The sequence below is a fragment of the Triturus cristatus genome, chromosome 10 (genome assembly GCF_964204655.1).
Source record: "Triturus cristatus chromosome 10, aTriCri1.1, whole genome shotgun sequence".
Taxonomy (NCBI): domain Eukaryota; kingdom Metazoa; phylum Chordata; class Amphibia; order Caudata; family Salamandridae; genus Triturus; species Triturus cristatus.
Window position 1 is genome coordinate 809,090,333 of NC_140593.1, and position 288,358 is coordinate 809,378,690.

The following is a 288,358-nucleotide window of genomic DNA, read 5'->3' on the forward strand; positions in this document are numbered from 1 at the left end:
CTTTTTTTATGCGTAGGGGTGGGGGCTGCCCAAAATGGTCATACCAATGCCCCCACCCCCATTAGCCACAGTCTTTCTGCCCCTTTAGGGGCATATCGGGATGAAACCCCCTTCCCCGATTCCCCCCCAGGGCGTCAGAAAGCCCACTGGGCTACGAATTTTTTTTAGCAATGTGCATACCTGTGGATTTTGGGCCCTAGCGCAGTTGGCACGTAGGCAAACCTAGCAAACCTGTACATTTTTGAAAACTAGACACCGAGGGGAATCCAGGGTAGGGTGACTTCACTGGCTCTCACCAGGTTCTGTTACCCAGAATCCATTGCAAACCTAAAAATGTGTCCAAAATAACACATTTTCCTCACATTTCTGTGGTGGAAAGTTCTGGAATCTGCGTGGGTCCACAAAATTCCACCCACCCTGCGTTCCCCAAAGTCTTCAGAGAAAAATGGTACCTCACTTGCGTGGGTAGGCCTTGTGCCCGCGTCAGGCAACGGCCCAAAACCTATTGAGGAGACATCAAAATTACCTATCACAAAACAACCTGGTTTTGCAAAGGGGGTCCCATGAGATTTTGGCCCCGGGCTTGGCGGCCATCTAGGGAAACCTACCAAACCCACACATTTCTGAAAACTAGACACCCGGGGGATTCCAGGGAGGTATGGCTTGCGTGGATTCCCCAACGTTTCCTTACCCAGAATGCCCTGCAAACCTCAAATTTAGCTGAAGAAATCATCTTTTTCACACATTTTTGTGTGGGAAAGTTGTGGCATCACCGGGCTGACACAAATTTCCTACCACCCAGTGTTCCCCCCGGGTATCCCGATAAAAACGGTGCCTCACTCGTGTGGGAGGCCCAAGTACCCTTGACAGGCAAGGGTCCAAAACGTAGTGCGCCTCAACAGGCAAGGGTCCTAAACGTAGTGCGCCTCACTACGTTTTGGGCCCTTGCCTGTCGCGGGTACTTGGGCCTCCCACACGAGTGAGGCACCATTATTATCGGGATACCCAGGGGAACGCTGGGTGGTAGGAAATTTGTGTCAGCCCGCTGATGCCACAACTTTACCACACGAAAATGTGTGAAAAAGGTGAATCATTTTGCTAAATTTGAGGTTTGCAGGGCATTCTGGGTAAGGAAACGTTAGGGGATCCACGCAAGCCATACCTCCCTGGAATCCCCCGGGTGTCTAGTTTTCAGAAATGTGTGGGTTTGGTAGGTTTCCCTAGGTGGCCGCCGAGCACCGGGCCAAAAACCCAGGTGACCGCCCTTGCAAAACCAGGTCGTTTTGATGTAGGCAATTTTCATGTCGCCTCAATACGTTTTGGGCCCTTGCCTGTCGCGGGTACTTGGGCCTCCCACACAAGTGAGGCACCATTTTTACCGGGTGACCCGGGGGAATGCTGGGTGGTGGGAAATTTGAGTGAGCCCGGTGATGCCACAACTTTCCCACACAAAAATGTGTGAAAAATGTGATTTTTTCAGCTAAAATTGAGGTTTGCAGGGGATTCTGGGTAAGGAAACGTTGGGGGATCCACGCAAGCCAAACCTCCCTGGAAGTCCCCGGGTGTCTAGTTTTCAGAAATGTATGGGTTTGGTAGGTTTCCCTAGATGGCCTCCTAGCACCGGGCCAAAAACCCAAGTGACCCCCTTGCAAAACCAGATGGTTTTGAGATAGGCAATTTTGATATCGCCTCACTGCGTTTTGGGCCCTTGCCTGTCGCGGGTACTTGGGCCTCCCACACAAGTGAGGCACCATTTTTACCGGGAGACCCGGGGGAACGCTGGGTGGTGGGAAATTTGAGTGAGCCCAGTGATGCCACAACTTTCCCACACAAAAATGTGTGAAAAATGTGATTTTGTCAGCTAAAATTGAGGTTTGCAGGGGATTCTGGGTAAGGAAGCGTTGGGGTATCCACGCAAGCCATACGTCCCTGGAAGTCCCCGGGTGTCTAGTTTTCAGAAATGTATGGGTTTGGTAGGTTTCCCTAGATGGCCTCCTAGCACCGGGCCAAAAACCCAAGTGACCCCCTTGCAAAACCAGATGGTTTTGAGATAGGCAATTTTGATGTCGCCTTACTGCGTTTTGGGCCCTTGCCTGTCGCGGGTACTTGGGCCTCCCACACAAGTGAGGCACCATTTTTACCGAGAGACCCGGGGGGACGCTGGGTGGTGGGAAATTTGAGTGAGCCCGGTGATGCCACAACTTTCCCACACAAAAATATGTGAAAAATGTGATTTTTTCAGCTAAATTTGAGGTTTGCAGGGGATTCTGGGTAAGGAAACGTTGGGGGATCCACGCAAGCCATGCCTCCCTGGAAGCATACGGGTGTCTAGTTTTCAAAAATGGATAGGTTTGCTAGGTTTCCCAAGGTGCCCGCAGAGCTAGGGTTCAAAAACTACAGCTAGACATTTTGCCAAAAAAGGGTCATTTTTCACTGCGAAATTGAGGTGTGACGACGTTGCGTTTTGCGCCGTTTCCTGTCGCGGGCACTAGGCCGACCCACACAAGTGAGGTACTGTTTTTCTCGTAAGACTTTGGGGAACGCGGGGTGGGTGGAAATTTGTGGATCCACGCAGATTCCGGAACTTTCCACCACAGAAATGTGGGGAAAATGTGGTTTTTTTTGTCAATTTTTTAAGTTTGCAAGGGATTCTGGGTAACAGACCCTGGTGGGAGGCAGTCAAGTCACCCCATCCTGGATTCCCCTGGGTGTCTAGTTTTCAAAAAGGTATAGGTTTGCTAGGTTTCCCAAGGTGCCCGCAGAGCTAGGGTTCAAAAACTACAGCTAGACATTTTGCCAAAAAAGGATCATTTTTCACTGCGAAATATAGGTGTGACCACGTTGCGTTTTGCGCCGTTTCCTGTCGCGGGCACTATGCCTACCCACACAAGTGAGGTACCATTTTTATCGGGAGACTTAGGGTAATTCAGTTTTGTAAAGGAACTGTTATTATCTATTGACTCTTGATGCATTTCTGCCTTCCAAATGAAATATATTGTGTAAAAAAGAAGTCATTCTAAAAAATGGCTGATAATTCTCATGCTAGTATGAGTATTCCCAATTTCAGAAATGTGCAAATATCTACTGTTTCTAAACTCTATATTTTGTTCCCATTTCAGAAATACATAGGTGTCTTTCATACCGATTTTTCCATGTACACATTTTTACAGAATGATTACTATATACCCGGTACATAATAAAAAACCATTGCAAGTTGCTGCTCAGTTTTTGGCTCTGGGTTCGTCGGGTTCTTGGTGAACCTACAAGTCCTATATATCCCCACAACCAGTAATGTCCAGCAGATGTAATGGTATATTGCTTTCAAAGCGCTGTCATAATTAGAAGAAGTTACAGGTGAAAACGTTGACACAAAAGGCTGTTTTTTTCAACTAATTTTCAATTTATCCTATATTTAACTGTTAGTTTCTATAAAAAAAGCTTGATGGATCTACACAAATGACCCCTTGCTGAATTCAGAATTTTGTCTTCTTCTCGAAAATGTATAGCTTTCCAGGATCCATTATTGCTTTTGTACCCATTTCTGCCATTAACTGGAAGGAGGTCAAAAGCACAAAAAATAGCAAAAATAGGCTATGTCCCAGAAAAATGCCAAAACTGTGTAAAAAATGTTGGGTTTCTGACAAAAGTCTGGTATCCCCGAAAAGTTGGGAAAATGGTGATTTCAACCCCAAAACCTCTTTTTTGATAACATTTGCAGGGAAAAACCCAGATGCTTTCATTTGCAGCCTGTTTTTCCCATTTTTCCGAAAAAAAAAAAATGTTGCTGTATTTTGGCTCATTTCTGTGACCCCTCTAGGAGAATCCACAAACCCTGAGTACCTTTAGAATCCCCATGATGTTGGAAGAAAAGGACGCAAATTTGGCGTGGATACCTTATGTGGTCAAAAAGTTACAGGGGCCTCAGCGCGCACTACCCCAAATAGCCAAAAAAGGGCGTGGCACAGGAGGGGAAAAGGCCTGGCAGCGAAGGGGTTAAAAGTAACTGTTTTTAAGTGCTATTTTACTACCTCTATGTTGGCTTTTTGTTGTTTTGGTCTTGTTGAGTTTAGATAAAGATACTTTATTTTCCTAAACTGGCGTGGTGTCCATTTGTGGTGTTATCAGAGTATTACTGAGTAAAAATACTTTACACATTGCCTTTGGGATAAGCCTGTCTGCTTATGCCAAGCTACCACGAGGGTGAGCAGGAATGATCTGAAAGTGTGTATCCCCCTTACCCTGACTAGAAGCAAGCATCCCTACTTGGACAAATGTACCTACTTCTGCCAATTATAAACCCCATTTCTAACAGACACTGTCTTGCCATTGAACTAACTCTCCTCAAGACCCAGATGTCTTGCTGACAAATGGTTGATTTTCCACTATCCTAGCCTACTTTTTACAGGCATGAGTTGGATATGATACTCTCTTCCCCAGCTCTACTAGAATATTACAGGCACTGCTGTAAGACCGAATGTCTCTGTCACTAACATACATACCTTCCACAGGTACCACCTTGACATGTGACTGACTGCATAATCCTACCAATGTGTCTCTCATTGCCACAAGAATATGCTGTAACTGACTTTCCCCAGCCTCACAGGCTTCTCAGAGCAACAAGCTGAGCAAGCGACTGACTCTGCCCTATCCCTGTACTCCTTTCACAGACACCAACAGGACATCACTAACTTATCCTCAGGCCTCCCAGACTTTAACATGCATAGTCTATTGACATCTCTCAACATTCCTCAGCCCCCTAAGGTCACATGCATTTCACTGGATCAGGAGAAGTTGTATCATACTTAGGCCCAGAAGGCAAATTCTAGGAAGTCTCTCTCATCAAACCCCTTGAGTTACAGGCTATTCAAAATACCTTAAAGTACAATTACGAGTGGGCATGCACCAGGCAAAAGTAGTCCAAGGCAATCTTGTAGTATTAACGTCTTTATTTTCAATTAATATTTCCCAAATATTAATGACACATTCAGCTCAGCCAACGTGTTTAGTTCTCTCACGGAGAACTTCATCAGGGCTTAAGTAAAGTGTAGCGAAACCTCGATAACAATAAGCAGATAGGGTCTGAAGTGAGCGCTCCAGTGTATTGCGCTGGACCCACAGGGGCTACGAGATGCCCAAAGCCTAAGATCTTAGGTAAAGCAAAGCGAGTCCTCAACAAAGCAAGCAGGTAGAATCCAGAGTGAATGATCGAGTGTATTGTGCTGGAGGCACAAGGGAATTCCCAGGGCCAGGTAGTGCCCAATTGCGAAGATCAGAATGGCCGGTTCAAGTGTGACAGTCTGTACAACGGGCACTACCTGGCCCTGGGAATTCCCTTGTGCCTCCAGTGCAATACACTGGAGCATTCACTCTGGATTCTACCTGCTTTACTTAAGCCCTGATGAAGTTCTCTGTGACAGAACGAAAGAAGTTACATACTACAAGATTGCCTTGGACTTCTTTTGCTTGGTGCACGCCCACTCGTAATTGTACTTTCAGGATCTGGGACAGAGCGGTACCACGTAACGTCTGGTGCGGGTTCTCAGTGCACAGGACTTTTGATTTCAGGAAACTGGCATGAGGTGCATAACTATCAGCCCGCCGTTGGAACTTTGTTCTTTATATTCAAAATACCTTTCTGGGAAGCTGGCCAGCACCTCCCCTCACTTGCGAGGAAAGCAGAAAAATTGGCATGCATTGCCTAGGTGTCGCACTGCAATTGTTCAAGTTTATTTATTATTGTGCGGATAATTAAAACCATAGCAAACAGTTAAAACATATAAAACCACATAACTTAGTACAGAATGGAAAGGCACAAAGCACAGACCAAATTCCTGGTATATTTAATTTAGCTCAGTTAAAATTCCACCCTTTCCTAAATGCATTCTGAAAATGTATTGCAATTAAAAACGTAATAGTTGTGATTTGCGTTTAACCCTATGCCTCGCTAGGTAGTTTTTTTCATGCACAAGTGACCCATGCAGAGGTGTAATCATGCCCTTAAAGCTATCTCAAATGACCTGCAGACTCAGCTGCTTGTGTTGGGAGGCATGCAGGGTCAGTGTTGGTAAAATGCTGGAAAATCCTATAAGGTGCATTTCGTCTAAGTAGGGTGCATTCTGAGCCCTGTCTTCGAGGATTTCTCAGGTCTTGCGATGGTGGTATCTTGCCCCTAAATGTGCAGATATATCAAGCAAATTGAGAGAAAGGATATGCAAAGTCTGAGAAATAATGTGTGCAAAACCACCGGGGGGATTAGGAGAGGGAGTGCGCAAAAACACAAGGGAGATTGGAAAGGGGCTGTGCAATAACCACGAGAGTAAAGTTTGTGCTTGTGTGTACAGTTAAGTTTAAGTAAAACAATACTTTGTTTAGGCAAATAAGTCCATCAAAGTGTAAAACAGCTGAAAATGTGTAGAATAGTAATAATTGTATTCGATAAGTTAAAAAAGAAGGCTTCCTGAGTTGGCGAGACAGTTCATAAAAAGGTCGAGCTGTAGATGGGGTGTGGGAGTATTGTCCAAAAGGTTATTAATGGGTTCTTGACTTGACTATGAACGTTACAGCAATTACATGTTGAGATTGTCTTGTTGCATGCATGTGGGTTGATACCGTTCAAGATCCAAGATGCGCTTGAGTACAAGCGTTGATTATGACCTGGAGGGCGAGTCCAAGAAATCGGTTAGTAAAGTGTTACTTGCTTTAGCTCGTGGTCAGGACTACATCGAAAAATATGGGAGACTATGGTTGATAGGCATTGAAAAAATGGGGGTGATAAAAAAGCCTAATATTAAGGCTAAATGTATTAAAGTCATCTGTGTCTTTATGCTAATGGCTGAGGAAAACCTAGTTATTGCTACCATGATGGTACAGAAGACTGGTAACATTGCCCTTTCCCAACAGAGGCGTGGTGAGATGGGAGAACATGGTGATTGGGGTTCAGAGAGGCTGACATGCCAAAAATGCTTACAGCCGCAATAGTCTGGCTGGGTCCACCTAACAACCAACTCATGGTGATTTGTCAATGGCGGGGAGGATGATGGCTTACGCGCCCAACCTTATAAAGGTTGTTCGTGATAGTCACGTATTGCTTGTTTGATCTTATTTGGGACGAATGGGATTGGGGTATGTAATGTCATTGTGTAAACAGGAAAGACCATGACCTTGAGGTTCTCCACTTCAAAATAGCTCTCTTTGAATACCGTATGTAGGATGATGTCTCATTCTCGATAGTTCACTAGATGAGGAACTACCAATTGGCACATATGACACTGCGCACCTTTTACACAGTATAAAATGTGATAGTCATTTTGATTCAACTGTCCAAGCGAGCCAATTTTCTAAATAGAGTTTCATGTTGGGATCCTCTATTTTTTCTGGTAGGCTGTCCACTCGGATGATGATTGTTCTAGAGTTATCTTCAAAGTCATCTTCTCACAACTTAAGAAATCACACCCTCTTAATGAAGTGTAGGACTTGTTTCTGCAGTTATTCTGTAGTCGGCTGTAGTTTACCCTGGACTGAATGAGTCCATGAGAATGACGCTTACGGGGCCTGGCGGCGTCATTCTTATGGACTCATTCAGAGAATTGTTTTCTGATGGACCCTCATTGGGCTTCAGTCAGTCATCCTTGCACCACTCTTGGTTTAAAGGACTTCTTGCTAGAGATGGGCGAGCCACTGAAGGTTCGAGCCAGGTTCGAGCCTGAAGCCTGGCTCCGCTCAAGGTCCTGTTGGACCATCGAGCCCATGACGAGCTGAGCTTTCAGGTGCCAAGTGCCTACCTTTCTCCCTGTGCCTGGGTATTCCATTACAGCCAGAGCAGCAGACTTCAGCACTGGGGAGCCAGGCTCCAATCTCTGTGTCGGCTCAACATCCTGTGTTTCTGGGCAAATCATTTAACTTCTCCATTCCTATAAACGATGAATGGAGGTCTTTTGTAATGTAATTGGTGCTAATGTAGTAGTAGTGAAACTTTCTTCGATTTTTCAAGAAAATCACAAATGCGCAATAATAATACAAAAAGCAAGAACACATGCAATCACCACAACGAATTACAAATGTTATTAAAAAAAATGGAAAAAGGAAAAAAAGGTCTGACAGACTAAAAACAAGCTAAAAAACAGAAGTACACAGCATACAATTAACTCAAAAAGAATAAACCCCAGTGAAAAACTCCCTCTAAAAGTCTCAAAAAATGATCGTCCCAGGATAACCCCAGCTAAAAAGCGAGTCAGGTCGAAACAGACAGTAGGGGATTTTAGCAGATGAAGAAAGAGAAAGGCAGGACTCACTCAAGTAAAATCATAGGAAGGAGAAGTGGGCGGATAATATTATGTCGAATGTGATTAAATCTTGGGCATACCATGATGATATGAAAAGTATCAGGGAGGGAAATATCGACACATGAACATGCCGGTAGTTCTGAGACTTTACTCCAAAATCCCTTGTGCAGCAGGAGTTGATAAAAAATAAAATATTTAAAATAAGTTAACAGCCTACGATGAAAATTGGACATCCCCAGTGCCAAGTAGGGTTCCACTCCAGAAATTGATTTTACCATGACACAATGATGCACAGAACGTTTGTGGAGGGCTACAGCCTCGCATTTTTGCAGCCACCTTTTAAGTTATGACCTGTTTGAGCCCAGGTATGTCCCTCCTAACTATACATTCAGGATTAGTGAACAACTCCGGACGACCCAGGGACTTAAACATCTGCCTAAAGGCAAGCCAGGGAATACTCAACATGCCGTCCAGGGCCAACAATCTCGTAGGATAAGCCTATTAAGGGACAGATCCTACTTTAGCCAAAAAGACAAATATCTTATCAAGGGTCGAACTCCAATCAAATCGGAAATGTACCCTATATACCCATTTCCTCATGAAGAATCTCAGAAGTAGTGCTAGATGGAACTTTAAGCAAGCTTCTCAGGAATTTGTTTTCGACAACCTGAAACTGGGATGCGGGAACATACCCCCATGTTTCACATCTGTAACAATCTAACGGAACACAATTTGCCCTAAAACTTTAATCTTCGCCTCCACATTGGTGTGACCCTGACACTTTGCCAATAGGCCAAACCCGCTAACAGACGCTTTAAATCTGGTGGAAATTTTCTTATGAGGAGGTTGCCAAGAAAGCCGATTTTCTTGGCAACCTCTTCAATAGAAAAATTCCCTAGGATCCCTAGATAAGAGAAATAGTCAACCCCTGTAATAAGGTGGCTCTTCACCATAACGTTTTTGGTTCTGGTGTTCCTAGGGCCCGCCACCAAGTAAGTGATGCTGATGGAAAGCGCTCCAATGCCTGCGGATCGAGGTCCTGCTAAATGGAAACTGCAGAAAAATGCACAAAGCCTTAGCACAAGGGAAAACAAGTAGATAACCATCTACGGGCTGTTCGGTACACAGTGAAAGTAGAAAAAAGTGAATAAACCACGGCTTCCCCTCTTAAATTGTGTGATCTTATGCAAATAGTTTATTACAACAAGACTCCTTTTACTTCATTATCACGTATGTAAATACAGTCAGGAATGTACGTTCAGACTGTGTACTGGCAACAGAGTGGGTACCTCCTATTCCAAGCCGCATAATGATTACTACTGGCCCACTAAGAATGGAGGCCATAGTCCCGGCCGACCCTCTCATACAATTTGCTCTTCTCTCAGCCAAAGGTTTTATTTAAGAGCCAAATGTTCAGATTACATTGGTTACAAAACATAGAGGGGTTTATTTCAAAGCCCCTTGCGCCGCCGGAGCGTCACTTTTTATATGGGAAAAAGTGACGCACAGGCGGCGCAAGGGACTTGTAAATAAGCCCACGAATTCGGAGACAATTTCTGCGCAGAAACTCGATAACTACGCACGTACGTTTGGTCCTACGCACTGATTATCGGCTCATCTCGGAGGGAAGTTGGACAGCTCGTCGTTGTCACCGGCCTCAGGGTGTCACAGGCCGTCACGAAGTAGGAAAAAAGTTTTGTGAATGGCTGCAGTGTTGCGGACCCCGTCCCTCCGACGCGGTGAGGCAGCTCCTCCCTGGGGCAGGGCTGGCACTGGTGTCAGGGCACCTCTCCGGCACAGTCATCCAGAGGAGGGCGGCAGCCTGCCCTGGATGCTTATCAAGCAGGGAGGGGCGTGAAAGTCGGTGCCCGGGGGCCCTTCTCCGCCCGCAGGATAAGTGGGGTGGGCCAGCTCGTGCTGCTTGCACACACCCGCGCACGCCATGGAGCTGCGGGCGCTGCCGCTGCTGCTGTTGCTTCAGAACGGTAAGTGCCCCTCCCCCTCCCCACACACGTTTGTGTCGGAGGTACCTGGCTCCATTGAGGCGATTCAACCATACAGCTCTTTAATAGGCGGCAGGTAGGGACGAGCGCACCGGGCGAGGGTCAAACAGAAGGACGAGAGAATAGGGTAGCTCTTTGGGGGAGGTATTGGTATCAAAAGCGCAGCCGGTGAAGTTGCACCGGGATCCCAGTGTGCGAGGTGCGCCCTAGACCTCAATTATGACCAAAGAGTATATGAGGGGACATTTCCTGGGTTGCACTAGGGCGTGTAGCATATTTATTTGCTTCGTCAATTTAACGAGAGCCTCACTGGTGGGAATAAGTAGCACTTGGTGAGGGAATTGCCCTCTGTGAGCTGTATCCTCCTCTGATGAGTGAGGGCACAGGGTAAAGTGGGGGACACTCCTATAGGGGAGCATCTGGTTTAGATAAGATGCACTCCTATGCAGAGGAGCATGCTGGGGGAGGCTAGGGCTTCGACCGTTTATTTTTTCACGGGTGCTATTTGATCAATACTTCTCGAATTCCGCGGGAAGCCGGAAGGAACTCAGTTCGCAGTTATCACATCTCTTGGATCGTCGAGGCCGGGACCAGTGTTTGGCACATCCTTAACCCTTTCCTCACCTGAGAGTCTGAGGGAGGCTGGACACCGCTTTCGTGGACAGTCCATGGCTCGTTGAACATGGCCGAAAAGACCCACAGAGAGAAAATTAACTGACTTTATTAGTATGCAAACCTTTAGAAATCATACCCCTGCCCATTTATTTTAAAGCTCGTAATGTTTCTGATTTCTTCTTCCCACATCCCAAAGCTTACTTCCTGTGGAGAAGTGTGGCTCAATGATTAGAGGGCAGACCCTAATGCAGAGGTCTAGCCCGGGACCAGGGTTCAATTCCCCGCCTCGGCGGGTCTTGGGCTCAAAAATTCCACGGACCTGATAATTCTCGCCTCGGTGCCTATTCCAATCATGGGTCCCACTCTGCAACTCTGGGCAAAAGTTTGCTCAATCTCCACAACGGCCCCCACAATGCTAAGGATGCCTGGCCTCCACCTTGGGGGTGCCCAGGAGTGGACGCCTCACAGGGAAAGCCAGGATGGGTTCCACAGCGGTATTCGTACAAGCGCCTTGAGACCCTTGTGGGTGAGTAGTGCGCTATACAAGTATCAATTTACAATTTACTTCCTGATTTCCAGAAGGGCAGAATATATATAAAAAAAAAAAATCCTGTCACGTTTGCCTCAAGTTGTAACAAGCTAATATACAGAATGTAGCACACAATCACTGGTACCACCTAGTTTTACTGCAGAATAATTAAAGACACATCTGCATAGGAACAATATTTCTATTAAGCAGAGGTGAGCTTAACCACAAGCCGAGCAAAGGGTCAGGCTTGGCTCGAGAAGCCCATGCACGAGCCGAGCCTTGAAAATATTTGGCATGTAAAATATATGCTCAATCAATCAAATATAGTTGGTTGTGGACAAAGCCTAAAAAAAACATATAAGTAAAATAAAATAAAAAGGCACACACACACACATGCCAGCCCTAAATAACTATGCACTTAAAAGTCGACCTTTAAATTATTGTTATATAAAAAAAAAGCATCATATCTATGAAACTGAAAAGGGGTAGGAACATTTCGGGTGAGGGCACGCCTAATGCTTTAAATGGGATTAATCAGGTTCTCGTGATAGGTCAGAGGGGCTTGCGATACCCCAAAGGTCTGCACCACACAAAGTTGCTCTTTGACCTTGTGCTTTATTCACCTCCAAGGCCGCTTGGATCAGTTCCTTTATTTATCCTGGATCAGGATCCTACAGAGTAGAGAGCGCACCCGGTTCACTGCTCCATCAGATGTCATGAGTAGACCAGATGCTGCCTCCACCTCACAGAAGTGTATGGACAGCAGGTGACCTGATTGGGGGGAGAAGAGTTTAATGGGGAGTTGTTCTTGATGCCCCTGTGGGGGCGGAACATCATCAACTTGGTTTTAGCATTGCTAATGAGAAGGACCTTGGAGGACCCAAATTCTCAGAAATGGTTTAATCTGTTCTAAGAATCAGCTGGGGGGGGGGGGTTGAGACCAGTAGAGTGTGGTCAGCAAACAGAAGTGTTGCCACCATTGTCCCTCCCAGAGCTGAAGCATTGCAGAAGCAGGATCTAACATACAAATCCCCTCCATTGATGTAAAGTGAGACTATCATGGAAGCTAGAGAGGACCCCAGCAGACTCCCTTTAACACTGAACATCGTCCTGTGGTTTCTCCAATTTAACCGCAAGGGATCTGTGTCAAATCCCTTCATGGAGACTAGTTATTAGAGATAGAAGTCTAGAAGGAACACCCACATCACATACAGTGGCACACAATAAGTTATGGCATACATTGTTGAAGGCACAGAGTACAAAATCCACAAACACCTTGTATCGGGGATGATTTAGCACATATATTGGCTGATGTTTCAGTACCACAATCTTTGTCAACAGGAGATAGAATCAGAAAGCTTGGTCTGTAGGGCCCATTTTCTTCCTGAAGCCGCCCTCGCAATTGGATAAAATATTATTCTCGCCAGCCTAGCTCTAAATCCTTGAAAGAAGTACATTTGAAAATATTTTTGGGATATTATCCCGCAAGCTAATGAGGCTAGTTAGAAGGTTCTTACTTTTCACCATTTTAAAGATGGGCGCAATTTCAGCTCCCAGCCATGAGGCTGGATTGAGGCTCCCTGTTGAATTGGCTCACTGATAAAGGTAACGTAGCGGCCCCATAGGATGGAGTCCGATTCATAGAGGTCTTCTGCAGGGATCCCATTGGGGCCTGTGGCCTTTCCAGGGTTTTCTTTGTTTATGGCTGCCATTGCCTCTTTTTGTGAAAAAGGGCTTAATTTATAAGATGCAACCTAAGTGCATCTCAAGACTGGTGATCCAATAAGCAAGAGTGCAAGGTAATATAATTTAGTAACATGTGCGTGCCACTGGACATCTGTTATAGATGGCTCTGTTGAGTTAGTTTTACTATTCTGACCTGAAGCTGAGATTTTACAGAAGGTTGGCTGGTCCTTAATTCTTACGGGGACAAACAGATTTTGCCTGTCCGCGTTTTGCCATTCAGGTTTCTTGATTCCGATCAGAGACTTGTATTGGCATCTTGCACCTGTGATCTCTCCATTTCACCCTTCTTGAAGGATTGTATTAAAGATGTCTTTGCCCTTATACCATCCTTATCTAGGCTTGGCTCAGAATTGTGGGGTTACGCCTTCCTTACCAGAGTCGGCCTAGATAGTAATGGCACTGTAAAGGCTGCAAGGCTGTTATGTTGGTTCATGAGCTGCTGTGATCAAGAAAGACAGCTTCCTACCTGTGCTAAGACATTTTGAAAACAATGAATTTTTTTGGTAAGGCTTTGGTAGATTGAATTTCGTGCCACTTCAGCCTCAACTGGGGTGCACAGCCTCTCTGGAATTACGGTCTATGGTGGTATGTGAGGAGTGGGGACGCATTTAAAGGATGATAGCATCATAGCATCTTGGTCACTTCAGGACATGTTTTGATGAACATGTCTCACATTCTGTCCCAGTGGAATATTGTTCAAAAGGACATAACCTATTATAGATTTAGATCAGCCATTGTTATGGGTTGGTCTCCTGGGCGTGTCGTGTACGATTTAGATCTTCTATTGCTTGCACATAGAATATGTGACAGATTCACCAGAGCCAACTTGTGCCCTGTAGGACGTAATAGTGACACAAGGGTCTGGTACAATGGGATGAACCAATGGTTTGAGTGCTCTAATTCAATTGATACCATAAGGGTCAGGCACCACGGATGTTTTTGGGTTATTGCTGCTGTCTACGGGAACAGGTCCATGGGCTGTACATTGTATGATGTAGGCAGCAGATTTGTCATTAATTGTTGCTGGTGGTGAACCTTCAGCACATCGGTGTATGGGTCGGAGATGGGTGGTATTGACTAGACTAGAGAAAAACACAGCACATAGGTTTTGAGGTAGTATTAACCGCTTTGGCTAGTCGAGGCAACAGCAGCCTATCAGTTCACCTGTCTTTATGGATTGAAAGGAAACAATCAGTAATATTTTAGGAAAGTAGTCTGGTTTCTCCCATTATGTCACCTGATCTAAGGTGAAAAGAGGGCACTTTAAAGACTCGGATATCGATTATATGTGTCTAGCAGCAGGGGCAGTTATCGAATTACCTGCCTCAGTATGTTGTAGGTTCAGGTAGAGTACTTCAGGTTGTTTGTCGCCCTTCTCAGATATAGCTAGTATCAACTGCGGGATGCTATGCAGCATCTTAGTTCTTGTATACAGGGATTCTAAAACAGGAAAGATGGGTGGTGTATTGTAAAAATATAATGAAGGCTCTTCAAAATTAAAACACACAGAAACGTTTCACCTCAGTACATCAGATTATATCACTACATTGAGAGGCATTTATTAAAAGTTAGTTTTTAAATATGAATTTAGAAGCATACCTGTCTCCCATCCAAGGGCGTAAATTCCTATAGTGCACAAGGTGCGCACCATGTGTTATCAATCAAACAGCAGCCAAGGGGCCTGTTTCCATCCTTGCACTTAGTACACAAGACATTGGCTAGCTACAGCCCCCCCCAGCAGCCCATAAGACATTGCCATTTGAGAACTAAGAGGCAAGTCACTTGTCCTGTTGACCTTATTCCTGGCTTAGGTACTTATTACAGATGGAGCAACATTGTTGTCAATTAAATCATACACTAGAGATGTTTTTGTATATTGCAAATCCAGTACTCACCTATTTCAAGATGCTCTCATTTGCAAAAAGGAGGAAAAGGGAGGTATGGTGAAACAAAATGTTTGCTTAGGATCACACAAGTTGGTCAAGTGGGGAAGCAGGGATTGATGCCAGATTTTCTATCTCCTGTCTTACATAAAAGGAAAATGCTTCGCCTTCATTTCATGGCATATGAGGTTATATTGTGGGTGGGGGGGGAGAAGCCACTTGAAAGGTCAGCTTGCCTTTGGCTCGCAGGTTCCATATGGACCTCAAGCTGAGCCGGAGCCAGGCATCTGGCGTGACCTACCAGTGGTTAGCCCACCTCTACTGTTAATTTATGAGGTTGCTTCCTTACATTTCTCTCCCATTACATATAAGCCACATCTAAGAGGAATTATGTCATATCTCTGAATTATTGTCCACACAACTCCCGTGAATTATAGATTTCCTCCAATGGAAGCCCAATACAGGTGGTTCTTGGTCTTGTTTCCTTCTCTTTAGCTGATAAGTTTTCTTGCAAAAAAATGCATTTGAATAATGAAAACACAAAGACATTATGCCCACCGACATCATTCTCCTCTGTTTCATTAGACTTTTTCTAAAAAAGCAAATAAAATCTGAACCTGCTAGTTGCAATTGTCATCAGACTAGTTACAGGCTTCACCAGAGTTTCCTGATTTATAAACAAAATATTTTTCTTGCCAACTTCCAAAATCAACACAGCGTCTCTAATATGTATTGTGACTCCTAGCCCTAAAGCTATTTTGTGTTCTGTTGACATTTAAAAACCAGACAGGCTACAGACTTGTGGTTTACTATAATCTCAAATAACCCCACAATGGCATAATGTTCCCATAACTATAACCCATTATGCATTTTCATATATCTTTAATTTACAAGGACAGTGACTGCGGTGATAGCGACTGCGTAGTTATGGTTGAGGCCCACTTTCCATAAAAAAAGGCATCTTTTTGGGGATTTTTAGAAACTTCTGGGTTATTTGGTGATTGTTCATTGAAATTTAGTATGCAGTTAGCACATCTTTCTAAGTTTTGCGCGGATCCTTTTCGGGTGCAAAGTTAAGGGAGGGGTAAGAAAAAAAGTGTTTTCCATTCTAGTTTCCAAAGGAACTTTTGCTTTCCACTATAACAAGTACTGCAGAATGGAATTGCAACATTGATCATGAAATTAGAACTATACTCAAAAAAGGGACTTTTGGTGGTTTATGGAAAGTAATATTAAAATATTTTTGGTACGAAAACATGTTGGGTAGGCTTTTGAGAAGTTAAGTTATAGAGCTATCTCAAAAGCTAATTCAAGGACCATGCATGGTCCTGGACCGGCAGATGGCTCGCAAATGCAAAAAAAAAAAGTAATTCCATTGAACAGGGGAGCATTTTTAGGTCGAGCCTAGCGGCAGCGCGCATGCACTGCTCGCTCTGCAAGGCATGCTGTAGTAGAGTATGCTGTGGAAGCCTCGCACACTCTCCTCCCATATTTGTAATTGGCTTCTGTCATTGTCCTTCGTAAACGCTGACTATCGATTCATTATGAGGCTTGTTAGTCCCACCTTGGTACCGCCCTGTCTCCATTTGTTACCGCCCATAAGGACTGGACCTTTTACTTCGCTGGTTACATGGCATGCTTTATCCAGTGGGTGAGCACTATTTACTTTATTGACAATGGCGGCTTCTTTTTTTGTTGAATGTGTATGCTGAGCGTGGCGCCCACTTTAGGGACACCGCGCTCAGTTTACATTTGATTTCTAAAAGTTTGAATTTGAGCCTGGCGCCCACTTCAGGGACACCGTGCTCTGCTTGTCTATTTATTTATTTTTATACTTTAATTAGGAGCGCAGCGCCCACTTTAGGGACACCGCGCTCTGCTTGTTTATTTATTTATTTTTATACTTTAATTCGTGGTGCAGCGCCCGCTTTAGGGACACCGCGCTCTGCTTGTTTATTTATTTATTTTTATACTTTAATTCGGAGCACAGTGCCCGCTTTAGGGACACCTATCTCTTTCTGTTTTACAATGCCAGAGGTTAAAAACTTGCAATTGCGAGACCCATAGCATTGTAAATGCTTGTTTCGATTGCAATGGATCTTGCAATGGATAATGGGTCCTAGGAGGCAGACTGGGTCAAACGACCCTTGCAATATTCCAGCCACAAAGGGAAAATCTCTGTGGCAGCTCATTATGCAATGAGAGGCTTGCAGCCTGTTGGGCTTGGCCCTTTTTGCAGGGTCATCCCAGAACTTTTTGCCTTCCTCCTGTATTTGTTCTGACCTGTTGTTGGGGGTTTTAGGACTCTGGGCACGTCATCACTGCTGATCAGTGCTAAAGTGCATGTGCTCTCTATTGTACCTGTTTGGCATATTTAATTTACCTAGCAGTCCCTTGTACAGTGGAATCCTGTATACCCAGGGCCAGTAGGTTAAATGCTACTGGTGGGCTTGCAGCGCTGCTTTCGCCACCCACCAAAGTAGCCTTTTAAAACCTGTCTCAGGCCTCTGCCAGTACAGGGCCTGTGTGCGCAGTTTACTGGCGCTGTGATGTGGCACATAAAGTGGTTGCCACATCTGTGACTCCCTTTTTACTACATATCAGTCACCCCTAAGGTAGGCCCTAGACAGCTCTATGGGCAGGGTGCGGTGTAGGTAAAAGGTAGGACATGTGCCTTAACTGTGTGCCATGTCCTCGTAGTGACAAACAGCCTATTTGGTTTCTCACTGCTGTGAGGCTGCCCTCTCATAGGAACGCATTGGGATTCCCTGATATGTGCTTCAGTGGTAATTCCTGACATGAGAGGAGTAGCATGGTCATGTTTGGTATGTTTGGAATAATGGTGATGAATACTGCTTATTGGTGTTAGCAATTTATTATTACTATTTTAGAAATGCCACATTTAGAAGTAGGCATTTCTGTGTGCTGCGTGTCTTTGTATCTGCCTGATGTGTATTGACTGTCTGGTTCTGACTGACAGGGGGAGAGGGGATGTGCATTCCCTCCAGCCAGACCCTGGGAGGGGGGGGTTGAGGTGTGTCCTGCCCTGTCTAAGTGACTCAGCGCTAAGCTGAATAGGCCTGGGCTGCATTTAGAGTGGTGGGAGGAGTAGCACCTGCACCTTAGTAGGGCTGTGCCTACCTTCCGCCATGATGGCTCCGCCACCCTGTGGTGTGTCTGGAGCCAAGGCTTACCCTCACAATGGAGGTGGTGGTGCACTTGAAAATATATTCTAAAGTGCCCCCAGAACTGGTTTGGCTGGGCTCAGAGCCCTGGGCCAGGGGAGAACAAAGACATTTTGGGGTATAAGTATTACACCTAAAACCCCAAGACTTTAGATTATCCCTGGAATTCTAGAGGACCCTTTGCCAAGGAGAAGATCTGGAGAGACTGAGGAGAAGTACTGCCCCTTTGCTGTGTGATGTGTGGGGTTGGCCTGCAGTTGCTGTTTCTGCCAAGGAAAGGAGCAGGACTTTGCTGTGTGCTGTGTACCCTGCTTGAAGGTGATCTCCAAAGGCCTGCGTGTGCTGGCCTCCTGTTGTGGAAGACTCCGGGATATCAAAGTCTTTATTTTGTTCTTTTTGCTTCACTGGAACTCCCTTCCCTCACTTGAGGTTCCATTGTGCTTTGGCTGTACCCTACTGAAGGGATTTCATTTGCGGAAAAAGCCTGTTCGCTTGGATGAGGGGAGGTTCCTGTGCTGGAGGAATATAGCGCTGCACACTCTCCTCTCCCTGTGGTGAAGTGCATGCTGAGCGCTTCATTATTGTTGCCCTCCAAGTGTGTGGAGAGCGTTGTGAAAAGGGCCTTGTGTGGGGAAGAAGGAGGGGAGATCTGGTGTAGGCGGTGCTCTCCTCCTCCCACCTGGAGGTCAGTGCGGGAGTGCACTCAACAGTAGAAGCGTGTGGTGAGTGTTATTGCCTCATTGCAGTTTGCATCCTAAATGAGGAGCTGCATTTCCAAGGCCACGGGCACCGAGCGGATCGCTGCACCGTACTAACAAGCCGCAGCCGTGCCAGGAGTCTGAGCATGGCACCCCGCCTGTTGCCATAGCAAAGAGGGAGCTGCAAGGGTAGCTAGCCCCGGCCTAGGGTTGCCGGAGCAATCCCAGCATCTGGTCTGCCCACCGGAAAGAAGATTGCAGGAGTGGGGTGGTGTTTCTGACCCTCCTGAAAAGCTGCCAAAGCGGGAACAGACTTCCGACAACCTGTGTGGTCAGCTTTGCCCACTGAGATTTCAGCCCCCAAGGAGTCCTTCTTTGGTGGTGCATTCCCATCAGCAGTTGAAGGCCGGACGGGGCGGTAAACCTCAACGGAGGTCCCGTTCCTGCACCTCCCCCGGTATTCACCATGCAGCCCCTACGATAAGCGTGGGAGCGCTGGGGCTGCTATGAAAGTGCAAAGGGATGATTCCTGACTTACTCAACTCTTTTGTGGACCGTAGTTGCGCTAACAGTGATGTTAAGTGGAACCTGTGCTTGATGAGGTTTTCTTTCTTTATGACATGTGCCAGTTATAGGTACTTACTGTACTACACTACAGGTACAGCTCTGACAATTGCCTGTTGGTAAGATTATGGTATGACCTGCATTCTTGTGACCAGTGCCCCGTGGCACAGTAATTTGCTATGTGGCCTGATGTGTTTTACATGCTACGCAGTGATTTGTAATGTGGTCTAAAAGTGCTTTACATGCTACACAGTGATTTATGGTCTAATGCGTTTTGAGGTATATTTAATACAAAGGCTATTGATATATAACCTTGTGTGGAGTTTCTTTTGTGGTGTGCCTAGTGTGTCACTGCTGTGTGAGTGTGTTGCGCAAACGCTTTACACATTGCCGCTGGGATAAGCCTGGCTACTCTGCCAAGCTACCAAGGGGGTGAGCAGGGGTTATCTTCAGCGTGATACTTCCTTTGTCTGACTAGAGTGGTGGGTTCTGCCTGACGTAGGTGCATACCCTAGCCAACCAGAATCCCCATTTCTAATACAGCCCATGTTGGAAGAATGTTGAAAGAAGAGTGTAAGAGTCCTGGGAGGGTCTCCTGACCCCAGTGACAATCCCATTGGGCAGAATATTGCTTCCAATTATTTTTTTAGAAAAAGGCAGTTTCCCCATGGAGTCTACAGTCTTGGTCCCAACGCCTGCAGCACTTGGAGTCTGGAGGGCCACAGACACTGAAACCGGCAAGCAGGTTACAGCGGCCTCAAGATCTATTGTAGGGCCATCAACGTTGGGTACCATTTTGGGTCCATGGACTCTGTCGGAAAGTCTGTGAATGCAGACTTGCATTTTCCCCCAATTAATATTGACAGGATTGACCTGCTACGATTTATCACAAAACTCATAATTGTGACAGCAGCTGTTACAGCACTTATCACAAATTAACCATGCCACTCATAATGAGGGCTTTCGTCAGAACATTCTTAAATAAACACTATTGCAAACCAAAGTCCTATGTAATTAAAAAAACAGAAAGAAGATATTAAAAAGTAGTTTTACTTTTGACCATTTACAGCTGCTCTAAAATGAGCCTTTCTATGTTTTGTTTGAGGTTTTTTGATGTATGGAGCATAAAAACGCCTTAATACTTTGTAGCAACAAACTAATAACTGTTGGCTTAGAAAAACAGAGAGAGTAAAAGATATGGTCTGCACTGCTCTACATGTATATCTAAGAACCGAGAACATGATGTTGTGCAGTCCTCCAGCACTATTGGGGTTTTCAACGGTAGATAGCAGATTCCTATGAACCGGAAGAAATTGTCAGCATTTGTGTATTCATCTTCCTGTACACTTGTTGGTACAATATCATCCACAGGTGTGTAAAGTGGGGCATGCGTAAAAAAGGCGGATGGTACGTCCTCATCACTTCTTATTTCTTGGTTTACACATTTCCTTCATGATTGAAGATGAGATGCTGGCACTTAGTTGATGAACAAACCAAAAATGTAGTGGTTTTCCTCGTTGGAGGGTCTGGCGACAAAAAACGCATGTGGCACATCTGGCATTTATTTTATTTTTTGCTCTTCACGAACTGGAGAAACATTTAAAACAGTGGACTGTTGACATAATTTTTTACTTGCTTTTATTCCTTTATCTCTGGTCATTTAATCTCTATTCATCTCAATGACCTGGGGATGGTTGGAGTTGTCTTCTCCATATTTCGACTTGTCCTCTACAGCACTAAATCCATAACAGGAGCCTGAAAAATCTGCGAGTTATAGTCATTGGTGCTGTGTTCAGACAAGCCATTTCAAACTGAGTTAGGGTTCAGACCAAGGGTGCTAATTTTGTGCTAGAAGAATACGTTTAAAAAGACAATGAAGTTCTGCCTATGATTCATTGACGTTCTTTGGCTGTTTGTTGGCCCGGTACTTGGGCTGGAGTGGACTTCCTCTTTGAGGATCAATGGACTTCAAACCAGAGTCAGCAATCTTTACACATGGATGATAATGAAGAATATTCTGATCATGTACTATGGCTATTTTTATTGATGACTTGTTCATACTATGGTTTGGTTGTCAAAAGGCAGCAAAAGCGTTTGCTAGGATTGAATAATTAGAATTTTGAGTTCAATTATGAAATAAGCAAGCAAGAGATTATATATGCAGCGTAAACATATGCAGCGATTCCGAGATGCCTAGAACTACTGTTTCCGACCGGTATTGCAGAACAAGTTTACATTTATTATGTCTTAAACCCTGTTGGCCTTATTTATGAGCCCCTGCGTCACTTTTGTGGCACTGTTGCGTCACTCTTTGTGGCACAGCGGCGGCGTAAATAATGCATCATGTTGCGCCATATTTGCAAAGTGACGCATCTATGCATATGTGTCACTTCGTAAACCCCTGTGCTACATTATACCTGCGTCAGGTATCATGTATGCAGGGTGGGCGTTCCTCCGCAAGAAAGGGTTGAAGGAGTGGCGCAGTGAAATCTATAAGATTTCACTGCGCCACTCTAGGACGCCAATGTGTCAAAACCTTACGCCTGCCTCATGGCAGGCATAAGGGTGATGCAGGCTCTTTCACATGGGGCTCGCCCCACATGAAAGAACATATTGCTGGAGTTGCGTCTGTTTTCAGACACACCCGAGCAATGCGCCACTTTTTTGTTGACAGATACGTCAGTGTTACTGACGTATCTGTCATTACTTGCAACATGATCCGTCATATAGTAAATATGACGCATCCGTCATGTCACAAGGAGGGCGTACTGAGAAGTGTTGCATCGCTTCTTTCACGCAGCGATGTGACACTTCTCATAAATGAGGCCCTGTATGCATAGGGAATAGCTGCAGACGTGGATTTACCGGGCTTAAAACCTCTTGGAATTCTGTGAAGTTTAATAATCCTATTTACCACCTGTCCTAAGCTGGTGGTAAATGGGAGCATGGGCTTCTGTGTGGCACAGGGGTAGATGAAGGAGTATTGGAGAAGTAGGGGATGGTTAGTTTTAGCAGAAGTGAGCATTGAATGCCTCCCCTTTTCTTATTGAAGAACGTCAGGGTGGATGGAGGGTGGGGGGCAAGACTTGGCTGCTGTTGCGGCCAAAGCCTCATCTCTGACTCGTAATCAGGCCCTTACCCCAGAAAATGACAACTGGAGTAAATGAAACAGCACTCAATGCGAAAGAGGGTGTTGGCGACAGCCTAGTCTATAGTTCTCTCTAAGGGAGCATCCAGTATGATAAATTGTTTGACCCACCGTGAAACCCATCTCACTACATTCTATCACACGAACGCCGTATCCAGAGTCATCGTTCCCTAAAAGGAGTCCTCCCACCTGTCCCCCCATTGCTAAAGATCGCATTTTATAGGAGTGTTTTCCTATGTAGTGATTTTGCTATGTCCTATATTGTACGCCTGCAATGTACCATAGATCGCATGTAGAAGGTGATATTCATAATCCACCTGTACCTCTCTAACATAACTGCATTTCCTACTGCATCGCACTTGGCTAACTTGCTATCTCTTTTTTTTTCTTTTTTCGTCTTGTTTTGTAATTTTCCTTAGTTTTATCATGTCAGTATTATTATTTAGTTATCACTGTGATTTCATTTGTATCATTTCGACCCTTCTTTTTGAAAAATCAATCAAAAACAATTTGAAATAAAAAAAAAAGAAAAGGAAGCTAAAGAGGTGGAATGCAGATTCCAGGCAAAGGGATACATGGTGGTAATGATCACGAAAGCAAAGGAAAGATGCACAAGAGTGTAGTAATGCAGAATTACTAGTAAATAATCAAAGCACTAAAACAACAGAAGAGGATGCCATAAGGATGATTATGAAATATAACAGTGAAACTGGCGAAATCAGAAAAAGATTTAACAGCAGCTGGCATGTAATGTGAATGGACAGATACCGCACAAAAATATTGGGAAAAATATACAAATCACAGACAGGAAAATAGAATCACAATCTTTCAAAGACAAACTAACAGTTAGGTATTTCGATAACGCTATGGACAGCAGTTCAAGAAACCGAATGGAACAAATAGGAAAAGAATGGTTCAAAAGTGCCTAAAATATAAAGGATGCAGGAAGGAATACAATTATTATGGAAAAGAATGAGAGACCACGCTAAAAAAAAAAGGAAAGGCAGACGCTCAGTTTCCAGAGGTATTCGATTGTTTAGGTAGCACAACTACTCTACAATCTATGATATGTGGTTAGTGCCACCTTTCCACCGAAAAAGAGAATCTGTGAACTCTCAAGAGCACAGTGAACGGAGATTAAAGTTACTTGGTGGGCAGACGAAGGAGAAACATGGAAGCAATAATAGCCTGTAGAAATCCTACAACATTGACAGAGTGACTCGTAACATCAAAGGAGACTAGAGTCGAACCAAGCCCCTGATATGAAGAGCTTCTAAGCCCCTGACTTGAAATAAGATGAAATGTCCATACGATTGGAAACATGAGCAGAAATTCGAAATAAAAACTTAGTAGGGCTAAAAAAAAAAAAAAAGAAAGTTCATAAATAGTGAATGTATGAGATCCAAAATGAACAGAATGAGAAAGTTATGACGAGTAAAGTAAAAGGATTTCATGGGGGATAAAGTGAATCGAATGAAGCGTTTATGACAACCAGCGTATTGCACTATAAAACACGAGCCCCCCATTCGTGGAAATTAGCAGCACTTGAAAATGCAATGAGACGCCTGAAAAACTATTTTTCCTTTATGCACATAAAGTGCCCCAGTGGAGGAGGGGGTGTGCGCGTGCGTTCGTGCGTGTGAGCGCGCGCACGTATGGGCTCGATATTTTCCATCATAAACATAACAAGCTTATTTCCACAGATAACTGGCAACAAAATGGCATTTTCAGGGAGCTGTTCCTTTAACAGAGGTGTTTTTGTTGACGTTTCAAGGCACAACGCTGATTCTGCTGAAGGTTTAAAAATGTAACAAAACTGAGCCACCTATACTGAAATGCTACTTTGTTGTTTCTGGTACAAGTGGTCATTTTCTGCATTTCCTACAGCTCCACAACCGAAGCTATCCTGTTTATAAGATACTGTAACAGAGGACGTTGAAATGATATGACCAAGATCACACATCCAGTTCAAGTGGTTCAATCGGTATTATAATACAATCTGTCACTTTAATTTTCACCGCGTTTGCGTACATACTTCCATTTAAAAGTGCAGTTATATTAAAAACAAGACTTACAATGCATGCAATGCAAATTCATGCTCGATTGTAAATCCTGGTCCTTCCCTAATCCGGACCACATTCTTGTTTTTTTAGAGCCAAGCCCCCGCCAGAAAAATAGAGCTTTGACATCCTAGAATGCAGCACATCCAAGTTTAAACGCACAGAAACCTCAAATGAAAACGTTTCTCTTTTTAATTGTGGGGTGATGTTCGAAAAACAATGTTTAAAGGAGGTTTCACTTTGTCCGGTGTGTAATTAATCCGCGCGAGATGCTGGTGCGCAGGGCACAAGTCCTAAAAAAAGAAGTGGGGGGACGCTGTCACCGGAAGTGACGTCACAACAGGAATCTCATGAAAAGAAGTGGGGGGACGCTGTCACCGGAAGTGACGTCACAACAGGAATCTCATGAAAAGAAGTGGGGGGGCGCTATCACCGGAAGTGACGTCACAACAGGAATCTCATGAGTATTCATATGCCTTTAGATGACGGGGCATTTCACAGCACTGCTACCCCTGGTCTGTTCCTCGATGTCCTTTGCAACCCCCCACTCCCCCGAGGGGGTGCCCCAGTTGCACAACGAAGTGCTCAAAAGTGCACAAGATACAGAAGGACACACATTCCAAGCGTTAACCGCCAACGCCTGCTCGCTCCGCCTCCCAATCACTCCAGCCTGCACACACCACCGGTGCCTCTTAAAGTCTCCAATTACAAATATTAGCATATCTTTGGTAATTTACGGGAAACTTCCCTCCCACCCGGGCTCTCTGCTTACACAATGCTGTCCAGCTTTTGGGCAGGGGGGACGGCGTCCACCCGGAAAAACCTGGTAAAATAAGTGGGGGGACGCCGTCCACCCACGTGGTACCCCGACTCGAGCCCTGCTGGTGCGTGCCGAGGGTGGCAGGTTCGGATAACATGTCGACTGGTCTTATGTATGCGTTCTAAATGGCAGGTGGTGCTGTAACCCCAGGTCAAACAGGATTACTTTAGAAGCAATCCCAGAGTCATTGGATGATCATCCAACTACTCTAGAAGTCATTTTCACATCATTAGACATCATCAAGCTCTTGAAGTCATCAGCAGAGATTAGAAACTTGAGCTCGATGACTTGTGGATGACTTGAAAATGAGCATCTGATGACTTCACAAGGTCTGACTATTCCTGATGACTTCAGGAGGATTTAAGAATGAGTATGCGATGACTTCACAAGGTGTGACTATTCCTGATGACTTCGGGAAGACTTAAGAATGAGTATGCGATGACTTCACAAGGTGTGACTATTCCTGATGACTTCAGGAGGATTTAAGAATGAGTATGTGATTACTTCATAAGATCCAATTGTGCTTGATGATTTGAAAATAAACATCCAAATCTCCACAAGCATCATTTCTTCTTAACATGATGAAATTGCTCCTTATGTTTTGAGAATGATTATACTTCTAGTGCAAGAGGTAAACACCCATTACAACTAATCTTTTACCACTACTACCATCACCCCGCCTACCATCACAATGCAACTACCATTACTCGGCAATGCCATTACAACGCATGGCATTACAATGCATATGCATTTACCACACATGCTTTTACAACGAAATTTGTTGTAAATGCATGAATGGTAGAAGCATATGTGATTTATATGTAAGTATAAGGTATGTATAGGGATGGTTGAGACTCCCACTGTCTATGTCGGCCAGAATTGCAATCGTAAAAATGATAGTTCTCCCTAGATTTTTATACCTCTTCAATAATATCCCCGTCCCCATCACCCGGGCCTTCTTCACCGCGCTGCGATCCCAGCTGATCAGGCTGGTGTGGGGCGGGAAGCACCCCCGGATCGGTTGGAGGACCCTCACGCTCCCTCCTGATAGGGGCGGCCTCGGGGTACCGGATCTGTACTTGTACTATCTTGTTGCGCAATGTGCGCATGCCTATGCCTGGTACCACCCTGACGCCCGTATTCCGTTCCTGCGTCCCGAGGCGGATTTCGTTCTCCCGGGCCGTTTAGCGGCTGTGTTACCAAAGGGGGTTCCCCGGGACCCAGTTGATATTCAAACGGTGTCCACCACAAGCTGGGCGTGGCACCGCCTTACTCGCTATCTAGCCCAGCCTCTCCTCTACTCCTCTTCTCTTCCACTTCCTAACCCCGGATTGCTGTCTGGCACGGGGGAGGCGCTGGTTCAGAGTACTTTGACAAAGTTTCACCTTACTAAGATCGGGGACCTCTACCCTGGGGGCCACATCTTTTCGGTCTCGGAGGAGGAGCGCTTTAGTGAGGCCACGTTCATGGACAAATTTGTCCTGCGTCGGCTTTATTGTGCGGCTCGTTCAGACATTGCGGGATTCCCTCTCGAGCCCGCATCCTTTGAGCCTCTAACTCTCCTCATTGACAATGACTCGGGGGCCCATATGGTATCTAAGCTTTACAAGGCATGCGCGGCGCTGGATCCATGTGAGGATGGCCGACTGCGAGCGGCCTGGGAGGCGGATTTGGGGAGGCCGATCACAGACGAACAATGGACCGCTTGTTGCAAAGTCACTAACACGATCTCGCTCAATAGTCGACACAAGCTCCTCCATTATAAATTTCTTCGCCGCTGCTACATGACCCCAGCTAGGCTCCATGCCATTGACCCTGCGCGCCCACACACATGTTGGAAATGCGCTGCACCACACGCTGACTTTGCACACCTGTCCTGGACGTGCCCCAGACTGCAATTATACTGGACGCAGATACACAAGATCCTTGGCGCGATGTTGGAGCTCACGCTGGTTCCCACTCCGGAGGTTGCGTTATTGGGCTATACAGTGAACTTCCCCAAGAACGTCCGCAGGCTAGCCTCCCTGGGCCTACTACTCGCCAAGCGTGAGGTGGCAAAACATTGGGGCGGTAGAACGGCCCCCACGGCCGGGACATGGCTCACATCTATGGCTTATTGCAGCACAAACAGCGAGATTTACGCCAGTCTCCTCCCTGCAGTTGCGCGTCCCAAGGATATCTGGGGCCCCTACAAGACCTATATCGCTAACCTCCCGAGCTCTTCCCCACCGCGAACCAGTTCCGGAATAGTGCCCACGGGAGTGGGGTAGATCTGGTAGTCCTCCCTGTTGGGAACTGGGTGAATATGCGCTCTCGGGGCGGGCTGTACTGGGGGAGCTGAGCCGACAATGGGGGTACCAGCTGCACATGGTTGGGGAGTCCTGACTGCGTCATTTCCCTTTGGTGGACACGGGCGGATGAGACGAGTTGGCTCTGGAAGGGGGGTCTTTCTATGGTCTGCTGCCATGAAGTTGTACTGCTGTTTGTATATGAGGGGGGAGTGTACTGCTGTATCTCCGCACTTGTTCCTAAAGATCTGCACAGCCGATATGCTTGCATTGTTATGTTTTCCAAAACTCAATAAAAAAAAGTTTAAAAAAAATAAAAAAAATAAAAGTATAAGGTATGTATAGGGTTTGGGTTTTGGAGTGTAGGGTTATATGTTTTGGGGTTCAGGGGTAATTTTAGGGTTAAGGCGTTTGGGGTGCTGGGGTATTTATAGGGTTCAGGGTGGGTTTAGGTTATGGGGTGTCTGGGTATTTTTAGGGTTCAGGGTGGGTTTAGATTTTGGGGTGCAGGGGTATTTTTAGGGTTCAGGGTGGGTTTAGGTTTTGGGGTGCAGGTTTATTTTTAGTGGTCAGGAGTAATTTTCGGGTTAAGGGCATGTTTGGGTTTTGGGATGCTGGGGTATTTTTAGGGTTCAGGGTGGGTTTAGCTTTTAGGGTGCAGGGGTATTTTTAGGGTTTAGGTTTTGGGGTGCAGGTAATCAACTTCCATCCTAAAGCGGTAATAGGATCATCCAGGAATAATCCACAATCATCCTTAAATTGTCTGGAGCCCATCCTGGAGTAATTCACACTCATCCCAAAGTTGTCAATTAGTATTCGTGGAGTTGTAAAAGGTAATCACTCCCTGCCAGTGGAAGTCATCAGAACACCATCCTAGAGTAGTTTTTGTGATTACAGTAAGAGTCATCTCATTTAAATATTTCCCCCTATAGGCATACTTCAGGATGGTTTGGGATGACGTCCCCAGATAATTGCAGGAATAGCCTGGCTGAAGTCATCGAATGACTTCAGAATGGCTCCAGGATGATCTTCCTTTTTGACCAGGGACCCCAATCAGTAGTACTTATTTCACCGACCTAGAAAGGGGGCACACATTTTTGTGAACGGCACATAACCCACTAAGGGCCATATGAATGAAAATGTCCATTTGTGATTCTCAAATAGCGATCTTTTGCGAATCACTATTTGAGAATCGCAAAAGGCTATGTATGTAGAATTTGCAAAAATGTTTGCGAATCCTACATATTCATTAATTGTGAATCGCAAATTGTGATTCACAATTAAGAAATACCTCCCCATTCATTCCTATGGGCCTAGAGGCCCATAGGAATGAATGGGAAGACATTCTCGATTTGCGATTCTCTAATGAGAATGTAATTTCAAAGGTGCCAGGGTGTCAAAATGACACCCTGTTGCACCCCTGAAATGTGCATGTGTGCACATGTGGCACACATACATGCCCTAAGGGAATATATGTGAGTCACATGGCAATTTGAAAAATGCTAAAAAGTGCATTTTTCAAAGGAATCGCAAATTACCACCAACTTGAAGTTGGTGGTAAATTGAGATTCCTTACGGCCAAATTGCACTTTTATTGTGCTTCCTACATTGCATTTAAGGAATCGCAATGTGCGATTCCTTAAATGCATTTGCAAAATAGGGAATCACAAAATTAGCAATTCCTTATTTTGCAAGGGGTGCTTTGTGTCATACATTGGACATTGCTGATTTGCGATCGCAAATGACAAAATTTAGCGAATTTCGGCATTTGCGATCGCAAAATTGCCTTCATAAATATGGCCCTAAGCTACCTTGCACTTTCGCTTGAGAAGGGTGATTCCAGTTCCAGTAATGTTTTAGCACTGACATTGCATGCCCTCTGTGGATTGGTGGGTGTCTTGTCCAGAAGGTGAGAGCTGTTGTAAAATTGGTGCTCACCTTCGACATGTCATTTCTGTATTGTGTTGTATATTTGTCCAATAATCTGCCTAATTGTCTTCTGTGTTTTTTTCAAGGGTAGCTACCCTTTTGTCTTTTTTCTTATTATTGTTATCGACTTTACTGATCTTGCATTATTAACTTTCATGACAAAATAGTTAAAAAACATTCGAGGTCAGCGCCAATGCAAACAAGCATTAACAAAGCCATTGTGTCAACATTCATCTTTTAAAGCCAAGACCTACTGGCTTGCCAATGCTAGCTATCATTTGATTGGTTCCCTCCAAAAAAAGTACCTAAATCTTTGCCAAGATACTGTTAACTAGACTTACAGATTGAGTAAAAGAGAACAATTTGCTTCCTGTTAAGAGGATCCAAGATAAATTTGGATACATCTGAGAATGCTGCGTGCAAATAGGGCTCATCATTGTGATCATCTTTGGCTTTCTATGCGTATACATTATTTGGTCGCATTTGGAAAAAAATAATATTTGAGAAATGTTGCCAATTGTTCTTGGATCAAGCAGTCACTGGCTAAAGAAGAACTACACTCAGACACAGGTGGCGCGTGGGTAGCTGACCTCCCTTGCTGGGCGTAGTGGGAGGGGGGGCTCTCCTCAGAGGTGCTAAGAAGGGCCGGGGATCCCTAGACTTTGCTAGAGCCTGGAAGAATCAGATTGGGGCAGTTGTGCATTAAAAAAAGTATGGGAACTGTGTTGCTGCATGCAAAGGGGGGTGGCAGGAGTGAATTTGGGGGCGTGGTAAAAGCCATGGTTAACAAGAAAAATATTGTTGAACTTTTTTCAATCTTTCACCTTCAGGTAACTACATATAAAAAACCAGCTTAAATGAAAATTAAGTGCAAGGTATGTTAATCAGTGGGAAAGGAACTATTGTAAATTCTGAAACTTCTATAAGTTAATGCACTTCACCAGAGAGCCACAGAATTGAACCCTGGTTGGTGCAGTCGAGAATAGTGACTTGTGTATGTTTAGTGCTATGAGGTTCCAGTCTGTGACAGAAAGCACTGTGAACATGTTAGTCAGTATTTTAATCCTGCATTATACACAGTATAAGATATACAGCTACAAACTGGTCAAAAAGATTCAAGATAAAAAAGTGCATCCAAAATATAGATTTTAGTACTACCCTGACTGTGCATTTTGTTAATAACTGTCTTTTAAAAGCACACTCTTCACAGTTTAGCTGGTAGCTCCCTTACAATACCCCTCAAAAAGAATAAATGTGTATAATCTGGAAGTTTCAAGTGATTCATCAATTATGGTCAACATGGGTATCCAAGCACCCTTTACATTTGCCGAATGACCAGTTGCGCACATTTACATTTCTTTCAGAAAAGCAGGCACCCTGGCAAGAAAGATTGTTTACCCGTCTGCCCCCCTTGTGTTCACAGAACATGGGACTCTCTGCCTTACACATCAGCTGAAACATTCAGCTGTCCGAATTACCCATCCCTTGACGGTTGTCTTTTCACAAAAAGTATGGGAACAGTTTTCTTAAAATTAAAAAAGTATGGGCACATCGTGCCCCTCAAATCCCCTCCATCACTTTGACCACTGGATAGGGGTGACGAGGGAAGAGTATATCTTATCTGAACCAGGTACCCTTCCCCCAAACAACTACTTTCCCATCGGCTGGGGAAGCCCTCGTGACTTCTCGCACCCCAGCCAACTAGACTGAGCTGAACCTAACTTGACTACGGAGATCCTAGATGCCTGAATTGGCTACTTGCAGGAACTGGGTCCCTGTTGGACTGAGTTATTAGTTTCCTGTGAACTTGTTTACCTCTTACCGTTATGCACTGCTGTACTGTTCCAACGATTGCTGGCAATTTAACTGCTCAGCCACTGTTCCACAACATTATCTCTAACCATGACCGTCCTCACTACTCTTGCAGACTGGTTTGACACTTTTACTGCTATCATTTTTTCATATTGTACAAGAGCTGTGCTTATGTAAAACTATATGAATCAAATATGTTTACGAAAAAAAGAACTACATTGGGTTTGCGTCATTTGCGTGCAGAAAATGGTATGTGCTAGTAACGTTTTAGGTCTTGGCTAGACAACGCATTCACTGTCTCCATGCTGTTTACAATTCAGTTGGATTCAGCCCGTCCATAGCCTTACCATTTGCTTGGTCCAGTTGTCGCACTCATATCCTTTGATCCCATTTGTCCATGGCATGCTTGCGTCATGCCTCTTCTTGTGTTTATTCCTCCCCTAGAGCATGGACCAAGTGCCTGCGTCCATTCACTGTTCCCCTTTTAAGGGGCTACGTTTTATTTTGTGTTTGAGCACTCAACACGAGTGCTCGTGTTTTCAATCATTCCATCCATCATCTCCAGTTGCCTATTTCCCCCTCCTACCCACCCCATTCCAACCTCAGACCGATCGCCCTCGAACACTGCATTATCTGCGCTTGTAGTGCAGGAAATTGATCTTAAAGAAATAGACATGGCCCTGGCCCTCCTCCCCTTGTGACTTCTGGTACAGCCTGACTGCTGCTCGCAGACAATTTACTTTGCATTGTAGTGAAAGTGCAGCTGCTTTTCATTTTCCGTTTTATTCTATTATTCTCTTGCAATCTCTTCATTGATCACAGTCGGGACGCATTACTACCTCCATGGCTTCTCAAATTGGTGACACCTCCTCACTCTCCATTAATTATTTATTTTGTTTGTTGCTTCTCGTGGTGAATTTTGCACAGCATTAGACCTCACAGACGATGGCTTCCCCAAACCCAGGCCCTTATGCCTAGCATAAACTTGCAACAGGGCTGTGCCAGTTTTACTTTAGAGGCCATGCCCACTTGTCACGCATGACACGGATGTAGAATTATCAACAACAGTGGGGACAGAGGGGCAAGAGTGTCCCCACTGTTGTTGATAAGCTTACACGGGTTCCACCCGTGGGACCTTGATCATTAGGTTACCAGCAGATTACAACTTTAATCTAGACTGGCCCCTCGCTCTCTCTCTCCCCCCCCCTGTTCTCAGTCTATCACCATATATAACTCATCCACCATGGATAACCACCAGGGCTTGAGTTTTAGTGATGATGCGGTAATGGACATTTTAGACTGAACACCAGCCTTGTTAGGGGCTGATGGTAGCTCAGCCTCAGGCTCACAGTCGGACGACTGGATAGCCCTGACCAATTTGAAAAGAGATTGGCTAAAAATAACACTACATGGCGCACTCATGACTGAATACTTGTGGGCAAACATAGCACCTTCAGGTCTGATTGTGAACAATTTCCCCTGATTATTCTTGGATGACGCCACTTTTAAGAAAGAATGGTCCCTAGTGGCATGGAAATGCACTAGGGACTGGCTGGTTTTAATCATTATTACCACAAGAAGATTGGCTGATGCCATCCTTGTGAGAATCCAGATTGCTGAAGGGGCCTTGAAAACCACTATCCAGATCACGGGTTACAAAACTAGACTTGCAGAGATCAATACTGAGATCGCTGACAACAAAGAATACCTAATAAAACAGAAAATAGCTAAGTTACAGAAGGATATACAGAAATTCGATAAAGAAAAAATATATCCTTACTTTAAAGCTGATTACACCTCAGCTAAAACCAGCTACTCCTCTGATGACAACTCAGATAGGAGAGACTCAAGCGACAGTAACTCCAGTACCAATAGTTGGCGTAGTAATAACTCTAGGAGCAATCAGCTCACCAATAGATTTTACAATGGATCAACGTTTCAGGGTCCCCCTGTCTTCCAAGGTCCACCGCTGCCTCCTTTCTGGCAATTTCCCCAATACCAACAGTGCCCCCCTCAGTTCTTCAATGGCAACAACCCCTCTTTTTTAGGCAGAGGTTGGGGCAGAGGAAGAGGGCGCAACAGAAGAGGCTCACAGAAACAAGTCCAATGGCAAGACCAACCAACCAGCGGCATGGACACCAGGAGCAAAACGAGAGACAAGAGGAATTAGTGGTTAATCTCTCACACCGTATCCTCACCACCCCTGAGAAATCACTTCTGCAAAAGGGCCTGGGCTTTGTTCCCACCCCCGAGTAGATAGATTTAGAGATCATTGTGAGGTTCACAATTTGTTTCCTAAGATACGATTAAAATCCTATTTTCAGGATCTACCCCACACCGACGATGGAGACTCAGGACTGAGAAATCCCTCCACGTTTACTCCACATAATAACATGGTCCCAGTAGAGGTTTTAGCTTTCGAACAAGCAGTCCTTAAAGAGCTTACTCTACCCCACAGAGAGACACCCTTTCACAACCTTTCAAAACAAGAAACCTTGATACTGAAGAACCTCTCAGAAGACACTTCCATAACTATTAAGGAGGCAGATAAGGGTGGGGCTATAGTAATTCAGTCCACCACTGATTATGACAAAGAATGCAAACGCCAGCTCTCTAATGAGAGATGCTACACCCCTATAACAGCCAACCCCACCCCTCACCTTACCACCACCATTGCCACTTTGTTATTTGAGGCAGAGTCCAACTGCTGGATAACCCACAAAGAAGCTGATTTTCTGATGACCAAAGAACCGAGGATCCCGTATTTTTACACTTTACCTAAGATACACAAGGGGATTACCCCGGTTCCTGGTCGTCCCATTGTCTCTGGGTTTGGCTCTCTTCTTGAGCCTCTCTCTAAGTTTTGTGATCATTTTGTGCAACCCCTGGTACGAGATATACCTTCTTTTGTAAAAGACACAACTGATGTCCTTAAGATCATTGACAACATCACCGACACAGGGGATATAGACTTCCTTGTCACTCTTGACGTGAAGGCCCTTTACACCAATATTCCCCAGAGGGCTACCTTGGCTGTTATTGAGGCTGCCCTTCAGGCACTAGACTGGTCTTCACCTACACCCACTACATTCATAGTTGACTGTGCAACCCTGGCTTTGACTGAAAATTTCTTTGAATTTAATCAACAACTTTACCACCAAAGCCAGGGTACTTCTATGGGGAGCACCTTTGCTCCTAGTGTAGCATGCCTCTATATGGCAGCCTTTGAAAAGGATGTGATCTATAACACCTCTAATCCTTTTCTTGACAACCTCAAGCTATGGAAACGCTTTATTGACGATATCCTGATCTTCTGGCATGGGACACGCACTAACTGTGATGATTTCATTAAATGGATTAATGAGCAGAATGAATACCTCAGGTTTTCACATAACATATCAGAACTCACCATACCATTTCTAGATCTAAATATCACATTACTTGATGGCACCTTAAGCACAACTCTGTACAACAAACCCACCGATCGCAGTAGCCTTTTGCTTTACGACAGCCACCACCCCAAAATGTTGAGGGACAACTTACCCTTTGGCCAATTTTTACACATTAGACGCAATTGCACGACAGTGTCTGATTATAGAACAGAGGCTAAAGTTCTAGCATCTAATTTGAAGGCTAGGGGTTATCCTGATAAGCAAGTTCGAGACTCCATGAAGAGAGCTAGGAACAATCCACGAGAGTCACTACTTGAGACACAAACTAAACCAAGCTCTGACATACTTACCTGTGTCACATCCTTCACACCTGACTCTGCTAGAATCAAGAAAATCATTCTGAGACGTTGGAATATTTTAGATACTGGCAATTTAAATATACCAAAACCTAGGTTTGCTTTCAAAAGAACACATAACCTAAAGGACGTTTTAGTCCATACAAGACCAAGACAGAGCGTAACCACCACCCAACGTACTCTGTGGGGCCTCCCCTTAGTCACTGGACATTTTGCTTGTGGATCATGTGTGGCTTGTCCATTAACCACCACTTCCAAGGACATCACCTTCAAGACTAACTTCAAATGGGTATTGACTAAGCACACGAACTGCAATACTAGAAAATGCATCTAGATGATTACCTGTCCCTGTGGCTTACAGTATGTAGGGATGACCATGCGCACTGTGAAGACCAGGATAACCGAACACAGGAGTAACATACGCTGTCAGAGAGTTACCACCAAACTCTATACACACTTCAGAGAGACACGACACCCCACAGACTCCCTATGCTGGATAGTTCTGGAGGCACATCCACAGATCTCTAAACGCGCACTGTTCAGGCTTGAGCAGAGATGGGTCCTCAGACTGTCTACGCATTTGACTGGCCTTAATGATGACATTCCGTGGGGTGCACTCACATAATTGGATCTTTTGATCCTTGTCCAAGCAACATCTCGCTGCATTTCCCAGCTTGGTTGGTTCACTAGCCCTGTAACACCTATGGTATTCAAACCCCTTTTCTATTTTGTCCCCTACTTTGGCGGTTGGTAACTCTTACAACAACCTGATGGTCTCCTAGCCGCCACCCATTGTTATGGGTCAATATTGTTTTGGACTCCCTAGGGACTCAATATCGCTCCCTCAACTGTTTACCCTGTATCATGTATAATTCCTTGACCTGTATTGATTTTATACACAAGAGGATCGGTACCTCATTATTCTTGACACATCCCCTACGTGGTTAGTATGGCACAATTGCGATCCCCGCATCTATTTTTATTTAGCACCCCTTGCATAACTCAATTCCAAGCTTGGATACTCCGACTGCCTATAATTCTTGCTACATACGCCTTACCGCCAAATAAACAAACAATAACGGTCCAACCATAAATTCACTAAATCATGTGATTGGTGGGATTAGGGGGACAAGGAAAGAGATGCAGTACTTCACATCAGCACAGTTAAGAGGTGTTTATCGTTTGAAAACAAGAGTGTGGGAACTCTGTAAAACTGCACCAGTGTGATAAGGCGATTGATCAGGGCTATAATAAACATGTCTCTCAGTACTCACATGGCGGGAGGTTCCCTGATCGTGGGGAGTTGGGTTCCCCTGACGAGTAATAGCCAGAGACACCCCAGTAATTGCGCAGACCGTGGGCCCAGGGTTCAATGCACGTGAACCTGCAGTGCCCACAACATGCCGGAGTGGCGGCTGCGTCGAAGCGCCTCTTCATGCTTCCGAGGTCGGGAATGGATTCGGTTTGGACGCCATAGAGCAGACGTTGTCCGCTGGCTGCAGACCTCTCACGCGGCAAGCATGTACCCCGAAAACAAACTTAAGTGCCTGGGGACCCCCTGCGGCCTACTGCTCTGTGGGGCACTTCCCATGTGGGGGCGAGTGGGTACTGTTATGGGGTGCATAGCGTTGGCAAAGGCTGCTCATAAATTGACACATTTCTGTTAATCTTTGTGTGCAGTGTAAACTGCACTCTGCTCATCTCCCCCGTACTCCAGGCTTCATAACTCCAAAGAAAAGTAGTCTGTGAGTGTCCCACAATTGGCGCCTTGGTGCCTTTTGGGCAACTGTTAAGCTCTAAAAGTATGTTTTCACTCATTCAATATCAGCAGGGTGTAGCGGCAGTGATTGCTCCTGTGTGTTTAAAGTACCGCGGATGCTAATAGGATGTCTTTTTTCTGCAGGTACTCCCGTTACCACTGTTTACGCAGCATTGCTTAACTAGGGTGCTGTCCGTTGCTTAACTAGGGTGCTGTCCTACATCTGGCTACATTCAGAGAGTGACTGCAACTCTGCAAGATAGGTGGTCGTACCTCCCGCCCTCGTTCTAGAATGTTTTTAGAGGATCAGTAGTAAACAGTCTCCAGCAGAAGCATTTGTGACCATGATAAGCAGGGTCTTGCCCGGACCGGGTATGAATAGTATCTAGAACGCCATGTTAACGATTATAAAGTAACTTTTGTAGAAATGTAGGGCACTTTTTAAAGTTGGCTGCGTTTCTTCTGCATATATATGGCTTTACTGTCGTCTGTTTACCACAGTCAGTCTACAGCGCCTCATCGGCCAAACCCCCAAAAGGTGCACTGCTCCAAACGTGTAACACTAACTTTAGTTCACTGGTTGAGGTGTTCCAGGATGTTGGCTTTTGCAGAGTTAGCTGGTTTTCATGTCCATGCCAAGGTTGAGCCTATCACCATACATAGGAAAGGACAAATCTTGCCATCCTGGGCAGGCAATACAACCACACTGGCTCTGTATACTATTGCCAAATCACATCCCCAATTAGTAGCACATGTCCAGAGTGTAACAACCAGAGCTGGCCTGTGCTCTACATTTTAAAACACTGCACGTGCGGTGTTCATGAGGTAGGCTGCTCGCAACAATGTGAACCGGTCGATAAGGGTCACACATGTGCTCTGGAAGCCGTGATTACACCATAGAAGTGATTCACATGGATGCCGAAGGGAGTGATGCAAGCCTGGACCCCAGGGCTACTGACTCATTAAGGCAAAATCAAAATAATGCCACTCACATACCTGCCACCTTGAACAACAATCGCACCGTGTGAAGAGGGGGCGGGCCTTGAAGGGGGCGGGACCTTGTGTCAAGAAGTACCTATGAGGCCCTTTTAAACCCTGTCCCGTTCCAAGCCCCTTCCCCCCTGAAAACAAGGTCTGGCAAAGCCAACAGGCCTCACATTTTTGCTTTGTCACCCTTATGCGGATGTTGCTCAGCATCAGAAAAGAAAAAAAATGCCCCAGCACAATAATGTATACTTACCACTCCAAGATGGCAGGCGTCCACCCTAGAGGAGTAAATACAAATATAAAGTCAGGGAAAGTGTAATTAGGGAATGTAGCACCTTGGTAACAGCTTGCAGCTTTTGGACCCTCCCAAAAAAGGGTACAAAGTTAAATAAAAAAAGGGATGAGTGGAGCAGGCAGGTATTTGCAAATACCACATGTGAGCAAGAATGTTATTATTTTGCATATTAGGAAAGTGTGCTGTATACAGGAGACAATAAAAATGTACTGTAAGAAACTCAGGAGTATACATGAGACGAAAAAAAATAATGGTCGAGTAGGGGGCTATTTGTGAGCTGGTAGCCTGGACGTACTGGTATTCAGAGGACATTGAAAACTGGCACTGGCGACGATATTGTAATCTGTACTGATGCTTGTAGAAAGGCCTTCTGGAAGGAACAAAGTGAGGGCGCTCGGAAGAAAGTAAAGGTACCCCAAAAGAAATCTCGGCGGAGGGCAAACATCTTGAAACATTCATTAACCAGGAACTCTCCAAATTCACACCAAAACAGGGTTCTTTATACGACAGGGAAGTCGGTTCTCAGTCCAAGGAAAAGGTCACCTGGTCGACAGAAACCGTGAAAGCCTCGAAAACATAAAGAAGATGGAGACTAGCAAAATAGTTAAACCTTCCACAACTGAACTATGGATCCCCCGAAAAGGCAGCAGACACCGACCGCGGGAACGACGGTCTTGAACAGATGCGAAGCGATGTGAAGCCACAGGCCCCTTCAAACTCAAGTTGCTTTCAGAGCTCTGGATTGCCAGAGTTCCACAGGCTTTGACTCAGAAAACCAAAATGACAAGCAATTTTATTTAATAAAAAATACTGGCTTGCCTGGAGATCTTTTTTTTTTTTAGGGAAAGGTGGTAAAATAAGCAGTAGATCAAAAGCCACACATCACCCAAAATATGGAAGATATTCTTCATGTGAACAAAAAAAAAATGATCACCGGTAAATGCCATAAACTTATAAAAGTATGCTATTTTCGCCTAGGGAGCGTGTGTGCAAGCACTCCTCTAGAGACGTCTTCACAAATACAGATTGAATGTATGCATTTGGATGTGTGCAGGTGGTCCTTTTCCAAACGATAAATTATGTAATAAAAATAAATACGCAAAACTTTATTTTTGTAATCATACTCAGCATCAATTTCCATAGCACCAGTTTAGCGCACAATGCTTACACAATACCCATCTTAGCCTCCTGCACCAAGCGTATGCATTCTCTTCAGAGGTAACCAGAAGCTTTACTTACTGCCGCAATAATGCAGTAAGTCGTCTCTAGTGATGCAAAGCACTACTAGTCAAGCACACAAAAATCCCAGTACGTCACAGAACTCAACAAAAGAAATTGTACCATTCATTATACGAGCCAACAGAAAACTGTTACATGATAACATTACTTTCATCACATATTAGCTAGCATTAATAGAACGTTCCTTAACTTAAAAGTTGTTCAGACGGATTTAACCGCTACAGGTACAACTGTGAAGACTTTTACTTGTCACTGACTTTAGTTTGTAAACTAGGGCATATTCCTTCTGCCTGCCAGCCACATAGACGTCACAGAAGCAACATTTTACTTTCACTAGTGCAGGCAGAGGTGAAATTAAAAAAAAAACAAGCGCTCGGCATTGCATTGTCCTCCCCTGAAGGATCGCTGCCTTTGAAAGTTTGAAAGCCTCGCCTGCTAAAAGGTTTCTTATCTTTATGGGGCCATGTGTTTGGCCCCATAAAGATAAGAAACCTTTTAAGCCAGCAGGAAGTCAGACGAGCCAGTCCAACTGGGACGGCTCAAAAAGAGAAAAGTGTACGTCACTTGAAGCTCTTTTCCAATGGCTGGCCACCGTGAAAGCTACCCAAAAACATAAAATCTCGACAGCGAGACTGCGCATGTCTGTGCAGCCTACGCTAGCCGAGACCTAAAAATCTCATGTAAGGAATGCTATTGGGGCAGGATGAAGTGTTCCTCTAGAACAGTGCCTACTTCCCCTGAGGCCATATAACAGCATTTATAATGGACGTTCCCACAGGTGATTGGGTTGCTACCTCCCACAGTGGGTGTTGGTAACCTTTCATTTATCTGGCCTCCAATTGCAAATCATGAATAACTCTCAAATAGGAGAGGCCCTCTTTTATGCCTCTTAAGTTGGAAAGAGTCACAAAAGCTATTTTGTGAGATGGAAAAACATTTACGGCTCGCAAAATAGCGTTCGTACATTTCAAACAAAGACATTGCGTTCAAAAAGCCTGCGATTTGCAGCAGAAAAATAACTTTTTTTTTAATTAGGTGGAAAATGAACAATTTAATAACAAAATCTTCACAAGAAGTGGCACAAAGCAAACCACATCTTCTTCTCCAAAAGAGAAGACCACAATCATAGAAACTACAATGCTTCCAAGCAGATAAACAAGCAATATCTATACATTGAATAAGAAAAGCATATTGTAACAAAAAAATATCTTTAAAGTGCAAAGCGTGCAAGTGCAAGAAAGCCACATAGCTGCTAAGAACAGTCACCACCTGCTCAACTAAGCAGGGAAAAGCTATAATCACCTATTCAGACTGTAATCTATAAAGTGCATAAAACATTCAGCCAAATTGCAATGTGCATAAGAGCATCAAAATTGGACAAGTGCAATACCTAAACAGAAATGGAACATGACACAAAACAGCTGGCAGCAAAAGCTTCACAAAGCAAACAGATACATAACTCCACAACTTCTCAAAGTTCTCTTGGCATACAAATATTCTATCTGCCGTATCCTACTCATTTCAGATTGCCGCTGGTCAACGAATGGGCATCTAGAGGATTTCCAGCACTGTAGAATAAGTGATCTTTGGATGAAAGGTGCCATAAAAATAAACTTCTGTTCAGATCACGTGGAGGCTTCACTATCAGTTAAAACCCCCAAAAGTGCTACAGACAAGCCTGGCTCCCAGTTTTCAATAGTCCTAAGGAGTTAAAGAGGAAAATCTGCTGCCAGAACAAATACAGGGCTGGGCAAGCAAAACAAATGCCCAATCTCCCTCTGCCATAGTAGTACATCTACAGCAAATATTTGAGACATTGGAAAAACACTTGTTTAAAAATTGGGGAGTATAATAGAGTGCCCATCTAGCAATTTTTTTTTTATTTGTTTAACATTGGCCGTCTTAAACAGTCAAACACAGAACTAATTGTGCACTGATTTTGAGTAATAGCACATCAGGTAACAACTTCAACTTTTGTTAGACTCTTAGAGTTATAGCTCTTCTGATACTGCAAATGCAACACTTTATACCAGCTTCCAACTCCAGTCATAATGTGCCTATAAAACAATTTCAAAATGTTCACAGTCAAAGGGTGAAAGTCGGAATTGAGATTCCGCAAGCAGCTAGAAGTTTGGTCAAAACTAAACCAAAGGTCTGGGTTCTCGTGGATTGACTGACCTAGCTGCTGCCAGGCCTTCCATCTATAATTTATACTGAAATCGGATAACTTATTGATGAACCTCAATTTGTTCCAAAGTGCAATTGAGACTGAGGAATCCACAAGCCCAGCCTATCACAATCTGGTTGAGAAAAAACGGATGCCCTTCATCAATCCTATATTTTAACCTTAATTCATTTTTATGCACAATTGATGCTTTTAGTATTATGCTTCTTGTTTTTAAGGGAATTTCCATGATTTAAAAAAAAAAGAAATTTGTACCCCTGGATCCTGCACTATCAGTCTTACAAACAACGTATCCGGTGAGAATGCATTGGCATGTAAACGTGCATGATGGTCAACAAAGGCTGACTGGTAGTCTTGATGAAAGATTTGTAAAGCCAGTCCGCCATGCTCTTTATCTTTTTTAGCGCCAAGCCCCCGCCAGAAAAATAGAACTTTGACATCCTAGAATGCAGCACATCCAAGTTTAAACGCACAGAAACCTCAAATGAAAACGTTTCTCTTTTTAATTGTGGGGTGATGTTCCAAAAACAATGTTTAAAGGAGGTTTCACTTTGTCCGGTGTGTAATTAATCCGCGCGAGATGCTGGTGCGTGCCGAGGGTGGCAGGTTTAGGGATAAGATGTCGACTGGTATTATGTAAGCGATCTAAATGGCAGGTGGTGCTGTAACCCCAATCAGTGGTACTTATTTCACCTACCTAGAAAGGGGACGGGTGACGAGAGGAACCCCGCGACCTGCAATATCCACACACATTTTTGTAACCGGCACATAACCCACTAAGCTACCTTGCACCTTTGCTTGAGAAGGGTGATTCCAGTTCCAGTAAGGTTTTAGCACTGACATTGCATGCCCTCTGTGGATTGGTGGGTGTCTTGTCCAGAAGGTGAGAGCTGTTGTAAGATTGGTGCTCGCCTTCTCCATGGCCTTTCTGGATTGTGTTGTATATTTGTCCAATAATCTGCCTAATTGTCTTCTGTGTTTTTTTCATGGGTGGCTACCCTTTTGTCTTTTTTCTTATTATTGTTATCGACTTTACTGGTCTTGCATTATTAACGTTCATGACAATATAGTTAAAAAACATTCGAGGTCAGCGCCAATGCAAACAAGCATTAACAAAGCCATTGTGTCGGCAGTCATCTTTTAAAGCCATGACCTGGCCTGCCAATGCTAGCTATCATTTGATTGGTTCCCTCCAAAAAAGTACCTAAAATCTTTGCTAAAATACTGTTTTCTAGACTAACAGACTGAGTAAAAGAGAACAATGTGCTTCCTGTTAAGAGGATCCAAGATAAATTTGGATACATCTGAGGATGCTGCGTGCAAATAAGGCTTGTCATTGTGATTATCTTTGGCTTTCTATGCGTATAGATTATTTAGTTGCATTGGAAAAAAAATAATATTTGAGAAATGTTGCCAATTGTTCTTGGATCAAGCAGTCACTGGCTAAAGAAGAACTACACTCAGACACAGGTGGCGCGTGGGAAGCTGACCTCCCTCGCTGGGCGTAGTGGGATGGGGCGCTCTCCTCAGAGGTGCTAAGAAGGGCCGGGGATCCCTAGACTTTGCTAGAGCCTGGGAGAATCAGGTAGGGGCAGTTGTGCATTAAAAAAAGTATAGGATCTGTGATGCTGCACGCAAGGGGGTGGCAGGAGTGAATTTGGGGGCGTGGTAAAAGGCGTGGCTAAAAAAGCAAAATATTCTTGAACTTTTTTCAATCTTTCACCTTCAGGTAACTACATATAAAAAAACTGCTTGAATGAAAATTAAATGCAAGTATGTTAATCAGTGGGAAAGCAACCATTGTAAATTAAGAAACCTCTATAAGTTAATGCACTGCACCAGAGAGCCACAGAATTGAATCCTGGTTGCTGCAGTCGAGAATAGTGAGTTGTGTATGTTTAGTGCTACGAGGTCCCAGTCTGTGACAGAAAGCACTGTGAACATGTTAGTCAGTATTTTAATCTTGCATTATACACAGTATAACATAAGCTGCTACAAAATGTGCAAAAAGATTCAAGATAATAAAGTGCTTCCAAAATACAGATTTTAGTAATACCCAGACTGTGTATTGTTTTAATTACTGACTTTTAAAAACACACTCTTCACAGTTTAGCTGGTAGATCCCTTACAATACCTCTATAAAATAATAAATGTGTATCATCGGGAAGTTTCAAGTGATTTAATCAATTACGGCCAACATGGCTATCCAAGCACCCTTTACATTTATAGAATGACCAGTTGCGCACATTTACATTTCTTTCAGAAAAGCAGGCACCTTGGCAAGAAGGACTGTTTACCTGTCTGCACCCCTTGGATTCACAGAACAGGGGACTCTCTGCCTTATCTTACACATCAGCTGAAACATTCAGCTGTCTGAATTAACCATCCCGTGACGGGTATCTTTTTACCAAATGTATGAAACAGTTTTTCCAAAATTAAAAAAGTATGGGCATATTGTGCCCCTCAAAACCCCCCCCTTCCACACTTTGGCCCCTGGATAAGGGTGATGAAGGAAGAGTATATCTTATCTGAACCAGGTACCCTTCCCCCCAAACAACTACTTTCCCATCGGTTGGGGGAACCCTCTGGACTTCTCGCACCCCAGCCGACCAGACTGACCTGAACCTAGCTTGACTTCTAAGATCGTAGATACCCGGATCGGCTACTTGCAGGAACTGGGTCCCTGTTAGACTGAGTTATTAGTTTCCTGTGAACTTGTTTCCCTTTTATCGATATGCACTGCTGTACTGTTCCAACGATTGCTGGCTATTTAACTGCTCTACCACTGTTCCGCAACATTATCTCTACACTTGATCGTCCTCACTACTCTTGCAGACTAGTTTGACACTTTTACTGTTCTCATTTTTTCATATTGTACAAGAGCTGCTCTTATATGAAACTTAAAAAAAATATGAATAAAATATGTTTACAAAAAAAGAACTACACTCAGACACATGGGGTTTGCATCAAATTCAATTAGTTGTTTTCCTGCTAGGTTCATGCACCAAAAGGTTTGAAGAAAATGGTATGCGCTAGTAGCTTTTTAGGTCTTGGCTAGACAACGCATTCGCTGTCTCAAAGAGACATGCTGTTTCCAATTCAGTTGGATTCAGCCCATCCATAGGCTTACCATTTGCTCACTCCAATTGTCGCAGTCGTATCCTTTGATCCCTTTTGTCCATGGCATGCTTGCGTCATGTCGCTTCTTGCGTTTAGCCCTCCCCTAGAGCATGGACCAAGTACTTGTGTCCATTCACCTCTCCTGTTTTAAGGGGCTAATTTTTTTCTTTGTGTTTGAGCACTCGACACGAGTGCTCCTGTTTTCACTCATTCCATCCGCCATCTCCAGTTGCCTCTTTTCCCCCTCCAACTCACCTCATTCCAACCTCAGCCAGATCACCCTCACACTTGAACACTGCGTTATCTGCGCTTATAGTGAAATAAATTGATCTTAAAGAAATAGACATGGCCCTGGTCTTCCTCCCCTTGTGGCTTCTGGAACAGTGTGTCTGCTACTCGCAGACAATTTACTTTGCCGTGTAATGAAAGTGCAGCTGCTTTTCATTTTCCGTTTTCTTCCATTATTCTCTTGCGATCTCTTCATTGATCACATTTGGGATGCATTACTACCTCCGTGGCTTCTCAAATTGGTGACACCTCCTCACTCCCCATTAATTATTTATCTTTGTTTGTTGCTTCTCGTGGTCTTCGTTCCTCCTTTTTTCAGAGAGGCATTTTGCAGAGCATTAGACCTCTCGGACGATGGCTTCCCCAAACCCAGGCACTTATGCCTTGCATAAAACTTGCAACAGGGCTGTGCCAGTTTTACTTCAGAGGCCATGCCCACTTTGACGTAGAATTGTCTCCACTCCTCTATCCTCTCATGCTTCCTGTTTTTTTTAAAGCAAAAGAAGCTATAGGAATTGTTTTATGTGCAGCCTTCATGCAAGCACACTTTCTGAAAAGAAGAAATGCACAGAGGAGCCAGCTTCTCCTGGTGAAAATAACCTTTGATAGACTTATGAAGCCACTATTTGACATGTATTCTGTGATGTTTTACTTGCTATACTGGCGAACGTAGAAAGAGCGAAGGGTTTGAAATCTTGCTTTCAGACAGGGTCCTTAATCGGGCACAGTTTTGCCAAGTAGTTTATTTCCAGTACTTTCAATGATAAACATTTTCGGTTGGATAGAAAGTGCTGGAACCCCTCTCAGCATCCCAATGCGCTGATAAAGACCAACAAATGAACTGCTCCGTAATACAGGTTCTGGGCCTGTTGTTATTGTTCACCTCAGCCCAGTGATTAATTTGTAAAAAGTTAAGTGCCAGGGCTCTCGTCAGCAAGCAACAGCAGCTTCACCAAACATAGCTCCTGCCAGTGCTACCAATGACAGTAATAAACCAGCTGCTAACCATCATACTCCTACAAGTGTGACAGTTCAGACTATTCCAGGCCCCCAAAGCTATAATATTAGCAAGGGCGGCAGGTAATAGTCTTTTTTACCACATATTAAATTAGTAAACAACTGTTGTTGTGCTCACTCTAAATCTGGCAAACAGTCCACCATGTGGCAGACTGTTGGAAAGTGCCAGTACAGCCGATTAAGTGCCGGTGCTGAGCACCAGAAAGCAACGGCTCAAATTAAGCACTGCCTCAGCCCGAGGTCATGTTCTTTAGTGAACGGTGAAATGCTGTGTGCCTGTTCAAGACGCCTTTGCATTAGCCGCAGGATGTCATTAGTCCCACAGACAAAGCTGAGGAGGCCATCTGTGTTAGAGGACTGGGTATGTGCATATGTATTTGCTACAAAGTTTAAGCAAATGTATATTGATAATGCGGCTACATTTTCATTATGTACTACAGATCCCTCAATATATTGTTGCCTCTATAACCTCTCCATCACTTTTAACTCTCATGAGCTTTAAAGGTGGGCACAGGTAATGCCTCCAGGGAAAGTATGACCCTATTTATTGAAAGTTTCCGAATGTTTAAAGGCATTGCAGGGAGATTAATTAGCTTTGATTCGTGCCCCTCCGCTGGCCATCTGTTGCTCGCATTGTGTTAAAGGTACTATTTCTGCACTATGACGCGGTCAACGCTGGCCGCGTCAAAGCTCTTTTAAACATTTTTTTTTATTGATTAAAAGAAAAGAAAACAAAAGCACAGCAGTGCACTGCGGGCATACTTTGCATTTAGACATTGATAACTGATCGACAATCAAGAAATAATATCGTATCGCGCGTAATTCAATTCATAGCTCTTTTTTTAAATTATCACCACCCCTTCCCTGTTTCATAGGTCGTCCCTGTTTCTTCTCCCCTTCCATGTTTCTTCTCCTGCTCCCACTCACCCTTTCTCTTTTTATATTAAATGTATCCCCACCCACTCCCTGTGTTTTCTTCCCTTGTCCCTTGTACCTTCTCCACCCTCCCAGAAGCCTGATCTCTGTGTCTTCTCTACCCCTGTTAGCTATCCCATGGGCTTTGCCAATGCTTGTTTATTCTGGCTCTATGCACCTGATGCTCACTTTGCATACCCTCTTGCTTGCAAGCTGACCTTTATTTTGCAATGCGACTGATGCAGTAATTGGTAACATTGCAAAATGTACCTTTTCAGGAGTTTGCAAAACCCTCTGCTTCATTAAAATACATGAAGTCGGAGGCATTTTGTAGTGCCCTGAAAATACATCCAATGCAAGCCGGCAGACGTCCAGCTCTATATTAGGGGGTGGGCATGACTCGTGTAATTTGTTGTCGTGAAATTACAGCAAAATTATGCAAGATTGCGCAGGATTACGTGATGAGCGCAACCCTTCATTTGGTGCTATTTTCTTAGTGCAAAATTCACCATCACATCCAAAATGGACCCACTAAGAAAATAGAAAATGAACAGCAGCAGCCAGCTGCTTCTTGCGCTCTGTTCCTGTGCTCTTGCGGTAGTCTTTTTTGCCCCAAATTACTCAAAATTATGCAAATGCATGCAATCGTGTAATTTTCGGTAATTTCTAAAAATCACTGCGGTTACTACAGTGTGATACAAATTTCATCCAGTTCTATTTTACATTTGCGTTCCTTATATGTAAACATTTCAGCCTGTGTCCATAAAAGTGACAGAAGCTACTAAAAAAAAATCACATGTAAGGAATGCCATTGGGGCAGGATGAAGTGTTCCTCTAGAACAGTGCCTACTTCCCCTGAGGCCATATAACAGCATTTATAATGGGCGTTCCCACAGGTGATGGGGTTGCTACCTCCCACAGTGGGTGTTGGTAACCTTTTATTTGTCTGGCCTGCAATTGCAAACCATGAATAACTCTCAAATAGAAGGGGAGGCCCTCTTGTATGCCTCTTAAACTAGAAAGAGTCACAAAAACTATTTTGTGAGATGGAACAACTTTTATAGCGTTCATACATTTCAAACAAAGACATTGCGTTCAAAAAGCCTGTGATTTTCAGCAGAAAAAAACCCCCAAAAAGTGCTACAGACAAGTCTGGATCCACAATTTTCAATAGTCCTAAGGAGTTAAAGGGGAATATCTGCTGCCAGAACAAATACAGGGCTGGGCAAGCAAAACAAATATGTGCCCATTCTCCCTGTGCCATAGTAGTACATCTACAGCAAATATTTGAAACATTGGAAAAGCATTTGTTTAAAAATTGGGGAGTATAATAGAGTGCCCATCTAGCAATTGTTTTTTATTTGTTTAACATTGGCCGTCTTAAACAGTCAAACACGGAACTAATTGTGCACTGATTTTGAGTAATAGGACATCCGGTAACTACTTCAACTTTTTTAAGACTCTTGAAGTTATAGCTCTGCTGATGTTGCTTGGCAGTTCGGTCTGGACTGTTCCCATGAGGCACAGGGTCAAGACTGATTTGCATATGGCTGGGTTCAAACTGGAATGTATGACATTGTTCTGCATTCTGTCCATCAACTGTTGTTTTTGCATTTGTCACCCCGGGTGGGACGGGTATGCTCAGACGTGAGTCCCGTGCTCTCCATGCCACTGGAATCAAGCTATCCTGGCTGAAGAGGGGTGAAACCCCGAAACCGGTCCCAGGATGCTTGGTTCCAGTCCAGGGAGGACCTGGCTTGGCAGTTCGGGCTGGACTGTTCCCATGAGGCACAGCGTCAAGACTGATTTGCATATGGCTGGGTTCAAACTGGAATGGCATGGTGAGCAAAAAAACAATGGATTTAGGCCCAGATCTCTGTACTGGGGTGAATGTATGACATTGTTCTGCATTCTGTCCATCAACTGTTATTTTTGCATTTGTCACCCCGGGTGGGACGAGTATGCTCAGACGTGATGGCGGAGGAACTAAGATGGCAGATTAAAGCCCCCACGGAGTGCAGCCGAGTGAGGTTCTCCCCGCAGTTATGATCGAAAACGGAGAAACAGAGATAAGCGCTTAAACATCTCGGCATCTAAAGCGGCTCTAGGAGCATAGACGCATCCAACGTATTACCTGCTGAAATCAAGAGCTCTGGGACTTCTTAACCGGGAACACAAACGGATGTGGCGGCTCTCTAAGGCAAGGATCGGGCGGCTGCTGTGGGCGTCTCGGCTGTTTCTTTGGAGACTGGCTGGCCGGGCGGTGCTTGACTGGTCAGGCCTGCCCTCTGCAGTGGTTCCGACAGCAGCTTCAGTGCCAGAGGCTAAGAGAGGGATGGTGCCACCTAACACTGCCTCGAGGAGCACCCGCACTGGCAGGAACGCCACTGGAGGGGAAGCAGGCATATCTGATGGTGCAAACATGGTGGAGAAGTCGGGCACTGCAATCGGTAAGCCGCTATCACGTTTGTTGCAGACGGGGAAAGTATCGGAGCTTTTTGCGGGTAATCCAGGAAAGCATTTTTCTGGTAACAAAGTTGCAGAGGCTTTGCTTGCGGTGATTCCTAACTGCAACAGTGCCGCTACTGATATTGCTGATATCGCTACTACTGACACAGTCTCAGTGTCGGTCACGACCGTAAGCAACGGCAATATGGACAATATGGACGGCGAAGAAGGGACTGGAGACTGTATAACAGACTCCTCAACTCTTACGTTAATTCAGTCTATGTGTATGCCTGAGAGATCCGACAAGAGCCCACCCAATGCACCCAATCCTATCAATTCATTTGATGCATCTAGTAATCTAAGCCAGCCAAATCGGGGAGAGTACCGTGCTGATATATTGAGAGCCGATGAGGTAGCGGAATTAGGCGCGAAGGTTTGCGCTGCTAAAGATGGCATTTCAGAGGAAGGTGAAGGCAATGAGTAGGGATCATTTGACGATGTAGAAGAACTAACGGAACTTTCCACACAGGCTCCTACGGATATGGGTAAATCACCTACGGGTAAGAAAGGGAAAGGGATGGCTAAAAATAAAACAAAAAAATTACTTGGCGGGCAGCAAGTGGCACCTCCACATGTGAAAGCCATTTCAGATAATAGCCCTCTACGGAAATGGGTGCAAGCAAAGGGAGGCGTCAAGACCATGGCATTACGGCTTACGGGTACCAGCCCAATCGAGGGTAATCCAACGAAGGCCAACCCTTCGCCCATAGTAGTAGAGGATAGCTCCGAGCTGGGGGTCCCGGGTTGGGATGCAATCTACACTCCCAGTCTCTGGAGATGTACATGCTACAGAAGGAACTCATGTCACCCAGGGGATGGCCTAACTAGGGGATGGAGCAACAGGTAGCCAAGAAGTGTTGACACCATCACTCTGCCTGATACTACAGTCCCTAAATGAGCAAAGGCAGGAGGCGCAACAACATTATATGCAGGTCCGAGAAGATAACAGCAGAATGCGACAACCTATGCAGGAGATGGCGGACAAATTTGCAAGGCCAACTCAAGATATTTCAGAGTTGCAGCAGAGAGTTACGGTCACTGAAGAACTGTCAGCACTTACAGATGTTCTTCTTAAGAAGCACAAGGTTCAGATCTCAGGCATACAGACCAAGTTGGAGGGCATGAAAAATCGTCAGCGTCGGCAAAATCTTAGGCTTTTTGGTATTCCACAAGGGGCAGAAGGGGCGGATCCGAGGGCCTATATGGTCCAACTATTCCATAAGGCCTTTCCTGACCTCTCCGACTGGGACTGGGATTCTCAACTGCAAAGGGTTCACAGACTACCATTAGCCCAGAGGAATAAGTGGGGTCAATACCCTCGTCCATTTCTGATTTATTTAGGAAATTTCTTTCTTACTGAGACAGGCATTGGCAATGAAAGCTCGACCTAACTCTCCAGTTTTAGCTAAATCAGTTACTTTTTTTGTAAGATCTGACCTAAGCAAGGCTACAATGGATAGGCGTAGGAGGCCACGTCAATTTATAGACCCAATAAAAGCCCTGGGAGCTCAGGCCGTTCTGCAAGAACCTGCACACTTAAAAGTTCTCAAAGATGGTCATACTTATTTTTTCTTGGAAGAAAAAGAAACAGGTCAGGCAGTGGCCAAGTGGCAAGCAGAAGCTGCGGAGAAGATGTAGAATAGGGTCTTATGGTATTTACAGATATGAACTAAGAGCCTCATTGGCCTGTGGGGGTTTCTGTTTTTTTCCTTAACCAAGTGGGTTTGTTATTGTCGTCTTCCTTCTCTTAATGTTGATTTTGAGCCCTGCTTATCATTAATTTTTTCTTTCCTTTTTTTTTTCTCCTCTAGCAATAGGCTAAATTAAGCGCTATCTCAAACAAAAAGAAAAAAGTTTGTTGCTGTAGAACGAAGAGGTGTGGGGATGGCCATCATGGCTGTGGCTCTGTAGGGCTGCCTTATCAGCGGCAGCTGGTAAAAGGGGGGAGTGTTCTAAGGGACAGGGTGGTGGGTGGCTATCAGAGTTTGATGGGGGGTGGAAAGGGTAAGGGTGGGAAAATGGGGGAAAAAAACCATCATCATTAGAGCACTGCTGGGTTAGGGTAAATGGAAAGTGTCCAGCCTTCTTTTTTTGGATCAGCAGGCGGTACAATAGTAATCATTATCTTCTAGGGGACATTGGAGGCAGCAAAAGGGGGCCTATTCAAAAGCTAGAAATTATACCATGAATTGGATTAAATGTATGGCCTGCAATGTGGCTGGTCTCAATAGCTCAACTAAGCGACAGTTTGCAAAGAGCTGCGAATGTATCAGCCTCAATTGTTTTTTTTAACAGAAACACATCTTGCTTACAAAGATCGAAACATGCTGAAACACTTAGGGTATGATACTATTTTCTGTACCACTCAATCAGTATCTATAAAAGGAGTGGCTATTTTAAAAGACAAGAGGTTTAATTGCAGAGTGATCAAAAGCCAGTCCGATCAATGGGGATGTTGGGCATTGGCTCAGCTTGAGTTGTGGGGTAAACACATTGTGGCCTGTGTAATATTTGGTTCTAATGTGGATGATCCCGCTATTTTTGAATATCTTAATTTAGAATTGTTAAATTGGGAGGGTGAAAAATTGATTAAGGGGGATTTTAATTGCATCATAGATTATGGTATAGACTCTACTGGAAAAAGCCTTAATTCTGGAATGCGTAAGACCCGTGCTGCGATATTACAAATGGCAAGGCTTCAGTCTGTTAAGGATGCTTGGAGACACATATATCCAACAATACCGGGCTATGCATTTTATTCGGCCCCTCATAAATCTTATTCTAGGATAGATATGGCCTGGGTTTCTGACGGCTTAATTACAACATCAAAGATGAAAATATGCCCCCGGGTGACTTCCGACCACAACCTCATTATTTTTTCTTTTCGGGTTGAAGCCAAGAAGAAGGAAGTTCGGCCATTTTCCTTCCCTAGGTATCTGTTGACGGACAGCGAATACTTTGTCACTATTGCTCCGCAACTGTAGGAGTTCTTCAGAGTAAACACAGGGTCAGCATCCCCATTAATTGTCTGGGACACAATGAAAGCGTATGTCCGTGGTATTACACAAAAATATATTTTTTTACAGAATAAAAAGCGTAAAAATGAAATGGAGATACTGGTGCATACTTTACGTAACATCGAGAATCAACATGTGGAGTTAGTAAAGAAAGATTCAATGGCTCAAGATACTATGCTTCTGTCGTTAATTGATGCAAGAACTTCAGTGAAAAAGTTTTTAAGGGATAAAATGGCAGCTAGCTATAGTAAACATTGTTAAGAAAAATATGAATATGGGGAGCACATAGGACACATAGTGGCTTATCAGACTGCAGAGGCGAAGGCGAAAACTAGGATAAATTCTATTAAGGGTGCAGATGGGCTTCTGCATACCGAATCTTCAGCCATATTATAACAATTCTTGCTGTTTTATCAACAGCTTTATTCTCTCACTTGGGCACCGAATCGAGATGAGAAACTATGTTATATTGATAATAGCGGTCTTCCCGTAGCAGATGTCGAGAAAGCTGCTATTTTAGATGAGATAGTCTCGATAGAAGAAGTGGAGTTGGCATTATCAGCATTGCCAATAGGGAAAGCGGCTGGTGACGATTCACTGCCATTAGAATTTTATAAATCTTTAAGAAAGATTTTGCTTCTGCCTCTTACCAGGGTAATACAATTTGTGGCCACTAGTGGGGAGGTACCGGAATCGTGGAATACGACACAGATTGTGTTCTTTTTAAAAAAGGGTAAATCACCAACAGAATGCGGATCATACTGGCCAATCTCTCTTATTAATACAGACGCCAAGATATTTTCAAAGATCTTGGCGACTCGTCTAGCTCCGCTTATGCCGGAATTAGTTTCCGAAAGACAGCATGGGTTAATTTTGGGGAGGGACACTACTGCCCACGTCAATATGGCTATTGGAGCATTCGACTTTGCAGAGAAAAAAAAATTTGACTTTGGAATGATCCTTCTAGACGCTGAAAAGGCGTTTGATCGCGTCAGGTGGGAATTTTTGTGGGCTGTATTGGCTAAGATTGGTTTAGGTGTACAGTTCCGGTCCTGTGTACAGGCTCTATACTGTAATCCTCAGGCCAAGCTGTTTTATATGGGGTCCCGGTCAATACCATTATGGATCTTTTGTGGAACTAGGCAGGGATGCCCCCTGTCTCCGTTACTTTTCGCCCTATATATAGAGCCATTTTTACGCACCTTACAATCCTGCATGCATATTAAGCCACTGGAATCTGGGATTTTTAAACTTAAGATCACGGCATATGCTGATGATATAGCGGTCTATGCAATCAATCCAAGTGAGGCCGTGATAAGGATTAAGGAAGAAGCTGAGAAATATGACAATGTTTCAGGCTATAAATTGAATGTTAACAAAACTCAAGTGCTTATTACGGCCGGGATTAAAAAATCTATCACCGGGGCTTGTACAACTGTGACCTATTTGGGGGTAAAGATAATAGCCAAAATTAATGAGATTATTGACTTAAATTACGTACCACTCCTAAATGCAACTATCAAATTGTTCAAAATTTGGCATAGGCTTCCTCTAGGACTGCTTGCCAGATGTAACTTAATTAAAATTAAAATACTCCTTAAGTTCTTATACTTGTTTCGATCGATTCCTTTAAAAGTTCCTAATATATATATTTTTTAACTTGAGGGGATCTGTAGTAGCTTTATCTGGGGTTATAAAAAACCTAGGAGAGAAATTGAGCTGCTGAAATCTCCATTTGAACAAGGCGGACTTGGCTTTCTGGATATCAAAATTTATTTCTGGGCTTCATTTACGGGTCGTTTCCGTTGTTTGCTGGGTCTGGATCAGATAGACTCAGTGTTTGAGTTTATTTTAGGAAACCAGAAGGACATGTTTTTATATGGAATAAGGGACCCAAATTATTTCAAGCGAGTGAAGTTTAAGACTGTTAGAGATACCGTATATATTTGGAGAGATATGTCCGCTAGGTGTAAATTACCAATATTTCACGAAAAATTTCCACTATGGGGGAATCCTCTGCTCCCTGAGGTGTTTCAGGACCAAGCAGGCACATCTTGGGCGAAGTATGGAGTTACTTGCCTGGGCGAAATGTACAATGAGAGAGGAATCAAATCATTCGAAAATCTGCGCCTAGCGTATAAACTTCCTGCTCATTTTTAAAAAAAAATAAAATATCTACAGATTAGAGATTATTTTGTTCCCAATTTTGCCGTAACAGAAATCATGCACTCAAACATCTGGGACTGTATATATGGAGGGAAAACCATATCTTTGATAGGGCTAATGTATGTATATTTACATAGCTTTAGATCAGACGGTAGCGAGAAATTAGCAGAGCGCTGGAGCCAAACCCTGGGTCTAGCGGTTTCATCTAGAATGATCAAACAAGCCTTAGGTTACGTTAAGGATTCGGTTCACTCGGGGGCGTGGCTTGGACGGAGAAGATGGTGGACGCGTGAGCGAGGAGCTCCGCACCAGCCGATCATTTCTCCTTTTGAAACCTGCGGCCGGGGCACTTTTAAGCCTTCTACCCCCAGTCGGGTGTCGAAGGACATCAGGAGGGCACTTGCTCCGGTTTTGAAGGTTCCTGGAGTCCCGTGCAGTTAGCCGTGGCTGCAGACGCGGCGGAGCTGATGACGGCCGTGCTCGCTGACACCTGAGGCGGCCGCAGTATTAATTTATCTCCCGGCCGGAGAGCTGCGTGATGGCCGCTTTACCGGCGGGTGCTCATCCTGGCGCCGGATGATTGCGGGGGCGCTCGGAGACAGCATCGGAGGACTGGGCACTGCCCTTAGGACACGGAGGGGGCAGTACCCTAACAAAACATCACTATAGGGCAGGGGCATGGTTCCTTGGAGGCCCTGGGACCACGCCGGTGGAATGAGCATGCATGGACGATGATGTCACCCTGAGCATGACACCAGGAGCTGGATCCAAATAAAGAGCCCTGGCCCTTATTGGGGGGACAGGTCTACTGAGCCCAGAGCACGCAGGAGTGGGGGACACGGCCGAAAGTTGGCACTGAGGACGGAGGTCGGCGAAAGTGCACAACAGGTGCCCCTGTCTCTTCCTTGTTGGATTGGCGCCTGCGTGGGCTCGAGCTGCCTTCCCCCGGACGGACTGGAGTGACCCCTAGTGAGAGACGACTCGGAGGTCTGCGGATCGGAAACCGGGGGGTGACCAGAACTCAGGAGATGACCGGGCATACGAGTGCGGAGGTCGGGTCTACCTCGTGACTGGGGCCCCCTGGCCGACCTTTGGAGTGCGCAGGGGTGAGTCTTTGACCACTGGGGACAGCAGGGGGTATGGACCGTACCCGCTCTGCGTTTTGCAGTGACTGCTTCACCGTTGTGGGTGGCCCTTGGTGACTCAGAGCATTGAGGGCGCTGGTTCCACCGGGGATTGTCTGCTGTCATGGGGAAACCAAGGGGTCGCCAGACCGGTGCCACAATGGACCCGGAGAATAGCACGCAAGAACAGTCACTGACCAAATCAGATGACCCAACTCAGCAGCAGCTCAACAAAATCCTGGAGGCGATTGCAGACACCAAAGCTACCCTCCACCAAGACATTACTACGGTCGCAGTGGGGGCTTGGCCTGTTGCGCGAAGAACACAAAAAGCTGTCTGAGAGGGTCAAAGAGACGGAGTCTACCGTAGCGGAGTTGGCGCCTGCACATAAGGCACTGGAGCAACGGGTGGGGGCCCTCACGGACAGAGTGGGTCAATTGGAACGCAGGGCGGAGAATGCTGAAGGGCGCAACCGGAGGAACAATGTACACGTCCTAGGCCTGCCGGAAGGAACAGAAGACGGTGATATGGTGGCCTTCCTTGAGAACTGGTTTAAATCTGTTGTAGCGCCGGAGGGCCTCTCCTCCTCCTACACTCTTCAACGTGCGCACAGGGTGCCAGCCAGACCTCTGGCACCGTGGAGACCCCCACGTCCGGTGGTGGCTCGTCTGCTCCATTTCCGCGATTGGGATCTCCTCTTGCAGAAGGCGAGAGTGGATGGCTCTTTCACTGTTGATAACAGCAAAGTCTCACTCTTCCCAGATTACACGCTGGAAGTCCAGAGGAAACGGTCTTCATATCTGGAAGTCAAGAGAGCCTTAAGAGAGGAGGGCCTTCAATACTCCCTGATGTTTCCGGCCCGCCTCCGCGTCATACTGGATGGGACCACTTGTTATTTTGATAGCCCTAGCGATGCATGGGACTGGTTGGAGGCCTACAGGGGCGAGCAGTCCAAGTCTGGCGGCCTTAGGAATGGTAGGCAGCAGCCTCAGGAGCAACGGAAACGGTTCAGACGGCGCATCCGCAAGGGGGCCTCCAAGAAGCCGTCTACATCACAGACAGTGAAAGAGAGGGAGGAGGCTCTGTGGGCTGTGGTTGATCTGATGGGGAGTCAGGGCTCAGATCCGGGTGCAGGGACCGGCACCTCTAGAGAATCCGGCGACAACGAAACGGACACCTCCCAAAGCGATAGTGTGAAGATGCCTGATGTGACGCCTCGCTTAGCGGATGACATCATCTGATGTGTCTGGTAACCTGGGGAGGAAGTGCTAACTAGAGACTTACTGTTTGAATATGGTCCATCTTGAGCCCTGTGCTGTGTCTTGCTTATTGTAGGCTGGTGCGCTCTCCCTGAGAAGAACACTTCTGTTCAGTCCTTTCTTGCTCTTTTCTGCCTCGCCTACCCCCTGTTGAGTGCCTCACTAGGTTGGGACCTCACTTAGCATGTATTGTTACATACGATGTTTGGGCAGCTGACCGTTGTTGGACCGCCCTGGGATCTGGGAGTTGACCACCATGGGGGTTTTTTCATTGTTGTTTTTATGACCCAGAATGATTGCAGAAGGGTGGAAAATTGTATGCAGTGGGTGGGCGGGGTGGGGAACCTGGGGGCCGGGATGCTTCTTTGTGTGTTACAGCAGGAATGGCTGGGGCTCAACAGCATATACGGTTCCTAACGTGGAACATTAGAGGGATGGGATCCATGGTGAAGCGTCATAATATTTACTCCTACTTGAGGCGTAGGGACATACACATAGCGCTCTTGCAGGAAACCCATTTAAACTGTGAGGAAGCTGGGAAACTGAAACAACGTTGGAGGGGGCAGGTATTCGCGACCACCTGCTCCGCCTTTGCCAGAGGGGTGCTGATTTGGGTAAAACCGGGAGTTCCTTTTGCAGCAAAGAGAGCATGGTTAGATGAGGGAGGCAGATATGTCCTGGTGGCGGGGTCACTGGCAGGGCGTGAGGTTACGCTTGGAAATGTTTATGTCTCTAATCAGGACCAGGTTGGCTTTCTGGACCTATTTTCTGCTACCTTAGCGGGTAGTGTACAGGGCAATCTAATCCTTGGGGGAGACTTCAATTGTGTTGCGGATGTTGTTGTAGACCGGTCACACCCACCTTTAATGGGGTCCCCTGCACGCCGAACCACTCTGTGGTTCCGGGCATGGATGGCACACTGGGGGTTAGAAGATACATGGCGGCTACAACACGATAGTAATAGGGAATTTTCTTTTTTCTCCTCAGTGCATCAGGTGCATACGCGTCTTGACATGTTTTTATGCTCCCCCGCTTTCAATAGTACCATCACGTGCACAGAATATTTGGGCCGTACACTGTCGGATCACAGCCCATTAATGATGACACACCAACCGCTGGGGCGGTGCCCTCCTGTTTCCACTTGGAGACTCAATCCGGCAATTCTGGACGATGACCCATTTCGGTTCTCGCTAGATACTCTTCTTGAGACATATTTCTCCATCAATGCCAACACTGCGTCCTCAGCCCGGGTAGAATGGGAAGCATTCAAGGTGGTGGTGAGGGGCCATTGCCTGGGACAAGCGACAGGGGTTTACAGGGAGCTTCGCCAGGAGGTCCTTACTTTGGAAGAGAACATTCGCAGGTTAGATAACATTCAAGGTACAGGGGAGGCGGCCCCACTGGCATTGCACGAAGCGCGGGCACGTTATATTGCAGCCCTTGAACGTTTACGTTGTTACAATTATAATGAATACCTTGACAAAGTGCAGAGAGAGGAAGGGAAAGCGGGCCGCCTTTTAGCCAGATTGATTCAACCTGAACTGGGTGGCTCCCCTATTACACAATTGGATACAGAGGCTGGTGGGGTGCAGTACTACCCCAATGACATTAATGATTCCTTTGCCGCATATTATGAATGCCTATATACGGCTCCGGTGGAGGTCCCTTGTTCTGTGATTGGAGAGTTTTTGGACCCTTTGCCCCTTCGGGTGTTGGCAGACGAGGATCGGGAGGAGCTGGGTGGCCCAATTACATTGCAAGAAATTAAAGCCGCCATTCATGCGCTGGCAGCTGGTAAGGCGCCGGCCGAATTTTACCAGCGCTTTTCTGATATACTGGCGCCACAATTAGTCCGGCTGTATGCGGACGCCTATGAGGCCGGGGTTCTACCTGCCTCCACTTGGAGCGCCCTTGTAATCCCTTTTCCGAAAATTAAGTCGCCAAGGGCCAGAGTCGAGGATTATAGGCCCCTTTCCATGCTCAACCTGGATTTCAAGATCCTGAGCAAGATGTTGGCCGGCATGCTGGCCCCTCACATGAAGGTGCTTGTGCACCCGGATCAGAATGGGTTAATACCAACCCGTAACACCTCCTATAACCTTCGTAGGCTTTATTCCGTATTGTACCATGCTGATGCTCCGCTTCACCCTCTGGCTGCGGTGCTTTCTGTTGACCTGGAAAAGGCCTTCGATACAGTGAGATGGAAGTTTTTGTTTGAAGTGACGAGGCGCATGGCGTTAGGAGACAAATGGATCCGTTGGGTGCGGTTACTATATGTAGCGCCCTTTGCCAGGGTCCGAACGGGTAGGACAATCTCCAGGGAATACGGTGTGCTTCGAGGGGCCAGACAGGGGTGCCCCCTTTCTCCCCTTCTTTTCGCCTTGGCGATCGAACCTATAGCCGAGAGATTGCGTCAGGGGGGTACTTGAATTGGACTGGACTCTGCTGGGCGGATGCATTACATCTCCCTATATGCAGATGATCTTCTGGTCTATCTCGGGGATGCTGTCGTGGGCGCCCCGACGGTAATGCAAATATTGGAAGATTTTGCTGGCCTCTCGGGCTTGCGGGTTAACAAGGCGAAAACTTACCTATTCCCTGTGGCAGGCCCCATTCCTAGGCCGGATGCATTGGCGCCCGAGGTTGTATGGGCTCAGCACACGTTTAAATATCTGGGTATACAAGTATTCCATTCCTTAGATGACTTGAAGGAGGGTAATCTCGGAAAGGCGGTGCCGTCCCTACGAGGGAGTGTTCAGTTTTGGCGCACGTTGCAGCTGCGAGTGATGTCCAGGGTCTCTTTATCCAAAATGGTCATGCTTCCACGCTTGTTGTATTTTCTTGTCAATCTTCCTGTCCTCATGCCTAGCCGGTGGTTCCGCCCCCTGAATGCTCTGCTTCAGGATCTGGTAGGGGGAGAAGGCTGTTTTCGGGTGTCGCTGGCAACGCTGCAGCGTCCGGCTGCTGAGGGTGGCCTGGATGTGCCGAATTTTGAATATTATATGCTAGCTGGTCAATTATGGGAAGACGGCTGTTTTCGGGTGTCGCTGGCAACGCTGCAGTGTCCGGCTGCTGAGGGTGGCCTGGGTGTGCCGAATTTTGAATATTATATGCTAGCTGGTCAATTACAGTGGCTGGCTCAGTGGATAGAAGAGGTAAATGAGGAAGGTACATTCTTGGCACACCCAGATACCCGTCCTAGATTGGTAATGGCAAAATTGCTACGGTCTAGGACGCCTACACCATACTGTTCCTTACTACAATGCACTGCCTTTCAGGCCTGGCGGCGATGTGGGAACCAAGGACGGCAGACCGCTAGATACACCCCGGTGCTGCCCCCGGTGGGCCTGCTGCATGGCGACCCCCAGTCCGTCTTTACCGTTGAGCAACTGGCCCCCTGGACAGATATTGGACTAGATGTGGTTGGAGATTGTTTCTTGGACAAGTCCATAATTCCCTTTGATGGCCTAGTGGAGGATTGTGGTCTGCCCCCTGGCCAATTCCTGCATTATGAAGCCTTGATCCGTACTTTTGCACAGCTGTGGAGGGTGGGTAGAGACGAACCGGAAACACATCCGGTGCTTCATGCCTTGTTCACACTCGGCACATCGCGGCACCTTGTGAAATGGTTCTATGTGGCCCTCCAGGAGGCTTCGGTACGCCCCTTGACCAGACTACGTGCTAAATGGGATGAGATTGGGGGTAAAGAGTTATCAGATGTGGAATGGCGAAGGGTCTTCCGTTATCCCCAGAAAATCTCTCGAAACACTCGCCTCAAATATATTCAGTTTAATTATACGCATATGGCCTACATGACCCCACATCGACTCAATGTGACTTATGGAGGTGAGGTCCGTTCTTGCCCCAGATGCTCTCACTCAGATGCAGACTTTGGTCACATGATATGGGAGTGGGGTGCCTTGCGACCTTTCTGGGAGGCAGTCCTGGGTAAGCTAACTGAAGTACTGGGCAGAGATTTACCGCTCACATTGCAGACTTGCATTCTGGGTCTTTTTCCTAGGCCGCCGAAGTGTAAGGTGGGGAACAGACTTGTGGATCTAGCGCTGGGACTAGCGAAACGCCATATTGCACTGGAATGGAAATCTGCCAGGGGTCCACGGTTCGCGACCTGGCATAGAGATGTTATTGTGTGGGGTGGAGCGGAGAGTAGAGCACTCAGTTGGGAAGAATCTAAGGGTATGAGGAAGCTCCCCATCGCTGGCCAATGGAGGAAAGTGCTGGCGACCTGGGAGAATCCATAGGGACAGGAGGAGAGGGAGATGGGTTCGGGCCCCGAACCAAATACGGATGCACGCTCAGGGGCGTCGCAGCCTGCATCACCTACCGCTACTTTAGAAGGCTTGGGGCCCTGATGGGGCAATATGTCCAGCTGCTGAGTACGTAAGAGCTTACAGAATCTGTGTAACCTGGAGGAGGCGCCTTTATTGGTAGCTATGGGCCTCTTGCCTATGTGTCAACCTGCTTGTCCTCTGCTGTACTTTCTTTTATAAAATTCGCCCACCACACGCCGAAATAGATGTACATGATATGTTTCCCCCTCTGCAGAAGGTCTTTTCTTTGGGGTTTTTTTGTTGTTTTTTCTCCTTTTTTCATTTCCTTTGCCCCAGTTGGGCCATTTGTTTTGGAGTTATTTTATTATCGTGCTATTGGAATTGAGTTTTTGATAATTGAAGTGGAATTTTGCAAATTCAAATTGTTATTTGGGTTCCCTGGTACATTGGTGGTTAGCCCTACACTGTACATTGTCAAGTATTGAGTAGGACGGGACATGTATTGTGACCTATGGCAAATATTATGAGTTGTGGCTATTCCGATAATTGCAGAAAACAACAAAGTCCGTGTCATTCAAACAGGGCCTCTTTGGGTCAAAAGAGCACGGGTCTGCTGACTCAAAACAATCATGTATGTTGTTGCGAGAAAGGTAAACCTACAAAGATTATCTAGGTTTTGTGTAAAGCCCTCACTCGCCAACCTGGTTGGTGACATGCTGGGAGCCCGATGATGAAGCATGTCACCAACCAGGTTGGCGAGTGAGGGCTTTACACAAAACCTAGATAATCTTTGTAGGTTTACCTTTCTCGCAACAACATACATGATTGTTTTGAGTCAGCAGACCCGTGCTCTTTTGACCCAAAGAGGCCCTGTTTGAATGACACGGACTTTGTTGTTTTCTGAGATTAATCCCTTGAGGGGAGTAGTCGTGTTTTGTTCCCTTCCTCTCTCGTTGTTTTGATGTATTCCGATAATTGTACTTAGGACGGTTTTGAATATGCCTATTTTATAAGACTTGTATTGCAAAAATTGAAAATGCCAATAAAGAATTTTTTTTACAAAAAAAAGGATTCGGTTCCCTCTACTAGTTTGCAACTTCAGCAACTACGTACTACCTGTATGCTGTGCTATACCCCGGCTAAAATAGCCAAATGGGCTCAGGGCAATATGACGGGGAATAAGATAAACTGCCCTAAATGTGGACTATATGCTGCTAATCTACTACATATGTTTATTGCTTGCCCAGCACTGAGGGGTTATTGGCAGAAAATGGAACAGCGACTCCAGTCTAAACTTGGGCTGGATCATCCACTTACTGATCTTGAAATTATGTTGGGGTTTAAGGAGGATAATCCAGCCGTCGCACGCCTCTTCTCAATCCTGATGACTTCTGCTAGACTGGCAATTGCCAGGGTATGGGTCTCCTCGGCACCGCCCTCGGTCGAGGAATGTTGGGCTATCATTAGAGAAATGTATGGCTTAGAGGCAGCCTTGGCTAAGGCAAGGGGAATTCGCTCCTTAGCCAAGTTAGAAGCGCTATGGAGACCCATGGCTTTGGATGGAATAATTTAGTATTTGTTAGTACTATATGAAATAATTTGCGTCTCCTATGATTTTTCCTCTTTTGTAATTTTCATTTTTACGGTTTTTGCCTGATGTATAAATCCTAAAACTCCAGTTTATGTTTTACTGTAGAAATGTGCCCTTTCTGATGATGAAAATAAAAATAATTTATAAAACAAAAAAAAAGAAAAAAAAGAAGGGGCAAACTGGAATGGCATGGTGAGCAAAAAAACAATGCATTTAGGCCCAGATCTCTGTACTGGGGTGAATATATGATATTGTTCTGCATTCTGTCCATCAACTGTTGCTTTTGCATTTGTCACCCCGGGTGGGACGGGTATGCTCAGACGTGAGTCCCGTGCTCTCCATGCCACTGGAATCAAGCTATCCTGGCTGAAGAGGGGCGAAACCCCGAAACCGGTCCTAGGATGCTTGGTTCCAGTCCAGGGAGGACCTGGCTTGGCATTTCGGGTTGGACTGTTCCCATGAGGCACAGGGTCACGACCGATTTGCATATGGCTGGGTTCAAACTGGAATGGCATGGTGAGCAAAAAAACAATGGATTTAGGCCCAGATCTCTGTACTGGGGTGAATGTATGACATTGTTCTGCATTCTGTCCATCAACTGTTGTCTTTACATTTGTCACCCCAGGTGGGACGGGTATGCTCAGACGTGAGTCCCGTGCTCTCCATGCCACTGGAATCAAGCTATCCTGGCTGAAGAGGGGTGAAACCCTGAAACCGGTCCTAGGATGCTTGGTTCCAATCCAGGGAGGACCTGGCTTGGCAGTTCGTACTGGACTGTTCCCATGAGGCACAGGGTCAAGACTGATTTGCATATGGCTGGGTCAAACTTGAATGGCATGGTGAGCAAAAAAACAATGCATTTAGGCCCAGATCTCTGTACTGGGGTGAATGTATGACATTGTTATGCATTCTGTCCATCAACTGTTGTTTTTGCATTTGTCACCTCGGGTGGGACGGGTATGCTCAGACGTGAGGCCCGTGCTCTCCATGCCACTGGAATCAAGCTATCCTTGCTGAAGAGGGGTGAAACCCCGAAATCGGTTCTAGGATGCTTGGTTCCAGTCCAGGGAGGACCTGGCTTGGCAGTTTGGGCTGGACTGTTCCCATGAGGCACAGGGTCAAGACTGATTTGCATATGGCTGGGTTCAAACTGAAATGGCATGGTGAGCAAAAAAAACAATTGATTTAGGCACAGATCTCTGTACTGGGGTGAATGTATGACATTGTTCTGCATTCTGTCCATCAACTGTTGTTTTTGCATTTAATATTGCAAATGCAACACTTTATACCAGCTTCCAACTCCAGTCATAATGTGCATATAAAACAATTTCAAAATGTTCACAGTCAAAGGGTGAAAGTTGGAATCGAGATTCCGCAACAGCTAGAAATGTGGGCAAAATAAACCAAAGGTCTGGGTTCTCGTGGATTGACTGACCTAGCTGCTGCCAGGCCTTCCATCTACAATTCATACTGAAATCAGATAACTTATTGAACCCAAATTTTTTCCAAAGTGCAATTGAGACAGGAATCAACAAGCCCAGCCTATCACAATCTGGTAGAGAAAAAAACGGATGCCCTTCATCAATCCTATATTTTAACCTTAATTCATTTGTATGCACAATTTATGCTTTTAGTATTTTGCATCTTGTTTTTAAGGGAATGTCCATGATTAAAAGAAAAGAAATTTGTACCCCTGGATCCTGCACTATCAGTCTTACAAACAACGTATCCGGTGAGAATGCATTGGCATGTAAACGTGCATGATGGTCAACAAAGGCTGACTGGTAGTATTGATGAAAGGTTTGTAAAGCCAGTCCGCCATGCTCTTTATCTTTTTTAGCGCCAAGCCCCCGCCAGAAAAATAGAACTTTGACATCCTAGAATGCAGCACATCCAAGTTTAAACGCACAGAAACCTCAAATGAAATCGTTTCTCTTTTGTAATTGTGGGGTGATGTTCCAAAAACAATGTTTAAAGGAGGTTTCACTTTGTCCGGTGTGTAATTAATCCGCGCGAGATGCTGGTGCGTGCCGAGGGTGGCAGGTTTAGGGATAAGATGTCGACTGGTATTACGTAAGCGTTCTAAATGGCAGGTGGTGCTGTAACCCCAATCAGTGGTACTTTTTTCACCTACCTAGAAAGGGGACGGGTGACGAGAGGAACCCCGCGACCTGCAATATCCACACACATTTTTGTAACCGGCACATAACCCACTAAGCTACCTTGCACCTTTGCTTGAGAAGGGTGATTCCAGTTCCAGTAAGGTTTTAGCACTGACATTACATGGCCTCTGTGGATTGGTGGGTGTCTTGCCCAGAAGGCGAGAGCTGTTGTAAAATTGGTGCTCGCCTTCTACATGGCATTCTGGTTTGTGTTGTATATTTGTCCAATAATCTGCCTAATTGTCTTCTGTCTGTTTTTTCATGGGTGGCTACCCTTTTGTCTTTTTTCTTATTATTGTTATCGACTTTACTGATTTTGCATTATTAACGTTCATGACAAAATAGTTCAAAAACATTCGAGGGCAGCGCCAATGCAAACAAGCATTAACCAAGCCATTGTGTCAGCATTTATCTTTTAAAGCCAAGACCTGGCTTGCCAATGCTAGCTATCATTTGATTGGTTGACTCCAAAAAAGTACCTAAAATCTTAGCTAAGATACTGTTAACTAGACTTACAGACTGAGAAAAAGAGAACAATTTGCTTCCTGTTAAGAGGCTCCAAGATAAATTTGGATGCATTTGAGGATGTGCTTGAGTGTACCTGCGTGCAAATAGGGCTCGTCATTTTGATCATCTTTGGCTTTCTATGCGTATAGATTATATAGTTGCATTTGAAAAAAAATTATATTTGAGAAATGTTGCCAATTGTTCTTGGATCAAGCAGTCACTGGCTAAAGAAGAACTACACTCAGACACAGGTGGCGCGCGGGAAGCTGACCTCCCTTGCTGGGCGTAGTGGGAGGGGGCGCTCTCCTCAGAGGTGCTAAGAAGGGCCGGGGATCCCTAGACTTTGCTAGAGCCTGGAAGAATCAGATATGGGCAGTTGTGCATTAAAAAAAGTATAGGATCTGTGATGCTACACGCAAGGGGGTGGCAGGAGTTAGTTTGGGGGCGCGGTAAAAGGCGTGGCTAAAAAGGCAAAATATTCTTAAACTTTTTTCAATTTTTCACCTTCAGGTAACTACGTATAAAAAAACTGCTTGAATGAAAATTAAATGCAAGGTATGTTAATCAGTGGCAAAGGAACTATTGTATGTTATGAAACTTCTATAAGTTAATGCGCTGCACCAGAGAGACACAGAATTGAATCCTGGTTGGTGCAGTCGAGAATAGTGAGTTGTGTATGTTTAGTGCTACAAGGTCCCAGTCTGTGACAGAAAGCACTGTGAACATGTTAGTCAGTATTTTAATCTTGCATTATACACAGTATAACATATGCTGCTACAAAATGTGCAAAAAGATTCAAGATAAAAAAGGACTTCCGAAATACAGATTTTAGTAATACCCAGACTGTATAGACTGTATATTTTTTTAATTACTGACTTTTAAAAGCACACTCTTCACAGCTTAGCTGGTAGATCCCTTACAATACCGCTATCAAATAATAAATGTGTATCATCTGGAAGTTTCAAGTGATTTAATCAATTATGGCCAACATGGGTATCCAAGCACCCTTTACATTTACAGAATGACCAGTTGTGCATATTTACATTTCTTTCAGAAAAGCAGGCACCTTCGCAAGAAGGACCGTTTACCTGTCTGCCCCCCTTGGATTCACAGAACAGGGGACTCTCTGCCTTACCTTACACATCAGCTGAAACATTCAGCTGTCTGAATTAACCATCCCGTGACGGGTATCTTTTTACCAAATGTATGGAAACAGTTTTTCTAAAATTAAAAAAGTATGGGCATATTGTGCCCCTTAAATCCCCCCCCCCCACACTTTGGCCACTGGATAAGGGTGATGAGGGAAGGATATATCTTATCTGAACCAGGTACCCTTCCCTCCAAACAACTACTTTCCCATCGGTCGGGGGAACCCTCTGGACTTCCCGCACCCCAGCCGACCGGACTGACGTGAACCTAGCTTGACTTGTAAGATCGTTGATGCCCGGATCAGCTACTTGCAGGAACTGGGTCCCTGTTGGGCTGAGTTATTAGTTTCCTGTGAACTAGTTTTTTCATATTGTACAACAGCTGCTCTTATATGAAACTTAATAAAATATGAATAAAATATGTTTACAAAAAAAGAACTACACTCAGACACATGGGGTTTGCATCAAATTCAATTAGGTGTTTTCCTGCTAGGTTCATGCACCAAAAGGTTTGAAGAAAATTGTATTTGCTAGTAACTTTTTAGGTCTTGGCTAGACAACGCATTCGCTGTCTCGAAGAGACATGCTGTTTCCAATTCAGTTGGATTCAGGCCATCTATAGGCTTGGCATTTGCTTGCTCCAATTGTCGCACTTGTTTCCTTTGATCCCTTTTGTCCGTGGCATGCTTGCGTCATACCGCTTCTTGTGTTTAGCCCTCCCCTAGAGTATGGACCAAGTACTTGTGTCCATTCACTGCTCCCGTTTTAAGGGGCTAGTTTTTTTCTTTGTGTTTCAGCACTTGACAAGAGTGCTCATGTTTTCACTGATTCCATCCACCATCTCCAGTTGCCTCTTTTCCCCCTCCAACTCACCCCATTCCAACCTCAGCTGATCGCCCTTTTGAACACTGCGTTAACTGCGCTTATAGTGAAGGAAATTGATCTCAAAGAAATAGACATGGCCCTGGACTTCCTCACCTTGTGGCTTCTGGTACAGCGTGACTGCTGCTCGCAGACAATTTACTTTGCATTGTAGTGATAGTGCAGCTGCTTTTCATTTTCCGTTTTATTCTATTATTCTCTTGCGATCTCTTCATTGGTCACAGTTGGGACGCATTACTACCTCCGTGGCTTCTCATATTGGTGACACCTCCTCACCCCCCATTAATTATTTATTTTTGTTTGTTGCTTCTCGTGGTCTTCGTTCCTCCTTTTTTCAGAGAGGTATTTTGCAGAGCATTAGACCTCACAGACGATGGCTTCCCCAAACCCAGGCCCTTATGCCTAGCATAAACTTGCAACAGGGCTGTGCCAGTTTTACTTTAGAGGCCATGCCCACTTGTCATGCATGACGCAGACGTAGAATTGTCTCCACTCCTCTATCCTCTCATACTTCCTGTTTTTTTTAAAGCAAAAAAGCTATAGTGCTTGTTTCTGTATAGCCTTCATGCAAGCACACTTCCTGAAAAGAAGAAATACACAGAGGAGCCAGCTTCTCCTGGTGAAAATCACCTTTGATAGACTGACCAAGTCACTATTTGAAATGTATTCTGTGATGTTTCAATTACTTACTATACTGGCGAACATAGAAAGAGCGAAGTGTTTGAAATCTTGCTTTCAGCCAGAGTCCTTAATCGTGCACAGTTTTGCCAAGTAGTTTATTTCCAGATAAACATTTTCGGTTGGATAGAAAATGCTGGGACCCATTTCGGAATCCCAATGCGCTGATAAAGACCAACAAAAGAACTGCTCCGTAATACAGGTTCCGGGTCTTGTGTTATTGTTCACCTCAGCAGCCCAAGGTCATGTTCTTTAGTGAACGGGGAAATGCTGTGTGCCTGTCCAGGACGCCTTTGCATTAGCCGCAGGATGTCATTAGTCCCACAGACAAAGCTGAAGAGGCCCTATGTGTTAGAGGACTGGGTATGTTTATATGTATTTGCTACAAAGTTTAAGCAAATGCATATTGATAATGCAGCTACATTTTCAATATGTACCACAGATCCATCAATATATTGTTGCCTCTATAACCTCTCCATCACTTTTAATTCTCATAAGCTTTAAAGGTGGGCACAGGTAATGCCTCCAGGTAAAGTATGACCCTATTTATTGAAATTTTGCAAATGTTTAAAGACATTGCAGGGAGATTAATTAGCTTTGATTTGTGCCCCTCCACTGGCCATTTGGTTGCTCGCATTGTGATTAAGGTACTATTTCTGTGCTATGACGCGGTCAACTCTGGCCGCGCCATAGCTCTTTTTTAAATTATCACCACCTCTTCCCTATTTCATAGCTCGTCCCTGTTTCTTCTCCCCTTTCATGTTTCTTCTCCTGCTCCCACTCACCCTTTTTCTTTTTATATTAAACTTATCCCCACCCACTCCCTGTCTTTTCTTCCCTTGTCCCTTGTATCTTCTCCCCCTCCCAGAAGCTTGGTCTCTTTTTCTTCTCTACCCCTGTTAGCTATCTCATGGGCTTTGCCAATGCTTGTTTATTCAGGCTCCATGCGCCTGATGCTCACAAACTAGCATGTATAGTTTGCATACCCTCTTGCTTGCAAGCTGGGCCTTTATTTTGCATTGCGACTGATGCATTAATTGGTAACATTGCAAAATAAAACAACAAATACCTTTAACTAGGGTCTGAGGCAATGTTTAGAGACCTGCCTGGATACCTTGCCCCAATCGACAATACTCACATACCTAAAGTGTCCAAGGGTCTACAGCAGCGTTCTGAACTCTACAAATCCTAGAGAACGAACATAATGAAAAGGCGACGAAAAAAATAAATATTCAATACATTTCCGGATTCCCATCACTCACCAACCTGGTGACATGCTTCATCATCTGGGTCTCCTCTTGAAGTCACTCTAGTGACACTAAGAGCTGCAACCCCATCATAATGATTGGGGAGCCGGAGGATGTTTTCATTCAGCTGGTAAAGGAGGATAACTCGCTAGACTACCAGATGAGAGCAGTTGATTGTGTGGGAAATAAGTGCAGTGCAACAGTGATAAGTGAAGTCAAAATTGAGTTACGACAGACCACATATTTATTATTTTCTCCCACAATTCAAACTAAAAACAGTGCAAATGACAGTTTAACCAAATAGCTGTCTAAGATTACAACGTGGTCAACATGTTTCAGCACACTCGGACATCATTCTGTCCAGTGCCTTCGTCAGGACCCACTCAATTATTGCTACTGCAAAAATGTGGAAAAAAATACATAATAGAAAATTAACTACTATCAGTACACTAGAGATGGTTGGAAACTATACAACCAAATCACCTGTTGTGTGGAGTGTACGATTCTTCCTCTATAAAAACCATATACCTGAAGGTATCTGCAAAATAAGAAAGGAACAATATGCGCCACATTGAGGTTTATTAACAGAAAGTTAAGTGTTATCAGAACATATCAAATAGTGACATAGACATTGCCATCTATCATTCTCCAACATTGGATATAAGCCTCTTATTCCTACCTAGAATTTGAAAGGAGGCTACCTCACCACACCTGGCAACAGCTCAGGAAAAAAGGAGGCACCGCTCTAAAAAGAAAAGAGTAGAACAATACCTCAATTGTTGTGGTCTTCTACCTCTCCTAACATCCTAGTAATTCTCATTATGCATAAATCGTCATACATACACATCAGTTCGCACAGAATTAAAAACCAACTTGTTGAGCTTCTCTCAGCCTACAGATTATAAATCAACGCACTACCATTGCACCAACATCGTGAACAGTATGGTGTCCTGTCTCTAGATGAAACAGTGACAATCTCGCTGTTATAATGTTCACAAACAACCTCTTTATATATCAGGGGAACTGATTATCTTATTACAGGGGCCTTAGATCGAGAACCTCTGTCTGCGAGAACACGCGTCTAAAAACTCGTGGTGTTTCTCGCAATCTATGAGCATGCCACCCTGAAAATTCAAACTTAAGGCAGCTCGTAAGCAGCTTGTCTACACGGGATTTAAAGAACAATCTTGTGTGGGCTGGGACACCCATTTTGTGGCCACAGTGTATTTAGTGCAAGTGTCACTCGATGAAAATTTCACTCGATGGAGAAATGACAGTCTTGCCGCTAATGTGTTTAGCCAGCTAGCGTATTACACGGGAGCTTCTAACATACAAAAAACGACTAATGATACTCAAAAGTAGATCTCAAATCGAGTGCTCTAAATTACGAGAGCGCGCGTACATTAACAGCAATCTCTCTCGCTACCCGGGAGCCTATCTCACAAATGGCCTTTAAAAACAAACCGGCATCTTGCACATAACTTGTGCACTCATAAAGGGTGTAGGGTTAGCGAGGCGGCTCGTCTTAGAGGCAGCAGTGTCACTCATGGTCAGATAGACTGCCTTGCCGCTTATTTGCTCGACAAATGTTGCGCTCATCGCTGGGGGCTTACCTGTCTGGTCAAGATAACTCGGGAGTTCTCGATTGATAGTGGCCCTGAGCAACATAATACCGGGGTTCTAAAATGCCATGAGCGAATAATTAAGAGTCGAACATCCAGTATCTAAGTGAGCTAGTGGGGTGCAGAAGCTTATTACAGCATTACCTACGGTATTGCGTCATTCAAACCCACTTTGTCACTCTTCAGCTTGAACACCCACTTCTGTTCTTTAAGCAGCAGAAATTTTGAAATGTCCGTGACACGTTCCGGAATATACGATTGTTTCAAAACCGTCCATGTGAAGTCCACTGGTCGGTGATTGACCTCTAAGAAATGACTTGTCAATCTGGTGGCTTGTTTCTTGCACCTCACTGTGCTTCTATGTTTCATTATTCTCAGTTTGACCTTGCGGGTCGTCATCCCTACATAGTTTAACTGACATGGACACGTGATCAAATATACGTCCTTCTCACTGGTACAGTTTGTACATTTCTTCTGTACCCATGGTCTTCCTGTACCAATATCAACTGATTTGGATTTCTGAGTTTGGGGACAGACAGCACAGGAGCCACAGGGGAAATGTCCTTGAACAGCGGGAAGGCCCCACAGCGTGTCCGTTGTCTGTGCCTGATTAGTCCTTGGTCTGGTATGGACCAGTTGGTCACGCAAATTGGTGCTTCTTTTATAAGAGAAGAGTGGCTCTGGAATGTTTTTATTCCCGATGTTGAGTATTCTCCAATGTTTGCGCACACTCTTCTTTACTGCATGAGACACTGTACTGAGGGTGTTTACAAAAGTAAGTCTTGACAGTTCCCCTTTAGGTTCTCGTGGATCCAGCAGAGCCTCTCTGTTGTTGTTAGTGGCTCGTTTTGCAGAACGCCGTACCAAGTTAAGAGGATATTTCCTTGCACATTATTGTGATGTTAATGTTTTCGCATGTTTTTGAAAACTTTCTTTAGTGGAAAAGTTTCTGCGAATCCGCAGAAACTGACCATTAGAAAGGTTATCCTTTAAGGCCTTAGGATGATGACTATCATAGCTCAATAATAATCAGTAGGCTCAGAGAAGCTCAACAAGTTGGGTTTTAATTCTGTGCGAACTGATGTGTATGTATGACGATTTGTGCATAATGACAATCACTAGGATGTTAGGAGAGGTAGAAGACCACAACAATTGTGGTATTGTTCTACTTTCCCTGAGCTGTTGCCAGGTAAGGTGAGATAGCCTCCTTTCAAATTCTAGGTAAGAATAAGAGGCTTATATCCAATGTTGGAGAATGATAGATGGCAATGTCTATGTCACTATTTGATATGTTCTGATAACACTTAACTTTCTGTTAATGAACCTTAATGTGGCACATATGGTTCCTTTCTTATTTTGCGGATACCTTCAGGTAAATGTTTTTTATAGAGGAAGGATCGTACACTCGACACAACAGGTGATTTAGTTGAATCATTTCCAACCATCTCTTGTGTACTGATAGTAGTTAATTTTCTATTATGTATTTTTTTCTTCACATTTTTGCAGTAGCAATAATTGAGTGGGTCCTGACGAAGGCACTGGACAGAATGATGTCCGAGTGTGCTGAAACATGTTGACCACGTTGTAATCTTAGACAGCTATTTGGTTAAACTGTCATTTGCACTGTTTTTAGTTTGAATTGTGGGAGAAAATAATAAATATGTGGTCTGTCGTAACTCAATTTTGACTTCACTTATCACTGTTGCACTGCACTTATTTCCCACACAATCAACTGCTCTCATCTGGTAGTCTAGCGAGTTATCCTCCTTTACCAGCTGAATGAAAACATCCTCCGGCTCCCCAATCATTATGATGGGGTTGCAGCTCTTAGTGTCACTAGAGTGACTTCAAGAGGAGACCCAGATGATGAAGCATGTCACCAGGTTGGTGAGTGATGGGAATCCGGAAATGTATTGAATATTTCTTTTTTTCGTCGCCTTTTCATTATGTTCGTTCTCTAGGATTTGTAGTGTTCAGAACGCTGCTGTAGACCCGTGGACACTTTAGGTATGTGAACATTGCAAAATATACATTTTCAGGAGTTCGCAAAAGCCTCTACTTCATTAAAATACATGAATTGGGAGGCCTTTGTTGTGCCCTGAAAATACATCCAATGCAAGCTGGAGAGGGCCAGCAGACGTCCAGCTCTATATTAGGGGGTGGGCATGACTCTTGTAATTTGTTGTCGCGAAATTACGTGAAATTACAGCAAAATGATGCAACATTGCGCAGGATTACGTGATGAGTGCAACCCTTCAGTTAGTGCTATTTTCTTAGTGCAAAATGCACCATCACATCCAAAATGGACCCACTAAGAAAATAGAAAATGGACAAGAGCATGAACAGCCAGCTGCTTCTTGCGCTCTGTTCCTGTGCTCTTGCGGAAGGCATTTTTGCCTCAAATGACTCAAAATGATGCAAATGCATGCAACCGTGTAACTTTCGGTAATTTCTAAAATTACTGCGATTACTACAGCATGATTAAAATTTCATCCAGTTCTATTCTACATTTGCGTTCCTTATATGTAAACATTTCAGCCTGTGTCCATAAAAGTGACAGAAGCTACTAAAAAAAAAACACATGTAAGGAATGCTATTGGGGCAGAATGAAGTGTTCCTCTAGAACAGTGCCTACTTCACCTGAAGCCATATAACAGCATTTATAATGGGCGTTCACACGGGTGATTGGGTTGCTACCTCCCACAGTGGGTGTTGGTGACCTTTCATTTGTCTGGCCTGCAATTGCAAAAGATTAATAACTCTCAAATAGAAGGGGAGGCCCTCTTTTATGCCTCTTAATTTGGAAAGAGTCGCAAAAGCTATTTTTTGAGATGGAAAAACTTGTATGGCTCGCAAAATAGCGTTCGTACATCTCAAACAAAGATATTGCGTTCACAAAGCCTGTGATGTGCAGCAGAAAAAACATTTTTTTTTTAATTAGGTGGAAAATGAACAATGTAATAACAAAATCATCACAAGAAGCAGCACAAAGCAAACTAAATCTCCTTCCCCCAAATCGCAAATTAGTTAGGTTACAGAAAAGGAGAAGTCCACAATCATAGAAACTACAATGCTTCCAAATACTAGCCCCTCGACAGATAAACAAGCAATATCTATAAATTGAATAAGAAAAGCATATTGTGGAGAAAAAAATTATCTAATAATCCTATATCTTTAAAGTGCAAAGCATGCAAGTGCAAGAAAGCCACAGAGCTACTAAGAACAGTCACCACCTGCTCAACTAAGCAGGGAAAAGCTATAATCACCAATTCAGACCGTAATCTATAAAGTGCATAAAACATTCAGCTAAAGTGCAATGTGCAAAAGAGCATCAAAAGTGCCCAAGTGCAATACATAAACAGAAATTTAACATGACCCAAAACAGCTGGCAGCTAAAGCTTCACAAAGCAAACGTATACATAACTCCACAACTTCTCAAAGTTCTCTTGGCATACAAATATTCTAACTGCCGTATCCTACTCATTTTGGATTGCCGCTGGCCAACGAATGGGCGTCTAGAGGATTTCCAGCACTGTTGAATAAGTGATCTTGGGATGAAAGTTGCCATAAAAATAAACTTCTATTCAGATCATGTGAAGGCTTCACTATTAGTTCAAACCCCAAAAAGTGCTACAAACAAGCCTGGCTCCACAATTTTTAATAGACCTAAGGAGTTAGAGAGGAATATCTACTGCCAGAACAAATACAGGGCTGGGCAAGCAAAACAAATATGTGCCCAATCTCCCTGTGCCATAGTAGTACATCTACAGAAAATATTTGGGACATTGGAAAAGCACTTGTTTAAAATTTGGGGAGTATAATAGAGTGTCCATTTAGCCAAAAAATTACTTTTTTTAAACATTGGTCGCCCTAAACAGTTTATAGCCAAACACGGAACTAACTGCACACTCATTTTGAGTAATAGCACATCCGGTAAGTACTTCAACTTTTGTAAGACTCTTAGAGTTATAACTCTGCTGATATTGCAAATGCAACACTTTATACCAGCTTCCAACTCCAGTCATAATGTGCATATAAAACAATTTCAAAATGTTCACAGTCAAAGGGTGAAAGTCGGAATTGAGATTCCGCAACAGGTAGATATTTGGGCAAAATAAACCAAAGGTCTGGGTTCTCGTGGATTGACTGACCTAGCTGCTGCCAGGTCTTCCATCTACAATTTATACTGAAATCGGATAACTTATTGAACCCCAATTTGTTCCAAAGTGCAATTGAGACAGGAATCAACAAGCCCAGCCTATCACAATGTGGTAGAGAGAAAAACAGATGCCCTTCATCAATCCTATATTTTAACCTTAATTCATTTGTATGCACAATTTATGCTTTTAGTATTTTGCATCTTGTTTTTAGGGGAATTTCCATGATTTAAAAAAAAGAAATTTGTACCCCTAGATCCTGCGCTATCAGTCTTACAAACAACGTATCCGGTGAGAAGGGATTGGCATATAAACGTGCATGATAGTCAACAAAGGCTGGCTGGTAGTATTGTATAGCAAAGCAAATGGCTTTAATTTAATAAAAGGCGAGACCTATTGCATTGTTTTGTAAAAAATACTGATTAGTAATTATACACTATGTACTTTTCTAAACCCTATATCTGTCTTTTTACAAACATTTTAGGTAGCCCAAGGAGAAATATTATGACACAAGCAGAATGCAGCACATACACTGAATATCCAAATATTTTGGAGTACACTCACGAAATAAGTAATATAATATCAATAGGGTAAATGACCATAGAAGTTTGTAGTAGAACAGTTATGTGGTTTGTTTCTCCTTGGAGTGCCAATAAGCGCAGAAGGCAATGGGTAGTGTTGACAAAGGGCCTGGTTACTGATAACAAGAGAACAGCCAACATGTTTCGTCCCCATTGGACTTTATCAATGCAAATACTGAAGCATCATGAAATGCCTGTAAATTGGCACAATAAATATGGACGTCAAATGTCCTGAATTCCGATGTAAAACAGGGGGTGTGGTTATACAACAACAGCAATTATGCTGGTAGTACTTGGAGTATGGTAATACTGGTAAGCACAAACAGTAGGAATCGGAAATTGGCGGATGGATGGATACAGGAGTGCTGGCCATGATAAGCCAAGAAGCATTCGGAGACATGATAGTACACGGGTGATGTGCACCAACATGTGTTGATATTAGTTTTGAGCCAACAGCTTATCGTACGTATATACAACACCCATTGATAGCAGGGTGTTTTTGTTATGTTAGCAACACCATTAATGTAAATGAACAGATTGCTTTAACCACTATTCATATTCTATTGTCTTTGCTAAATATAATCCTCACTGCTAAAATTATAACAGTAGGCCTATTTACTAAATATATGGTTTTGCTAATTTCTTTTTGTGGGGGGGGGGTTAGACTCTTCGTGTAAATTTTATTCTGTTGGAGGTAGGTTTGAGTTCAAAATAGCTTCTAGGAGCTGAGCAACTGGTATGTGCTATAAGACATTTCCTGCTTGAGCTAATCTGCAGTATAGTTTGACTTTAGTATTTCAAGTATGCCCTCATGTTTAAATGTTCATGTGAGATACTGGTCAAGGGCATACACTGCAACATTTGTAATTAAGACAAGGAAAAGTATTTCCAATTACAATCACCCATAATGTTGGGTGAGGAACAAAACACCTGGAATGTAGGTAAACAGGAGGAATTAACAGCATGTTAGCTAAAATACCATTTGACAGCTCAAGTGCTCCCCATATGCTGAAAATGGGCAGTAGTTCTGGCTTGCTGTAGTAGCTGGTGCCACCCTTAGTCGGCACCTTAAGATTGACAGCTAATGATCTTGATTGAAGCACCAGACATGCGTACAGCATGCCTCTGCTGAAAGGCCCTGTAAATGCAAGCTTGGCCCTTGAGGTTACTTTTGATCATACAGCCCGTCTTTGTCAGATTTGCGGTCTCTTTACCTCGAATGCAATGGACTTATATTTGGCCTTTGTTCTTTGGTGCCATCTGCTTGAACAAAGAGGTGATGATTGGAGCAGGGCCCCAATCTTGTCTATCCAAACCAGGCCAGTGGGCCGGAGAGGCATGCAGGCTCAGTAAGCCCTTGCCCATCCTCCACAGGCCATGCTCTTGCAAACCAGCAGCAAAGTTAAGTCACCACAGCCTGTGGATGATCATACCCTTCACCTACGCTAGCCACTGGGGCTCCATCACAGAGTGCTATCGCCCAAAAATAATACATATCTCCCGTCGCTCGCCAGTACCTTGGCGTACATTGCAGGTGGTAAGTACACGTTCTCCAAATTATTTCCTGCAGTCAATACCAGGATTCTTGTTTTATGGTAGGTTCTAAATGTCCTTCCCTATAGTTTTCAGGCAGTCAATCACGGTTTACCTGGTTCACAGCAGATGGCAAATACCCCTCCTCTAAGTTCTTCTTGTGTAATGTGCCCTCCTGATGCTTGGGAAGTGGTACATACCCTCCTTTGGCGTCATAGGAAGAGTATGGAGCCTCCTTCTTATATTTTTTTAAGTGCTGGTAAAAGCCCCTTCAGGTTATGTCAAAATCCCTTGGGTTAGTAGAAGATGCAAGTAAATACTCCTGTTTTGTTGCCATGTGGAATACCTCCTCTGCACGCTTCTTAGGTGGTGAATGTCTATTTCGGTCTTTGTCTGGCAGTTAACCCTCCACTGCCCCATTTGTTTAGTACAACGGAGGTGCACAATGTGCCAGTAATGACCTAATTTTCCAATGGCTACCATGACTTCCCATAACATGCTAGGAATTACAATCAATATGTGCATCTCAAGCACACAAACACATAACCCATGCACTCAGTCCATCACCAACTCCTGCACACCGCACAGAAATAACTTTTACTGGACATTTGTCCATCACAGTTAGTAACGGCCAATCTTAGGCATATGACATTCTGTAAAACCAGAACACGTGATTCCCAAGAAAATCCATGATGTGCTATGGGTTCTGCAAATGTGAAACGGGAGCATGAACAGAGGGGTCAGTGCTTAACGGTGTCGCATAAAAAAAACAGCATTTCAAATGCTTTTTCTGGCAGTAGCTACAAAACCGGGCACAATGCATTGTAGAAGGAGAAGGTGTTTTGGTGTGTCGAATGGTGAGCAGTAGGTTGTGTGCGTTCCAGTGAGTCATCAGTTATAGACTGTGCCACTGGTTACAGTCACCTGAACTATTTTGATTTGACACAAAGTTGCTAAGTTTCCCAGATCCAATGTGTGATGTGCTTCTCCAGTCCAGGTTTTTTCCTTTAGATTCTGGGGCTTGTAGTCTTGTTTTATAATAGCATATGGATATGCAAGACTACAAGCCCCGAACTAATAGGAAAAAACCTAGAATGGAACAGGAAATCGCACAAAAACTAGGGAAAGTTGACAGGGCTGCTGTCATCTTTATACTTACCTCACCTAAGATGGGTCAGTGTAAAGGGCCGTTTCTCCTGAGTTTCTGTTTAGACTTTTAACCATTCATTAGTCCAGAATATCTGCAGACTCTACCTGGAATTCTCCTCCATGTCAGGGGCATCACCCTATTGGAGGAAAGCTTGGCCCGCAGCGATAGAACCCCCATCCCCGAGCTGGGTGGGCTTTTCAAGGTAGTCCAGCCCCGCAGATCAAGGAATACAACTTTCAACCACAGAAGACTGGGAACGGAGCTTATGGGTACAGAGCTGGTGGCAGAGGTAGTCCGTACAAGATACGGAGCAAGTTGGGGGAAAGTAGGCAGCGCTGAGTGAATGTGGGGCAGCTGACCCCACCCCGTGGAGAAGAGGAGGAGGGGCCATGGCAGCCGGGAAAGGACACTGTACGGACTGTGGTTAGTATGGATCATGGAGTAGGAGCTGCAGAACATTACTCTACTTACCGACACAGCTCCCCTTCAAGCGGTTCACCAAGTCTTCTGGCTGCCCGTGGCGCAGACCTGCTAAGCAATCATTTGATGACGTCTCCCGAGACCGCGTACTGATGGGAGGTGGGGCGTGCAGCAGCTACATACTGCACCACTAGACTTCTTTTTGTATACATGCCACAGCCAGTAAACTGAATGAGTTTTTTTCTCCACATTTACAGCGACTTCTGCCGTTCTCGTATCCCATGTAGCAAACCGTTTCCCCACCCATAGCGCAATAAGTTACTGTCAGTGTAGGAATGGAAGAGTTTAACTCTGATGTTGTGTAACATTTTCTCATTTCCACCTAAAACGCGTTAGGGCTGTTTTCACATTTCTGCCGCCAGTAAACGATCCACTCCCGGTGGGCGGGGCCAAAAGGAGACAAGGCGGCAACAAGGAGGGACTAAGAAGCCTCCTTTACAATGAGAAGCCTGCGTTTATCCTAAACTATGACGCGAGCCAATGGGAAGAGGGGGTGTGGCTTCAAGTCCCCTTCCTCGACCGTATTGATTTCAAGAAGTTCTCGCGCTGCTAACGACAGCAGAGACCTAAAAACTTTATAGGTACATTGGAAAGCAAAAACAATAAAAGTGGCTAAACCGACATTTTAATTAAGGCTACACGGCCAATAATGAACAGGGGCAGAAACCTCCAGGAATCCATAATTTCTTGACTTTTCCCATCAATGCATAATAATTTATCTAGTAAAGATCAAATATCCTGGAGGTAAAAACAACACCATGATATCTAATATGGAAAGAGGGGTTTCGCTGGTTCCTGAGGGCAATAGGAAGATTCTCAGCAGAGGCATTGAACAATTACATTTCTGATTTGGTATGATTGATCTTAAAACCCACAATTAGCCTGAATTTGTCAAACCTATTGAGTGCTTTTTTAATATTGGCTCGATCTGCTTCCAAATATAAAATAATACCATCCGCAAAGAGTTTTAGTTTAGATATACCTAGAAACAAAGGTGAAATAGAGTCATTGTTTCTTAGAAGAATGGCTCATGGTTCAATATAAAAAAGTAAATAAATCTGGTGCAAGAGTGCACCCTTGACATGCTCCGCTTCAGATGTGAACTTGCCCTGCATTACCTGAATTGATATTGATCGTAGCAACTGCCCCTGAATAAAGATTCATAAGGAGGGCTATAAATTAAACCTGGAACCCACACCTCCTCAAAATCTCCTAAAGGGCCGACCAACTAACTAAGTTGAGGGCTTTCTCCACATTGACCATAATTACGGCTGCTTTGGTATTATTAACCGAGAAGTAGTTGATGGCCTGAATCAAGTAGTTGGTATTGGCTCCCATATATCTATTAGGGAGAAAGCCATTTTGATCCTTGTGAATCCATTTCTGTACAATGGGAATCAGGTGATTAGTTAGAATCTTCATTAAAAGTTTATGATCTGCATTCAGCAAACTAATAGGCAGGTATGAATTAGGATTGAGGGACTGTTTATAATTTTTCCTAAAACTTACTTCAGTAGAGTGAGTAAATGAAGTGGAAATTGACCACTTCGATTATCTCATTAAAAAGCTTAATCAATATATCTTGGCAGAAAACAACAAACTCTTCATAGACCTCGATGGGATTCCCATCAGCTCCTGCTGCCTTAGCATTGGTCATAGTGGTCAACGCCAATCTAAATTCCATCTCAGTGATTGGATACAATAAGCTTTACTGTAGCTCTCTTGATAGCTGAGAAAATGAAATCATATGGAGAAAATTTGCAATAGCATCCTCTACTACCTCTGATGGCGCTTGATACAGAGAGGAATAATACTGCAAAAATATTTTCCGAATATCCTCACTGCTAACAGTAATGTTATCAACATTTGGATCTAACTTCTCTGATATCCAATTGGGATTGGCCCTCGATTTTACTGACCAAGCCAGGACATGACCACGTGGTCACTTTCCTCATAGACTTGCTGGAATGCAGTCCTCTCGTTCACTATCTCCTTGTGCAAGAAAACATCCTGAAGATTGTTCTGTCCAGTTTCAAAGATTTACTAGGAAACGGAGAAGATTGACGCAAACAATTCTAGATTTCACTCTATATATATGGCCTGCATTCCCTCAACCAGGGCACTAAGAAGTTGCTTTAAATGTAATGACCTCATTGCGAAAGCAGACCTTAAGTGACTCCCAAATACTCAATAACGAAACCCAATCTGCATTGAAACAAAAAAATTAATCAAAAATAAGCGCATTGATTTTCCAATCATCATGGGCCAGTAATAATCTATCGATACACCATCTAGTGCATATAGTACATGCTGTCCTAGTTTCCACTTGTAGAGAAACCACAGAGTGGTCTGAAAAGCAATTTCCTATAATTTGAGTGACAAATCTACTGGCTGTGAGAAGGTGGCCTGGTATATGCTGTCCACTAATTAAAGTGGGCACCCTGTACCAGTCCACACGTCCCTTATGATGTATGAGGTCAAAGATAACCTTTAGAAAGCTATCTTAGTGGTAGCTGTGGAGAGAAACCTTCAGGCTTAATCTTGAAGGAATGTAAAGCAGCTTGTTTTACCAGAATATTACCTCCTGAATTACTAAAAGAAGGAGAAACACAAAGTAGTTATATAAAAATATGTATTTATTAATATAACACTCTCTACTATCCTCTACACGAGGAGAGAACACAAAGCACACAATACGAGACCAATAGAACAGTTGTAAGTAGCACAATACACAGTGGGCTCCAGGGGGAGACCAAACCATATACTAAAATAGTGGTATAACAATAACGACTTGACTAGAGACAGTTCCTAATGCACGTAGAATCACAGGGACCCCAAGGAACCACCCATGGTGATGACACAGGGAGCCCACGGAGGACAGGTGCAGTGAGGAATCTCGACCAAGTGCTGCGTACAACTCTATGAGAAAGTTGAGGTTACAAAGTTAAAGTTTAAGGACCCTTCTGGAAGACTTCAAGCAAACCCTTTGGAACTTAAGATGTTGGAGAGCCACCCCACCCATGGATACCGTAGTACCCGATTTACCTATCCCAGGGAAGCCGGGTGCATAGGTCTGGAATGGTGTCGGAAACCTCCGTCGTTCTCTATGGAAGGACGTGAAGAAGTACTGCTGCCGTGAAGGTGAAAAGTGTCCGGTGGAATCCAAGCCTGGATTCTGGAAGGAAGGAACCTGAAAGCAGAGGGGACAGAGTCTGGGTCACTTCAGAGTGAGCAGGGGCTCTGTAGACAAATGCTTCAGGTGTGAAGAAGGGATGCTTGACTCTGCAGCCACGAGGACCAGGAGATGTCGAGGACAACCAGGAGTGGGAGGTGAGCTGTCCCACGAAGGATGTTGAATGCTGGGGGGTCGGTGTCCGGCGGGAGCACCAACAAGCCTTGACAACAGCAACCCGCGCAGGAAGGTCAAACAGGGGACGGTGTGGACCAGCAAAGTCCAGGAGACTCACCGCCAATGGGGAGTCAGGGCACGTCTGGAGCAACCAGGAAAGCCCCAGAACAATCAAGATGACCCTCAGGAGGACCCACAGGCCGAATGACCAGGAGTCGCGAGAGGACATCGAGCAAGATTGCAAAGTACCAGCCCACGTAGCACTCGTGCGAGGAGGCCAGAGTTCTTTAGTGCAAATACTTCTCAGGGTCAGGACTACGCGGAGTCCAATGCACAAGCTCAGGAATTGCCAACAAGCATATGCACTTGCAAATGGATGCAGTTCACAGTTGTTCGGGTTACGCAACCCCCACAAGGGATACTGGCCTCAAACTCAGTGAGAGGGCAGATCAACCTCAGGGACCTTCAGGAACCCACCTCCTGTGTTGCTGAAATCTTCGTAGTCCGCAGGAGCTCAGTAGCAGCAGACTGGTCAGTTGCGCTTTAGGTGCCTGTGAAGCAGGGGAGTGACTCCTTCACGCCAAGGGAGATTCTTCTGTTGTCTTTAGTGCACCACAGGTCCTGCACGGAGCCTGTATGGAGCAAAGGCACAAACTAAGCTTCGGATGGAACGGGGGACGAAGTTGAGCCCAGTCGAGGTCCAGCGAAGTCCAGCGGGTCCAGTGGTTTCCTCTTGTAGAATCTTATCCACGTAAAATCTAATGTCCTGTAGGCAGGTAACTCATTTTATACCCATGGGAGAGGGTTGGACAGATTCAGGGGACCCTCCTCGGGGAGGAGCAGGACAGAGGGGTGGCTATACCCATGTCCTTTGTCCAGTTTCGTGCCAGAGCAGGAGCCAATGGCTCCCAGAACTGGTTTGAGCTGGACTATGCACAGGGACACCAAATGTGCACCAGGTGCAGACTTTCAAGCACTCTCAGTGTGCACCCACCCAGCCCCAATACACAAAACCCTGTCTGGGAGGTGGTCACAACTCCCCGTGACAGGATGCCTATTCTGCTGCCATCCCCTGCTCGAGCTTGGCTCAGCAGCAGGAGGGCAATAATGTGTCTCTGGTCGGCAGCATCCATTTTGTGCTGCCCAGGTCGAGAAGGCTGGCACCGGTTAGACCAGTGACCCCACGAAGCTTGCTTCTGAAGGGTGGAATCATACCTCCCACACCAGTTACTGATGTGGAAGTATGATTCCAAGGTGTTTGATGCCAAACGCCAAATGTTCTATGCAGCCGTTTTCGAGATAGCATTTACCGGGAGGTTATAATGCACCTCTACCTATTTGTTCAGCTGAGTCACAGACAACCCAGGAGAATGGTCTCCGAATGGCTGCAGAGAGGCTCTGCTCATGCAGGGGCACCCCCTCACATAAAACCCAGCACCCTGCCTTCAGGCTTGTTAAGGCCTGCTATAGGGGTGACTTATAAGTTTTAAGTGTAGTGACCATTAGATATAGTGAACCTATATCTAAAGTAAGTGGTGCATGCACCATCTTTCACAGGCTGCGGTAGCAGACCTAGAGTTCCATTTTGCATGGTCTCTCATGGGTGGCATAATACATGCTTCAGCCCATGGGAGGCCTCTGGGGTACCTATGCCCTGGGTACATGAGTACCATGTGCTAGGGACTGATAAGGGTTCCCCAGTGTCCAATCTGGAGTGTACCAAAGTACATGTATGTCAATTTAAGGGAGAAAGCAGATAAACCGGGGTCCTGATTAGCAGGATCACAGTCAGACTAGTCAAAAACATTGAGACATCAAGCAAAAAAATTAGGGTAACCATAAGAAGCAGATTCTACTTTCCTACACTGGACTGCACCAAAATTAATAAACAATGAAGGCAAGATGCGGACTTAAATCTTTTAGAGTAGCAAGTAAAAGCTCGACCATTGGGATTCACAGAGCGCCATGGATCTAGCAAGCCGTAGCCTTCCCTAAGCGGAACCAACATAGAAGCAGATTTATGTTTGAATTGTTTCTTACCCCGACCTGAGGCATCAAGCCTGGGGTTCTGTAACAGATTAAAATCGCCCTCCCCAAGATAATTAGCCCCCTTGTGTTCATCAAGGCTGAATGGCTTTAAGAGAGCGTATCTTGTCCTCCATTGGGCCTTAGTAATTAATAAAGTTGTTACGCTGGGAATCCAAGCAGGCAACCACCCAGATACAACATCCCTGAGTGTCCCTCCTAATACTCTCGATTACCCAGTTAACGGATCTTGAAACAAATAGCTACCAACCCCACATGCACCCCTGCTGATGAAAAAAAAGCATGGGAAAACCACGAGGGAATGGACAACTTCAGGGTATTTGATTTCAAGTGGGTTACTTGCCAAAAAATAACGCTCAGGTTATACAATTTTAGCCAGTTAACTGCAGCCATATACTTACGTCTGCTGCCTAAACCATTTATATTGCAACAAATCACACTCAAAAGCCCAGTCATTTTCACTGTACGGCACAAAATGTTTTTACCACTTCCTTTTACATAGCATCAAACTAAACCATAAACTCACCATTTGTTAGTATAGACCACCCCAGTATCCACCCCTCTCTGCCCCACGTCCCGTCCTCACCTCCAGGGCCCTCACCCGCTGTGACCCCTGAGACCCAACCTACACCTATCTGGCACCATGATTTGGCACCAAGCTTCCATCACCCCTCTACCCCCCCCACCACCACGCCGCCATTCCTAAGAGAAAGGAAAACACCAGTTACCATATAGATTATGATATACGGTTGCCAAGTCTTTGCAAAAACACTTAATACACCATGCTGTGTATTGTTTACCTCAACAATTCAACTGCTCCCCTTCAATATAAGAGGCAAATTAATAGCTTATCTGATGTATACTGATGAAACATAATTAATCTATTTAACACCTTTAATTTTTCTAAGGTAGATCAATACATTCCATACCTCCAACTTGAAGAATGGCCTCATAGATTTCCCAAAAGGATAAAGGCAATGACGTATTGGTGATCAAAATGCAAATTTAAATGGTATATGTTAGATCGATAACTTGTGGCGACCAAATCTGAAATGATTAAGTTTGACATGTATTCTCAGATAGTCCTTACAAATGGCAGGAATAAAACAAAGATTGATGAGCTCAATTTATGGTTTAAAAATAATTCTGTTGTGGTCTATTTAAAGCTCATTTACTTCCAGTTTTTAGAAAAGGTTTCCGACTGCTTACCTATGTGTTGTGGCACTGAATTAAAAATCCAGCAATAGATATGACTTTTAAGTCTACATACTTTTTATTACATGAGACAGTGATGCCTCACCCTTAGTTTCGACTTGCCCTAGGATTAACTTTGTCATTTCTAGTGGTGATCATTTCTAGTGGTGATCATGCCATTATTTTATAATTTGTATAATGTCTTAAATTAAAACTACTGGGGTGAAAAATCTAATACTGAGTTAGTGTCTGAATTACCCCCACAAAAATATAAATGGGGAATGGATCACTTGAACCTTTGTAACCAGGGTTAGTGGTTTTGTTCCGTTTTACTTAAAAAACCCTCATTCACATACAAAGGCCGGTAGGTGATATATCTTTGTTCTCCACCTTGCTTAAAAACGTGACAGCATCATCATAGGGTTCTTTTTGTATGCATCCCCCACCTGGAGGAAACCACTGGTAATTTCAGTAATGATCAGTGATCAAAACCTGAAAGTGCTCAAGTGAGAAGAGTTTAAAAAAGGCTCATGCTACCTAAACTGTAACTTTATTCAGTTTGGAGCAGAGGAAAAATAAAAACAGTGTTGTGCGTGTGTGGACAGGTTACTAGTCCTCCACACTTATTTGATCAACATGTTCCGAAACACTGTATGCAGAGGAAGCACAAGTCATGGACGACTGCCACTCCGGTCTGAATATTGCCGCCAGTGTTCTGAGAATGCCCAGATCAGGGGCACAGAAGCTCTAGGTACTTACTGACCTACGACCAATCAAAACTGGGACAACACCCGGTCTTACCCATTCAAGGTCCTGAAGAAGGCCCCCCTGACCCTTAGGGCACCCAATGGGGCCGAAACATGTTGACCAAGCTAACCTGTTTTGCAGGAATTCTTAATATCAAAGATGTTTTACCTCAATCACCCTAATGTTTAGCTCTTATAAAGGTCAAGATGTACTGATGACATTTCTTTGTACTTACCCCCAAACCTGTATATTTACCTGCTTGAAACTAGATTGTTGGAATAAATATATATATTTATATATATGCTTACATTAGGACTTTATGTAGCATGAACCTAGCTGGATGCAACACAGTACTGTACATTTCATGGTAGAGGGGATCTTGGAGACGATCTACAGGACCACGTGCATCAAGCTGGAATTACACAAATACATTTCACAGTTTTTTTAAGCACAGGGAGATTAAGTGATTTGCCCAGAATCTCAAGCAAGCAAGGCACTGAGTCTAGGATTCAAAACTGGGCCACTAGATTCCAAACTTTAAAGCTTTAGCTACAAAGTCACATTCTGTCCTGTATAATTAGCATATTGTATTGTATTGTAATTGGATTTGTACAGCGCTTACTACCCCTGACAAGCCGTCAAAGCGCTTTTTCGGCGAGTATCACTCTACTCCAGGACCCATAGAGGATTAGTGTTGAATGAGTATAGTGAAACATGCAAGTAAATTTTAAGTGGTGGATAGGTTAGTCAGTTATTTGGATTCAGAAGGACAGCAGAAGGATAGAAGAGGAAAAAAGGTTTGTATTTATATAGCGCTTTTTACCGCGGTTGGGGTGTTGAAGCACGCTACTCCGGAAACCCATAAATCAGCAATATCATCAATTTAGACTAATTCAGCTGCCAATTTTACAAGTAACTGGTTCATGTAAAGAATGATGAAATGTTAAGTGCTGTAAATCGTGGATGTGTTGTGGAAGAAAGTATCGTACAACCATTAGTGCTCTTTCCTTGTTTAGAAGACGTGCAGAGGCAATTGGCATAACCACTAATTATACAGGACAATGTTAGAAAGGAAGAAAATAACTTCAAACCTGTTTTGCAGCTTATAACTGTAGAGTTTGTGCTTGAGTTGCAAATTTGTAGAAATTATGAAGAAAAATCTGCTTTGCAAGGCAGCTTGTGATGTGGTCTTGATCCAGTATGAATTTAGAATATTGAAATGAGAGTCATGACTGTGGATTCCGACAATTCAAAACACTCCTAGGCAGTTTATTGATCCCATTACGAATTACTCTGCTAGGTGACCAATGGGCCTGTGGTTTACATCCCAGAAGAGCTACATAATGGGTACGTAAAAAATACATCAATAGTATCAGTATATTGTCATAACATCCAAATTCACCTGCCTTTCTTGCTGACAAGCTCACCACCACGCAACCACCACCAGCACCACAGCCAGAGCTCCATTAGAATGGATGCAAAGAAATGAGAGAGAGAGAGAGAGAGAGAGAGAGAGAGAGAGAGAGAGAGTGTGTGTGTGTGTGTGCGCACGCGTGTCCGTGCGTGTGTGTGTGTGTAAGGAAGCAGGGAACACTGGGTAATTCCCAAATTTAGGTGAAGAGCACTTCCTGTATGCAGCAATCTACAAAACCACAGACACTCTGAATCTGCTCACCTTAAATGTCTGTTTCCCTAGCAGAGCTGCCATTGATACTGAGCTCCAGTGAGTGACAAAGCCTTTTGCCTTTTTAACAGCAAAGTCTTTAATCACAGGATTAGTAAGTACCATCTACACTGAGTTGAAAAATGACAAAAGCCTATTACCACCCCAGGCACAGTATTACAGCATTGAATTGATAAACTACCATCCAAGCCAATCTGGAATGAATAAAAGCAAACCCTGACAAGAGTTTCTCTCTAGTTATATCTCTTCAGAGATGTATAGCTTTGTCCAGCCACAAGGGAGCACCCAATATAAGTCAAGATAATACCTTTTCAGGCTTAGAGTGCCGCATAAATTATGCAAAAAAGGAAGCAGGGAACTATGAGTAGTTCCCAAGTTTAGGTGGAGAGCAGTTCCTGCAACACCACCAACACTTTGAATCTTCTCACCTCAAATACCTGTTTCTCTCACAGAATTTTTAAGCCAGCTCTGGGACACATGCTTTGCTCTAGTTAGAGCTCTTCAGAGAGCTAAAGATTTGTCCGGACCGGAGTGGTAAAAGGCGTTTGTAAGTTTTCAGCTCAGTGTAGATGGCACTTGCTAATCCTATGCTTAAAGACATTTGCTGTAAAAATGGCAAAAGGCTTTGTCACTCTCTAGCTTTTAATTGTTCTGAAAATTATTTAAGGCCACTCTCATTGTCCTCTAATGCAATGCAGTGTGCTGAAATGTGTTTTAAGATTTTTTATTGAGTTTTAGCTAATCGCGCACCAAATTAATATTTTCTCAAATTCAGGGCAATCTGATCATTTACGAACCAAACCCAAAAAAACGGCATCATTTTTAGGAGGTTTGTAGCAGGATTTTCACATAAAAAGACGAATGTCTATTCTATCCTCCTCTGTGCACCACCACTAACTAAATTTAGAGCTCAGTGGAACATGGGGTTTTCCAAGGCATTCCACCAGGGAAGCACCAGTTAAGCAACCCTGATGCAAATAGAAATTCAACCATTTACGTGTTCCCCACATTCAACTTTTCAAACGTCTCTCAGACACTGTGAGAACATTTCCAGGGCATGAGGGGAAGTTGTTTTGAGAATCCTGGGAATGGATCCTCACTGTGGTGTGGTGTTTCCAAGACTGCACATATGATGGTCATTATGCCTTCGCATGGTGAACCCAATGCTACTGTCTGTTTTCCTTCAAAGTGGCTTTTTTAGGAGAAAGATGTCTACTCTAAGGAAAGAGAACTATAAACTCAGTGGCCCAGCTGATACCAGTGTCCCTCCACACCACTGGCAGTTTGGTGCTTGGGCCAAACCCTAACTGAGTCCTCACAGCTCTTCAATCTGGGACTGTAGTGAGGAACTAATGTGTAAGGAGTCACCATGTTGCACCCATACATATCTCCATCATAGGCAATCCATGGCATTTTACCCAACAAGACACCATTCATCCTAGATTCCTTGAAGTGAAGGAATCTGCTGTTGCTCACTGGCCAACACCATCATCTGCACAGCTTCTTGCCTCTGGGCTCCAACAAAAAAAAGCGGTAATCCGATACCTGAAATATGAAGTAAAGACGTTCTTCACATGTTGGAAAGATGGAGTCAGAACTGTCCAGGAGATGCAGAGCTCGCACATACACATGGGAGAAGCAGGCCAAGTAAATATGGGAATCAGGAATTACATTTGAAACAAATGGAAAACCTTGAGGTCCAAACAATCCAGCAGAAACTGTAGGTAGGGTTTTGTGCTCATAATACACACAGAGTACTAGCCAAGGAGGCATCCAGCAAACACAACACATTCAAGGACAGAAAACTTTAGGCAGCCTGAGGACCTGTGGGGGTGGGAGGGGCTCTGAAGTAATGAAATATTTTTCAAAAAGAAGATCATTATATGGTTCTATTTGGGCTCACATCATGATTCCTTGAAGGGTAAATATAGCACAAAAGATAAAAACCTGACTCAGAAAAAATAAGTTTAATCATATTACAAAAAAGATATTGACACTCTACAATGCAGCCCCAACAGAACAGAGTTGCTCACTGCCTAATACGTTATTTGAGAGGTGATGGTTGTCTGCATTGCTGAACAGCCATGGCAACATTTTCTGAAAAACCCTATTCAACCAATAGTGCCATTTAGTTTTCGCATCAAGAACCATAAACCCTCCAGCATCTGACTCAAGGGCTGCAAACACTGGAAAGCTTGAAAAAAGAACTGTTCCTATCTGCCAATACCTTAGAAAACAGTAAATCATCGTCCACACACAGTTCTAAAATTTGAGCCAGATCTGTCAATGTCTGGTTACATTTGCCTAGCAGCTTGTCCACATGTGATGCCAGCACCAAATTGTTTGGGTGATGTAGCCTGCAGGGGGTGGTTAAGACTGCACTAGTTGGTATATCTTCAAAATAAAAAAAAAGCTAAATTGTGTTTTTGCAAGTGCCTGTTGTCTTGTAGTTGGAGGATGCGGTGGTGGTATTGGAAGTGGCGTAAGCTGCCAGGGAACATGGTTGTGCTGATGTAGAATGACTCCCCTCTCTGCTCCTAAACCCTCCACATAAAGACTCTCCAATGTTCCAGCTGTTTCATGGAGCCAACCCTAGATATCTGTAAGAAAAGGATCAATATGTCATGGCATAGCAATATGAACTGTGACATACTGCACAGGGATGGACACACATTGGGCAGAGGCAGAAAATGTGAACTACTTCCACCTCCTGCACATACCCCAGTGTTGGAGTACCAATGCAATAATTCGATCCAAGTGGCCCCAGTTCTCCTAAACAAAAGATGTCTCCATTGAGGCTAAGAGAGCAAAAGGAATTGCAAAATCACACAGGTATCATATGCCCCATAATTCAGTACAGAGATACAGGATTTCACCATTGCAACTCGTCACATCTGTTGTAGGCTGCCCCTAAACAGTGAAAACTGCTGAATAGTCAAAAGATTTATTTTCTCAAATGTTAAAGGCAGTGACAAATAATTTAATCTGAACTAAGACAAACTTGATTTGGACCATGAATATCTTGTATCTATAAGAGCTACTGCTGTAGCATTGACTGCAACTTGTAACGGGTGGCGGTGTTTACTATATCCCATCCGATATATGACACAACAAAAACTTTGCATCCATTATATAGACTATCACTATATTGTAAAGGAACATAGAAGTGGAGGAAAGAAGAGTAAATGTTTACTTGCCTGGATGTACTTACTTTGACAATATAGTGGTGGGCAATGTAGTCAATTCGATACTTTTGTTGGTCGAAATGGTTGACCTCAATTTAATGGCATGCAACCTGTAGGACTTGGCCTTTTTGGCTAAAGTTCCCTAAACTTTTTGCTTTCCCCCTAGACCCTTTTCCTGACATAGAGTTGCCAATTTAGATGCTTTGGGTACTTTGCCACTGTTGATCAGTGTCAAAGTACAACGGTTCCCTATGTAAGGTACAGTGGTAATTGGCTGGCCATGATTGGTATGTTTGCCTTACTAGTAAAGTCCCTAGTGATGTGCACTTTGTGTGCAAGGGCTAGTAATGCCAAGGCACGCAGAGAAGGGAACTCAGGCCTTCAGTGTAGGGCCTGCGCACAGAGTGCTAAGTTAGCATGTTGTCCTGGCAGGTGTAACCACTTGTCAGGCCTTACTTTCCCTTTTGCATACACACTGGGCACCCCTGTGGTAGGTCCCAGGTAACCCCTTGCCAGGGTGCAGTGTAAGTAAAAGGCAGGACATATACTGAGGTGTGTGTTATGTCCTGACAGTGAAAAACACTCCATTTTGTTCTCACTTGTGAAAGGCCATTCTGCCCATGGGACAGAATGGGGGAGGCTGGGTATGTATTTTGTTAGCCTAGTTTCCTGTAAGTTTATAATGGAGAGGTGAAGTTTAGTATGTATGAACTCACAGTGTCATAACTCATCTTTCTATGAAGGTGGTTTTGTCACTGTGTGTTCAGAAACCACTCTCTTAGAAAGTGGCTGAGTTTTGTGCTTTAAGCATTTCTGTGTGTCTCTGCTGAAAGTGGATTGACTGTCTGGATCTGAGAGGTGTGAGGAGCTGCCAGAGGTCTTGACCCAGGGAAGAGTTGATATGGCAACAGGCTGCCCTGCATCTGGAGAGTGGGGGGAGGAGAAGCCCGGGAGTTTAAAAGGCCTGGGCTGGTGCTATAAACCAATTGACCCATCTCCTGCTGAGTGATTAAGGATCCAGACTTCCAGTATCAAATGGAGAAAGGTGATACTGAGAGGGAGACAACCAGAACTGATTTAGGCAGGGGTCAGGGACCCCTGAGCACAACAAACTTCAAAGACATTGAGGGGTATAACTATGAGAGTTGAAACCCCTGAACGTTGGAATGAAACAGGAATGGATTGAGACTTGAAAGGCTTGGACCCGTTTTTGTGATCAAGAGAAACCTCTGCTAAAGAAACTGAAGAGACTACTAGGGAAAGACCAATCCTGGCTTCGTGATCTGGGGCTGGTCTGCAGATTGCTGCTCTAACCAAGGAAGAGGCTGTTGGGACAGTGCTTGGAGGCACTGGGTCCCCCTGCTTGATGAAGACTGTCTTGTGCTGTGTCTTGTAACCCGATGGGCCCGAGGCGAGCTGGCTCCCTGTTTGGAAACACAGGAACATAAAAGTTTCCATGGAAGTTTCAAGCGACACCCTGGGCACGTGTTGTGGCAGCTTGAGACCCTCGCAAGGTATGCCCTGTGATCTTGGACACATGGAGGAGAAGTGAGACTCAGACGCGCGTGATGCATGTCCTGGTGCACAAGCGGCATTAGGAATAGTGCCTGGTCAATGTGTGCACCGAAGCTGAAGTGAGTCTCGGACGCGCTTGGTGCATGTCATGGGCACCGCAGGCAGTAGTGAAGAGCGCCTGGTCAGCATGTGCACCAAAGCTGGAGTGAGACTCGGATGCTCAGGGTGCGTGTCGTGGTGCACAGGAGGCATTGGTGAGGAGCGCCTGACCAACGTGTGCATCGAAAGTGGAGTGAGCCTCGGATGCGCAGGGTGCTCGTCGGGGTGCATCGAAGGCGTTGGTGTAGAGCGCCTGGTGATCGAGTGCACCGGAGAAGTGAGGCTCGGACACGGTGAGCGTGTCAAGGTGTGGCCGAAGGCGTTGGTGAAGAGCGCCTGAATATCGGGGCACCGGAGTTGGAGTAAGTCTCAGTGAAGCAGCGTGTGTGCTTTGGTGCAACCTGGGACTCTGGAGGTGATCGGCTGTTCATCATGTGCACCGGAAGAAAGTGAGTCTCTGCAGCGCGGTGTGCATGTATTGGTGCCAACTGAGACTGCAAGGAAGAGTGCCTGGTGAGCGTGCACTCGGAGTCGACATGAAGTCCCATCAGCGTTGCGTGTGTGGCTTCATGCCAAGAGGAGACCCGGAGGGTGCGGTGGTGAACGTGCACCCGGAGTAAAAGTAATCTCAGGGGTGTGGGGTACATGTGCCCTGTGGCTGCCTGAGACCTTCCGAACAGTCGGGGCACGGATCGGCAGCCCCGGAAGAGCTGAGCTACCAAGCCGAGCCACTGAAGCCCGTTGAGAGAGATCTGCACGGCAGGCCCAGTTCGAGGAAGGAGGAGAGGAGAGTGGGGTCACACCCCCAGGTAATGTGGATTACCACCTGGGCGAGGTGCGGGCTCGGAAGGACACTCTCTCGGCCTCTCCGTCCTTCTGACGACGTGAGCCGTTTGCTTCAGCTCAGAGTGAGGCCTGTACTGACGAAAGGAGTGGCAGTACAGGGGCCAGATTAATAAGCTGTACTCTGTGTCATCGTTGAACCGTGCGGGGGGGCAACTGTTAACGAAGAGGCTGATTGTTGGAAAACACATTGCCAATATTGCTGCTAATGAACTGCCGGACTGTCTTAGGACGCCTGACATTATTATTGCCTAACGAAGTACACAATTGTAGCGCTACGCATTGCATTAATTCTCCCTTGCCAAGTACATGATTGTAGCGGCAAGCATTGCATTGTTTCTTTATTGCAACGTACGTGATTGGGGTGTGCCGCATTGCATTATTCCTTCATTGCACAGTACATAAAGATAGCGGTACGCATTGCATTATTTCTCCCATTGCAGGTACCGGGGTGTATCGTTATGCATTGTATCATATGTCCTTTGCCCAGCACAGGATTATATTGTTACGCAGTGCACTACTGTTTGTCTATTGCAACATGTTTGATTCTAGCATTGCGACCAGCAAAGCGTTTTGAAAGCGGTGGTTGGAATTTGAACCTACCAGCCAGCCCGAACGAATATTACCCTTTATTCTATGTTGGCTTATGTATCGTATGGTCTGATCGTATATCTTTTTGTATAAAGTTTACACTTGGTTTTCATCAAACTATTGTGGAGTCCATTTGTGGTGTCACCAGGGGGTTGCTGTGGGCGTGGTTGCACATACTGAACACTGGTGCCTTGGAGATAGGCCTGGCTGCTCGTGCCAAGCTACAAAGGGGGTGAGTAGGGCCATCTCAAACGGTGTCCTTACTTGGCCTAACGTTGAGTGGGGAGCCTCGGGTCGTGCACTTGGTGACAGTAGCGCGGGACTGGGACTCTGGCTTCCAACACAACCATTTAAAGATATAAATCAATGGGCATAATTTTAAAAAACATAATGCCTCATACATTGTTTCCTGCCGTGGGAACCAGGCCCGCCAACTGGCTGACTTTTTCCTGTAACCTCCTCAGCCATCACCTCCCATTCTGTAAACTCTGCACTTTGCCACCCTTTGGTGCTTTGGTGGTAGGCTTGTACCGTATAAATCACATATTTGTAATCTTAAAATCAACAATAATCTATTTATAGAAAAGAATGCCATACAAATTTGAGAACATGTTGTCCTGTTTCAAAAGACCAACGCACAAAATCAAATGGAGAATTGTAGGAATTTGGATGTTGACCAAATATGTGCTTTGTCCCCATTTTTCATGAGTGTTATTTTTTTTTGTTGTGTTCTGGATACATTTATCAGATTGGCTCACATCCTCTATTTTTGTGGATACTTTTATCAGATAACCTTTACTGTGGGATTTATTTTTTATAGGGATTATGTTTGGAAATGTAGATCACCGCATATTTGATAGTGTTTCATTCTAGAATGTGTAGTGCATGGTTTGAAATCATTTCTGGTGACTGCATTACTTTGTACTCTTCGATATAAAAAAAGGAAAACTTCAAAACCTAACGAAAAAGGATAAAATTCAGAAGACTATCAAGTACATGGTTATATGAACAAATAAGTGTGTCAATTTCTTTCTAGGCAAGCAAATCACACCAAAAACAGGAAAAGAGCTTTTGACTGAACGCCAGATTTTAAAAATAAGCCAGATAAAGTGACACAAAATTTTAGGAATAACCTTTCATAGAATGAAGTGGGCTTGATACAGAACGAACGCTCTGTTGGGAAAGAAGAATGTGTTGTACCTGATGCGAGTACTGGCAAAGCTGCTAGAACCGATGGCTTGTTTTTAAAGAGCTATATTCAGTTTGCTTACATTTTAGTACCTTTTTCTAGGCATATTAGAGTGCACACAGACATTGGGATGTTAGAGTAGCAAAACCTGATTTGAACAATTACACTTTATTCTACCAGATTAAAAGTGGACGAAGAGTTAGTTCAAACAAGCTGCTCAACTGAGATATTGAGATCTACACAAAACTCATTGGTTGTCCATCTACAGTCATCATCCCTCAACTATCCCATCATTAATATTTGAGTTTTAGTCCCTTTAAAGAACTCTTAGGCCACACTAATAAGTGCACTGCTGTTGCAATATGGTGGATGTATTATCCATAATGGCATTTATTGATCAAGTGACCAAGAGATTCACATGTGGTCTATTTTAGAGAAAACATGGGATTTGGGAGAACGTTACTTTAGTGGATCAAATGTTATATCAAGCCCCTACTGCATCTATTTTAGGCAAACAGTAATCCATGGGTCGCAACACATATCTGGGTTGCGCAATTCTACTAGCTTTTCATGTTACTCATTACAAGCTGGGTCTTAATTACATGGGGCTGCTATCTTTTGAAACAAGCCCCATCAGAATTACAAGGTATAATATCAATCCACAGAACTTGTAAGTGGCGCGGGATTTCCAATTCCTCGCGTAAATCCTTATTTCTTCTTAGGCGCTCGGGTTCAACCAGGAATCACTGGATTTTCTCCACACCAATAGTTTTGTTACCGGTTCCCCCAGTATCCGTGCTGCCGGAAGAAGAGAGTTGTATGTTATACATTCCCATAAGTCTAAGATTCGAAGATCCTGAATGTTTATGGCATTGTCTATACACAAATTAGTCTTTCCCTCATGCAATGTCAATTGTTGCTTCCTTTAGACAGAATTTGACTACAAGATCGAATTCTATAGATTTTATAATATTCCGTATACATAACGTGTACTTACATTTATCTGCATACATTTGATACACGTAGGATTAGGAAAGTGCACTTTATGAAATGCAATCTAATTTACAAATCTAACTCTGTGCTGTTAGTGAATATGTACCCTTTGTGACAATGTTCATTAAAAAATGGCTAAAATGCACAGACAACACCCCATCTTTATTGATTTTGTTGCAAATGTATTTACTGATGTAAAAAGCCCTGGCCCAGTTGCCTCTCTCCTCATGCACGTTCTGTTGACAACATGTGATAAGAAAAGGTGTGCAAAGCAGCACATCTGGCCACTGGTACATTGACACCACATGTCACTCTCTGCAGTGTATGCACAACAGGGAGGGTCCAGGTTTTCTTTTGGATTGTGAGGTGGCAACACGTCAGCAGCATTCGGAGGTGCGTTTCCAGCAGCAGGCTCTCTGCATTATTCACCCTAAAGCCACCTCCACAGTGTTGACACCTAGTGCCTGAAGCATATTTGCACGGTTGTGTACAAGGTGCACCAAACACCTGACGCTGCGCCAAAATACATTAGCGGATGTTTCAGGACCATATATGTTCACAGAAACATAAGGTGAATATCCGCAAACCCCCACAGATAACTGCACCCCCCACCCCAGATTAATCCCCAAGAAGTGTGGGCTGAAAAAAAGGGGATTGGGAACAAAAATGGCAACCCACAGAAGGACTATAATCTCTGTATTCATCTCAAACCTATATGCCAACAGAAAACTACAAAGGTAATCATGAGATTAACGTCATAGGAATATAGTGTGGGATGCAATTTATTTATGACAACTACAGAACTCATCACACCCTCTCTGTATGAACAGTTATTTCAAGCTAATCCACTCCTGGTATTCATGATGACTTCTCATAAAGCACTATTGCTAACTGTTAACTTGCACAGGAGTCAGTAGGCCCAGTGGAAGTGCTAAGGCTACACATACAGAGTCCAGGAGTAGCCAAAGGCCTACAGAAATATTGAAAGTTTACAGGTTTTTGTAAAATTCCATTCTACAGCTGACCACACAGTTGATCAGTCAACAAAATTCTTCAGTTCGATTTCAAGAGAGAGATTCACTTTGTGGAAGACGCCCTGTCAAACCTCATGTTGGGGGCAACAGTGCAGACATTAGTTATTGGGCCCCATCGTGGTGGTGGAGGCAGGGATGTAACAAAGGCCCTGGCAGCCCCCATGGTGTGGTGGCTCCCAGGCTTACCCATACTGGAGGGGGCCCCCTCAGCCCCTACTGATGTGTGTGTGAGGGGCCCCTCCAGCATATCTTGCAGGGGGCCCCCTCACACTTTGTTACGCCACAGGGTAGAGGTCATTTAAGTCTGGTGTCCGACGGTCCATCCTACAATGGCTCTGTAAAGTGGGCCAAACATGAGCCTTTTGACGCTTGACTCTCAGAGAAGCAAGGGTGAACAGTCAAGATCTTCTCAAGGAGGTATTGTGGTGGGTAGGAGCTCAGAGCTCAACAATTAGCCAACAGACACAATAATTATGTTGTCCAGCCGAGTGGTTATCTTAGTGGAAAGAAAGTACTTTATCACCACAGCAAAACGTTATAAAAAACTATTTGAAAGAGAAAAAATGGAAGGGGGGCGGGGGCAGACAATGGTCATGTGCCCACCAAGTTTCCTACTGCTAGTGGAATGCAGTTGTACGCTATTGAGCTGCCTCTGCTAGTCCATTCGTATTCTATTCTTGAATTGTAAACAGACATCTATTACCACATGAGTGTGGAGGTGAAACGAACAGTTACAATTACATCAAGACCTGGTTTATAATTTATTGCTAAAGAATGGTGGTGGTGCCCTCTACAAGAGTAAAGGAATTGGGCATGCACTCAACCCTGCTAGAAGGTTAAGATGTTTCGTGCAACTAAGAAATCTGTAGGGATCAGCTGTCTTCTTCAGGACCCCAAACATCTCAAAATATACCCTCTCAACATAGAGCGAATTTTAGATCAACACTTACTTGTTCAAAAGAGAAGGGTTTCTGCAACCAAATGCCAGTTAACTCTGTTTCTCCTGTATTATGGCAGTTGGGTGAACCACTTTCAACCAAGGCACTCAGCAAAAGTCCCATGCAGGTTCTGATGCCAGTGAATAAATTCTTCTGAGTGAGGAGCACTTCTCTAGCTTAAACTTTAAAAGGCCACTTGCTTGAAACTGACATATTTCATTATTTACTACTATGATCTGTTTCATAGCACTATTGCAATATATTTTAAGATTGAAGTGTTATGCTGTTTTTCAGTAAAATTGGCTGTGGTTATATAGTGGCATCTCTTTTTTCTAACCTTGTTGAATGTTTTAGGATTTGAAAAAACTTGCTTCTCAATTTACTAGTATTACTAAACTTGCAGATTGTATTCCAAGCATTGGCCACACTGATAAAAGCCTTTTGGCAGATGGGGAAGCCAAGTTACCCCTATTTCCTTCTCTATGTTGTGTTTAAAGTCCTCGAAATGTGTCGTTGAAGTGGACAAGGATAATAGGGATCCCCAGGCAAACAAATGCCCTTTAAAATGATTTTCTGTCTTGACGAGGAAGCCCACGCAAGTGGACTGCATGGCAGAGGTTGTTTTTATGGACGTGGCAAATACACAGATATCCAGTTAGAGTCGAATTTTAGTTCATATAAATATAGATAGACCCCAAGCTAATTTAATTGGCATCTGAAGTAGTTTACACACACACAAGAACTGAGGGTCTAATAACAGGCAGCACAAAAGAAAAGAAAGAAGGAAATCGGTGCATGAAAACAATCAGACTCGAACGTTCCTAGAGCAGAGCGTGGATTACTGTCAAGAATTCCTGTCATACGAGGGGAGGAAAACGGTAACCAGCGAAAACGGACTACATCTCCCAGGATGCTTAGCGGTTGAGAGGTTATGTAAACAGGAGAGCTGTTACATAACTCAAGGGAAACACGCCCTTATGTAAACAGGAGAGCTGTTACATAACTCAAGGGAAACACGCCCTTATGTAAACAGGAGAGCTGTTACATAACTCAAGGAAAACACGCCCTATAAAGGGAGGAACCGGGAGGTACAAGGCTGTCGGATATTGTGTTTACACCGACGTACCTGCTTCGTGAAGAGCAGTGTTCCGGAGTGGTGCTCCAGTAAGGCAAGAACGGAGGTAGGTCGAGTCGTTACTCCCTGGGCCGTGTCTTGCCCCATCGTCACCTGTGAAGGACCCGGAAGCTCTACCAGTCAACCATTGAGCTTCGCTTTTTGACTCGGCTGAGTCCAAGCGCAGTGGCGCTTTTGCTGGTTGGAGTCGTAACTCCCAGCCCGACCAGAGACACAGGGACTGCCAGCTGTAACGCACACCAGGAGGTGTTTGCCGCGTTACAGACTCGGAAGTCCACAGGATCGATCGAGCGGCTGCTCTCGGTTCAGTCTTCTTGCTTGTGATTGGGGTATCGGTGACGCATCACCAGGAGGTGACTCCGCGTCCCGGTGCAGTCTGAGGAAGAGGTTGAGCGGCTGCTCCCTTCAGGTAGAGACCCCGGCTGGGTGTTTCCCTGACTCCTCGATTCTCCCCAACACTCTTCGTGCCCCTCACAGCCTACCGATTGGCATTGTCGGCCATTTCATTTCTGCCGTCTGTTGGCATACGCCGGGATCGGCGTATATGCAGAGGACGGTTAGGACCATCCGTGCTGTGGGCTGGTAACGTACTTAGCCTGGAGGATTCCAGTGACTATAACTTTTGTTTGTTCTTTGTATTTTATTTGCCTTCATTAAAAGAACTAACCCTTCACAAGTGGTTGCGTCCTCATTGTCGTGTCTGTTAAACGATCCTGAGACGTTCAGGGCGTTACAAAATATCTGACCTTAATAACACTAACTGTCTCCCGGTCGATAACAGACATGGCAACACTTGATGATGTGCTGGCTGCTTTAGCGGCCATGCAAGTTGAAGTGGCTGCCTCTAGGCAAGAAACAGCCGATGTAAAAGCCAGACTGGATGCTTTCCAATTGGACCCGCTCACGCCCAGCACCTCCCTCACGAACCAGACCCCTGCGGTAGTAGTGGAAATGCCGGTAGCCATCCCCTTGGCAACACCAGAGAGGTACAGTGGGGATCCTAACACAGTGCAGGTATTCCTCCCACAAGTGGCGCTACATTTATCGTCCAAACCAAAGGCGTTCCCCACGAGTCAGGCTCGTGTGGCTTTCCTTATATCCTATTTGGCTGGAAACGCGGCACAATGGGCCGTACCTCTGGTGAGCAGGGACGACCCCCTCTTATGTGATTGGGGTGCTTTTCGCGAGGAATTCCTGAAGGTATTCGACAGAAGGGCTGACTCGTACACGGCGGACCGTGAAATGCTTGAGTTGAGACAGGGATCCAACGACCTGGTGCAGTATCTCAACGCGTTCCGAAGGCTGGTTGCGGAAACCAAGTGGCCTGTTGCTAAACAGACGGCGCTCTTCCATCAAGGGCTGTGCGATGAGCTCAAGGACGCCGTGGCTCATATTGACCCTCAACCCAAGACATGTGAGGGCCTTATCAACCTGGTATTACGGCTGGAACATAGGCTAAGTGAAAGAAAGTGGGATCATGGGAGAAAAGGAAAATCCCTTCCATCCTATGTGACGGTGGGAAGTCCTGAAACTTCCACCGCATCCAAGGGAGAACCCATGGACATCAGCGCAATACGAGCGAGCCTCACAGCCACGGAGAAAGAGTCACGCCGTAAACAAGGATTGTGCCTATATTGTGGCAAAAAAGGCCACTACGTACGTGAATGCCCTGCCAAACCGAAGACGTCACGTTATCGGGCCAACCGGTCGGTAACAGCCGTGGTGGACATACCGGCGGAAAACTAGAGGACTCCAAGACCAGAGAAGGGGCATCTCGGAGTCACTCATCCATCCCTTCACTTTCCAACTCGGTCACTAAGGGACAACGACACCTGTTTATCACGGTGCACGTGGGAGTGCATGACCAGTGGATACCCGTTGTGGCCATGGTGGATTCAGGGGCCACTGGCATGTTTATGGACCACAACGAGGCATGCAGGCTAGGGCTAGTGCTTCTTCCCAAAGCAGTACCCGAAGACGTCTATGCGGTAGACGGAAGGCGATTGGTGACGGGGCCCATCGGACAGCACACGGGGGTCCTTCCGATGAGATATGGGAGAACCATTTGGAACAAATCGATTTTAACATCATCCGAGCGCCCCAATATGGCGTCATATTGGGATTGCCGTGGCTACAGAAACACAACCCCTTTGTGGATTGGCCAACACATCGCATCGAAATGACGTCACCGTATTGCATCCTGCATTGTGGAATAAGAACGGAATCCCTTGACGCAGATGAGAGCGGGAGTCAGACGGTGGCTACAGCGGCAGAAAAAGATGTGGCTCTCCCCCAGGCTTATCACAGTTTTGAGGATGTATTTGATGAGGTGAAGGCGGAAGTGCTACCACCACATAGACAGTTTGACTGCCAGATCGACCTGGTGCCAGGGGCCAGCGTTCCCAGCGGCAGGCTGTATGCCCTGACGGAGCCTGAAAACGTGCATCTCCGGGGGTACCTGGATAAACTCCTCAAGCTAGGATTCATCCGCCCGTCCAAGTCTCCGGCCGCCTCGCCACTCTTCTTCATCCCGAAGGCTAATGGGGAGCTGAGAGCCTGTGTGGACTTTAGGGCATTGAATGCGATAACCATAAAAAATCGGTACCCCTTGCCTCTCATCAGTGTACTTCTGGAACAGGTCAAGAAAGCTCGTATCTACACCAAGTTGGATTTGAAAGGGGCATACCATCTGGTGCGCATGAGGGACGGAGACGAGTGGAAGACCGCCTTTAAGACCAGGTTCGGCCTTTTTGAGTACCTCGTCATGCCGTTCGGTCTGTGCAACGCCCCGGCAGCCTTTCAGTACTTTTTGAATGAGATATTCAGAGAGGAGTTGGATATCTACGTGGTCGTATATATCGACGACATCCTCATCTATTCGTCCAGTGTGGAGGAGCACGTACACCACGTCAAAGCTGTGCTCCAAAAGCTGAGGGAAAACATGCTGTTTTGTAAACTCAGCAAGTGTGACTTCCACGTCACATCCGTGGAATTCCTCGGAGTGATGCTGAGTCCAGAGGGACAGGAGATGGCAGAACGAAAGATCAAGGCGGTGAAAGAATGGCCGGTGCCCCAAAGCGTGAAGGACGTCCAAAGTTTCATTGGCTTCGCCAACTTTTACAGGCGGTTTATAGATGGATTTTCAGGAGTGGTGGCCCCAATCACACAGCTACTGAGGAAGTCCAAGGAGTTTGTCTGGTCCCCTGAAGCGAACAAAGCCTTTGAGGCCCTGAAAAGCGCCGTTGGTAAGGCGCCGGTGTTGGCTCACCCCGATCCGGATCTCCCCTATGTGGTGGAAGCGGACGCGTCGGATGTGGCGCTGGGGGCTATCTTGTCCCAACGCAACCACGACACAGGGGTGCTTCATCCCGTTGCGTACATGTCCCGCAAACTCAACGACGCCGAACGCAACTACCATATTGCGGAGAAGGAGCTTCTCGCAATCAAGGACGCCTTCACCGAATGGAGGCATTGGTTGATGGGGGCAAGACATGTGGTATCGGTGTACACGGACCATCGGAACCTACAGTTCATGACGGCCACTAGACACCTTTCTCCCAGGCAGCTGCGGTGGATGATCTTCTTTGCGGGGTTCAACTTCCGCATCACATATCGGCCGGGGACGGAAAACCGGAAGGCGGACGCCCTGTCCCGTCAATCTGCAGTTAAGGAACCATTGCCTGCAACCGAGCGTTCCATCATTTCCCCGAGGATGGTATTGGGGGTTATCCAACCGGATACTTTCCTGAGGGGAATAAAGAGAGGGCTCAGGTCATTCGCATGGCGGAGGTGGCTCCTCAGTCACAGAGAATGGCAGCTGAAGGACGGGATACCCCTGAAGGGCAGGTGCCTATTGATACCCACGCCTAGGCTAAGGAAACAAGCATTCATCTGGTGCCATGACTCTCCATGCGCAGGTCATTTGGGCTTTGAAAAAACGGTGGCTAGCATGGGACGGCATTTCTGGTGGCCAACCATGAGAGTGGATGTCAGGAGGTGGGGACAGGAGTGTCCTACGTGTGCTACCATGAAGGCCGACCATGGCCGAACCCAAGGGCTCTTACATCCACTTCCGACCCCGGATAGACCATGGGATAGCATATCACTGGACTTCGTGGTGGGCCTACCGGTAGACCAGGGGATGACGGCAATACTGGTGGTGGTGGATTACTTGACGAAAATGGGGCACTTCATCCCCTGCAAGAGAGTCCCTACGGCCGGGGAATTGGCGTCACTACTCCTAAAGAATGTGGTACGACTGCATGGATTACCTGGGGTGATCGTGTCGGACCGGGGGTCGCAGTTTACTGCGCAATTCTGGAAGACTTGGTGCACTGCGCTGCATGTTAAGACCGCCCTGTCCACCAGCTACCACCCTCAAACGGACGGCCAAACCGAGCGCCTGAACCAAACGCTCAAACAGTATCTGCGATGTTTTGTGGACCAGGGCAGGGAAGAATGGGTCGACTTGCTATGGGTTGCAGAGATAGCCTATAACAACGCCACTCACAGCTCCACACAGTCATCTCCGTTCTATAGCAACTATGGCCAACATCCCAGGTTCTTGCCATTTCTACATCCGTTCAGAGAGGACAGGATTCCCGCCACTGCGGACAGGGTGGCATACATAAAAGACACGTTGATGCGCTCAAGGGCTGTCCTAATAGAGGCCAAGAGAAGATACAAGGCTGCGGCAGATAGGAAGAGAAGGCCCGGGCCACTGTACCGCACTGGAGACTACGTCTGGATATCCACAAGAAACATGAGGTTTCGAAAGAACAGTGTGTTCCATCCCAAGTACATGGGCCCCTATCGAATTACCAAGTGTATGGGTCCCGTGAACGTGAAGGTGTGCTTGCCCCAGTCATTGCGGATACACCCTGTCTTTCATGTATCATTGCTCAAACCAGCACCCTCCAAGCCGTCTGGGACACCTAGGCCGGTATGCGTGGAGTCGGAGGTGGAGTATGAAGTGTCGGGCATACGGGCGTCCAAATGGCGCAGGGGGAAGCTGTGGTACCTGGTTGCGTGGAAAGGCTATGGCCCGGAGGAGCATTCATGGGAACCGGCTGAAGGGGTTCATGCTCCGCGCTTGGTCTCCTTGTTCCATCGGCGTTTTCCTGCCAGCGCTGGACCCGTGGGGAGCCGCTGAGAGGGAGGATGTACTGTCAAGAATTCCTGTCATACGAGGGGAGGAAAACGGTAACCAGCGAAAACGGACTACATCTCCCAGGATGCTTAGCGGTTGAGAGGTTATGTAAACAGGAGAGCTGTTACATAACTCAAGGGAAACACGCCCTTATGTAAACAGGAGAGCTGTTACATAACTCAAGGGAAACACGCCCTTATGTAAACAGGAGAGCTGTTACATAACTCAAGGAAAACACGCCCTATAAAGGGAGGAACCGGGAGGTACAAGGCTGTCGGATATTGTGTTTACACCGACGTACCTGCTTCGTGAAGAGCAGTGTTCCGGAGTGGTGCTCCAGTAAGGCAAGAACGGAGGTAGGTCGAGTCGTTACTCCCTGGGCCGTGTCTTGCCCCATCGTCACCTGTGAAGGACCCGGAAGCTCTACCGGTCAACCATTGAGCTTCGCTTTTTGACTCGGCTGAGTCCAAGCGCAGTGGCGCTTTTGCTGGTTGGAGTCGTAACTCCCAGCCCGACCAGAGACACAGGGACTGCCAGCTGTAACGCACACCAGGAGGTGTTTGCCGCGTTACAGACTCGGAAGTCCACAGGATCGATCGAGCGGCTGCTCTCGGTTCAGTCTTCTTGCTTGTGATTGGGGTATCGGTGACGCATCACCAGGAGGTGACTCCGCGTCCCGGTGCAGTCTGAGGAAGAGGTTGAGCGGCTGCTCCCTTCAGGTAGAGACCCCGGCTGGGTGTTTCCCTGACTCCTCGATTCTCCCCAACACTCTTCGTGCCCCTCACAGCCTACCGATTGGCATTGTCGGCCATTTCATTTCTGCCCTCTGTTGGCATACGCCGGGATCGGCGTATATGCAGAGGACGGTTAGGACCATCCGTGCTGTGGGCTGGTAACGTACTTAGCCTGGAGGATTCCAGTGACTATAACTTTTGTTTGTTCTTTGTATTTTATTTGCCTTCATTAAAAGAACTAACCCTTCACAAGTGGTTGCGTCCTCATTGTCGTGTCTGTTAAACGATCCTGAGACGTTCAGGGCGTTACAATTACAATCAACCTTACTCATTGAATGAAGCATATAGTGAGAACAAGGTTGCTCTCTCGATCGTTTATATCATCTGGTATCCAACTTTGGCAGAGGTGTGTCTCTTGATCATAGAGACTGCCTCGCTAGTTACAAGCTCTATTGCTCACTCGGGCTGATGAGTGTGAGTCAAAAAGCAAGTGAAAAACTGTGGTATCCAAAGAGAATACTCATCTAAAGTGCAGTGCAAAGAAAACAGTGAAATCTAAAAAAGGTTGTGTAGAGAGAAAGATCCTACAAATTCAATTCACTCCGCACACCTTGATTAAAAAATGTATCAAGATTTATAGCAGTACTACCTAGTGGCTGCTATATATGGGTCGACATGTTTCAGCCATCCGGGAATATTGCCCACGGCTTTCTTCAGGACCTATATTTCTCTAGACCACGCTACTGCATTTAATTATTACACTTCCAATAGTGACACGTGCCCACACATATCCAATCTATGTGAAAATAAACAAACAAGGTTGTAATAAATACGACCTCAAAACGTCCTAATCCTCTGAATCACAGGGTGCAAGCATCACCTAGAGAGATAGGACAATTAACACACAAAGTCCAACATAAAACATCAAAAGTGCTGTCTTGAAACAGGCCCATCATGTAGGTTTGCCTGTTCATTACTTCAAAAGCTCTATTGCTCACTCGGGCTGATGAGTGTGAGTCAAAACGCAAGTGAAATACTGTGGTATCCAAAGAGAATACTCATCTAAAGTGCAGTGCAAAGAAAACAGTGAAATCTAAAAAAGGTTGTGTAGAGAGAAAGATCCTACAAATTCAATTCACTCCGCACACCTTGATTAAAAAGTGTATCAAGATTTATAGCAGTACTACCTAGTGGCTGCTATATATGGGTCGACATGTTTCAGCCATCCGGGTATATTGCCCACGGCTTTCTTCAGGACCTATATTTCTCTAGACCATGCTACTGCATTTAATTAGTACACTTCCAATAGTGACACGTGCCCACACATATCCAATCTATGTGAAAATAAACAAACAAGATTGTAATAAATACGACCTCAAAACGTCCTAATCCTATGAATCACAGGGTGCAAGCATCACCTAGAGAGATAGGACAATTAACACACAAAGTCCAACATAAAACATCAAAAGTGCTGTCTTAAAACAGGCCCATCATGTAGGTATGCCTGTTCATTACTTCAAAAGCATATACAAATTGCTTACCCCACGTGATCTGGGATTGCACCTCACCTACCCTGGAACCTGGCTCAGGTGAAGGAGGCCCCGCTCTGAATCGTGGGTGACAGAAAAAACATATTCTTTCAAACTGAGAAAACCAAAAGTCCATCTCAGTAACTATATTACGTAATGTTAAACGCAATGTGCCTGCACTCTCACTGGGGCATACCGCCCCTACCAAAAAACCAGATCTCATGATGGCACCTATAAGCTATTAATATGCCAAAGACATGATTATAGCGGTTTTTAGAAAATACAGCGTTTGGATTAGAGCCACACAGATCTGCAAACGAACGCTGTAGTCATCCCCAATGTCTCGATTGCAGCGAGATTCAGTGAGTTGCTTTAGAAGCTACCCAAAGTATAATTCAACAGGTAGCCTGAGCTAGTCACCAAGCCAACACTTACCTGTCCGTCGTTGCTCCAAGTCTTACCGAGCAGGGTGGGAGGCAACGGCAGGAACCAGTAAGTCTGCTTAAATAGCGGTACTAGACACAGTTGGAATCAATTATCGATAGACGCGCAAAACGCTGCGTGACCTCGCCGTCACATGCGCGCGGCGTTTAGTTTCTGAACTACAGGATGACATCATCCTTCATGAGAAATGTAGTTCTAGTTATGCCTCATCAAGCGAGATAAGCGTTCGCTAAGTACACCCGTGTTTGCAAACCACGTACGGTATACCACCTGTCCACTAACCCAGATAATAGACAACTGTATAAACTTATGCACAGATATCAGCAAAAATTGTTTAAGCCAAATACGAGCATAAAAAGGTAAAACTACAGGATGATGTCATAAAAAATGGAATTGTACTTTCTATAGGAATAGTTGTTAAGAATGATATTTTTTTTATATTCTTTTTTGTTCTTTTTGTATTTATCACTTACTTGCTTTTAGTATATGTATTTATAGTTTGTTTATTATTAAATTTTTTTGTGTCTTTTTGTGTTTTTTATTTTTTATGTTTTTATAAACAGCTCCTTCTCAATATTAAAATCCAATAAGGTGTTGTAATTTCTATTGTTCACCAATCCATGCGATACATTGCAATTGGGGCCGGCACTATTGATGACAGCCACATCGCAACTTCCCAAAGCCCAAAAGTGCCACAATAGGTGGCAAACTTGATTGGCCAGAGGGATAGTGTATGGAGAAACAACTATTTCAATGACATAAAGGGCTATAAAAGATACACCCCTCTGTCTCGTCAAAGGCCCAAAAATCAGCAAATATAGGAGGTATGTTTATGACTCCTAGGGTAACTAAAAACTCTGAGACATGGCACAGGCGTCGAGGAAAACTGAGAAATCCCCACAAAAAAAATCTGTGACAGAGTGTTATGTCAACACAAATCCGCATAGTCCGGGATAGGGAACACCTCCTCACCACATTGCTAAATCAGTACTTCTATCTAAAGGCTGGTCCAAGGTATGTCGTCATTTAGACCCAAAGTGTCGCACTGGAGCCTGTGGACCCATTTTTGTTCCTTAATGAACAGGTATCTGGAGACATCACTAGTGTGGGAAGGTATAGTCGGTTTTTCCAATACTGTCCAGTGGAAATCTTCTGCGGTATGATTAGACTCTGCAAAATGCCTGGTAAGTCTAGTGGTCAACTTTTGGCACCGAAAGATACTTTTATGCTCCAACATGCGTGCCCTCACCTTGCGGGTTGTCATCCCCACATACCGGATACAGCAGTGGCATGTAAGTAGATAGATTAAATTGCTACTGTTGCAGTTCGTAAAAGTGGGTCTGGATCCAAGGTCTAATGGACCCTATGTCAATTGACGAGGTATGGTTGGTTTGTGGACAAACAGAACACCCACCGCAAGGGTGGTGTCCAGTCACTGCCGGTAAATCCCATAATGTGCCTACCGACCTGGTAGGAACAACCTGGGGGCGTGTGTGGACCAATCTGTCTTTTATGTTGCCTGATCTTTTGAAAGCAAAAAGCGGCAGCGCAATCTTCTCATTGCAACTATTTAAAATCCGCCAGTGTTTCTTAATACTTTTCTTGATGTTATTAGATAAAGTCCTAAATGTATTGACAAACGTCAAGCGTTCAAGAGGTGGCTTGGGTGCGGGTGGTTCCAACAAGGCTTCACGATTATTATTCGAAGCTCTTTTAAGGGACCGTTTGACCAGCTTCCGTGGGTAATGTCTCTCTACCAATTGTTCAGTTAGAAGACTAGTATGTCTTGCAAATCCCTCAGTAGTCGAACAGTTCCTCCGAGCCCTCAGGAACTGGCCATAGGGCAAGTTGTCCCTCAAAGCCTTAGGATGCTGGCTGTCATATCGCAAAAGCGAATTATGTGCCATGGGCTTCCGATATAGTTCGCTCTCAAGACCCTGTGATGTTACAAAAATGGATAAATCCAAAAATGCCAAGCGCGTCTTGTCCAACTCAACCGTGAATTTTAGATAGTCATTTCGTGTATTTAACCACTGATGGAACCGGCCAATTGACTGTTGGTCTCCCCTCCAAACCACCAGCACATGATCTATATACCGCTTCCATAAGCGAATTGATGTGAAAAAGGGGTTGGTGGGGGCCAACACATGCTCTTGCTCAAACGAGTGGACATACAAATTCGCTAGGCTGGGCGCGAAAACGCTGCCCATGCTGGTCCCTGATGTCTGTAAGTAGATGGTGTTCTCATACTTAAAGACATTTTCTTTCATAGCCAGTCTGGCTAAGGCCATGATAAAATGTACAGGTGTAATGGAGTAGTTTTCCAAAAATATAGTAGTTTCTTTTTCAGGGAAACATTAATGAATGATTTGCATAAATATAAAGGCACATTTAGGGTGTTCAGAAAATCCCAAAAGGATACCAATGATGTATATGGCACCCGTGATGTCAGCAGGACTGCGGAAGGATACATTCACTTTCTTGGAAACCGCTTCCAAGGCCAGAGAGTGCTTCTACAGTCACGCAAGGCAAAAATAAATTGAACAATCTTAGGCTTTCTTCTTCCTATAGTGAAGTGAAATGCATGAGTTAGGACCCAGGGCCATCAGGGCAAATCCTCAGGTGCGCCTCAAGTAGTAAGCTCGAAAATCAAAGATGGTGCCCGTCTTCTATGATTTCTGAAGGAGGCAATATTTTGCTCCTGGACTATTCGCTTGGAGAGAGAGGAGGAACATGAAGGTGTTTCTAATGAGGTGTCTATTGCTGAACCACTTATGCCCCAGGTTCTCTTTTTTTTGTTTCTGGCTGTAACAAAAATTAATTTAGAGGTATAATGTTAGTTTTTGTGTCTTTAGCAGAATAATCATTTCACTCCCACAAATCACGACAAAGATCGACGACACATTATGTTAATAAATCCTATTGGTCCACCTTGTGAGTTTATGCACAAACGTGATGTTCAGGATTTTTTTTATTTCAGATGTTTTTATAGTTACTATTTACACTGCCTTGCAGGAGTAGTGTAAGTCATGCCTCTTTGCTGATGAGTTAATAGCTGCGTTTAATGAGTATAAGGTCATTCTTGGAACTCACCTTGCTTTCCACATGAAAGTAGTTTTTTTTTATTTAGAGTTTTAAATAGCGCAAACTAGACCCGAGACATCAGGTATCAGAGCGCTTTACATGAGCACCAGTTTCGTTACAGATTAACACAATTCATTTTTGTTAGGCACGAGGAGATTAGGTGATTTGCCCAGAATCACAGGATGTTGAGTATCATTGCTGAGACTCCAACCCGGTTCCCCAGGTCCGAGGTCGACCGCACTAGCCGTAAGGCTACATCCTCTCTTACATTCATGTTGATAAGTCATTTTCTCTTCTGGGTTTCTTTTTAAATGAGGTTTCTGTTGCAAAAGAGGATTTACACACCCTTGGTTCTAAAGTTTCCTGGGGATTGAACCAGAGAATTAAAAGAGACTATACATCTTTTAGCAGCTACTACATATGGTGTCCAGGAGAAAGCTTTTATGAAAGCAAGTCATCTCCAAGTGGATAGCTTCTGGCATCAAAGTATCTCTCCAAAAGGTTTCACACTCTCCCCTTAAAACTCTTACGGCTCTCTTTCTAAGACATAAGGCTGCAAAGCAGGTACTTTACAGTAAGATTAGTGAATTTTATAAAGCAGTCAAATGAAAATAGATCCGCTCCAAGAGTAAATATTGCTTTCTGTCTTGTTTTTTTTTTTTGTCAAACCATTTTTATTGCAGGACCAAACGTATAATTCAACCATCAAGGCACATATTTGTAAAGCGGGTTTCCCGCCTTCCCTTTGACCAGTATGTAGTGCAACGTACACAGCCGTACTGCCCACATCCCGGAGGCCGGGCGGCATCACTCATTCGTATGGTACAGTAAAACGATACTAGAAAGGACGAACTGCCGGCGGGGAAACCCGCTGCCCGCTTTTGAATGTTGCACTCACGCGCCCCCAGGTATGTGTGGGCTGGTATCCTACTTCCATTAAGCCTAAACCTTGCCAGTCTATCCCCCACCCTCCCCAGTGCCGCTTTCTGTCTTGTTGCTCCTAAAAACCTAAAAAGCCTCTAAATGTGTGGGATAATTCTTCAAAGTACTTTTTGGAATATTCACAGATCGTTTCTCTACAGTAAGGATCCAAATCTACAGAAGATCTCATCTTCAAGAATAAAAAGGTATTTACCCACTGCCTTAGGTAACTTTTTAAGAAAGGAAATCTTCGTTCTGGTATAAAGGTGGCAAGAACATCAATTTAATTTTGTTGCTTACTCCTGCAATCATGCTGCTGGCAAGAAGGCATGGATTTCCCAAGCTTTTCTTGCACTGAACCAGATCATAAGATTGGGAAATCTCGTTCTGCGCCTTCATTTGATGACTGGGCCCACCATTTACTTACACTTTCAAAGAAAGGAAAGGTTTGAAATGGAAAAATAAATATGACAAGGAGTGATCTGCTTCCAGAGAACTGTGTGCTTAGTGTGATGCTTGTCTGTATTTTTGACTTTTCTTTCTCTCCCTTTATGTATGTGCCTAGAGGCCCTTTTTTGTGTAATAAATGGTTTTGTAGGTAAAATAGTTAGTAGAATCTATGTGATATGATTTTAGAAAATGTAATTGTAGAATATCATAATTTTACCACTCTGCAAATCTGATTATGCATTTTTCGCTGATGACCAGGGCCATGTTTATTTGATATATAGAAAAATGTCAGTAACTTCTTATGATAAATAAAAGAGGGCGTCATAATATTTCGTGCCTAACAGGTTTGGACATTGAAGGGAAAACATATATTTCCGAGGTTCAAAAGCATAAAGCTTATTTTAAGCAAAATTATCCTCTCTATTCAGGTTTTTGGTGCCCTGGCTTATATTCTACAGTTCGTTTTAGATTTTTTTGGATTTAAGATGTCCAAAGTGTAGGAGAGTAGGATCTGCTTCACATGTTTACCCCCACTTTTTGCTGGTGTTTCACTGTTTTTCGACTTTAGTCTGGCTGGGACCCTGGTATTCAGGGTCCCAGACTAGCTGCTGCCTCACTAAATTGATTGCATGTACTTTAGGTACACTCCAGATTGGATCTGGGGTACCCATGCGAGTCCCTAGTATATGGTATACTATGTACCCAGGGTATAGGTACCCCAGAGGCCTACCAGGGGCTGAAGCATGTATTGTGCCACCCCTGGAAAGCCCTTCTAAATGACACCACAGGTCTGATACTGCAGCTTGTGTAAGGTGGTGCATGCACCCCTTACTGAGGTATAGGTTCACTATACCTCCCCTATCACTGCACATAGTAACCTATCAGTCACCCCTATGGCAGGCCTTATTAATCCTGATGGCAGGGTGCTTGGTTATATGCGAGAGGGTGCCCAGGCATGAACTGAGCCCCTCTGCAGCCTTCGGAATCTCTTCTCCGGGATTGTCAGTGGTGCAGCCTGACCATATACTCTTAAGTGCATTATATCTAAAACGGTTAATGCTAACTTTGGACTGGCTGCACGGAAACATGTTGTGTTTGGTGTCAAACACCTTGGAATCATACCCCACATCAATTCCTGATGTGAGAATATGATCCCACCCTTCTAAAGGGAGAGACATGGCAGTACTGGTATACCCGGTAGAAACTTAACAGAGCCCTGGCATCACAAAATGGATGCTGCAGCCACAGACAGGGTCTGGCCTCCTGCTGCTGAATGAAACTCCGGCAGGGGAGGCCTGGACAATAGGTTTCCTGTCACAGGGAGGTGTAACCGCCTCCCAGACAGGCTAATGTGTATTGTGCTGGGTGGGAGCACTCTCAGAGTGCTTTGAAGTCCTGCACTTGACGCACATTTGGTGTCCCTGTGCATAGTCCAGTTCAAATCGGTTCAGGGGCTTCCAGCCCCTGCTCTAGTGCAAAACTGGACAAAGGAAATGGGTGTAGCCACCCCTCTTTCCAAACCCTCCCATAGGTGGGTCCCCAGAGTTAGTCCAACCCGTTCCTTAGGTACCTCTGTAACTAGAACTTTAGATATCCCTGGACGAAACTCTGAAGTTAGAACCTGGAACTTCGATGCTCTACTCAAGACTTGAGGACTGAAGAAATCTCCCTTGGGGTCAAGGAGTGACTCCCCTGCTTGGCAGGCACCAACGAAGCAATTTGCCAGTCTGCATCCCTGAAGCTCCCGCCGGAGTCTGAAGTATTTGCAGCCAAGGAAGAGGATTTTCAGACATCTCAGAGGCCGACCCGAATCCCCAGCAAAGCTGAGACCCGCAGCCCTTGTGAGTAGCGTGGAACCGGAACTCCTGGTCACCGTGCACTTTTGCAAGTGCATTGACCTCTTGACGTTTCTTGAAGTTGTGCTTGGGGTTACTTGTAGCCCCCTCCTCGAGCAGAGAATCCACTGAAGATTGTCAGCCTAGTCACCCCGAGTGACCCGTGGGCCACCATTTTGTGTTTCCTCTAGAGGCTCCTTCGCGATCCCTGGTCCGTCGACTGGTGGGTCCCTGTGCAGGCAACTTTGATTTTTCTTGGGCTTCCCTGGTTGCTCCAGATGTGCCTTGACTCCCTACCAAGTGGTGAGTCCCTTACACCTTGCTGGTCTGCACCAAAGCATCTTTCTCCTTTCTGCGTGGGTTGCTGTTGCCAAGGCTTGTTGTGTCCAACCCGGGCACCGGCGCTGCAGCACTCTACATCCTTCATGGGACAGATGGAATTCAGCTCCTGGTCATCCTCGACGCCTCCTGGTCCTTGTGGCTGCAGAGTCAAGCTTCACCTTCTTCAACTGAAATCACCCGACATTGGTGGGCATCTGCCTATCGTCCTCCTGGTCACTGGCCAGTGACCCAGACTCTGTCCCCTCTGCTTTCAGGTTCTTCTCGACTTCGATCCAGGCTTGGATCTCTTCGGACACTTCGCATCTTCCCGGCAGCAGCACTTCTTTGCCAGTTCCCATTGAAATAGACAACCTGACCAGACACCATTTGACACCTATGCACCCGGCTTCCCTGGGTGAGGTAACACGAGTACTCTGGTGCTCCCGTGGGTGTTGACCCTAGTACTTCCCAAGTCCCAAAGGGTTTGGTCTTGACTCATTTCTAAGTGTCCCTGATCTTTAAAAATCTAAGGGGCTCATTTAGATATCGGGCGTGGTGATCAGCCGGCATATGAATTCCCCCTGCCACATTACCATGGCGGGGGGGACCCCGGCGGACGGGAAGACCATCCTCCGGTCTTCCGCCAGTAGGCAATCCGCCCGATTGCATACCGGGCGGAAAAGCAGTTAATATGGTGGCGGTGTCCGCCCGCCATCCTAATGACCCTCTAACTGCAACTTTCCTCATAGAAGCTAACGGGAGTTCGCGGCTGTGTTCTCACACTGCACAAGGCCCTCGCGTGTCCCCTGTGTCACTACCTTGGGTGGTTCCTTGGGGTTCCAGCGATTCTGCAGGCTCTAGGCCTTGTGTCTAGTTGAGTCGTGGTTCTTATACCACTATTTTATTATATGGTTTGGCTCGCCCCTAGGGCCTAACGTGTATTTGTGCTATTGTACGGTATTATTTGAAGTGTAACTTATGTTTTTAGACCTCTAGCCTCATAAAGAGACTAGCAGGGTGTGTTTAGAAATAAATACATATATTTTATATATATACCTGTGGTGGTTGCCTTTCATTTAGCCATTTAAGAGATTATAGACTGGTAAAACAAGCTGCTTTACATTCCTTCAAGACTTAGCCTGAAGGCTGCTCTCCATAGCTACCACTAGGATAGCTTTCAATAAAGGTTGTCTTTAACCGATCATCAATAGGGGTTGTTTGGACTGGTACATGGTGCCCACTATAATTAGTGGACAGCATATACCAGGCCAACTTCTCACTCAAAGATGGTTTGATTGAAGCATTGCATTCATGGGTGATATTCGTTTTCTTATCATATACATACCTTCTTAGCTCTAGAGTAGAGATGAGGTACCATACCCTATGGGTCCTACTCTAAAAGGAAACTAACATGGTGATGGTCTTGTTGTCCTTTAGACCGTTCAGTTCCACAGAAACAATCAGGTCTAAAACAGTTATACGTAGTACCCGATAATGAGACACATAGCAATCCCAATTCCGGTGTTTGAACCAAAATCCGGATTACATTAATACATGAAGTGTTACCTCATCCTGTCTTTTGTACCAAACACAAACCGACCAGGCTAAATCTGCTGAAATATGTCCCCAGAGAAAAAGGTTGGAATTCAGTAATTTCAAGGTAAAATCAAGGTGGCAACATCGATTTTCCCATGTTATTCTCCATTGCAGAGGTTCAAATCATAATGACCTGTATAATGTGTGGTAATATGTCAAACAAATAAATCCCTTTGGGAAGCACAAATTGCACACCAAATTCTCACTGTTCACTCAGACACCAGGAGCTTATCACAATAGCCAACCAATTAAATATGTAAATGTTTATTCATGAATTCAATATAAAAAATAACAAGTTGATAAGTGAAGAGACCGCATTAAGCACTCCACTCTAATATTAAAAACAATACCACACCAATGCATTTAGGGTTATTGCACAATAAAATACATATTTAAAACAAAGTGCACAACAATTATAGGAATCAACATTAATAGTCCATCCTACATCAAACTTCAAACTTAGGGATATGATCCTATAATGAAGAATATTTCAATTCCATAACAGAGAAAAAAAAACTTTTTCTTTAAAAACGACCAAGGAGCGACGTGTTTCGGTGGTATTAACAGTTCCAACCACCTTCTTCAGGCTTCACAAAGACACAATTGAAAATTCCCAGCACTTTGAATCGTAATCTGGGCGTATGATCTATATACGTGGAAAAAAACTCCCGACTTAAATCTTCCAACCAACTTCAGTGAAAATAGGACATATTTCCAGATGTATGCTCCTACAGGTAAACACAGCGTCGTAGCCAGTAACCTTTAAACCAAATATCCGCTCAAGTAACTATATTCAAGGATCAAATGAGAATGGAAAAAATGCTGTTGAGAGACTACAGCTGTGTAAACAGAACAGAACTTGTGGGCCTATGCCAAACCTCCTTGGAATCTCGGACGGGCCAAACATCAGTGCATGAACTTACACATCTCTACAACAGCAGCATGACTGACATAGCTCAGCATTACTTCTAAAAAGACAAAAGATGAAACCTACAGTACCATGGTTAAACCAAACAACGAAAGAAGACAATTGAGATATCTGGAGCGACTTTGGAGGAAGGACCCAAACACTAACCATCGCAAACAGTTGAGAAGGCACATAATCTGTTACAAAAAGGTTATCTTGAATGCCAAAACAACATTGATCAAATTTCAATTAGACAAAGCGAAGAACAGGCCCAGAAAACTCTGTGATATAGTAAAACAACAATCAGGAAAACAAAAGAAACCTTAAGCAGTTCCATCTGCAGCCAAGCTGGTACCCAACTTATCAAACCCACTAATCCCACACACACAGCACACAGCACACAGCACACAGCAAGGATACTGACTAACACTTCCCAACTGTCCCAAGACAAAACAGAGCCTTCCGGAACAGTTTTAGATCTATGTCTGAGGGAGAAATCCAGAAAATTATCCAGTCAATGAAACCTACCATACATTTTGATGATCCCATTCCCTACCATCTACTGAAAGAGATCCACTAATCCATCACTCCCTTATGGATGAAAATTGTGAACTCATCTCTCCTGCAAGGGCCCCTCCAAGGGTGCCTGAAGATGGTCCAAGTATCTCCTCTATTAAACAAAAGTGGGCACTGACCAGAAAGACATAAGCAACTTCTGACTAGTTTCCAGTCTGCTTTTCCTGGCTAAAGTAGTAGAAAATGCACCCATGATCAATCATGCAAACACATCTAGAATTTTGACCTACTAAACACACACCAATCCAGCTTGAGGCCTGAAAACCACACCAAGAACGCCATTCTAAATATCCTAGTTGATACACAAACATCACTAAACCAAAGCGAACCCTGCCTATTAATACTATAGATTTTTCTGCTGCATTTGACACAGTCAACCACAAACTACTCAAAGAATCTCTTGAATTCAGAAATGGGCCTACAATGAGCTGACCTCAACTGGTTCACCTTCTTCTTGCTGAACCAACAAAAAAGTGTCAAAATCTGCACCACCATACCATCAGAGGTAGCAGTAATTGACAGGGGTGTTACGCAAGGATCCACAATGTCACCATCGCTCTTCAATCTATACATGGAGCCACTCACTGAAGCCACTTCCTTAAATAATCAAAAATCCCATACCACATGTATGATGATAATACTCAGCTCTACATCAAACTCTCAATTCAAGGACATACCAGGAGACTGGATAACACCCAGAGGAAAACACAGGACTGGCTGGCAAACAACCAATGAAACCAAATTAATTATTTTCTCTCCACACCTTAGATCCCCTCACTCTTGACTCAAATCTACAAACACGAGCTCACACACAAGCAGCAATCAGAAACACCAATGTACATCTGCACCTTCCAAAAAAACTAAAATCATTCATACTGTTTGATGACCTCAAAACGGCAGTTCAGTCTCTAGTGCTCTCAATATTGGACTATGGAAATGCAACCCTCATAGGTCTACCTAAATCCAGCCTAGCCCCAATGAAAGTGACACTGAATGCAGCAGCAAGACTTTTAACAGGCACACGTTGTTATGATCGCATTTCCCCATCACTCAGGACCCTCAACTGGCTTCCTTTTGATGCTAGGATGCAACTGAAGGTGGCATGCATAACACAAAAAGCTCAACAAAATTATGGTCCCAAATACTTGGTGAATAGGATCAAGCTATCAAGAGATGGAAGGTATTCCAAAAGTGCTAAATCCCTCATTCTAGAACGGGCCAGATTGAAAAAACAAAAACTCACTGCCGCACTTTCCCCGGATCTGCTCCCAAAATATGGAACTCCCTACCACCCTCAATGAGAGCTATTACCTCAGTGAGGCTTTTCAAGAAGAAAGTTAGAGATATACTACTGGAAAACAATTTGACATAATAGAATTATCATGAAACTGTCATTTGCCTTATTGTATATTGTATCCTATTATTTTTATACCAAGCTCCTTGAATGCTATGTACAGTGCATCTTAAGTAATAGTTGTTTTTACTATTCAGCAGCCCTCATCTGCTTGCTCATTGTACAGTGCTCTGATACCTTGATGGTCATGTTTGCACTTTATTAAACACAATAAATAAATAAATAAATAAATAAAATAACATTTGAATTACACTTGAACAGATCAATGAAAGAAGATAGCTGTCTGAAAACACCTATATATTTGGTGTTTACCTTCATGCCTTTGGAGTTACAGATACTGTGGATACTGGTAACTCCAGAGGTCCAGACTCACCAGGGGATTGCAAGTGAGACCCCTGGGGCACCCGGAGAAATCAGGAATTAGCCTGGGAATAGTAATTCTGGCATAGATTTCTCCAGTAGTTCCTCATTTCTCCACGAATTTTCACAGGGAAAATGTGGGGGCAGTTGGGCATGGCTTTGTGAATCATTCATTAGACTCAAAGATATTCTCTTGGCTATTGGGGGTCAATGCAGTTTTGCCAGAGGAGAAGAAATTGATTAAAGTTTTCTCAGGCCCATTAGTGGCTGATAGGCCTTATTTTAGATCACAATTTTATTCAAGCTAGTGGGTATTTTCAAGATTAAATCCAGCAAAGATGTAAATCTTCGCAAGATACATAACTATGTCTTTTGTAAACCAAATGGAGATACTGGAGGATTTTACTCAGCATATGCTTGAATCTGAACTAATAAGTTTCAGAATTTATTGGACTTTGGTCAAAGATTTTAAAAGTTCAGCAAAGAAATTAATATTTAATACCCGTTGGAAAATTTAACGAAATCCTAACTATAGTGGCAATAGTGCATTATTGGACCACTATAATATCCACAGAGCTGTATATTTATAGGAAAAGTAATGGGCAAATGTGAATTTTGTTTCTATATCGTGGTGTGTGAAGTTGCAAAGCTTAGATTTGGTATATTTCTTTAATCATTCCCAGGTTGCAAAGGTTTTATAATAAACAGGAGCAAAAAGGAGGCTTGTAGTAGTGGTAGGTTTCACTGCTGCACAGAGTCTGAAGCATGCTGAATGGCAACCATTTTTTTACCAGTTTGTGCAAGCCATGTAGCTCCTCTTCCTCGAAATCTGATACTCCCGGGCAGTGCTTAATTTGTAAATGAATTAGTGCTGGTGCCCGAAGCTTTGACCAGCAGCCTGCACCGGTATAATGAAATGTCTTCATGCTGAATACCCAGGCTACACAGTCTTAAACCATCCACCTCACGCCTCTTTAATCCACTACCAGACACTCCCTGCTCCTTTATCACATTCTTGCAGGTTTCCTGCTTTCTCCTTTTGTGACAGTTTTTCCGGGTTCCTCTTCCTCGGTCTTTCTGCTTTGTGTGTTTTTACATTTCTTGCTCATGGTAAATAACTGATGATAAAACAAGTGCCAGTCTGCAAAAATTAGTGCTGGAGTCCCCCACTGGCAACAGCCGGCTCAAATTAAGCACTGCTCCCGGGCAAGACTTCTCACAGACTAGCAAATAAAGGGTCTGGGGTAAAACATTTGTAGGGCCCTTCTTGGTTTCCCATCTGTGTTGGACAGAAAACTTTTACAGTGGAAAAAGGGGAAACCACAGTATTCGGTGCCACCTTTATCACATAGGAACAGGCCAGGCCCACTTTTTGTTATTATAAATACACATGTGTGGTTTGGGGCAAAGAGCCCCCACTGCTCCCCGTGTGATGGCCATGCTGGCAGATGGGAAGGGGAATTATTCATCTTTTTGGGTAGTGAGTTTGTGTTTCTCTGAGTCACTCAGCTCTGAGTGGTAGTAGGACATACAGTCTCGTGAAGCCTGATGTGCAGTAGTAACTACAAGGGTATGCTTTGTAATTCACGCACCGCTGGTTCTATAATTCCAATGTGGGGTTCTTGTGACATGTTTTTTAACCATCTGGTAGAATGGTTTGTAAAACTCAGCAAAACTCCATACACTTGTTGTCTGTGATAAATTGTAATTACTGTTAGGGAACTGCTAATTTAAAACACTACCACATCGTATTGTTGAAAGCTGTACTCTACTATACTACTTTCAAGGCTTCTCGTCGAGTATAACTTTGACAAATTATAGAAAATAAATAATTAATAGGAACTAAATCATTCCCCTGTAATATGGCATTAGAAGCCCTGCTAAAAGGGCATTATAATTATATTTCAAAACTTACAAAACATTGATTTTCACCATTTAAAGTTAGATATGGTACCCTAATACCAGTGCTTAACTTGAGACGGGGGTTTCCGGTACTCGGCACCAGCACTTAATTGTAAACTTCGGGACTTATGACAGTCTGCTACATGGTGGCGCTGTGTATTTAATTTAGATATGATTATGACAACAGTTGTTTATTTAGTCAATATACAGTAAAAAGGAACAATACCTGCCGCCCAGGCCATTCCTACTGCATTGGGGGCCTGGAATAGTCAGAATTGTCACACTTGTAGGAGTATGATTGTTAGTGGTTGTGCTGGTACTGTCACTGGCAATGCTGGCTGGGGCAAGCTGCAGTTGCCTCCTGACAAGGACCCTGGCACCTATTTTGTTTTTACAAATTAGGCACTGCATAGTACTCCAGAATTCATAGCTCATATACTGGGGCACTGGCTGAACACTTCTTTACCGACAGGGACTTGTGCCTAGTACTCTACTCTCATACCATGGGGTATGACCTGAAGCAGTACCCAAAGGGCACTGGTTAGTGGTCCTCTCCATTAGAACAACATTACTAAGATGTGTAACTTCTTAGCTGGAATGTGCGAAATTCACCTAATTTGCATTCAAGCATTTATATGGTGCCACAAAAATGGCTCAAAACTACATGAAATGTTAAACTGCCATTTAGAGCTGTATTTTAGCATGGAAGGCTTCCTGGCATCCATTTTGGAGGCCAGGATGCATTTCCTCTCCCCAAAAAAATTGTACAAAAAACACAAGTGCCACGTACAACAGCCACACGCGTTCTGATTATGTGCCTGTTCCCATGCCCCTGCACCAAACTTGTATGTGGCTTAATAACGTAATTTCAGGGATTTGCCATAAACACAGAATTCAATAAATTAGTTGGCCTAAAAAGGTTAGGGCGCTCGACCTCGGACCTGGGGGAACTGGGTTCGAGTCTCGGTAATACCGCCAAACATCCTGTGATTCTGGGCAAATCAATTAATCTCCCCAGTGCCTAACAAAAATAAAAGGAATGTGTGTCCTCCTGTAACGTAACTGGTGCTATGTAAAGCGCTCTGATACCTAATTGGATTCGGGTCAAGTTCGCTATATAAAACTCTGCAAAAAAAAATAATTATGCAGGTGTAATAGAAATTTCACCCATGTCCACTTCATAGACATGTCAGATTTAGAGATATGTAAGAGTTTAAATCTACTGAAAGCCCGTTTTTTGTTTTGTCTACTACACCAGCCATCTTTATAAACCACCTATATTTCCACCTAGTCCTCTCAGATCCCGAAGGCTGGAGCTGGGCCTGGTGATCCCCTCACACATGTCAGTACCCACACAGTTTCCAGTCCTGGGCTTTTTTGTGTCAGCCTAATGCATTCTGGATGCTGTAGTCTTGGCTTGCTTTGCTAAACCCGAATAGACCGACACACCAGATAGCAGAGATTTGTAGTTGAAAGTTCACAAGTGGAAGGGGTGTGTCCATAATGACATGGAGTAAGGTAGTCCCCCTAGCTTAAGCTTCATTTGTAAGTTGCAAAATGTGTGATTTTTTTTAAAAACACAGTGTAGGCCCTGATTATATTCAATTAACAGTGAGATTGGGAGCACTGCTCGCTCCTGTGAGTTTTTCAAGGATGGGCCCATGTTTTCTACCGTGGAACCTGTAATATAAAACCTGGGTCATAAGTGCATGCTGTACTGGGGCGCTGAATGAAGCCTGTGTTCACTTTACCTGCCTGTTCTTCAGGACATGCTTGGGAGGTCATTAACAATCTGCTGCTGTGTAAAGCCTGGTGGACTGTTAGCTCGAGCCAGCAACGAACAAACTGGGAATGACGTCCAGAATATGAATAACCTTATGTCAACCTCCAACTTGCCACGAGGCCTGTAATGATTAAGTAACAACCTCATTGCAGAGCCGCAAACAAATCCCAAACTATTGGTTCTGGTGCAGTCATTTATGTACGTGTGAAGCGTAAGAAAATGCGAGAATCCGCCCTGATGAGAGAATGTTTTATCGGGCCTGAAGGATTTGCTTCTGTGGTAAGCATTCCATTTTCCTCCAGGAACTCATTTTACAGCGAGTGGATGTTACACGTTGTGTTCAGCTGGCCTGGCCATGTTTCTCATTGGGTATTTCCCTGGTGGGCCTTTGGAGGGCGTTTTAGGACCATACTAGACCTATTGTTGCTTACCAAAAATGTACAGGGGCTTGCAGCCAGCCCATTGCTTACAGCCGTGGTCCGTGCAGGTAACAGCGGTGAGGCGGTGTGGCCGCGTGGGGGGGGGGAGGATGGGGGGGATTTCGAGGGACGATGCTTAGGGAAAAATTAAATAAATACTTAATCTTCCCTCAGCATCGTCCCTCGAAATCAGGCGGCCTACCGCCCCACTGCTGTTACCTGCACGGACCACGGCTGATTGCTTACCACTGGCTGGCTTTATTGTCACTCTCATTTGCTTACTTCTTATTCAGTGTTTTTTGCCAGCTTGATTATCTTGTGTTTGTCCCTCCCCTGGAGTATAGTCTCTTTACCATATCTCAGCGCGACTGGCTTCTATTCTTCCACTGTCCACTTTTAACCCCTTCAGTGCCCCGCCCTTTCCCCCTCCTGTGCCGGGCGTTACATTAGCGGGCGGGGTCCATGACGAGATAGTCTCGTCATGGGCACAGCGCAACCGTGCTCCATGACGAGACTATCTCGTCATGGGCATAGAAGAGGTTAAGGAACATTTATTTTTTCGTTATGCTTAAGCACTTTCATTTCAAGCTATTTCCCTCGTATGATTCTCCCCAAATACCTGCCGGCTGTGCTCTTTGGTGATATCTCCCTTATGTTGCAAGGTGTCTATTGGGTGCTTCTACCCACTAAACCCCTAGCCTCCTCCACACTCCGTGTGGTTTTCTCGCTCGTGCTCTGTTACCCTGCTCCGATGTTGCTCTCTCTTGTATGCTGCTTTTTATTCCCACGTGACTATTCCCCATTACCTGTTCCTTCTTCGCCCACCGCACCCAGTATCTTTTTTTTAAATTATTATTCTTTTGGTGGGGAGGACCAGGTAGCAAACTGCTGCTGGACCCTCCACCTTAAAAATCGTATTATGCACTATTTCTTTTTTATTTTATTTACCGATCCATCTCTGATCGGTAAATTTTAAAAAATGGCAGCTGCGTCATTTTATAGCTGCACATGCATAAGGATGTATTGACGTGAATGTTATTGCTCACGCGTACTCCTACAATATGATGTGGCTGCTGTGGGTATGCCAGTGTGCCTTCTTTTTACGTTGCCTAGACTTTACAGCATTTTGTCGCTGCAGTACAGCATTGCAAAAACTGGCATTGACACAGTCAGTACCAGTAGCAGCTGGTGTTGTCGAGGAGTGGCGGGGCGGTGGAAAAAGGGTCTGGTGATGACGGATGACAAATGACAACATTTTTAGGTCTCGCCTGACCCAGTGCACGCGCTGGTCTGGCGAGACTTTTTGTGAGGGCTCCAAAAAATGCTACCATGGCCAGCCTAGAGCTACAGTGCATGTGCGCGGGCGCGCGCCGCTCTTGATCGCAATCACTTTTACTTTTGCGGCCGCTTTCATGTTCTCCGTGAGCTTCTCCGTGAGCCAATGCTTAACAAGCATTGGCATAGCCAATAGGTCTCGCCTTTGGGACCATATAAGTGTTTTGCCATGCAACAGTTACATAGCTAAATACTTATAAGGTCCCAAAAGCTAGACCTATTGGCTATGCCAATGCTTGTTAAAAAGACTTCCCTACAGCCGGCCGCATCACGCTCTTCTGCTCCTCTCCGCTGCAGGCACAGGCTCCCAGACTCCCCTGCGGGCAATCCTGACGCCACTCTCATGCTGCTCGAAGCAGCATCAGGATTGGTTTCAGGGCTCTGAATTTGCACTCCCAGTGACCCTGAGAGCCTGTGCTCAGGTTGGAGATGATTTCAGGGCGCATGACGGTTTGATTCCTGCAGCCTGTCATCCCCATTGCCCCGCCCCCAAAGACTCAGCAGCAAAAGAAAAATAAAACAATAATAAAACATGTTTAATATCATTTTATTTTTCCTTTTCTGCCGTTTTCAGGCAGCTGGCGTGGGGGATGGGGGGAGGGAACGTTCCTCCGCCACAGTGGAGGAGCCGACGGTTAATAGGTACAAAAAGGCAAGAATTGTTAGCTTTGCCAATGCTTGTTTTAAGCTCCAGAGCCACTGCTGGCACCTCTGGGACTTTATTGCTGTAGGCACATTGTGAGGCATAAGCAAAGGGAAAGAGTGAGAAAGGAGGGAAAGAGGAAAGATGGAGAGAGAGGGGTGAAGGAGAGAGACAGAAATGTAAGGATGGCAAGAGAGTAGGTAAGAATTGAGCTGGGCTCGTTTGAACATTTTTGCAAGGGCAGTGCTTCCCACTCATGCTCTGGCACCTCTTCCTCGCCAACCTCACGCAAAATTTATGACGATCGGGCAACCCAAGAGCAACAGAGGCAGCATCCGAACCAGGCTTCTAGCAGCAGCCTCAGCAGTCCCTGTCCTTCCTGCTCCACCCACCCACGCTTGCCTGCTTGCAAAAATAAACATTTTCCCAAATGTACGTTTAAATTTTCTTTTAGCAGACAGGACACTGTGTCAATACCACCTATGCCTCCACCCTTTAATTATTTTTCTGAAACCCAACCAATATGTTGATTTGGCCCAAAATAACTGTTCTCGATATGCTGGCGTTCTCCAGCAGTAACGAATTGATAGCATCAGCAGAACGGATGTAACACATTTTCCTGAGTTTGACCAAGTAGTACCATGGAGCAAAAATAACAGAGAAGCATCCTATTCTTGGCTCTTTGTCAGCGCCCTCTCTTCACCTTCTATTTTTACTTGTCAACAACTGTAGCATTTCCTGTAAAAAAAAACGAAAGATATATTCTGTGCACTGAGAGCTCACCCACTGCCAATCAACCAATCCGCATATTGTCTTTAGTAAAAGGCATGCGTGATTGCCTTTTCTTATATTAACGTCAGGGCCGCTGGAATTATGCGACAGGGAAGGACCAAATTATGCTGCGGGGTTGACAAGATTATGTGGCAAACAAATCCATCCAAATTATGCAGCATAATGCTGCACATTTTATGACAGCTTTACTGCATTATTTTGTCTTATTTACAAGTTTACACTGGCTGAGGAAAAATTCCACTTTATTAGTAACATTTTAATGCTCAAGCACTGCAATAGGCAAGTGAAAGGTGGCCAGTGGACTTCTGAGATGGGCCTTCCACTGAGCACCTAGACTTGTCAGCACCTTTTTAGCACCTTTGATTCGTTTGAGCTAGAAACAAATTTGTTATTTTTGGCAAAACCTTCAAATTAGGCAGCTGATGATGGATTCTGTGGAATTGCAGTGAATCCAAAATTATGCGGAAAATGACGCAGCCTCAAAATCGGATACTTCCAGTTGCCCTGATAACGTGTTTATCAAGCGCTTGCTCATCTGATGGTATCACGGCACTAGGAGTTTCTACTGGCTGAGGAAGACAACCTCTCCAAATATGTGGGGTTTCAAGACTTTACAGAACTGCAGATGGCTTCAGAGTAAAGCAACTATGGACATTAAAAGAATTGCACAGCTTAAGGATGGAGATGAAGAAAATAATGAAATGTAGTTTCCCAGTTCACCAGCAGTTTTTGTTATTGTTGCAGATTTATATAGCGCAAACTCGACCGACTCAAAGGTATTGGAGCTTTATATCAGCACCAGTTACATTACACAAGGACACATTCATGTTTTGGTAGGGACGGGGAGATTAAGTGATTTGCCCACAATCACAGGATGTTGAGCCAACACCAAGGCTTGAACCTGGTTTCCAGCTCCCAAGTCGGCAGCTCTAGCCGTGAGACGACATCCTCTCCAGTTCAATCACTTATATACTTTACAGTCACCCCTAAATCATTCCAAAAGCCAAATCCAGTTCCACAATACTACAGAAGGTGTACAAAAGATTTTCAAGATATCTTGAAATATCATCACGGTCATCATACCCACAGGTAAAATACAAGTTAGAAACGATTTTCTCACCAGGTAAAAACTCTTGTATAGACTTCACAGCACAGCGCAACTCAGGTAGATATAAAAAACAGAATATGTATATATAAACAAAACAATAAAACAGAACAGGGAAAAAGACACATAACAGACAGAATAGTCTAAATTTCAGAGACTGATCTGTTCAATCTAGGGTGAAAAATACTTCATGTGGTGTTCACATCACCATTTACCAAATCCCCTATCATAACAGATTCAGTTTTATAGATACGTCGAAGCGTTTCGGTGGACCGGACTTATGTGTCCCCACCTTCCTCAGGACAGACAAAACGATTCTCTCACTAGTGTGTGACACAAAAACTGTGAAGAGATATAATGCAAATACCACAAATGTACCATTTAAAATTTAATTTATCTAAACACAAACTAGTAATGTTCATATTTCATTACATTTCACCACACAACAGTAATACTTACCTGCATTACTGTATGGTACTTGAATTCCAGCAGTTATAGCCCACTCTCATCTCTCATTTCATAAACTGGGCAAGGTGGGAAACAAGGCCCACACTCCATTAATCTCCCAATCCTCCTTCTTCACTCTCTTCCCTTCTCTCTTATTCTTATGTGGACCATTTGGTATTATCCACTTACACTCACCCCCAATTTAGACCAGAGGCTTCGACCTGTATCCCTGTGGGGGAATCCAGAACTTTTCAGGGATCTTCAATCTCAAAGAGGGAACATCCTCATTGTAATCCAAAAATCTACAACAAAGGAAGCAGCAACTTGTATTAGGCCTCCTTTAAGCACCACAAAGGGCCATTTTCATTGCTTGAGTTTCATATATTTGTGTTTTTTAAAAAGGGGGACTTATATAGAAGCTCACCATGGCAGGGAAGGTTGAGGATATGTAATAATAAAATTAGGAGACATGGGGGAGGTTAGGGGTTAATGGGAGACAATGGGGAGCCAAGGGAGAGAAGTGTAGTGGGGTGTGTGGGACAGGAAACCTTTCAGTGGTCTGCAGGGTCCGCAGGGGACACACAAACATGTGAGGCGGCCTGCAGGCTAATTGTTCAGGCAGGCGTCAGAGGAATTTAACACTTCTGCTGCCTGCTGGCCTGTTGCTCACCCTCCTTTTACTGACTCAATAGCAGCACACAGCCACTAAAGAGAGGGCGACCTCCAGGTTTTTTTTAAAAACATTTTTTGCAGGCACTTTTGTAAAAATCGCAGCATTTTTACAAAAGTGTCAATTTCACAATTTCTTTGCAAATCGTGGAATCCTGGTGTACTTCCTTATGATCTATTAGAACTTCAAATAAGTCACAACCATTCATCAAAAGTCCTTAAAAAGAAGCTACACTGTTGGAGGTTCACCCTCGTCTTGAAAAGGTATTCTCTAATAAAGGGAGTACTAGTTATGGCACGCCCCTCTTTCGTTATCGTGAAGAAAATGCTTCTTGACATCAGGTATATCTGAACATGGGTACCATCTTCAGCGATTCGAGCTTACAATAATCGAGAAGCTGGAACATCAGTACTTGTATAACTATTGCAAACTCCACAGGAGAGAAATTGAGCCTAATATTTATACTTTAGTGCTGGGAGCTGAAAAGAGGATACAGTAATAGTGCGGCCACATCCATGTTTGACAGAATAGGTTAAATCTTCTAATCTTTATTGAGCTTCGGCTGTCAGTTTGGAACATCCCCATCCCAAGGATTCACACTGAGATATTTCTCTTTGTCTGCCTCTTTGACAGGACCCCAAGAACAGCATCTCACTTCACTTTCTAACTGTTTCTTTAACTTTTGGTTTCTCTTACAATTTCAAATGGCCTTCCATGGCTTTATTTTAACTTCAACTTCATAACTTTTTGCCACCCACCTCCCCCAAACTCCGACTTATTGTTTTCCTTTGCCACTTACCAGCTTTTCCCAAACTAGAGGTTGGCTGTTATGTTTCTTCCCATGAAAGGTTTCCCAAAATTACTATTCTATTCTAGCATTACAGGATGCCCAGAGTTGGGACGGGGAGGCAGTTTCTCACCTCAAACTCCTTCCATTATAAGTTCTGAGGTGTTGCTGGATGTCATGTTGGGAGGCCAGCCTATGCTCAAAGCACGGACCGTGCCCTGTGCTTCTTACAGTCTTGCCAGATATAAATTCAAACCAGTTAAAACGGGCAGGTGCTCCTGCAGCCTGGAAGTGTGAATGCCAGAACACCAGACACCTCAAAATGAGCCTGTTAATGATTTCTAGCCGGCCTATTCATCCCTTGGCCCTGTGCTGTTAAACATGTTCACCTTATTTATTTTGAAAGTTTTATAGAGCGCGAACAAGATCCTTGCGGATATCAGAGCGCTATACAGTTAGTAAAGTTCTTTATACATCAAATAAATGTAAATCAAAGCACGTATACATAACGTCTTGTAAAAGCAAAATATTAAGGTACAATATCCCGTTGTGTAAGACAGAGGTAAGATATAATGTATAGGTTGGTCAGATGGTCCCTTATAAACATTAGATTAGTAGCGCAGGTGCAATTGGTCTCGAGATTTCTATAGACCATACGCAGGTGAATTTGGTCATGAGAATCGATTTTAATTCCTTTTTGAAAGAAGCAGTGGAGGGGTTAAATCTGGTTTCTGGGGGTAAGGCATTCCAGATTCTGGGCGCCATCCCTGAGAAGGTTCGGTTATATGTTTTCTTCTTGTTGAATCTTTGCGGTTTCAGTAGTAGGTTTTCCGCACTTCTTAAAGATCTGATCCCACCAGAGATCGTCAGTTTCTGTGCCAGATAGCCGGGTGCATTGTGATGCATGGCTTTGTGCGTCATACACGCTATTTTCAAATGAATTCTGGCTTCGAAAGGTAGCCAGTTCAAGGATTGTAGATCCGGGGAGATGTGGGAACTCCTATTAGAACCAGTGATGAGTCTTGCTGCAGCATTGATTGAAGCTCTTAATCTTCATATTATTCAACTGCGTAATGTTAATTACCTCAGTTTCTCTTTATGAACTTTCCTTGTCATACTTTTGCCCACCTCTTCTTCTCAGTGAGAATCGAAGCCTTTTTTAAATTTACGACGAATATTTAATCCCCATGCCCCAGATTCTAATTTGTTTGGCAGTAAAGCTCAAGAAACCCCTCCTGCAACACTGAAGTGGGTGGGACTGATCACAGCCATTGAATGCGCCCATTGTCTGATGGATGGAAGGATGAATGCAGTCAAAAGCTGCCGTTGCTTCTCTTGTCCCGCCCACTGGGTGGAGACAGTGACTGCTGCGCCCTCCAGTAGTTCCCACATGCATACAGCATATAGTGCGCTAACAGGTGTGCTGGTTGACAAAAGGATACTTTTGTAGAGGCAGGAGAGGCTCGTAAATAACACCGCCACACTTTTATTAAACCTTTATTCATTCTCCACACATTACATGCGTTTTCAGCTGCATCTTAACATTAACTCTTACAAACATACTTCACTCACTGCAACTCTTTCCTCTCCTTTAGTGGCCTAACATCCTACCAGGTCACTCTACATGAAGAGCTTTCCAGTGTCACTATTCTGCCCTCTACTGCTTACTATGTTTTTTAGCCAGCCTAGCCCTCCTTCAGTCCAAGGTTCCATCCTCCCTGTTCAAATATTAGAATGTGGGTCCCATCCTCACAGCCAGTGACTTGGGGAAATTGTGCAATCCTGTTAAACCCCATATTGGTGCCCTGCACCTCCCCTGGTGTGAAAGGGAAGACTAGGAGGGCATGATTTCCAGATAAATGGCATATAGATATTTCTATAGACCCTGGAGATATTCCACCTGCCAGAGCTACTATGGGAGCTACCTGACACAATCAGTTGTAAGGGGCACAAGACCTGCACCTGCGTGTGAATGGCTTGGGGTTTATGTGTGTATCTTCCTAGAAATGAGTCCAGCTCATGTATTAGCTTGAGCATATATTTGTTGTAACTCTGACCCTAGAAAATCTCTATTGTCTTCTACTCCCCCACTGTGCTGCCAAAATCCTCACTCTTCACACTCTTGCATACAGTGCAGCCATTTTGGAAAAAGCAGATGCATTCTGGGACACATTTACAGGCGGCACGCTAATGAGGTTCATACAACTGACCCACGCTATATCTTGGATGTGAACTTTGTGTAACTGACACCATTATGTCACAGGCGCATGCACTATTTTGTGTGTGTGGAACTCCAGGGCCTGTTTTATGAATTACAGGCATGCCAGAGGTATTAGTATTACCAATGCGGGTATAATTTGCACCTGGTTACCACTAGCTTCCCTTTATAGTAACCTGCATGTTTTTTAAAGCATTCAATAATTGAAATTCATTAGTACTTATCATTTGAGGGTTACTTTTCGGCAATCCAAATTAGAGAATGTGTCAAATTTTCCCAAGTTTGTATGATCACTATGCAATTTTTGAGAAAAATAAAATGTGGACCTTTAGCAGCAGCAGCCCGTGCAGGTAAGAGCAGTAGGGCAGAGGGGCCGAGTTGGGGGTTGGAATTCGGCAGCCAACCACGAGAGAAAATTAAATAAATAATGTATTGTCCTTCGTCGGCGTCTGGCAAAATACCCCCCCACGCACCACCGCTCTTATCTGCACGGGCCGCAGCTGACCTTTAGTACTAACAATGTGCTTTTGTGGTTGCAAAGCAATTTTGGATTGGTTTGCAATTCACAAATGTTATTGTCTTTACTGTCGTTCATTATCCTGAGCTTCTACCTGCAGTGAAAATGCTGAGGCTAAAGGAAAGAGTAGCACATCTCTGGTTATTCTGGTCTGTAAACTAGCAAACCTTGGTGGGGTAATGCAAGGATATGATGAGTAATGCTAATAAAGGGAATCTACCTTTCTCATGTTCTTTTGATTCACCAATAATCCAGGGAAGTGAAAGTGGCATCACACTTACTTTATCACCCTTGATGACATCACATTAGGTGAGATCACATGAACTTTAACGTTGGGTAAATCTTGCAAAGTGTGTTTTTGTGACATAAGAACTCAACCCATCCAACACAAGTTTGAAACCTGTAAATCTGACAATAAGTTCAAGATAAATAAAACAATAAAGTTTACCATAGCAGATAAAAGTAAATCTTGGCGCGCTCATATTAACTGGAGTGCTGTTAGGACATTCCTGGTGTGAAGCCATGATAGAGTAGAGACACAACCACTGATGCACCATCCATATGTTCCTGACACTAATCATAAGCTAAACTACAGACTTAAATACCAAGGTACAGCCCCGGATGCACAGATTCATCCTCAACTCTGCATTTACAGCCTGAAATGTGAAGCACATCCCTGATTGGCAAGGCGCATCCTGCTAAATATACCCATCTATGCCAAGGTGAAAGCCTAAATGCCCACAAAGTGGCACAACCATCAAAGCAGAGGAACAACCATTGATATCAAGCTCCAGCCCAAAATTCCATGGCACACATTGTCCTACTTCTCTGTCATTGTCTCTCTAAAAGAGTTGGATTCCAAACTAGGGCCTCAGGTAGGAAGGTTGGTGACCAAAGAGCCACACCTTTAGGCAGCAGGAACCACGGCTTCATAGAAACCACAAATAAGACCGGTGGCATGTGGGGTATCATAGATGCAAACCATCTGCATGGGTGAGCCCCAGAGAACTCCCTCAACCTGCCCCTTGTTAAAAGACAATGAAGGCTTGGCCTAAAGGATTGTCCAAAGATCAGTGTGGTTTGTGACTCTGGGCTCTACAGTTTAGCTTGCGGCTGGCAGAGAATACGCACGTCTGCAAGTCAGAGCTAGCTTCCCTCAACCCTTGCATGGGCTCATCCAAGTCTGATTTCTGAATATTAAGTGAGTGGGAACCCTTAGGTCTTGAGTTGCAGATCCCAGCCAATGGGGGTCCTTTGCCTGATTGAGGTCTTTATCCTAAACGGGTACCAGGGTACAGGATTTTAGGTCAATTCATTCAATGCATCTGTCCTGTATGCAGGGTGAGAACACTCTTCACATACACCATATGACTTAGGCTGTCTGGCCCTCCTGTGCCTTTAATTTCGTCGAGTGTCATACAGTTATGATCCACAGATCTGTAGTATCTATATTTATAGAAAGCCAAATAATAGATACCCATTGCTACGAACCCAAATATTCGAAAAGCTGTTTTAAAAAAAGTCCAGAAAGATAGCTTGGCTGAAACTAATTGAAATAAACAATAACAGATCAACACCTTTTTTTTAAACAAAAGCAAACGTGGGTCCCATGGGAAACCCTAGTTAGGAAACATAGTTTTATAAATAAAAAAGTTAGTAGAGGACTTGGAGATGTTTCTTCCTCTCCACGACTCCCCAAAAACACAAGGGAGGGGTGGGGGGTGGGGGGGGGGGAGAAGGGATGGAAACAAAGATCAGTGAGACTAGAAGTTCATGGGTAAGCCCCCAAACAGCACTTTAAAAAAGTGAAACTTCACCAAGTGACATGGTATGGGAGTTGATGCTAGGTGGGTTCTTGCGTTGTGCAGTATTTACAGAAATATGTAACCGAATATATTAATTCCGAGTAAAATTGAGATAGTTATAGACTATTCTCAACACCCACCAATCTTCAAAATGGATAAAACAGAATGTTCACTACCTTTGAGTTAAATTTTTACCTCTATGATATATGACTATTTTGTGCATGCCCACTCCACCGTATTCCATACATGGCTATTTTTGTTTGTCCCCCAGTTTGGAGCAGTGCCTATGCCAAGGCTCCTGTCAGGCGAAGAGGGCTCTTGGAACTGGAGGGCACAGTGCGCTGCAGCACGGGCCGATCGGGCATTGCCTATCTAGGCTATGGCTGTTATTGTGGTCTGGGTGGACAAGGCTGGCCCAAAGATGCGGCAGACTGGTAAGTAGACTCCTATTAAAAATGTGCCAGGAGGGAAACCACTGTGATTAAGCTGTGAACAAAAAGTAAACACAAACAACCCTAACAAAGCTGCTTACTAGCACTTTCTATGACCAGGCCTAGGCTTGTTGATCCACAGAGCAGCACAATGCAGTCACACTTTTATAATGATCTTTAGATGTGCAAAGCATTATATGTAAATACTTATCATATACTTTGCCTATGGATATCCTGAAAATCTCACTAGATTTACTATTCAGTGGGCACAGTTAGCTCTATTTACCAACATAAATCTCACATGTAAGGGTACTCAGAGGCTTAACAGTTGACCTTTGTAGATCTGGCCTAGAGGCAGCTTTGGCTGTCCCTCCAGCCTCATGTAATCAACATTCATAAATTTAAAAAATACATACATTGTGGGGACTTTGTTCAGAATACTTCATTCATTGGTCTATTCATCTGTCATTCACATTGTGCTTCTGCCCACCACAGCATATCTTGTGGCAATGGATCATCCAAGCTCAGCCATGGGCTCCCTTTCACTGCGAGGGACAGCATTTTGCCTGATCACATGTGCACATCTGCCTAAAAGACAGCACTCTTCATGGCAAATGCTTCCTGGCTCATACTTCACTTTGCCAAAATTTTTTTTCCATTATTTGTCCTTTTTTATTTTTTGTGTCTTTCAATTATTTATTAAGGTTACAGTAATTCAAAGCCAATAACTAGTTGTACCTTTTCTTTAGGCAAATAAGTTTCATTTTTTTTTAGATTACTATAGAAATTATAAAAGACCAGCATGAGACAGAAAAAAGTCATCACACTGCATAGCCAGGGAAAGGAGAGATGGCCACCCACATGGGCGTGATGGTTAAAATTTCTTTTTTTTTTTTTTAAATAAAGTTTCACAAAAACATTCAAAGATGACAGTTCAAGCATCAGCATTAATATGCATCATTCAAGGGCATTTTCGTGTGGGTTGAAAAAGGCCACTGCCGCGCACTGTAAGAGGCATCAAAGAGCCTGGCAGAAGTGTCTGGGAAGCTTCTGGGACCCCAAAGAAAAAATGATTATCAAATGAAAGTTTTTTTTTTTTTTTTTTTTAAACAAAAAAACACATTACAACTGAAGGGGCCTACGTTTTCTGCAGATATATGCTTTGTACACAGGCATAATGCCATCGCTCACAGAGAGGCGAGCCAAAGCGGAAGCAGTGTTGCCCCATTTCCCTATACAGCATAGGAAACAAAATGAGAATGACACTACAACAGAACAGTGGACAAAAAGGGTTGATGGAAAGTCCCTTGATGTATGTATAATCATGTATGTGTTGTTTATGGATTTGTTTGAAAAATAAAAGGTTGTGGTTAATGCCAGACCTAAAAGGGGCAACCAATAGACCAGAAACGTATGGAACTGCAAGTGTGTACCCGACAGACCTGTCACGTTTGTGTTTTTGAGTTCATTTAAAACTCATTAAATTGTCATTGCCACTATTTATTAATATTATGTTAATATATAATTTTGTACGATCCGCGCATCGATTCATTTATCATTATTTGAATAACTCTTTCTAAATTACACAATTTTTAGGTTGTACGTGCAGGCAGTATGCATGTGCTGTTGCTTGCCGACCTATTGTTTAAAAAAAAAAAAAACTCTAAATAAAAACAGGCTTTCAGCTCCCCATTACTTACCATTCGTTGGCATCATTATGACTCTTCTTTGCTGCCTTCTAACTGGGCAGTGCGAGTGAGGCATCCCTTCCTGCGTCACTTCCTTTTCTTTCTGTGGCACATGGACCAAAAGCAGATATATTTTTCTTAGTTAGTGTTAATCGGCTGCTTGCGCTGTGATTGAGATACTATTCTTTTTTTGTTTGCCACATTCATATAGCGCAAACTCAAACTGACCCAATGGCATTGGAGAGCTTTACATGAGCACCAGTTACATTAGACAAGTTCACATTCATGATTTTTTACCACAGTGACGCGAAGGTTTTGGAGCGCTGTACATGAGCACCAGTTACATTACACAAGTTCATATTAATCTTAGGTTTTTTTGCAAGGTGAGATTAAGTGAGCTGCCCAGAAACACTCCCAATTGTCATTGAGTGAGTCAGCGAACAAGTTAAGTGCCGAATATTTTAGTGTAAATATACAGAAGTTGAGAGCACGCCCTTTGGCCGAAAAATCGCAAAGGGTGTGTTTCGATTGTTTTAGATATCATTTGACTTCTTGAGAGCTGACGGATATCTGTTCGGTTTCTAAACACTTACTAGAACCAGGTCAAAGGGAGTTCAAGGCAAGAGTAGCATCAGATCATCTCTCTAGGTAGCCACCAGTGGTCTTCTGAGTAGGCCAGCACCTGGATGACTGAGCCCTTGCACATTGGAAGTGAGGTTGCACATTTCCTGGTGTGGCTGAGGATTACAGGTTTTGATTAGGCCTGGGTGGAGTTCGTGGAGATCTGCTATGGGGAACTCCGCGAAGTGCTGAAAAAACTCTCCAGCACTCCGCCGAGTTCCGCAAGCTGCAGAGTGCGGTAAGTTGTGCTGCTTGTGCTGACTTTTAGAGCTGGGATTTTGTTGAACAGCACCACACACAGCGCAAGAAGGTGCTGCCTCTTTCTGCCGCTCAAGTAGATGTCCTACTCGAGCGGCAGCTTCCTCAACACGAGGGGCAGGTTTCTCAATGCGACCGGTAGTGACCTGCCGCAACTGCCCGCGTTTAGAAATCTTGCCGGGAGTTGGTCTAGTATATGATTTTGCTCGCTCGCATAACATTAAGGGATCCGGGCAAGAGAAAAATCTCCGCTCCACATCACTTTGCAGTGTTTTTCATAACTCCGAACTCTACACGGATTGGGCAACACTCCGCGAACTCCGCCAGCAGAGCGGAGTTCACCACCCACCCCTAGTCTTGATCTAGCAGTGCCAGACGAATAAAGGCTGACACTGCAAGATATAAACCACAAATAATGGCAACGCCAATAGGTCTGGCCTTCTCAAACTTGTGCAAAGTTACATTTGTAATATTTTTATTGCAAGCATATGCCACAAAAGAAAAAGCAAAAAAAGACAGAAGTCAGTTATCTAGCTATTGCTGCCATATGCTTGCAATATCAGTTTTAGAATTAATGACATTCACTGATATGGCAGTTTTACGAGTGATATTTGTTTAAAGAACAAACTTTTCAATTGTGTCATGCATTTTATTATTATTTGGAAAGGAGACTGTAATAAATCATCACCTAGCTAAGCTGTCAAATTGGTACAGTGTGATAATGGTGCCAATAGACTTTATAACCACAGTTTTAATCAATATAGCAAAGCAAATAGATCTGCTCCCACAGGTTAGTGGATAGGTATTGCATTTTAATTTGTTTTTATTGAAAGCAAAAGCTATAAAAATGTAAGTGAAAAGAAAATATGCCGCCATGTGCTTACTATCCACATTTTAAATTTAGGACCATTCCATTACATGGCTGATGTGTGTCAAATAACAATCCTTGCAACTGTTACATGCAGCTTTTAGGATTGTTGTTTGTGAATGAGACAAGAATAAAGCACAACCTAGCTAGGCATTCAAATCTCGGGCAGCTAGAATGTTACAATATCACTGACACCCTTTCTAACTGCAGCTTAAAAAATGGCAGACCCAAAAAATTCACCTTTTAACTGGACAGCCAAAGTACAGGTAAATTAAACATCTGGTATTAAATGTACACAAATAAATAAATAAACAATCAATGGAAATACCAATAGGTCTGGCTTATGAATGAAAGTGCCCTTTGAGTTATTGAAAGGTTTAGGAACTCAATAAGTTATCATACATACACTCTGTCACTTATCTTTGCATTCGTGCATCCATTCCTCAATCCATTGGCTCATTCTTGCATTTTCCCTTTGACAAAATTACAATAAAACACTCACAAACGTGTCTGTTTTGAAAAGGTATTTTACACAGTCTATAGCTGTTTTAAAGTTAAAGCATGGCTGCGACGTCTAAAACCAACATATTGGCGTTCTTGGAATGGTAAAAAAAAGTATACACTCTGGACAATAGCCTTCCATATTCGGCCATGTGTGATGTGACACACTGCAGGTAAGCAAGTGACCTTTTAACACTACTTGGAGAGCTGTAGTATCTTCTTAAGAAACAGTTCGATAAAAAGAAGAGAAACAAAGATATGAAAGTGGAACTATAAAAGGAGTCAATTCAAAAGTAAAGAGCTGTCCAAACAGCCCTGACACAAAAGCACACTCATTTTCAGGTGGATGCGCACAGGTGGGCCAAGTCCCGGGGATATTACATAGATATAGGAGGTGAGCACAAGGGGTCCCCCTCCTCGGGCCTATAAAATCCCCAGGGACCACCCCCCCCCCCCGGGCAGTGCTTTTAATTTATGCAGGGGGTGCCCCTGGGGACTGCCACCTCCACAGGGCATTTCTAATGATGTATGCGGGTGGGCCACTGGGTCTGCCCTCTCCCCAGGAACCATCCCTTCTGGGGGGCTAAACATATAAAATGAATGTGGGGAACTGCCATCTCTCCAGGTCTAAGCTTTAAATTAATGCAGGGGGCTCATGCGGCTGCCCTGGAGCCCGATGTCTGCCGCCTCCCCGGGAACAGTTTATTGAAAATAAGGGGGGCCATGCAGCCCCAGGGACTGCCACCTTACTGGCTCTGAAATAAATTAATGTAGGGTGTCCGTCACAGACCCCGGTACCGGGGACCACAACCTCCCCAGGGCTAACTTGTATGATGGAGCGGGCCCCCCTCATGGAGCCATTTATGGCCCTGAGGACCACCACCCTCCAGGACCGGCTTCTGCTACCTCCCAAGGTGCCCATCGTCTGGAGGAAGCTGTTTGCTTTTGCTTAGTGGGAGCTGACAGCTTACACCAAGCAAAAGCAAACATAACTCCGCTTTCTGCAAGCTAGAGCTATCAAACAGCTCCGGCTTGCAGAAAGCGGAGTTTTCATCTGTTTCCCTGCACGCAAATATGCATGCAGGGAAACAAATAAAAACATTGCTCTGACAGACAGGGAGCTGCTTTTCAGCAGCCCCCTGTCTGTCAGAGCAATGCCGGCTCCCGCAGAATGCGAGGAGCTGGCTGGAGCCGCCTGGGACTTGAGGCTCCCCCTGCAGTCCCAGGGCACCCAGGTGACAAGGCTGAGCTATAGGAAAAAAAAGAGGTAGTTACCTCTGTAAAGTACAAATCATCCAAGTGTGTTTTCTCTGGATTTTCACAGTGAAAAGTTATCTGTAATCCAGGATGGAGATGTTTGCATCCGTGCTTTGCGTAAGCGCAACACCTCACGTAGTGTCTTTGGCGAGGGGGTTCTTTCTTGTAATCTGCTGCTCAGACCAGAAATTGTGTTCTAAGCTTTTAAAAACTAGAAGTATGTAAACTTGCCTAAAATCCCCGAGTTTTTGGTCCAATCCATATACATTAGCGGTATGCGACGTCTTCCCGTCCTTTTCCCAAGAGAATGGACAGCTTACTAAAAGGCCCTCCGAACGCATCTCTACCAATCAAAGAAGCGCTTACTTCTGGAAAGTTCAAATCCTCCAAATGTGTTTTCTCTGCAGTACCACCTTGTAAAGGTATCTGTTGAAGATGCTCGAGCAACAATCATATTGGCAAAGTTAAAGACACTCAAGGTCACTGGAGACATTTCCTCTGTGTTCTTTACACAGCTGTAGTGTATGAGGAGCACTACACATTTACCCAGCTGGATAGCACTTATTAATTAGCCAGCAGAAAGTACTCCAGTTGGGTAGAGGTGCTGCACGCAGAGAAAACCACAAAGCTCCCATTGAAATGGAAGAAATGAGGATAGCCATGCAAACTGCTCGGAGCACTCAGAGAGTCAACACTTTCAATATATTCACAAATATTTTGTGTGGCCAACCCCAGAAGGACACGCACTTTAGCTCCTACATGTGGGTCTCAAGGATTAGCCATGTTATGCAACAGTATTTCATTGGCGTATAGAGAAACAAGCTTCTTCACCTGGAAAATATATTCAAAGGAGAGAAAAAATAATTTAAAAAATAATGTGGTAAACCCCGTCAGTTTACGCTTGTAGCTTTTCCACCAGCCGTACAGGACTGAAGAAAATATATGGAAATCTATGATTTACAGAGACTTCCATGTGGATTTTTGTGAATTCAATGTAAATTTTAATAGGCAATCTGTGAAGCCTATATTTTCAGCATTTTAAAATGTGTGGGAATCAGCTCTATACTTCCTACGTACTAGACTGTGTAGAGATGACCAACAAGCAGGGAATATCATTTTTAGGTTTGTATTTATGAAAGAAGTTTGTTTAATTCGACCATGTAATATAAAAATAAAGGATCTGAATGCTGTTGGAATTGCAGTCTTTACTCTTAGCTGAACAATGTTTCAGAAATGTTTATATAATGCTAGAGTGTGTTAGTGTGATCTGATGTCTTTTTGGTGACACCTATAAAAGTAAATTCCATCGCTACAGAAACTGTTTGAGGTAGGACTTTGCTGTAATAGCTTGTGTTGCTTTTAGTGTCACTCCATCCATCAATGGTTTGAAAGGACTTCTTTTTTTCCTCACGTACCTTTTAGTGCATGGCACTCATGTTCTTCAGGAAAATGAAAAAATATGTTCATGAAAAAATAATAGTCTAGTAGAGTGAAATAAATTAAAATAATACATATAGTAAGATTGTTTTTTTTCTAGTACTGCAAAATGTCAAAACACACCCAAGTACTTTGAAATTAGCTTTTTAAAGAAGTAATTCGAATTGTCAACATCACGAATACAGAATATATGTTTGACTGCAAAATTAGAGTTGTAGTTAAAACTAATTTTAAATGTTTCATCCTTGTGGGCATTTGTTTATAGGCATTCCTGCTTAGGGGCCACACCGGGTCTGGTGCCTTGGCGGACTAATGCATCCACTATAGTGGCCTGTGTTCGACCTCATGGACACAGATTCAAATCCTGGTGGGTCCACTCAGCCTTCTGTCCTTCTGAGGTCGATACAATGAGTACCATTGATTGGGAACAATAAGCATCTGTTATTCAGCCCCAAGATACATATAGTTTTGCCATAAACATGCATGACCTTTAATGTACCAGCATGTGAAAGGTTTTGGGCCAAAAACGCAGGATTGGCTGAAGGTGTCACACATAACATGTTACCAGCTGTACAGGTGCCCATGCTTAACCCTAAAAGGGCTGTGTGTCTCCCCATTGATGTTGATTTTGTACCTTGGCATCAGTAGGTGTGTTGCTTTTGTGTATATGAGATGGCAGTATTCATAGGTGACTTTACATGTGTTGTCTGTGTACATTGGTTTATATGTGTCTTCGTCTGTGTGTGCATGGCTGCCTGTAACTGTCTTACTATGTCTGCATGTCTCCCAGGAGATGTGCCTTTATAGGGACACGTACCATACAACACCTATTACTTGTTATCACTTACTATTTCAACGTGTTTCAAACAAGGAATACTCAACACACTGTTTCTTCCTGTTGTTAAAAGGTGCTGCCACAGGCATGACTGTTGCTATGAAAAGGCAGCATTAGCTGGCTGCAGCCCCAAAATGACTATGTATGACTGGACCTGTGAAGACAACATCGTTAAATGTGGTAAATATGTTTTAGAACAGTTTTCTTCTGTCTCCCTTTTTTCGCACTTTTTATACAAAGACTCCTATCTGTATCAAATACATTCTGCAACTGTGGCATGATATCTTGCACAATGTCTCATCACAGGGGACATAGAAACACCAACAACAGAAAGCAACAAGCATTTGCAATGCAATAGCTCTCGCATTTGCGTCACTTTGAGGTATTGGCATTGTAAATGAGAATGCCTCTTATTTGTGTGTTTTGAAAACCTGCTAGGCGTGCGTACTGCTTGCAGTTTTTCAAAACACATAAATAAAAGGCATTGTCATTGACAATGCCAGTGCTTCAAACTCTCGCAAATGCGAGACCTTTGTGGCACTCACACTTTAGCTGTAAACATCGTAAGATAAAGCACTGGTGCTGCGATGCGTAAAAAGTAAAGAAATAGAAAAAAATGTTTCTGCTATTGCTTTTTTCTATTTCTTTACTTTTTTAAACAATTGCGGCACCCACGCTTTAGCTTACGATGTTTACAGCTAAAGCTTGAGTGCCGCAATTGTAACAAAAGTAAGCAAATAGAAAAAAATGGAAGCCGTATGCTTTTTATTTGTATTTGTTTACTTTTGCTACAATGGTGGCACCCGCGCTTAGGCTTTGAACACGTTAAGCTAAAGCACTGGTGCAGTGATTGCTTAAACAAAAAAGAAATATTAAAAAAAAAAAAAAAATCTTATTTCTTTGCTTTTGAAGTAATTGCGGCCCCCGTGTTTTAGCTTAAGCTTTTAAAGCTAAAGTGTGGATGATGGCAAATATTAAAGCACCCATGCATATCAAATTAAGCGGGCAACGTGATCATGCGTGGTGCCCGTGCATAATAAATTAATCAAGTGATCAAGCAGGCACCCTTGCAGGAAAGCAGGTGTGGGTGGAATAGGGGAAAATCATTAAAGAAAATAGTGCTTACAGACTGTAGATAAAACAGACCGTGTAACAACAACATTTAAAAAGTCCAGTCCTCATTGGAGGCTACAAATGCAGACAAGGCCTATTAATGAATCAAGAGAAACGATTTTGAAAGGACAGTAACAGGATCCAATTGAAAAGATGGGCGGAGCTTTGAGTCCATACCTGAATACAGCATGCCTTGCAGCGCATGCGCTGCCCAGGCTCGACCTAAAAACAAAGCTATCCCCAGGTAAAGAACAAACACGAAGAAGGAGTAAGAGCAGGAGCTGATGTGGAATGAACAATCATGAGTAAAATCCACCAACACTCACTGTTGTCAGCACCAACTGACTGTTCTTGTGGCTACTCACTGTTTCTTTGCCATGCAGAACCGGGAAGGACTATACTGAAGTAGTATGCAAACAGGCACCATCTTGTAAAAAAAGTGTTCACCCCAAATACATTTTAGTGCTCTATTTCACAATTCAAGATGACAGTCACAGTTATTGCAAGAAGCAGTGTGGGACATACTGACCCAGTGCAGACACAGCATCTCTGCATAGTTAGCTTCCTAGTCCAGCTGTGGTGTCCCTGGCCTCCGAGCTTCCTGGTTCTGACACACGCCCTCCCACGCTGTCAACACTGATACTTCTTAAGTGGATTCAAAGTAGTGTGATCACTCATCAAACAGCCATAAATAAATGAATAAATTAATACAAAGTGATATTTCTAGAGGTTTCATTAGTAGTATAACCCATAGATATAGTACTAGTGGGTGTCAGAGTAACATCAGTAATGGTTTGTCGTATTAGTGTTACTAGTTGGTAAAAGTATTACTAGTGTAAGTAGTGGAGCAGAAGGGGGACAGCCTCTCCATGAATGGGGATAGATTCAAAGGTTGCCAAGTATATATGTCTTAGAGTCCTGCGAGAGCCGGCATTGCTCTTGCCTGCAAAGAACAGCTTAAAATGCTGTTCCCTGATGGCAATTTTTTCATCTGTTTCCCTGCCCACTTCACAGTGAGCAGGGAAACAGGTGATAGTCCGCTCCCAGCGTGCTGGAATATTTTACATGCTTCCACATGCTGAAAGCAGACTTACTGTTTGCTTTTGCTTGGACAGAGCTTTCAAATAGCTCCTGCCCAGGTGAAAACAAACATCTATGTCCCAAAGGGTGGGCACCTTGAGATATAGCAGGAGGTGGCCCTGGGGGGTGGTGGTCCCCAGTGCCATTAATGGATCCAGGAAGTGGGGTGGTGCCCACCCTCCTTTTCCTTCTGCATGGCTGTGCCCCAGGGGGTTAGTGGTCCCTTGGCCTGAAAACAGCCCAGGGAGGGCCTGGCCTGGGGAGGTGGTAGTTTTTGGGGCTGGAAACGGCCCAGTGAGGGGGCCATGCACACCCCCTCCCCTAATTATATAAATAAATACACCCCCAGGAATTGGCCCACCTGGGGACATATACCAAACAAGCGCAGGCGCCAGTGCTTGTTTTTTTGAAATTATTTTACCAGGGATTCAAAGCAAAACATTTTTTTAAAGTATTTGGCTCCTGGTCAAGTCCCGGTGGGACACGACCACCAGGCCTAGAGGGTCAGTGTATTTTTACCCTGCCATTTGTCTTTTTTTAATGTTTTTTCTTGAGGCTCAGCTGAGTCCAAGTCACAAGATGGCTGCCAACACTTCCCGGATGTCATTTTGAGATCTCTGGGATCCGCGGACCCTTCCCGTCCGTAGATATCTATAAATCTTTTTCCTTTAATAACTCAAAAACTGCTGAATGGATTTACATCAAATTACAAAGAGCTTGCTTTCCGCACCAAGATCTACCTTTCTGCCAAATTTGCAAAACCGGGCTGTAGTCGTGTTTAAAGTCCCTATGGGGAATTGAATGGGAAAAACCATGTTTTGAGACCCCATTCCCTTTTTTGTCGAACCCCGCTTGACGAATCACCCCGAAACTTTCCACACAGCAGCTGAAATTAGTTGCATACTAGTTTTGAAGATTTTGAGAAGACCCGTCAAACTGTGCTAAAGTTATTGCCAAACAAAAAAAGCTAGGTCCTAACTATAACTACCTACTGCCAACCACAAGTATGCAATATATATAATATATATTTAGGTTCAAGTTAAGTGGAGTTAAGAATAGTACATCTATACTTACCTACATGCACTAACATTCTTGATATTTTGGTCCTTGTTATTTTTGACACAATATTTTGCCCCCACAACACTTTTGTACTCAATATTTTGTCATACAATCCATTGAGCTTTCTCAATGGGAATGATTACATTTAGAATCAATTCACATGTGGGTGAAACTAAAACATGCATACATTTATATTTGATGTTGACATAAACACACTGAGCCTGATTTACAAAGGGCCACCGCACTCATGGCGGAGACCCCGCAGTCATGGAAGAGTCTCCACACTCTGAGACCATGAAGACTGATAACTCTTATCGAGAGGATGCCTAGTGACATCATTGATGTCATCAAAGTTGAAGACAATTATGATTTCACAAAATGGTTTCATGCTGACATCAATTCATATACATGAGAATCACAGTTTAAAATCTTTTATTTTCTCGCACTACCCAGTAGTACTACTAAATGAACAAACTATGTTATTGACATACAATCCAGTTTTGATTTTGCCCACTTCTATCCTTCAAACTGTATGAGCTTTCAAAAACATCGACAACTGATTCAAGGACCCAGGACACCAAATAGTCATAACCCTCACCCACAGCCGTTACTCCATTCACTCAATGTAGCCTTCAAATCACATCGTGTGCAAACTTTCCTAGCTCCAAGTCGATTTTATACTCACTGTATCCTTTTTGGTCAAGTTTACGCCTAGGTTAGCTCGATCATAAAATGCAGCCCATATACGTGGCAAATTTAACTGATCAGATATATGGCCAGCCTCTTTCAAAATTGCACAATAGGTAAAAAACAATGGACTGGCATGCAGCTCGAGCAATCACTAGTGGCAGAGGTAATCCAAGCACTAAACCATTCCTTCGATCACTTTATTATTCGTTGAAGTAGATACGCTAAGTGTGGTGAGTTGTTCCGGACGAGGGTCCTGTTTGTGCCCTGAATCAGGACAGAAGTTATACTTCACTGGTGAGGTTTAATTAGGCTAAACTAATCTGGGGTTGCTTGTGCTCCCATCTAGACGTGCCTGCTCTGGCAGTTCAGGCTTCACTCTTCCTTTGGAGAAGGATCCAATCAAGGCTCTTGACTAGAACAGAACAGGGGTGAATACCAATGGATTGGAAAGTGGCCAGAGAGAACACCAGTTGCTGAATTTAATTCAAGAAAGCAAATAGGGCCTCTTTAGTACACCCTCTAAACACACTCAGATGCTTTACCCCTTCATGTACCCACAACATACTGGCAAAGTAGCATATGCAATGTCATTTATAAATTTAGAAAAAAATACCCACGACTTAAGGTGAAGTTGGCTATCTCTTTCTGACTCTGTTTTCCTTAGTACATGTTAAACTACCACCATGTTCTTCAACGATAGTGCAGAATATCAGTCGTACTCCCTGCTGTTAGTTGTAAAGAACGCTGGATTCCCTTGCTTTGCTTAGAAACATAGATGATGGTTTTTAACAATTTCTTTTACTAGCTTGACATGCACAATGTCTACATCACATATTACACATGTTCGCACAGTTATGGCTTGGGTGATGTCATTCAATGTATAAGATATTTATCAGCTTACATTTACCAGAATTGCACCTTGCTGCTAAGACTGTGAGGGAGAGTAAAGAACCACAGCGGTGCCCAAACAAAACTAACTGAAGAGATGCATTCTTAAGGTTCTTTGGAAGGAACCATGATTAGGATGCTATGAAGAGTACCTGATACTCACTCCAATATTTTGGTCCAGTACTAAGAAGGATCAGCCTCCCCAGCAAGAGCATCTGAGGAATGGAACCACTGCCAAAAGGAGAGTGGCTGAGCGAAGATGTTGAAGGGTCAGGTAAGGTAGAATATTGGATTGCTAGGTCGAAGCTCTGGTGTCATGCATGGTAGACACAGGGGGTTAGATTCAATTCTTCTGTCAACAGGCAACCAATGTGGCTTATTGGGAGCTGCTGTTACATAGTCTAGATTGTGGAGCCTGATGATTGGTTTTACAGTCATATTTGGAGGAGCTGAAGGCTTAAAGCTAATTTTGAAGGTAGTCCCAGATAACACACATTCGAATGGTCTCATCCTGGTGAGGTAGCTGTCCCTGCTGCGGTCCATTGTTGAGGAATTCTAGGGTAAATCTTCCTTAAAGTCCTCGGTGTAAGAAAACAGGCTGTAGTCACTGCATTAAATTAATTTGATTTTCCAAACAGAGGTTGTTAACAATTTGAAATCATTACCGGAAGGGAATGGTTCTAGGCAGCTATTTCAAAAGCTGGTGTTCAAGAGATGGGCATGGCCACATATTAGTACCTTAGTTTTGTTAGCGTTAAGTTTTAGCATTTTCTTCCTCATCCATGATTTTGCGTTCAGAAAACAGGAGTGCAGAGAGAATTGAATTTCCTCAGTAGAGTTTTTGAGTCTGAGGATCATGTGTGAATCACCTCCATTGGGAATACACTCTATTCTGAAGCATCTAAAAAGCTCAATGAGAGGCTTTATGTGCATATTAAACAAGGTAAGTGATAATGACAATCCTGGAAGGGCTCTACATCAAATCTGAATGGGTACTGATCTCAAAGAGAAGAAGATCAAAGATTGACTTGTGTTAGACCTGTCAGCCCTTTGGGTGGTCCCTCCTCATCATTATTTATTTTGTCCCACTTCTGCCTCAAACCCTATTATAATTTTTCCTTTTTGGGAACCACCAGACTTTTTAGTGTTGATGCAGGGTCAGGGAGCCATTTTCCCTACCCCTGGAACTTCTGTCTGAGGGCCTGAGACACAAAATGGTGGCCACCCATTGTCACCTGTGACATCATCAGAACTCACTGGAGGTTTCCAGAACATTCTAGACTCCTGGGATAGTAGGAGGCAGTTTAGAATGTTGGGAGGCCATCTCAGAGTGGCAGTTGGCAACTGACTGGAGAAGAGAGAGGACAGAGATAGAAGGAGGTCGGAGTAAGGCAGCAGAGGTGGAAACCAGTGCTTGGAGTGGGGTCCAGAAACCCACCCTTGATGCTAGTCTCTACTGACCAAGCCCAACCTAAAGCCCTGTGTGGGACCAAGACCAGAAGAACCATCTTAAGGAACTGAACATTTGGAACAGGCCTTAAAGAAGAAGAACAGCAAGTTCCTGACCTGTTCAGCAGTCTCCTCCTGGAGTCCTGACGTCGAGAAGCCTAGAGACCTGGGGCCTGAGGTAGAGAAGCGGCACTGACAGAAAGCAGACGTCGTACCCGGAGCCGCCAGAGGTCGAGTGAGGGCGCCGACGGAGGTCATGGAGGGGCACCGGAGGTCGAGTAAAGAGTCACCCGAGGTCGAGTGAGGGCGCCGACGGAGGTCGTGGAGAGGCGCCGGAGGTCGAGTCGGGAGTCACCTGAGGTCAAGGTGAGGCGTCGACGGGGGAGTGAAGTCCGCCCACCGGAGTCGCCGGAAACTGAGGTGAAGCGCGCCGGAGGTCGGGAGTGGAGATCGCACTCCGGAGACACCAGGAAGTGGGGAGTCCGAGTCCCTGTGACGCCGGAAGGCGACATCGAGTCAAGACCGCCCAGCGACATCGAGTCGAGACCGCCCAGCGACATCGAGTCGAGACCGTCCAGCGACATCGAGTTGAGACCGCCCAGCGACATCGAGTCGAGACCGCCCAGCGACATCGAGTCGAGACCACCCAGCGACATCGATCCGGAGCCGCCTCACGGCGTCGACACGGCGCCGAGCGGAGCCGATCATCGTGAAAAGGACAGTAAGTGGTAGAGGGGGCCTCTGAGGCCCTGTGGAGTCCTAAAAGACCATCCTAGAGGTTAAAGGGGTGTTAGGACCAGCCTGGGAGTGCCAGGGGTGAACTGAGACTGGCACAGTGACCTCCATAAAAGGGTTGTGTAGTTTGGAGGGCCAGATCTTTAGATTACTCTTGTTCGGCCTCAGCTCAGGCCCCAGCCTTGACCAATCTAGGTGGGACACCCCCCATGCCATCCAAGTGTCCTTAAGCTGTGTATGGGCAAAGTAAGACCAAGTGACCTCATGAAAATGATCTGAACTGTAATTGTCATTGGTTGTTTTACCTTATTTATTGAAGGTGCTTTATTTATTGTCGTCCACTAATTTATTCCTGCACTGTATTTATTGTCTGACTGTATTTATTTGCCAACTGTATTTATTGAACATCTATTTATTCCTTGCTTAATGATGACCTGAACCTATTTATTGAAATTCCAAAGTAGTATTGTTTATTTGACCTGCTCTTTTGAAGGAAAATCTTATTGTATTGTATTATGTTATGAAACCTGCAACTAAGAGAAAATAAGATAAAGACATATATATTTTCAACTTGACTCCCATAATTTTTACGGTGTAGTGTCGTTTTTGGAACGGATGAACGCATGGTTATTGTGAGGGTGTGACGTACGCTTAACACGGTGCCTGACCCCCAACCGCTCGAGCCAAGCTACCATTGTGCTGGGAACCTGGTGACTGCTAACCCGGTTGCCCGGTTTCCAACATAAAATTGGTGTTCAGTGGTGGGATAGAGCTGTGCTTGCGTCTGCTCGACAATAACTGTGGGTAGTCCATAGGCCTACACCGGGAGTTTTCTCCAAGCGGACTTCCTAATTTTGAGTTTTGTTTTTTCCAAATTTACTTCTGGTGGTGGGAGGAGGTATTACAAAAGCTACCCCCCTGCATAGCTTCTGTAAGCAACTGTCTTCTATCCTGAGTGGGCAAAATGGAGTTTGTGTTGGAGGATGTGGAAACTTATACTGTGGCCCAACTCAGAGAGTTTTGTCAGCGAGAGGGGGTGTTTTGTCCCCAAGGTGCAAAGAAGGGTGAGCTCCAGACCAGCTTGAGGGCTTGGGGGGAGGCACGGCGAGAAAGTAAGGTTGAGAAGGAGGACAGGGATGGAGAGCCTGACAGCGAGGGGGCTGGTTTGTACCAACCTGAGGTGGGGAACCTAGTAGCGGGGCCCAGAACACTTTCAAGGAAGGGCAGCAGTGTCTCTAGCAACGGCTTATTAGAAGCAGAGTTCACTGACCGGAGGGAGAAAAGACAGCTCGCATGGGAATTGGCGAAGCTGGAGAAAGAAAAGGAGGAACGGAGGATGGCTCACGAGTTGAGGCTCAGGGAGATAGATCTCCAGATCCTACGGGTCGGGGCACACCCTGTTCCTAATGGTGGCAGCGAAGAAAGAGAAATCACCAGGGAACCCAAACCCTATTTGCCAAAAGACATAGTAGCCAGCTATAGTGCGGGAGATGATATCGCCAAGTGGCTAGCGGCCTATAAGATCTCTTTAAGAGTCCATGGGGTTCCAGAGAAATATTGGGGAGGGGGATTGTATAAATACATGCCTCCAGCGGGCAGGGATACATTATTGGCCCTGGAGCAGGATGAGCAGACCCACTACCCCACCATGAAAGTGGCGCTCATGAGGAAGTTTGGACTAACACCCGAGAAGTACAGACAGAAGTTCCGGGGTAGCCACAAACTGGGCACACAGAATTGGGTGGATTTCCTGGACTATGCAAAGAAGGCATTAGAGGGTTGGATACAGGGCAGTGAGGTGAGGGACTACGAGGGGTTGTTTGATTTGATGTTGAAGGAACACCTGCTCGAAAAATGTTTCCCTGAACTGCGTCAACACCTGGTGGATAGCAAGCTGACCAATCCCCGGAAGCTTGCTGAGGAGGCGGACATTTGGGCTAGTACCCGGGTGTCCACAAGGGGGACTGGAGGGGACTCTCAAAAGACCGGACAGGGCGCCCCCCAGAAGAAAGAGGGAGGGGAAAAGAAAACGGAGTTCTCTAAAGGCCCCCAAAATAGTTCCCAAGGGAAGGGAACGGGATTCACCCCTAGGGCTAACCCACCCAGAAACCCTAATCCTGGCCAGAGTCAGCAGCCAAGGGTTGTCCATTGCTTCGAGTGCGGTGGTGTCGGACACTATAAGGGAGATGTGAAGTGCCCGAAAAGACCACCCCCTCCCATCGGAGGAAAGGCCCCCGGAGTAGCTAGTGTAGTGCTCGGGGAGGAGATGCCTTTAGATAAGGGAAGGGAGTGGGTGGGTGTCACTTTAGTGTCCCTGGGAGAACGGGAGATGGTTCCTAAGATCCAGGTGCCCGCAAATACCACAAAGTATGGGCAGTGGGTCACCATCATCGGCCAAAGAGGGGAGGCTCTGAGAGACACAGGAGCCAGTATGACTATGGTACATAGCCAACTGGTGTCTCCAGAGCAGGTGATTCCCCATGTACTCCACCCTGCCGCGATGGCTGACGGCAGAATGGGCCACTATCCGGTGGCCGAGGTTCCATTTGAATGGGAAGGGTTTGCAGGGTTACTTCGAGTTGCCGTAAGCCCTGCCGTGCCAGTCGATTGTCTGCTGGGGAATGACATGGAGCATAATGCTTGGAAGGAGGTGGAATACCGGACTCATGCTGAGATGCTGGGTACACCTGACTGGGCCTGTGTCAGCACAAGGTCTGCGACTACCCGGAGGGGGAGTTCGTTTAGGCGGGAGCCTGGAACAAAGGCACCGCCAGCTGCCGACCAAGGGAAGAACCGAGGGCAGGAGGAGCCTGCCTCGGCATCCGCGCCCCGTGTGACGGATAGGCCACCGGAGGTGGTGGACCAGGAGTCCGCGGAGGGGGATGTTACCGAACTGGAGAACCTACCCATCCCGGCCGAGTGGCACGTGTTGGGAGGGCCGACCAGGGAGGAATTCTGCAAGGGCCAGAGGGAGTGTCCTACCCTTGAGGGACTGAGGCGACAGGCCGAAGCCCAGGCAGCAGGGAACGTTGAGGGGAACTACAATATTTACTGGGAGGATGGCCTCCTCTACTGTGAACCCAAGGCACCCATGCACGGATCGTCACGGGCCTTGGTTGTCCCTCAACGTTACCGAGCCTTCCTTCTGGAATCGGCTCATGAGATCCCCTTGGCAGGACACCTGGGGCAAGACAAGACCTTTGCCCGGCTTGTCCCACATTTTTATTGGCCTCAAATGAAAGTGTCGTCCGACACCTACTGCCGGACGTGTGTGTCTTGTCAAGCCAGTGGGAAAACAGGGGTGAAGCTGAAAGCTCCCCTGGAACCACTTCCTGTTGTTAGCACCCCCTTTGAAAGGGTGGGTATCGACATTGTGGGTCCGTTAGATCCGCCTACTACAGCTGGTCACCGGTTTATCCTGGTTCTGGTGGATCATGCCACACGGTACCCAGAGGCCATACCTCTGAGGACCATTACTGCACCTGTTGTGGCTAGGGCCCTGATGGGAATCTTTACCCGAGTGGGTTTTCCCAAGGAAGTTGTGTCTGACAGGGGGACCAACTTCATGTCAGCATACATGCGGGCCATGTGGAAAGAGTGTGGAGTGACCTACCGGTTCACCACTCCTTACCACCCCCAGACCAATGGTCTGGTGGAGAGGTTCAATAAAACCTTGAAAGGCATGATCAGAAGTCTGCCCGAAAGCCTGCGGAGGAAATGGGACGTCCTCCTACCCTGTCTATTGTTTTCTTACAGGGAAGTGCCACAGAAGGGAGTGGGCTTCAGCCCCTTCGAGCTTTTGTATGGGCACCCTGTGCGTGGACCTCTCGGCCTGGTGAGAGACGGATGGGAAAGAACTCCCAGAAAGCTTCCCCAGGACGTGGTGAGCTACATGCTGGCCTTCCGGAGCCAAATGGCTAAGTTGTGGAAGCAAGCTTCTGACAACTTGGAAGCCAGCCAAGCAGTGATGAAGGCGTGGTATGACCACAATGCTCACCCGGTGGAGTTGGAGCCTGGCCAGAAGGTGTGGGTGATCGAACCAGGAGAGCTTAGCGCCCTCCAGGATCACTGGTCAGGACCCTTTGAGGTGTTGGAGAAGAAGGGTAAGGCTACCTACTTGGTGGATCTGAAGACCCCTCGCCAGCCCCTAAGGGTGCTGCATGCCAACCGCCTCAAACCCCACCACGAGAGGCCCGAAGTCATATTGCTGATGGTGACTGACGGAGCAGAGGACGTGGAAAGCGAGCCTCTCCCCGACTTATTTGCGTCTCAAGAGAAGGATGGGTTGGTGGAGGGAGTGATTCTCTCCCCGTCCCTAACTCCTGAACAGCAGGAGGACTGCCGCCAGGTCCTGGGGCAGTACTCTTCGTTGTTCTCCCTTGTTCCGGGTAGGACTCACCTGTGCGTCCATGACGTGGACACAGGAGACAGCCCACCTGTGAAGTCAAAGATCTACCGGATGACAGACAAGGTGAAGGCCAGCATTCACAGTGAAGTCACTAAGATGCTGGAGCTAGGAGTGATTGAACCTTCCAGCAGCCCCTGGTCCAGTCCGGTGGTATTAGTACCAAAAGCTGCACCACCGGGGGCCCAACCGGAACTGAGGTTTTGTGTGGACTACCGGGGACTGAACTCAGTAACCAAGACTGATGCTCATCCGATTCCGAGGGCGGATGAACTGATTGACCGGCTGGGAGCTGCCCAATATCTGAGTACCTTTGACCTTACTTCCGGGTACTGGCAGATCTCTCTGACTGATGGAGCTAAGGAAAGGTCAGCCTTCTCCACGCCCAAAGGCCACTACCAGTTCTGCGTGATGCCCTTTGGGCTCAAGAACGCACCTGCCACGTTTCAGTGTCTGGTGAACCAGATCCTCACTGGAATGGAGAGTTTCTCTGCTGCTTATCTGGACGACATTGCCGTCTTCAGTAACAGCTGGGAGGATCACTTGCGTCACCTGCAAGCTGTTCTCCAGGCCCTGAAACACGCTGGTTTAACGATCAAGGCCAGTAAATGCCAGATCAGGCAGGGGTCGGTAGTGTACCTGGGACACTTGGTGGGTAGGGGAGCGGTGCAACCCCTCCAGGCGAAAATCGAGGCTATCATGGCCTGGGAATCCCCAAGACTCAGACCGAGGTCCGAGCTTTTCTGGGCCTCACCGGATATTACCGCCGCTTCGTGAAGGGGTATGGTACCATTGTGGCCCCTCTCACGGAGCTTACGTCCAAGAAGCAACCTCGACGGGTAGTCTGGACGGAGGCTTGTCAGCAGGCCTTTGTGAAACTGAAGCAAGCCATGTGCGAGGCCCCGGTCTTAAGGGCCCCAGACTTTTCCAAGGAGTTCATTGTCCAGACAGATGCATCGGAACATGGCATTGGGGCAGTGTTATCGCAACTCAATGAAGAGGGTCTGGATCAACCCGTGGTCTTCCTATCCCGGAGACTACTTCCCAGGGAACAGAAGTGGAGTGTAATAGAGCGTGAAGCCTTTGCCGTGGTGTGGGCTCTGAAGAAGTTGCCGCCATACCTGTTTGGCTCGCACTTCCTAGTTCAGACCGACCACAGACCCCTTCGGTGGCTGATGCAGATGAAGGGGGAGAATCCCAAGTTGCTAAGGTGGTCTATCTCCCTACAGGGAATGGACTTTCAGGTGGAACATCGGCCTGGAGTGGACCACGCCAATGCAGACGGTCTCTCAAGGTATTTCCGCCTTAGTGATGAGAACTCCCAAGGGGTTGGGTAGCTCTCCCCACTTTCAGCTGGGGGGGACGCGTGTTAGACGTGTCAGCCCTTTGGGTGGTCCCTCCTCATCATTATTTATTTTGTCCCACTTCTGCCTCAAACCCTATTATAATTTTTCCTTTTTGGGAACCACCAGACTTTTTAGTGTTGATGCAGGGTCAGGGAGCCATTTTCCCTACCCCTGGAACTTCTGTCTGAGGGCCTGAGACACAAAATGGTGGCCACCCATTGTCACCTGTGACATCATCAGAACTCACTGGAGGTTTCCAGAACATTCTAGACTCCTAGGATAGTAGGAGGCAGTTTAGAATGTTGGGAGGCCATCTCAGAGTGGCAGTTGGCAACTGACTGGAGAAGAGAGAGGACAGAGATAGAAGGAGGTCGGAGTAAGGCAGCAGAGGTGGAAACCAGTGCTTGGAGTGGGGTCCAGAAACCCACCCTTGATGCTAGTCTCTACTGACCAAGCCCAACCTAAAGCCTTGTGTGGGACCAAGACCAGAAGAACCATCTTAAGGAACTGAACATTTGGAACAGGCCTTAAAGAAGAAGAACAGCAAGTTCCTGACCTGTTCAGCAGTGTCCTCCTGGAGTCCTGACGTCGAGAAGCCTAGAGACCTGGGGCCTGAGGTAGACAAGCGGCGCTGACAGAAAGCAGACGTCGTACCCGGAGCCGCCAGAGGTCGAGTGAGGGCGCCGACGGAGGTCGTGGAGGGGCACCGGAGGTCGAGTAAAGAGTCACCCGAGATCGAGTGAGGGCGCCGACGGAGGTCGTGGAGAGGCGCCGGAGGTCGAGTCGGGAGTCACCTGAGGTCGAGGTGAGGCGTCGACGGGGGAGTGAAGTCCGCCCACCGGAGTTGCTGGAAACTGAGGTGAATCGCGCCGGAGGTCGGGAGTGGAGATCGCACTCCGGAGACACCAGGAAGTGGGGAGTCCAAGTCCCTGTGACGCCGGAAGGCGACATCGAGTCGAGACCGCCCAGCGACATCGAGTCGAGACCGCCCAGCGACATCGAGTTGAGACCGTCCAGCGACATCGAGTCGAGACCGCCCAGCGACATCGAGTCGAGACCGCCCAGCGACATCGAGTCGAGACCACCCAGCGACATCGATCCGGAGCTGCCTCACGGCGTCGACACGGCGCCGAGTGGAGCCGATCATCGTGAAAAGGACAGTAAGTTGTAGAGGGGGCATCTGAGGCCCTGTGGAGTCCTAAAAGACCATCCTAGAGGTTAAAGGGGTGTTAGGACCAGCCTGGGAGTGCCAGGGGTGAACTGAGACTGGTACAGTGACCTCCATAAAGGGGTTGTGTAGTTTGGAGGGCCAGATCTTTAGATTACTCTTGTTCGGCCTCAGCTCAGGCCCCAGCCTTGACCAATCTAGGTGGGACACCCCCCATGCCATCCAAGTGTCCTTAAGCTGTGTATGGGCAAAGTAAGACCAAGTGACCTCATGAAAATGATCTGAACTGTAATTGTCATTGGTTGTTTTACCTTATTTATTGAAGGTGCTTTATTTATTGTCGTCCACTAATTTATTCCTGCACTGTATTTATTGTCTGACTGTATTTATTTGCCAACTGTATTTATTGAACATCTATTTATTCCTTGCTTAATGATGACCTGAACCTATTTATTGAAATTCCAAAGTAGTATTGTTTATTTGACCTGCTCTTTTGAAGGAAAATCTTATTGTATTGTATTTATGTTATGAAACCTGCAACTAAGAGAAAATAAGATAAAGACATATATATTTTCAACTTGACTCCCATAATTTTTACGGTGTAGTGTCGTTTTTGGAACGGATGAACGCATGGTTATTGTGAGGGTGTGACGTACGCTTAACACGGTGCCTGACCCCCAACCGCTCGAGCCAAGCTACCATTGTGCTGGGAACCTAGTGACTGCTAACCCGGTTGCCCGGTTTCCAACATACTCCAAACAGAAAGGAAAGATATAAACCAGGAAAGGGAAAAACCTGGCATTCATGTTTCTGCCAACTGGTATATTAGAATGGCTCATTGACCTTGTCAAAGGTAACAGAGAGCTTCAATAGAATGAGCCTGGTATGGCATCCTTATCAAGATTCTGAAGATCATCTACTACTGATAACAAGGTAATCTCTGTATTCAGTCCAGCTCTGAATCCAGCCATGGCTACACATCTAGCAATTTAGAGGCTTCAGGATGACCAGAAAGCCATTTGGCATGCATTCTTTAGCCACTTTGGCCACAGCTGGCTGTGGGTTTAAAGGCCTGTAGTTACATTTCACTTGGGGGTCCAGAGCGAATTTTTGTAAGAGAGGCTTAATAACACTCCTCTTCCTGCAACTTGGACAATGCCTTAAAAAGAGGAAGCATTAAAAAATGACAAAGAGGTGGTAAATGTGGGACCCAACATATGTAAAACCATCACTGGACAAAAGTCATCAGTGGATCCTAGTTTTATAGAGGCAATCAACTGAGTAGTTTGGGATTCCTGAATAGGAGGGATCACCTCCTCTAGAATTTCTTTCCTTGGGGTGGATATCATGATTCATGATCTCTGATGATGAACTAATGGGAAAACACACGTCATTAAGTAACAATGTTAGGGGTTTGCAATCCTCACCAGTGCCTGGAGCTACTTTGTCGGCCTGGGATGCTGCTGGTGTCAATAAAAATCTGACGACTTTCCCATCACCTATCACTTCCATAACCTTTAATCCCAACTTTATTCCAGTCATCTAGGGAGATAGTTGCAGATTCTGACAAAAAGCTGGACGCAAGATGCCTGGACATCTATTTGAGACCCAAGCATTATTTCCTTTGATCAACCAAAAATAGACTAGGGTTTCACAGAAAATGAACAAATACTGCTACCAGGTCCAGCACTAGGTATTAGATAAAAAAATGAAGCTCTTAGCGAGTAGATAACTGAGCGGGTATGAGACGTGATTGCTCTCTAAATCTGATAAGAAATGAGTGCCTCATTTATTAAAAGTGTTGCATCGCAGGTTGAATACAGTGATGCAACACTTTTCATTGTGCCCTCCTTGCGACACTTTGGCTGCATCATATTTACAGTACGGTGCTCCATGTCGCAAGGATTGACAAGATACATCAGGATTCCAGATGAATCTGGTGAGGCAGTAATGACGCATTGCTGGAGTATGTCCATAACCTGACTCAACTCCATCAATGTGTCATTAGACATGCGTTGAGTCCTATGTAAAAAGGCATGCGTCACTCCTTACACCTGCTGTGCAGCAGGCGTAAGGATTTGATGCAATGAAGTCGGAGAAGTGGTGCAGTGAAAACTCATAGATTTCACCGCTCTACTTCCACGAGCCTTTTTTGCGTGGAAACGCCCGCCCTGCATACATTATACCTGATGCGGGTATAATTTAGCGTAGGGCTTTACAAAGTGACGCATCTGTCTAGATGTGTCACTTTGTAAATAGGGCGCAGTGTGGAGCATTTTTTTCACCGCCGCAGCATCACAAAAAAGTGATGCAACGTCGCCGTAAGGACTCCTAAATAAGGCCCTCACTATCTGAAGTATACAATATGCTGACTCAAGCTACCGTAAAAGAGAGATCAGCAGGTCAGAAATAGTGGAAAGGTGAGCTGAAGTGTATAATCTCTGACAGCGCCCGAAACTCAGCTAGATCGACCTCTGGGATGGAGACAATGGTGGAAATCACTTCATATTGGTACATGACTCCTACTTGGAAACACGTCTAATCTGGTCCCCGTGAGTTCTAGGGAGTGCTGGAGGGGCTGTGAAAGTATTTGGGCGCTCATATACCTGATTTGGAAATGCCCAAATTTACCAGATACAGGAAACAAGTCCTAGATTACATAATTGTCATTTGCGACACATAGTTTCCTTGCCTCACTGCATATACTTTGTTAGGCTTCCAGAATAAACAAACATTTCCACTCCACTCATTGAGGAGCAGAGAGAAACCACTAGTGCTATGTGTGGGCCACCAGACTATATTCAACCATTGAGGCACAGATAAAACGCCTGACAATAAGGACTGGCTCTACCGAATCTGGGATCCATTGGGAATGGAGAAACTGTCTATGACTGTAGAACACAAAGACGAAGCACTCAGAATTCAATGAACTCACATGCTCTGCCTGAAAGTTGTGGTATCACCTCCTGAAGAGACTCGTATTACTTGGGCATTGATTTGTAAAAGGTAGCAGCCTGAGACTTTGAAGCACGGACCTTACTGAGATGGACACTATACCTGAATTATGACAGCATGACATTTTTTTTTAATACCATGGGCCTCATTTATGACATTTCGGTGTAGAGCAGCGCAGCAAGGCACCTTGCAGTACTGCCCTATGCCAAAGTGAAAGGGCAGGAATGTATTTTAGCAATACGGTGCATTTCAGTCCTTTCTGCCTGCGCTAGTGCCGTTTTGGCAGCCTAGCGCCTACGTAGGCACCCTTACTCCATGGTGCAAGGGTACCTTTGTTGCAGGCAGGATTTGCACAAAAACAATCCTACAAGGCGTTTTTCTATTTCTATGCATGCTGCAGAATGCAGCACACATGGAAAGAGGAAAAACCGAGGAGAAATAAACATATTTCTCCTTGTCACACCTCACCTCTGGAGGCATACGGATTTGACGCTTCCCCAGGTTTACATCACTTTGTATATCTGGAGCAGTGTCAAATTATATGGGTGTTGCATGTGAAAACCCACCGCAACATCCATGGAACGTCTCCCGGTCGCAGACTAAGGCGACGTAGCAATTTGAGCTGTGTCACCTTACTCATGATTCATGAGGCCACTCAAAGCCTTGAGTTGCCTTGCTTGGCTTCAATAATCTCTATGAGAGCCCTGCGTCACGCATGTGCCACATTACTTGTTGCAAAGGTGACACAGGGCTCTAATAAATAAGCCCCTGTATTGTGGACCTACACCGCTTGCACTCCACTGGACTTCAGCATCCTCTTAAGACATAGAAGAGTGATATTGCCTATTGTTCCTAGTAAACGTCTCATCTCTGCCTCTGTATTTGAGGTGTATCCACCCACCATAGTCAACTGCACTCATGACATGCGATTCAACTTCAGCCAGTCCAGAAGCTGGGATTTTTCAGACATAGCTATTGATGAGTGAAGTGAAGTATAAGAATTCAAAGTGATTACTAAAAAAGAATTGATAGTGTGTGGCCCTCATGACATGGAGCCAGATGTCGAATCCTTGGCCAGGTCTCGAATGCAAATATGCAGCCATGCTGAGATAATATTGACTAATGTGCCTATTTAAAGTGCATGTTTACCTTTGAGGAGTCTATGGCCAATATTGGCAGATTACCCAACTCAGTGCTACTCATTTTATCAAACTCAGGAGGGTGAGAGCCTGAATGGACATGCCACAATTAAATATGTGACCATGGGGTCAAAACACACTTCTTCAACAAAGGCATCAATCGACTTAGCCACTAGACACAGAAATTGGTACAATTCAATAATAATATTGCAAGCATTCTGATAAGTGTTGCTATTGTCTATTAATATTATGGACACTGTGGTGGAAAGTATTGGCACTGTCATTGTTCTGTACACTAGACCCTTATGTGTGCCCCAAACTGCTACTACGTGGACGCCGCATGCGTAGGGTGATTAGACATTCCCCATTCTCTAGATCTTTGGAGCTCTGGTGGTTGCAGCCATGTGAGATAATTGCCAAAGATATGTCAATGGCCCAGAGGCAGGAAAGCAGGTGTTCCTCGCTGTGAAACCTATAACCAGGCAACACATTTTTGATGTTCGAGGTAGCACCGCTGTAGATTGTGGTGGCGACTGACCAGAAAGGCAAGAGAGATTTGGTTGGGTTTCCCCACAGACAGTGATTTAGGTGGGCCGGGTTCTGCCAGTGCTCAGCACTGGCAGTTCTAAAAAGCAGGTGCTGAGACGGGTCCCTATCGGGTTCTTCATTCACCCTCAGAGTGAAAAAAAAACCTTGACTCAGCAGCAGTACCACCCTTCATTGCCTTTGAGGTAACCTTAAAGAGACTCATTATAGTTCTTTCACAGCATCGTCATTTCAGAACTGAAGCATGTTCAATATTCATTACAAGTAAGCCATAGTTGTTGCTTATTTATCTTATGCAGCTAATGTTACTAGTTGAATTACATATTTGGATGCAATAACAGAAGCAGTAAATTACCAGCCGGGCGGCACACAATGCTAAGCACAGATTTTTAGTTTACGTGTATCAAGCCACGCCCTAATTACCACGGCTACGCCCCTTTAAGCGACCCTTAACCCCAGTTTTTTAATCCCTCTTAAAGCCCTGCCCACTGAGCCTCCCCCCTCTGTGGGCCTGACCGAGCTTTTTGAGCTGAGCCAAGCTACTGACTCTACAAGGCACTGAAGGTTGATAAACAAAAAATGGTGTTGCCGGTTCAGGAAATATGGGATGCTAAACTGGGGACCCCATTAACCGAACGAGAGTGGAACAGAACCTATACACATGCTCCATTGATCGCTAGTAATGCTAGGTTCAAACTGATACAGCCGTGATCAATTACAGGTATATCGGAAAAATGTGATTACTAGATTACGTGATATTGCCTGCTTATCTATTGATTTGTCACTTAAGAAATGTATTCTCAATATTGTGCCTCAGCCTAAGAAAGCAAAGATTGTAAACAAATTAACATTGCTGGGACTAGTGTTAGCAAAATGCTAGATTGACATTCAGTGGCTTAAACTACACGTCCCAAAGAATGCCTCCTGGGAGAAAGATCCCTCAGAATGGGTAATGGCAGGAGAAAACTAAATGAACATGGCTCAAATGGATGATAAACGATTTAGAAAACTGGTCTGAAATGCTTTAGACATTAATGATGGGTATAGTAGAGGAGGGTCAGGAGGATGGAGATATCCCAATTGACTAAATTCAACAACATTGATATCTGTGTAAATGTCGTAATAGTCCAAGATGCATTCTGTATTATTTCATATGTCACTTGTCTTTGTTGTTTGTAATGACAGCAAAAATAAAACTTTTTTTTTGAAGTACAATACCCCTACTGTGAAGTTTTGATACTATAGAAGCCCTACTTAGAAATGTTGATTGTGTCCAATGAAAAGTATACCAGTCTAAATGAAAGGCATTTCCCAATAAATCTGACTGCACTACTAAGGAGTTAGAATTCTCATCATACAAAGAATAGAAGCCATGCTGAGTAGTGTTGGAAATGGCGGTCGTTCTGAGGAATAATTGTCCTGCCGGGTAAAGGCATAGCAGGCCTCCTGAGAAGAGCTGGTCAGAGCTTAATTTGAGGCAGTGGTTTCCGGTGCTCAGCACCGGCACTTGATTGTCAACACCAGTGCTTGTGATAGTCTGCCACAAGGTGGCGCTGTCTGGCTAAGTTAGAGATTTCCACAACAACATTTAATTATGAATCAATATACATTAAAATGCCTATTACCAGACACCCAAGCTATTCTTAAATTGGGGGCCCGAAGTAAAACGGGGCTATCCTTCACGATTTGATGGAATATCCCATATGCCAAACTGTAAATAAGACTCATAGTCTCTACTTTTCACCTCCTGCAACTGTGAGTTCACTGGTTAATTCTTCTAATTTCCAGCATGAGTGCAAATGTAATATGAATTTAAAAGTGCTCCTTTGGCCATACATTTTGTATGTATACGTGGGAGAGAAAACCGTCAAATCTAAAATAAAATTGTATTTAAATTCTGCCCGGTTGTAACCAGTGCTCCTGTCCCAAAATGTGCACCTTCTTCATCTTACTAAAAATTGAGGGAGACCCTATATCATTCCTTAAGCGACTGTATTTACCTTCCTTCCAGTTTTCGCCTACATTACTGGCCTGAGTGTCTTTAAAGCAAATGATTTCCCACATATTTGCACGAAATTCATAAGGAGAACCCAATAACATTATATCTTTTGACTCTTGTTCCAAGCACAATGTGCTTTAAATTACACAATATAATCCACGTTTTTTTTAGTTGAAATAAATACAATTAAAAGTATTGTGTACTTCGAAATCTGAAAATGGTGTTCGACATGGTATATAGCATTCCTGGGGAAAACTCACTCCACCTTCCCCAAAATCCCTTTTGGATTGTTTTTCTTGGCAGGGTGCCTTGGCCCCAAAACCTATACTCCTGGTTTCAGGTCTTTTTTATATTTTTGCAGATTTATCTAGCGCGAACTCAACCCAAAGGTATTGGGGCACTTTACATGAGCAGCAGTTACATTACACAAGGACATATTTATTATTAGGTAGGCACGGGGAAATTAAGTAGCTGAGCTGAGGCTCGAACCCAGTTCCCCTGCTCCAAAATCAGCAGCTCTAGCCGTAAGGCTACATCCCCAGGCCTTGGAGAGCCCGGGTAAAATGAAGCCTCAGATAATCACATTTTCTTCACTGACCATAGAGTGACCTCAGGCTTGGGGTAAGTCTGCGTAAGACCAACATGGCGTGATAGTGAACAGGAATGTCAGATAAAATGAGGTGAGCAGGATTTCAATCGCACATGAGAATTCAACAGAATCTCTGAGTACCTCAGTGCGAGTAAGGACCCTGGGCATCGGAGTCTAAGCAGGGAACCTCGGTGTCCTTGAGACTCGAAAACAGCATAATGCCTAATGGTGAGTGGATGGTTTGAGTACCAGCTCCTGGTGAGCAACAGCTCGTAGACCTTAGGGGGACCAGGCTCTCTAGATTTCTGAGAGTGAAAAGACCAGTCGCGGCAGGCATGCCTCACTGGTGGGGGGAGGTGGGCGCAGGTGCGCGCGGGGGTAATGTGCGAGTGGTCGCGAGGGACAAGCGAGTGGTCGCATGGGGCGAGTGGTTGCGAGGGATGGGGGGGTCACAAGGAGAGGAGGATTAATTAAATAAGTTTAAAAACGTACCTTTCCCGGGTCCCGCGTCCTGCTTGCAGGAATAGGAAGGAGGCAGCGTCCCTCCCCTCCCCTAAACAAATCACAGTGCTGCAATATCAGCCTTGTGATTGGTTGGGACGCCGACCACACAGACATCTATGGGGAGGCCAAACAGTCAGGGCCTGCAGCATTGGACAAGCCATTCCTCCCCAGCTCTGCAGCAGAAAAACCCACCCGCCCGCCCCCAACCAAACCATTCGGCTTTCTCGCAGTGCGAGAAGCAGAAACATAAAATGGTATTTATAATAGAAAGCAGTGGGGCGATGCTCCTCCGCCCACATGGAAGAGCCGCCCCTGGAAAAGACCCTCCTCTCAGAATAATGAGCTTATTCCTCACTGTACCACTTGGTCAGTGAGAAATGAAGATTACTGAAGAAGAAAGGCCTTTTGGCAGGCAGGGGATTCAGGGATCTGAAGTGATCACAGACTAAGGAGATATGATGTGAAGAGTAGATTCTGGGGTCAGAAGGTGGAAAGGACATTTTCAGACCTAAATATGAGGGTCAAGAGACCTGTAGGTAAACTGCAGTGGACTAAGGGTGTCTTCAGTTTTGACCAACGCAGTGTCACCTTAAAAGATTTCGAGGCCCTGGGCAAGGCATATTTTGTGGCTCCTTGTTCATAGTTTTACTGTCCATTTTCTACTAATTGAAACCCGCTCGGTGCCAAACAATCTTTCAGAAATGGGGTTTACTCAAATATAGTTGAAATATACCTTTCCAAGGCCCCTAAAAATCCTTAAGATGTCACTGTTCATAGAAAGAGAGGCTCAAAGCTAGAGGCAGGCAGAGAAGAGAGAGGCTGTGAGATGGAGATACGTTGATGTGAGTTTGATAAAGAGACAAATTAATTTCCCAATGGGAGCCCTGGGAGCCTAGGGGCCCTGGGCAATCGCCCACTTTGCCAATGCCTTAAAATGTCTGTGGGCCAACGTTACCGACTCCTCAAGCTTTAAACCACTTCAGTTGCCACAAACTTCCACCTAAAATTATCCTCCAGATACTAACCAAGTAATGTTTTGCGGTTGGTTGTTGTCTGTGGATGTGACCCCCAGCCCCCGTGCTAGTGGGTGCCTGGGACAATTTTTGGTCCCAAACCAACCCTGCAGAAAAGGCAAGCAGAGTACAGATATTTATTTATAGCAGACTTTTCGCCGTCAACATTTTAGAGAGAATAGGTACGAAACACACGAGCTTTCTTTTTGCATCGTTTCTGTAGCAAGGTAATCGCAGTAATTTGGGTCGAACGAAATGTTGGACTTAGCACTTAATTTATTAAGACTTTGCGTTGTTTGTTTAGTGGACTCAGGAAATTCTGAGAGAAACAGCGTGACAATCTTCATTTAAACAAAGGTATCTTTCTAATCAGCAGGCCATGCCTTGGAGATGTTTGCCTGCTTCCTTGGGAGGCGGATTTGATTTTCTGCTAAGCAATAACAAATCTATTCACAGAAAAACGTTTCATCCCCAGACAGCATCTCTAGGCGGCGGCTGTTAGGTTTCACTAAGACTGTCGGTTTTTCTACTGTGTACTTTGTAACACTTCCTCAGGTAATGACACATCATTTTAACACAGGCGTGCCACGACCTGGGCTTTGTTTACTTTTTACGCGCTTTTCGCCCTGAGACATGTACTAGAACCCTGCAGCATATGCGCGATGGCGGGTGAGTCACTGCCAGGAAGCAGAGGGTAAACTGCCTGATCCTCATGTGTGTACTTACTGCGTGACGTATATTCCACGAATGCCTAATTTGGGTGTGGTGGTTGCAGGTGGGGCCCCCGGCGCTCATTTTTGGGGACCGGTAATTTTTTTTTTTTTCCTAACAGCCTTTGACTAAGAGAGAAGAAACGGGAAAAGAAGGAGGAAGAGAACGACGGAAAAATAGTGACAAAGGGAGAAAGGAGGGGTGAAAAAGAAATAGCAAATCTGAGATAAAAGTCAGGCAGTGTCTGTTGGTGCATTAAAGAGGCATGAGGTGGAATCAAGACTACGCAGCTTTAGAAATCGGTGCACCGATCTTCGATAGTGCTGGCTGTGGGCTTCTGAGCAAAACCTTGGCCACTGGCACTCATTGCTTTACAAATTAAGGACTGTATATTACATTATAAAACAGCGTGAAAAAAAGCGCAACATGGCTGAAACCGATACGTTTACTTACACTCTTGCAGTTGAAAAAAATATATTACGAGTGACGATTGGTAAACCCTGTTTTCTCATTTCTTGTCAAATTAAACAAGCACTGGCAAAGCCAATAGATTTCACCTACGACGAAATCTTTCGGCTTTGTCAACATTTTTTACATGTTGCATGTTACATGTTGTTGTTGAGCACTTGAGATGCGGTGTAGCATAGCTTGAAATTTAAAAAAAAAGTGCTGTGACGCGGCCAGCAGTGCCCGTGTCATTACACTTTCTTTTAACTTTAAGCCATGTTGCACTGCAGCTCAACTCTTGTGCAACATGTAAAAAAACATTGACAAAGCCAATAGAATTTTCCTAGGCGAAACCTATTGGCTTTGCAAGGCTTGTTATAATGGCAACAGGCACGGGCCGTGGAGAACGATCGGAGGCAGCCGTGAACCTCACCACAAACCAGTTGTAAAAGGATGTGCAAATGTCAGGAACCGAAGGTAACAGGCCTGACGTCAATGAGTCAAGGTCCTATTGAAAGTCTGTGCATGCTATGCACACGCGATTCACCCTCTCTTTAACCAACATGCGCAAACTTGTACACAATGGGAAAGTGAGAGTGACGTAAGCCTCACCAAATGACTCTGGGAGATGTGGTCCAAGAACAATTCAGCTTCTGTAAAAGGTGGGTAGGTACTACATTGAAGGACTTGAAATGTAGACCATCGTAGTATACCCATTGTTTAATCAATTATAGTGTCAGGAACCAAAGGTGACAGGCCTGACGTTGTCATTGAGTCAAGGTCTTATTGAAAGTCTGTGCATGCCTATGCACACGCGATTCAACCCTCTCTTTAACCAGCATGCACAAACTTGTACACAATGGGAAAGTGAGAGTGACGTAAGCCTCACCAAATGACTCTGGGAGATAATGTCCAGGAACAATTCAGCTTCTGTAAAAGGTGAATATCTGCTACATTGAAGGACTTGAAATGTAGAACATCATAGTATACCCATTGTTCAGTCAATCAGAGTGCGCTGTAATGCATTTTGCTTGGTGCCAGACTGCGTGAAGCGGAAGTGAGGCAGTAGTCGGTGGGCAGATACTTTATAACCCTATAAGTGACACTGGGAACTAATACCCTAGCAGTGGAAGATGCTAGTCAAAGTAAAGTTGCTGACTCCTTGCTGCTGCAATGGCAGTGAGAGTTGGGGACGAGGAAGAACATTAACAACCCTGTTGTAGAGCTGGTGTTGTAGAATACACCACTACTTGTATTTAAATAGGTTGAGGTGCATGGTTCGTGATAAACTGTGGTTTACTGTGGCCCTGAGGTCCTATTGAAGATGTTGCCATGCATTGACAGTGACGTTAAAGGGACTGCAGAGCTATCCACTCAAAGAGTGCATGTTAAAAACTAAAAAACAGAGTGCCTGCATGGCAAGAGCCTGCAGTGGAAGGACACTGGCCACCCGAAGCAGTACTTGGTCCAGGCTCCACGCAGGATGAAGATTTACTCAAAGCCCAGGAGGAAGACCGAGGCGAGGAGGAGATGAGGCCCAATAGTAAACAAGGAAGCAAGAGTGACATGGGAGCCACGTGGGAGCCAGCCATTGGTAAGTAAAGTGATGTGGGTGCCACGTGGTAACCATCCAATGGTAAATAAAGATACATAATGGACGGCTCTAATCCCCCTTTAAGATTTTTTTTTAATACAAAATATTTTGCAAGCACTGTGAAGGCGAAACCTAAAAAAACATAAACAGCTATAAGGTTGTATGCTGCGGAAGTCTACAGACGCTGTGAGATGCAGACATGCTCTAGAGACACTGGAGGTTCATGTCTAGGCTGGTTTGTTTAGGAGCAAATCAGAATTATCTTCACAAGGATCCACAGTGCTTACTTTGTAAAATAATGAGTGCTGGTGCCCAAAGCGCTATTAAATGTCAGTGCACCAAACACCAAGGCTGGGCAGTCCTGAATCCACCACGAGCCTTTTTAACCAATTGCCAGACCCTTTTCTACCCCTTTATTTTACTCTTGTGGTTACCTGCTTTCTCCCTTAGTGGTGGTTTTTCCTTCTTTCTCTTCATCCTTCTTTCCCATTTGTGTGTTTTCCCTCTCTTGCTCTCTGAAAATATCTGATGAGGAAAAATAAGCATTGGTCCCCAGAAATTAGTGCCGGTGACCCCCACCAGCAACCACCAGCTCGAATTAAGCACTGACGAGCCTTATCTGATTGTTGGTAAAGGTGGCAAATAAGTTTACTGAAGCAACAGCAATCTTATTGTCCACACCTTAAAACCAATCAGATTAAGTCCCCGTGTTAGGATCTTCTGATTGGTGGCTGTCGGTCAGTAGAGTAGCCGCAGCCTGAACTCAGGAGGTTTGATGTGTTTGGGTGTGAACTGTAACATTTCCAAGATATCAAGAAGGAATTGGAATGTCCAAAATCATGGACACCCTCGCTCCATAACAACTAAAAATAATCCCTTCTAAAAATTCCAACCCCCGTTTCAATTGCAATCTTAACGAAGAGTGATGACTCCTTAGAAATGCAGAAAGAGCATGGATTCACACCCCCTCCTTGGCCAACCTCATATCCTTTTGTCAAAGACGCAGCACCTATGATAGGTACCTTAGGAACTCTGAAGCAACGTTCGTCCAAAAATCAATTAGACACAGCAGCTAATCGACCAAATAAAATTGTTCAAAACTATCAGAAACCAATAGGCCTGCAAAAATGATCCCACTTCCACCAACAACAAAGCACTTCCTAACTGTGAAACCTTTGCCACCTTCTTCGCAGACAACACAACACAAATCACTAGCGACACCCAGATTGCTCTCAAAATACTTCCACGCAAACCCCTCCTACACCCCACTCCATTCGATCTTCAAGCATGCCTGAATAATCCCCTCCTACTACCCAAAAATAATGCCACCTGGGCTAGCTTCAAGACCCTTGATGAGACTGATACTCTAAATCTATTGACCTCCTTGAAATACGCCAACAACTTAAAAGATCCCCTTCCTTCCTAACTCCTAAATGAGTTCATTCACCTCCTACTCCCACTAAGGACTGTGATAATTAATGCATCACTCACCCAAGACTCCTTACCCGAATGCCTCAAAAGTGGCCAGTTCACCCCTATCCTAAAGAAACCCAACTCTGACTAATCTAACCCCAACAATTATCGCCCCATCTCCAACATCCCTACTTTGGCCAAACTCTTGGAAAAATGTGTGCACTTACTTCACTATCACATCAAACAATTCCAATGCCTTGACCAATGTCAATCTGGCTTCCGATCGGGTTCATAGCACTGAACCTGCCATGGTTCACATTGCCAACAATGCCCTACACTCACTCTACCAGAATGAATCTTGCCTCCTGATACTTCTGGATCAGTCAGCCGCTCTTGACACCATCAGCCATGCTACCCTTCTAGCCCTTCTAGAACATAGGATGGGCATCTCTGGCACTGTGCTAAAATGGTTCTCCTCTTTTTCATCCGCCCAAACCATCCGGGACGGCGGGAGACCAGCACAGGTTTACGACGGGTGACGCTCTGATATCAAAGTCTGCCAGAGGAGCGCACTCCTCCCGAGCCCCGACCAGCTACATATGCTCAGCCATAGTGTTTTTTACGTTCTGGTGTCCGTAAGTACGTAGACACCATAGTCCACACACCTTAGCGCGTGTGTTGGTACTCTCTTTTCACTTTTCACGTGGCACTTCACACTTTGCCACTCAACAAATTCACCGGTCCTGAAGAAAGCCCCTCCCATACACCACCGCGGGCTGAAACATGTAGACCCATCACATAAGACAACTACCAGATAACTAATTTCTGTTTTTAGTTGCACCACAAAGGACTTTTTAATCATATGCTGAGCCGCCAGAAATAAAAATAGAAAGGCAAGGATTCTCAGAGATATTTTTAACCCACATCACATCACACTCTTGCACCACACCAGCTCCGCTGTAATCAGGCATCGTAGCACAACCGGGGGGCATTCGGCTACCCGGTTAGGACCCCAATGATGAAGCATGACACCAACCAGGTTTGTGTGTGAGGGGTCTTTTAACTAACCCAGTGGGTCCCCAACACTGCCTAACAGTGACTGTACCTCACATATTTGGGTTCGTCCTTTATTGTTGATTCATACATTATACAGGGGATACGGACGCAACCCCTTTCTCCTTCCCTTGCTCTCTCCTTGTTTTTTGTCTCCTCTTTCTCACACAACAGATCTCATTGCATTCTAATCAATAACGCTCTTTCCGATACGTCTCCCTTTACCCATGTGTATTCCCCAATGCTCTATCCTCCTCCTGATGCTGTGTAACCAATACATGGAGCCCTTAACTGAAATCCTCAAACTCTCCCACATCTCCTACCATGTGTATGCTAACAACACTCAACTGTATATGAAAAATCATGTCCCTTGAGGATATCCACACCCTCAACAACACCTTAACAAAAATGCAACATTGGCTGACTCATAATCACCTCAAGCCCAATGCCCTTAAAATTGAATCCCTACTGATTGCTCCACCCTCCTCCACTCCCATTGTCAAAGACTGACTCCCTTTTCTCACTGCCTTGAATTGCACCCCACGCATCGTTGACTGCCAAATCCCTAGGTATAACCTCGGACAAAGACCTTTCCATGCAAACAAACATCAGTGCTATAACCAGAGGAGCTTACCATCATCTTTTGCATAATTTTAGGAAACTAAAACCTTTCCTCCCCGCAGCAGACCTCACAACTGCTGTTTATGCATTTGCTCTATCGAAATTAGTAGCACTACCCTGGTGGGCCTCCCGAAAACCTCACTTGCACGACTGAAGGCTGCACTGAATGCAGAAGCTAGGCTCATCACAGGTTAAAAAAGAGTGATCATATCACACCAGACCTCCTTGCTCTGAAATGCCTACCCCTCGATGCCAGGATTCACTTTAATATTGCTTGCATGACCCACAAAGTGCTGCACCATAAAACCGCCTCCTGTTTCACCCAGAAACTGACCCTATCAGGGGAAACAGTTCCTCCAGAAGTACGAGCTCCTTACTTCTTAAGCCACACAAAAAAAAATCGTTCCTTCTCAGGAACTGCTCCAAAAATGTGGAACTCTCTCCCTACTGAGATCAGATGCAACCCATCTACATCCGTCTCCAAGAAAGAAGTAAAACATTTTCTTTCCTACAAATTCCTCTCACACTGAGGACCTGGAGTTGGTTCCGACTCATCTGTTCATTTCCGTCCGCCTATATGTAATCTGCTTCTTGTTACTCCAGTTTATGTTTTAGGCCCAGACCTATGCTATACTAATATGTCCTACTCTCCAGGGCAACCACTATCACATGTATATATATATTTTGTATTCTGTATTTATTGTACTCTTATCTAAAGTTTTCTATATTGGTTCCTGTCCCCTATCATGTTCCTTTGTACAGTTTCTATAAAGTGCTCTGTCACCCTGATGGGTCACATTTGCGCTATATAAAACTCCAAATAAATAAATAAATGCATCATTTTCTTCACTCTTATTACTCACCAGCATTTTCCAAGTTAATTTCCCTAATAACCATAAACTACATTTCACAGGAACATAGGGGAAAACATAGCAAAATAAACATAGTCAACCAATCATCAAGCTCTGCAGTCAGAGGCATATAGGACACTAAATTTCTGAGTATGACAGGAGCACCCTTGGTGACTTTCAGTTGACTCTATTCAAGGAGACTGTGGTCTGTGAGTCGCAGGCTCGGATAAGCATAGTTCTGAAGTTAAATAAAAAGGCAGTTTGCAAGTATGCTTTATAGTTATTTACCTTCTGCAATAATGCAAGGCTGGACATGTGATGTCAAGCATAGCTTTTGTAGTGGAAGGGTACCCTTCACTACAAACACTATGCTTTGACATACGTTAGCACATTTACCACTTTGTATGTATGCTGAAAAGTCAAGTACATATGCAAAGTTAGAAAAGTTGAGGCAAAAAAAACTTTTCTCAACTTTACTCTTGCCTGGAGGAGGCATACATTTTTAGCACAACGTCCTCGCTACTTTTCTTTAAGTAGCCAAGGCTTTGCATCAAAAGCAATGGGTGGTTGCTAGGAAATACCTTTGTACAATCCAGATAACGTCTCTTTGCTGCAAAGTAGCCCATAGCTCTACTTTGCGTTACAATAGGCAACTTTCCAACACAAATCAGAATTTGTGTTTGAAAGTATATCCCAACTCAGCACTTTGCCCTGGGTTTACGTCACTTTGTGATACACACCTGGAGAAAAGTGTTAGTACATTGCCCCCTAAGTCCTTTCACACATTCTGTGGCAGCCTAACTCATGGTAAACTGCTTGACAAAGTTTAGTAAAAGTCACAAGTTGGCCCAAGCCAAAAGATTAGCACAAACTAGTACGATAGCACTTGTCAAGACTGGCTGATGTGAAATGCTGTCACCATCAGGTAACCCATCATCAGTTACAATAGCAGCAAATTAAATATTTGAACAGTAAATGTAAAAAAATGGAGAACAGGAAAAACAGCTGGTGAAAAAGAAAACTATAAAGCTACAAGACAGATCATAGAAGGGACATTCTTCTCCCATCATGTTATTCAGAAACTAACTTGGTTATTCAGAAACTAACTTGGTGCTCATGCAACAGCAGAGGCAGGAACCAGATTGGCCACCTGATAAGTGTCACCTGGAGACACTCACTGCAAGATGTCAGAGTAAGGCAGAGAGTAGACATCGGCCGTGATCACCATCTAGTGACCGTTCTTGTGAAGCTGAAGCTCAGAAAAACAGAACGTAAAACATTAGGACTACAGCACTTCGATGTGGCAAAATTGTAAAATGCTAAGACAGAGAAGGCATTCATCTTACAAATCAAAAACAGGTTCCAACTCCTGGCAGACACTGTAAATCAGTCTGAGCTAGCTGCAGGCACAGTCAACATGAAGAGAGAACAGGTCTCTACCATATATGAGAAGAGCAGCGAAGCATGCTTGGGGACCACGACACGGAAGAGGAAATAATAGATAAGAACAGACACATTGCAAGCTTTCAAGATGGGGGGCAGCTACAAAGAATCTCTGGGAGGCCACATATTAGAGGCTGCAGGAGAAGTACAATCAACAGTTCATAGTGGCAAACAGAGCAGTAAAAAGATTGACAAGAGCAGATAGAGAAGCAAACATAGATAACTTTCCCAGCTAAGCAGAGGAAGCAGCCGATTAAGGAGAAAGGGGAAGATTTTCAAGATCAAAAAGATAGTCAGCGGTACATCTTGTCCAACATACAACACCCTAATCATTGACAAGCAAGCCAGACTACTCACAACAGAGAAAAAATAGGAAACAGGCTGGGAGAGCACATCACAGAACTCTTAAACAGACCAGTACCAACAAGTGTAGCGGACATTAAAGAAGCAGAGAAAAACTTGGATGTGAACACCCTCCACCAATGAACCACAGTTTACATCGATTTGGGAGGGAAAGAAAGCACCTGATTACTGGAACTAAGCAATTTTCATCAAGATTCCAAAGAAGCCATCATACACCAACTGTAACAACTAGGGTGGAATCACTCTCCTGTCAATCCCGGGTAAAATCCTGGCAAAAAATCATTATTTAGCATATTTCTGTTGCCAAGGACAAGCAATTAAGAACAGGCTGGGTTCTGCAAGGGCGCAGGCTGTGTTGATCAGATCCTTACTCTATGCAATATCAAAGAGCAGTGTGCGGAATGGCAGAGATAACTATACATCAACTTCATTAATTTTGAGAAAGGTTTTGACAGTATCCACCATGACAATCTCTGGCGTATTGTGAAAGCCTATGACAATCCGCAGCAGATAGTTCTCTTCAGCAAGAGCTTCTGTGATACATTTATCTGCAAAGTGTGAGATAGTGAGTTTAGTTTAGAAGTCAAATGGTGTGTGATAGGGATGCTTGATGTCAATATTGTTCTTAAACCTAGTCATCGACTGGGTGATGCGATGCACATCAGTGGTCCAGGCCAGAGGCGTAAGATAGACCTTATTCTCTACACTCGAGGACCATGACTATGCAGAAGACCTAGCTGTGCTCTCTCACACACATCAACATATGCAGGGAAAGACATCTCGCCTCAACATCTATGCACCACAAATGGGCCTGAAGATCAACACAAAGAAATTAGAAGTCATGACGCTCAACATTCAAAATCCCTCACTAATCAAGGTTGATAGAGAGGACCTAGTCATGACTGAAGAGTTCACCCACCTAGGCAGTACTATCAGGCATGATGGAGGGATAGCCAGTGACATCAAGAGCAGATTGAACAAGGCCATCAATGCCTTCAGGATGCTGAACATTGTGTGGACGTCATCTTATTATAGCACGAACACCAAGCTGAAGCTTTACCCGAGCTGCGTTCTGTCCACTCTCTTGTATAGATCAGAATGCTGGCAGATGATGAAGAGCTACATCACCAAACTGTCAGCCTTCCACACCAGTTATCTTAGAATAATCTTGAACATTTTCTCTCCGCAAACCATCTACAACCAGGTACTGCTCTTCAAATGCAAGCAAGAGAGCATGGGCACTATCTTTCTGAGAAAAAGATGAAAGCACACCATCAGAAGAAATCAAGACTCCATCACAGGAACAGCTCTGCAATGGATCCCAGAAGGCAAACAGAAGATATATGAACTGTGGAAACAAATGAAGACCCTGAAGGACATCTGGAACACTACACAGAAACTTGCCCAAGACAGACAGATGTGGGGGTCCTTCGTTGCTGCCCTACATGCCAGTCAACATAACTAGGAGTAAGTAAATAAGAACATGATTAATTTAAGGATTTGTTTTTTAGTTTGGCTTAGGCACCTCAATTTTGTAAATCAGAATATATTTATTGAATATTGCAACAGAACCAAAAAGATAGAACCTTGACATTGGGGCATAAAAGTCAGCTGGGTCTATAAATAAAACTGTATTAATTATCTATAAGTCAAAGGTCAGTAAAATGATTAAATAATATTTGGTTAATTTGACCTCATTGTCTATTCCCACCTCCATTGCAGTCAAAATCACAGTTCCTATGCTTTTTATCCACAAATCCACAGCAATATAAGTGATGTTGAAACAGGGAATGCATTGCTGTCTCTTTTTAAACTTCACACATTGTCCGAGGTCACATGGTTACACTCTAACAACAATATCTTTCCTCTCAGTGAAAGTCTGCAGGCGTCCGGTGGCGCAGCACACAGATTGTGGTGTTTTTCAAAGTGAAGCTCTGCTGTGAGGCGGCAAGTGGAGTAGAGGTGCATAGCTGCCAAGTTCCCCAGGTCCATGCATGATGAGTTCCTCCATTCAAGGCTTTTCTCCTTGAATTCTGAGACTTTTAGTTTTAGTTTTATAATGGCATAAACAAGGCAACACGTCCCATGAGCCAAAGAACAAAACCTGAATGAAGCAGATCATAACACATAGACCTAGCACATTTGCCAGGGCTGGGCCTGAGGAGGGGCTGGGACACTAGGTGACAATAATTCTGGGCCTACTAGCCAGTGGGTGGCCAGTGGAGGTCATGGTTCTTGTCTGGGGCAGGCTGCAGGCAGCAAACAGCTTACACTTCTTCATTGGTCCCCAGAGGCACAGGACACTTTGAAGCTGTGGGCAAGTAGGTGGGGAAAAACACAAAGAATGGGCAAAGCTTCAGAGTCTAAATAAAAGGGTTAAGGGCATAGGGTGGGGGTGAAACTCATGACATCTGCCTCATTGTTTGACACCCACAGCTTGATCACAAATACTAGGAGGTAAGAAGGAAAAAGCAGGGACATGATAGCAGCACTTTACTGGGCTAACAACCCCCCTAAGTGCTAATGGCCCTGCTTATTGCAGAGGTGCTCAGGTGATTGTTTTGGTTTTGGTCCCCCTCCCCCCACCTATGTCCCTCTCACTTCAAAATCTTGGAGGATGTATCCCCCGCATCCCCCACATCTCCTAATCCACTTCTTTCTTCCTGTAAAGTATCCCTTCTGCAGTCATCCTCCATTTACTTATTTTTATGGACTGCACCTAAAAGGATAAAAGGTAATCCCTATTACCTTATTCTTATGTTATAATCACTCTACGCACATACAAGAGCAACTGATATTCTTAGAGAATTTCAAAAGGGAGGGAGAGGAAGATCCCCCTCTAGTTCAGGATATTAGGTAGCACCTCTGCAGTATCCAAAGATATTGGAGTAGATGCCTCACTCACTTATGGTGACATGCTTCATTATTGTCACCTATCCACACCCTGGTAAGATGGTACCACCAAATGGATACAACCATGGATTGAATGGGAGTTCTTAGATAAAGTCAAACTGGACAAGGAGGGATCCAGATGGGTGATTATTTTAAAAATACCTCAAGGTATACCCATTGATTCTTCTTTATTTTGAGGGTACCTGCAGTGTGAATTAAATCGCAATTGTGAGGCCTACAGCTCTCACCTGTCTTGGTCTTTTGTCCAGAGGTGTTTCCCTCTAGTTTTTAATGCCAAGAGTCATGTGGTTCTTGCGAGTGATGCTGCCTTGTAGTCACACTTTTATCAAGGACAGGACACCGAGGGATTACCTATGTCTCCTCGCAGATCGCCGCCGTGTCTGCAAGGAGACATAGAGCTGTAGGCCTCACGAGTGTGCATGGTGTGTGTGCACATAAGAGCAGGGACACAGAAAAAACACAGCCCTGACGAAGGCCTCAGACCTGATCAGGGTCTTGGAGAGGGCTGAAACCTGTTGGCACAGAGGGTACAATTTAATGATTATATTCAGGTAAAACCCCACAACCTTGCAATTTTATTCATACCCCAGGTACCCTCAAAATAAAGAAGAATCTTTGGGTATACCTAGAGGTATTTTGAAATTAATCACCCGTCTGGATCCCTGCTTGTGCAGTTTGACTTTATCTAAGAACTCCCACTCTATCTATGGTTGAGTCCGCCCTGGTAGTACCATCTTACTAGGGTGTGGATAGGCGCCAATGATGAAGCATGTCACGATAAGTGAGTGAGGTGTCTACTCCAATATCTTTGGATACTGCAGAGGTGCGAACTAATATCCTGAAATAGAGGGGGACCTTCCTCCCTCTCCCTCGTTTTTGAAATTCTCTAAGAATATCAGTTGCTCTTGTGTGTGAGTATTGTCAGAGGGAGAGTGCAACCGGTTTTATTGTCTCTCGCTCTCCGTTGTAATAACGAATAATTACACTACATGTCCGAAACATCCTACTCACTGCCCCAATATCCTACACCAACAATCCTGTTATTAATGATCATATAACTCATGAATTTTTGCTTTCTTTCTCCACACATGTTATTCAGGGTGATACTAATCAATACTTTGAATCATCTTGGGTGGAATATTCCTCACTTCCATTTCCTTAATAGAGTTGAAACTTTCTTTCTTGTTAGCTATAAAATTGTACATTTTGTCAGGACAGGAGGCGAGGATTATACATGTTTAAAGCCTGTCACTACCAAAGAAACTGCCTCTAAAACTGTTTTCAAATTGTACTTTTTGAAGGTCAACTTTGTCAATCAATCCACTGCCTTCATTATATCTTCAAGATGACCTCCCAATAACATTGTTTTAAAGCTATGGCTTCCCTGGATGAATGAGCTCTGAAGCTTGTCACAGCAGGACTGGTTTCCTGTATAGCCATTTACCCATGTTCTGATGGACCACTATTAACATGCTTTGAAAGTCTTCTTCAACTGGATGGTATTCCCTAGCTGGTCTCTGACCTCCAGTCATCTCTTCAGAAGCTTTGAGAAAGCAGACCACACATAACTTAGACTTCTCCAAAATGCTGGATAGGAAATAGACTGGGAGCTGGTTTTGGTCCTTCTAACTATAGTAAAAGTTACTCCCATAATATTCAGGGCCCTCAAATATACACACCTGTCAAACCAAACAAAGCAATGTCACTAGCATTGCCAACAGAACACATTATTCTGCCTTTACAGGGAGAGTTTCTATATTATGTTAACATCCAATAGATTGCTCTCTGGACCCACCCAGAAATCATCAACCGACCGAAAAAGAAAAAAAAAAAATTGAGTGTTTTTTGTATTATATCACATTTAGTAATGTGATATATGACTTTTTATTGTCCCAGGGTCTTTATTTACATTTTTTGTAAAGTCCTGTTATGAATTTATGAACAAATACATTGTCTGATGATGCAGCAACTCACAGAGAATGAAGTATTCTTAGCAATGCAGCGAGGCACTGGCTTGGAAACTTTTTTGTAAACATAAAAAAAGAAAGTTATATTTTCTTCCCGAATTTTGGTTTTGAGAGGTTCAAAACTATAAAGTAACCTTCTAGAATATATGTAGGGATCTATGGTATGAGGGATTTTTCTTTCTACTTTTAGAAAGTTGTCATTTTCTTTCCCTGACCATTTGGTTCCTGCAGCCTGGGTCACATGACTGTGAATAGAGTGGCAGTTGGCCTCTAGACAGTGAGACAAAGGGTGGTGCTAGGTGTTGGCAGGATGGGCCATCTTGCCAGGATGGGAGGGGAGAGCTGTCCCCTGCCATACTTACATTTTAATGGGGCTGCTTCAGCCATCACAAAGAACTTGCCAAAAATCTATTGTCACCCTACACCTCTTGGAGCCTGGGCAGTGGAGGAAAGAAATTCCAGAACCAGATGTGGAGTGGGGGGGTCTTGATGTATCTCCCGCTTCAAAGAATGGCACCGGGTATAAATATTAGACCTAGGGACTAACTATTCAGTTCACTTCTGGACCTGCGAAGGACTTCCCAGAAGGTCTGCCTTGAACTTCAGAGGACTGCTGTGCTGCTTGAGGCCTGCTTTATACTTCAAAGGCCTTCCCTGATGCTTGAAGCCTTCCTTGCTACTTGATCCCAGGTATACCAGAATGACCCCAAAGACTAGTTGGTTGGCCTCCTGCTCTGAGCTACAGGAACATAAAAAACGCCAACAACTTGCATGGTGCACCTGGACCCCACCTGAAGTGAGTCCTGCCATCAAAGGGGTGCCCACCCACGCCTAGAATGTTCGAAGTGGTGCTAAAGGTACCCAAACAGCCAAAAACAGAGATTTGGGACTATTTAGGACTTAGAAAAATTACCACTGAAAAGTGGCCTGAGAACTGACGGGAGATTGGGAAATATCTGCTTGCCGATCTGCCTTAGGTGCATCGCTGTTCGTCTTGACTTCAAGGTAGCTCCAGCTACGCTCTTCTCAGCAGTAGCAAATCCTGTTTAGAGGCTCCTTTTCAAAAAGGTATGCAGTCTAAGGGATCCTTCATCTGCTACAGCCTGCAGCTTGGTCCCACTGCAGATTTTTTACTTCTAAAAAAAGATTACGTCAGTACGTGGAAATCTTCACTGCGACTGCGTCCAGCGACTCCCAATAAAGAAGCCTCCCCCTCGAACACCGCCGGCCGACATTTTGCCCTACTGAACTTTCCCCTTGGTAAGCCGAGAATAGGCCCAATCTACTTCATGTATCGAAACTGCTCTCCATTGCAGGCGGTCATAACTTTCGACTTGGCCCGGTCTTGCGCTACTAGATATCCACGGTCAATAAAACTTAAAAAAATGTCATAGCTACGGTTCAAATGATAGGTTTTAATGCATTTTGATGTCATTATTATTTATTAAAATGTTCTCTTTTTTGTAAAGTGATTTTTTTGTGTTGCGTTTTCACTTTATTATCGTTTTAGTATTGTATAACTACTTCACATTGCGCCTCTAAATTAAGCCTGACTGCTTTTGTGCTGAGCTACCAGAGGGTTAAGCAAAGGTTAATTTTGTGACTTTTGTGGTACATCCTAATAGGGAATGTGGTTGTTAATTAAGAAGGGTCTTCACCCCCCTCAATCAAAAACTCAACTTACTTCAGCACCACTCCTTTTTCTCCAAAGAGGAATTTTGAGCGAGATTGATATGCTTCTCATCCTCCTGTGTCAAATCATTCCCTTCAGCCCATGGTTAAATCCCTTTCTGAGGCATATATTAAACATAAAGGTAAGGCTACACCTTAACGAAGCATTTCCCCCGGAGACTCGGATTATTAATTTTTTTCCGTTTCACACCCTCTGCTGTTTCATCATCCTGGGATTTTCTAGATTATAATGAGGATCTGAGGTTCCCTGGGATATCCTCTTTTCCAGGAGGTAAGTATATTAATAAGGAAGATTTACAACCTGCAATGTCCTATTTATCAAATCATCATAGTCTTTATTCGAATAAAAAAAAAAAATCATACAAGACACAAACATGTACAACACACAAAGTTAACGCTAATCACATACCCTATAAAATACATAAAATCATCCAATAAATACCTAAAAGTTGCAATTTAAAAAAAGAATTAAACATATCGGCAGACTAAAGATGGAAACATGTTTTAAAATACTAAACAAGAAAGAAAAATAGAACTTCAATTAATACAAGAAAATTTTCAACCAGCATCCCAAGAACACAAAGCCCTAGGGGGGTACTCCCACAATTTCCCTAAGAGCCTTGTGCCTTAAGGACCAAGCCCAACCCAAGTATTTAGCTAGGGCGATTGAAACAACTGGAAGAGTGCTTGTGCATAAAAGTCTTAGAGCAACAGCAGAACTCCTTGTGGCCAAGGTTTTACACATAGGAGACAGCCATGTTCGTCTAGGGTTGGCATATGCAGGACAAACAAACAGAAAATGGGCAGTTGATTCCTCGTGAAAACCACAGACGGGACATGTTCCTACGCCTGCACCAAACCACCCACTAGTTAGGGCCCTGAGTGGAAGAGAACCTGCTCTGAATTGGAAGTAAAGTTTCCTATCTCTGGGTTGGGTGATCAGATCCCAATAAGGTTCAAAAGCTGGGATAACCTTCGCCTCCAAATATCGGCTAGTCATCGTAGTGGAATTAGAATCACTCCAAACCCGATTATTTACCCATTCCCAATAGAGCATTTTCAGGAGTCTCTTCGGAGGGAACCCGGCAGCCACTGGGTCACTCCATAGCCCCTCCAGACCCAGGTCTATCAAAGTTTCCCGGAGGTTTCTCAGCCACCCAATCTTATGGAACGTATCAGCCTGTATTACGTCCATAAGGCCCATTGCGTATGAATGAAGCTCCGGGGTGGTCCAGAGTCTCCTCCAATATAAGACCGGGCGGAGTTTGGCTAGATCCTTGATAGCCTTCCTACCTAGATCATACCGTAGTGGTACCAAGGGCGTGCTCTGTGGGAGACCAGCTATGCTGCGGAAAAATTTGTTTTCAGCGACTGTTAAAGATGTCAATGCGTCGAAACCCCATAGCTCAGCCCCATACAACACTGAGCTTAAAGCCTTTGCCTCATATACTTGAAGCACGGGTTTAATAGGCTTAGTGTAAGATTTTTTATGCTCACTGATCAGAGCTCCCGTTATCTGCCTAAATTTCAGTGTAGACATTTCCATATGTCTATTCCACTTATTGTCATGTGTCACATGCATGCCCAAGTAAACAAAGTTTTTAACCTCCTCGAGTGTTTGCCCATTCATAAAAAGCTTTCCTGGTCTGTAACTTGAATGCGGGTTAAAGGCCATGAGTTTAGTCTTGGTCACATTAACCTCTAGGCCATAATTTCTGCAAAAATCTTCGAAAAATTACAGTGCCCTTTGCAGGCCGCTCGGAGTTTTGGATACGATGAGAGTATCGTCAGCAAACATCAATATTGGAGTAATCACTCCAGCCAACTTGGGAGCGTCGGTGTTGACTCGTAGCATATAATCTACTATTCCATTGATGTACAGGGAGAAGAGCGTGGGTGCCATGACACAGCCTTGGCGCACACCTCGCTCTACCGGAAACTCAGGGGTAATATCACCCGAGCCTCCCCACTGAATTTTTGCAAAATTGGGCTCATGGAGTCGCCTGATTAGAGTCAAAAGTTCCAAGGAAAGCCCCAGCTTTTCAAGGACCCTCCACAACTGCTCTCGAGGAACAAGGTCAAAGGCAGCTCTTAGGTCCACAAAAGCGACGTAGAGACTGCCTTTACCTAACGTTACTACCTTCCAGTGCAGTTGGACAAAGCGGAACACCTGGTCCACAGTGCTGGTGAATTTACGAAAACCAGCTTGAAAACTGTAAAGAATCCTATTGTCTTCAAACCAAACCAATAACTCGTTCAGGACCATCCTCCCGATGACCTTTTGGATTGTGTCTATTAGACTAATAGGTCTATAATTTCCTGGGAGGGTTTTGTCTCCCTTTTTGAAGATAGGGATTATGATAGCACCCCCCCAAGATTTAGGCACTGGGGCGCCTTCGGCCACAGCATTAGCCACTAATGCAATATACTTACTCCAACAAGGCTTATTGTTAAGGAAGAGATCAGATGGGACCCCATCCAAACCCGGTGCCCGCCCAGCAGCTACACAAGCCAAGGCAGCTAAAACGTCCTTGGGATTAAAGGGACCGTGTGTGTAAAAGACGTGCGATATCAGCCCCGGGCATTTGTATAATGAATTACGTGCATATTGAGGTTTAAAATGCCCTAACCACTCCTCTTGAGTAACGTAGTTTGATGGACTATCTGGCGTACCGCCTCTGTTCCACTTAATCACATTCCAGAACAGTCTAGTGTCCCTAGCGTAACATGCCTCCTTCAAATCTAGCCAGTACAAATCATCCCATCTTTTTTTCGCTTGGGCAATGCACTTCTTATAAGAATGTCTGGCTAATTGAATACTTGTCTTGCTCCCACTAGAAAGGGCTCGTGTCAAGTTGCCTCGGGCTCGTCTGCACTCCCCATCATACCACCTTAATCGCTTAAGGAGAGGTTTGTTGCCCTTACTTATTGGCTTGTGGAAGAACCCACGTAGTCCCTTAAAGAAGGACTCATGTAATCTAGTGACTTGTTCGCTACTTTCTTTAGTCACCAGAACGTCTTCCAATTTCACAATGGTTTGGGCAAGCTCAATGTCAATGCTAGCAATAACATTGGCATTAGTCTTGACCTGCGACCACTTGAGTCTCCGCATGTCGTTAGTAGGGACACAATCAGGAGGGAGCAATTTTGGATCCTCTCCCGCCATACTACGGTCCCCCCACCAGCAATGAGTGACACAAATGGGGTTATGGTCGCTCTCGACTCTTAATTCCACCACCATGTCGGTAATATGCTGCCATAACCTCATGCAACAAAGAACATAGTCAATCCTGCTGGTCGAGCGGCCATTCTCAAAGGTGGATGCACCCTTCTTATCCCCTAAAGTCCTTCCGTTCAGGGCTCTTAGACCTTTCTCATAGCAAAATGCATTTACCTGGACTGCTACTGCAGACCATCTTTTGATTGGAGCAAGCGGCAGGGCGGGTATACCCCACAGCCGGTCCTCTTCGAGGTGAAGGCCCCATTCAGAGTCCGGATCTAGAAGGGGTTCGAACGTAACATTAAAGTCACCCGCAACAATCAAATCCCTGTCACTCGAATTGGTTTCTATTAGACTGGTCAAAATATCCAATACCCGTGACCTTTTCCCTTTTGTCCCACGAAGATATAGATTGTAAATATCTAATGTATCCGTTAGACCAAAAGTTAGTCTCACTAATTGGATATCCGGGGAACCCGTGTCTATCGCAACAGCTCTAGAAAATAAGTCCTGTCGGGCCCAGATAGTTAATCCACCCATGGGACGGCCTTTTGGACCTTTAGTGGCTGGAACATGGAAGTTCAAGTAACCCAGGAGAAACTGGGCCTCACTAGTCCATGTTTCCTGCAGAAGGCAAACATCATATTTATTAACAAAGCCGACCCATTCAGGGGAGTCTAGTTTAGTCTTGATGCCAGCTAAATTCCAGGATAGCAAAGTACCTAACCTGTTACCCAACAATGTATCATGGTGAGCAACAGCCTGACTTGGCGCACTTAACCTCACACTCCGTTGGCTTGGAAATAAAACCCTGGGTGAAGCAGGCGCCCCTATTGGGACCGGGAGGACAACATCACGCCCACAAGGGAGATCACTTTCAGTTGCCCTCACAGCTTTGAATAGTACGATGTTTGGCTTACAGTGCAAATGTCAATACCGAGAACCTAAATTGTAAAAATGGTGTAGATTGTGCACCTCTATCTCTGACCTAGGCCCATAGGGTGTATGATCAGTGATAAACCTCGGGATTCGTGTATCTTCAAAATTGACAATGATGCAATCGCCCGAAATATTGTTTGGTCTTGAGCCTACCCAATTTACTCTTCTTACAAATAAAATCCTCCCATTCAGGTTATTAGGAATTGGCCTGTTCGTGTTTAGCCAGTGGCTCACTTTATTTTTTAGTTCCTGGAAAGATTCAGTTTTACTACCAGGTAGTTCGGGAACACCAGTTAAAACTACAACGTAAGGGAGGGATTCAGGTGGTAAGTGGATTTGAACTAAGGGTGATTTTAAAGGATTAACGGGAATAGCAAGATTAACAATTTCACTCTCGTCCGCAATTACCTTTGTATTATTACCCATAGATTCATTGCTTATCCCTCCCGCCCGCCCTAGCGACTGGTGGGTGTTTGACACAGAATTTAGTGAACCAGTGCCTAAACCTGTATTAGTTAATGTAGAAAATTTGTCAATTGGGGGCGCTGCAAAAGTCGAAGAGTTTGCAGTGTGGGGGCAGTTGGTTTTAACAATGTCTCTAGTGGACAATTTGACAACATTCTTTAATGAGCGAAAATTGTCCAGAATGGTTTGTTCCAGGCGGTCGACTTTTTCGGTGACTATTTTGACCCTTTCTAGGAGTGGTAAAATTAGAGAACGAACAGCCTGTTCTAACTGAGAAACCATGGCACTACTATTTAACAGAGGGGGGGTACTTATGCTAACATCCTCCACAATTGAACAATCCTGGGGACTCAAAGTGTCAGGCAATGCAATATTTCTAGATGTTTTGGGCATTTTCGCCTGCCTGACACCATCGACAGCCCCTCCCCTTTTCCTTTTCGAATTAACAGGTCTAGAAGGTTTGGTGGCAGCCCTTGTCTGAGGGCGAATAGCTTTGGTGTTTAATGGGGCGATTTCTGCCACTGCGGATACATCATCATTCATGTCAGAGCCTTCGGGCAGCCTCTCTAGGGATGTTGACACATAGAAAGGCATTTCGGTCTCGACGGGCGAGGGTGCGTCCCCCCGAATCAGCTCCCTTGGTTTATTTGGCGATTTAGACAAAGCCAGTAAGCCTAATGAGGAGCGTCTTGCATGCATAGGGTCTATGGAAAGGCGCCTCTCGGTGATGGCGATTTCATGTTCTAATACCGAGACTGCTCTGGTGATAAATTGGTCCATGGTGCCAGACACTGTTGTTGGGGCCGTAACGCGCTTCCCCTTCCCAGCCATATGACACGATGATAGTGGCGTCCCAATGTATAATAGGATTAGCTGAACAACACAGGCGACAACGTTCAATTAACACTTCCGCCGCCGACTTACTTCAGACACTCACTGGAAAAGGGATTGCCCAGCCCAGCCTTGGCCAGCCCCGGACGGCCACAGACGGCCCGCCCTTTGTCCGGGCTTCGTCCGGCGCGTCCCGCTCGCGTACTGCGTAGCGGTTGCCGTCACATCTTTAATGGGGCGTCACGGGACTGTGGCGAGAGGGCGGGGAGAAGCACAGGTGCATCAACGCACGGGCTCCTGGGATCCGAAGTCCCGTGTAGTGCCTTCTCCCCACGATGGTGTCACCAGACGCAGCAACAAACAGCAGGCGAAACCCCTCCTGGGGCGACAACAAGGCAACCAGCCGGCGAGAACCAGGTGAGAGTTCGGACGAAGCGGGACCCGCGCCAGCGGGTTCCGCGAGGTTTTTCACTGTTTTCTGTGGCGAGAGGGCGGGGAGAAGCACAGGGGCAGCAACGCACAGGCTCCTGGGATCCGGAGTCCCGTGTAGTGCCTTCTCCCCACGATGGTGTCACCAGGCGCAGCAACAAACAGCAGGCGAAACCCCTCCTGGGGCGACAACAAGGCAACCAGCCGGCGAGAACCAGGTGAGAGTTCGGACGAAGCGGGACCCGCGCCAGCGGGTTCCGCGAGGTTTTTCACTGTTTTCTGTGGCGAGAGGGCGGGGAGAAGCACAGGTGCAGCAACGCACGGGCTCCTGGGATCCGGAGTCCCGTGTAGTGCCTTCTCCCCACGATGGTGTCACCAGGCGCAGCAACAAACAGCAGGCGAAACCCCTCCTGGGGCGACAACAAGGCAACCAGCCGGCGAGAACCAGGTGAGAGTTCGGACGAAACGGGACCCACGCCAGCGGGTTCCGCGAGGTTTTTCACTGTTTTCTGTGGCGAGAGGGCGGGGAGAAGCACAGGTGCAGCAACGCATGGGCTCCTGGGATCCGGAGTCCAGTGTAGTGCCTTCTCCCCACGATGGTGTCACCAGGCGCAGCAACAAACAGCAGGCGAAACCCCTCCTGGGGCGACAACAAGGCAACCAGCCGGCGAGAACCAGGTGAGAGTTTGGACGAAGCGGGACCCGCGCCAGCGGGTTCCGCGAGGTTTTTCACTGTTTTCGAAACCCCTCCTGGGGCGACAACAAGGCAAAAAGCCGGCGAGAACCAGGTGAGAGTTCGGACGAAGCGGGACCAATCACCAATTACTGAGAGAGGAAGAACAGCCAACCACCAGTGGTGAATAGTTCTCACAATGTCTTAGATGCTCCTTTCCTAAAGCTCCAATAATCCCTGCTTTTCCGGGTTTACTTAAAAGAGAATGAAGTGCTGCATAAACTAAGGCTTTGACTTAGTTCTACAAGGTTTGACTTTCTCAACCATGGATGCCGAAATTCGGTTCAGTGCACCAACACTAGAGTGTGAAAGTCCAGGTTGTTGTACCCCACACAACCCCACTCAACATACTTGTTGATGTTGTTTGTACTTTATGAGTTCCTAACAGTCCCTTAAAAGCGGTCAGGAGCTCAGTGTTAACTCAAACCCAATTTCTTTCTTTAAAATTTCGCTCACAAGAACTGCACTAAGAAAAAATATTTTATGCTTAAAAGTGTTTATTTCAACAGCCTCATCCTGTTGCTTAGCACGTGAATATTCACCATACATAATATGATCAGAACAGCACATATGCATGTCGTTAACCACGAGAATAATCTGAAAATTTCTAACATGGTTGGAATGTCATTCGGCAACCTAACACCCTAAGGCCTACTTGTCTGCACCATACTAAAAGATCATAGAGTAGCTTAACTTGCATCTAGAGTTCATTGGGATTTAGTGCTCTACATAACCATGTACGTGGTTCTCCAGCAGTTCTGCTGCTCTGGAGCCACATTGTGGCCAACCTTCCATCAATGCAACTTGCTGACATGGGAAAGAGTATATATCAGAAGAGTTCGGGTAAAGGGGAGTCGTTGCTGGTCATTGCCCAACTAGGCAGTCAGAGTGAAAAGAGAAAGGTGGCAAGGACTTTCAATTTTTCGCTGATGAAATGATTATTGTGTCAGGTGGGTCAGGCCTCAGGAAATAACATAGGCTTTCCAAATGTGGAGGTGTGAGTGGTAGATCCACCATGGAGAGAGGCATGGTCCCACGCTCTCATTCATTGCAGAGAGAGAAATAAAATCCAGAAATGGTGATGGTCAGTAGACAATACAATTGGTAGTCATGCTCGAGTCCAACAGTGTAATGCACTATAGATGTCTTATGAAAACTTTACTCATAAAAATAGGGCTATGGGGATTCCATTGCATCTGGACACTTGATTTATAAATGAAGGGATACGTGTAATAACCAAGATGTGTGGTGGGGGTTGCTCTTTTCCTGACAATTTGCCTTACTTTGGGCTCTCGCCTGACTGTGGCACTCATTTTGCGTTTTTTAAAGAGGTCCTCGCGCTGTTGTTATTCCCCCGTCCTTACCCCCAATTACATTGTTGTTTTGCTTGTTCGAATGGAGTTATAGGGTAGAGACTAATGTTGCTTTTTCCACTTAAAATCTCATAGGGAGGCGTTCTTACAGCTACAACAAAAGGTTCACTCAGATAGTGCCTTTTTGTGGTAAGGTGGCTTAAAAAAAAGGTGGTGAGCAGAATTCAAACAGTTCATCAATTTCGGACTTTTTTATATTTTATGGATTATTCACAGATCGCCGAATCCTCCAGGGATAGTATATTTGAAAAAATAAACCTATCCAATTGGAAAACGGAGCACTTTTTCCCTTCACCCAGTGTCGGTTTTGCTGATTCTCAGAGGAGGATTGTGGTAATCTAATTGGTTGGCAGCAACTGAAAATGAGTTGCAAGGGCTATTACAAGATGTCAGACACTGATGCCTATATCCTGGAAAAAAAAGTGACAAAGTAGGTATAAAGTGGCTTAGTCATAATCCCTGACCCAGAGGCAAAAGAGGGAAACTCTCAAAAGGGCCAGATAATGCCTCAAAAATAAAAACGATGAATAAAAAATTGTCCTGGGATTTACGTATCCAATCACAGTCCATGGACCCACAAATCAATATTTTTCGCAGATCCTGAAAACTGTATTAAAATAAAATGAAAATCACATTACCAGATGAACGGTAAAGACCATGTGTAGGGATAGCTGTGGTGCAAATGCTATGGACAACGGATTCTTATGACCTGGGTTTGACTGAAAAGCATGGTGCGCACTGCCATAGTCCATGTGCGGCTGGTTCAGTGGCATGGGGATTGGTGCATTACCTGTGCTCGGTGCAAACTTTGCATGGTGAAACGGAAGGGGAGTTGGGCGCCCTAAAGTTTGGTTTCAAGACTACGTCGAAGATCATCCCCTATAGCCAAAACACCTATGGATGACTGGAAGCCTGCACCAAGTGGGTTGGATGTGCAATATATTGGAGGCCATGAGTAGCAGGAACAAGGAACATGAATGGTTGGGCATGGGGTGCACAAGGCCCAGCTAAAACCCAGACCCTGTGGAAAACAGTGCTCAGTGAGGACTGATGATGTAGAAAATAGATGCACCTAAATACAATGTAAACAATTTTAATGACAATTATGGTTTTGCCCACTCATAAAGCCTAAACATTTATTTGGCTAGTTATATTCAGCTACACTAGCCATAATTTGCACCCACCCAGCTTGAAAACCATAACTCACCAAATACATTACATTTCTGAACATCACAGAACTGGCACACTGATACAGTATCACTACTGCCCAGGGTTACATAATTCTGACAAGGTGAGACAGCAAACAGGCGGGCAGTTAATGTGAGAAAACGCATTAAGAATATAGCTGATAAAATGTCTCCACATAAGTCAGGAAATAAGCCATAGCTGCCCTCTGGCACGAAGGGATCAATATCTAAAATGTCCTCCAAACCCAGCATGACTAATAACTCAAATATAAGTTTTACAATATATTTTAGAAAAAAAAGACAATTCTGTTCTTCCCAATAATCAGTTTAATAGATTCTGAAAGTACAAATGTTTTGCTATGATGTCCAATTTTAAAAATAAACTAACTGGATTCATCCAGGCAGAAGTTTGTCACTTTCATGTCAAAAACGCAGTTTTGTTCCAGCATTTTGCTTTTTGTCAATATATTTTGTCTTCAGTTTGTTGTTCCCGGGTTCTTAAATAAACTACTTACTCCATTGAACAGATTCTGTGGCCGAAGATTGCGAGATCTGTGTAAATTTACATTTTCTACTCTGCCCCTTCCAAGGAGATTCATAGTCATACCATGTGACTGAGAACCTATAGGCCGTTTAACGCCTTCTAAATAAAAGGAACTGGAATATTGAAATGAGGATAAGTGGTATATACATTTTGAAACATCATAGACCTCCTAAAATTGCATACATTGATTTTCTGAGATGTCTGTAATGCCTATCACTTTTAGTCAGGATTACAGAAATTACCTTCCTATCAAAAGGTTCCCAGGGTCATCCTCCCCCACGAATTCCTCGGGTGGAAATAATCTTATGTGTTTGCTTCTATTCGAGTAGATTGTTGTTTACACCTCACCATTTTCAAAGTCAACAGGAGTCACTTGAAACATCAGAAACGTGTCACATCAACAAACGTAGAGGCATATTTACACAGGGATTGGGCCACTAACGTCGCTTTTTCTGACGTTCGGTGGAACAATGCCCTGTACCATATTTACAAATTGGCGTTAGGCCACTTTGCGTGGCTTAATGCCGTTTTGTAAATAGAGTACCCTTTCATGCAGTTTTCTGCATGAAAAGAGCATGCAATGGGTGTTGCTGTGGGTGTTCCACCGCAACACCCATTGGTTTTTAGGTCTCGCCTGACCCAGCGCATGCGCTGGTCTGGTGAGACTTATTGAGAGGGCTCCAAAAAGTGCTACCAGGCCAGCCTAGAGCTACAGTGTATGTGCGCGGGCGCGTGTGCCGCGCTTTACAGCGATTACTTTTACTTTCGCGGCCGCAGGGCCGCTTTGCATAGCCAATAGGTCTTGCTTTTGGGACGTTATAAGTATTTAGTTATGCAACTGTTGCATGGCTAAACACTTATAAGGTCCCAAAGACCAATTGGCTATGCCAATGCTTGTCTCACTTCTTTCCCACTCACAAAGTCTGTCCATCTTTACTTCTTATGTCCCTGCTGATTCCCTTCCTCGCCCTCTTGTCGTCTCTAGTCTTTCCTCTCTGTTCAGCGTTCAGCTCTTCAGCACGTTTCATTTATTCCTTTCTGTTCCTACAGGTCCCCCCTTTTTAGGTCTCGCCTGACCCAGCGCATGCGCTGGTCTGGCGAGACTTATTGAGAGGGCTCCAAAAAGTGCTACCAGGCCAGCATAGAGCTACAGTGCATGTGCGCGATTACTTTCACTTTCGCGGCCGCTTTGCACAGCAAATAGGTCTCGCTTTTGGGACCTTATAAGTATTTAGTTATGCAACTGTTGCATAGCTAAACACTTATAAGGTCCCAAAGGCGAGGCGTATTGGCTATGCCAATGCTTGTTGACATTGCTCCAGATTTACAAGGATCTGTAAATCTGAGGCAGTGCCAAAAACTAACACCATGCAAAAGCAGGTGTTAGATTGGCACAATGAGGAGAAATACTTTTATTTCTCCTCGATTTCGCTTTTTCTGCAGTACACATAGAAAGAGCAAAACGCTATTGTTGATTGTTTATGCACCTTCCTGCACATAAACAATCGTCCCTGTAACACAGACACCCTTGCACTATGGTGCAAGGGTGTCTGTGTTGGTGCTAGGCAGCTAATTTTAGCGCAAGGGAAATCACAGAAGTGCGCCGTATTCTTGTAAATATGGTGCAACCCTGCATTTTTAAAATGACGCAGCCCAGCGCCTCGTAAATATGCCACGCAGTATGAAGATTTCGGTCATAACAATGACCCTGATAATCAGTCAAAGGAAGAAGCAGGGTAAGAATAGCAAGCACTGTTAGAGGACAAGGTGAACGATTTCGATAGCATACATTAAGAATGTTTCAATGATCTCACAGACAGACCTGCAGGTCACAAGAGTTTGAATCCTGACAGGAGCAACTCACCCTTTCATTTTCGATAAATGGAGCTTGGTTACTCTATTATTTCACACATGGCTTCAGTGTGACCTGCTCAAGAAAAACAGAAAGTTTGTTGGAGAATTATAGGATAGTGCTTGGTCTCCTTGCTGCTGGGAACGCCACTTGGTTGGTTTTGTACTGGCATGATCTACATTTTAATGTCCCAGCCGTTACAAAACTTCTTATCGAGACATACTTAAAACAGTGAATAAAAAAAGAAAGCACTTTAAATTGGGTTCTAAACTTTCTTTAATGATCCCTGACTAATAATTAAAGTAAACAAAAACATAAAAGACATGTTAAAATTTGAGTACAGACTATTTTATATACGTTCGAGCCATTGCAGAATCTGAAAACATGAACAAATGACCAGTATTTTTCTCTGGGAAAAGTGGAAACCCTAACTGCTGCCCGATAGCAGGATTGTGACTGTAAAACATTCTCTGCTAGGAGGACTTTTCACAGTTTTTATATTTCTCAAACGTCGTCATAAACGAGGAAGTAATTTTGTGCACACAGAATAGGAGTAGAAGTCCACTAATTATATATATATATATATATATATGTCACTACTCCTAAGTATATAGTTCTGTGCAATGAATGGCTTCCCCTGCATAAAAATAAATTAGCAGCCTGCCTCGTAAGCAGCTTTTTTAGCATCCACGTGAAGACATGGAGTGTGTTTAACTGCCCATTTTGGAAAATATATTACAACCATGTGAGCTGGCAGGAATGCTAGTATATAATTTTCATAGCCGTGTAATTTTTCAACAAAACATTGTGAGGATGTGGTAACGCGTTTATGAAAACAACTTGACAATTTTGCCTGGCTGTGTTTGCAGCAGAGATCCATGAACCATGTTATAAACTACTCACAGACGTTGCTACACGTCTTTCACAGTATAAATATTTTTAAAACATATTACCAAACTGTCTATTTTTAAGTTCAAACATTCTTAAGCCAAATGATCACCAGCTCTTCCTTGATGCTTTATTTCAAGATGGCCGACGTGCTCACAGCCTGTCCCAGCCTCCCAGGGGACATTCCAAGAAAGCCATCTTGTTGGACTGCGTGCCTCTCCATGGTACAGCAGTGTAACTTTGGCTCTATTATTACATGTCACAAATATGTCATATATATGTGCAATTAGCACTACATACTTGTGTGTCCTGACGTTAATGATGTGAAGTGTTGCACTTGGCATCACTATTGAAGTGCATTCACTGAAGGATTAGAAATGCATACATACACTGTGTGCCTTAACAGTATTAAATGATAAATACTTCCTAGATATCAGATGAAAACCATCCTCACTCTATTAAAATGTATTTACTTTAGAAACGAAAAGACTTATGTAACGGGTGCACTAATGTTTCATATTTGCACTTGTACTGTACTTCTTAGTCACATTTAGATACAGGTTGCAGAGTCTACAGCCCACCTCAACAGGAGCAGCACCATGACATCAGTCCTGACGACTGGGTTATGGTGAAGAAACACGTGCACAAGTTGTGCTTGGAACCTCGGTGGCGAGGTCCGTACCAGGTTATCTTGGTCACTACAACAGCTGTGAAGTGCAGAGATCTCTCCAACTGGGTGCATGCCACCCATACTTGCAGAGTCCCTTGTCCCCTTGATGATATAACAGCACCTGCACCTAAAATGCTGGTGGTTACAGTGAGACAAAGGGAGCAGGTTAGTCAAGCTGTTGGGAAGCAGCAAGAAGCTCAGACAGCACTTGTCAGCCTGAGGGAGGTCTGAGAGAGTCAACAGATGAAGTCAGTACCAGAGGGTTATATCCTGTAGTGTTGACTGCGCCAGATTCAGACACTGGCGAAGAAGGGCCTACTGCTGCAGTAACACCAGTATTGCCTGGAGACCAGTGGCCAAGAAGACATGAGAGAGATGGAGAAAGTTTGTCTGAAGTGTGTGTACCACACACTATCCCAGAAGATACTGAAGGAGCTGGCCTAAGTGACAATGACGAGGAAGGTCCAGCAGCAAAGAGATCAAATAGAGCAAGAGTACCCTTTCAAAGGTACTCCTCACCTTAATGAACATATTTGGCTGCTAATGACTGAGAGAGAGAATTTTGGACATATTGCTATAACAATTCCCATTCAATTAAGCCTCCTTAAACTAAACTTTGTGGCTAAACAGAACTTTGAAATTGCACTGCCACTAAACAGACTGACTTAGTTTATCCTGAATGTGATCATTAGTGAATTTGAACTACACGTTTATTAGTAAGGACTTTCTAGATTTTGCCCAAACTACTAAGAACAGTACTGAGGCCAGAAACTGCTGAAGGAGTGTAAGGTTGTCATTAAGAAGAACACGGAGTAGGGCTAAGGAAGTCTCACAAAGATCTTTTATACATATTTTGCTGAAAAAACTCTTTAACTTTGTTTTACTGTTTACCCAGGTGGAAACTAATGAGAAGACTGTATTACTACCCTCTACTTGAATGGTCTAACCTCAGAGAAATTATGGAGCCTAGTACTAATACTGGTAGACGTAGATACCTGTGTGCAGGAGTATTCATTGTTGCGACATTAGTATTGATTGCTTTGCTTGTGATGTTGAGCTTACCCACACCATCTCATGTAAGAGAGTTTAGGTGTACAAGTGCCCCTCAAATGGCATTTCCTACTGACAGTCATTTACCTTCAATAGATGAAAAACACTTACATGTAGATGCATCTAGATGAGACTAGTCATTGAATATTTATACCAAATTGCTTTATGAATTTGTTGACACTATGGATGCTAGAACCTCTTATGTGTGCATGCAATTGCCTGCCTCTACAGTAGAGGGTATTAAATATCATCATATTCGTCTGACTTATGGCGTGTCTTGTAGTTTGTTGATGAGTCTTTTCTATGGAAAGGCACATCTCCAATAATATTATTTGAATTATGACTTAGTCTTTTAAGAAAATCCATTGCTGAAATATTTGAATCATAAACCTGATGCTTGAAGTCTGGATATTGTTGGATATTTCTTTATACCAACCATAACTTTAGATACAGCTTATGCCCAAAGACACAATTTGATTTGTATATTGACAGATGGTGAGAAGATATTTATAGACTCAGTAGCAGATAGGAGAATAATTATTATGGCTAGAGCAATGAATCAAACAAATGCATCAATATGGGCTTAAGAAGAGCTTGAGCATAAGGTAGCTGAAAACCTAGCCGCATTAGCATTGGGAAAAAATCATGGCAAACTCTGTCTACATACTAGAAAAGCTAATTTAGATATGTATTTCGTAGGTAAGCGTGAATGTGATCACACTTTTAAAATCCATGGTAATTGGGGATTATATTTAGATGGAGCAAATTCGGTTAATCAAGGAGTCTACTATTTTTGTGGGAAGAGGACTTAATATAGGTTACCCAGGAGATAGTATGTAACATGTTACATGGGGATAGTTTTTCCACAAATCTATCATGTGGGACATCTTGATGACCCAACAGGGGAAGAACATGTGAGAACTAAGAGAGGTGCCAGTGTTAGTGAAATTGTGGGAGACATCTTTGGTGCCATAATACCATCTGTAGGAGTGATATGAATTTGCATAAGATTAGAAAACTTTCCACTGTAGTTGATAAGTTGTCTATCAGTATGGCTGGGGATTCTTAGTTATAGATACTGAGCTGGTTGCTATCAGATCCATGGTTTTGCAGAAAAGACTTGCATTAGATGTTCTTTGTGCGAAGGAGGGCAGAGTCTGTCAGATGTTAAAGGTTCAGAAATGCTGTACTTACATTTCTGACAAGAGTAAGGATTTTAAGAGATATATTAAGAACATTACTGACTTGAAGGGAGATTTGACAGGGTTGGAAGCAACAGGTGCTTTGGAAGCAATAGGGAATTGATTTTCTGCTGTAGGCAGATGGTTTTGAGACGCTTAGTGATAATTGCTCTTTATGGATTAAGTCTGTTTGTGATTTATACAGTTTACAAACGTGCACAAGGAAAAAGAGTATTGAAGCGAAAGAGAGCAGACATAGAATTAGAAAATAGACAGAGAAAATACTGTGATGAAAAAGTTTTTGGAGAATTCCAGTAGAACGATTATGAAAACAACTAAACTGTGATTTGTCCATCTGATAAGAAATGCTTATCTTGATGTGATGGCCTCATTCGCCATCAGAGTGGGGACTGGGATCCAAGAGGTGGGCGCACACCCCTAGGCCTCCGATAGCCTGCCCGACAATCACTAATCATCCGAGCCTGAAACGCAGATGAGGGTCTGCTCAACTATGCAACGGACCCCCTGCATAATGCCACTTGAACAGTGGTGCACCAAAATCAAACTTTGATGCTGCTAAATAGCGAAGAATGCACAGACTGTGCAGTGGCTCACATTATGCAAAAGAACTGTTGATGGACAGAATGCAGAACAATGTCCTACATTCACCCCAGTACAGAGATCTGGGCCTAAATCCATTGCTTTTTTGCTCACCATGCCATTCCAGTTTGGACCCAGCCATATGCAAATCATTCTTGACCCTGTGCCCTATGGGAACAGTCCAGCCCGAACTGCCAGGCCAGGTCCTCCCTGGACTGGAAACGAGCATCCTAGGACCGGTTTCAGGGTTTCACCCCTCTTCAGCCAGGATAGCTTGATTCCAGTGGCATGGAGAGCACAGGACTCACGTCTGAGCATACCCGTCCCACTCGGGGTGACAAATGCAAAAGAGCTATTGATGGACAGAATGCAGAACAATGTCATACATTCACCCCGGTACAGGAATCTGGGCCTAAATTCATCATTTTTTTGCTCACCATGACATTCCAGTTTGGACCCAACCATATGCAAATCAGTCTTGACCCTGTGCCCTATGGGAACAGACCAGCCTGAACTGCCAGGCCAGGTCCTCCCTGGACTGGAAACAAGCATCCTAGGACCGGTTTCGGGATTTCACCCCTCTTCAGCCAGGATAGCTTGATTCCAGTGGCATGGAGAGCATGGGACTCACGTCTGAGCATACCCGTCCCACTCGGGGTGACAAATGCAAAAGAACTATTGATGGACAGAATGCAGAACAATGTCATACATTCACCCCTCTTCAGCCAGTGCCACTGGATTCAAGCTATCCTGGCTTAAGAGGGGTGAAACCCCGAAACCGGTCTTAGGATGCTTGTTTCCGGTCCAGGGAGGACTTGGCTTGGCAGTTAGGGCTGGACTGTTCCCATGAGGCACAGGGACAAAACTAATTTGCATATGGCCAGGCCTAAACTGGGGTGGCATGGTGAGAAAAAGAATGATGGATTTAACCCAGATCTCTTGACTGGGGGTGAATGTTTTGATTGGTTCTGCATTCCGTCCATCAATTGTGTTTCTTTTGCTTTCTCGCCCTAAGTGCGCCGGGTATGCCCAGATGTGGGTCCCGGGCTCACTCTGCAACTGGATTCAAGCTATCCTGGCTGAAGAGGGGTGAAACCCCGAAACCGGTCTTAGGATGCTTGTTTCTGGTCCAGGGAGGACTTGGCTTGGCAGTTAGGGCTGGACTGTTCCCATGAGGCACAGGGACAAGACTAATATGCATATGGCCAGGTGTAAACTGGGGTGGCATGTTAAGCAAAAGAATGATATATTTAACCCAGATCTCTTGACTGGGGGTGAATGTTTTGATTGGTTCTGCATTCCGTCCATCAATTGTGTTTCTTTTGCTTTCTCGTCCTAAGTGCGCCGGGTATGCCCAGACGTGGGTCCTGGGCTCACTGTGCCACTGGATTCAAGCCATCCTGGCTGAAGAGGGGTGAAATCCCAAAACTGGTCTTAGGATGCTTGTTTACGGTCCAGGGAGGACTTGGCTTGGCAGTTAGGGCTGGACTGTTCCCATGAGGCACAGGGACAAAACTAATTTACATTTGGCCAGGTCTAAACTGGGGTTTTAACCCAGATCTCTCGACTGGGGGTGAATGTTTTGATTGGTTCTGCATTCCGTCCATCAATTGTGTTTCTTGTGGCTCACATCATGGCGGCAGCCTGCTACTACTAAAATAAACTGCAGCTAGCGTGCAGATGACCGGAGGGCAACCGGCAGACAAGACTTCAAACCCGTTCACTGCATTGAGATGTGTTGCTGCCTGACCCTCAGCCGAGACTGCAGTAAAGGACCCCATACCTGAATCCAGAGGAAGGGATCCCATCCCCACGGCACCACCACTGAATCATGCAGAGACAGCAGGGAGCACCGGACCCACTGCTAGTGGGCACCCCTTTACCAGTAGCCCTAGCCCAGAGGGCCCCACACCCACCACCAGAGAGCCCCAAACTGGCACCTTGGTCAGGTCTGTGGGGTTCAGTGAGCCAAGAGGAGATTATCAACATGGTGACGGCTGACTGTAATTGAACCGGATGGTCGTGCATGGGATACCGCCAGTGCGGAGTCGGCGGATGCTCCCTGGCCCCCCCAGCCACCTGGACAATGAGCAGTTTACAGTCTGCATTGGAGCAGCCGCCCTAATCTGCACTGCCATGATAAGACCTCTCTAGTCTACATGCTAGGGAGGTTTTCCTCACCCGCATCAGCACCACCATCGAGATGCATTAGGCCACTCTACTTCAAGAGACCCAACACAGCGAAGTTATGCACCAGGTGCTTTCTTTGACTGTGCCCCTGCCAACGGCTATGGTTACAATTCCGAACTCCCATCAGACAATTCACCGGGATGACAGTTGAGAGGTGGCACTTACGGGTGGAGGAGTCTGGTGACTGGGTACTCCCTCTGCAAACCCAAACCAACACCACAGCCAAGAAGCGAGGGGCAAATCTACAACCTGTGCCACTACAAGGGGCCCCTACTAAACATTGAGCTTTCCCACTAGAGTCTGCCTCACTGCGGATCCCGCGGCTCCTAACTACATCCCGAGTTGGCCGCAGACCCCTGACGACACAGGGATCTGAGTTGTAATGTGGGGTGGTGCTTACCCAGCACTTTGGGTTGGCAACTGACCATATCGACACAGCCTAGCTGCCCCAACATGCCGCGGTGTGCCGTGCCAACAAAACTGCAAAACACGTGCCATTTGACGGCAGGGGAACACTGTGTCACCATATGACCCTGTGCACTCCAAGCTGCGCCATGAACGAGGCTCCTGCACGACCCAGAATCTGAGTCAACTCCTGCAAACAGTTACACATGACAGCCAAGAGGCCTTCCCCCCTCATTTGAAATAGCCACACTAGATGCTACAGAAGAGGCATACAAAGACCACAAGAGGACCTTGGACACTCGAGGAGTCCCCTCAAGTTATACTGTTCCACTCAGCATTTGCAGTTACGAGTTACGAGATCCCCCTAGACTCAACCTTCCAATACCTAGATTACCTGGATAAGTGTGGCCACAGACAGCACCTTTCCTGGGGACACCGCCTCCATTTACCCAGGTCTGGCTGCAGCCTCATAAATGCATAACAAGTGGATGGGCCAGGTGTCACTCTGTCTACTAGACACTTTTCACCGGCACAATCAGCAGAATGTGAGATGGGCCCGTGATGGCCTAGCTCAGGACAATATTCCTGCCCCGCCTGAACTTGTGTTCTCCCACTGGTTTGGCGTGCCGCGATGGCGGACACACCCACAGATGATAAAGACAGCGTTCCATCCAGGTGGTTTACGCCCCAGCACAAGGTGTACTCCACCTCATGCCAGCCACACGCTCCAGGGTGACCCCTTTGTCATGGGTAGATTGCGCTCCGCTACCACGGCCCAGCCGCAGACCTCCATGAACCCGCCCTCTATGATTCCCAGCACCATTCAGGAAGAGGACATGCCAGCCCTTACTACATCAGACAAACTGAACAAAGATCTGGCAGCCATTGAACATTCCTGAGTCACCATGGAGGCCAGGTTCGGTTCCTTCGGTGCAGACTTCAACTATCACCGGGTGATAATCGCAAGCTTGCAGAAAGAGTCTCGGAAGGTGAGAATACCCTGTCCTCTCTACAACTGCTCACAAAGGACAGTCAATCTGCAATCCAAGACCTGCAGTCCAAGTCACACATCTAGACAGCAGAGCAGAAGACTTAGAGAGGTGCTCCTGCAGGAGCAATATACGCCTCCTGGGACTCCCGGAGGGAGTCGAAGAGTCAGACTCCATCGCCTACCTGAAGCCTGGTTCATACCTTCACCCTAGGCTTCAGACCGTAGCTTCTTCTACTCCCTTGAGAGTGCGCATCATGTCCCAGCAAGACGCCTACCTCCGGGTTCCACTCCTAATCCCATGGTGGTGAAACTGGTTCACTTTAACAACAGTGATGCAATACTCCATTCATCCAAATAAACAGGACTCCTTTGAGTGGGAGATAAAATCATCATGCTGTTTCCTGACTACACCCGCACTATCCAGTGCCAACGATCTGCCTTCCTGGAAGTCAAACGACTCCTTCAACAACAAGGAGTGTAATACTCTCTGCTGTTCCCTGCCCGATTTAAGATAATCTCATGTGGTACCACTATTTTCTTTACCGGCCCCAAAGATGTGTGGGACTGGGCAGACAAGCATGGAGCTGGCCCAGCGGAGGGGCACGCCAAACACACATCGGGCACCTGGGCTTTGCGGAGCAGATGGCAGAGCAGAAAGCCGGGTAAAGCATAAACGAGGCCTTCATCCCAAATTTCATCAACCAACTCCCCCAACCTTGGACCAAATTATCACGGACCACAGGAGGGCCATAAAGGCTGCTGCAAACCCCACAGCCATGGATGATGAGAATGGCACCTTTCTCTTCACCTCTGATTACTCCTATTCTGGATCGCAGTCCCCCCCACTGGTGACACCACAAACAGCAGACACCTTCATCTGACAATTTTCCCAAGAACCTTTCTAGCAGATGGTCACCCACCCCAATGGCAGTTTCCAAGCGGCCTCTCAATGCTACCGGCAAACTTTGAGCCTAGTCACAAAAGGACACCTGGCTGCACTGTTTGGCACTCACATTCAACTCTACCCCCATGATACATTAGAGTATATTTTATATATTTAGTTTGGGCGTATCACCAGTTGTAGTAGGCTCCCAGCATTAGGATTATTTCCTTCCCCAGTTATTGCAGTCTCCCTCCACCACTCTCTTCTTTACAACACTAACACTTAGGTGGGCAGACACCTTAAGGGTTCCGGGACATGGTGGGAGAGACTGAAAAATGGGCTCCCTACACCCAGCACTCACACCAGACCCGTACTGCCATGGCTTCCACCTCTCACACCCTATTTCTGACTCTAAACATCTGCGGCATGCTCACTGCTAGAAAGCACTGTGCCTTTTACTCCCACATTAAAGGACACATTTAGCTTTCTTACAAGAGGCATGTGTCACAATGGGAGAATTGGACTGCTTGTGCCAGCACTGAAGAAGCATTATATGTGCTATAACGTTTTCGTCATATGCATGGGGTGCCATGGTGTGGATCTGCCCTGGGATCCCCTTACAGGAAACTAATAGGGCGGTGGACAAGGACGGTCACTATGCCCTCCTCAAGGTTCAACTAGTTGGCCAGCCCGTCCTCCTTGGCAGCATCTATGTGCCCAACACTGAACAGGGAACATTCTGGGACACCCTCTCTGTCACACTCACACACAGCATCACCATGGATATTGGTGATGCATATTAGACCTGATATTAGACAGGTCCAACCTCACTTACCTCACGCCCACTTGCATGCACACAGAACGCTTTCGAACTTGGGGACACCATTGGGCACTTACTGATGCATGGCGATCTTGTCACCCCACGTCCCGACTTTACTCTTTCCACTCCATCCCGCATAATCTGTATGTGCGACTTAACCGCTTCCTCTGCTCTCCTGCACTGGTGCCTCTGATACAATATGCAGACTTTCAGGGTTGAATAATCTCTGATCACGATGCACACATCACGGTCCTCAAATGAATGCTCCCCTTTCCCAATGCGCCCTCCTGGAAGCTGCCACATGACTGTCTCGAAGACCAGGTATTCCAGAAAAAGCAAGAAGTCTGTAGTTGGTGATATGTCTCTCAAAGTCCTAATACAGCATCCACAAGGACACTGGAATGGGACGCCTTCAAAGTGGTCGCTAGGGAAGCCTATATTCCACAGATATCAGGAGTCTGCAGGACTCTTTAAGAGGGATATAGCGGGAGCTGAACTGACCCTAGCCGATCTCAGTCAGTTGAAAGACACTGACCCCACGCGTATTCCATATTTGACATGTGCCAAGACCGTCTACGTTACCTTCCTAGAGAGGTTAAGGCGCTATAACTTTACAGCCCATGCTGCCAAGGTTCACCGGGAGGGCAATAGACCTGGCAGACTCTTAGCATGGCTCATCCGGCAAAAATTAATGACCCACCCAATAACCGAGGTAGTCGATCTCACAGGTTTACACTCAAACTGACATTCTGCAAGCCTTCTAAGATTATTATTCGGCCATGTACAGAGCACCCCAGGATACCCTGATGAATCAAACGGACACCTTCTTAGCCAAAATCCCCCTCCCCAGATCCCGACCCCCACAAGGCTCTCCTTAGAAACGGAAATCATGCCTGCAGATGTAAAGCAGGCAATCCAAGACGTAGCACAGAAGAATACTTTTGGATTGGATGGTCTGCCTCTGGAATATTAAAACACCTTTTTGTCCCTTCTGGTGACCTGAATAGCGACAATGTGCAAGGCAGCACTGAGCGGTTGTGATCTCCCCCACTCACTCCGTGAATCCCTCTTGGTCCCCATCCCTGAATCAGACAAAGACCCCACACAGCTAGCCTCATACAGGCCCATCACTTTACCTGGGGCAGACTATATGATCTTAGGTAAGTTTCTGGCTGACCGCTATGTCCAGATCCTCCCGGAGTTGGTGCATCATGACTAAAACGGCTTTGTCCCGGGCTGTAGTAACTTACCAGAAGATTCACAGTCTCTTTCAAATACAAGATCAAATAAATGGGCGATTTCTGCCAGTGGCTTGCCTCATACTTGATTTAGAAAAAGTGTTTGATACTCTGACTTGTCATAAGCTGTTCCCTGTACACCACCATGGGGAGAGGCCCAAACTCCTGGCCTACACCAAACTATTATACTTAACCCAACATCCCACATCCTTTTGGACTGCCTTGTCTTGGCTCCTTTCCTGGTGTGCTGAGCAACACGCCAAGGACATCTGCTATCCACCCTGTTATTTGCACTCACCATGGAACCGTTGGTGATACAACTTCATGCAGGGGCCAGGAATGGGGGGCATCCCACATGCAGATTCCTTAAGCGCAGATGATCTGCTCTTCTATGTCTGCGACGTAATAGCCAATATCACACCCATCTGAGACATACTGGTGGACTTTGCCACAATGGCTGTGCTTCAAGTCAATTGGGTGAATTCAGCCATTTAACCACTTCCCCCCCGGGCAGCCGTCTCAGGAGATATATTTCAGCGACACCCTCCTCAACTGGCATGATGAGGTGAAACAATACTTAGGAATCCGCCTTTATCACACCCCCTATACCTCTATGAAGGAAACCTCCGCAGGGCGCTGGTAGGGATATGATCCGAAATACACTTCTGGTGGTCGTTCCCCGTGACCCCCACCGGCAAAATCGCCCTTGTAAAAAGGGTTATTCTACCTCACCTTTTTATTTTGTGAACCTCCCAGTCAAACTGCCCCATTCATTCTTCAAGGATTTAGACACACTCCTCTGCATGCTCATCTGGGGGTCCGGATGCTGACGAGTTGCCCTGATGAAACTGCAGCTACCAGTGGACCGGGGAGGTCTTGGGGCACCATCCTTTGAGGCATACTTCATAGTGGCACAGCTTCAATGGCTGTCGCGCTGGACAGTTGGGTGTTATCTCGAAGAAACCTGCATGGGTCCTGGGCCCCTACCGCTGCCCACGCTCAGATGTCTGGTGCTCCCAGGGGCACAATCCACATCCCACAGGCCCCTTGAAGTGGCGAGTGCTTGCATGGCCAGGATACATCGCCTCTCCCGAAAGACTCCCCTCTATGCACCAAGTTTACCTCTGGCTGGCCTACCCCAGGGCCAAGATTACTACACCACCAGGAAGTTGCGGGTCTTGGCTGACCATTCGCTCCTCGAGGTGGGGGACCTCTTCGCAGAGGGCCAACTCCTTACCTTCGTCCAACTGACTAAGGAGAACGGCCTCCCCCCCCCGGGGCAATTTCATCTCCACGGACAACTCATTCTAACTTGTCATGCCCCAATGGGATCTCTCAGGGGGCGAGCCCACGACACACCTGGTACTTCAGACAACATTGACCATGGGACCCGGCGCCACCTTATCAACGGATCGTACAAAGCCATATGAGAACTGACGGTCACCCCTCTCACCACACTCTGTCAAAAATGGGAGGATGGGTTTGGGAGAGTACTTCACGATAAAGAGTGGTAACACGCACTAATATTCTCAAAGAAGGTCTCTCACAACTCAATGTTCAAGAACATCTAGTTCTTCATATTACACAGGGACCACCTAATCCCTGCTCAGCTGCACCACTACTTCTCAGAAACACAATTTTCCTGACCCCACTGCCAGATCTCAGACACAACATTCATGTACATGTTGTGGTCATGCCAGACACTCCAAAGCTACTGGCACACCATTTATTCCATGCAGCGAGGGGTCACAGAACTTCCATATATATATATACATGGGAGACATGCTCCCTAGGCATGTTCACATACAAGCAACAGCATAAAATGTGGACACGCTTTGCAGCCCTAGCCCTGTTACTTGCCAAATGCACAATCACTAGACGCATGGAGCGGGACGATGAGCAGGTGGGAGCGCTGTGGAAGAGGATGCTCTCCAATACGAGGAGAGCCATTAGACACGCCGGCGGTCCACATCTCCACAGTGGGCTGCCCTATTCATGCACTTCTGTCAAGTGAACAGCAAAGATGACCTTCCTCAAAGAATATGCTGGTCTCCGTATACACCTGTGTAGGGCCCCCAAGGACAGAATTTTCACAGCATAGCACCTGCCATCCCTCACCCCTAACTAATCACTTCATTGGCACCTTCCCCACCGCAACAGCCGTCCATGCTTTTCTACACCCGGAACTATTCATCATGTAGCCACCACCACATCCTGACACATCCACCCCCTTTACCGTCCACTCTCCCACAGTTCAGTCCTAGCTTCCAATCGACATGACAGACCATGGACACCAAGCAACCAACCACAGGGCAGCTCCTCAGATTTGAAAGCACCCCAAGTCACAACCTTGTAAGTTATTCTCATGCATATTTGTGATGACATTGCTCTATTATCCTACACTGCTTTACAATGATATGTACCATGTTGTGTATTGTTACTTTTTGAAATGCAAAAACCCAATAAAAAGAAACTTTTTTAAAAGTCGGAGGGGGGATTGGAGCAGCATAACAAATACACAATATATACTTACTTGTGTGTTCTATCATTATTGTAAAGTGTCACTATTGAGTGCATTCACTGTAGGATTAGAAATTCATACATACACGTGTGCCTTAAATGGATTAAATGATATATACTTCCTGGAAATCTGATGAAAATCATACTCACACTACTAAAAATGTATTTACTTTAGAAAAGAAAAGGCTTATGTAATGTGTGCACTAATGTTTCATATTTGCATTCATAATGTAGTCCTTAGCCGCATTTAGAGACGCGTATACTCAAAGTTATTTCTTCTGTATGTAACGTGTAATATGAATCTAATGTACTGATAGTTTTCATTCAGTTTGTGGTTGAATGTGCACACTTACATTAAATGTGCACCACTGATTTAATACGCTAACTTGTCATTCTTTCTACATGAAATGCTGCTTTCCATTTTCTGCTTGCATGTCTTTGCCTTGCAGGTACATTCACATGGTTTGGTAGTTTGAGAATAGATGCAACACTATACTAGCAATAGAGAGAGCTTGAGAAGGAGACCTTGACAAGGAACATGGAGAGCAGGAGCGCTAACTGAAAGTTTCCATTCAGCACTGCTGCAAAAACTAATAGGTGACCACGGACAATATCGTTCCCATGTCTGCCTGGGAGAAATCATTAATGTTTCAGCTTATAACTTGAGCATGGAAAGGACAATGAATAAATGAAAATACATTTATTAAGCGCGTAGCTACCCGGGGGCATCCCAGTGCTGACAGCAGCAAGTAATAGGCACCACAACGATAGTAGGGGAAGAGCCAGGTTTTTAACAGTTTACGAAAGGCCAGATAATTGGGTTCCTTATGCAAATGAGGTGGGAGGGTATTACAGCACTTAGCGGCATTATAAGAGAACAGACGATCCCCACTTCAAGCTTTCTTAATCCTGGGAACTACGTCAAGACGCAGGTCATCCGAACGGAGGCGTCTGTTAGCAGGGTAGGGCCAAACAATAGAGCGATTGATGGAAGGCCCCTTTCCCGCTAGCATCTTGTGAACAATACACATAGCCTTGAAATTAACTCTCTCCTTGATGGGGAGCCAGTGGAGAGATTTCAAGACTGGTTTTGCAGATTGGCAATTTGGGACTTCCAGAAGTATACTGGCTGTGCAGTTTTGCACCGTCTGGAGTTTTGAGATGGTCGCGCATGGGGCCCCTAAATAAAGGGCATTCCTATAGTCCAGGCGCAATAGGATGAGCGCCTGGACCATGAGCTTCCTTGCTTGGAAGGGGAGGAGTGGAAGGACTTTGCGAAGCATCTTTAGGATGCTGTAACAGAAGGCCACCACATCACGCGCCTGAACCTTAAAACTCAGGTCTTGATCCAGCTAAATACCCAGGCGTTTCATCTGGGTCTTGGGGGCCAGAACATGGCCCAGGCCGGCAGGCCACATTATTTTAGGTTAAAAAAGGGCAGAGTTTCCTAAAATCATCATCTCAGTCTTTTCTCCATTTAACTTCTAATAGGAATTATTAATCCATTTGGCTACCTCTTCCAAACAAGGACGGAGGCTGGGAGAGGAGTTGTCAGAATGGTTGAGTCCCACTACAAGTTGCGTGTTGTCTGCATAGGTCACTATATGTACCCCAATAGGCAGCACAATCTCCGCTAATGGGCTCATGTAAATGTTAAATATAGTGGGACTCAGAGAGGATCCCTGCGGAACTCCGCAGCTGAGGGGCACTTGTTTTGAGGCCACGTCGGCTTCAAAGACCTGGAAGGATCTATCATCCAAAAAGGATTGCAGCCATGCCAAAGAAACCCTGGTCACCCCCAGACTACGGACCAAAATTTGGTGGTTGACCATGTCAAAGGCTGCACTGAGGTCCAAGAGGATGACCACAGTGGTACCTCCGGCGTTCATGATTTCTTTAGACTATTCAACTACTGTTAACAGAGCAGTTTCTGTTCCTTGGAGTGGTCGCAAGCCACTCTGTGACAGGTGGAGGAGATTATGAATCTCTTGGAATGCACACAACACTGAGTTGACATGTTTTACTGCCATTTTACTGATCCCTGGGAGAAGTGAGATGGAATGATAGCTTCCCAGAAAATCACGGTCAAGGCTAGGCTTTTTTAGTAGTGCCTTCACCATTGCTTTCTTCCATGGAGGGGGAACCACTCCAGTGGAAAGCGAGGTGTTGGTCAACTCTAATATAATGGGGAAGACAGTTCCGGCTACTTGTTTCAAGATATTAAGAGGTGCTGGGTCTCTGGGCGACCCACTTTTCACCTGTGCCGAGATGGTTTCGAGCACCTCAGGGTCCATCAGGGGGATTACCTCCAGATAAAATTCCCTGCTATGAGGACTGATATACAATGTTTGACCATCTGCCAGAAGGAATGACGTACAGATGACTTGAATTTTATCAAGGGAAAAGTGTGCTAGATTATTACAGCGTGAGCCCGTAGCATCCGAAATCACTGGGGGTGGAGGGGCTCTGAGTAGTGTATTTGCAATGCGAAAGATTTCACGTGCAGAATTAGCTGCCAGGGAAGTTTTTTCTTCATAGTAGTCAGCCTGGGACAGTTTAATTTCTGCTTTGTACAATTTGATGGCCTCCCTATATTCCAGTTTCTTATTTAAGGAGAAATCCTTTCTCCAAGTTCTTTCAAGTTTCTTGCAAGTTTGTTTTAGCGCCTAAAGCTTTGGGGAGTACCATGCCATTCTATTAATTCCAATTTTCATCTGGGTCGATTTTATAGGGAGAACCTGATCTAAACAGCTTTCTATCTACTTATTAAAATTTTCGTTAGCAATTATGGCATCTGGGTCAGGGATCGGCTTTGTTTTTTCTAATTCTAGAATCCACTGTTCTGACGAGAGTTTAGGCCAAGGACGTGACCTTGGTCTAATCGGCTTAGTAGGGGGCTTGGCGCAGTTGGGGGTCCAGAAAAATGGGATAAGAAAATTATCAGACCAAGGTACTGGAGTGGGTTTCCCTCCTACTAAATCTTCCAAATTGGAGAAGATAGGATCTAATAAATGTCCTTTCATATGGGTTGGATTGGTAGCCTTTTGGAGAAACTGATAAGCTGCAAGGTCATTAGTTATCTGAGCTGCGGCCACCTGTGAGGGGTCATCAAAGTGAAGATTAAAAACTCCCAATAAAGTGAAATTAGCAGGGGTGCTGGCTAAATTGGCAGCCATGTCAGGCAGAGATTTACAAAATTGTCCCAGAGGGCCGATAGATTAAAATGCCTGACTGAGTAAGCGTAGGTGTAAAACCTATCGAGAACGAGAGGTTCTCACAATCTGGTAGTGGACTTCCGGATATACAATGTAGCCCATGATGATGTGAACAGATGGATGTTACTTGAGAACTCTGGTGGAAATTACTGGAGATCGCACTGTCTGAAGTTACGCCACTTTCCTTTGGACTTTGAGAGGTTTATACATCTATGCTAATCCCATTGTCTCTTGCTGATTGAGGTTTAGGTAAACACTTATTTTCCAGTCCCAAGAACACTCTTGACTGAGTTTCTGAAATTCTGACACATTCCTGTACCTTCCCGTAGTCCCCTCGCATTTTCCTGCTTGCTGCAGTTCCCTGACTGTTTCGATCCTTTTAGAGTTTTAAATCATTCTCTTTAGTTTGTACTTAATCTACATGATTTAGATTGATCCCATATATGGAAGAGAGAACCAAAAACTCTTATCTGAGCAGCAAATTCTGCGATTGATTTTTTGAATTGCTGTGACTGAACTCCTTGTCTTCCTTATTCTGGTACGCCTGAACTTCTTTAGGAGGTTGAGTTACCCAGTTGTTATTCTGTACCTTTACAGTAAGGTTTTAAGATTTGTTTACCTTAATCTGACTTCTAACTTGTAATAAACCTTCTTAACTATAGTCACTGATTCCTGGTAATTATTGTGTAGCCAAATTATTATCATTAATTAGCATTTCTTAATTGCATAGCTGACCTAAGGAAGCTCACAAGTTAGAGTTCTGGAACAGCCAGGTATTTAGATGCTTTCGGAAGGTGAGATGGTGAGTCTCTGAGCGGAAATGGGTTGCACTGTCAATGAGATTTTTTGACTATAATGATCGAATAAAGTTTTCTGACTGACTAAATGCTAACTCCCTCCATTTCTCAATCGGCGAAAAAGGCCCACCGGATAATAATGGTAAGAGGGTTGCCCCAGCGCTGTATCAGTGGTTTTCAATCTTGTAGCCCAGTGAAGATGAAAGTTGAGGTAACATAAAAAAATTATATTAAGAATAAGAAAACATTTAATACCATTACTTTACAATTTAAAATTACAGAATTTATGTCACCAATCTACACTCCCTCTATTGGAAGCACGTCTTATGAAAATATTTACTGCGGAAGACAGAAACAGTGTGAAGGAGTGATAGGCACGGTTGTTTAGTCGTGCATGACAGTTTGGCCAGCCGCCTGTGGCTGGTCAAACCGTTATGCTTCCTGAAGCTGTCTCCAACCAGAGCTGCGTTGCTGGGCTGGAGACAGCAGGCACAGGCTCCCAGTCTAACTGGGAGCGCAATTTCAAGGCACTCAGGCCAATCCTGACACTGCTTTCATGCTGCCATCATCAGCATGAGAGCAGCGTCAGGATTGGCCGCAGTGGAGTCTGCGCCTGCAAAGCGTGGCTCGGCTAGCTGCAGGTAATTTGTTTTTTTTAATTTTGTTGTTCCCCGACCCATCACGCTTATCCAACACCAGCCACTACTGTCAAAAACCGGAAGTCTCTTGCCTGCATTGGATCAAGAGCCTTAATTTGAATGCCCTGGCCACCATATTTAGAATGCTATTGACTAACTTGACACTCCAGATGGCATGCACCCTAGCCTTAAATAATCAAAATGTTAGTCAGATTATGTTGTCTCTTTAAATTATGTCTACTTGATTTACAAAAATATCCCGCATCTACTCAACATAAAACAAATGTGCTCTTCTTTGTTTTCAGAAAATCTGGAGGACGAATGCCATCAAATTCTGTGTAAATGTGACAGCGAATCTGCCAACTGTTTGGGGGAAGCCCCATTCCAGGCGAAATACATTCTGTGGCCAGATTTCCTTTGCGGACATAAGTACCCAACATGCAGTTATCACTGAAGGATTCCACGGATCTGTAGGACCTTGACAAGCCAGCACTTTTCACACGATGGATATTTTAATGAGATCTACTCTGGTTGAACAGGAAATATGAATTCAGAAATTCTCATCGGAAGTCTCTGACCCTTCTCAGAGACACAGACGATTATGTTTCGATAGAGTAACAGTGCATTTAAGTATTTGTTCTGTTACAGTTTTTGCAAATTCACATATACAGCTTTCTATAAACCATTCACAGAAACGGACTGTACTGGAAACCCAAATGTGGTTAATCATGATTGATGCACTTTAATTTTTTGAAATGTGTTGTCTGCAAAAACATGTCTCACCCTTACAGAGCTAGTGTAATTTGTTTTATTTTGCATTAGAGTGGATGATATTCCCAAGGACAAAGTGGACACAAAGGTTGTTAGTAAGATACTCAGAAATTATAATGTTGTGCAATGTTTTGCATGGTTCATTATTATTTTGTATTTTTGTCATTACACAAAAATGCATCAATGAAAATATTCGACTTCTCAAATGGTAATATTATCTGTAATACTGTCCTATTGTCAGCTTCTTGAAGCCCTTTGTACTTCATAACAATTAATGTATTATTACAGTTAAACAAAATAGCACAAGACCTGATCTTCAAACCACTCAACTTTAAGCCACCAACAAACATCAGTTAGAATCTTTTTTCAGAACACACCTTCCAGTGCCACAGAATTCCCTCTTATTCTGGGACCAAGGTCTGTATCATCCATACTGGAGCCTCGGAGGCTCATTGTTCATGCGTTTATATAGCGTTATAGACCTCTGTCGAGGGCTGTACCGGCTATTAAAGGCCCCCTCCCGCGTTAAAGGCCGGAGCTGAAGGCGAGGGACTTTAACAAGGGACGGGACTTTAATAGTCAGTATGGCCCTGCTACGAAGGGCTATAAGGCTATTAGAACATTCTGCCACTAGAGGGCAGAATGTTCTAACAAATAAAACAAAGACTTCTCGAAGCTCGAGGGGGTTTAAATCCCCTCGAGCTCCAAGAGGCCTTTGTAAAACATTGGAATGTTGCTCTGCGGGCCTTTACCGGCCCGTAGAAGCAGGGAGCACTCCATTGTCTTCAATGTTCTAAACAGCGTTTTAGACCTCTGTCGAGGGCTGTACCAGTTGTTAAAGAATGTGTTACGGAATCCGTTTTTTGTTTAGCATGTATGCCTTCACAACGCCGGCATTAGAACAAAGGCATTGTTACGACGCATTCCTTTAGCACGCAAGTTCGTTATAATGACTTGCCATAGGGGGGTGCTGGACTTTGGAATATCATCGATTAATATTCCAACTCCAGACTGAGCAACAGTAAGAGAGGTGCTCGACGTAAAATACAACACCATTCCAACAATGCGCCCCCCCAAAACAAGTCGTTGTAACAACTTGCATGCTGAACAAATGCGCGGTTAAGACGCGTTCATTCTTTTGCCAGCGCTGTAAAGGCACAGCGTGATTCCAGCTTCGTTTTAAAGGTTGTTTCCCATTGTTAAAGGCTTTGAACCCAAGTTGTAGGCCCGAGGTGAAAGCCAACACCTATAACAAGAATAGGGGCCTTTAACAATCAGATTAGCCCAAGACAGATGGGCGACATTGGTATTAGAACATTCCAGTGACTAAGGGTAGAATGATACAAATTAAAAAGGGAGAAAAAAAGACAATCATTTGAATACTAGAGCAGAAGGCCTGTGCCGGCCATTACAGGCCAAGAGCCACATCTTTGTCTTCAATGGAGCCTGCAACATTCCAGCGTTCATATTGTTGTTATGCAGCAAACACTCCTTGTCAGTCCTGACTTGTGTCTGGCCAAATATAACCTTTAAAACTCCCAATACCAGCTCCAAGAAATGAGTAGCCACAAGTCAAATATGCAACATGTGCAGTAATTAATCAGGCTAGTCTTGGGATATGGCTCGGTTTTATTAATTTCTCCAGAAAAATGTCACAGGGAAATTCACCCTTTGTTAACCTTCTGAACCTTTCATTTTCGTTCAAGTGAATGATAAAATATGGATCACCCTCTAAAATACTGGGCTTCAAATGTTCCTTGAGTTCTTCTTCACATCAAGCCTTTTAAACCAAGTATTGTTCTGGGTTTTAAAATTATAACTCACCCTGTATAGGTTTCTAAATAGGGTACTGGTAGACCCAGTCCAATTTTCATACCACTGATAAACCTTTTCAGTTCTGTAGAACACCAAGAGCGTTCACATGTAAAAAAATGTAATAAAATATATTGGAGTCTTTATCCTTTTTATGTGTTTACATGATATAATCCTATGCCTTCTTCACTGTTCTTGTGTCTGTTCTCCTATGGTTACTCCACTGTCTATACCTTAATTTCTACCTCCAGGTTGCGACATTTCATTCTCAAACTGGTTGCTCATTCCAAAATCTACCCTTTCTTAATTCAATCTTATTGCTTCAATTTTCTTTGCACTAGTCCCTTTTTTACACCAAGCATTACAATGAATCCTCCCAGTTTGTTGCCATCACCACAATCACTCTCCTCTTTAGCACACTCGGGACACTGCACTCAAACCCTTCAACCTCACTCCATTACTGTGGTTTCTTCCTCTTCCCCTTGTGTGATTAATGGAACTTTCTGAATTAAGGGGCTTTAGAATGTTAAGATCTGCTGACAGTTGAAATGTAAGAACGTAGACAAGAGCATGACGGACTCTCTCCCGACTGTGGTTGGGGCATGTCTAATAAAGCTTGTGTTTACCTCATCTGGACTTCTGTGGTTTTTTCCACCTTCCCACACTGGCGATGAAGGTGGGATAGGTCAGGAAGACATCCTAACATGCTGTGACACAAACACTATTGAGCTGTGGTGTGATAGTGAGGTACAGTGACCTTCCCCATCCACCTTCGTTGCACTTAATGGTGCCACAGGTGAAAAAATGTATCAGCCAGCACTCTGTGATAACCATATGTAAAGACCTAGGGCCTCATTTACAAGGAATTAATGCAGCACCGTGCCACAAGCCATTTGGCTGCGCCGCACTGCGTTAATTCATAAGCACAGGGATGCGTCATATCTACAACGATATGATGGATCCCTTTCTCTCCCTTGCGCTGGCACACATTTTTCTGCCTTGTGCTATAGTGCAAGGGTGCCTGGGTTGAAAGTTTCGATTGTTTATGTGCAGGAAGGTGTCCCTTCCAGCATATAAACAATCTAAAATGGCGGTTTGGAACTTCTATGTGTGCGGCTTAATGCAGCACACATACAAGTTGAAAAACTTCATTATTTTAATGATTGTTTATGTGCAGGAAGGGACACCTTCCTGCACATAAACAATCACAAGAGGTGATTTCGTCATTCTATGTGTGCTGCAGAATGCAGCACGCATAGAGAGAGGAAAAAAAGGAGACATGAAAACATTTCTCCTCATTGTGCCTCCCTACTCCTCCCCTGGGAAGACATAGCATTCAGACACTTTCCCAGGTTTACGATTTCTCGTAAATCTGGGAATGTGTCAGGTTCCATGGAGTGTTGCGTGTAAAGGGGCCATATTTGCAAGGACTGAAAAAAAAAGCAGGGTGGTTTTTTGTGTCCTTGTAAATATGGGGCAACGGAATGCGACACAGGTGCGTCACAAAAAAGTGACGTACCCGGGGCGCAAGGGCTTGTAAATAAGCCCCTTGGTTCCTATTCTTAGTGTTTGTAAGGGCACCTTATTAAGTCTGTGGATGTTTCTCTGACTGCAGCGGATACCAATCCATGCTTTGGATGAAGGAAGAGCATTGATTCAGCCATTTCTTCACATGCGCTGCTTCACTGTAGTGAGCAGTGTAGTGTAAGGTGATCTTGGCTAGAAGCATATGTTGGTGTGTGTGAAAGAGTTAAGAGGCGAAGCAAAAAGTAAGGTGAGTAATGAAAGGGGAGAAGTGGATACAGTAAAGGAGAAAGGGGGGGGGGGAGATCTCTGTAAAGCAAGTGAGCAAACTTTCAAAGGACAATTGTTAAACCTGGCACCATTGGCGTGGGTCTCCCTTCCATTTTTTGCTGTTGCCTCCTGTGTTTTTGCTATGTTTTTGCTGGTCTAGATGCTTTGGGCACTTTCCCACTGCTATTCAGTGCCAAAGTGCAAGTGCTCCCTATTGTAAATTGTTGTAATGGATTAGTGACTCCATGATTGGCTATTTGATTTACTTGTCAGACTCTAGTACAGTGCACCATGTGTGCCCAGGGCCTGTAAATCAAATGCTGCTGGGCTGGTGGGCTTGCATTACTGGTTGTGCCACCCACAAAATCTACTTGTAAAATGTGGCTCAGGCCTGCCATTGCAGAGCCTGTGTGCAGTCTGGGACTGCCACGTCGACTTGGCAAGTGCACCCACTTGCCAGTCCCTTAACCTTCTCTTTTCTACATATTAGTCACCCCTAAGGTAGGCCCAAGGGCAGGGTGCATTGTATGTAAAAGGTAGGACATGCCCTGATGTGTGTGGCATGTCCTGATAGTGAATTACAGCCAATTTAATTTTCACTATTGCAAGGCTATCTGTTCCCATAGGCCAGAATGGGCAGTTTGATTATGACATCTTATAATCCTAACTGACCCAGGGAACAAGGTGGAAAAACGAGTTTTGTATGCCTGAACTCAGAATGTTAAAATACATCTTTTAGTGTGGGTGATTTTTACATTCTGTGTTTGAAAATACCACTTTTAGAAAGTTGGTATTTTCTTGCCTAACCATCCAGCATGCCTCTTCTAGGTTTGTGTATTTCATGTCTAGTTTGTGAGTGACAGGGGGCTGGAGAGGGCCTTGGCTCCAGCAGTCCGATGGGTCAGGGCTGGGCTGAGTAGGCCCTGCATTGAATAGAGAGTAGGGAGAGGAGATTTCCTTTCACTGACCTGAGCCTTCATAGAATAGAGAGTATGGGGAGGTGTTTTCCTTTCAGCTACCTGGGCCAGGTTCTGTCAATAATTCTGTCTCCACCTCCTGCCAGGAAGCTGCTCCAGGAAGGACATAACTGGTTTTGGTTGGGAACAGACATCCTCTGCCTTCAGAGGACAAAGGATTTTGAAGTATAAATATTGGGGCCCAGACCCCAGAACTTTAGATCACTTCTGGGAATCAAGACAAACCCTTTGCCAAGGAGAGAAACCAAGGAAGCTGAAGGAGGAGACTGCCCCTGTGCTGTTTGCTGTTTGGGGTTGGCCTGCAGTGGTTACTTATTGCCAAGGAAAGTAGAAAAGGAACTTTGTGTGTACTTTTACTATCTTGAGTAAGATCTCCAAGGGCTTAAAGCTGAGCGTGCCTCCTGTGCTGAAGTCTCAGGGACACAAAGACTTCACCACCAGCTCCCCCTGAATTCCCTTGCTGGGAATTCTACCTGCAGAGAGGTGCCTGCTGTTTTTTTGGGCCCTCTGGAGACTGCGTCTCGCTGGGAGCTGGAAGCGCAACACAACAAGGAAGTTGCCACCGCATCACCGAAGAAGCGTGTCGCCGCCACAGCTGTTCGCCGTTGCATCGCGGAGGAAGCGTGTCACATCGACGGAGAAGCGTCCAGCCGCCGCAGAGGTTGCCGCCACATCACCGGAGAAGCGTGTCGCCACCGCAGAGGTTGCCGTCGCATCACCGGAGAAGCGTGTCGCAGGGCCTGTCGCGGCTCCAAAGTTCATCAATTTCACCACACGGCCGTCGGGCGTGCACGCATTGCATCCACGTTGTCACATCTCATCAAAGACCCCATTTTGTCGCATCGCACCGGATTGTCGCATCGCATCGAGAGGCCATCTTTTCGCATCATAACCGGAAATCAGTAAGAAATTGATGCATCACCTTCTCTCTGGTAAGGAACAGACGCATCACCTCCACTGCACTGCAGTAAGGAACCGACGCATCACCTCCCCCGAAGCAAGGAACCGACGCATCACCTTCCCTGAGACCCTTTTGCTGTATTGCGTGACGCATCCAAGGCTTTGAGAGTAAAGTGTCGCATTTACCATCCTCATCGAACTAAGCTATTTCTACCATTTTTAAAGTCATATTCTTGATATTGTATTGTGGATTTTTGTCCTTTGGTCTTGTGTTAAGTCGAGTAAAGTTTACTTATTTTTCTAAACTGGTGTGGTGTCCATTTGTAGTGTTTTCACTGTATTACTGTATGTGTTCACAAATGCTTTACACACTGCCTCTGAGATAAGCCTGTCTGTTCATGCCAAACTACCAAGGGGGTGAGCAGAGGTTATTTTAGGAGTGTATTCCCCTTTCCCTGACTAGAAGCAAGGGTCCCTATTTGGACAAAGGTGCAAACCATTGCCAACTAGAGACCCCCATTATTAACATTGGTGGTCAGCGGCGGGATTTAGACTTGCATTTGTGACTCATATACAGTGATTGGTGTACAATACCAGTGTTTGCAGACCATAACGCGACCACATACATTTTGATATAATTTTTTCCTTGGGACTTCTATTTTTGCTAAGAACTGCCAATTCTTGCCACCATGACCAGAGCAGCATCCAACACATCTATGGATCTACAGTTTGAAGAAGAGAGGGTTGATACCTACAATGTTCCACAGCTTAAAACCTTCTGTAAAAGATGTAAAATCCCTGTGAAAGGCATCACCAAGAAGGAAGAGTTCAAAAAGGCGCTGAGAGCCTGGTTGGAATCTAGAGATGCTACTGGGCATCCTGAAGAGCCTAGGGAGGAAGCAGAGAATACAGATGGGCAGATAGATGGGCCATTGGGCCTGACCGGGGAGAAAGAACCTTCCAGGGCAGGCAGCAGTGTTTCTTCAAAGGGCCTGTCCCCAGAAGAGCAGAAGGACAGGGAGAGGGATAGAATGCATAAGTTGGAGCTAGCCAAGCTCAAGCTGGGTGGTCAGATGGACTTAGAGAATAAGAAGTTAGCTTTGGAAGAGAAGAGAATGCATTTAGAGCATGAGAGAATGTTGAGGGAGTTGGAGTTCAACGTCAAATGTTTAGAAATTACTCCTTCTGGTGGCAGCACAGCATCTGTGCCTATAGAAACAAGAGTATTCATCTCCAAAGAGGTAATTAAGGAGTTCCCAAAGAATGAGGATATTGGGCAATGGTTTAAGGCCTATGAGGTAGCTATGACCTCCCACCGGGTCCCTGAGAAGGATTGGGGAGCAGGGTTGTGGGGGCGGTTCCTCAGTGATGGGCGGGACACCTTGTTAGACTTGCCCTCTGAGGATCAGAATTCCCATGTCCACATGAAGGAAGCCTTAATGACCAGGTATGGGTTGACTCCAGAGCTTTATAGACAAAGGTTTAGAAATTGTATGAAACTGGAGTCAAGTACTTGGGTGGAATATGTGTCTTTTTTTTGCAGAGCATTGGATGGTTGGGTGAAGGGTAGCAAAGTGAATGACTTTGAAGCACTAGTAATTGTTTTCCAGAGCTACGCCAGCACCTGATTTATGTTATGTTATGTTAGGGGAATTTGTATTGCGCACAGCTGCCCCAGCTAAGGGGCGTCCTGGCGCATGAGAAGGTAAAACATAGCAACACCTAACATAAACAGGGAAAAACAACGGAACACAGCATCTGAGGGAACAGTTAAAATAAGAAGGTTTTTATGGCTTTGCGAAACAGAAGGAGATCCTCCATTAGGCGTATCTCCATCGGGAGAGAGTTCCACAGCAATGCTGCTTTTACCCGAAAGGACCGACCTCCCACGCGACTAAGCCTGAACCTCGGGACCACAGCAAGCGCTTGGCCCAATGATCTCAGGGAGCGGGTGGGAACATAAGAGGACAAAAGGTTCGAAAGAATCCGAGGCGCTAGGCCCTTCAAGATCTTAAAGGCCACACATAACACTTTGAAATTAATTCTAGTTTTAACCGGTAGCCAATGCAAGGAACGAAGAGTACTGGAAACAGAGCAAGACCTGGGCAAGCCAACTATAGCCCTAGCTGCTGCATTTTGGACCCGTTGGAGTCGGCTGATTTCAGCCTGGTTCACCCCTACCAGGAGAGAGCTGGCATAGTCTAGGCGAGATATTATAGTTGCCTGAACCACCAGCTGCCTGGTAGGGGGATCAAAGAACTTCAGGACAGATCTTAATCCTCGAAGAACCCCAAAACAGCAGGCAGCAGTTTTCTTCGAATGCCCCACAAAACTGAGAGTGGGCTCCATCCACACTCCCAAGTTTCTCAGCTCCATGACTGGAATTGGAGCTGGCCCAAGCTCCGGTGGCCACCAGCTATCCCCCCAGAGATCCTTCCCCTTTCCGACAACCATAACCTCGGTCTTCTTAGCGTTGAGCTGGAGACAGTTTGCATTCATCCAGCTTGCCACCGCCCTTAGTCCACTCTGGAACCTGGGGGCATCGAGCTCCGCATCCCCGCTGATGGTGACCGCTAGCTGAGTGTCATCAGCATAGGAGACCATAGTCATGCCCCAATGCTTGACGACGTCAGCCAGCGGCCTCACGTAAAGATTGAAAAGCGTGGGACTCAGCGAGGATCCCTGCGGCACCCCCAGGTCCAGAGGATGGAATTTGGACTGATGCTGTGGTATAGCAACGCAGAAGGAGCGGTCATCGAGGAAAGAATGGAACCACTGTAGAGCAAGTCCACCAATGCCTGTCTCCTCGAGGCGACGCAGAAGGATGCGGTGTGAGACAGTATCGAAGGCGGCGCTCAGATCTAATAATACTAGCGCCGCCGTCTGTCCCGCATCTAGCACCATACGCAGATGTTCAACCATGGTGAGGAGGGCTGTCTCCGTGCTATGCCCAGCACGGAACCCATTCTGGGTATCATCCAAAATATTGGCTCGAGTGAGATGATCCGAGAGAACCTGGTTGACATAGGCCTCCATAACTTTTGCCGGCCAGGGAAGCAGGGAAATTGGCCGGTAATTCTCCGGTTTGGAAGGGTCCAATGAGGGCTTCTTCAAGATAGGAGATACCACTGCCCGCTTCCACTTAGCTGGAACCCTGCCCGTCGCCAACGAGATGTTCATAAGAGAGCGCACTATGGGGCGTCCCACAAAAGATTGATCTCTAAAAAGGGCAGGTCTCAATGGATCTAGGGGTGACCCAGACTTAATCATGTGTGACACCCTATCAAATTCCTCAGATGAAAGTAAAGGGAGAAACTCGATAGTAGGGAGAACCGGGGTGATATCCAAGGTCCCCGGTGGTGGCCCCGTAAGGGGAAAAGCCCGGTAGATACCCTGCACTTTCTCCAAAAAGAAGGATGCCAAAGCCTCGCAGTGAGAGGTAGAGGCCAGTGCCGGAGAAGAAGTTCTTTTGGCCAAAAGATCTTTGAGGGCCTTAAATATCGATTTAGATGGATTAGAGCTGTTGCGGAACTCTTCCGAGTAGAACGCCGCACGGGCTCTACATATAGCGCGATGGTAAGCCTTAACGGAGGTCAGATATAACGCTTTCTTAGCCTTGTCATAATCCCTCCGCCATTCTCTCTCAGCCCGCCTACAAGCGCCCTTCAAAACACGAAGGGCACTATCATACCAGGGGCTAGATTCTCGAGAGCGGGATTTACTTGCCATGATGGGGATCAATGAGTCAAGCGCCCTGGTAATCCACTGGCAAAACTGATCATAGCCCAATTCAACATTGTCCAGGGATCCCCATGGATCTGTGGCCAAGACCTTGTGAAAGTCCTCTAGTCTGAGTTTGTTCCAATGTCTTCTAAAGACAAATTTAACAGGAAGACTAGCAGGAGTCACCGGCAGAGGGGCTCGAATGGCCACTAAAAAGTGGTCCGTCCACCCCAGGGGTGTTATGGAAGAGACTGTGGCTTCCATAAAGTTAGTAAAACAGGGATCCAGGGTATGCCCTCCTACATGGGTGGAATGTACCACCTTTTGGGACAATTGAAGGGCCTCTAGGTCGGCTAAAATATTATTAACAGCCGGCAAGCTCTTGTTATCAAAATGGAGATTGAGATCTCCCAAGATAAAAAAATTGGCACAGCCAATTGCCAAAGAGCTGACGGCGTCAGGGAAGGCTTCTCTGAAAGCTACGTCGCTGCCTGGGGGTCGATAAACCACCATCCCCGAGATCGAAAACTGGGGGCTAATCGAGATCTTAAAAAAGGCGCTTTCACATCCAGCAATGTTCAATACCTTCCAGATACAAGGGAAACTGGATTTGACAGCAAGGGCGATACCCCCTCCTCTGGTTGACCGATTTAGAGTAAAAATTGAGTACTCAGGGGGGAAAGCCAAGTTAATAATAGCTGTGTCATGTTCCTGCAGCCACGTTTCCGTGATCGCAAATATATCTGGAGACTCCTCCTGTATGAGGTCGAAAACGGCAAGATGATGTTGAACCAAAGATCTCACATTCAGGTTGAATATTCGAAGTGCAGGCGTCACATCCGTATCTCGCGAAGTTATAGGGAGAGTCCCCTTACAAATAGAAACCGGAGAGCCAAGTGCCCATCTCTTACACGGGCACCGACACGGGACGCTTAGCGGATGAATAGGTGCCTGATCACATTTCGGAGTGGTCAATGTGATAGACCGCAGAGTGTCGCTCGAATAAATGATCATCACAGAACCGAATACGCAGGAAAGCTATGTAAGGTTGTCGCGCCCCGGGCGTCCTCGTCGCGGACGAGCGCAGACGGGCAGGACTCTGGCACGACTCCGGCTAAGCGACGGCGCCACACTGCGCGGGAGAAGCGACTTTAAATAGATGTCCCGTGAGGCTGACCGAGCGCAGGACCGCTCACAATGGCGCCCGCCGGTAAAAGAAAAGCGAACCCAACCAAAGATGGCGCCCAACGGGGGGGCGCTAGAGAGCCCACAGCGGAATGGCTGCCTCGTGAGACAGCTCCGCCGACCAGGCTGCAACAAGGCAATGGCGGGTTCGCATCTGCCTTCTACCACCAACCACTGATGTCGGAAGGCAAGGGCTCGGAATGCGTGCACCGGAGAAGGGGCGCTGACGAACGATCATCGTGAAAACGGCAGAATTCCCCGGGCCGCGGACGCGATGTCTGATGCACCCAAGATGGCGGCGCCCTACGGCAGTTGGGCTGCAGACGAGTAGCGCTGTACGGCGGTTCCCGCGGCACATGGACCCAGCGAGTGCCATTATCTGATGGGCGGCTCGGAGGCGAGTCGGATGCCTATGCCGTGGGCACCATACACCACAACGGACCCTGTCGCCACCGGCTCCTCCGTGCTGTGGTGTGCGGGCGCGGGTCTGTGTACATGCGACCGGAGCAGATCACCCAGTCGGGCCGGAGGGGGAAGTGAGGCGGACGGCCTACCCCACACGAGGGCCTGAGGTGCTCTGGCCGGGGGCTGGATTACCTGCGGCCCCGTCGCCCCTGGTGGCCACCTGGGCGCCGCAGACGGAGGATCGTGCAGGGTGAGAGCCACATGCGAAGCGCATGGTCGATCGCGGCGGGGGCCCCCTCTGACCGCCTAGAGTGAGCGTGGGTGGACAGGCGCGGAGCGCGGCCACTGAGCAACATCGCTGGCCTGGTATTGTCGTGGCTCCTGAGTGCTGCTGGACCAGGGTTTGGTCGCTGTTGTCGCTGCGGTCGCGGGTGACGGCCCGCCTTCCAAAGGATCCTCTTTGAACTTGTGGGGGCCCCAGAACACTGGCGACTGCTGTGTGCTCTCAGGTCTGGTGGCTACGCCGTGTGATACTCCCCGTCCACTCTCACAATGGGGAAACCGGACAAAACGCAATCAAAGCTGCCATTTGAGGGCAAAAAGACCACGAAGGAGCAGTCGGCCATGGCGGCGCCGGCGCCGAGTGTTCCGGCGGACGCGTCTGCGGGCATGGAGGGAGTGCTGCAGGCCATACAGCGTAGCTTGCAGGACATCAACGGTAAGCTCGACACTATCACGCAGAGAGTGGACCACATGTCGGCCAAACTGGATGGCCACGGATTGCGACTGGAGGAAGCAGAATCACGTATCTCAGCGGTGGAAGACGAATCCCATGGCACACAGCAGCAGTGCACCGAGATGGGAAGGCTGCTGGAGGTTATCCGTAACAAGGCGGAGGATTTGGAGGCGCGCTCGCGGCGCAATAACATCCGCGTCGCGGGCATTCCGGAGTCCACAAACACAGGGAAAATGGAGACCTACATCGAAGAGCTGATACGTGGCGTGTTTGGCATGGAACACCTATCGGCTATCTTTGTGGTGGAACGGGCGCATAGGACCCTCGCCCCGCGCCCGAAGCCGGGGGCGACCCCCTGGGTGATCGTCGCCCGGATCCTGAACTACCGCGATCGTGATACCATCTTGCGGCTGGCCCGAGAGAAACGAACCATCACGTACCAAGGCAACAATCTGGAGTTCTTCCCGGATTTTACGATGGCAGTTCAAGTGGCGCGCAAAGAATTCAACCCAGCAAAGAAAAAGCTCCGGGAGTTGAACATTGATTATGCCATGCTCTATCCGGCAAGACTACGTGTAACCCAAGATGGCCGTCAAACGATTCTGCAGACACCGAAAGCGGCTCAGGAGTTTCTCAAGAAGCTAGTGGGCAAGAGGAGAGACCGACGACAGGCAGAGCAGAGGCAGGAAGCGAACATGGACGAGAACTTGGGCTGAGCTGCCGGGGATGTCCTATTGGTCCAGAACTGGTAAGACTCTGCGCATTTATTACTATGGGGACGTGCTCCGCTGACCCATGCTGGGACTGAGCGCTGGCCGGTCCGGATGGGAGCGTCCCGTGGCTGTGTCATGTTGAGGCAAAGATGCGGGAGGCGACGGCCTGCTTGGATGTGGACTCTCTGAACTGTGACAATTGAACTGGAACTATCTGCCTTGCGTGGATACGGCGAGCGCCGGGGGCGTACGATGGGTCCACGTTTGTTGCCAAGCGGACCAGCTGTCTGCGCTGCTTGGTTGCCCCGTTGGGGGGATGGGATGCGGGGATGGATATCGGAGGCTCCTTGGTCCCCACGTTCTATTGTGCTAGAAGGATACACCGGTTGGCTTGGTGGGTACACGTCATGGCGACTAACTTGCAACAGGTGCTCGTTGCGGGCCCCAAGATCCACAAACTGTTCAACGAGTGGGTGAGGTGCAGTATGCGCTGCTTAGCATGTGTAAGTGTATGCCTGGTCACATCCATACCACTGGATGCAGTGCTGGGCTCTCGGTGGATTCCCCACGGCGGGTGCTCCCCACTCTAAGTTGCTAATTGTTGTTTTGTATGGGTAGGGTATGGCTTTGGCATGGTTGGGTTCCTGAAGTGGGAGGGGGGTGGGTCCTTAAAGGTTGGGATGTTTATTACAGGTCATGGTGTACGAGGGACATGGCTGAAGTCCGGCTTTACATGTGGGGGTATGATATCTCGGATCACGTTACTAATGACTGCTGCGATGGGCGATAATATAAGGCTGCTGTTTGATAATTGTAATGAGTCCAATGGCTAGGAGGAAAGAACATGATACACCTTTAAATCTACTGACCTGGAATGTGAGAGGCCTAAACAACCCCAAGAAAATTAGGCAGATATTTGCATATCTAGACAGGCATCAAGTCGACATCGCGCTTTTACAAGAAACACACCTTGCGCCAGCCTCCCCAGGTCAAGTGGGTACCAGATGGGCGGAGGTCATAAAAAGCTCCTCCTACTCCTCTTATTCCAGGGGAGTACTGATACTGATTAAAAAAGGGACACAGTTCGAAGTGTTAGACACTACTACGGATGATGCAGGCAGGGTTGTCCTCATCACAGGGGCACTACGAGGGCAACATGTAGCATTACTGAACACATATGCCCCAAATATGGATGACCCGGACTTTTACCACACGATATGGCGCACACTGGGTGACCTCCCTGACATTCCTTTGATATGGGGGGGAGATTTCAATCTGGCACTCAACGATCAGCTTGATAGGTCGGACGGCTCTACGGAGCCACATAAGAAGGCGCTGAGTATGCTAAGGGATATCTTGGTAGACAGACACTTAACAGACATTTGGAGGGACAGGCACAAGGGGACCCGGGAAGCCACGCACGTTTCAGCAGCACATGGTAGTTGGTCTAGGCTAGACTACTGGGTGGGCTCGCCCGAGGCATTGATATGGGCGAGGTCCATTGCGCATTTGCCACGCACGCTCTCGGACCATAACCCAGTACTGTTGTCCTTACAAATCCCACATTATACACCGCCACCCTATAGCTGGAGGTTTAATGCACGGGCCCTGCTAGATTCTGTTTATACGGACACTATACATAAGGCCATTAAGGAATATTTTGACATCAACACACCTACGGTGGATGACCCGGGGCTCCTGTGGGAGGCATTCAAGGCTACTATCCGAGGGGTGTGCCTGGGTACAGCTGCGGGTATCCTCAAGGATATTAGACATCAACTACACCGACGTGAGGTTAAATTGCGCGAATTGGAGTCGGAATACGAGAGGACACACAACACGGGGATACTGGGAGACATCAGGGTGGTCCTCTCCGAATATCAATCCTATGCTGAGGATGAGCTTAAATATATCACCAAACGCGCGACTGCGAAACAGTATGGCGAGGGCGGTAGACCTGGCGGGTGTTTGGCAGCTAGGATCTGCTCAAGATCCCGTCCCCAAACGGTGCGGGAGGTGAGGGACCCCACAGGGCTGATCAAGCGAGACATGCAGGGAATATTGGGTGAATTTATGGCTACGTATGCGGCACTGTACTCCTCATGCCCCACAGAGCCCCCAGAGGTGATCGAGGAATACCTGGAGGACATTGCAGTTGCATGGCTGTCTGACAGACAGAGGGAATACTTATCGCTCCCGATCACGGAGGAAGAGGTGACGGAGGTGATCAAATCACTGCCGAATGGGAAGGCCCCGGGCCCGGATGGGTTCACGGGTGAATTCTACAAGGCGTTTGTAGACCAACTGGCGCCGCATCTTGTTGACATGTACGGGGCTGCCCATGAGAAACAGCGGCTGCCGCCTACGTTGCGCGAGGCCATGCTGATTGCCTCACTGAAACCGAACAAGGACCCGGAGCAATGTGAGTCGTATCGACCATTATCTCTTATTAATGTGGACACTAAGATTATGGCGAAGCTTCTCGCCAACCGATTAAAACCGCTGATGCCCAAATTGATTTTACCGGATCAATCTGGGTTTATCCCCTCCAGATCTACCACGCACAACACCCGGACACTCTTCGCCCTATCACATTACCTGCTTCCTACCACAAAGGCGGCGGCGATATTCCTTGATGCTGCCAAAGCATTTGATTCCATTGAATGGCCCTATCTCTATACCATACTGCAGCGTATGGGTTTTCCCCCGCTCTTCCTGCAGGGGGTGGCGCTTCTATATACAGACCCAACGGCGCGGATAAAAGTTAATAGATACGTATCCGACCCAATCAAGATCTCGAGAGGCACGCGGCAAGGTTGCCCGCTGTCTCCGCTATTATTTGCGCTGGCACTGGAACCACTTGCATGCAAAATCAGACAGAGACACCATTACTCAGCGCTCCAATTCCCACAGAGGCCGCTCCATATCTCGCTGTATGCCGACGATATGACGCTGTATGTGAGAGACCCGGAGGTGAACCTCAGCCCCCTACTGCGCGAATATATAAAGTTCGGCCAGAATTCTGGCCTTGCTATCAACTGGTCAAATTCGTTGATCATACCATTGACAGACACCACGGATCCATGCCCAGTGGAATTTCCGCTGGAATGGCAGTCAGACCCGGTGAGATATCTGGGGGTCTGGTATCACCGAGACCCAGAGGTGGTGATACGTACAAACTATGGGCGGGCGATTGCGACCTTAGAAGGTAAAATAGGGCGCTGGATCCAACTGCCATTGTCACTGGCAGATCGTATAGCCATTGTCAAGATGGTCGTTCTCCCCAAGCTACTGTACCTTTTTAACAATATCCTGATTAGGCCACCGGCGGCGGTGTTCCGCAGAATCTCAGCCATGGTCCTCCGCCTTATATGGGGAGGTAAGCAGGCCAGGATAGAACTGCGCTCCCTCACACTACCGAACGCGCAGGGGGGATTTAGGGTCCCGGATTTTCTGCTTTACTATCTTTGCGCACAAGCTCAATACGCGCATTACTGGTATCACCCGGTCCCATTCCTTACACACACCGCTATCGAGGAAGGGGATGCACTCCCTGTCCCACTAAGTGCTATTATAACACATAGGCGACCTCCACTACACGCTCGGGACATAAACACGATAGACACTACGAATGGTGCTTGGCAAACCATGGGAGAGAAAGCACACAGACTGCCCTTATATGCGCCGGCCCTACCGCTGCAGCACCACCCGGAGCTCTCGGTCACCCAAGAAAAGGTTGGCATGGATTTGCTTCGACGGGTTGGTATCACCACCATGGGGGACCTATACGAAGGGGGTGCCTTCCAGACGCACGAGGAACTGACATACATAAGCAATCAGACACCACTGTTCACATTCACACACTACAGACTACAGAGGGCACTGCAGAAACTGTACCCCACGCATCCGGAGGAACCGCCCCCCCTGGGAGCTTTACTATTGGTGATTGCAACACCGTCTGCCGCTAAATTGGTGTCTAGATTGTATGTGGCGATGCAGGCAGACATTGCTAACACAACGCATAAGGCGCTGGAACGCTGGAACAGTTGCCTGGCAGATCCCTTGTCGGAGGAAGACTGGGGGGTGGCATGTACAATCACTGGGATGCTGACCCCGAATGGGAACCTGCGCATGTTGCATTACAAATACCTCCATCAGACGTACTATACCCCAGCAAGACTTTATAAATATGGGCTGAGGGACACCGCTAAATGTCAGCGCTGCGGGGTAGATCCGGCGGACTTCATACACTTGGCATGGCACTGTGGGGCGGTGGCAGAGTACTGGCAGAGGGTGGTACATATATTGAGTGACATGGTGGGCACACAACTCGAATGCTCGGCACATACATGCCTACTGGGCCTATTGCCGGGAATAAGGGCCGCCAAGCGCAAATTCTGTCTGATTGCCTTGCTAATTGCTAAGCGACGGGTGTCGCTCTGTTGGGGTGGCCGGGTGGAGCCCAGGGTCAGGCAATGGCTTCAGGACTTGACTTATTGCAGGGACACGCTGCACACGTATGAGGAGGAGTTGCCCACTGGGTCCAAACCAAGGGACTACTGGACTTACCTGGTTCAATACCTACAAACACACCAGCCTGTGTGAACATTATTACTGTAAGGTAGCGTCGGGCACGATGCCATCCGAGTATAAAGATAATTATTGTGTGCTGGATGAAGGATGTTGATGCGCCATGACCTGTATGTTGGTTTACATGTTATTACTGTATGTTCTGATTACATGCTATTAAAACTCAATAAAAAAATAAAAATAAAAAAAAAGATGGCGCCCAACCAGGGCTAGGGACCCACCCGTGACCCGGACCCACCAAAGCGGCGGTGCAATATACAGTTTTAAGTGCGGTAAGAGGGAGGGGAACACCCTACCTAGTCCCAGATTAAAACCAGGGTTAACAAATTAAATAAAACAGAAATACAAAAACGGGAAAGTTTGGTTAAAAATATCACCGCTGTCACAGCAGTGCAAGCGCAGCTATAGCAATACCTTGTCTAGTATTTATAGTAAGCTGACTATCCCTAGGAAGCTTGTTGAGGAGGCAGACTGCTGGGTTAGTACCCGGGTCTACAAGGGTCATGTGGGAGACTTCGCCAAAGGTGGGCAGGGTCCCCAGCAGAAGAGTGGGGGGGGCAAGGGTAAACAGAGGGAGTTCCAGAAAGGACCCCAAAGTAATCCCCAAGGGAACCAAGGGAAGGGTTCCTAGCCTCCCCCTGAAAAGAAGACAGGGGCCCGACAGATAAGCCTGTTCAGATGGGTCCCAAGAGATGTTTTGGTTGTGGTCAGGTGGGCCACTTCTATTGGGTGCCTCAGTGCCCCAACAAAGGTAAAACAGCACCTACTGGTGCACCGCCCCGGCAGATGGCTAGTGTAGCCCTGGAAGAAGAGATGGGTGCCCACGGTGGGTGGGATCCCGCAGAGATGCCCCTAGTCTCTTTAGGAGACTGAGGTGGTCCCCAGGACCTAGCACCCTGATAACACTAAGAAATACAGGCAGTGGGTGGCCATCAATGGCCAAAGGGTGGAGGCTCTGAGAGACACCGGAGCCAGTGTGACAGCTGTCAGTTGTCGGCTGGTGTCTGAAGAGCAGGTGATCTCCACTGCATTTTACACTGTTGTTGCCGCTAACAACACAGAGAGCCACTGCAAGGTGGCTCAGGTTCCCTTTGAGTGGGGGTGGGGTCTCAGGTACCTTTCAAGTAGCTGTGAGGCCAGCCATGCCAGCCATGCCTGTTGACTGTCTGCTAGGCAGTGATTTGGAAAGCTCCCCTTGGGCTAAGGTGGAGCGAAGAGCTGTTGGGTTTGCCAGAGCTATTGGGTATGCCAGTGTGGGCGTGTGTGACCACTCGGTCAATGGCAGCCAGTAAGGGTATTCAAGAGGACCTGGAGTCTGAAAGAGTAGCCCAGGTGCATGCCTTAAAGAGAAGAGGCAGGAGCCACGGGAAACCGGCCCCCAAAGTTCCCACGGTCCAGGAGGAGGCAGACCTTGAGGGGGATGCCCTGGAACCAACAGGGGAACAGAAAGCTGGGGGACCATTGGCAGCAGGAAGGAGGACCCTCCAGGGAAGAGTTCTGTGAGGCGCAGAAGAAGTGCCCTTCTCTTGTGGGTTGGCGGCAACAGGCCACAAACCAGGCAACAGGTGATCAGTCTGGATCACATTGGATCTACTGGGAGAATGGTCTCCTGTATAGCGAGCCTAAGGTTGCTGAGCCTGGGTCAGCCCGTGTGCTGGTGGTACACCAGCGCTTCAGAGCCTTCCTACTGGGGCTGGCTCATGATGTGCCTTTAGCAGGACATTTGGGGCAGGACAAGACCTTTGAAAGGCTTGTCACCCACTTTTATTGGCCCCAAATGCACAAGAGTTCAGAAAATCATTGCAGGACCTGTAAGAATTGCCAGGCAAGTGGTAAGAGTGGGAGGAATCAAAAGGCTCCTCTCCAGCCATTCCCTGTGGTCAGCACCCCCTTTGAAAGGGTGGGTATTGACATTGTGGGGCCTCTGGATCCCAAGACAGCCATGGGCAACAGGTTCATCCTGGTCTTGGTGGACCATACCACCCGGTACCTGGAAGCCATCCCTCTCCGGACTGTAACGGCCCCCGTGGTGGGTCGTACGTTGATGGGGATTTTCTCCCGTGTGGGGTTCCCCATAGAGGTTGTGTCAAACCATGGTACCAACTTCATATCCAAGTATATGAAGTCCCTGTGGCAGAAGTGCGGTGTTACCTACAAGTTCACCACTCCTTACCACCCCCAAAGTAATGGGCTGGTTGAGAGATTCAACCGGACCCTAAAAGGCATGATTATGGGTCTTGAGGAACCTATGAGGGATAAGTGGGATGTCCTCTTGTCATGCCTTCTGTTTGCTTACAGAGAGGTGCCACAGAAGTCCTTAGGGTTCAGCCCCTTTGAACTACTGTATGGTCAACCTGTAAGAGGACCTCTGAGTTTGGTAAAAGAAGCTGGGAGAAAGCTCCCAGTAAACCTCCCCAGGATGTATATAGCTACACACTGGCCTTCAGAAACCAAACTAGGCGTTTCAGACAACTTGCTTAGGCGAATCTGGAAGCCAACCAGGAGGAGATGAAACGGAGGTACGATAAGAATGCCTCTCTGATCGAGTTTCAGCCTGGTTAGAAAGTGTGGGTCATGGCCCCCATGGAGCCTTGTGCACTCCAAGATAAGTGGACCGGACCATTTGAGGTGGTGGAGCGCAAGAGTGATGTCACCTACTTGGTGGACTTGCGGTCTCCTAGAAATCCTTTGCGGGTCCTGCATGTAAACCGCCTGAAGCCCAACTTGGGTACAAAGTGGGCATGCTCCTAGCGACAGATGATGACATTGAGAAGGAGACTGAGCCTCTTCCTGACCTCCTGTCAGCAACAGAGCAAGATGGGTCAGTGGACGGTGTAAACCTCTCTTCCACCCTGACCCCTGAGCAGCAAGATGACTATCGCCAACTGTTGGGACAGTTTCCCGATCTGTTCTCCCTGACTCCCAGTGTCACTGATGTGGACACTGAGTACAGTCCTCCTGTAAAGCACAAAACTTATAGAGTGACTGACAGGGTGAGAGCTTGCATCAAGGAGGAGGTCTCCAAGATGTTTGCCTTAGGGGTGATTGAGTCCTCAAACAGTCCTTGGGCCAGCCCAGTGGTCTTGGTCCCAAAGGCTACCGTACTGGGTGCCACGCCAGAACTCCGGTTCTGTGTGGACTACCGAGGACTCAACTCAGTCATCAGGACTGACACGCACCCCATTCCCAGAGATGATGAGCTCATTGATTGGTTGGGGCTGCACGGTACCTCAGTATGTTTGATTTAGCGTCTGGGTACTAGCACATCGCCTTAACTGATGGGGCAAAAGAGAGGTCAGCATTTTCCACACCAGATGGGCACTATCAATTCCGGGTTATGCCCTTTGGGATGAAGAATGCCCCTGCCACCTTTCAGCGGTTGGTCAACCAGGTGTTGGCTGGACTGGAAGATTTCAGTGCCGCCTACCTGGATGGCATTGCAGTGTTCAGCGCCAGTTGGGAAGAACATATGCGCCACCTCTGGGAAGTGTTGATGGCGCTGCGGAGGGCAGGCCTCACGATCAAGGCAAGTACGTGCCAGGTCGGGCAGGGTTCTGTGGTGTGCTTGGGACACCAGGATGGCAGCGGTCAGGTGGTGCCCCTACAGCCCAAGATTGATACCATCCTGGCTTAGGAACCCCCCAAGACCCAGACAGAGGTGAGAACCTTTTTAGGACTCACAGGGTACTACAGGAGGTTTGTCAAGGGGTATGGCAGCATTGTTGCACCAGGAAGCAGCCCAAGAAAGTGACCTGGACTGACACCTGTCAGAAAGCTTTTGATGCCCTGAAGACTGGCATGTGCACGGCGCCCGTGCTGCAGGCGCACAACTTCTCAAAATAATTCATTGTGCAGACAGACTCTTCAGAGCATGGTGTAGGGGCTGTACTTTCACAGATAGATGAGGAGGGCCTAGACCAACCAGTAGCCTTCATCAGTAGGAGGTTACTTCCACGAGAGTGCAATTGAGTGTGAGGCATTTGCTGTGGTCTGTGCACTGAAGAAGTTGAGACTATACTTGTTTGGGACTCACTTCCATGTTTAGACAGACCACCAGTCCCTCAGATGGTTAATGCAGATGAGGGGTGAGAATCCAAAGATTTTGAGGTGGTCCATTTCCCTACAGGGGGAGGACTTCACGGCGGAACACCACCCTGGTACAGAACAAGCCAATGCTGATGTTCTGTCCAGATTTTTCCGCCTTATGAAGAGAACTCCCTAGAGGGTGGGTAGTTCTCCCCACATTTCAGCTGGAGGGGACACGTGTTAGACCTGGCACCATTGGTGAGGGTTTCCCTTCCATTTTTTGCTGTTCCCTCCTGTGTTTTTGCTATGTTTTTGCTGGTCTAGATGCTTTGGGCACTTTGCCACTGCTATTCAGTGCCAAAGTGCAAGTGCTCCTTATTGTAAATTGTTGTAATGGATTAGTGACTCCATGATTGGTTATTTGATTTACTTGTCAGACCCTAGTACAGTGCACCATGTGCCCAGGGCCTGTATATCAAATGCTGCTGGTAGGCTTGCAGCACTGGTTGTGCCACCCACAGAAGCAGCTTGTAAAATGTGGCTCACACCTGCCATTGCAGAGCCTGTGTGCAGTCTGGGACTGCCATGTCGACTTGGCAAGTGCACCCACTTGCCAGTTCCTAAACCATCCCTTTTCTACATATTAATCACCCCTAAGGTAGGCCCAAGGGCAGGGTGCATTGTATGTAAAAGGTAGGACATGCACTGATGTGTGTGGCATGTCCTGATAGTGAATTACAGCCAATTTCGTTTTTCACTATTGCAAGGCTATCTGTTCCCATAGGCCAAAATGGGCAGTTTCAATATAATATCTTATAATCCTAACTGGCCCAGGGAACAAGGTAGAAAAACGAGTTTTGTATGCCTGAACTCAGAATATTAAAATACATCTTTTAGTGTGGGTGATTTTTACATTCTGTGTTTGAAAATACCACTTTTAGAAAGTAGGTCTTTTCTTGCCTAACCATCCAGCATGCCTCTGCTAGGTTTGTGTATTCCATGTCTGGTTTGTGAGTGACAGGGGGCTGGAGAGGCCTTTGCTCCAGCAGTCTGATGGGTCAGGGCTGGGCTAAATAGGCCCTGCATTGAATGGAGTGTAGGGGGAGGAGATTTCCTTTCACTGACCTGAGCCTTCATAGAATAGAGAGTAGGGGGGAGGAGTTTTCCTTTCAGCTACCTGGGCCAGGTCTGCCTTCAACAAAGCTGTCTCCACCTCCTGCCAGGAAGCTGCACCAGGGAGGACAGAATTAGTTTTGGCTGGGCACTGACACCCACTGCCTTCAGAGAACAACGGATTTTGCAGTATAAATATTGGGTCCCAGACCCCAGAACTTTAGATCACTTCTGGGAATCAAGACAACCCCTTTGCCAAGGAGAGAAACCAAGGAAGCTGAAGGAGGAGACCGCCCCTGTGCTGTTTGGGGTTGGCCTGCAGTGGTTACCTATTGCCAAGGAAAGGAGAAAAGGAACTTTGTGTGTACTTTTACTATCTTGAGTAAGATCTCCAAGGGCTTGAAGCTGAGCTTGCCTCCTGTTCTGAAGTCTCAGGGACACAAAGACTTCACCACCAGCTCCCCCTGAATTCCCTTGCTGGGAATTTTACCTGCAGAGAGGTGCCTGCTGTTGTTTTGGGCCCTCTGGAGACTGCGTGTCGCTGGAAGCACGACGCAACAAGGAAGAAGTGTGTCGCCGCCGCAGCAGTTGTTGTCTCATTGCCGAAGAAGCGTGTCGCTGCTGCAGTTGTTCGCCGTCGCATCGCTGAAGAAACGTGTCACTGTAACCAGGACCCCCAGGAAAAACAACAACAAACCCTCAAGACTGAAACGGGCCCCATGGACTGGTGGATACCTACCAATGACCGTCTTGAACTGTCTTGCCTCTCTCAGACAGGTCCGCGTAATACGGCAGGATCCGAGTGGAGGACGGAAGAGGATGCAGGGAGCAGTGTCTCCTTTAACTGGCATCGTTCCTTCGGAGACAACGCCCCCTCGAATGATGACGAGGAAGCGGAGCCAATCATGGAGCTGGGCGTCCAAGAAAAAGGGAAGGCGATCAGGGAGAGCCGGGAAACCCGGAAGAGACGGAGAGAGAAGCAAGCGTGGACCGAAGGAGACGCGAAGCAGAGGAGTTTATACAACGGCCACGAACCTGCAGACTACAACCGGTGGAAGGAGAGCCAGGAGGCAAACGGTCCGGCGACTCGCCCAGCCACACCTCTGGAGAGGTGTGGCTCTCGCAGGTACGGAACCGCGTAGCAGGTTGGGTTGGGAGGCCGGCATGGGGTGCGAAAGCTAAGCACTAGCCCCGTTTTCTCGCCTGCCCCCGATCACCTCACCCCTAGCACTTCTTGTATTGTTTTGTAACTACTCGTAACACGGACACGAAGGTGATACCCCCTCCCTCACTTCCAACCCTGGGACCTCTGCATTGCGCCGATAAACACGACACTGACCCTCTTTTCCTTTCGTTCCATTCCATGTGGGGAGGACACAGTGGACCCAGCCAGCCCTAAGGAGAAGACGCCCCAGACGCATGGGAGAAACCCTGAGAAGGCCACCGATCCAAAGACTTAACATCAACCCACGGACCAGGGAGAAGGGAACCCTACAATACCACTGTGTAGTAAATCACTTCTCTACTATTCCCCACTGTATAGCTCTGTAGAATGTATCATGACATCATGGAATGCCTGGGTGTCTCTCTGTCCTTACAGTGGCAGTTGGTCAACTCAGGCTGAGCTGTTGGGAGCCTGCTCCTGGTGGGGTTGTCTTTGTACCATCTATCTACTCTTTCTATCCTGATCATCTATGCTAGAACCAAGCCACTAATAAAGGAACATCCTACATGTACAGACATGGGCGTCTGCAGGGGGGGGGGGCAAGGAGGGGCGCTTGCCCCCCCCTGGAGTGCTCCTCCTTGCCCCCCCTGCGGCCACCCATGCTTTTACAGATGCCTTTTATCAGTAATTACGGGCCCTGCAAGGAGCAGAGCTTTTCCCTGCCAGAGGCCCCAAGTCCCTGATGGGGCGCCTCGCACTCCTCCTCGCAGCCCCTCCCGTCCATTGTCATTCTGTCTGTGGCTGATTATCACAAACAGAATGACAATGGCCAGTTTGAGCTGTGCGCCACAAGCACGAGTGGTTAGGTCTGGACACAAAGACCTCATTTTAACACTCTGTAGCTTGAGAGCAAGGGGTCTTCTGAATGAAGGTCTAGGGGGAGTCGATGCATTATTGTCCCAAGTCTAAAATTGAGGTTGCAGCATAGCCTGGATTTCAGATCCCACTAAAACGTACACAGACTCGTGTCAATAACATATCTATCTGCCAGTATGCACCCTATCATGTCTGGCAGGACGTCCCGACCCTGTGTTTCACTACCTCATATCCCTCTGCACCCCACTCCCCACGCTCACTGCCTCATATCCCCCTGTACCCCACTCCTCGTGCTCAGGGCCGGCTCGAGGGCGGTGCGACCGGTGCCACCGCACCGGCTGCTGACTTCGTGTAGGGGGCCCTAATATGATGATTTTAAAAGCACCTGCTTCTTTCCTGGACTCCTCGAAATTTTCAGCCACCAATAAAAATGTCTAAATGACTGCAGTGATTAATGCACTTCCTTAGAGAGAGGGAGGGAGAGATCAAAGTTTTGTGTAATGGAAGTTTCTACTCCTCCTAAGGTAGCGCAGAGGGTTACTATGCTTGCTGCAAAGAACGTGCAGCTCACAAAGTGCGTATAATGTAATGTAAATAGGTCAGTGGGTCACACTTTTGTCAGAGAGACCATATTGTTGATAACTCTTTATGAGTTAAAATCCTAATGTGGAACAGTGAGCAAAAAACTGTTATCAAAGATGCATGCAAACTGGGCTAGGGCGTTATGATTTCCCCCCAGTTTTTCATTATCCTAATGTGGCAAAATGGGTTAATTTGGGTAGAAATCGATTCTTATTAATAAAGAGAACCCCCCATCCATGGTGCTAGGTTTTAAATTCTAGGTTTCTGATTCTCCTGACCAAGCACTCTTAAACTATCCTGCCTACCTGTATGGATGACATGTGACTCCTACACCTTCTTGTCCTCTCTCTTATGTAACATTTCCTATGCACTGATTTACACACTTATGATTGATTGTCTCTATGTAATCTGTGTGATGTAAAGTGTTCTGACACCTTACACTGATAGGAGCGGCACTATAAAATGAATTAAATGCACCTGAGACTGAATGGTTACGGAGGCTTGAGGGGCACTGTCAAAGGATGGTTATGAAGAACCTGTAGTGGAGGTGGTCATTGGGGGTGCCAAAAAGCATTGTCGCACTTGGCGCCACGAGCACTAAAGCCGGCCCTGCCTGCGCTCACTGCCTTATATCCCTCTTAACCCAAACCTCGCGCTAACTGCCATGACATATCCCTCTGTACCCCACACCTTGCGCTAACTGCCACAACATATCCCTCTGTACCCCGCACCTTGTGCTCACTGCCACAACATATCCCTCTGTACCCCGCACTTCGCACTCACTGCCACATATGCCTCTGTATCCCACTCCTCACACTCACTGCCGGATCGTTCATTTTACCCTGCCATTCATCTTCTACGTGTTCTCTCCCCTTCCACTCTTTCTACCTCTGTTCACCCCTTTACTTCTTTTTGTACCTTACTTCTTTCTCAATATCTCTACTTCTTTTCCTCTTCAGTAACATCTGTGATACATCTTTGCACTTCCTTTATATCAACGCACCCCTCTACCTCACCTGTCTACCTCAGTCTTTATTATTCCCTCCTCCTCAGCTGTCTCTACCTGTCTCTGACACACCTCTCCCTCTCTCTACCTGGCCCTCTCACGTTCTACGTCTGCGTTATTGTGCCCTCTCCATCTTTGATTTACCTGTCTCTGCTCCTGAATCTTTTTCTTCTACACCTCACTTCTTTGTCTACCCTTCACCCCTCGCTACCCTTCTTTTTGCCTCACTACGGTCTTTACCCGACCCACCTTCAGTGCCTCTTCCCATTTCGCCTCACTCCCTCACAGCGCTCTCCTAGAATGCATCTGTTTCTCCCCTAACCACCATGCCTGCCTCTACCCCGCCTTACCTTTCTAACCAGCCTAACTTTCTACCTTCCTGTTATTCCTGGTTGTGAACCTTTCATTTCACCCCTCCGGTTGTATTACCTACGCATTTAAATTGAGTAGGTCCTTGCTGTGCTCCCAACCCGACATCGAGACCCAGTCCCCTAGCCTCTCAACATGCCCAGATATAACAACAAGCTTTGGCATAACCAATTGGTCTCGCCTTTGGGACCTGCTGCAGAACTAAATACTTATGCTGCCGGCATCATACTTACCCAGCGCCAAGACGCCTTGGCAAAAGTGCGCTATATAAGTTCTTCAGTCAGTGAGTCAGTCATAAGGTCCCAAAGGCGAGACCTATTGGCTATGCCAATGCTTGTTTTTCTCAGGTTGGCCTGAACATTACCCGATTCTGATTGTCTGCCATTTTAGCCCTGCCCCTATTGATTAACATTAGCCACGCCCCTTCATTTGCCAGGTTCGCCCCCCCCTGGAAAAATTTCTGCGGACGCCCATGTGTACAGATGGACTCTGTATCTTCATTTACAACACACTGTCTATCTGAACTGGGAACCCGTTATGAGATTCAGACCTTGTGAAGTTTAAATTTTGTTGGTTACAAAATTCCGAATAAAGTAACAGCGAAAGATACCCTCCCTCACTCTTTATTGACACGGTTTGTTCCCCCTCAGCATAGCCCAGTGACAGTCACATCACTGGATAAGCACAAGTAGACACTGGTAGCCAAGTAAAGTTCAGGAGTACCTTTATTCTGTAGCTGGTTCAAGTACATGAAGATGGTACACAAGTACATCAGGTAGGTAGTCCAGGTAAACAGGTGATGTAGATGTAGGTTAGCCAGTACTCAAGCCCTTAGTTCCAGGTGACAGCAAACCCCACCAGGAGCAGCCTGCCTGCTGCTCAGCCCATCTCTGTCATTCCTCACTCACACAGACACCCAACATTCTACTCTGGACACACACACACTGGCTGAGCAGCAGGAAGATAGATAAACTACAAGATATAAGTAAATTATGCAGGGCATAACAGAATGCTATTCCCAGCATGAGAGATGCACTGGGATTGGTCTGAGAGGCTTTGTTTGCCATTCAGACTGTGCCTGGGAGCCTGTGGTGTTTCTCCAATACAGCTGGGTTGGAGAAACCTAAGTGTGCATGTCTGTTTGGCTGGACAAAGAGATATGCGACTTAAAAGTGCCCACCAATCCTCCCCCTGCTATGCCTGTCACACAGGATTGCCTGGCCCTGCCCCACTGAAGACTCGTGTTGTCAGCTGCCAGACACGGAAAAATAAAATGATAATAAAATGCTTTTATTATCTTTTTATTTTTCCTCTCTTAGCAGGGGGGCAGCGCTCCTCCGCCATTATGAAGGAGCCGCCCCTGCTAAAAAGTCCTGCAGTACCAACGGTCGAAATACCCGTCCCTATGGACCTGACTGTCCAGACAGTAGTGTTTCACAAATGTGTGCAATGAAGCCCATGTTGCAGTCTCAAAGATGTCCAGGACTGGCACTCTACGAGCCAATGCCATGTTCGCAGCCATCCCCCAGGAATAAAGAACTTGTAAGACTTTCGGAGGCTGCTTCCTAGCCAGGGCATGACAGACCTCAATAGAGATAAAGACCCAGCGTGAAATGGTTCGCTTCTTCAATGTCTGAACTTTTTAGCTACCACATAACCCACAAAGAGTTGATCGTCCACCCAGAACTCTTTTGTGCTGTCAAGGTAGAATGACAATGCTCTTTTTTGGGTCCCGATGATGGAGACGCTCCTCTTCCTAGAGGGATGTGGAGGAGGAAAAAAGGTGGGCAGTGTGACCAATTTAACCAGATGGAATGGGGTATCCACTTTTGAAAGGAATGAGGCACAGGTGCGAAGCACCACCTCATCCAAGAATGTCATATGGTAGGAAGGCTTGGATGATAAAGCCTGCAACTCACTCACGCACTTGGCAGATGTTATCACCATCAGAAAGGCTGTCTTGATGTTAAGGAGCCGGAAAGGGACAATTATGTAAAGGCTCAAAGGGAGCACACATGAGATATGTGAGAACTAGATTGAGATCCCACTGTGGCATGATAAAGGGCGTAAGTGGAAACATATGACCAAGCCCTTTTAGAAACCTATTTACAATAGGGGATTTGAATGAGGAGGGTTGGTCCAGAAGCCACAAGGAAGAGGACAGAGCAGAAAGGCAACTCTTGAGAGTACCCAAAGCAGAGCCTTGCTGGGCAAGTGTAAGACTCAAAAGAAGAATATTAGATAGAAAAGCAGAAAGGGGGTCAGTTGACCTTTACAAACTAGCGCCAATGGCAGATGTATACCATCTTAGTGGAGTGCCACCAAGAAAAAAATTACATACTTCGGGAGGAATGTTGAAAGCTATCAACTGTTGCTGCTCAATCTCCACACAAGGAGGCGGAGAGTTAACAGGTATGGGTGGAGGACCCTCCCCTGCCTCTGTGACAGAAGATCCTCCTGAAGGAGCAGCCTGATCGGAGGATCGATACTCATTCGAAGAAGCTCTGGATTCCAAACTCTCCGTGCCTAGTCCAGAGCCACAAGAATGACTTGGGCCTGATTGTTCTTGGCCTTCTTGAGAACCTAGGCAGAAGTGGTATGGGCGAAAAGGCGTACAGGATGCCTGAGCTCCACACGATTTTGAAAAGCGTTGCAGAGCAATAGCCGGCTTGGAAACACCAGCGTGCAAAACTGCCGAAATAGTGAGTTCTCTTTGGAGGAAAACAGATCTAACCAAGGCTCTCCCCGCTGCTGAAAGAGACCTTGTGCCACCTCTGAATGGAGACACCATTCGTGATCCCTATGCATTGATGGCTGAGTTTGTCCGCCCTGTCGTTCAGAGAACATGCCAGGTGTAGAACTGCTGTTCTAGCCATGTCCAGAGGTGTAGAGCCTCTTGACAGAGTGTCTAGGACCCCAACCCGCCCTGCTTGTTGTAAAACCACATGGAGGTCATGTTGTCCGTGAACACCTGCACCAACTTTCCGTTGACAGAGGGAAGAAATTATTTAAATGCTAGCCAGATAACCCGAAGCTCCAACAAGTTGATGTGGAGCCCCAACTCCACTGGAGACCAGTCTCCCCTGATCTCCACCTCTCCCAGATAGTCGCCCCATCCCAGGAGTGATGCATCTGTCACTACTGTGAGACCTGGTTAGGGAAGGGAGAGGGATCTGTCTTTCACCCAAAAGCAGTTTGTGATCCACCACAGCAGGTATTTTGCAGTTTCCTCTGAGATCTGAACCATGTCGGCGAGATTCCCCTGATGCTGTGCCCACTGGAACTTTAGGTCCCACTGTAGAGCCTGCATAAGCCATCCAGCATGATTTACCAACAGGATGCAGGAAGCCATGAGTCCCAGCAGCCTCTGAGTCATTCTCACCGAATCAAGGATAAAGGCTGAAACATCTGTGTCATAAACTGAATATCCTGGAATCGCTGTTCAGGAGGATAAGCCTAAAACTGCACTGTGTTTGGAACAGCTCCGATGAAAGGGAGCATCTCAGAAGGAGTCGGGTGTGACTTTGGCATGTTTACCGAAAACCCCAGCGAATGCAGAAGGTCCCCCATAGTCTGGAGGAGGAAGACAACAGCCTGGGGTGACGGCACCTTCAACAGCCGGTTGTCGAGGTAGGGGAAGGCTGATACCTCTAACCACAGATGAGCTGCGAGCACGGCCATCACCTTGGTGAACACCGAGGGGAGCTGGTAAGGCCAAAGGGGATCATAGTAAACTGAAACTGCTTGTGGCCTACCTTGAAATGCAGCTAATGTCCGTGGGCCGGCAGGATGAGGATGTGAAAATATGCATCCTGCAAGTCCACAGCTGCCAGCCAGTCTCCTTGGTCTAGGGCAGACAAGACCTGAGCCAACATAAGCATCTGGAAGGGAAACATCCATTACAACGCAGTCATTACAACGACCTACCTTTACAATGCAACCGTTACAATGCAACTGCCTTTACATCGCATGCCATTAACATGCATGCCATTAATATGCATTTCATTAAAACGCATGTCACTACAAAGTATGCCATTACAACGCATACCATAACAACGCATGCCATTACAATGCATTATAAGGTAAGTAATGGAGATTTTTTTAGTATTAGGGTGGGTATGGGTTTTGGGGTACATGGGAATAGTAATTTTTACCTCTACACTATCCAAAACTTTCCCTACTGTTGCACTCACTGGAGTGGGAATAGTATTTTTTACCCCTACACTATCCAACACTTACCCTACTGTTGCTCTAAAAGTATTATGCATTGTAATGGTATACGTTGTAATGCGTTGTAATGGTAGTTTTTTAAAATGCGTTGTAATGGCATGCGTTGTAAAATCATGCAATGTAATGTAGTTCCGATGTAAAGACTGCATGTAAAAGCATGCGTTGTAATTGCATGTGTTGTATTGTCCTATATTCCATCTGGAACTTCTCTTTTTTGAGGAAGAGACTGATGGACTGGAGGTCCAGAATAAGACTTAGACCTTTGTTCTTTTTTGGTTTTAGAAAGTAGCAGGAGTAACAACCGCTGATTGACTCCGGCTGCCCCTGCGATCGCCATGACTTATTTGGACGCCCCTCCCTACCTAGCCTCCGGAAATTGAGATCCCTGACTGGATTCTACTTGATCTCACCCCGCACATTAATTCAAATTACGCTTCCCTATCGGTTACCTGCCATTTATAGAATTGACCCTTGGAACAGCGCTTCACCGTCTTTCCTGATTACTCGCCACCTGTCCGGACACTCTCTGTGACTTACGATTAGTTCTCACTCACACTGTATCCAAAATCTGTAACCTGGTCCGGATGATGGCCTGACATTGTATAAAGGTCGAAACGCTGTCGACCCCCATAGCGTAATTCACAGCGCCTTCTCTGTGATTGCCCAGAAGAATTAACTTGTCCATAAATGTACTAACTGTATGGGCATCATAGACGACCTCACTTTATATATATAACCTTGTTTGCGCCTGTATATATTTCTTCACGTGTCACTTGCGCCGTTCACCTCTCACAAACACTTGTGCACAGTATCACAGGTTGTATGACATTTAAAGTAACACAGTGCATTTATAATTATTTATTCAATTATCCATGTTTTGACCGTATAATATAATTAAATATATGTGGAAAGCATTTCCTTAAATCTTTTCGCTTCACAGTCTTTTGTTTCCCTGTGCCCCTTCGCCCTTTCTCTGCAATTCACTGTGCATTTTAATTATTTCTCTACCAAACGATACCCCTCGAGATATTGTCTATGCTATACAATATTTATCCTGGTCTCTATCGGGTTTATGGGTAACCTCCTATAGTCTGTTTATAGGGAAGGACAGGATGGCACGACTGGCGCTCACCAGAGGGTCGGCCTGCTCAAATACGAGGCACATGGCCTCGTAGAATTCTTTAACTTGAGTGGGGTCACTCCGGCTCCCAGAATTTGGGGGAGGTGCAGAGTTGAACCCGGTAACAATTCCGCAGAACCGTGCTCATAGTGTCGATGGTCCTTTTAGGAAACTGGCTCTGTATATAATATGGAAAACTCAACTAAAAGGGCTGCTGTTCCTAGGAAGGTAGACAGACAATTTCTATACAGGTCAGACTAAGACAGTAGAGACAATCAGTCGGATTGTCTCATGTTACCCTCACACAACCCAAAGTGGATGTCATGTTTCATCATAGGGTGGTGCTCCTCATCGGGCCGGCGCTGCAATGCCCTCAGGGTCCCCTGAAGGGTCACTTTGGCAGAGATCTTTTTAAGACAGATGCTGTATGATGAGTGCAAGTGAGGTGTGAATGGAGGAGTGTATGTGGTTGGGGATAAAAACTGGGGCTATCCTTTAATAAATGGGCCACCCCGTCAGGGTTAAAAGGGCCTACAACAGGCAGGTGCTACCCTCAAGCTTATTTGAAGGAACTGGGGTAGTCAGTGGCAGGCTTTTGAAGCTTCCCCTTCATGGTCCCAGCCCATCAGGGGGGGGAGCATGACACCTCTGCCCAGGATGGGCTTTGTTGCTGAACCCAGAGTGCGGGGGCTCTCTACCCAAGGATCCAGAAACCTGTCTGATGGTGGCAAATGACAGGCAGCCATTCAGGAACCCCACCAGGGCTGGTTGTTATTCACGGGGTATCTCTAAGATGCCCTCTAAGTGCCTTTTATATTAAATCCTACACTGGAATCAGTGTGAGTTTAATGTGCTGAGGAGTTTGCTACTAAACTTCCCAGTTTTCAGTAAAGCCATTATGGAGCTGTGGAGTCCGTAATGACCAACTCCCACTTACACTTACAATATCTAAGAATGGACTTAGGCACTGTAGGGGTACAGTGCTCATGCACTTGTACCCTCACCTGTAGTCCAGTGCACCCTGCCAGAGGGGTGGCTTACCTGGCGACAGGCAGTTGATTGCAGGGATGGCACCCAGGGATGGGTGACCTGTCGACTCTTCACTTTTCTCCTCACAAAAACATGCAGCCTGCAAAGCCAGTGTGTGGGTGTTAAGGTACAAGGCCTCTAAGGGTGGCACAACAGGTGCTGCAGCCCTTAGATGCCTTCCCTGGCCATAGTTCCCTTGGTACCGATGGTACCTTTTACAAGGGGCTTACCTGTGGTCAGAGATGTGGAAAATCGAGGGGAAAACTGTACAGTTTTGGGAAAGCACACAGGACCTGTGAACCTGATTGGCAGGGACCAAGGGCACATCAAGTCAAATTGTATCAGATGTCAGGCAAAAAGTGGGGGGATAACCATGCAAAAAGGGGCACTTTCCTACAATCCTTACCTGTCATCAACGGACGACAGGCGGGGTGAAGTCAGTTTTGACTTTTTTTGAATCATGTCTTTATTGGCATTTCCAGTTATACATATCGGTAAAGTCATACAAGAACAGTACTCTTATCGATTGGCATCAGCATAATGAGTGGCATTATTTGCATACAGGTGCATTAGAGTCATACATGGTAGATTTCTAACTGCAGTTTCAGTAGAATCGCTACACTACGTTGCATAGACGCCAATTATCTTGTACCACTTCCTACTCTCCCCATCTGTTTGACCCCTGGGGAGTCACCAGTAGTCTCCCAATATATAGACATATTAAACATGTCATCCTAAAAGAAAAGAAAAAAAACATAAGCCCCAAACTTAGGGCAACTGTGTAACCGTGCATCGTCCGATGGTTCCACTGTCCTATCTCATCAGAGCTGTCTATCTCCTTCAGTGGCCGAAGTTTCCTTGTCATTATGTGAAGGATCTTTGCAAGTTACAGGGGGAGTGGGGTAGAAGGGGGAGACCCGGTCGCCCGATCAGTCTCCCCCACAAGTACGTCCCAATGAATTTCTTGCAGGGTTTCGGGGTGTACACTCTGTGCCTTCTGTATCGTCCACACTGTCGTCCGACAAGCCCGTTTGGACTTCTTCTTCTTCTTGTGCCTCTTCCCTGAGTGCCCCAAGATCCTCGAGTGTGAAGAAGAGGACTTGGGGCTCCTGGAGCGGTCCCGCATCCTTCTCGTCTTCGATCAGGACCGGGACCTTCAAGGGGTCGCGCTCGATGCCAACTGCCGGACCCCAAGGAGCTTCATGAATCGCTCCTGCAAGGCCTTCGGAGCCATGGCCTGACAGTCCGAGCATGACGCCAAGCCATGGCCATGCTTGAGACACCAAAAAACAGACCAGATGGGGGTCGGTTACCGGCATGTCGGGCTGACAGGCACCACACAGCTTAAAACCTACCCGTCTAGAGGTCATCCCTTGACACACCAGAAAAAACTCCCTCAACAAAATGTAGTAAAAAGCCTGTCAAAAAGAAGAAGAAGGGTAGCTCTTCTCCAGATCAGCGCTAACTAGCGGGGAAAGTAAGGAGCTGAGTTGTGCACCTGGGTGGCGTCTATATAGGTGACCGCGACCTCACAACCAACGTCAACGATGCTGGCAACATTACGCAGAGCTAGGCGGAGCCACTCGACGGTACACAGGGGTGCTGCTAACACAAAAAGTTTCTGGATCCAGTCTGATGCCTGGGAAATTCAAAGGTAAGGAATCTACAGCTAGATGTTGTCTCTACCAGATAATGCGTTATATAGGGTAATTAACTTCTTCATTTGCACCCGGACTCACAAGACCTCACTGCCTCCTTAGGTGTGTACAAATTGAAACATATGCCCTTTGGGTTAGTGTTGACAGCATCCGTATTTCAGACAGCCATGGCATCTATTATATTCCAACCCTGGTGTCTTCTACTATCAGGATAATGTTCTAGTGTGTGGTGCCAATAAAGCAGAACATGATGAAAGGGTCAATCATATGTTAGAAAAGAGAGTACACATTGACTGTAAAGGCTGGAAAAATTTAAATTCAGTTGTGAGGAAATTGCATACTTGGGGCATAAGGTCAGTGGAAGTGGAATAGAACCAAAAAAAGAGATGGTGAATACCAATGCAAAGTAAGTCACTCCCACAAGTAAAAGAGATCTTAAATCTTTTCTTGTGATGATTGAATTCTATTGCAAATTTATCAATATTTTTGCAAGCAGGTCCTTTCAGATAAGGGCACTGATGAAAGCTAGAGCAGACTTTAGGGGATAATACGTGTGAAGAGGAGTTTCGAGATATCAAGAACAGTCTGAGACATTCCCACAAATTAAGCTCTTTTGTGCCAGAAAGAAAATTTATAATAACCACTGATGCAAGCTCAAAAGTTCTAGATACTGTTTTGTCACAAGAGGCGGCAGAAGGTGAGAAGACTATTGCATTTGCTTAGAGGTCAGTACGGGGTGCGGAAGTATAATATTCAGTGATAGAGAGGGAAGCCTTAGATGTTTTCTGGTCAATGAACACGTTTAGGAATTTCATATGGGGGGTTGAGGCACATTTAAGGTTAGGACTGACCATAAGCCTCTTAAGGAGACATTTAGAAAGAAAGGTCTAGATTCCATCTCCAGTCATATCAGTAGATGGATTGTCAATTTACCAGAATACCCTTTCTTTGTTTATTACATTCCAGGGATCAAGAACAGAGCAGCTGACTGTCTTTCCAGGTTGGTAAATAGCAAAACATTTGACAATAAGGATGTAGCTTCAAGGGAGGAGGATTAATCTGCTACGACTATCGTTTGTGTGGTAACAGATGGGAGTGAATACCCAAAGTGAATTGAAAGAAGAGCTGAAGGGTGATGAAATTCTTGCCATAGTGAGACAATCTATTGTTAATGTGCTTATTAGTTTGGGCACCGAGTACTTCTAGAATGGTTTCCTGGAAACCCTTACAGTTAAAATGGGAACCATATAGTTTACACAAACAAAGATTTTTTGTCCCAAATACAAGGGTAGAAATGTATCTTTCATTTTACCATTTCCTGATGAAGGTAGTGAGCTTCTTGTTATTACTCGTGAAAATTTGGCATTAACTGCAACCATTAGAAATAGAGAATACCCATCGTGCGTTTTTTTTTGTCCTGAGCCAATGGTTTATAAACAATAGCTAGCCTATAAGCAGACAAATGATCAGTGAAGGGCATGTGGTTTGGGCTACCATGACCCTGAGGGTCTGCTGACTAAGGTGCATCATACCTGATGTTGAACGTTAGGCAAGGAGTGGAAAACAACTACAAAAGCACGGGGGAGACTCAAAACAAAGACACTGGGTGCAAAACCCAACAAGCAATCTGAAACAACTGTTTCCCAATGTAGGAAGCAGCTGGGGGTAGTATACCAAAACGAGGTACACTATGCAGAAAGTCCAGGTGACCCTTATTGGTTTACAGGGCTTACTTTAACAATCCCAAAGTGTTCTATCTGTGTTGGTGTGGTCAAGCAGTTTTGGATTATCAGAGAGGAGTGTTGAGCATTTGTTAAATACACAGAGTCAATAAATGAGACACACACTCTAAGAAATCTGAGACCAATTTAGAAAAATAACACAATATTTTATATTATATTTAGATCCCAGATCTTAGGGATCAGGTAAATACCTTAGTTCATTATCATTTTACACAGTAAAACAACTGACTAGCTAAGCTGTCAGATGTGAGGCATGAGTCTCGAACGTGGTAATGTTATCCTATGGAAGGAAAAAACATGTACTGCATACAGGTATTTGCAAATGGTTGTTGCGGGTACCCTTTAAGACTTAAAGTGCATGGGGGCTAAGGTCCAAAGTACCACCTGCAATTCAGGTTTACCTGCCCTGGTGTGTCTGGGGGCTGAGGTGCTGGTTGCAGTGGTAGCCTCGAGCGCAGTCAGCTGTCAAAGTTTAAAGGGACCTGTCAAAACAACAGAGTCTACAAAGATGGACTTGGGGACAAGTCTAGTGGAACCCAAAGGGCGCTCAGCTCGTGGGGATGCCTAGGCCAAGGGGACACAGGCAGAAGACCTGTACTCGGGCTATGGAGGTCGGGTGAAGAGGTTCGGTCTGGTGGGAATCATTAGCCTTGGAGGCTCTCACAGTCTTGGTGTACCTGCAGTACAGGGAAAAGAAAAACTGCTGGGCCACTCTCCGAGTGGAGCTTGCCTCTCGAAGTTCCTCGCCTTGCAGGTAAGTCTTTGTGGGGGGGTGTCAGGACTGGACACAAAAAACCTTGGTGGGGGCAAGGGTCCCGGTAGTCAGGGTATTGATGCAGGGGTGCTCCTGGAGGGTTTAGTATCTCGAAACTCATCAGAGGTGTGGGGCTGACCTCCTAGAGCCTCATGGACCTCCTCCTGTCTCACTGCTCCTTCAGTGGGCCCGATGGCCAACAGCATGGGTTGCCCAACAGATGCTTTGGTGCATGCAGATGTAGAGGGATGGCCTCTCCACCCTAACGTGGGATGCTGTGTGGTTGTTGAAGGTACTGGTTGGTCCTCCACAGCTTTGGGTGTAGCTACACTTTTGGGCAAGTCGGGTCGGTGCAACTGTCGAGGTTCCAGCAGCAAAACAGGATTTGGTGCAAAGTAGTGGTTGAGTCCTCAGTTCTCACAATGACTCTTCTTCTTTGTCCTTCAGTTCACAGTAGACAAATCAGAGTTCCTGGTGTCAGGGGAGCCCCTAAATACAGAATTTAGGGGCATTAAGAGGAGTATAGTGTAGTAGCAGAGGACCATCTCGTAACCCCAGAAGGTTACTCCTTGGGTGCCAATGCATTCTTGGTGTTACCCACGGCAAAACTGGATATTAGAGTTACTCTAGAGCAAGACACAAAGTCAAAGGTCAATCTCCTTCATGTCTCACCAGCCCCATCCAAATAAAAACACTAGCAAAGCCAATAGGTCCGGCCTGGCAAGTTGTAGGGATGATTATTTGTTTTATTGTTTTTTTTAACAAATATAACCCATAAAAAAATTAAAATAAAAAAACAGGACACCATCTAAACGTGGAGGCAATATTCTTACAGCATATGTAAAATTAAAAAATAACCATTGCATATGAATTTAATTGAACAGGACAGGTACTTCGGAGTAGACAAGTGAATGTTGAGCATGTCTAGAAATCCTTTTTAAATTTAATGTACATAAATGGATAATATAATTTATAATTTCTGTAATCTGTAGAAAGATAGTTTAAATTCAAATGGATGACTAAAAAGATAAATATAAAAAATGAAGAAAGGACAAAAAAACATTATCAGAGAAAAGTACAAGCCCCAGTCATTGCCAGATGTGCACCTGATCAGGACAACATGCTGTCACTCAAAGTGCAAGGAGAGAATGGCAGATGTGGGATGACCCATTGTCCCTTGATGCTATGCTGTGGTATGTGAAAGCAAATTGTAAATTAAAGTTACTTGATGTCCAGGAGAACATTCTCTCACACCAGGAAGAAGCACATCAGAAAATGCTCCTGCTGGGGCTGCCACATCTACCTGAACTCCATGTCTTTGCCAGAGGAAAGAACAGGCAGCTGAGTATCATCTACTGCACATAAAGCACTGAGGTTCTAGAATCTGCGTATGCACTGCACCATGCACTCAATGTATAGTATTTTCCCTTAACTCCTTACTCTTAACTCAATGGCCCTTTCCCCCCACCTCAACCCTTTAGCACTTGATAATGAAATGACAAGCAATAAGAAGGTCTACAGTGAAACAGTAATCCATGAGGAAATGGCCAGGCAATGAAATGGATACCAGTAAATGGTATGGTCCCTCTTGTATTCACAAGCTTGCTTAGCTTGCAGGTCTCTTTTTATAAGGTCACATCCTACCAAGCAGCACAACTGTCTGGTGTGCTAAAGACATCTTGGAGACACTCAGAAAATTCACCTAGGAATGCATTCGGTCCATTGCTCACTATTGGCTTTGTGGTTTGTAGCTCAAATTTTCTGGCTTTCTATTTGTTGGCCTTGTTTGCTTTAGGTTGCGCAGCTCAAGTTCGTCCCTCACCTTGTTTACTGTATTCTTCCACAAACTCACTTTCTGTAAACAGGCCTTTAAATCTTGTTCTTGTCACATTTGCCGTAGATTCAATGACCAAGGTCAAATGCCAGGCTGTGTCTTCCACTACTCTGACTTCAAAGTTAGAGGATTTATGTGACAATCATTCTGGCTCCGGGAAGTGTTCGAGGAAGGCTGTACAATGTTATTTGTTTTCTAGCACACAACAAATGAATTGGGCGGACGATTACATTAACACATTGGGTGAGGACATTTCCACACATTATCATTTGTGCGCTGTATACTTTTATCAATAAAACTGTATGCTAGAGCAAATGTAATGGTCATTTCAATTGAAGAGGTTTTGTTTGTAAGTGCAGTACACTACTATACTATGCATACTCCATGTAACCCCACTCCACTCTACTCTACTCTACTCTACTCTGCACCACGCCACACCTCTGCACTCTACTCTGCTTCGCTCCACACTACACCACTCCATTCCACACTGTCACTGCAACTTATTTTCACCACTCCACTTTACGCCTCTACTCTACACCACTCTATGCCAATGCACTCTACCACACTCTACACTACTATGCATCACTGCATGCTTTGCCACTGCACTCTACACCACTTCACTCTATGCCACCCTACTCTGCAATACTGCACTCTATGCCAATGCATGCTACTCTCTACCGCTCCACTGTATGCCAGTGCACTCTATGCCAATCCCCTCTACGTCACTCTAATCTACTCTGCACCCCTGCACTCTAATGTGAAACAGGGGAACAGCCATTACAATGCGGTTATTACCACGCTGTGCAGTTACATTGCATGCGTTACAACGCATGCGATGTTACAACGCTATGCCATTAGAACGCAAGTCTGTACATCAACTTGCGCTAGATGGCGTGCTAACATTACAAATAGTGTAGTTTACTATCTCAACACCTTCCCTACTGTTAAGTGGACTGGAGTTGGAATCGTAAATTGCACTTTTTTAATGTCAGCACGCCATCTAGCGCAAGTCGATGTAAAGACTTGCGTTCTAATGGCATAGCGTTGTAACATCGCATGCGTTGTAACGCATGCGATGTAACTGCACGCGTGGTAAAAACCCGCGTTGTAATATCATACATCCTGTGAAACAATCTACTCTATGCCACTGCACTCAGTGCCACTCCACTCTCTGCTAATGGACTCTACCCCACTTTGCTCAAAACCAATGCACTCTAAACACCTCTACTCTGCACTACTGCACTCTACACCATTGTACTCTGTCACTGCACTCTACGCCATCCTAGTCTACTCTGCATTACTGTACGCTACACCACTCTACTCTGCACCACTGCACTTTACGCTAATTCACTCAACGCCACTCTACTATACACGACTGCACTCTATGACCGTATACTCTGCAACACTGCACTCTCTGCCACTCTACTTTATGGCACTCTACTCTGCCCCACTATACTCTACAATACTCTACTCTATACCACTGCACTGTACGCCACTTCACTCTACTCTGAAGCAATCTCCTCTACGCCACTGCAATATACTCTGCTCTATTCCACTCTGCACCACTCCACACTGCACCACTCTATTCTACACCACTTTGCACACCACACCACTTGACTCAAAACCAATACACACTATGCCACTGCACTTTAAGCCAATCTACTGTGCACCACTGCACTCGCATCACTTTACTGTTCACCACTGCACTCTACACCAATGAACTCTGTCACTTTACTCTATGCCACTGTATTCTACTCTGTACCACTCTATACCAATGCACTCAACACCACTCTCCTGTTCACCACTGCACTCTATGACACTGCACTCTATGTCTCGCTACTCTACTCTGCACCATTCTACTCCATGCCAGTGAACTCTACTACACACCACTGCACTCTTCCACACTACACTCTTCACCACTCCACCCTGCACCACTCCACGCCACTGCACGCTACATCACTCTACACCATTGAACTCTACGCCACTCTATGCTAAGGAATAGTGGTATTGTTATTAGGGCAAGCGGCGCCACTTAGGAGGGTGGCACTGGTATCGATATGGAATAGTATCTTGACCTCGGTGCTGCAAGGTAGGGAGAACCACTAATATACCCAAATCAGTGATCAGGGCCACTTTAAAGTTCAGAAGAAAAGTCCCCCTACTCTGCACCACTCTATGCCCCTGCACTCTACACCACTGCACTCTACACCACTACACTCTACGTCTCTAAACTCTATGCCTCTACACTCTACCCTGCCCCACTCCACTCCATGCCACTTCACTCTACGCCATTGCCCTCTAAGCCAGTGTAATCTACCCTGCACCATTCTACTCTATGTCACTGCACTCTACGCCAATCTACTCTGCACCACTGTACTTTACGCCACTTCACTCTAGGCAACTCTACTGCACCCAACTCTATGACACTCCACTCCACGATACTTCCTTCTATGATAGTCTACTCGATTAAACTCTGCTCCACTGACACTCTACTTCACTCTATTCCACTCCACTCTACAGCACTCTATGCCATTCTACGACACTACTTCACTCTACAACACTCTACGCAGCTCCCTCTATGCCACTCCACACCACTTTACTCCACTCTATTGAACAATATTCTATTCCTCTCCACTCTATGACACTCTGACTCTCTATGCCCCTCTGCTTTATGACACTCTATACCTCTGCACTCTATACCACTCAACCCTACAACACTCTACTCCACTCTATGACAATCTACTCTGCTCTATGCCACTCTACTCTACAACACTCTACTCTACTGCACTCTAGGAAACACCCTCTACGCTACTCCACTCTACTCTACACCACTTCATGACACTCTATGCCTCTCCACTCTATGATACTTTAGGAAACTCTAACACTAAACTCCACCCTACAACTCTCAACTTTACACACTTCCATACAACTCTCAACTTTACACCCTTCCACTCTGACACACTACTCCCTCCACGACACTCCACAATACTGCACGCTATTCCATGACACTCCTCTTCACTCAACTCTATTGTACACCACGCCACTCCATAACACTACAATCTACTCCACTTTACGAAACTCCACACTACTCTTCTTTACCCCACTAACTTATAGCCATGCTGAAAAGCATCCACTCTGGTGTACAACATTGCTAAAACATACTGGCAAAGACAACAGCTATTGTATAGGCGAGACATATTAGTTTTGTCAATGCTCGTTTAACACTGTAGCCACATCCTGGTGCATGGGCCAGCCTTCTTTGCCTCTGTTTCACAGCAATTTGCAGTTGTATAATATTGAAAATCAGCATCACAGGCTATGATTTACCATTACCACACTGCACCACCGCAAACACAGGTCAGGAAATGATTACAAGTATGAATAGATTGTGCCATGCACAGTCTGTATAAAGAGGCAAAAAGCTAGCAGTCCCTAGGATGACTTTCACATATATTAGTGCTTGAGTTACCAGACACTTTGGAAAAAGAGTTTGATAGCTTGATTTGTGACGTGTGTATCAATCTGACTTAAGCATAACAGTTTCTATAAAGTACATGCACAATATAAGAGTAATGTGTGGTCAATACAGAATATCAAGGAACACACATCCAAACTTCAAGTTCTCCCACATTAAGTGTTGAGGAAGTAACTCATCTAGGACAGTTTTGTAGGTCGAGCCTGGGCAGCGCATGTGCTGGTCTGCGAGCCAGGATGTATTAGCGTATGGAATAGAAGCCCCGCCCACTCTCTGCCCATATTTGCATTGGCTTTTGTCATTGTCCTTCGTAAATGCTGGCTTCTGATTCGTTAATAGGCTTGTTAGTCCCTCCTTTGTAGCTCCTTGTCTTCATTTGTAAACTCCCATGAGGACTGGCCCTTTTACTTCGGAAGTTACAAGGTGAGTGTTTTTTAGTCTTTAAGCACTATTTTCTTTAAATAGTTTCTCCTACTGCAGGCACAACATGTTTACTGCAACATTCAGCGCGCCATGCGTGCTTTCACTTTCTAAGGAGCCCCAATGCAAATGAGGGAGCACCAATTTAGAATAGCACTCGCACCAGATGCAGAACCCAAGGAATTGAGGGTATATGAGTAAACAAGAAGTGTAAAATTCTGCATCAAGCAACACACATTCCCCATGGCGTCCTGAAAATGATATTGGAAGCCAGAATTGAGGGCACGGAGTTTTCTCCCAAATGGTAAAAAGATCCACCTGAGGCATGCCCCATTGAGCAAATATGTTCTATACCACCTCTGGGTGAGGCTCCACTCATGGTTGACAAGATTATGTTTACTGAAATGGACATCTCTAGTGTTCAGACAGCCTGCCAAATAGTTGGTGACTAGCCAGATACCATGCTGGTATGTCCATGCCCAAAGCTTTCGCACTTCCCTCAAGAGTATGTGAAACTCCTCTCCCACCACTTAGTTGATATACCACATTGCAGCTGTATTCTTTGTGAATAACTGAGCAGACTGGCCACGAAAGGAAGATAGGAATGCCTTTAGGACTAGGCAGATTGCCTTAAATTCTAGCAGGTTGATGATAAGCACTTACTCCTCTGGAGACCAGCGGCGTGTGATCTCCAGGCCACCATATGCTTCCCACACCCCAGGGTGGGGACTTTTCATCACCCCCGTAGGCATAGATGGAGGAAGGTACTCCTCTATCGACCGCAAGCACAGGTCCTCCACAGCATCCCAGGAGACTGTAATGAAATCTAGCAAATCTCCCACATATTGAAACCACTACCAAAAAAGAGACCACTGATGAGCCATCATGTGCTAGCATGCACATGTGACCAGGAGGATGCAAGAAGCCGACCAGCAGCCCTTGCAGGCGAAGGACCATCAGGAATGGAACTTGAACCCCCTACCAAAACATTGGTAACATAATCAGAATGTCCTGGATCCTATGAGGAGAGAGAAGGGTCTCAGATGTTGTGTTCAATACTGTCCTTATGAACAGGAGGCACCAAGAGATCTCTAAGTGGCACTTGGTATGCTGATGGAAAAGTCGGAGTTCAGCAGGAATGCAGCTGCTGGCTGTTGATGTGACAAAATCTACAGCAAAGTGGCTTTCAGCAGTGAATCATCTAGGTGTGGGAATACAGACATTCCAGGCTTTCGTAGATGAGTCTCAAACACCCCATCACGTTGGTGAAGAACAGAGGATCACAAGCTGTTAGCAAGTGGACCCTCACACACAACACACATACCTCACATGTGACTGCAGGACCAGTATATCGAAATGTGTGTCATGCAAATCAAGGTTGATTATTCAGCCTTCCACTTCCAATGCTAGATGAAAATGAGCCAGGACCAGCATCTTGAAGTTTTCTTGTGGAGGGGAAAGTTCAAAAACTTAAGAACAGTCTAGAATTGGACGAAGACTGGCATCATTCTTGAGAACTAAGAAATACAGAGTGGCACCCTAGACCAGTTTCCTGTACTGGGACCAATTCTACTGCTTCTTTCTGCAACGGAGCTGCTTCATCCAGCTGCAGAATCCACAGGAGTTCCTCAGACTGATGGGACTGAGGGTACAAGGTGGGGGGATTAAGAGGAGACCTGCTGAGAGGGTAGAGTATACTCTTTCTGCAATTAATAAGATCCATTCATCGGATGTTACAGTCCTTCAGGCATGTGGGAAGAAGGAGCCTGTCCTCCAATTGGTCACATATGCTCCTTCAAGGGGGAGCTAAAGTGGCCTTCCATGTGGTGCGAGGGGAGGACGAGAGTCGTGATTCTGGTAGTCCTCTGCCCCTGTATCTTTACTGTTGCAGCAGTTAGTAGGTCTGTTGGAGACGCTGAGAGTGCTGGCACTGCCAAAAGGAAAAGCTCCAGGAGAACCCCCAAAACTGCCGGTTGTGTGGAGCAGGTGCTGGCACTGGAGATTGGACATACCTCGTATGGCAAGATAGTGCCCACCCTGGCATAATAGTGGCCCTAGCTTAATGGTGGTAATTCTTATCATAAGCAGTAGCTTTGAATCTCTCCAAGGCTGAGTTAGCTTACCTTCAAACAGACAAGCCACATTAAACAGAAAGTACTCAAGACTCAACTGTACATCCCTGGAGAACTCAGTGGTTCGATGCCAGTCATGCCTTTTCAGGATCCCATAGTCATGGTCACTGAATTCGCTGTGTCCAGGCCTGAGCTGAAAATCTGGCATGAAGCATCCTGGCCTTCCTTCACCACCTCTGCAAAGGGGTCTCCGATGTGATCCATAAGCCGAGCTACAAGCAGAAATACCTTTTTACCAGAGGCCTCCAGTTTTGTGGATTCTCTATCTGGAGGGGCACCTCAATTCTGCTTTTACAGGATGAAGCCTGTACAACCAGGCTCTCTGGTGTAGGATGGGTCACTTGGTTCAGTCCTATATCTCATGGCGAAGACCCCATTCATTGCTGGTGCCAAGGTGGGGATGTCATATGTTGCCGTAATGGGCTCAAGCAGAGCCTCATTAACAGTAAAGAGGGCTCTGATGTTGAAGAAGCCGGTTGGAACACACCCGTTAAAAAGCTTGAATTGGCCTCTATTGTGGGTAAGGGACACTCCAAGACTTCAGGCGCCTTCCAAATCACCACATGAAAGGATGCTAATTCAGGAGGGGCAGGGCCTGTTGAGCACTATAAATCAGTCTTGAACAATGTGTCTAAGCGATTGGCATTTTGTACAGTGAGATAATATGCCATGCCTGAGGAAGATGGAGGCAACACAATTGCCACGCTGCCATGGTCATCATCATCGTGCACTACAGGAACTGGCTTCTGTTTTGGATCCGAGTGAGCTTCAATTGCTCCTCCATAGTTTGTCAGCAGTGCTGGTGTGGTGGGCTCATGTTGAGAGGTTTTTTTTGGGCTGACCTCCACTATTAGTGTTTGGACTTCCCTCCTTGACCTGTGGAGAATAGTCTTTGGTGGAAGTGCCCTGTGTAATACAGAGCTGTGCTGGTGGTGGAATCGTTGGGGAGGCATCAGGAGTGACTCTGTAATATTTGTCCAGGCAGGCTTCAGCACTGCAGTCGGTGGGTGCTGTACCGGAGAAGAAACTAGAACCAGATTGAAGGTTACAAGTGTGATTGGCATCCCTTAAGAGGAAGCCCAGGAGCCATATAGTATATGGGGTATACACACCTGTCTGAAGCACTATGGAGCCCTGAATGGGCCCTTTGGACCCAAAAATGCTACAAAGGGTGGCTCTGCATGTCTGAAAAGTGCCATTATAGCAATAAAAAAATGGAGCCTGATCAGCTCCTGGCACCGGAAACTGCATGCTGGTATCTGAGTCAGGGCCGCCAATGGTACAGATGATAAGAGGCCCTGAAGTGGCCCCATGGTGGACACCAGAGAAGGCAGCACGGCCAAAGGAAGCTCAACGCACGGAGTGATGTTTACAGCTCAGAGTAGGAATCTACAGGAAGTGGAGAGGACAGAGGTGAAGTACTGACATCAAGGGAAGCAATCTTAATTCCCCTTCTTTTTAGGTCTCGCCTAGGCAGCGCTTGCACTGTCTCTTCGAGACATGCTGTATTCAGGATAGGGGCATAAAGCTCCACCCACTTTTCGCCCATATTTTAATTGGCTCCTGTCCCTGTCATTTGTAAATGATGGCTTTTCATTGGTCAATAGGCTTAGTAGTCCCTCCTTGTCTCTTCTTGTAAACTCCCATAAGCACACCCCCTGTTACATGTGTTGTTACTCCATAGGTTTTAGTTACAGCCTCAAGGCACTTTTTTCTTAAAAGGCTTCAGGCAAGACACACACTTGATCCTAACCTAGGCCGGCAGTGGTTAGTTCACTCACTAGAACATCTCATATTTATATGAGACCGTCTATAACTTTGCCTTCATCAGCTCCACACAGAGTACAACCTATTCTGAAACCAATGTAATAATTCTTTTGTCAAATCTCAAATCTACTAATTGTATATATGGACATAGCTGTTTGAATGTACTCGTAGTACTGTCTTGCATGCAATGCATTATGGGTAGGATGGATTTACAATATCTTTTGTAGGGTGCAGTATCATATGTGACTAAAAGAGGTCTGCAGTGCTGGTGCCTTGCTCTCTAGGGACCTTTAGGAGCAGCTTGCGGTACTGCTCCGGCACATGCAGTGCTGGTGCTTTGCTCACTAGTGACCTCTAGGAGCAGCTTGAGGAACTGCACCAAGACATGCAGAGCTGGTGCCTTGCTCACTAGGGACCTCTAGGAGCAGCTTGCGGTACTGCACCTAGACATGCAGTGCTGGTGCCTTGCTCACTAGGGAATTCAAGGAGCAGCTTGCGGTATTGCACCTAGACATGCAGTGCTGGTGCCTTGCTTACTAGCGACCTCTAGGAGCAGCTTGTGGTACGGCACTGAGACATGCCGTGCTGGTGCCTTGCTCACCAGGGACCTCTAGGAGCAGCTTGAGGTACTGCACTGAGACATACAAAGCTGGTTCCTGGCTCACTACGCAAGCATTTGCAATGCACTAGGTCTCGCATTACTGAAAGTATGAGCTATTGGCTTTCCATACCTCAAACTATCAGTAATGCAAGACCTAGTGCATTGCAAATGCTTGTTTTTTTGGGGAAGACGTTGATGTTGGTAAGGAGCAAGATTTCATCCTGAATTGTGATCAGCATTGCATCTCAAGCCATACAAAGTGTGGCCTCACTCTCTTAGATGGGTGCATGAGTCCGCCTTTGATGACCTTGAGCCCTGCTTCAACCACAACAGACGGATATTGTAATGGTTCAAAATAAATACCGGTCCATTGCAAGTGTGACAGGATTTGAAACCCGATTTTTCTCAGCTGTGACATTGCCTAGCACTGCACTGAATCTCTGGAGGAGAAAATAATACTGAAAAGGGAAGGAAAGCAGCCCTGGATCCGCGTCAATGGGCGCAAGAACAAACTGACATTAGTGCACCAAGGCAGGTACTATGTGGCTCCGGTGACATCATCCTGGCATCGGTTCCGGGGTAGAGCTAGGTCCAGCAACCATTGACAGCGCAGGGGAGACACAAAAAAAAATTCTGATGCTTGAAGATATTCAACAGGTGAGCAATCCACAGGCAGAAAGTACCCATGAGAAACAGAAACTTACAGTAACGTGACCCTCTCCTGTGATTTTTGGGACTTTAATGGGGTGACTTCCGTGAATAAAGGAGAAATAGGTATCTAAGAGTAGATTAGGAAGCCAACACGATAGCAAATGGTTGTGTGCTTAAATGTGGAAATGACAAGTGTGACATAGAGATGGATGGATAAACAGTTGTATTATTAGCAGAATGGTGATCCTGATATCCTATAATAGAAGAAGAAACTTTTGAAGAGATTTTTGGTGGGTAATACGTAAGCCTGGAAAAAAACAGATATCAGTCCCAGTGAATATGGTAAAACCAAAACTGAACTGTGAGGCAGGGTAAGCTTGGATTTTAAAGAGAAAAGCACATTGGCAAAGGTGTATGGGGGAGCAAGTGGATTAAAGGAGTGTGACAAAGATGTAACAAGGAAACTCTTCAGGCAGTGAAGGTGTTAGGACTGGCCTAGGTGTCCAGCACTCAGGCACCTAGGGCAAGGCTCTGGTGTAGGGGCTCAGGGTTTCAACTTCTTCTAGGTTTAGGTAGGTGGCACATAGCATACTGCAGTGCAGTTCCAGAGTAGGCGGGTTCCTTACTTCAGACTAATTCATTCACACAGCCCTTTCCCTTTCTTTTACTGTTTTTTTCATGTCCTGTTCCGGCTTCCTCTTAAGCTCAATTGTACTTTGTCTGGATTTGCTAAACTTGACATGCAGCAACCTTGTGCTGACCTTCTGTCATTGGCTGGACCAAGTCTCCAGTTCCTTCCTTTAGGTCCTGCTACTCCTAGAACCCACCGGTAGTATGTGCTTTCAGCATATGCTATATATTTGTGCTCTGATAATCTATGTGTTGTATCAAATTATGTCTTCGCTTTCCAGGGTATGGAATACCCTAGTGACAGTGGGTATGGAGCACCCTAGTGATGCAGGGTATTGAGTGCCCCAATGACTGCAGCTTGAGTGTTTTTATCTCTGCCTTTCCTCTCCTCATTTCCCAGACACTGTACCCAGTTCTTTTCCTCTCATTTGGGAGTGGAGTGTTAGATGTACTGGGAAGCAGATGGGTTACCTTTGCAGTCCTGATGGTCGTAACAAAAAAATCAGCTAGGCTGTTGCGAGATTTAATGACAATTATTTTCTTTTTTAGTTCTCATCATTGTAGGGGAAGAATACATTGTAGGGTAGCCCATTCCTGATGATCTTGTTCGCTTTCAGAGGTTTTTTTTTTTTGTTTGTTTTTTAAATAAGAACATTTGCATAGTAATTGCTGTTGGCTACTGCTTTGCTGGATGCTACATTTATTTTACATCTCTGCTTGCTTCAAGGAGGGGTCTCATTTATAATAAAAGCCCTCACCCTCTTCCTCAACCTGCATTGTCTGAATGAAGGAATGCAGTGAACAGAACAGCCGTGTGGTATGCCATCATTTTGTAGCACACAAACCACACCAGAAGTTTGCTTTTCATTCAATTTTATTTGTGTGCAGACCATAATGGCCGAGAAGCCCCAAGGCAGCCAGCAGCTCCACAACTGATTTGGAGAACATGACAATGTAACCTCTGATGTCACTGTTCCTTCGAGAACACTGAAACAAAGCCACCCACTACACATCTCTCTCCTTTTACCAAAAGCAAATAAAAACACACAATAATGAAACAAGACAAAATGGGGAGAAAAGATGGAAGAGCGAATTTGTACTCTACTTGGTCTGGGCAAAACCCAATTTAACTTATTGGTACCAACACTTTCTGCCACACTTCTCTGTCTTCCAATGCCCTTTCCAGCCTGTGTAAAGGCATTTTGCTGGACCAATCTATGTCTCAAACACTCTGCATCATACATCAGCGTAAACCCACTTTAATTTCTGTCAAACACACCTTCACTAATCTCGCCACCTCATTGGTACACAACCATTCTCCTCCAGTTCCATCGTTGACCATTAACCAACTTGACATAGTTTCCTCTAATGGCAATGACTTTGAAGGGCCCTCTAAACCTGGATGAGTTACATTCCCTCTTCCAGACTTAATTTCATACGGTCACCTTCATCTACCCACCTCTCAACATTGTTGAGGGGCTCCACTACCCCACCATTCTGCACCAATTTTTTATCCAGGGGGCACCAGTTTGGTCTAACTCACCCGTCCTCTCATCAAGGAAAATTGTGTTTTATTCTATTCACACAATCTTGATGCACTGCCACGGTCTCGAACACATCTATTTTTACATCTAATCCACTCTTGACTGCCATCTCAATCACTCTCTTAACCATACGATTTATCCTTCCCACAATGCCGATCAATTGTGGGTTGTGTTCTAGTTTTGCAATGCCTTATACCCAATTCTCGCAGGAATTGTCTCATTTCTTCAGACAAGAGCTGGGTGGAATTGTCTGTGACTATGTATGATGGAACCAGTTCACAAGCAAATATGTTCCCCAACACTCTCACTTTGCTGAAATTCGTCACGGAACTCATAAATTCAACTACCTCACATCGGGTGTGAACATCTCCCACAAAAATGGCAAATCGCAATTTGTAGGGCAACGCATACCTGGGGCCAATAAAGTCAAAACCCTTTATTCCATGGTTGTACTGGATCTTGAATATGTAACTCTTCCCCACCACCAACCTTTGATCTCTTCACTTTCTTTGCAAACTATGTACTTGTTAACTACCTTGACAATCTCATCATACACATTAGGCTTCCAGAATATTTCTTTAACCATCTTGAAAGTCGCAGACTGTCCCAGATGACTTTCTTGCAATCCTACACACTCGCCTCCTCCATGAACCAGGGGGCATAACTCTTTCCCCATGCATCAAACACCACCACCCACTAATTCATTCAGCAAGAATTACTACAAAGGGCCTCGCACCCAAACTAACAGTGCTCTCTCTGATGCCATCCTTGCTCAGTTAGCTTTTCACCTCAATCAAGACGTCGTCTTCCTCGTTTCCTGCCCTGTTCTCCAACCATTCATCCCTATTGATGGCACCAAAAAACACAGGTACTACATCTTTAATAGCTGCTACTACATCATCGCTCTGAACTTCACATTCAGTCACAGATCCTTGAATCAGTAATCTGTTCTCCCAACCAGGTACATGTTCTAAGGAGTAATTGTAATCAATTGCACGGGAAGCTAATCTCCCCAACCTCGCAGAGGTATATGAAGTTCCCCTAGGTTGCAATTCTCTAATTAAATGCTTGTTATCCATGCACAGCAAAACATTAATTTCCCAAATGTAGGTACTAAAATGTTCCACTGCCCAAGCTTCCGCCAATGCCTTTCTTTTTATGGTGTGACTGAGAGCAAGAGGCAAAAGCCACAATCTTTTTTATCGCTAGCCTTCTTTTGTGACAACACCGCACCAATGCCCACATCGCTGGCATCTACTGTAATGTTGGTTTTTGCCATTCACGTCAAATGGTGCCAAACTTTCTGCACATGCAATCTCACTCTTCACATTTTCAAAGGCAAATATTTGTTCCAAATTCTAATCAAACATTACCCCCTTTCTCAACAAGAGTTTTAAAGGCTTTGTTATTTCTGAAATGTTTTTGACAAATTTTGCTCAACATTCCAGTAGGCCTATAAAGGACTTCAACTCTTCCTTGTCTCATGGCTGATGGGCATCTTTTATGGGCTTTACCAAATCTGCCTTGTGCCTAACACCTTGTGCACTTAATGTACACCCTAGGTACTCAACTTTTCCTTTAAAAATTGGCATTTATCCTTACCCAAAGTCAACCTTTTCCTACACTTGCTTCAGAACCAAATTTGTTCCTCCACAGATTCACCAAAGATCATCTTGAGAGAGGACAACTGGTCTCTGACCCATAAGGATCTCTGTCATTACCCATTAGAATATGTTTGCTGCCAAAGCTCATCCAAAAGGAAGGAATTAAATTTCAACACTCCCTCAGTAGTTACAAAGGGGGTACGTTTAAAAAAAAATGTTTTTGTTTTTCTGGAATCAGGATGCAACTTAACCTTGTGGTTCGCACTGCAAAGGTCCAGTTTCGGAAACAACAGAACTATCTCTTTTATATTTAGTAAAGTGTGGTAAATAATTTAATTACCGGGACTTAATTTGATACGGAAACATAATAAAATAGCTCAGTAAATAAGAGGCAGAATCCGTGGTATTAGAGGTTCGGAATGGGCTTTATTCCAATGATCGATTATAATCGGTTGCTCCAAGTTCCATCACCACGGAGGTTCAGGAAGTGAAGTACATACATTATTGACAAGAAATGACTTTTATAGAACATACATTACAATGAAATAGATGCGGGAGGCGTAACAATTGATAAGGAAGGTGACGATTCACATGCGTAACCGAAAATGGGTGTAATGAGGAGTAAAAAGGAACATAATTGGTTATGATGTCACATATAGGTGGATCCATAAGATTATACTTGGCATAGATGCGCGCGCAGCAGTATGACGTGTGATTGACGTGCAACTAGGGGGTGAGGGGGACTTGACATTTAGCTCTACATGTGGAGACAAGAAGTCTGGGGGGTCAAGTCAACCTAATCCCCAAATCATATCTAACATCCTATGTTTAAAGAACTATGTTATCCACAAAGGAAGGACTCTTGGACAAAATCTATTCTATACTGACTGTGTGTGCGTGCACAAGCGTCTAAGTGTCTTCACTAGATGCGAGGGCAGGAATTTTCCATAGTAACAGGGCTATGAATTACTTGCATAAAGACAGAGAAGCCGAGCCTTTGCTCGGTAGCTGGAAGAATGTTTACTTAAACTACTAGACAGGAATGCATCGGGCAGGGAACGGAGCAGATAATTTCGAAGGTGAAATACAGTTCTTTGGCAGGCAGCAAGCTGATGTCAGGCTTCGTGAGCCGCGCAGAGAATGAGACAAAGTTCATGGTCACAGATGCAGGCTCGGACTGGAGCTTTCAGAGGCAGAAGGCAAGAAAAGCTTGATGACAGAATCAGGGCCTACTTGCCTGGACTGTAAAATGGCATAAGTGAACCATATAAAGGCGGTGGCCTTTCGTACTTAGGAATGGAATATCCGGCCCATTCATGGCGGATCAACAGAGGACATGTTAACGGTGGACGCACATGTATTTGCGTCTTCATAACTGGAACTGGAGGGAACATACATGTACTTGTAACATGCACATAGAACCGTTGGGGTCCAAGATAGGGGACATAACTGACCAGAAAAATCCATATTTCCACAAAAGGAAAATTGTCCACTAAGCTGTTCGGGTTGAGTTTACCGAGATCAATGCAAATCCTAAAATTACCATTGAGTTTCACTGTGATTACCAAAGTAGAGACCCATTCTGCAGATTCCACTGGCTCTATTACCTTATCCTTCATCATGTTGTTCAACCTTTCTTTGACCTCCTCCCTAACGGCAATCAGTATTTTCCGGGGCTTATGCTTGATGGGCAAAGCATCGCGTTTTAGGATGATTTTATGTACATAGCCCTAAATAAATTATTTCCAAATAAATCTTTGGCATATTCTATAATCTCTAAGATGGTGTACGCTACCACCTTCACCTGATTCTCATTTTGAGGACTAACATTAATGTGGAGATCATATTGTTGGCCCCACCCAGGGATGGGGTGCCCAGATAGAGCAACACATTGTGTTTTTCTTCCTTGAAAGACATTATCAGACCCTATATACCCCAACATATGCATTTTCCCACCGGATACCCGGTGGGATTGATGTCCTCGGGATATAATGTAGATCTGCCCCACATTCCCACCCACAGGGCTTCAGGCACTATGGTGAACATTGAGCCCAAATCAACCATGAATGCTATGTGCTTCCTATTTATCAAAAACCCAGCTTTGGGTCTGAATGTCCTTCCTTTTCCACCACCCTCTACTACCAAACACAATACTCTCTTTAGGCATCTGTCATTACTGTCCAAGGATGAAACATTGATTTTGTCCTTGTCCCCACACATCCTTGCCAAATGCCTCTTTCTTCCACATTTTCTGCATTCTTTATTCAGGGCAAAACAGTTTTTTGAGTCAGAGCTGTGAAATGCACTCCTACATATGCTACGTATCGTTCCTCAAATGTAATTTCTGTTTCCGGTTTGATCTTGTATGCCTAAAGAAGGTCTAACAATGGACAAGTTATTTTCATTTATCACTGTCACATCCTCTATCATAATCTTTTGTCTCCACGTCTGCAGTTTTTGCTAGTTCTTGCTTCCTCATAACATCTTTGAGTTCCGTTTTCTTAAAGCATGTGCAGGATTCCTCAACTATTTTGGCAATTTCAATTGACTTTTGAGGGTTGGATTCTTGGCAGATCAAAGCCTTTCTTGCATTTTCTTTGAACAACAGTGGACTATTACTTGGTTATAAACCTGTCATCCTTCAGGTGCCCCAACTTATTGCCTGCTTACCTCCACTTTTTGCTGTATCTTTTTATTGGCCTTGGGACTCCGAGTACTTTACTACTACTGACCAGTGCTAAAGTACATGTGCTTCTCCCCTAAACATGTTGACATTGGTGTATACCAGATTGTCATATTTAGTTTACTTGTAAGTTCCTTGTAAAGTGGTATGCCATATCCACAGGGCCTGTAATCTAAATGCTACTAGTGGGCCTGCAGCACTGGTTGTGCAACCCACACAAGTAGCCTTTCAAACCCGTCTCAGGCATGCCATAGCAGGGTCTATGTGTGCAGTTTACTGCCACTTCAACTTAGCATTTAAAACCACTTGCCAAGCATTTTATTACTATTAAACTCCCCCTTTATTACACATAAGTCACCCCTAAGGCAGGCCTAGGAAGTCCCATGGGCAGGGTGCTGTTTAACTAAAAGGCAGGACATGTACTTGTAAGTTATTTCCTGCTAGTGACAAACAGCTAACTTTGTTTTTCACTACTGTGAGGACTACTCCTCTCATAGGCTAGCATTGGGGATTCAATTCAATTCAATTCAAAAACTTTATTCGATCATTGATTAATAATCATAAAAGTACATACATACATAAACATTAAAACATGAGGATATAGCAGGTTTTAAGTTAATCACATATCGAAAAAAAGAGTGCTTTTCCTCAGACGTATCGATTTTAAAATATATACAGCAGTAAAAAAACAGATGCCCTGTGAATTAAGTCCAAATAAAAGCCCCATGGCCGAAACAATATTAAATACATTCTATTTTTTAAAAAGCGGTTTCAGATATACTTTTCGAAGGTGGAGATAAAGAGGGCATAACAATAAAAAATGCTCCGTACTTTGCTTTGTTGTCCCATCACACGGACAGGGGGCAGTAGTATAAGTCTTCATTACAGGGTACGCAACAAGCAAATGAACAATCCCCATCCGTAGTCTTGTCAATACATATTGGTGGGATCGAATAGTAACCATTTTAAGGTATCCTGAGAGCCCCATTTCTTCCTTAGTGTGTCTGTCGTAAAAAACATGTGAGGAGAACAGAGCAGAAGCTGCGTTACGCTTCACCATGCTATCCCTCAGAAATTCATATTTAATCTCACTCTTCGGGATATCTAAAACACAAGAAGGGTTATCACGCACCGTGAGATTAAAAACATCATTAAATGTTCGGGTAATATAGTTAAGCCAGGGGATGCGGGAACATTTGTCCATGTAAAGACAATCTAAAATAATCTTTCTTGTAAAACCAGTCTGTTCCTTGGCCCATATAGATCTCCATACTAACAGGGGTCTTAATCTGATCAAGTCAGATAGAAATTCTAGACCAACCTCCTGATGGATCAGCTTTGTTGAGGCAGAAGATGGTAAACACAGGAGTTTTTTGACAAATTTGTTTTCCTCAACCTGGAGCATGTTGTTATTACAATGGCCCCACACTCCTGAACCATATAGGGCCAGAGCAACACATTTATGGCGATATAAGTACAACATGTCTGGTATCCGTCTTGAGCCTAGCTTGGATGCAAACCTGAATATGCCAAAAGAACACTTGGCCATTTTGGCTCTTACATTAATCATTTCAGGTGTCCACATCCCCCTACTATTAAAAGTGATACCCAGATAACAGAATTTGTCCACCACTTTTATAGTTTGGTCCATAACTGTGAAGGACCTTAGGTTTTTAATTTTCTTCCCACAGGGCATTATAAAAGTTTTTGAATTATTAATTTTTAATTTTCTCCCATTAATAAAATCTGCAAATTTATTCATAAGTTTTTGCAACCCTAGAGGGGTTTGTGAGAGCAGAACCGCGTCATCCGCATAAAGCAGTATTGGGATGGACAGGCCGCCAGCAGTCGGTGCATCTGCACTGGTGGACCGTAGTTCCGACTCCATTGCATTAATAAAAAGGGAGAAAAGAAGAGGTGCAAGGACGCATCCCTGCCTAATTCCGGAACCTATTTTAACACTGGGTGTACACTCCCCCGATTGCCCATATCGTATCTTAGCTGTCAGATTCCTATAAAGTTGGGCCAAGAAATAGATGATATCCTGTGGAGCTCCCATGTCCAACAAGGTTGACCACAGAAGACCATGGTCAACCAAGTCAAAGGCACTGGACAGGTCGGCAAAGCAAAGAAACAACGAGCCTTGTTTGGCCCGTGTATATTTGCATATAATAAGGTCTAAATTAATGCACTGTTCTATAGTGCCTAACCCCTTGCGGAAACCGTACTGGGAATCCGCAAGGATCCCTTTATCTTCTACCCATTCCTCTAGGCGACTCAGTAATACCCTGCTCATAATTTTTAGAGAAGCAGTGAGGAGAGAAATCGGGCGGTAGTTTTTTGCCTCACCCCTCTCCCCTTTTTTATACACCGGAATAATGATTGATTCCCCCCAAGTCTGTGGGGCCGCAATCATTGCAGCGGCATTAAAAACCTTTGTTAACAATGGGCTCCATATGGAAATCTCGGCTTTATAAAGGTCAACGGGTACCCCATCAGGGCCCGGCGCCTTTCCCCCCTTACTGACCCGGATGGCAGCATCCACCTCAGAGACTGTGATATTAAGAGGTATGGGGGTAAAAGCCAGGGTTTCACTATCCCCCCCTACAGCTAGTCCTTCAGGGTTAAAAATACTAGTAAAATGAGTCACCCATTGTTCCTCAGATACCTGGGCAGACATTACCGGGACTTCTTCATTTCGGAGGAAGGGACTATTGACAGTGGACCAGAACAGCTTGGTATCCTTAAGATCCACTGCCTTAGTCAGGTTGTTCCAGGCCTCTTCCCTTAGTTCCTGTTTCCTATCCCTCAGATGAATTGAGTATTCCCTTCTGAGGGTTTTAACTGCTTCCTTATCTCTGGGTTTACCCTTAAGAGCCACTTTGAGTCTTTGTAGGGATTTAGTACATTCCCTGTTGAACCATCCCCCGTTAATCCTAGGGCCCTTTGGTTTTCTTCCAGTTAAGATTTCTGCAATGTTTTCATTAATGATATCGAAACTAGCTAGAATATCAGCATTATCCTTTTCGGGTTCGAGACAGCATTCCACCTCATCTATACAGGCAGACGCAATGGTACATAGTAAATGTTCCTCATTTTGCCTACCCCATTTAATTCTAGGGCCATTGGGTCTATGTGGAACTATATCTGTCACTGTACCATGTACCGCCTTTACTTTATCCCCCCACAAGGAGAGATACATTGTTAGACAGTTATGATCGCTTAGGGCTGGGTCTACTATTACGGGTAAAGAACACAAAGCTGTAATACTGGAAGAGACAATGAGGTAGTCGATAACCGTGGCACAATTCCTACCAAAAAAGGTTGGCACCGAATTACCCTCACTGTCCACGCCAGGTAACATAATGCATAAATCCATTTTAAGCATAAAAGTGTTTAGGGATTCCCCATAAACCGAATGTATAAAGTGGATCTGATCTTCCCCCACCTCATCCCCATACCCACACACCCTTTTGCCAACAAATGGGCACATGTGAATGTTGAAATCTCCGCCCCACAAAATATCAAAAGACACATCACTGCGCCCATATAACCTTTCCACCTCCACTTCAAGTTCATCAACCATCTCTGTTTTGGAGTGGTTAAAGGTATTGTTGTAGTGATTAATAACTAAAACATTTCGCCCATTCCTGTTTTGTAACCACAGCAACTGAGAGTGCAGACCGACGGTCCGGTGGATTTTTACTCGAACCGGTAGCCTCACAGAAAGCAATATCACCATTCCACCACTGGCTCTCCCCATGTTGGATGGCTGAGCATGGCAATTATAGGCAACATACCCATCAAGATAGACATCTTCGGCCGCCCAAGTCTCCTGGAGACACAAGATATCAAATTGGGTTATAAATTCTAACCATCCTAGACAATCTATCTTGTTATTCCATCCAGCAATATTCCAACTCGCCATCTTATATCCCCGTTCTGTTAGACTAACAGCCTCAATAGATGGTGGGTATAAGGTGTGGACATGGGTTGCCACCCCTGGCATGGGGTCTTCAGGTAGTAGGGTCGGACTTGTACTCCATAGGAGTATCTAAGTTACAGTAAAGCTGCCCCGAATTGCGTGTATTACCCCCAGAGCTGCAAGTAGCATTGTACCCATTGAGTGGGTTAATATCAGTTGAGCCTTTTTCCCCCGTACCTACACCCGTGTCTCCCCCTGTGTCTCCACAGAATACCTTCACCCCCTCCCCTGTGGCTCGATGGCGTCAGTCACAGTCTTCCAGGCCACTAAGGACGTCAAACCTGTTGGTGGTATCTAGGGGTGTAAAAGGTATGAGATGATCCATTCTCCTGTGTGTTAGGGAGTTATACCTTGGGCCTATAGTATTCCACCCATACAGATCTACAGCTATAGGTGGTTGCTTATCGTTAAATATAGGGCCGTTATTGTAGACGGGTGGACGATATGGGTTTGAGAGCATTTGCCTCAATAACGGGGGTGGGGGGGCTCGCTGTGATTGATGATTAGGTGGGAACACCACTGAGCGAGGATAAAAATATGTTAGGGGACGGGGGGTAATAGATTTACTACTATGGTCAGACGGCCAGTTAAGTATAAAATGGACGGCATTCGGATCTCTAAAATTAATGACCACTATGTCTCCCTCAATGTCTTTCGATCTTCCTCCCAGCCAAGGAAGGCGGCGGACATGGATAATTTCTCCATTGATATTATTTGCAATAGGTCTGTGTAGACTTAACCAATGCGATATTTTATTTTTCAACTGGGCATAGCCCTCCCGTTTGTTCTTCTCCAGCTCTGGTACCCCAGTAAGGACTACTACAAAGGGCACAGCTTCTGGTGGAAGTTCTGGAAGGGGGCCCTTATTATAATTACCTCGAGCCGGCCGCTCGATTCCTCCTTCTCTATTTATATTCCCTGAGGCTTGACCAAGATTATTCCGCTGTCCATTAGTCGTTACAGCCAGGGATAATGTGGGTTTACTGTTAGGTCCAACAGGCTTACTCCCTGATATACTTCCACTCATATTATTTGATAATTGACGCTGAATGGAAGTCTGATCAGCAGTGGGAATAGTAATTATAGTAGAAATACCTGGTGAAGAGGGTACAATTGGGGCTTGTATAGGAAGGTTAGGCAACACTTTATTAGTCACTATCTTAGTTCCCAGTTCATGTTCTATCTTCCCAAGTCTGTCTCTAATTTACTAAGTCTATCTACGATAGCCAGAGAGGATTCATTAAAACCCTTTTTAAGCTGCAATTCCTGAGCAGAAAGGAGTAGCTTCATCATGTTTCATATCTTTGGAATGGCTGTGATAAATCCACTTTAATGGTATAGTTGGATTTGACATTACCATTTTAGAAATGCCACTTTAACTTTGCTCTGTGTGCCTGCCTCCAATACACGTATGGGCTGGGTGACAGCCACACATTGTGCATTCCCTCTAGACAGCTATAAATACAGGAAGGGCTGTGTGTGACAAAGGACTCATCTTCATTCTGATAGCCTTTCTAGGCAGGAAGGGGGAGAGGTAGCTCACACTTGCATTTAAATAGTCTATGTCCTGTCCTCACACAAAGGGTTGATCAGCCCCCACAAATAGCCTGGCAGACATGACTGGGATGTAAGGGATCCTTGTGCACTTCAGAGGGTTCCTTTGAAGTTACTCTATACATTAAAGGCACTCTTGGGTTTATGTACCAGAGCTCTGACTATACCAAATCAGTACACTACTGGAGCTAGGAAGAGCTCTGCTGCGTAAAGACTGCTGTGCTGAAAGGATTGCCACTTTGATGTGACTGGCTGTTCTTAGGAGCTGCTGCTCTGCGTTGCTGATCTGCCCTGTTGCATACTAAGCTCTGCCGAGCTTTGTACAAGGACTGGACCCATCTGACTTGAACCCAGAGTGACTCCAATCACTTGCTGGCTTGCCTCCTGTTTTCTTAAGTTACAGGGACACAAAAGACTTCTTGAAACTGCTGGTGCTATTGGACTCTGCCATCGTTGAGTCCCACCCTTGCCTAAGGTGCTCACTCCAGTCCTGTGACCTAGGAAGAGCGTTTTCTGCACTACATCTCCTTTAAATCAAGCTTTTGGACTCGTTGCGACCGCAAAGGAGTCTGTTCGCTCCGGATCCATGTGGCTCGCTCGAAGGGTCAGGGCAGGCGGGCGCAAATTTGTCTGTTCACACAGCAGCATTGCCACTTGCCACCATGAGGCCTCAGCCTGTCTGTCCATGAGGGCGGACGGCTATTCACAGTCTGCAGACCACTGTCAGGGATGCTCACTGTGATCCCAGCAAACTCCTTCCCGGCGAATGGGACTCTTGGCTCAGCTTAAGATGGTAAATCTTCAGCGCGACCTGTTTGGAACTGTATCCGACCCGCACTCCATCGTGGTCAGCTTGACTTTAGGGATTTTCCTCGGTCTAGCGTGACCTCAAGTAACCTATTAGCGCCATTGATTTCTAAGCACTGTTTTTAGATTCAATCTTTACAAATTCATATCTTGACTTCTACTTATTGGATTTTAGTTGATTTGGTCTTGTACGACTTAGATATTCTCTACTTTTCAAAACCTGTGTGGAGTCTTTTTGTGGTGTTTTGAGTTACTGTATTTTAAGTGTTGGACAAATACTTTACACAATTCCTCTTAAGTTAAGCCTGACTAAACTGTGTCAAGCTAAAAGGAGGAAGAGCACGGGTTAATTTAGGGTGTGTATCTGACTTACCCTGACTAGAATGGTGGTCACTACTTGGACAGGGAACAAACCTCTGCCAACTAGAGACTCAATTTCCAACATTTGGCATTTTATTAGTTTATCCATTATTTCACAAAATTGGCATTTGGTGCCAACTTCTCTTAGGTGAGCAACAAACGTGTCTACAAATTCATCTTGCTGTTGTGAATGTGTGTAAAATGTGTGTCTGACTATGGTGATATTCACGGTCTTAGCAAATCTAATCTCAAGTCGCTGTTTGGATTCCTTATATGGATCTTGAATAAGTTGACCTTGTGGATCCAGTGCCACCGTTAGGTATTTGAAGATATGTTGTACCTCTTTACCCAACGCATTTATCAGTAGTGCCTTTTTCGTTAGGACATAAGTTTTGACTAAGCAAAGACACCAAGTAATTCTCAAATGCGTATATCCACTGCTCCCATTCAGTAGAAGTTGGGCCAGGATTTGATAAGCTTGGTGGGGGAGTAATTACTTGGTTTGCTTCCATAATATGTATATTGTAATGTCAATTGTAATTTTCACTAAGGACAGAAGGTGGCAGTGTTGTCCTTTTTAATGTGTTAAGTTCATTGGTAGATATTACAAAGTCTCAAGATCATAAGGATTTTTGTTTTCCATTGTCTTGCAGAGTAAATATTTATTGCGACGTGACCAGTAAGTTAAAACTGTCGTTTTTAATATTTATACTGAAAGACCCTAGCTCGTGACATTGCCATGTTGAGTTTTGTTTTTCTGTCTCTGAGCGTTGTCTCAGTTCAGTGTTGTGTTCCAGACAGATCAAGTACTTCTACTCACGCGGAGTGCTCGAGCGCTGCTCAAAGGGGGACTGGGCACGCAATGAATCTTACGTGCTGCCAGCTACGCGCGGCTGAACTAGTCTTAGTGAAAACTGAAACTCACAAAAAAGAGAAGGACTGAAAGACATAAAAGAAGAGACCCTATCAGAGATAGCTATGTTAGTCGTTCTATCTGTGTCCCTGGCCAAAAATATGTGTAGACGGGGTTACAAAAGAGGGTAGGGAAGTAAAGGGGAAAATGAAGATATTTTAATACTTCCTTCACCCACTATGTAGTAAAAGACATACAACTGATGGAAGGAATGCAGAACAAATCATACCTATTCACCCCCAGTCCAGAGATCTGGGTTAAATCCATCCTTCTTGTGCTCACCATGCCACCCGAGTTTAGACCTGGCAATATGCAAATCAGTCTTGACCCTGTGCCTCATGGGAATAGTCCAGCCCGAACTGCCAAGCCAGGTCCTCCCTGGACCGGAACCAAGCATCCTAGGACCCGTTTCGTGGTTTCACCCCTCATCAGCTAGGATAGCTTGAATCCAGTAGCACAGTGAACCCAGGACCAATGTCTCGGCATACCCGGCACACTTAAGAGCGAGGAAGCAAAAGACACACAATTGATGGACGGAATGCAGAACAAATCAAAACATTCACCCCAGTCAAGAGATCTATGTAGTGGCATGCTTCATCATAGGGCCGCTTTCTACGCCAGGTACAGACCAACAGACTGGACGGAGAGCTGATTTTTTATATATATATATATATATATATATATAAATAAGTGAGGTGAAAGAAAGAATCAGGGACAGAAAGTAAAGAGTTTTCCCTGGAAGGGATTACTAGTGAAGACAAAGAAAAAGATAAAACAGCCTAAGGAGGTACCACTTGTGATCCTTTATTCTTGGTCCGCCTTGACAGGATTAAAAAGTATAAATGAGGGGTGTAGAGGAGGAGTAAGTAACTACTCCTAAACCCCCACTGCCATTACCAACATGTTTCAGCCATTATCCTTTGCTCTAATGGGTCTTAGGCCTTCTTCAGGGTTTAGATCCCTTTAACATCAGGTCTTAATCACAATGTGATCGATAGTTAAAAAATTGTAAATGGTAGACTCAAACTTACTCCATAACACAATCGTTACTTTGATCTGTAACAGAAACAATTTAAACAGTTATGAAAAACCCCATGAAACCCTTATGATTATTTAAAATTACCTTACTCAAAACACCTCCATGTTAAGCCCCTCGTTTTAACCAAATTGCTCCATGTTACACTTATACCCATGTGAAGATAGGAACACTACAATCATAAGCCCATTTTGACTGGTAAATATGGGTCCCCCATTGAATAAGGTAAGATGAAAATCCTCTAACTCTAGTTTCATAAGATATTCTCAACCCGGGACCGTTGTGGGGGCACCGCCCTGTAGTCACACTCTGCATGATAAAGCAAATACTCAAATCAATCTGTATGTAAGAGACTGCTCAATCTAAATCATGTTGTGTTGTATAGTTCGTACTTAGCAACCCCGAACTGTTAGTATTGGCGAACACATGTACAGATTCAGATTCTCTAGGGTGAGCTCATGACAACGCCTTCCTTTCTATTCCACTCGTGATGTGGTATAAATCGCATTTACCCTTCAGGGTACCTACTATCTGCGGGCGACAAAGTGCTTATCAACACGATTCCTATTGTGAGAAACATGTCGTGACTCAACCTACACCCTAGTGGGTAAAGCAGTCAGGAGACATATTGCATGGAAATGCGGTAAATCCCGCTTCTGTCTCCCAGAAAGGTTGCCAATACTTGGAATGCAGGGGAAGTCTTCCCACCCGCTGTCCATTCCACCATGACAGAGACCTTGTTCCTCTCTCGTGCTTACTCACTTCGATGCCCCAAACGGACCCCCCCCAACTTACTTCAAGGGTCGGTGTCCCCATTGAGCCACTCTGGGTCCTCCGACAATAGTGGTGTGCAGCTGTCCATGCCTATTTGGAGTATGTGTCTGGCCATGTGATCGCAACTGATTCCGATTACTGGGCGCAAAAGACCTGACCTGGAGCACTCAATCCAAACCGACTCAATATCGTGGCCATTTTGGTGTTCACGTGTCAGTTACTCAAGGGGAAGTTTACTTAAATTGTCCCCGTACAGAAAGCACATGGTCACTTATTAGGACAACAGACTCGTGTTCTTCTGATCTCACCCTTCTGCCAGTGGAACCATATTTTTTATATATTTTCACAGATTGTTGGATTAATATCTCGGCGAAAGAGCCTCTGAAAAAAGGCCAAAAGGTGTCCCTGTGATTGAAAAGAAGGGCACATGGTCATGTGTACTTAATGGCTTCAGTGTATAAACTGTTGGGACCTTGTTTTTGCTGTCCTATATCTTAGTCATGACCATTTCTATTTGTTTTGTTACCTTGGAAACCAATCATGTGGAGAACCACAATATTTTAATCCCTGGATTCTAATTATTCTGTTCCGAGGTGTTGAAAGATCAATTTTAAGTATTTATCAGGTTATTCAACTGGTGCCATGGGATGGAGTCATTCAGCCCCTATCTGCTGCTGTTCAATCTATGCACCCAACCTTTGTTCTCTCAGGAAAAGTAAGTCTGTGACGTCACTCACCGTCAGTAGAACGTACGGTTTGTCCATCACATTTGAAATCTTTCTTATTGTGGCTCTTTATAGTGAGTAGTAGCACAAGTTACTTACTTGTGTAATGATATATCTGTAAGAGACATTAGTTAGTGATAGATTCCTTACCTTAGAATAATTCCCAGGCGTCAGACTGGATCCGGAAAGTTTTCATCAGCAGTACCCCTGCGCGTTGTTAGGCGTCGCCGTGTGGCTCCGCGTACGTCGTTGGTGCCGTAGCCGCCGAGATGACGTCGTCGGAGCTACTTAGACGCGCCCACGCACGCTGACGTCAGTTCTGTACAAAACTTCTCCGCACCAGGAGCGCAGAGCTATGCCAGAGACCGACTACTGGTGCAATAGAACTAGGGCCCTAAAAGGGTTGACCTTAACCCTAGAGAACAGTTCGCAGAACGGGGAGGATGGGTGGGCGGTAAGGAATCTATCACTAACTAATGTCTCTTACAGATATATCGTTACACAAGTAAGTAATTTGTGCATCTGAAAGAGACACGTTAGTGATAGATTCCTTACCTAAGAATGCATACCCAAGTAATACCAACCCCGGTGGTGGGTCTGCGAAGTGAGATTACACCAGTAAGTCACAGAGAACCGAATGGCCAAAGAAGCCGTCTCTCCGGACCTGACTGTCAAGGCAATAGTGCTTAGTGAAAGTATGCAACGAGGCCCAAGTGGCCGCCTGACAGATGTCTTGCAGGGGGACACCGCGTCCCAATGCTGTAGTAGCCACTGTCACCATGGTAGAAAGGGCGCGCTGCCCAACCGGATGTTCCTTTTTAGCCAGAGAGTAACAGGCTTTAATGCACAAGACAACCCATCGAGATATAGTTCGCTTGTGCACAGCCCGGCCTTTCTTGGTGCCCACGTAGCCAACAAAGAGCTGGTCATCCACACGGAACTGTTGTGTGCGGTTGAGATAGAACGAAAGCGCACGTTTTGGGTCCAGACGGTGGAGCCTCTCCTCTTCTCTTGAAGGGTGCGGAAGCGGAAAGAAAGTGGGCAGAGTGACAGTTTGCCCGAGATGAAAGGCAGAGACTACCTTTGGTAGAAAGGAGGGCCGCGGCCGAAGCACAACCTTGTCCGGATGAATCCCCAAGCGGAGGTAATGGCCACCAGGAAGATAGTTTTCAAGGTCAATAACCGCAAAGGACAGTTCTGAAGAGGTTCAAAGGGAGCGCACATCAAGGATGTGTGAACCAGGTTCAAGTCCCATTGAGGCATCACAAAAGTAATAGGAGGTAAAAGGTGAGTAATGCCTTTGAGAAATCTATTGACAACTGGGGACTTGAAAAGAGAGGGCTGATCAGGCAGCCTAAGAAAGGCTGAAAGCAGTGGCAGCTCCCCCATAGGGGCGTTGCCCCACTGCTTTCTCGCAGCGCGAGAAGGCAGGAACATAAAATGGTAAAACTACCATTTTATGTTTCTGCATTCTCGCACTGCGAGAAAGCAGAAGTGCATGGAGTGCCTGGTGTGGGAGGGCGGGTGGGCGGTCATGTTCACGGGCAAGGGGGGAGTGGCTTTGCCCACTTTTGTGGGTACTGACTGTTTGGTCGGCCCCAGGGCCGAACAAAGCAGTCATGTGTGTAGGAAGGTGGATATCTGACTATGGTTACCCCCAACTTTTTGCCTAGTGTCTAGCTGGTTTTTCGACTTAGTTGGCCTGAGATCCTGCCATTCAGGGTCTCAGGCTGTCTGCTCTCTCTTTAAAATGGACTCCATGTACCCTAGGTACATAACCAATTGGTAAGGATCACCTTATTGGACCCTGTACAGTGTACCCTAGGTACCCAGGGCATAGGTGTACCCTAGGCCTCCCAGGGGCTGCAGCATGTATTATGCCACCCCTGGTCTGGCCTTCCAATCAGACACAACTGGCTGATCACTCAGCTGGGGCAAGGTCATGTAATCACCCCTTGCTTAGATATAGTATACCTATATCTACCTTATATATAGACACATGTGTACCTATCAGCCACTCCTATGGCAGGCCTTAACAATCCTGGAGGCAGAGTGCTTGGTAACATGTGAGATGGTGCTCTAGCATGAGCTGAGCCTGTCTGCAGCTTTCGGAACCATGTCCTTATAGCTGTTCTATGATATAGCCTACCATATACTCTTAAAGTGCCTTATAATCTTAGACGGTTATGGTAACTCTGGTTTGGCTTTATCAAAACATGTCGTGTAAGGTGTCTAACACTTTGGAATAATACCCCCATACCATTTCTGGTGATGAGGTTATTATTCCTCCCTTCTAGAGGGAGAGACATGTTAAAATCCTACTTTGCTGTTTAACTCTAACCAAAGCCTCAGCATCACAAAATGGATGCTGCTGCCACAGACACAAGTCTGACCTCCTGCTGCTGGGAGTGATCCCGGCAAGGGAGGCTTGGACAATGGGTTTCCTGCTTGGGGAGGTGCTAGCACCTCCCCAGACCGACTTTAGTGTATTGGGGCAGGGAGGGCTGAAAGGAATGAGACATGCCTGGGGCACACAAGGTGTCCCATGCATAGTCCAGTTCAAACCGGTGCTGGGGCACTCCAGCCCCAGTCCTGGCACGAAACTGGACAAAGGGAAGGGGGTGTAACCACCCCCCTCCCAGGTCCCACCCATAAGGCGTGACCTAGCAGGTATCCCAGCCCCCCAGATTAGTATAAGAGTGGGAGTTGGGCCTCAAGACTTTAGATTATCCTGAACCTGCAAACTTGAACAGAAACTCTGGACCTTCGACATTCGAAGAAGACTGAAGAATCTCCCTTGTGGCCAAGGAGTGGCTACCCTGTGCAAACAGGCACCATCAAGAGACTACCCTTTGCTTTGCCCAAGTTCTACGAGGGACCGACTGCAGAGCCCGACCAGAGCCTTGACTTCCAGACTTCTCCGACCCTGATCCACATCCACAGCCGTGCTGAGATCCGTGGAGGCGACGAGAGACGTGGGACCGGCTACCTGGGAAAAGTGGCTAGTATCTTCAAGCGCAGCTTCCGAGGCACTCTCGAAGTTGTGCACCGGGGATTGAGAAGCCCCAACCCCAAGCACCATCTGCACCGAAGATCAGCCCCCCACACTCCACGAGTCCTGCGTGGGGCCCTTCTGCATTTTCCTGCTTGCCGCGTCTGTCCGGTTGCTTGCCCGCTGGCTAGTGGCCTTTGAGACGACGCACCCTGAAATCTTCAGCGCTGGTTTGGCTCCTCCAGACTGGCTCCCGCTTCTCTGCACAAGAGAAGCACCCCAGACCTTCCTGGTCTGCACCAGAAGCAAGTCCTCCATTCTTCGTGGGTTCCGCTTGCCAAGGCTTGGTGAGTCCTAGTCCAACTTTGACGCCGCCGACAGCAAGAGCCTTCGTGGGACAGCTCCCCTCCTGGTCCTGGTCGTCCTCGACGTTCCCTGGTCCTCGTGGCTGCAGCGACAAGCTTCACCTTCACCTGCAATCTTCACGACATCGCCTGGTTCCTTCCTGGTTCCACGTGGTCACTGGCTAGTGACCTTGACTCTGTCCCCTCTGCTTGCAGGTATCCTTTCTTCCTGATCCCAGCCTTGGGATCCACCGGACACTCTTCACTGACTGCCTGTCAGCATCTTTCTTCAGGCATCCATAGGAGTCGACGACGAAACCCGACGCAACTTCACACCTATGCACCCGCAGCCTGTGGGCTAGGTAACTTGGGTACTCCGGTGCTCATCAGGGTAGTGACTATCCTAGTGTCTAGTTTTCAAGTCTCAACTTCCTAGCTACTCCGGAAGTGTCCTAAATCTATTTAATTCAAAACTGTACTATTTCTATCGATTATACGCATTACGCGTGAGTGTTTCCACTCTGCGCCTGAATCCCGTGGGCCTCCCACTTCCTAACCTTTGGTAGTATAGTGTAGCCCCAGCGATTCCCTAGGCCTAGGCCTATCCTATTTCCGTGACAGTGGTCCTTATACCACTTACTTAGTATATGGTTTGCGTGGCCCCTAGGGCCTAACTGTATTACTTACCTGTGTGACTTAATGTATGCATAAATAAGACTGTGTTGTACTTACCTCTAATCTCATAAAGAGTGCTGAGGGTTTGACTAGAATAAATACACTTTATTTTATATATATATCTGTTGTGGTGTCCTTTCATTTGGTATTCAAGGGATTATATATGGTATCACAGCTGGCTTCACATGCCATTCAGAGTTTAGCCTAAGACTGCTCTTGTCCATGCTACCACTAGGATAGCTGGTCTATAAGGTTGACTTTACAACCAATCACCATAAGGGTATTTGGACTGATATAAGGTGTACACTAGAACTAGTGACATCATACATCAGGCCAACTTCTCACAATGTGCACTCCCCCATTTTCTCTATGTAAGCTGAAAGCAGCCTACATAGAGAAAATGGCCCGGCTGGGGCGCTCTCGCCTGCCTGCGCCTCACCAATCACAACGCTGTGGCAGCGTTGTGATTGGCGGAGCGGAGGGAGGCTCTCTGTGAGTGGCTCCGCATTCCAGGGGCGAGATGCAGGAAAAGAAAGCGCGGGACTGCCAGGACATGAGGCGGCGCGAACAGTGAGTTTTATTTTCATTATTATTCCCCTCTTCCCTTCCCTCCCATCCCCACCCCCCGCGACTACCCCATTTCCACCCCCGTCATGCCAGGCAGCGACTGTGTAGATTACAGAAATATCAGCGTAAGTCAACGTTGTTCAGTTAGAAATATGTCTTCCCTGTTGTCTGTTGATATTTGTATAGCGTCGCTGACTTACTGATTTCTTGGCTGTGCGTGATCAGGTGCACTTCGTGGGGTCCCGCATGATTTCTTTTCTGCGTACATGGGTACATAGGTCATATTTATTTAATCATTGCCCATAACAGACCGTTTAAAAAATGGACACTGCAGTGTTCCAGTCATTGGAACGCAAGAAGGCCGAAATCGGCAGAGAAACACTTCTATTTCCTAGTACAAAGCCTGTTCTGTGTCTGTCAATGCCACCTGAAGCACACCTCATCAGGCATTGAAAAAGGACTGCACTATATTCCTGTGCTGTATGAGACATTCAACGTTAAAGGTTTTACTATGAAATATAAAAATGCCATATTCTATAACGGCTCTGCATCAGAGAGGGCGCGATTGTTTTGTTTTTTTTTAGAAGTGTGCAAATGTATGCAAACACAGACCGGGCCCATTGCGGCTTGCGTGTGTTAGCACATTAAAGCAGAGCTGTCGTCTTCGCTAATGCTTGTTTAAATTAAAATGTAAGCTTCTTTAATGCAACGAGGGCAAGGGTACAACAGAAAGTATTAAACAAAGTATTAAACAGGTAACAGAGGCAAGTAGAGGGCATTTGCACCCCCAAGATGCTTTTCAATTTCACGTTTTTCAATATTCTTGTTTTAATGGTATACTTTAAACTCATTGACTTGCTTTGTTGGTGCCCACGGTTCTCTGTTCTCCTTTAATAAATTCTTAGATAAACCTCATTTAGTTAGTAATATGACACCGATAAACGTGCTTGTGACATAAGTGATTTCAATTGTTGATTGTAAGGTAATACAGAGCCGTGTGCCAGTAGGTTCAGCCTGCGAGTTTGGAGTACATGGTGATATGAAAGTCCCTTCTGCAGGTTACCGAACCCCCTTTTAATGGACCGCATCTCCAGAATTTAGCAGAGGCGGACCTGTCTCTTAGCAGTTTTATCCTTTTTCTGTCCTCGTTCCTGAAGAACTACATTTTCAAGCCGCGTTGGATTTTTTCAAGTAGTATTTTTTTTGTTTACTGAATGCATCTGTTATTTCTGGGCTGCAGTCCACGCATGAAGTTGGCATTCACTGCAATAAAACAAAAAAGCCAAGCACTGACAATGCCAATCTGCCTGTCCTTGTTATTCATGTGTGTGAGAAGTTGGCCTGGCATATGCTGGTCACTAGTTCTAGTGGCCACCTTGTACCAGTCCAATTCGACACTTATGGTGATAGGTTAAAGACAACCTTTAAAGAAAGCTATCCTAGTGGTAGCTGTGGAGAGCAGCCTTCAGGCTAAGTCTTAAAGGAGTGTTAAGCTTATTGTTTTACCATAGATAACCTCTTGAATAACCAAATGAAAGAGTAGTCCACACAGGTATATAGATAAAATATATGTATTTATTCTAGGGATAACCCCACTAGTCTCTTTATGAGGCTAGAGGTGAAGATACAATTCAAACAAGCATTGATAGTTACAATAAATAGCACTGGAATCACAAAGCCCCAAAGGGGGACCAAACCATATATCAAAAAAGTGGTATAAGAACGACAACAATTCTAAAGACAATGCCTAGGGCATTTAGGGTCGCTGGCCCCTTGTGAAACCACCCAAGGTAGTGAGGAAGGGGACCCACGGGAGACGCATGCAGTGACTGAAGTTACTGTCGGGATCTCTATTATAGCCTATGGAGAATGTCGCGGTTTGATTTTACAAGTTTAAAAACACTTCTAGCAGGAGTTCAAGTTCAACACTTTAGAGTTAAGCTTTTGAAGGGCCCACACCCACGAGAATACAGAGGTACCACTGTTACCTGCCCCAGAGAAGCTGGGTGCATAGGTCGTTTTCGATGTCAGGTCACGGGCTGATTTTCAATGGCAAAACGTGAAGAACTGCTGCTAGCTAGCCACAAGCGTCGTTGTGGTCGTGAAGAATGAAAATGTAGATCTTGTAGAGAGGAACCTGAAAGCAGAGGGGACAGAGTCTGGGTCACGGCACAGTGACCAGGGGGCTCAAGAGAAGGAGCCCTTCAATGTCGGGTGCTTCCAGGTCGAAGAGGTGTAGCTTGGATCGTTAGCCACGGGGTCCAGGAGGCTTCAAGGAAGGCCAGCTTCTGGAGGGCGACTGTCCCACGAAGGATGAGGGTCGCTGCGGTGTTAGTGTCCGGATTGGATCCACTAAGCCTTGGCAACCGCAACCCACGCAAGAAACACAAAGCAGCTACTGGTGCAGAGCCACGAGGTCTGAGCGAGGTCGCCAGCGAGGAGACTGAAGAGCAGGCTTGGAGCAACCAGGGGAACTCTTGGAATCGAAGATTGTCCTCCGCTAGGGCCCACAAGTCGAGAGACAAGGGACCGCGGAAGCCAGCAATTTGGCGTGCGTAAAGGTGCGCCCACGGATCGCCGGAGCGGGCTAGGGTGTCGATCTTTGGCACAGTTGCTGCAGAGAGGTTGGCTCAATAATGGGCCAAAGCACAACTTCCCCACTCGTTGGGGTCGGGTGCTATGCAAGAGGTGGCCGGTGTCCTGGGGTATTGGGGATCTCGGCACCCATGGGGTCCATGGTGCAGAGCTTTGCTGTGCACACTCACTAACCTCTGGGATGCTTGGAAACCCACCTCAAGGTAGGAAAGAGTCGTCGATGTCCGAAGGAGCAGCGAGGTTCCAACCGGGTCACTTGGTGTTTCAGGTGCCTGCCAAGCAGGGGGGTAACTCCTTTACCCCAAGGGAGATCTCTTCAGGTAGCTGTGCGGCAGCAAGTCGAAGGTCAAGACTGTGAAGTTCAAGAATAATCTGAGGCTCTGGGGACCCAGTATTCACCTTTATCCAAAGATTAGGGGAGTGTCCAGATCATGGTCCACCAATGAGAGGTCAGGCGGGAAAGGGTGGCTACACCCTCTCCCCTTTGTGTGTTTCCCGCCTGGGCAGGGGACAGGATGCCCCTAAACCGGTTCCAGGCGGTGTATGCAGAATGTAGGCACTGGAGAAGCCTACGTGCAACTCTGAAAGGCATCCTATGGTGTACCCACCCAGTTCCAATCCACATAGTTTGTCTGGGGAGGTGGGAACACCTCCCTGCAACAGGATCCCTATTGTCCAGCTGCCGTGGCTGGAGTTCTGCCCAGCAACAGGCAGCCAGAGTCGTGTGGGTGGCGGGTAGCATCCATTTTGTACTTCGCGTGCACTTTTAAATTGGTGTCTAAATTCTGCCGCTTTTCCCATATCGCCCCTCTAGCAGGGGGGAATCATGCCCTCAGTCCCATGGCTGGATTGGGGGTATGATTCCTACATGTTTGACACCAAACACGATATGGTGCTGTGTAGCCATTCTCAAGTAATCACGCTATCGCGATAGACTTATAATGCGGTTAAGAGTATATGGTATGGCTACACTACAAACAACCCAGTAATGATTTTACGAAGGTTGCAGAGGGGCCCTACTCAGGTAGGGGTCCCCCCTCACACATATCTCAGCACCCTGCCTTGTAGGATTAGCAAGGCCTGCTCTAGGGGTGACCTATGAGGATATATGTGTTGTATTAAGTGGGATACAGGATACCTATATCCCTGTAAGGGGTGCAAGCACCCCCTTACCCAGACTACAGTAGTGGTCTGGTGGTGTCATTTGGTATGGCTGTCCCAGGGGTGGCACAATAAGTGCTGCAGCCCCTGGTAGGCCTCTGAGGGACCCATGCCCTGGGTACCTAGGGTACCATCTACAAGGGGCTGGTAGGGTGTCTTCAGTATCCAATTGGAAGGTACCTAGGGTACTCACATCAGTTTTAGGGAGGAAGCAGATAGGCTGGGGTCCTGGATAGCAGGATCCCAGCCAGACTTGTCAAAAACCATTCAAATACCAGGCAACAAGCTGGGGGCAACCATATAGTCAGATTCCACCTTCCTACAATGTGTAGGTCATCGTGTTCATGAGCATGGAGCGCTACCTTGCCCTGGAATTGCCTCTGGTGCCCTTCGCAGACAATGGCTGTGTGGGTCTTTCCACTGGCACTTTTATTTTTTTTGCTGATGCCTGACAAGAAAGTCTTTTGAAGTTTGTCTGTTGGTGTACTTTTACGGTGTGTGGTACTCATTTATTAATGCTCCAAGTCACAGTCTGCTGCAAGCCAGAGTTGGGGAAGCAGCCTGTTGGGGATTAGTAACTCCTAACATGTCAGAGAGAGTGAGGAACCAATAGCTCGTCTTCTGTTCGCACCAACTATAAATCGAGGAGCACATAGTGGGTATGCGCAGATTAAATCCTTCTGAAATCTGGTGCACACGTTTTCGACTCTGGAATGCTGCCTCTGTCTCTGTGCAATTTATTGGGCATCTGTTTATCACTCTTGTACTTCTCTAGTGCCTCTCGCAGGTCACAGCGCTGAAATGCTGTTAAGCACTAAATGGATTCGTTGTGTGGATGCTCAGGTTCAATAGGTTGTGTCCAATTATTTATTAATGTTCAGGTTTTACTACAATGCAGGACACACACAGTATTGGACTGCATACAGTGTGATAACACATACACATTGCAGGTTCAGGCATAAGCCGTATCCTGCAGGGGGGCACTCTGTTAGTCTGTGGGGGTACTGGTGAGCTGTAAAACACAGGGGTACCTACGATCTGTGGCCCACATTTGGCTCGCTAATAGCGGTGCTTGTAGTCCCATAAAGATGGGGTGCTCTGTGTGAATGACAGGAGTTGGACAATGGCAGAACAGAGGGTGTCTGGGTGCTCGGAACCTGCGCTCGCTTTTTTTCATGCTGCAGGTTGAGACAGAGGTTGTCTGCTGCTTTATAAGAGGCAGCCTGTGGAAAACACATAAAACACATCTTTCCGCAGTCTCAGACACCACTCAAGTCCAGGCAGAGGCAGGAGGGCACACGTCACTCCTATATAAGAAGGCGGTTCCTAGGAAGCCATTGATTCAGAGCGCCAACGTATCGGATATTATTCTACAGTTGCTACAGAGCACTGGGGACTGAAGTCCTTTCAGCAGCCAGGGCTGGTCCAGGTGAGTCACCCTCCTCCCCCACTCCCGCAGTATGTGTCCCTCATCCGTTGTGGCTTTGTTCCTCTTTGCCCAGGTGACTCTGTAGGTGAGCTCACCCTGATGAGAGTACTCCAGTGTGTGCCTGAAAGGGTCTGGACTCCACTGATAAACCCTGCCAGGGATAGCACTAAGCCATGTCTAAACAAAAGTATATTCCCACCTCCAGCCAGTACCACGGAAAGGAGTGACTGGCATTTTCCATCCACAAAAGATCCCTTTTGTGGGGTAGATGTCACAAATGTATTACTTTATAACGGGCCGGACTGGGAACCAAATTAATCCCTGGCAAAATGTTCATACCCGGTGGACTTTACAAGGCGAGTAGACCTCACATATTTGCTTAAAATGCACCATTTGCCCACTCTTTTTTCAAAATATTATTGGGGGACAACCCCCCTGAAGCCCCCGTAGGTGGTTTGGGCACGCTCGCTCGCCGCAGTGCAGTACCAGAATTGTTTTATGGCTCACCACTTTCAATTGTCACCAGCCGCCACTGGCTGAAAGAGCAGAAAGGTATCTCTTGATAGTGCCCAGAGCAGAGCCCTGCTGGGCCAAAGAGAGAAGGAACAATATGACTTCAGAAAGAGGGGCAGAAAGAGGATCAACAGCTTTCGCTGTGCACCATGCCACAAATTTTTTCCACCGACAGGCGTATACTGTTTTAGTGGGGGGACGCCTGGCTGGCAGAATCACATTACAGACTTTAGGAGGCAAGTCAAATGGAATCAGCTGTCGTCGCTCAATCTCCACGCAAGGAGGTGGAGGCTCGACAGGTTCGGGTGGAGGACTGTCCCCTGTTGCTGCGACAGGAGATCCTACCGAAGAGGAATTCGCATCGGGGGATCCACGCTCATACTGAGTAGCTCGGGATACCAAACTCTTCGAGCCCAGTCCGGTGCCACAAGAATGACTTGGGCCTGGTCGCGTATGATCTTGTTCAGCACTCTGGGCAGAAGTGGTATAGGCGGAAAGGAGTCCAACAGACCGCAACTCCACTCGCGACGAAAAGCGCCACCTAGCGAGTGCCGCCTTGGAAATTCCAACACGCAGAATTGCTGACATTGCGCGTTCTCTTCGGTGGCGAATAGATCTAACCAAGGTTCTCCCCAGTGCTGAAAGAGACCTTGTGCCACCTTTGAGTGAAGATGCCATTTGTGATCCAACATGCACCTGCGGCTGAGTTTGTCCGCCCTGGCGTTCAGGGTACCTGCCAGGTGTTGAACCACCAAGGAAATGCCTTGACGTTCCAGCCACGTCCAGAGACGTAGAGCCTCCTGACAGAGTCCACAAACCCACCCCGCCCTGCTTGTTGCAGTACCACATGGCGGTTGTGTTGTCCGTGAACACCTGCACTACTCTTCCCTTGACAGAGGGAAGGAAAGCTTTCAGTGCAAGTAGGATCGCCCTGAGCTCCAAAAGGTTGATATGGAGCTTGGACTCCGCCGGAGACCAGAGTCCTCTGATCTCCGCCTCTCCCATGTGGCCGCCCAATCCCAGGAGGGACACGTCCGTCAATACTGTGTGCTCTGGTTGGGGGAAGGGAGAGGGATCTGCCGCTGACTCAACGCTGGTTCGTGAGCCACCACTGCAAGTCCCTCCGAGATCTGGACGTAGTCGGACAGGTTTCCCCGATGCTGCGTCCACTGGAACTTCAGGTCCCACTGCAGAGCCCGCATATGCCATCTGGCATGATAGATCATCAGGATGCAGGAGGCCATGAGGTCCAGCAGCCTCAGGGTCTTCCTGACCGAAACCTAGGACCAGGGCTGAAATATCAGAATCATAGCCCGAATGTCCTGGACTCGTTGTTCGGGAGGGTAAACCCAAAACTGCGCCGCATCCAGAACCGCTCCGATGAAGAGGAGCTTCTAAGAGGAAATCAGGTGCGACTTCGGCACGTTGATGGAAAACCCCAGCAAATGCAGGAGGTCGGCCGTAGCCTAGAGGTGGAAGACGACTGCCTGGGGCGAGCCCGCCTTCAACAGCCAGTCATTGAGATAGGGGAAGACTGAAACCCCTGATCTGCGCAGATGAGCTGCGACCAGCTCCATCACTTTCGTGAACACCCGAGGGGCGCTGGTAAGGCCGAAAGGGAGCACGGTGAACTGAAAGTGCTTGTGGCCCACCGTGGACCGTAGGTAACGCAGGTGGGCTGGCAGGATGGGGATATGAAAATAAGCATCCTGCAAGTCCAAAGCTACCAGCCAGTCTTGCGGGTCTAGGGCAGACAAAACCTCTGCAAGCGTGAGCATCTTGAACTTCTCCTTCCGGAGGAAGTGATTGACGTTCTGGAGGTCTAAGATAGGGCGCAGACCTTTGTCCTTATTTGGAACCAAGAAGTAGTTGGAGTAACAACCACGACCTACTTCTGGCGTCGGAACGTGCTCGATGGCCCCCTTGGCCAAGAGGGCCGCAACTTCCTGCGCGAGAAGTGCCAAGTGATCCCCCGACATGCGGTGGTACTGAGGTGGCATGACTGGAGGGGTAGACTCAAAGGGGAGGGAGTATTCCCTTCGAACTATTTGCAGAACCCACATGGCGAATCCTGCCGCCTACTGGCATCCGGTGGATCTGAAACACTGGACTAGGAAGGTTTTGAGGCGGCGGCAGGAGCGGTGGTGGATTGACCTGCTCGCTGGCCTCGGGACCCACCACGTCGGGTCCCACATCCGCTGCTGCGCTGAGACTGTGGCTGCGCAGGCCTGCGGGACTGAAAGGAATGCGATTTGGCGCCTCAACCCTGACCTCGAAAGGAGCGAAAAGTGGGCCCGAGGGAGTGCACGTGGTGGCGAGACCCAAGGACTGGGCCGTAGCCTGAGAGTCCTTAAAGCGTTCCAGGGTGCTATCCACCTGGTCACCAAAGAGGCGTGTGCCATCAAAGGGCATGTCCAACAAAGTGTTCTGAACATCCCCGGAGAAGCCAGTTGTTTTGAGCCAAGCGTAGCAGCGCAGCGCCATCGTTGAGGAAAAGTGCCATGCCGAGTGAATCGGCCGTGTCAAGTCCACAACGGATAGTGAATTTAGCAGCATCTCTCCCCTCGGTAATGGCGTGGGAGAGCACCGCTAAAGCTTCCACAGGGCACTGAGGCAACACCTGTTCACAGAATGTGAATAGCGGCCCAACAGGCATGAAGTATCCACCGCCCGCAACCCTGAACTGGCAGAAGTGAAAATCTTTTTCCCAAACTTCACCAGTTTCTTAGATTCCTTGTCTGGGGGCGGGGGGGGGGAAGAAGGGAATGCGCTCTGCGAAGCAGAGGCCTGGACAACCAGACTCTGAGGCGTTTGGTGTTGTGTGAGAAAGCTGGGGTCGCCCGGCGCTGGGCGGTGGTGGCACGCCACACCCTTATCCACAGAAGCCTCTGTGTTGGGTTTGTTCCAGGTGCTCAACAGGACGTCGGTAAGGGCGTCGTTGAAGGGCAGTAGCGGCTCCACAGAGGAGGATGCTGGCTGCAGTACTTTAGTCAGGAGATTGGTCTTGATAGGCACAGAAGGGAGCTCGAGGTTACTCAGCGGCCCTACGCAACACCAAAGAAAACGACCCAACCTCCTCTGTAGCTTCTGAAGAGGGAGACAGTGTACCAGGATGTGGAGAAAGATCCAGATCCACTGGACCTTCCGTATCACCTTCCCATTCTGGCTCATTCTCGCATTGAGCTGCTAGAGGGTCCTCAGTCCCCTCCCAGTACTCCCCTTCGTACACCGGTTGTTGAAGAGGCCCGGAGGGACGAGGTGTCCGGGGAAATGGGATAAACTCTCCACCCAGAAACGGAACCGGGGGGTAATGGACCAACCCCGGTTCTGCGCCATCCGGTGCCGCACCCAGAGCCAGCAGCGGTGCCGGAGCTGGCGTAGAGGCCGGTGGCGTCTTAGGGTATCGTGCCTGCGTAACCAGGGCCAAAGGCGGCAGCATGGGGGCAGAACCACCCAACGGGTCCGCGGGTCCCGAAGGCGCTCCGGAGGGTCCCGATGGGCCAAATAAACGTGTCATGGCCAACAGGAAAGCCTTTATTTTGTCTAGAGTCGCGTGCGGGCCTGGAAAGGGCAGGTAGGCCACAGGCGACAATGGGTGCTACCTCGGAGTCACGGGGGAGTGACCGCCCGCCCCCTCCACCGTGTCCCGCGACCGGTGAGGGGTAGACGAAGAACGACGTCGCTCCTTCGACTTCTTATGGCACCGTGACTTACCTGTCCCCGAGTCCATTGAGCGATGGTGACGGCTTCGCGACCGGACCCTTGACATCCCACGTGAGCTGGACCTCGATCGGCACGGAACCAACTGCCAGACCTCCAATAACTTTCGGGAAGGCTCCCGCAAAGCTTTCGGCGCCATGGCCTGAGAATCAGGGCACGGCTCAGGGTCATGGGTGTGCCCCAAGCAGAAGAGACACATGTCGTGCGGGTCCGCTACCGACATGTTCTGACGGCAGGTCCTACAGGACTTAAACCTAGGCATCCCTACTGCACCAGGAGTCGAGTACTCGACAAGATAAGAGAAACAAGTTCTCAGAAATCAAGTTAAAATATTAACTAGGGGTACCTCTCTCTCTCAGATTTGTGCTTGCTGGTGCGGAAAAAGAAAGAACTGACGTCAGCGCGCGTGGGCACGTCTAAGTAGCTCCGATGACATCATCTCAGCGGCTACGACGTCAGCGACCTACGCGGAGCCGCACGACGACGCCTACCGACGCGCAGGGGTACTGCTGACGAAATCTTTCCGGATCTAGTCTGACGCCTGGGGATTATTATAAGGTAAGGAATCTATCACGAACGTGTCTCTTTCAGATAGTTTGGTATTAGACCTCCCATATCTTATGTTACTCATGAGCTCCAGTATGCAGACCTACACTCGAAGGGTGGTCATGCCAACATACTGGAGGCCACAGGGGCATTTAATGAGATGAATTACATTTTCAGAATTGCAGGTGGTATGTTTTCGGAGTTCCCATGGGTCACGCAAGCCAATGTCAGCCCTTTTGCCATTGATGATAAGTGGACAGGCTTTACAATAGTCACAAGCATAATGTCCAGTGATAGTTG

General features: G+C 45.7%; 1 protein-coding gene across 2 annotated transcripts; it reads left to right on the plus strand.

Moving 5' to 3' along the window:
• Positions 1 to 9,898: 9,898 nt before the first annotated feature.
• On the plus strand, positions 9,899 to 211,958 carry LOC146790041 (phospholipase A2-like). Of its 2 annotated transcripts, XM_085628375.1 has the most exons (5): positions 10,050 to 10,267; positions 66,252 to 66,296; positions 133,716 to 133,878; positions 141,414 to 141,520; positions 209,051 to 211,958. In XM_085628375.1, the coding sequence occupies exons 2-5, from the start codon at positions 66,290 to 66,292 to the stop codon at positions 209,197 to 209,199; spliced, it is 426 nt and encodes a 141-aa protein (XP_085484501.1). In that variant the 5' UTR covers positions 10,050 to 10,267; positions 66,252 to 66,289; the 3' UTR covers positions 209,200 to 211,958. The 2 variants fall into 2 exon arrangements, with proteins under 2 accessions (XP_085484499.1, XP_085484501.1); XM_085628373.1 differs by lacking the exon at positions 66,252 to 66,296 and having other exon boundaries at positions 9,899 to 10,267.
• Positions 211,959 to 288,358: the final 76,400 nt, after the last annotated feature.

What these genes read in the sequence shown, in the direction of transcription:
- LOC146790041 (XM_085628373.1), top strand. Translation starts at nt 10,225, where the DNA reads ATGGAGCTGCGGGCGCTGCCGCTGCTGCTGTTGCTTCAGAACG. An exon ending in CCCAAAGATGCGGCAGACTG is followed by an intron (nt 133,879 to 141,413) that starts GTAAGTAGACTC and finishes TGTTGTTAAAAG; the next exon opens with GTGCTGCCACAGGCATGACT. An exon ending in AGACAACATCGTTAAATGTG is followed by an intron (nt 141,521 to 209,050) that starts GTAAATATGTTT and finishes CTTTGTTTTCAG; the next exon opens with AAAATCTGGAGGACGAATGC.